We start from the raw sequence: 264010 nt of genomic DNA, 5'->3' as shown, positions 1-264010 counted from the left end.
CTTGTTCAAGTTTACATAGAACAAGTTAAATGGTAAAACCAGGTTAGTCTGATTTTACAGCCTTACCCTTCACTGCTGATTTTAAACTATTTATGATGTTTAAAATAACAGAAAAGTCCCAACAGAAGTTGCCTTAAATAAAAAAAAAAAAGCCATAACACAGAAAATGTCATAACTGACATAATCAGAGGTCTAGCTCCTGGGCAGTGTGTCAGGGCCCCTGCCCCTTCACAGGGATGCCCTTGGTTCTGTACCTCCCCACCGTCCCCCCCTCCCCCCGCCCCATGTTTTGGCTTTGTTCTCAGACTGATACCAAGGTGGCTCATTCATTCCAGGCATCATATTCAGACAGAATAGCATACAGAGAAAGAAAGGAGACGGTAGATTTCTTTTCTCTCTCTTAAGAATGAGGAGGCCTGACCTAACCAGTTTGGCTCAGTGGCTACAGTGTCAGCCTGCGGACTCAAGGGTCCCAGGTTCGATTCCGGTTAAGGGCATGTACCTTGGTTGCGGGCACATCCCCAGTAGGGAGTGTGCAGGAGGCAGCTGATCGATGTTTCTCTCTCATCGATATTTCTAACTCTCTATCCCTCTCCCTTCCTCTCTGTAAAAAATCAATAAAATATTTTTTTAAAAAAAATCAATAAAATATATTAAAAAAAAAAAAAAAAAAAGAATGAGGAGGCCTTCCATGGAAAGCTAGCCCTCCCCTGGAAGACTAACTCCATGTCTATGTTGCCAGAAATAGGTCATACCCACATTCTTAAACCACTTCTGAGCAAGAGGAATGGGATTAGCACAACTGGCTTAGATTAATCATCTGGAGTGAACCTGATGACTTGGAAACTTGGACCAGTCTATTATACCTGTTATTAATAATTGAAATGCTCAGAGCCAAATTTTAGGCTTACCACCACCAATATCATAAACTTTAGATATTGACATTACCTGGAGCTTTATCTTATTTTCTAACCTCTGTTTTCTCACATTCTTATTTTTTAATATATTGAAGTATGTGTTTTATTATAAGTGATCCAAATCCTTTTTAGAATGAAGTAAAATATAAAAAATGATTAATAGCTATTTAAGCACTTACATTTAAAAATAGTGCTGATTTTATTTTTAACCTGCTTTATTTTCTGTGAACTTCTTACAAAAGAACAGGGCTAAATCATATTATGTGCATGTTTATGACATTTTGGGGCAATTGTATAAGTCTGTGTTATTTTCTTAAAAGGAACTCATGCCCTGGCTGGTTTGGCTCAGTGGGTAGAGTGTCGGCCTGTGGACCAAAGAGTCCCGGGTTTGATTCTGGTCAAGGGCATGTATCTTGGTTACATCCTCTCCCCCCCGCCCGCCCCCCCCCCCCCGGGTCGGGGCTCATGCATGAGGCAACCAATGAATGTGTTTTTCTCTGTCTTTCCCTCTCTCTTCCACTTTCTCTAAAACATCAGTGGAAAAATATCCTCAGGTGAGGATTAACAAAAAAAAAAAAAAGAGGAATTCCTTAACAGTGATCATTGGTAAACCTAGGACTTGAGAGCTGAGGGAGGTTATTGGATTTCCTCTGAGGTCTTTGCCTATAAAAAATTTAGACTAGCTACCACATGGTGAAAGAAGTTTGGTTGGATAAAGAGGGCTCCATCAATCAATTACTTATTCAAACCCACATCTTAATTTTCTAGACAGTGAGCAGGGTCAAAAAGTATGAGATTCAGATTCTGCTCAAAAGGAGTCTATAAACTAGATGGAGCAACTGCTCCTGCATTAAACAAACAAACAAACAAACAAATAAATAAATAAATAAATAAAATTGTCACATACACTGCGTGATTCAGGTAACTGTGGGGAGACCTCTGTTTTCCCATCGGTACTAGTAGTAAAAGGAGGTTGAGTTGGCCACATGATTTCTTGGTTCTGACAGTGCTTTAACCTTCTATAATCCCGTGATGCTTCTAAAGCTGTGAATCTGTCATTATTTCCTCTTTCCTTTTCTCCATGCTGAGATGGGCCTAAAACCACACAGAAAGTCTGGAATCAAGGCAAACTCTAACGATCAGGACACTCAGTTGATGGATGTTGTAGGTGACTTTGTTAGGGGGAAAGTGAAAATAACAGCAAAAAGAAAAGCTTATATCAGGTTGAGATTTATTTCAAACGGAAGAGAACTTCCAAGACCAATTGTGAGGTCTTCTCTTAAGCCCTTAATATCTACAACTGACAAATGAGGCCCCTAGGCACTGAAAGATCCTGATTTACTAAAGAAAGGTTCATATATGTTCACTGTGCCATACTTACAAAAGAAAGTACCTGGCACACAGTAGGTGATCAATAACTATTTATTAACATAATTAAATGAATCGAGTGAATCAATAAATGAATGGATAATTTTCTTCAAAGTCTTTTAGGCTGGGTTCCAGTTTAGCAGACTCAGGAGACAGAGAAGAGGAGGAAGAGGAAGAGGAGAAGGATCAGGTAGAGAAGCAGCTCTGGTGAGGCCTCAGCTAAACGTAGGTGGTGGTGCTGAAACGAGTGGTCTTACAGTGTCGTCCCAAGTTGGGCCAAGGAGGCCTGGCCTTTATATCCATTTTGATCAGTTTTGGATGTGGGCTGCCCTTAGAAGGAAGCCTTGGACAGGCAATTTCCCAAAAGAAATAATCCCCAAAGAGAGCTGACAGTAGACTGCCTTCTGGTAGCCCTATCAGTTGTTGGGGAAATGAGTCTGCAGCAGATTGAACAGCATCCCCCCCCGCCCCCCCAAAAAAAAAAAATAAATAAAACAACAACAACCCAGAACCTGCAAATGTGACCTCATTTGAAAAAAAAAAATTCTTTGTAGATATAATTAAGTTAAAGATCTCAAGATGAGATCATCGTGCATTGCTTGGATGGCCCCTAAATCCAATGACAGGGTTCTTAGAAGAGACAGAAGAGGAGACACAGGGAAGATGGAGGCAGATATTGGAGCTATGCAACCAAGGAGCGCCTGGAACCACCAGAAGCTTGAAGAAACAAGGAAGGATTCTACCCTAGAGCTTTCAGAGGGAATGAAGTGAAAGGGCAGAGCAGGACAGTACAAAATGTACTGTATCCTCCATCCTGTGTAACTATGTCCCCGACATGACCCCTTTTTCTGATAAAAAGCACAGAATGTGTCAGTTACCCAGCCCACCCTTAAATCAGCCAATAAGAATGCAAAGAAAAATAACCAAAGGCCAAAAGAATGCTAACCGCCCCCTGTCTTTGTGTAACTGGACCCTAGTCCTCACCCAACCAATCGGAATCAGCCAACTCGGTGGTCCGAGCATCACCCCACCAACCTACCCCAAGCCCTATAAAATTGCTGTACTTCTGGAACTCGGGGCTCTTTTGCATCCAGCCACTGCGTTGGTGGGTGCGGAGAGACTGGGCTCGAGCTTGAATAAAGGCTCTTTGTTTTTGCATCGGACTCGGCTCCCTGGTGGTCTCTGGGGATCTTGAAATCTGGGCACAACAGAAGTACTGCCTACACCTTGGTTTTTGGGCTTCTGGGCCCCAGAACTGGGAGAAAATAAGTGTTTGCTCTTTTAAGCCACCCAGTTTGTGGCAATTTTCTTTTTTCCCCAGCATGCTTAGGAAACTAATATGAAGTCCTACTATCTGGGTAACTCATCACATTGTCTACCAACTCAAGGGTTAAAAAAAAAATGGGGCTAATATTTAAACCTATGAAAACTCCGAAATCTGTTTTAGAATATCCCAATTCAGTCCGTTTTTTTGAGAGGGACTACTGACATGAAGTGCTGCAAAATGGACATTAGTTATCTTAACAATCAGTGTATGTGACCATAGAATTAATCCAGATTGCAAGGTTGGTGGAATACATGTTCTCAGTATAAAATGCTTATAATTGTTCTCAGAATTAAATAACCTAAATTAATAGGCAGGACCCCGGTAGAATTCCCATAGAGGCAGGCTTAATTTGTATTCTTCTGGAAAGACCTACTCTACTTACTTTACATCCTTACCTAGAAATTGTATTTTTGCTATAGTATATCTTATTTCCAAAAAGGAACTATAATATTTCTTGTTCAAATGTGGTAGCTGTGCATTTATAGGCTTTTTCACCCCCTAAAATTGAAATTATACACATTATGTGACTATAACTACCTATAATCTGTATATGCTATAATTTAATTACATTTTGAATAAAAGATTTGCATTTTGTAAAAGCATTGGTATTTAGACACTAAGTCACTAGAAGAAAAGAAATAAAATTGATATGGAGGGCTTTTAAATAGTTACATTTCAACTAAAATAAAGAAAAAATGTCCCAGGTTTTTCTTTTTTTTTACAGAGAATTAAAGTAATCTTTACTATTTAGAAATAATGCTCCATCAAGAAAATTGCATTTGTGTTATTTGAAAAGAGAGGAGGAGACATATATCTATAAAATATAAAACATAGAACTGAAGGTTTTTTTAAAAAAAAACTTGGAAAATCATCGTAGCTTCTTTGTGAAAAGACTCTTGCCCCCATGAAATTTTGATGTGTTCTTTACATAGTAGAAATGTTTCCTTTCATTGTTGAGTGTCAGAAGGCAGAGAAGTCTAGAATTACCATGTTATAAATGTGACTGAATTGTTTTTAAAAATATTTCAAAATAGGTGGTTATCAACAGAGTATTGAAATTCTCATTTTCATTTAACAGTCAGTATTATTTTAAATGACTGCAAGATTTCCCCTCCTCCCATCTAGGCAGTACTAATTGGTCACACTAAACACAAAGAAATGTTATATTTGGAAATGTTAAAAACATCAATTAAGATATCCTGATCCTTAAGCTTCAGCCTAATTTCTTTGATGCTTTTAAGTCAAAGGAGCTCTTGAAGGAAAAAGGAAGTTAATAAATAAAAGCACAGAGAGAAATGGGACAAGCATTTCAGAAAGAGATTTTAGTCTTAAGCAAACTTTTATAGAGAATAGAAAACTAGAATAAAACTAACTCATTTTATGATGCTAGTATAACTATGATATAAAAAACAGACAAGGGTAATATAAAGAAAGAAAATTCACAGGGAAATTTTTCTCATGAACATAGGTGTACAAATCACAGATGAAATACTGGCAAACTGAATCCAGCAATATATAAAAAAAAGATAATAAACCATGATGAGGTTAGATTTACTTCAAGGGAAGCAGAGTTACTTTAATATCAGAAAATCTTTTTATCATTACCATATTAGCAATGTAAGGAGAAAAAGCACATGAATATTTCAATCAATGTAGAAAACGGTTTGATACACAGCAAGAAGAATTCATGATTTTGAACAATACTTAGCAAATAAGGAACGATAGGAGCTTTCAGCCTGATAAATGGTATCCAATAATTACATAGAGCAAACATGAAATGTGAAATGTTAAAATCATTCTCTTTAATATCATGAATAAGACAGGGATGCCCACTATTATAATACCATAATAAGTATTATTATTATTACTTTCAGTTTAATATTGTATTGGAAGTACAATGTGGGAAGTAAAGGTGAAAAAGAAATAAAACTGATTTTCAGGGGATAAGACTGTCTACATAGAAAATCTAAAAGAATATACAGATAAATTATTAGGAATCCAGACCCCCCAAAGTCAACACATTTAATCTAAGGACAAACAGGAAATATAATTCTAAAGATATTTATCATTTAAAACATTATTTTAAAAAAGGTAGCTAGAAATAAACCAAACAAAAAGCATGTAAGTAATCTATAGAGAAAAATCATAAAAGTTAATTGAAAGGTATTAAAGATTATGTAAATAGGTAAGAGAAATACATTATGTCATAGGCTTGAAGACACAAATTTGTAAAATGCTTACAAAAGTTAGATTAATAGATTAAAGAAGAACCACCAGCATTGTATCCCTGGGCCACTGTCCCATTTTAACAGTGATTAGTTAATCATATTCGTTAGCTGTGGCCTTGGACCTGGAGGAGATGAAAGTTAAGGTCAGTTAAACTAAGAAAATGATTTGGAAGGGAAGGAAGAGAGCCCAGAAGGGTAAGCATACAAACTGAAGCAAAATTGGACCCATAATTGAAAACCCACAGATGCATTCATAAAACAGAATATTGGCCATCACAGTGGACTTGGAAAAATAGGTATGTGGTAGCTATAATTAACCCAGAGTGACTGACTGATTGTATATTTCCAAGAGGGTACTTCTCAAAATTTAGCATAGTAAGAAGCCTGGGTAGAGTTTTGAAAACGCAGATTCTGGGCCTAGAGATTTTAATTTAATGGGTATGAAAGGAAGGCCTAGGAATGTAGGAATTTTATATCGGCCCAAACCTGAAATATCTGAAGAACAATGGACGCCTGCATTGCTCTTATGTAGTTTCTCACAAAGGGGTTAGACAATTACACGTGTGTGTGACTGGGGTTTGCAACTAAAACCAGCAATGTTCTGCAAATCAGCTCAGTTTGACTATCTACTCTATAAATATGGGCCAATCCTAAAATAGTCGGGAATATTTTCCCTGTAAACCACTTCATTAAATTACTAGCAATGGGCCCACCAACAAACCAATAACTGAAAAAATATTCTTGTTTTATATAGGCAAAACATAAAAACCTACTTCAATATGCGGGGAAAATTGACATCTGGGTTCCCACCTGCTGTCCTCAATATTAATTCACTCATACACACAATTTTGAAGATTGCAAGATAAAAGAAAATATTTTTCAAAGAGTTCTTTTAGAATAACTTTTACAAAGCCACTTTTGGGTGCTTTTCTGATTTTTTTCAGAAACTCTGACCCTCAGACCAGTTGGAAATAAAATCTGAAAATGTTACAGACTAGTCATGGGGATGTGAAGTACAGCATAGGGAATATAGTCAAAAATATTCTAATAACTATGTATGGTGTCATGGGTATGAGATTTATCATGATGATCACTTATTAAGTTATATTGAGAAGGCAAACCCCTATTTTGTAAAACTACTGTTTGAAAATCTCTGCTATTTAGATAGTCCCTTATTCTGTAAAGTCAACTCTGCTATTTTTTAGACAGCCCCTATTCTGAAAAAAACAACTTTGCTTTCTAGCCTGCTTGAATAATAAGGAAGATAAACTTAGCTGTCTGACCTTGTAGGCCAGAGACTAGCTACGCCCATACTCTCATGCCTTGCCAGATGTATTTTTTAATTGGATAGAACTGTGTTGTTTTCAAAGCCACAAGCTTCCAGCGAGATAACCACTAAGCACACATAAGGCTGGCTCTTTAATAAAAAGAAAAATTCTGCTTGTTACTCTGCTTAGAATTTGAATTCATTTTTCTCTAGGCCCATTGGTGTATGTTAAAGTGTGACTCCAAACTCTCTAAGTGTTGCTTGTTTTTTTTTTTTCCCCCCGGTCTTCTGCAACATTATAATGTCTAAGCATGGGATATACACCTGAACTTAATATAATATTGTATGTCAAATGTAATTGAAAAATAAAAAATGATTTATTTTATTTTTTTAATGTATTTTATTGATTTTCTACAGAGAGGAAGAAAGAGGGATAGATAGTTAGAAACATCGATGAGAGAAACACCGATCAGCTGCCTCCTGCACACCCCGCACTGGGGTCGTGCCCGCAACCAAGGTACATGCCCCTGACCGGAATCGAACCTGGGACCCTTCAGTCCACAGGCCGACGCTCTATCCACTGAGCCAAACCGGCTTCGGCTAAAAGATGATTTATTTTTTAAAAAAGGTCTGGACCTAGCCGGTTTGGCTCAGTGGGTAGAGCACTGGCCTGTGGACTGCCAGGTCCTGGGTTTGATTCCAGTCAAGGGAATGCCCAGGTTGCAGGCTTGATCCCCAGTGTGGGGGTGTGCAGGAGGCAGCCAATCAATGATTCCCTCTCATCATTGATGCTTCTATCTCTCTCTCCCTCTCCCTTCCTCTCTGAAATAAAAAACAAAAGGTCTGAAAATGTGGATTAACAATGTGGAAAAAAAAATGAGCCCAGCTTTAATTGTAAAGAATTAGAGCTTCAAACAAGCCTTATTAAAACAAACAAACAAACAAACAAAACAAACAAAACAAAAACAGAAAAAGCCATGTCCGATATAATTATGTAAATCTTTAAAAAATATTTTAAAAAAATATTAGCAAGGAGGCAAGTTTTTAAAAATATGTTTTTATTGATTTTGGAGAGAGAAGAGGGGAGAGAAATAGAGAGGTAGAAATATCGATGAGAGAGGAACATCAGTCAGCTGCCTCCTGCATGCCCATACTGGGGATCGAGACTGCAACCCTGGCATGTACCCTGACTGGGAATCGAACCGGGGACCTCTTGGTTCATGGGTCAATGCTCAACCACTGAGCCACACTGGCTGGGCTAATTCTGTAAACTTAAATGCATCTGGCAAGAACAAACATCTACCTAAAACCTCCTTAGAATTCTGAGAGGTACTGTTGTGTTGGTAATGTCATGTTTCACCCACTCACCCTGAAGACAGAACATGTCTTCTCCATTAGCCAAAGCTGCTTTGGGCTGCTTTGAAACAGTTGACAAATAATTGCTGGGGTTATCATAAAGTAAGGGCCTGTGCCGTGGCCCTCAGTCTCGGTAGCCAACATTCATTTCCTGTGGTCGTTGGCACACACACACTGGGGTCTCATGGCACTGCACAATAGCAGGAGTGAACTGAGGGGAACAATGGACAGGCCTGAAAAGGGGCACAATTTAAAAGCAGCAGCTGGGCCGCCTGGAGGCCCTCGAACACTACAATCCCTAAACCAGATGAGTATGATGCTACAATCTACACAGTAGTCTCTCCTTACCCATGCTTTCACTTTCCGTGGTTTCGGTTATCCGCGGGGAACTGCTGTCTGAAAATATTAAATGAAAAGTTCCAGAAATAAACAATGCGTAAGTGTTAAATTGCACGCTGTTCTGGGTGGCATGATGAAATCTCATGCTGTGCAGCGCCCTCCTTCCCGGGACCTGGGCCACCCCTTTGTCCAACATCTCCACATTGCATATGCTTCCCACCCGTTAGCCACCAAGTAGCTGTCAGGGTTACCAGATTGACTGTCACACATAACCCTTATTTTACTTAATAATGCCACACTCACTTAACTTTTATTACAGTATATTGTTATAATTGTACTGTTTTGTTATTAGTTATTGTTTTTAATCTCTTACTGTGCCTAATTTATGAATTAAACTTTATCAGAGGTATGTATGTACAGAAAAAAAACAGTCTTATGGGGTTCAGTACTATCTGCAGTTTCAGGCATCCACTGGGGGTCTTGGAACACATCCCCAGCGGACAAGGGGGTCTACTGTAATCTACATTCAAACGCTACAATCTATAATCCACGTGAGCATAACATGAAGATCCTGCAAATCCTGGTGCAAAAGGCCACTATAGGCAAATACAATCTAACAAACCAACAAGCAGAACCACCAAGAGCCAGAGAACGCTCATGCCAAAACTATTTTTTGTTTCTACCCTCCGCAGTTTGTCCAGCCCCAACTCAGATGCCTCACAGAACTGAACTTTCAGATGAGAGGGAGGCTTCTTATTAGGATCCGCAGTTTCTTCTTGGTATGTCTAATATTACTCATTTTTGGTTCCAGGTCAATATTTTTTTTAAATTGACCTGTACATCCAATCTGTGATTTATACTGAGTTGCTGATCATTCAAAATCACTGGTATCTGATTTGTACTATAAATAATCATCATTTCTTCTTATTCTTTTCCAAAGAATGTAGCTACACTTAAGAGAGCAAATATCATTAAAGCAATATTTAATATATATAACGTTAAATATTTAATATACTAGAGGCCCGATGCATGAAGATGCGTGCAAGAATAGGCCTTTCTTCCCCTGGCTGCCGGCACTGGCTTCCCTCCGGCACCAGGATCCAGGCCTTCGCTCTGGCCGCCGCCTTCCGCCTTCGCTCCAGCTGGAGCCACCTTCCGCCTTTGCTCTGGCTGAAGTCGCCTTCCCCCTTTCCTCCAGCCCGGCCGCCCTCCTGTAGCTCCCTCCACCCCACGCCCCTCCATCATAGCAGGTGTCCCGCCTCGCCCTGGCCGCTCTGCCCCTGCATGCGTGTGCTGCCCAGAGGCCCAGAGTGGCCAGGGCAGGGCGGAACGCCTGCATCATCGCCATGGTGACGATGCAAGTGTCCCGGCCCGGCCGCCGCCATCTTTGTCACGTCAATTTGCATATTCCCTCCTTATTGGCTATGGGCACCACCATCTTCATTGCGGATTGACGGTCAATTTGCATATCACCTTTTTATTAAATTGGATATTTAATATATATATATGTATATCTATACATATAACATTAAATTGACATTAGAAAAGAAGGTAATGCAAGTCTTGGCTGAAGTTAGAAGCCAGAATTTATCAATGTCATTGATAAAGACCCACCCTACACACTCATTCTCCCTTCTGTCCAATTTAAGCCACGACCCTCACAAAGGTTGTTATAGGAACACCTCTCAGAGTGCTGGAGTTGGTTGCAGTGCCCTCATTTGTCTCTGTCTTGCAATATCATTTTAAGCCTTTCAGAGGATGTACTGTATTATTTTCATTCACACTGTCATGTAATTAAGTAACAGCATTTTCACACAGCAGAATCAAGTCTAAAATTTTCAAAATGCACATAAAAGGTTAGATAAGCTTTGAAGAGCCATAAATGGCTCAGATTGATCACCCCTGGGCTCATGTAGTTGAATTTTAAATTTAACAACAGAAAATCAACAAAGACTTGACACCAAGGGAAATATATGTCTAAGGAGCAGATGATGAAAATATTATATTCCCTTTAAAAATCAATCTAAAGCCACCTTATGGTGTTGAAACCCAGTTGCCTTTATCTTCTCTGTTCTGATTTTGAAGAATTGTAATTGTACATTTTGTGAGAAAATGCATGTCTGACAGTAGCTAACTCTTCCATTCCCCAGCAGAAATTCAGAACTATTTATTTCAGAAAGGTTAATTTGAAGTCAAGCTTCACTTTATGTTTTAAAATAGGTCTTAAGAGACAATATTTAAGCATAGCCTCAATTTAATTGGTTTAGCACCCTGGAAACTCATGTTAAAAATAAGGACGTTTATAACAAAGAGAAACTGGTATGGCAGAGCAATTATTACATTCTCTTCGAATTTTTAATTCATTTTTTTACGAGCCCACCTCAACTTAATTGCTTTTAATTCCCCCCCCCCTTTTCTTTCTCATAAGGTTATAGAGTAGTTCCAGTCCAGAAACTGCTGGAACTGGCAAATTAGGTCATCCCAGTCAGTGACAGAAACCAAAAGCAGGTGTCAAAGCATGCAATTTCATAAGCATAGCTTTTAAAAGAACATACATAATTTTTTTTTCTTGCTGAGAAAGCCAGTAAGTGTTATAAATAACACTTAAATTGAAATTCTCCACGATTATCATCCCTATTCTTCATCCCACTGTTTTTTGGAGAAGAGAGTTAAGTCCCAGGTCATCTGGGCAGGATCAACCTTGGGGGGAAAAAAGGATTTATCTCAGACCTTACTTTTGTTGTTGTTGTTAATCCCCACCTGAGGATATTTTTCCCCATTGATTTTTAGAGAAAGTGAAAGAGAGGGGGAGAAACAGAGAGAGAAACATCGATGTGAGAGAAACACATCAATTGGTTGCCTCCTGCACATCCCCCGTCTGAGCCTGCAACCAAGGTACATACCCATGACTAGAATTGAACCCGTGTGACCCTTCGGTCCATGGGCTGATGCTCTATTCATTCACCCAAACTGGCTAGGGCTCAGACCTTACTTTTTAAGTGACAAATTCTGAAAAAGAATACTGCCTCTGCAGGAAATTGCCCTCCCAGTTCTTGGCTTTAGATTGTATTTCAATCCCTATGTCACTCTCCAAAGTTTAACCAGGGACATGAATGGGGGTAAAGAGCAGCCTCAAAAGCTCATTTAAGAGACTTTAAAATCTTAGCTAGAGGGTAAGGAAAGCCATAGTCCAATAAAAGACTGAAAGAACCCAGTCAGATATCAAGCAACCAAAGGTGTTTCCAACCCTTGTGGGGAAACTTACAAAAATCTACTGAATGGCATTGCACCTGTGAGAATTGCAGAAACTCAGCACAACTCCATCCAAACCCTGGCACTGAGAGACTTGACCAAACTCTACCATGGCTTCTATCAGCCTGACGCCTAAGGAGACAAAACGGCCCTTCAGAGCCCAAACAGGCAAACCATAAACCAAAACAAACAAGCTGAACCTACAATGTTTAATTTAAATAGTATAGGAACTCACAGCTTAAATGAATCTCATGGATTTTTATTTGTGAAGATCGAAGATAAGCTTGGTAGTTGTATAATGAGACATAAGGAAGAGGCACAAATAACTTTTTGAGAAAACTGCTGAAGTTCCTCTTATCAATTATATTTGAAAATAATACGGTCACAGTGTTGATTGAAATGAAAAGCATATTTGTTTTCATGATGTTAGGAAAATTCACTTTTAATATTGAGATTCAGGGTTTAAATACAATACAAGATAAAATCACCTAAAGGATTATAATGTATTTCTCTAACACTTTTCCCAGTGTTGATTTTACTAGGAAACTTGCCTCAACACCCAAAACTAGATGCTAATGTGAAGAAGATTTAGAACTGCCTATTGATGAAATGCTCTGGAATTCAATCTAAAGCAATCAATTTGTCTGATGTGGCGATTGGTGGGGGAGAATGTCATGTTTGAACATTACATGGTTAACAAGACAGTGCTTAGGTGCATATGTGGTTCCTTTACTACTAGTAATCCTATCTAATAATAGACAAATATGCAAATTGACCATACCTCCGACATACCCACAAGCCATGCCCACAAGTCACGCCCACCATCCAATCAGAGCGAGTATGCAAATTAACCCAAACCAAGATGGCTACAGCCACAGAGAGCAAGGTTTCCTAGGTAACAGAGGAAGCCAAGCTTTCCCCCTGCCCTTGCCAGGCCTAAGCCTCCACTCAAGTTACAAAGTTTCAATTATAGAAGGTAAACAAATTCAAACAAATGGCGGCAGAATGGAGCTTGAGAGAGCAGGCCCGGGTTGCCGCCGGCAACAGGGGAAGCAAAGTTTTCCGCACACCCTGGCCGGGCCCACCCGCTTAAGGCAACAAAGTTTCAATTATAACCCCAACACAAATGGCTGCCGGCCTCGGAGGGAGCCCTAGGCTTGGCTCCGCTCCAGGCTACAAAGTTTCAATTATAGAAGGAAAATAAATTCCAGATACCAGGGCCTCCACTTGGGTTGCCAGGGGGTGTGGCCAGCCTGCAAACCACCACAGGCCCCTCGCTCAGGCCACCCCACACCCCAAGGGAACCCCACCTGATCTGGGACACCCTTCAGGGCAAACCAACTGGTCCCCACCCCTGCACCAGGCCTCTATCCTATCTAATAAAAGAGTAATATGCAGATTGATCATCACTGCAACACACAATATAGCTGTCCCCATGTGGTCAAAGATCCTGCCCCCCTGTGGACACAGGATGGCCACCACAAGATGGCCAGCAGGAGAGGGCAGTTGGGAGGCACCCGGCCTGCAAGGGAGGGCAGTTGAGAGGGACCAAGCCTGCAAGGGAGGGCAGTTGGAGGTGATCAACCTTGCAGGAGAGGGCAGTTAGGGGTGACCAGACTGACAGAGGAGGGAAGTTGGGGGCAAACAGGCTGGCAGCAGAGTGGTTAGGGGGTGATCAGGCTGGCAGGCAGAAGTGGTTATGGGCAATCAGGAAGGCAGGCAGGCAAGCAGTTGGACATCCCTCAAGGGGTCCCATATTGGAGAGGGTATAGGCTGGGCTGAGGGACAACCCTCCTCCATGCACGAATTTCATGCACCAGGCCTCTAGTCCTATATAATAAAGAGCTACTATGCTAATTAGACCGGATGGTGGAACAACCTTCAGGAATGACCAGTGGGCAGGGGGCGGGGCCGAGAGGCAGCTGGGGCTGCAAGGGCTGAGCACCTTGCACGAATTTCGTGCATTGGGCCTCTAGTCCAGAAACAGATACTCACATGAAGCTGGACATAAACTATCTTGGAGCTGGGCTCTCAAATGTCAGTTGTAGAAGGTCTGCTGCAGAGTCTACATGCAGAAATGTGAGTGCCGTGGAGAATTAAGAGACAGGGAAATGCCAACTCAGCCTTTCAAATGGCTTAATGTTTACAGATGGGTATGAGTAAGCAAATTTGCCAAAATCACCCCTCTGTGAAGCTGAGGTTTTTGTCCTGAGAGAGAAATTTAATACATTACAAAAAAAGGCATTTTAGTTGTAGAACTTCATTATCCAGGACTTTATTAAAGTTAAAATACCTTTTTTTATTCATAAAGAAACTATGGCCGAAACCGGTTTGGCTCAGTGGATAGAGCGTCGGCCTGCGGACTCAAGGGTCCCGGGTTCAATTCCGGTCGGGGGCATGTGCCTTGTTGCGGGCACATCCCCAGTAGGGGGTGTGCAGGAGGCAGCTGATCAATGTTTCTCTCTCATCGATGTTTCTAACTCTCTATCCCTCTCTCTTCCTCTCTGTAAAAACAAACAAACAAAGGAACTATGGAAGTTTACATCTAGGTTTCTTATCCTGCAAAATTGGGACTAATTGGAAAAGAAGAATGGAAATGTTTGAAAACACAAAACTCTTAAGTCTGGCTAATTTTATGCTCAAGCCATCCATAGAAAGTGATACAGATATATAATATCCCTGGCTTCATTATTTTACATGTTTACATTGTAAAAAATAATATATTTAGTTTGGTTTTGTGTGCGTGTGCTCAGGAAAAGAAATTCAGACTTAAAAAAACACACAACACTGTATGGATAAGGAAAATATTTAAATGATAACATGATGTGATAGCCTAAACCAAGGCTGTGATTTATTTAATAAATATTTACTGAGCTTCTGCTATGATGATTAGCCTAACAACCTGAATAAGAAAATGTGGAAGGGCTTATAACATTAGTGAGACTACCAGGCTTGTAAGGACTAGACACACCATTCAAACCAGCTCAAGTGATAAAGGGAATTTATTGGCTCCTGTTACTGAAAAGTTCAAGAATTGCTTCAGGCACTCAGGATGCCAATACTCAATGTCATCTCTCTCTTTATCTCTTGGCTCTGACTTCCTCTAATGTAGTTAGACAAGCTAGAAAGGGAACCCACAATTTAAAAACTTTAAGAACACATTTACAATCCCATTAAGGAAAATCTTCCTTGATATTCATGTCCTTTGGTGCCAATTTCTTTGTCTTTAAAATGAAGCATTTGAGCTATCATTTCCAAGGTTTCTTCCAACTTCAACATTTAGATTTAGCAAATAAAAACACAGTAAATTTGAATTTCAATAAGTAATTTTTTAATGTATGTAACAAATATTGTATGGGAATACTAGTAATAAAAAATTATTCATTATCTGAAATTCAAGTTTAACTAGGCATCCTGAATTTTACCTGGCCACCCTCATCCTTTATATTAAATCTCATTCATTCATTTATCCATCCATCCATCCATCCATCCATCCATCCATCCATCCATCCATCCAAGGATTTGTTCAAACATATACTAATTGGATGCCTACTGTGTGGCTAGATATTCTGCTACTTGTTGGGGATATCGTGATGAGCAAAAACAGATATGTTTCCTGCTCTCATGGGACTTGCCAACTCTCTAGTGGGGAGAGTGACAATAATTATAGAAGCACCAAGGTGAATGTATAGTCACTAGCTGAGTAAAGTGTGTTGAAGGAAAAGAGCATAGTACAAGGGACGAGGAGTCAGAAAAAGATTCCCTGAGGAAGTGGTGCTTGAAATGAGAGGTGAATGGTCGAGTTGGAATGAACAGAGTGGGGGAAGTGTATTCAACATGGAGGAACTAACTGACACGTCTTGTCTATGTTGAGATTAATGACAATAGAGTTGGATTGAAACATTTGTTGGCATCTTCTTGAACAGAGTTGGAGACAAACATTAGTAGTTTCACCCTCTTACCTCCTTCGTCATTCTGGATCTTGTTACGCATGCAGCCTTACTAGTACTTTGTGACCCTAATAGGACACTTTCCATGAGCAGTACCACAGTACCAGAGGTGTGAACACTTCTTCAGATGCCAATGTAAGGTATGTGGGCATTAGAAGATACAACGTAATAATGCCAGTTCAGAAAACACATTACTGGTCCTATTGTATTTCAATTAAACTTCTGCTATAAACCATGAATAACACTTGGAATTGTTTTCCAAGTCAGGGGCCCTGGATCCTGGTACTAATTCTGCTTTAGCCACCTAGTTGAATGTGGGCATGCCATTTAACCCCCCTGTGCTCCAATTTTCTCACCTATGCAATGGGATTCACATTGTAAATTCAACCTATATCACTGGATTGTTGTAAAGATTAAAATAACATGGAACCTTATATTTTAAAAGCAAGTTTTAATGTTCCTATGTTATTAGTCATACCAAAATAGTTACTATTATTGTTTTTTGTGTGAAATAACTTATATTTCCCTGGAAGTCATATGGGGTATGTTGAAACTTGGATACATATAAATGTGACATGAATAAATGCCTTTACAGGTTTTTTGCCTGTTTAGTGAGAATAACGGTGTAGTATTTGCTAGTATTCCACCAATGTGGGATTGAGGAAGTTAATGTGCTTAGAGCTTCTTGAAAATAGGTTGCTACCTAAATACAAATATAAATCCCAGTTATTATTACTACCATTAGAGCTGATGTTTCTTTTTTAGCACATTAACGTCCCTCCACTGAACAAACTGCTGAATTGTTGGAAGGACTCACGTTGTCATTCCTCTCTTCTCGATGTGTCTCGCTGCTCTTGAGCTAAACAATTCTATAGCTCCACAGTGCTTATTTAATAAATGATGCTGTTAAGTCCCAAAGAAAGACTTTCAATTTTCCTCTTGTGCGATGCCAGTGATCAAGCCCCAACATCCTGTGGTCTGGTTCAATGAGAATGTATACTTGAAACTCTTTCACTCGCTTGTTTATTGTATTTAATCTGTTAGATTTTATAAGCTGTAGGAGTATCTGATGCTTTTCTTCTTCTGTTGACAATTTCCTCTTCTACTTTTTTTCCCAAACTTAGAAAAAAAGGGTAATTGCTATATATTTTTGAGCTAATTTTTTTCTGGCATTTTATAAAATGCTGTGAAGTAAGAAGGTTATCAGGATTTTATATAGCTCTTAAAGTACACACACACACACACACACACACACACACACACACTACATCCTGGCTAGAAGTTGAGTAGAAATAATAGTAGAATCATGGAGTCACTAGAGAAATTGTAGAATCATAGAGTTACTAGAGAATTTTGAGATCAAGTCCAACTTCTTCATTCCACAATAAAAGAAACCGAGGCTCAGAGAATTACACAATATAGCCAAATCACACCACCAAGGCAGCTCTAAAACTTGGATTTCCTGAGGACCAAAGGTGAGGTAGGGTCTGTGGCAAAATGGCTATAACCAATAAAGGCTACAAGGACTATCAAGGAGATCATAAGACCAACCCCTAATGGATTTATGGCTTAGAACCAGCAGAAGACCAGCATGGTGACTAATTTCACCTTGCCAGAATCCCTAGCCTCATTAGATTCTCATTCTAATACATTAGCATACTAAATGACACACCCCATGACATCATGATCAGAAATGGAAAGTACATATAAGGACACGACATGGTCGATGAAGCTCTTTCAAGAATTCTCCACCCCTTTCCTGGAAAAATCCTGAATATTCCTCCCCCTTATTGAATGCCCTACCCCTTGATTAAATGAACTCAATAAAAGAAGTAAATCCCATTAGGGAGAGGCTGCTCTGTTTGTAGAGTAGCCACTCTCTGCCCCACTGCTTCACTAATCAACTCTCTATGCTGGCTTGAGTTTGAATTCTTTCTTGCATGATGCCAAGAACCCATAGCAGGTTGCAGACCTTCAGGTCCCCAGACCACTGGGACACCTGCATTAGAGAGTGGGTCCTGGAGGTCATGTTTTTACTATCTATTTCCACCACTTGTCATGGATCATTGTTTAATCAAAAGATAACAAGTGGCCTAAAAGATCCTTTCAGAGATTTTGACCAGATACTGAGATAACAGTCAGTCTATGTGCTGTTTAATAAAATCTTACTTGTTTACTAAATGTTTTAACTAAAATAATATATGCAGACTCTTACTAGAGACCATGTTTTGTTTTAAATCTATTGCAAATTTTACATTGTGCTGGGCCTTCTAAAATAATACACATAGCTTATTAGGCTGGGATAGGAATGCAGCATCATAAAAATAAAAATTGACTGTAATTAGTAATACAAATTCACTAAGTGGAAAGGCAAAAGGTTACTATCTTTTAATATTCTTTGAAATAATGTAAAATACAAACAAAATAATAAGTATTTTAACTGACAACACCTATACAGAAGCTGTGGAGAGATCACCTTAATCCCCACAGAAAAGCAGAGAAAGCCATACTGAAGAATGAATGGAGTAAAAAGATGCAAAAAAAAAAAAAAAAAAAAAAGAGTGGAGATAAGCCTGGCCAGTGTTGCTCAGTGGTTGAATGTCAACCTATGAACCAGGAGGTCATGGTTCGATTCCCAGTTAGGGCATATGCCTGGGTTTCGAACTCAATCCCCAGTGTGGGGAGTGCAGGAGGCAGTCAATCAATGACTCTCTCTCATCATTGATGTTTTATCTCTCTCTCCCCTCCCTTCCTCTCTGAAACAAATTATATATATATATATATATATATATATATATATATATATATACACACACACACACACACACACACACACACACACACACACATTTATTTATTTTATTTTATTTTTTTAAAGAGTGGAGATATGAGACCATTTGGCTCCAGGAAGAGCATAGCTTCTTTAGCTCCTGATGGTTTTGGGGTTTCTAGTTCCAGTTCTGCACAAGGCCCATTTTAGGACTTGATTTTGGGACTTTTAAGACACCCATTGTAGCAGACATATATGGTTTTGTCTATCCCTCAACTCTTCCGTTATTTGGGGGAAAAACTTTCCACCCCATATTGGTTCTAACATGTGATCACATGACCTTGCTTTTTATCCACAGTGATAGATACAGGAGAGAGGTACATGACCCAAGCAGGACAATCCGAGTCTTCTTCTGGGATGTTTTTGAAATGGAAATGTGAGAAAGAAGCTCTTTTCTCAAAAAAGGGGTCAGCAAATTATGTCCTCTCCAAATTCAGCCCACTGCCTGTTTTATTTCTGCTTTTTGAAATAATTATAGACTCACTAGAGGCCCGGTGCACAAAATTTGTGCACAGGGGGAGGGGTTGTCCTTCAGCCCAGCCTGCACCCTCTCCAATCTGGGACCCCTTGAGGGATGTCTGACCACCCATTTAGGCCTGCTCCTGGTGGGATTGGGCATAAACGGGCGGTCGGACATCCCTCTCACAATCCAGGACTGCTGGCTCCCAACCGCTCGCCTGCCTGCCTGCCTGATTGCCCCTAACCACTTCTGCCTGCCAGCCTGATCGACGCCTAACTGCTCCTAGGCCGGCCTGATTGCCCCTAACTGCCCTCCCCTGCCATCCTGATCACCCCTAACTGCCCTCCCCTGCCAGTCTGGTTGCCCCTGTCTTCCCCTGCAGGCCTGGTCGCCCCCAATGGCCCTCCCCTGCTGGCCTGGTCACCCCTAACTGCCCTCACTGCTGGCCTGATCACCCACAACTGCCCTCCCCTGCAGGCCTGGTATCCCCAAACTGCCCTCTTCTACAGGCCTGGTCCCCCCCAACTGCCCTCCCCTGCAGGCCTGGGTCCCCCTCAATTGCCCTCCCTTGCTGGCCTGGTCCCCCCCAACTGCCCTCCCCTGCAGGCCTGGGTCCCCCTCAATTGCCCTCCCTTGCTGGCCTGGTCCCCCCCAACTGCCCTCTCCTACAGGCCTGGGTCCCCCCCAACTGCCCTCCTCTGCTGGCCTGGTCACCCCTAACTGCCCACAACTGCCCTCCCCTGCAAGCCATCTTGTGGTGGCCATCTTGTGTCCACATGGGGGCAGCTATCTTTGACCACCTGGGGGTGGCCATCTTGTGTCTTGGAGTGACAGTCAATTTGCATATTACTCTTTTATTAGATAGGATAGGAAATTGCAAAAATAGTAAGGAGATCCCAATACCCATCATCCAGTTTCTCCCAATGACAACCATACTCTGTAACTACAGTACATGATTGATACGATGAAATTGACATAGGCACAATACAGTTAACAAGACTATAGACCTTACTCAGACTTCACCAGTTTTTCACTTTTTAAAAATGCCTTTGTGGCCCTGACTGGCTTGGCTCAGTGGATGGAGCATTGGCCTGCGGACTGAAGGATCCTGGGTTTGATTCTGGTCGGGGGCATGTACCTTGGTTGTGGGCACATCCCCGGGAGGGGGTGTGCAGGAGGCGGCTGATCATTGTTTATTTCTCATCGATGTGTCTGGCTCTCTGTCCCTCTCCCTTCCTCTCTGTAGAGGATCAATGGAATGTATTTGGAAAAAAAATGCCTTTGTGTACAGTTATATAGAATTTTATGCTATTTACAGAATCATACATCCATCATCACAATCAACACACAGAACCAGTCCATCCCCACTTTATATTAGTGGCCCTAAACTCTGAGAACCATTGGGTTGTTTAATGATTTTTCTTTTTCAAAGTTTAAAAACGTAAGGGACAACAATTTAGTTTAAAGCCACTTTTTGCCTTCCAAATATTTATTTTACATATTTGTCAAGGCAAAAAAAAACACAGAAGTTCTCCTGTGGAATGGTACCCACAATTTGCACAAGTTTTACAAGATGAAAAAGTTCTGGAGATTGGCTGCATTGCAGTGTGCGAGTTCTTAACGTAACTGAGCTGTACACTTGAAAATGGTTAAAATGGTATATTTTATGTTATATGTATTTATTTACCAAAGTTGAAAAAAAAAGAGGGGGGAAAAAAAAAAGAATGAAGTACTTATACATACCATGACATCGATAAACTATGAAACATTATGGGAAGCAAAAGAAGCCAGACATTAAAGGTCACATGTTACATGGTCCCATTTATAAGAAATGTAAAGAACAGGCAAATCCATGGAGACAAAAAAGCAGGTTAGTGGTTGCCATAGCTGGAGGGAGTGGAGAATGAGGAACGACCACTGAGCTTTCTTTTGGAGTGATTAAAATGATAAGGAGATAATGGGGGAGTAATGGTGATGGTTGCACAACTTTGTGTATATACTAAAGACCACTGAATTGTATACTTTTAAGGGTGGGTTTTATGGTATCTGAGTTATATCTCAATAAAGATGTTATTTTTAAAAAACGCTGCCGTGGGTGTCAGAGCACCTCAGTTGCTAGGGCCTCAGACAATCACACTCCCTGTGGTTGCAGATCCGTGAGGTGCATTCTCGTGGCTACCACACATGATGCTCTATCTATCACAAGTATATTTTTGGTGTTGATTATGATAATAGTTACCTAAAATACATTAAGTGCAGACCTGAGCAAGGAAATGGACTAAATTATTTCCCCCATGATTTCTTTTCCCAAGCTTCCGTAAATGCATGGTCTGAATTTCCCACTGAGAGTAGATGAGTTTCGATGCTGCTATTTCACTGCTGCAACCATTTTGATTCTGAGAGAGCAAAGGATATATATCAGCAGAAAATATGAAATGGTTTCAGATCTCCTTTGTGACCCTAATAAACATAAAAAGTACCATGAAACAACTTGTATTTTCAACTGCTGATCAGAACCACACTTATGCAAACTGCCGGTGGGGTCGTTACTGTCATCATCCTCACTTTGGGCAAATCAAATGGTAGTAAGGAAGGATGGGATGTGCCCTGCTGAAATAAGATGGGAATGCTTGTGGCTCAAGGTACATGCTAATTTTTTAAAGTTCCAGATTTACTAGTTTTAGTGGAAGATAAATCAAAATATAATTTAAAAAATTTTTCCAAAGAGGTAGAAGAGACAAAAGGAGAGAATAGTAATCAAGGTTAGACATTTCTGAAATTACTCTGCTTAGATATTTGACTCTGGAATCATGTAAATGTTTTAGATGATTCAAATAAAATAACGACAGAAATAAAAAATGAGACTAATGAACCCCACTGTCGATGGAGTGGGTATCTTAACCACACAGAGAACTATTTCAAGGTTCTTCAAAACATAATAATTTGACTGGGATGCATCCTATGACATAAAAACAACAAAACAAAACAAAAAACACACTGCAAAAACTCTGTAGGACAAATGACCCAGTTCTTTCAACCAATAATTTACAAGGGGAAAAACGGAGACTTCCTTAAGAAATTTAAGAAAAACATAAACTAAATGTTAAATATGGACCTCGTTTTGATCTTGATGACAAAACTGAAAAAAAAAATACTAATGAGGCAGTTGAAATTTGAACACTGATTGGATATTTTTAAAAATATATATTTTATTGATTTTTTACAGAGAGGAAGGGAGAGGGATAGAGAGGTAGAAACATCGATGAGAGAAAAACATCGACCAGCTGCCTCCTGCACACCTCCTACTGGGGATGTGCCTGCAACCAAGATACATGCCCTTGACCGGAATCGAACCTGAGACCCTTCAGTCCACAGACTGACGCTCTATCCACTGAGCCAAACTGGTTAGGGCCTGATTGGATATTTGATGATACACAGAAAGTATCATTAGTTTTTAGTGATACTGATATTATGGTTATGTGTAATAAAAGATCCTTTATCTTTTAGAGACATATCCTAAAATTTTTACAGAATAAATGTAAATAGATTGCCTAGATTTAGCTTTAAAGTAATCCAGTAGGGACAGAAAATGGACAAGAGCATAAATAGCGAAAGATTTGCCAAATACTGATAGCTTGTGAAGCTGGAGATTCCATGAAACTAGTGTCTATTTTTTATATATATCTGATGATTTCCATAAGAAAAGGTTTTTTAATGGCTAGTTCATCCTTTAGATTCAAATATAGGTCTGAAACCATTTGGTATTTTCTGCTGTTATATCTTTTTTATTCTCCAGGTCAGAATGTTTGGAGCATAGAAACGGCATCACGTTGTGGTGCTTTGTTCTTTGACCAGCTCTCTCACCCTTTGACAAATTGCCTAAACTTTCTTTCCCATCACATTAGCTGTGAGACCACTTAGGTAGGTGTCCAGTTGCCATTTGCCATTCAATGTACACTATGAAGTGATCATGGCATCCAAAGAACCACAAACAATGGTTGTCCACAGGTGACTAAATTACAGTTCTTGTCTTCAGGGAGCTTATACTCTCTTGGGGAGGTGATCGTATCATTCATAACAAGTAAATTATTATTATAATGTAAGCACAACATATAGAGGGCCCTGAAGAAGGGATTGACACATTATATCTTGGGATGGAAGGGAAGAAAGCCTTCATAAAAAAGGTGGGCTTTACACAACATTTTTAAAGAATGAAAATGTGCTTTCCAGGTTGACAACTCAAGCAAAGATAGACCTGGAAGAGCTTGGCGTGTTTGAGGGACTGAACACAGCGTCTCAGGTCTCCAGAGATGTTAGTAAAATCCCTGTGTATTTCAAATAATTACTGTCTTATTAATGGGAATTTTCAATTCAATAAACTTTCAGTTCAGTTAAATGACTAGTACCTAGCAAGGCAAATGAATAACTAAAAACACTCTATCATTTGAGTACTTTCTATGCTTTTAAGACTCTGCCAGAGTCTGTGGAGGGTCCAAAGGAAAAATAGAAAAGACTCCTAAAGGATTTTCTGGCCTTATTAGATGGGTAGGATTTACATGTGTGGAATAATTACAGAGAATGGCTAGAGAATTCCTGAGGAAGGAAGGAGAGTTTCAAAGAGACTTAGGGAGAAAAAATAGGCCAGGGTTTTGTTCTAAGCAAATTTTGTTGGTAATGACAGCTAACACTGAGGGCTCCCGTGCATGCCAGGCCGTGTAATGCACTTACACACACTACCTCACTTCAGTGCGCAGGGATAAGCAGAAAAATCTAGATCTCAGGGATTGTACAATGAATATTTTTCTTCAACAGTTAAACTATAGATACTGAGAACATCATTCCCCAGGTTTGCCTCACTCAACCTGAGCTGGTCTCTAGGTGTGCATGTGTGCCTGTGGGAGGGAGGGCAGGGGTGGAGGCTGGAAGGGTATATCAGGGGATGAGAGTCTTTGACTCACCTAAAATTATGGCGAGACTTGGTGTGAACAGATGAGCTGGGCCAAAGTGGTTCCTTCTCTAGGCAAACTGATGTGCAAACATAGTAGTTGGAAGAGGAGAGAAGGGAACAAATACAGGAAGAGCAAGAAGCCGAGTCACATTAATGGCTAAACACCAGTGAGAAGCCCCTGTGGCCCAACCCAACTATCCATTCTGTTTTTTCTGTCCAATTATTTGGATTTTCCCGTGGTCCCTAACCTGGTGAAGGAAATAGACATAAAAAACTATGTAAAATAAATGCATGCAAATTCAGGGCAGAAAAGAAGCCTGGAGAATGGAAACCAGCCGACTTAGGGGTGGAATTGTGATTTTTTTACCTTTCAAAAATGTTGGCAAATCAATAGTGTTGTGCTAATAAGCAGAGGGAACATTCTAAAGCATACAAAAATCTGGACTTAGACTGTTTTTAAAGATTGAGAGGAAACAGGAGAGAGAGAATAGAAGAATAAGGTCTGAATAATCTTTAACTTTTGGTAAATTCTAACTAATCAATTCTTGACTGGGAAGAAATGACAAGAAATCTATGATATTTAGAAAGCACATTAAAACAAAGCTATGGCATCTCTCACATGTAGGCTTTGGGTAACTCATTTTGTTAAATGGGTGTGCAGAAAGGGGACAGTTTCCCTCAAACTGAACAATTTCAAGGTCAGATCCCTTTTTGCAGAAGACTTTTTTTTTTTTGTCTGATGAATACAGCAAAAGCTGCCTCTCCTACTTGTCCTCTTTCTGGATTATTTGCTTACTCTGGGAATGAAAGGCTGCATGGTTTGTGAACCAGTTGTTATTCTTTGCCTGCATATCATGTTAGCTTTTTTTGTAAGAAAAATCACAAGAGTATATAAAAGTTTTGGATGAATAGAGCCTTTATTTTTAGGAGAAAATGGATGGAACAGTTTGGGGCTTTGGGGCTGCATATTGCTCTCGTGTGAGCACCTCCCACTGCCTTGACTTTTTATTCTGGAGCACGTGGCGCCAGGATTTACATGGCGCTGTGGGGAACAACTGGATTTAGCATAAGTAAGAATATCTGCTCTTCCCCTGGGGAGAGACAAAAAGGATAAGTGCACAAGGAACAGAGACAATATTACCAGGAGTTGTATTCCTGTTCAGCTCTTTTATTCTCTCTGAATGCTGGATTCTGTAGCAAATAATAAAAGCAAGAAGCCAGTTGGCTAAGAGCCAAGATCTGGGATTAGCAGAAGAAACTATTTTATTTTGAGCTAAAAATATATTTGTCAGTGATGGTTTTATAAATTATACACATGGCCATTTGTGTTTTTTGTTTTTTGTTTTTATTTTTATTATTATTTTTTTTTGGTAAGTTGTGCCAGGAAGTACAAACTAATAATTTGAACTAGGCAGAGAAAGACGAATTTCCATCAGAGTACCTGGGAATCCAGATGGTGTTTTGCACACACCTGTTACTGCTTGCCACACTTTCTAAGTGTACACTGGGTCTCTGAGTTTGGGTTGGATTTTTAGTATTCCCTTAATAAACTGCATCTTTTCTCCTCCTTAGTTCAAATTATGAGATATTTTTTTTACTGTAACACTCTAAAACCAAATAATGTCATTTTTTTTCTTTTTAAAAAATATATTTTATTGATTTTTTACAGAAAGGAAGGGAGAGGGATAGAGAGTTAGAAACATCGATGAGATCGATCAGCTGCCTCCTGCACAACCCCTACTGGAGATGTGCCCAAAACCAAGGTACATGCCCTTGACCAGAATCGAACCTGGGACCCTTCAGTCCGCAGGCTGACGCTCTATCCACTGAGCCAACCCAGTTAGGGCATTTTTTTTCTTTTGATTCTCACCTCAAATATTCACTCCTCTCCCCTCACCCTCGCCCATAAAACACATTGAATTGGTTGTAAGACAAACGTGGGTTGGAAACCCAGCTTCCCTGCATGCTCCCTACCTTTGTTATCCTTGGGAAATTACTTAATTTATCTTCACTTCAATTTCTTCATTATAAATGAATAATAATAGCACACATCTCACCAGGTTTTGTGAAGATTAATGAGACAATACATAAAGAGCAGTTTGCATTGCATCTATGACTATGCATAGTCAGATAAGTACTCAACAAAATTTTATCTTGATCATTATTGTGGGGTAAAGTGGTATTCAGAGGGAAATTTGTAGCTTAAAAATATAAAAAATAAGAAAGCCTTAAAAGTGAAATAAGCATTCAACTTAAAACATTAGGAAAAGACAAAGAAAGTGTTTATGTTATAAGTTCAACAACTTCCGTTTCTGGCTATAACGAAGACTAAATGCACAGAGAAAGTCTTCCAGTATGGAACTAAAAATTCTGGATGAAACACACTTCTATCTTTTAAAATACTTGGCTAGCCTATTGGGAAAAGGAGGAATATCCTTGCCATAGGTAATCCTATCTAATAAAAGAGTAATATGCAAATTGACCATCACTCCAACACAAGATGGCTGCCCCCATGTGGTCAAAGATGGCTGCCACAAGATGGCCGGCAGGGGAGGGCAGTTGGGAGGGACCAGGACTGCAAGGGAGGGCAGTTGGGGGTACCAGGCCTGCAGGGGAGGGCAGTTGGGGGCAACCAGGCCTGCAAGGGAGGGCAGTTGGGGGGACCAGGCCTGCAGGGGAGGGAAGTTGGGGGCAACCAGGCCTGCAGGGGAGGACATGTGGGGGGGACCCAGGCTAGCAGGGGAAGGAAGTTGGGGGCAACCAGGCCTGCAGGGGAGGGCAGTTGGGGGTGACCAGGCCAGCAGGGGAGAGCAGTTAGGGGTGACCAGGCAGGCAGGCAGGTGAACGGTTAGAAGCCAGCAGTCCTGTATTGTGAGAGGGATGTTCCACTGGGATTGGGCCTAAACGGGCAGTTGGACATCCCTCGAGGGGTCCCAGATTGGAGAGGGTGCAGGCTGGGCTGAGGGACACCCCCCCCCCCATGCACAAATTTTTTTTTCTTTTTTTTTAAAAATATATTTTATTGATTTTTCACAGAGAGGAAGGGAGAGGGATAGAGAGCCAGAAACATCGATGAGAGAGAGACACTGACCAGCCGCCTCCCGCACACCCCCCACCGGGGGATGTGCCCGCAACCAATGTACACGCCCTTGACCGGAATCGAACCCGGGACCTTCCAGCCCGCAGACCGACGCTCTATCCACTGAGCCAAACCGGTTTCGGCTCCCATGCACAAATTTTGTGCACTGGGCCTCTAGTCTACACTAATAAAAGAGTAGGATGCAAATTGACTGTACCTTTGTGACACCCACCAGCCAATCAGGAGTGAGTATGCAAATTAACCTAACAAAGATGGCGGGTTAATTTTCAACCACTCCAGGCCTCTGGGCAGCGTTGGAAGGCGGAAAGGTGGCTCCAGGCCGGAGTGAAAAGGCGGTTCTGGACGGAGCAAAGGCAGTGCCGGCAGCCAGGGGAAAGAAGGCCCGTTCTTGCACGAATCTTCGTGCATCAGGCCTCTAGTAAGAAAATAAGAATTTAGAGAAGTAAGCCCATCTGGTGCTGGTGTTTGCCATGGAGGTCTGTGGCTATCTTAGGAGGCCACCTGGTGAGGAGATGAACAAAAACATGAGGCCTGTAGAAGCTGAGAAGATGGACTGGAAAATGTTCACATGAAGCCACATTTCCAGAAAGGTTCTATTAGGTTCATTTAAGAGGGTTGAACTGGGGTTTGGTGGTGAGAGCAACCGAGAAAGAGAGAGAGAGGCGGGGGGAGGGATTCACCCATCATCATTAGACCGAAATAAAAAGTAAAAATGGGGAAAATACTTGGAGAATATTTAACTACATGTGTTTGGGGCCAGAATTGATACCATCTGTTGCCCACCCTCCAATAAATCTAAACCAAATATTTGGTTCAGTGTGCTCCCAAATATTTGGTTAACAGGAGGAACAGGGCATCAAAATAAATCTAAAGAAGGTAGAAGAATGGAAATAATAAGAGAAAGAATCAATAAAATAGAAAATGAAGAAACAATAAAGTACATCTTTTGAAAAGACTAATAGTACTGACAAACCTTCAGAGAGCTTGACCAAAAAAGAGAAGAAAATACAAACATTAGCAATGAAAAGAAGGCATGACTTAGGTGCTAAAAGGATGTAAGAAAACAATTGAAGCCTCTTTCTCAATAAATTTGAAAACAGGTGAAATGCACAAATTCCTAGAGCAATTTCCTAGGCTTTAATGTGTATCTGGATCACCTGGGAGGCTTTCAAATCCAGATTGCTGGGACTCACCCCTAAAGTACCTGGTTTAGTAGCTTTGAGATGGGGTCTGAAAATTTGCATTTCTAGCAAGTTTCCAGTTGATGAAACACTGAGAACACAGTCCTAGAAAATATAAATTACTAAACACACTCCAGAGGAAATTGAAATTTTATAATCCAGCATTTTCCTACCCTTTTCACTTAATACCACACACACACACACACACACACACACAAAATAAAAATAAAACCACCCGATAGTATTGTATGGCACACTGGGATAAACAAATGAGGCTGCTCTTGGCTGAGGATAATCTAGTCTTGACTATGTTTTTTCCACATCTGCCTTGACCTATCTGCTCTGGGCAGTCTCAGTGGTTGAAGGATCAATACCTTGGGCTCATCTGTAATCCATACTCTGCATATCAGTGTGCCTTGGTGCACCTGTTGGGGAAGTCTGTGCTAGGATTTATACTCAGTTGTAGTTGTCTATTGCAGCATAAAAAATTACCCTCAGCAAATATATGGTGACAGAAGAGAATTTGACTGTGGGTGGTGCGCACACAATGCAATATACAGATCATGTGTCATAGAAATGTACGTTTGAAACTCACATAATCTTATTAACCAATGTCATCTGAATACATTTAATAAAAATTTAAAAATTACCCTCAGATTTCATGGTTTACAACAACGTATATTTATTTCTCACAATTTCTCTGGGTCAGGAATCCAGGTGTGGCTTAGCTGGATCCTCTGGCTCAGGGGTCTTCTGGGGGAAGAATCTGCTCCCAAGTTCACTCACCCGGTTGTCGACAGGGGTCAGTTCCTCCGAGGCTATTGGCTGGAGCCCTCAATTCGTGGCCGCGTTGATCTCTCTGTAGCTATAGCTTGCTTTAACAACTTGCTTCTTGCAAGTAAGAAGAGATAGAGAGAATGAGAGCTAGGCAGAGTCAGTTTTTGAAACTTCACCTCAGAGGCGGCCCATTATATTTGCTGTGTTCTATTGGTTAGAAGCAAGCCACTAGGTGCAGCCCACCCTTAACGGGAGGGAATTACATGTGGCCAGGAAAGCTAGGAGGTGAAGATGATTGGGGCCGTCTTAGAAGCCCGCTTACTACACCGGAAGAGAAATCACTAGGTGGTAGGGTTAATGCGTATGTTCAGCTTCACTGGATAGTTCCAGATTACTCTCCAACAGTATGAAAGTTACCATTACTACAAATTCTCACCAACACTTGCTATTGTCAGACTTTAAAATTTTCACCAATCTGGTGGGAATAAAACAGGAACTCGTATTTCTCTAGTGACTAATGAAGTTTGAGCATATTTTCAAATATTTATTTACCACCTAGATGCGTTCTGTTCAAGGCTGTTCATATTTGTCCATTTTATGTTAGATTTTTATCTTTTTCTTATTGATTTAAAAGTGCATATGTGGATAGATACTAACCCTGAATCTGCCATATGTGTGGTGAGTGTCTTCCTCCAGATTTGGCTTCTGTTTTCACACTGTAGATTTCTTTTGGGGAACAGTTTTATTATTTTAATGTAGTTGAATTATGCTTCCAGTTTTGTGTTAAGAAATCCTTTGTGCCCTGATCAGTTTTGCTCGGTGGATAGAGCATTGGCCTGCGGACTGAAGGGTCCCAGGTTCGATTCCGGTCAAGGGCATGTACCTTGGTTGCGGGCACATCCCCTGTAGGGGGTGTGCAGGAGGCAGCTGATCGATGTTTCTCTCTCATCGATATTTCTAACTCTCTATCCCTCTCCCTTCCTCTCTGTAAAAAAATCAATAAAATAAAATAAAAAAGTTAAAAAAGGAAAAAAGAAATCCTTTGTTACCTCCAAGCTAGAAAGAGAAATTCTACCTATTCTTTCAACATTTTAAAGTTTTGTCTTTAAGTTCTTCATCATCTAGAATTGGTTTTTGTGTATAGAGTGAGGTAGGAATTCACTTAATTTTCCCCTCAGATGGCTAATCAATTAATAATTTTCTAATAGTCTGTCCCTGTTTCCTAATCTGCAGTGCCATAGTTGGGTTCTTTATACAGGGTGTCCCCCAAAAATGTATACACACTTTAACAGCTGCTAGCTCAATTGATGTTTATTTCTTTTCAGATTTAACCCATTGGAATTAATAATTATTCAAAGTGCATATACATTTTTTGGAACACCCTGTATATTCATCTATTCATGGGTCATATTCTAGACTCTGTTTTGGTCCACGGATCTATCTCTGAATAAATAACATGCTCTTAATTATTAATGACTTTCTAAAACATCTTACTATCATTGCTTTTACTTGTTCTCTAGGATTGTTTGGGCTATTCTTGGCTCTTTGCTCTCCTATATTTTAGGACCAGCATGTCAAGTTCCATGAATACAATACCATTAAATCTATAGGTTGTTTTAGAAAAATATTGTTTACATCTTCCTAATGTTCTTTCCTGAAGTTTTATGATTTTTTTCCCATAGACAGCTTGCACATCTTTTGTTAGATCTATTCCACGGTGCCTTATATTTTTTGGTGGTGTCATAACTAGCATCTTTCTTTGAATTGTGTCTTTTATATATTTGTTACTGAAATATAGATTTGCAATTGTATTTTGTTTATTTTATTTTGACAGTTTATTTTCCTAGTTCTTATCTAGTTTTAGTATCAAGGTACCAGCCTCAGGTGATAAATTGGACCCTATTTCTTCTTTTTCTACCATTTTGCAAGATTTCATGTATGATTGGAATAAGCTCTTGAGTGTTTGCCTGTGCCTGCCTTTAGAAATATCTAGGTCTTGCCCTAGCCGGTTTTTCTCAGTGGTTAGAGCGTCGGCCCAAGGACTGAAGGGTCTTGGGTTCAATTCCAGTCAAGACACTTATCTGGGTTGCAGGCTCAATCCCCGGCCCTGGTCAGGGCGGGTGTGGGAGGCAACCAATTGATGTGTTTCTCTCACATAGATGTTTCTCTCTCCGTGTTTCTCCCCCTCCCTTCCACTCTCTCTAAAAATCAACGGAAAAAATATCCTCAGGTGAGGACTAACAACAACAACAAAAAAGAAATATCTAGGCCCAGTGTTTCCTTTGCAGGAAGACATAACTACTAATTAAAATTTCTTGATAGTAATAGCAGGGTTTTCTATCTGGTGTGCCATGCAGGCAAACTGGTATACTCGGAACGGGCTTCAGAGAGTCGAAACCCTCCGCCTTCCAAGGCAGAGAGCTGAGAGGGACACGGGGCTGCAGGAGTCCCTGGCCAAGTTGCCTCTGGTCATAAACATTCTCATCCCTTTAACCCACTGTGCTTTTGATGTTTACTACTGACTTCTCTATGAAGCTCTTGCACATCTCTTACTGGATTTATTCCTTATAAATTTTTTTTGTCGTTGTAATTGGCATCTTTCTTTTAATTGTTTTTTTTTCTAAATATTTGTTGCTGAAGTATAGATTTTCAATTTTAATTTTTCTGTTGATCGTACTTATGGCAAACTTACTATGCTCTCATATTAATTCTAATATTCTTTGTCTATAACAGCTATTGTGTGTGTGTGTGTTCCATGATGGGAGGAAAACTGGGAAGCTTGCCTTGGGGAAAGTCTAACCTTACTTTCCTTGTCTGTAACATGGGTTGAAAAGGCACCTGTTTCAAAGGGTTTTTATGAAGATTAAATGAGTTCATCCAAATTAGGCAACAGAACGGTACCTGGGACACAGCAAGTGTGTAATTATTGCCAGCTGTTATCCTTATTTTTACATCCTTCCTTTTTCTTTACTTAAGACCTTATGTTTCCTTCCTTCAGGCTCAACCTGATACCCTAGGCCAGTGGTCAGCAAACCGCGGCTCGCGAGCCACATGCGGCTCTTTGGCCCCTTGAGTGTGGCTCTTCCACAAAATACCACGGCCTGGGCGAGTCTATTTTGAAGAAGTGGCGTTAGAAGAAGTTTAAGTTTAAAAAATTTGGCTCTCAAAAGGAATTTCAATCGTTGTACTGTTGATATTTGGCTCTGTTGACTAATGTGTTTGCCGACCACTGCCCTAGGTCATCAGCAGTGGCTTTTGACCTTTTGTGGGGTCTTATATCTACTTTCAGATCCTGAGAGAAGCTTTGCTTCCCTGCCCCAGGGAAATGCAAAAACACACAGTTTTCATATAATTTGAGAAGGTCAAGATCCCCTTATCAATGTGCAAGGATCTCCCCCTGCTTCCGAAAGACTTATGGCACCAGGTTAGGAATCCCCGTTTTCTAGAGGGGTTGGAGCTGTTCCGGTGGGACGCCCTGGGGTTTGGCATTAGTTTACTTTGCTCCTAGTCTGGGAGGACATTGTGCTCCCGGTCTGCTCCTCTGACCTGCTTCCCAGCCCAGCTTTGGGGGTCAGGTCTTACTCTCTGGTTCTTGAGCCTGTGCCTTGGCAGACTGCGCAGGACCCAGGAGACCCCTGAGAGAAGGGTCCTGCCCTGTTCACGTAAACCTCTAGGGCAGGTTTTCTCAACTCTGGCACTACTGACATGTTGTGCTAGACCATTTTGTATTGTGTGTCTCTGTGTAGGGGCTGCTCTATGCATTATAAAATGGTAACAGCATCCCTGGCCTCTCTTCATTAGATGCCATTGGCATCCCCTAATTATAACAACTAAACCTCCCTCCAGGCATTGCCACGTGTCCCCTGGAGAGACAAGATCCCCTCCAGTGAGGAATCACTACTCTGGGGCCTGAAGTCCTGTCCTTAAACTCCTGCTTGATGCTTGGAGTCCTACTATCTGCTGGCAGTCTCCCCAATACCAACTATAAGCCTAGTCCCCAAATATAGCTCGCTCCTGGATTTCCCAGTGCCAGGTTCTGCCTCCTATACAGACGTCACTGTAATTTTTGCAGCATATTTCCGGTGACAACAGCTTGCCTGGACTACCAACTGTTGTGTTTCAAAACACTATTTTCTCTGGCTTGAGTGAATGACCCTCCCCTCCTCACTCCCCAACACTACAGCTAGCTTTCCTGCAGGGATGAGGTGGGGCTGGTTTCAGTCTTTGATCCCTTTGGGATCCAATTAGTTCTCCCGAGAGTGGCTGTGTCGTGAGATAGGACAATGAGGCTGTGTTTGTTTTCCTTGGGAAAGTCATCTTCCTGGTGGTTTTATGTGAGAGAGCCTGTCCTTTCCCTATGTACGTGGAGATAGAGTTTTCTGAAGGCAGTAAATTGCCCCGTTCTACAGTGCAGCAAGTCAGTCGGAATGAGCAGCAGAACCACAGAATTGCAGCCTTAATAGATGCCAACAGCACAAAGGTGGTGAGCTTAATAATGGAGCCTTAGAGAGAGCGAGAAAGATTGAAGGACTGAAAGCTAAGAGCAGAGAACGGAATGGGGGAAAGAACATTGTGTAATGCTTTTCACAGAGGACATAGCTAAGAACCACAGGACAGAGAGAGAGCGCAGAGCAAGAAAGTCCAGGACAAATTGTACCTTGTAGTATTCTAAGCCTGGCCCGGTTCATTATAGGGGGGTAGTGGGTGCTGGGGGCCCAGAGCCTGAAAGGCTGACACAGGTATTGATATGGGAGGAAATCCACTCAAACAAGTCAGAACTGGTATTCGATGGCTTTAACAAGTTGGAAGATGATTTCTCGCCCATGTGACAGTATGGTGGCTTTCCTTAGCAAATCGTCAAGGGCTCAGCTTTTTCGCCTCTTGCTGTCCTGTCATCTTTCAGGTGTTGTCCTCATCTTCATGACCAAGACGGTTCGTTCCCACACCAATATTCCTGCTGGCAGAAAGGGAAAGAAGGGAAGACAAACCCCTCCGCTTGAAGGCATAAACCCAGAGGTTGCCCACGTTATTTTTGCTCAGATCCCGTTGGCCAGAACTTAGTCCTATAGTCCTATAGCGATAACTAGCTTCAAAGGAAGCTGGAGATTCTGGAAGGCCACCTGCCAGATAAAAATCAGGGATTCCCCGCTCGGAAATTCCTCTTCAGGACTAGCCTGAGGGCCTCTTGTCCTCCCTCTTTCCTCCAAGTTCAGTTCCCCAAGTGCCCCAAGAACCTGTCGGGCAGATCCATTCTTGGAAGACAGAAGAGGGATGGGAAAAGCGTGGGCAAAGATGGAGTCCTCTTTAACAAAAAAGGGTTGCTAAACACTTGCATTTTGTTAACGTATAAAAGAAAGGCGACTTGAAGTATATAACACCACGGGCAAGCCCAGTGACTGGATCTTGAGCTAGGGCCCCATTTCTACCAGAAGACTTACCAGCTATTATTGTGAAATTCCAGGGAGAACTGAGGCCATGTTGTGTTTATGTTGGTTGTGATTAAACCTGAATAATTTTTCACTGAAAATAGTCACAATGTTTTCTAACCCCAGCACTAAAAGAAACAACCAAATCCACAACCGCCGTAATTGATAATGAGGAAGTCAATGGTGGCCTCTGTTGTCCTTGGAGGCCACTGGTTGGTAGCCGGGGAGCTGCTGCCACCTCGTGGATATTCCAGAAAGCGCAGCCAGGGCGGCGGCCTCAGCCTCGCCAAAGGAGCGCGCCCCACAGCCCAGTCTCACCTCGGTGATGCTTCAGCTGAGCTCACTTACTGCCTTGGAAGACCAAGGGACCCGGCGGTTTATTATGGGTTTGTGGTGTTTATTAATCCACAACGGTACTGTTTTTGATAGACAACCTAAGATTAAGGCTAATAAAGGACTCTGGGAAGGTGGACTGAATAATTTCCTTGACTTGAGAACAAAGAAGAAAGTCAGTAAATAGTACCTGGATCTTCCAGTAATTACTCCATCTTATAAATTACTGTTTTCTCTTATTCCAGCCCACAGTCTGTCATCCTAGAAAGTATGATATATTAATTTTTAGCTAAGCAATACCCACGGGGAGTAATCAGAGTCGGCGCTGTACAGGTGTTTTTGCAATGAAAAAGGTTACTATTGGAATTATTTATAATCAACATCAGAACACTGAATATTAACAAAGTGATTTTCATCTGCTCATTAGGGATCAGGAGATGCATGTTGTTTTGGCTGACATTTGAAAGGTCATGCCTTATCCAAGAAAGCAGCTCCCCACTTCAAAATGCTGTCACCCTTCCTTCCTGTCCATTTCCTTTTCCTTTTAAATGTTATTTTACATTCAATTATTGTGAAATTGTTAGAAGAATATGGTGTTGATCGTGCCTGACGATCACTCAGCTCTAGGAAACACAATATTATCAATACAGGTGAAGCCCTCTGGGTACCCCGATTGTGTTCCCTTCCTTCCCATTACTTCACGCCCCCCCCCCCTAAATTGGGTGTTAATCATACCTATTTATTTCTTAATACTTTTATCAGTAAATATGTATCCACAAACAATATAAAGTATCAGTTTTTGTGTTTTTAAAACTTTATTTCAATGGTTTCTTTTGTAACTTGGATTTTTCATTCAATGTTATGAGTGTGAGACTCATCCATTGCATTGGTTTCCTAGGCTGCCAGAACAAATTACCACACCACTGGTGGCTTACACAGCAGAAAGGCTTCCGAGGTCTGGAAGCCTGAAAGTAAGGTGTCCTCAGGGCTGGGGCTCTGAGGGAGAATCTGTCCCTTGCCTCTTCCCGCTTCTGGTGACTCCAGACAGTCTTGGTTTGAGGCTACATAACTCCAGTCTCTGAGACGCTATAGTGTGAGAGAATGGTGTGCTGGCTGGGGAGGCCGGGAATCTGAGTTCCGAGGTCAATCCTCTGTTGACTCCCAAACTCCAAGCACAGGATGCTATTTTGTTCCTGTTCCTCTTCCAAGCCACGCCCTGATCTAACCAGCAGGGAGATCAGTGAGACAAACAACCACCCATCCACTTCTTTTAGAGAAGATAAAAAATACCTAGGTTTATCGGGATGTTCACTTAGTCAGTTATATAAGGTCTGATCACTGGGGTGGACACCTGAAACTAATACAATAGTGTATGTCAACTGTAATCGAAAATTAAAAATGATTTAAATTAAAAGTAAAAAAAAAAAAATTAAAGTAAAAATAAAAAACAACAACTTTGTAGGCTTCTTATCAATCAATTTATAACCAACTCCGTTAGGCAAAAGCCACACCCATAGGTCTCCTTTAGCCCTTCTCCACCCCGCACTCTCCAAAGCTGTAGGCCTTTTGTCTGCTTGTAAAGGTCTACGAAGCAACTTTTTGGGGTTTTAACAGTTTTGTGGTCAAATCCCTGGCTTCACCTATGGACTGTGTTTTCCTGACAGCACTCTGGACTTGATCTTACTTGGAAGCCATTTCATTTCCTATGTGAAGATGTGAGGAAGGAGAAACGGTTATTGTCAAACCCAGAAATTTCTGGCTCCTATACACAGGTGTCCCCCGCAAATGTATACACACTTTAGTAGCTGACAGCTCAATTTTGAAAAGGAAATGTATTTTCAAGCACTGCCTTTATAATTATTCAAAGTGTGTGTATACATTTTGGGGGGGACACCTTATATTTAATAGTTCTTTTTAAATTGGATTTATTGGGATGACATTGGTTAATAAAGTTATGTAGGTTTCAGGTGTACAATTCTATAATCTGTATGTTGTATTGTATGTTCACCACCCCAAGTCACGTCTCTTCCATCAGCATTTACCGCCCTTTTACTCTCTTCTACCTCCTCCTACCCCTCTTTCCCTCTGGTAATTAACATACTGTTGTCTGTGTCTATGAGGTTTTTTTTGTTGTTGGTGGTTTGGTTTTTTTTTTTGCTTAATCACTTCACCTTTTTCACCTAGCACCCCCTCACCCCTCCCCTCTGACAACTGTCAGTCTGTTCTCGGTATCAATGAGTCTGTTTCTATTTTGTTTTTAGTTTATTTTGTTCATTAGATTCCACACATGAGTGAAATCATATGGCACTTGTGTTTCTCTGGCTGGCTTATTAGCATAATACTCTTTAATAGTTCTTCCTTATCTCTCGCATTTTGCTATAGTCAGTGAGAAAAACCAGGCAGCCCTTCAACACTCTTCCTGAAAATCTCCTTAGATAGGTCATTCAATTAATTTGGTATATTTTCTATTTTCCATGTTACCACGGATAACAGTGTTGCTGAACTTTCTACTACTATATATGACATCTCCCAATAACATTTTCCTCACTTTCCTGCCAGCCCTAACCAATAACTTCAAGAACCACAAGGTTTTCATGAACAGTCTCTTATACGGTATACCCTCCCAAATTCTGCCTGCCACCAAGACCTGAAGTCATTGCTACATGTTTTCAGTTTTCATTATGGTACCAAAACCTGTTCCAGTTATCTGTTGCTACATAACAAACCACTCAGAGCGCAATGGCTGAAACATTACACCGACAATATCTATTGACTCATTAATCTACAATTTTGGAAGAACTTGAAGAAGACAGTTTCTCTCTACTCAGTGTCGGCTGAGGTGGCTGAAAGATTGGGGGCTATATTAGTCTGAAAACTCACTCATTCACATGTGTGGTGGCTGATGTCAGCTGGGAGCTTCTCTGGACTGTTGTTGGAATGTCTGCACCAGCACAGCCAAGGGTTCGGCAAGCCTGAGCGGGGCCAGAGAAGGATGAAGAAAAGACAGATAAAGAGAATAAGCTGGGTGTAGGTGGATCTTCTGTGCCTGGCTGAGACCACAGAACAGATCCAGACTGCAAACTGAGCCTTTATTTTATAGTCAGAGGTAAACAAGGTAATCTACAATGTTCTTGTAAGTTTCACTTGTTTTGGCAGCACTTGCTGCACCTCCCACAGCCCATTAGCTATCCAGGAAAGATCTAGGGAGTGTCACAAGACCAAGGTTAATTATGCTAAGAGGGCTGTGCCCTCTAAGTTGGGACTTGTTTGTGGCTTTGCCAACAGGTCAGTCCGAGGCTTAACCCTATACCTGCTCCCTACATCTTCCCATGTGGCAGCTTGGCTTGTTCACCAAATGGTGAAGTAGTTGGATTCCAAGAGAAAGCATTCCAAGAGGGAGCGCCAGGGGAAACCTAGTGTCAGAAGTCAGACATTAGTTGCACCACATTCCATTCTTTAGACGTGAGTCGCTAAGCCTGGCCCATGCTTAAGGAATTGGACTTCATATTTTGATGGGAGGAGTGTCATGAGGACCTGCTTTAAAATCATCATAAAACAGAGACATGGAAGCACAGGACAGACTGCAGAGTCTCAGAGGGAAGGTGGGGAGGGTGGGTGGGTGGGAAGTGATCATATATGCATAACTCCCGAACATAGACAATACAGTGGTGACGGCCTGAGGTGGGGGTTGGGGACAGGCTAGAAGGGGTCAACGGGGGCAAGAGGGGGAAACATGGAATACTTTCAACAATAAAGATTTAATTTAAAAAGTAAAACAAAATTACCATAAAAAGGTATCCTTAGCTCCATTTTACAGATGTAGAAGCTATAATTCAGAGAGACAGACTTGCTGAAGGTGTTACAGTTAGTAAGTGATAAGGCTTGGGACTCTAAGATATATGTTACATATTTAACTACATAACGTCTAATATGAATCTATAAAGCATTATGGTGACACCACATTTCACACAGAAAAGCAGAGATAAAAGCGTGTAAAAGAGAGAGAGGCAAAATCAGGGCAAGCGTGTAAAAGAAAGAGAGGCAAGGGCACAAATTTTCTAGAAGACCTTCATATGCACAAAATACTCCAATAATGTTAGAATATATATAGAGCCCTTGTCCACGCATGTACTGTTTACAAAAATCCTCAAGTGGCACATTTCCAGATTCCAACAAGTAAACATTAATATGATCTCAGCTGAGCTGTCCTTACTTTTTAACAGAAAAGTAAAAGAACTTGCCGAAACCGGTTTGGCTCAGTAGATAGAGCGTCGGCCTGTGGACTGAAAGGTCCCAGGTTCGATTCGGTCAAGGGCATGTACCTTGGTTGCAGGCACATCCCCAATAGGGGGTGTGCAGGAGGCAGCTGATCGATGTTTCTGACTCTCTATCCCTCTCCCTTCCTCTCTGTAATAAATCAATAAAAAAATAAAAAAATAAGTAAAAAGAAAAGTAAAAGAACTCATGAGCCACATGGGTTATGAATCAAGGAACTTTATTATTTTTTTGTGTGTGATGAAATCTGAGTTGATTTTGCTTAGTGTTTATGTAATGACTCAAATGGTCATAATGGCCAGAAACATCTCAGTCCTGACTTCAGAGCATCTAACTAGGTTCTGTATTCCTGTCAACCACCCTCCAGGTTGGCGTGCAATGCCCTGTGCCTTACCAGCCCCATATTTGGCTGAGATAACCGAGCACAGGGGAACCCTAAAATAACCTGGCATTGGTCTCCTTGGATTCTTATAAAGAGGCAGTAAGCTTACCAACTTTTGACCAAAGGTATTTTTGGTCTCGAAGTTAAATTTCTGATTAATGGTCAGTTTTCCTTACTGAATACCTCCTATGTCTTTTTCTTCGATGGCATTTATTCGTGTCTATGTGTGTTTGCATTTGGATGTGAGTTCATGTCCTTATGTGAGCGTGTGCAATTGTTTTTTACTGTAGCCCTTTGAATATCCTTGGTAAGCGTGTTGTGCAAAGAGGAAGAACAGTAACATTACGGTATATAAAAATCTAAATAAAATGCTGTGCCAAGCAATGTATCTAAACACCTTCCGAAAAGTGTAAAAATAACTTTTCCTGACACTATGTCCTGTATGGTCATGGTTAGTCCGTGTAGTTTTTCTGGAACAAAACACCAGTCTCTATTGATTTTGGCTCATGTTCTCCATGTTTGTAAAAAATCTACTGTCTTAACCATTATGAACAGTGTTAAATCTTCAAGGGCAAATTTATGTAACCTACTCTCTCCATCTCTTGCTGTAATAGCAAAGACACAAACATCATTCGGTTCAAAGTGTTGTTGCCTGAAAAGAACAGTGAATTGTACATCAAGAAGAATAAGGCACGTAGCCTATCATGCTCGGGGATTTACCAGCGTGATCTTCATTTTCCTCACTGCTTTGGCTCAGGATTTCTCCCTTTTGCCCCTTCCTCCACGCTGCTCTGAGTCAAGTTGAATCATTTTGGTCCATCTATAACTCTTCACTCCGTTTATTCCTTACCTTGGTCTTGTCTCTTTTCTCACCTTTTCAAAGCCCACTAATATACTCTTGTTTCTGGAGCCCTCAATACCGAGATTACCAAAGGTTTATTCCACTCGTAAGCCTTGTGGGTTCTGGAGAATTCTATGCTGAAAGATAGAAATAATGGTGCAAATTAAATTGGGTGAAAGTCCCATAAAATAACATAGACTCAACCTCCTAGCATGTGCCAAGGGTGGTGCCCATGGACACGGGAGAGCCTGGGTAAACAATTGGTGAGTGAGTGAAAAGAGGAGGAGAGATCAGGTGACTTGTCCGAGGTTACACTCCTGGACCACGGTAGAGCTCTTACGAGAATCTAAGTCCTCCTGTTTTATCCCGTTCTCACTGCCCAGCCTCCGGTAATCTGCGTTCCCTCGGGAAGACTGTGACTGTTGATGCCTCTGGGGCTCTGGGGATCAGGTGGCTCCTCTGGCCAGTCTGGTGTCTGATCCAGCTGGGCTCTTGGCAAATGCTTTGATTCCTCTTTCCTGGTGTTGAGAAACCATTTATTTGGTTTTAAAAATATTGCCTTTGATTTTTAAAAATTAGATTAAACAAAGATTTGGGTAATATCCATCAGGCAGGTAGATTTCTGAAAAAAAATTATTTTAAATATATTTTATTGGTTTTTTTTACAGAGAAGAAGGGAAAGGGATAGAGAGTTAGAAACATCAATGAGAGAGAAACATCCATCAGCTGCCCCCTGCACACCTCCTACTGGGGATGTGCCCGCAACCAAGGTACATGCCCTTGACCGGAATCGAACCTGGGACCTTTCAGTCTGCAGGCCGACGCTCTATCCACTGAGCCAAACCAGCCAGGGCTGAAAGTATATATTTAAGTACTTGTAATGTTTTTCTTAGTACAAAAGTAACACATGTTAATTATAGGAAATATAAATAAAACAAAAAGAGGGAAATGTATACTGCCCATTATCCTACTCTGCCCAAAAGAGAATCATTATTAACTAAACTATTTGGTATATTATGCTTTCAGTTATGTATATATAAGATGTCTCCCAAAAATGTATACACACACTCTGAATAATTAGAAAGGCAGTACTTATTAAAATACACTTTATTTTCAAAATTGAGCTATCAGCTGTTAAAGTGTGTACTAGTATACACATTTTTGGGACACCATAATATGTATTATATACTGTTCATTTTACTTAATAACATTTTATGAACATCTTTCTATATTGTTAAACTCACCTACAACATAATTTTGATGACATAATTCTTTTATAGTATGACATTGTATTTGTTTATTCTCTATCTATTGGACATTGTTTTCAAAGACAAGAAATTGTTAAAGATGATTTGCCATACAGATGGTCACTGTCGTAGTGATTCCCAGTCCCCACTTGCACCCACTCACAAGCCACTGCTCTGGAAATAAGGGGGAGAGAGTGTGGCCGTGGGCACTGGATTGCCTCTGGGAGCAAGGACCCACCAAAGCTCCAGAGGAAAATGGAACTCAGCCACCCTCCTGGAAAGAGAAACAAAGAATTTCACAACTTCCAGATCTCCTGGGTTTCCCTCTCGAAATCAATCATGTATTTGTACTTAGGAAGGTTGAGAACCTTGGGAAATGAACAGGGTGGGGGAAGGGTGAGGAGAACAACTTCATAGATTAATACAATTTAGAAAGCTGGAAATAGAATTTTTTAAAAAGTCTTTAATGAAGCAAAGAAGGATATCTCCAGTTTTGCATGCTGATTTGAACTGCGTTTTTAGGAAGGGACATGTGTGTATATGTGTGTGTGAGACAGAGGGGGGGAAAGAGAGAGAGAGAGAGAGAGAGAGAGAGAGAGAAGAGAGAGAGAGATGGGGGGACAGGGGCGGGGTTGTGGGGAGGAATAGAAGAGAGAGAGAAAATGGGATTGGAAGGCTAGGTAAGGGAGGGGTGACTTTCTATCCCATGAGGCCTGAATCATAATCACTACCGCACACTCTTGCACACGCTTGAGTTATATTTGCACTTTTGCTTCCTCTGGGGTGAAAAAGGTCACACTTAAAAGTTATCATCACTCCCCTTGCCTCAGCCCTTTTACTTCCCTTCCTCTGCTTGAGTGGTCCAGGTGAGATCACTGGGCCCAGAATCTCCTAAAATCTGTTCGAAGACCTCTTAGCTAGAGATGTGAGGGGAGCATGAGCTCTGATGGACGAGGGAGGGGATGGGTGGAGCGGGGAAGGACGAGGATGCTTCGGACTCTCTCTGCCTTCGCCCTGGGTGGAGGAAGAAGGAGCGCTCACACCCCGGGACACCTGCCTGCCTGTGCGTGTGCCAGGCCTGAGCCCGAGGTGGGCCCTCTGGGTTCACCCAGTCTGACCTCGGAGTCCCTCCAGCCCCTGAACCACAGAATAGAGGAAATCGCCTCAGAATCCTAACTTCAGAGGAATCTCAGACATTATCCAGTGCAACATCCATCCGATGTTTATATTTCTCCTTTTCACCTTCGTTCTACAAGAAGGAAATTCGCGATAAGTCTCAGTTTGGCCTCAATGTGATAGAGTTATATAAGTAAATATAACTACATACAAAACATTTATTTGGACTGACTTCAGGCCAACTTTCTACCCTGACATTAACCAAATGGAGGAGCTGCTTACGCAAGATGCTGACCTGAGGCGGGAGACCAGATATTCTTCCAGTTGACACAGGAAAACCCATCTGACCCCACTCAGCTTGGAAAACTCCGGCGGCCATTGAGCCAATCAAAGGCTGCCAGATGCACTTGAAAGTCAGTCAGAAACCCTTCCACCCACTCACTAATCAAATTCTGTCCTAAGCCTTCCTCTGTTTAATCTATGAACCTCACTCTCTCTTCAAAACACCCCTAGTCTCTGCCAGAAGGAAAGTTATGGTAGCTGACTCCCTTACTTTAGCAAGATCTAAATACACAGGATTTAGGTAATTCTAGAGACATTCTTTGTCCTTTTGACAAAGCACAAATATACTCTTATCCAGATTTGCAATATAAATTTGCACGTTGGGCTACCTCCAACATGATCAGAGGTTGCCAGATTGTGGGATCCAACACACCTCACTTCCAGCAGCCTCTCCACCCAAATGTGCCCCTCCTTAAAACGGGGGTGGGTGGGGGTGGGGTCTTATGGGTTGTACCTCTGGGGTGAGTGGGGTTTGCAGGGAAGTGAGCTCTTTTCAGCTTATGCTCTGTTATGCCCAGAGTTCAGGGTCCCCAATAATCAACCACCAGGGAGCCTTTTCTCCGATGCAAAAGCAAAGAGTCTTTATTCAAACCCGGGTTTGGCTCCCAGCCTCCTCCGACGCAGCAGTGGGGCCAGAGAGAGCGATTCCCGGGGGAGCGATGGGTTATAACGGGTTGGACATTTGGGTGGGCTTAGGGAAGTGACGTGGGTTACAGAGATTGCCTAATAGGCCAGGGTTTTTCAGCAGGGTCTTACAGCACAAAAGTCAGGAAGTGACCAGTACATTCTGAGGCTGGAGCCGTCCCCCATAGTTTCCTGATTGGTCAACAGTGATGTATAGGGAGTATCCTGTGGATATGCCTTATTAGGACCTAGCTGCCCTCTGGAGCTTCATTGGTCCACTCAGGTGGTTGGGGGGAGTTAGGACATTCCTGGTGCTCCCGTGGCCACTCCCAGCAAGGGGGGGGGGGGGTCCTTCTACAAGATGGAGGATAGCCAGTTTTGCTTTGCCCTTTCAATGCTCTGTTCTTTTTTTCTTTTTTTTTTTTGAGCTGCCTAAAGGTTAACATTCTGTAGTTAAAGATTTATTATCTGGGCTCCAAGACTGTTCTTCATGCAACTGACTGTCAGGGGAGGAAGTCCACATCTCTGTAAGAAAACATGTGGAGCCAGGGGCGGTCCACAGAGAGAAGTCATTTTAGGTCTTGTCTAAGAGGACCACCTAAAAAGGTGCAAGAGCCTCTTAAAGGAGAAATGCCAGCTTTCTGGGTGCTGGCTAAGGACGGAGTAGACTGCCCAGTTGGCTGGAAGTGTGCTTTTGGCCCAGCAGCCTCGGGACCTGCAGGCCTAGCTCGGTGCAGCCCCAGCCTCTCCCTGCTCCCTCCTCTGAGCAGCTAGCTAGCCCCTCTCTCCACCATTATTTACAGTGTCCAGGCAGACGCTGATACAAGTCCACTGTGTTCCTCAACTACCAAGAGCACGTATTAATCTCTCCAACGGGTCCCAGGAAACTTCCTTTGGATTGAGGCACCCTCCCCAGTCCCCATCTTGCCATTCACATGAATGTAGGTGGCTTTTGATGGGAGAGAAAATGGTAGAGTTAGGGTATGAGAAACTAGGGAGGGAAGAGTCTAAGAAAAAATGCCAGTGAGTCAAAAAGGGACATTTGATTTGGCCCTCGGCCAAATCCCGCAACTCCTACTGTCCAGCACAGAGGAGCAGCAGCCCTCACCAGTTCCCCTGCCTCATGCTAGGTTCTTTCTTGCTATTATAGTCTGCTTATCTTGACACACATCTATCTGGTCCTACCATAAGCCTGGGGGTGCAAATCCCAACTCCCTAATACTTACAGAAATCAGGGAGGGAGAGCCAGTGAGCAGAACATATGGTCTGATAAGAAGGGTTAGTGGCAGGAACCTGGTTCTTTTTTTTTTTTTTTTAATATATTTTATTGATTTCAGAGAGGAAGGGAGAGGGAGAGAAAGATAGAAACATCAATGATGAGAGAGAATCATTGATTGGCTGCCTCCTGCATGCCCCCTACTGGGGATCGAGCCCACAACTCAGGCATGTGCCCTTGGCCGGAATCGAACCTGGGACCCTTCAGTCCGCAGGTGACGCTCTGTCCATTGAGCCAAACCAGCCAGGGCAGGAACCTGGTTCTTTAAGTGCCCTGAGGAGAAACGCTCCACACAGAGCAAGGGGTGGTGAGAGCAGGGGCAAAGGAGAAGCAGCAGGAGCCAGCCAGGGGTTTCCCAGGCAGTGCCTGATTTGGATTTTAGCGGAGATTCCGAATTTTGCAAGGCACAGAAAGTGGGGTGATGCTTGGGGATGATTGCCAGATCCTGGCCATCTTACAATAAATTAAAAATAAAAGAAACTCGGCAAATTAAAATTCTTCAACCTGGTGAAGATCATGTATAACATATTTAACCATAATGTATTGAGTGCTTTTTCTCTATGATAGTTAATGAACTGGAAATGTTCACCCACACTAATTTGCTGGTTTGCAACATTTTGAAATGTATCAAAAAATTAGGAGTATTTGATGAATAAAGAAATGGATAGATAGAAAAGTGACAAAGCAAACATAACAAATTGTGAATTATTGACTCCAGGTGGTAGGTGTGTGCTTGTTCACTCTGTAATTCTTCCAAACTTTTCTGTAGGTTTGAAAATGTTCATAAAAAGATATTGGAGAACCGGTATGCAAAGTCCTACATTAGAGAGACCTATTTAACTCTAATATGAGGTATTGAGAGCAGAAGCTAAACGAATGCCTAGAGACAGGAGCCATGAGGGAGAGTCTAGACCAGGGATCAGGAAACTGTCTCTAAAAAGTCATATAGGGCCCTAGCTGGTTTGGCTCAGTGGATAGAGTGTTGGCTTGCGGACTGAAGGGTCCCAGGTTTGATTCCAGTCAAAAGTACGTGCCTGGGTTGTGGGCTCGATCCCCAGTAGGGGGCATGCAGGAGGCAACCAATTTAACTCTGTGTTTTCCAAACTCCTTTTTCAACAAAGCAAAAATTTTAAAAAACCCCAAGGAAAATGTAATCAGCCCTACAGAAATACCCTGGAAAACACTTCCTATTTAGATTTAGTCTACACCCATTTTAATTGTTTAAACAGGAATGATGTGCCACATCCATTGCTGCATAACGAACCACCTCAAAACACAGTGGCTTAAAAGAACGACCACTTATTATTTCTCATTGTCTCTCTTCAGGTGACCTTCATTTCAGGTGGTTTTGTCTAGACTTCCGCAACAGCACAATGGCCAGACTCCAAGGGGAGGAGACAGAGCTGCAAGTTCCCTTAAGGCGTGGGAAGATTCTCAGAATGTCACGTCTACATTCCACTGGTTAAAGGAAGCCAGCAGCCCAGCCCAGATTCAAGGAAAGAGGAAATAGGCTTCACCTCCTGGTATGAGGAGCAGCCTGGGGAGCAGGGCGGCGGATGGGGGTCATCTTTGGAGATTATCACCGAGGACATTGGGTGCCAAACTTCCCACTTAAAGCCTAAGTTGTTCCCCTTATTAAAGCTGTTTAAGATTTACCAACGAATGGATTGTTGTTTATCTTACAAGAGCAAGCTTTGATTTTTAGATGAGAGCTTTCTTTGTTAGGCAGCAAACTTCAAAGAGCACTGAAGCGTTGGTTTGAGGTGGAAAGTGTCCTGTACTTGTGAGTCAGAAGATCTAGGTGTCTATTTTGACTGCGATTTTTCCAGCTGGGGAACTTGGGCAAACACTTAAGCTCTCATAACCTAAGTTCCCGCGTCTGTAACGCACAGAATTTTATTTCGGGCTGAAAAAGAGACCGAGGTCTTTGGTGATTCCCAGAAGAGCAGGTCTAAGGGAACTGGAACTGGAACCAAAGCAGTTCTGAGGACTCCTCAGCAGGATCTGAGTCTTCCCTCCCCCGCTACACTGTTCATGGGTGCTTCCTATCTATCATTCACGACTAGTTCTTCCTCTCTACCATCATCAGTATTTCCTCTTTACCACACCGTTTTTGATTTTTCATCCTTTCAGCCTGCCATGAAGTATCATGGTCAAACCTCACAGTCAAGTCGAGGCATTGGCAAAAGTGGGCCTAGGAGCCAAAAGTGGCCTGCCACTGCCTTTATAAATAAAGCTTTATTGGAACACAGTCAGACTCGTGCACTCACTGTTGTCTGTGGCCTCTTTTAGCTACAAAGGCAATGTTGAGTGGTTGCAACAGAAACAGTGTGGTTCACAAAACCAATATGGCTTTTTATTTATTTATTTTTTTATTTATTTTTTAATATATTTTATTGATTTTTCAGAGAGAGGAAGAGAGAGGGATAGAGAGCTAGGAACATCGATGAGAGAAACATCGATCAGCTGCCTCCTGCACACCCCCCACTGGGGCCGTGCCCACAACCAAGGCACACGCCCCTGACCGGAATCAAACCTGGGACCCTTGAGTCCACAGGCCGACGCTCTATCCACTGAGCCAAACCGGCTTCGGCTATTTTTATTTTTTTTTAAAAAATATGTTTTTATTGATTCCAGAGAGGAAGGGAGAGGGAGAGACAGAAACATCAATGATCAGAGAGAATCATAGATTGGTTGCCTCCTGCATGCCCCCTACTGGGGATCAAGCCCACAACCCAGGCACGTACCCTTGACTGGAATCAAACCTGGGACCCTTCAGTCCGCAGGCCAACACTCTATCCACTGAGCCAAACCAGCTAGGGCCCTATATGACTTTTTAGAGACAGTTTCCTGATCCCTGGTCTAGACTCTTCCTCATGGCTCCTGTCTCTAGGCATTTGTTTAGCTTCTGCTCTCACTACCTCATTCTTGAAGTATTTCCCAGTTCAAGTTCCTAGAAGAGAGAGAACCAAATTCCTCTGAAGTCCTTATTCCTCAGTCTGAAATGAAATTAAAGGACATCTTCTCTTCATGCCAGGCCACCTCCCCAGCTATGGCTCGGCTGTATACAGGTGACATGTTCTCTCTCACCTTATTCAGTCAGTTGTGGCTGAGATGTAGGTAACATGGAGTCAGTAAAACAGAGCTGCCTCAGAGGGGTGAGGGCATAGTGGGCACTGGTACAACTGAAAATGGCGTTAAATGAGCTAATACATGTAAAATTACATGGTAATGTACTTGAGCCATATATTTATAAAGTGTCCAAAGTACTTTCCAATAAAGATAAATCTGAAATGAAATACATGCCCCTGAAGTTAAATATATAAATCAGTGACAAAATAGGATCTATAATAATAAAAGCATAAAATGCTAATTAGACCGGACATCCTTCCGGATGACCTTCCAAACGAAGCCGGAGCTGCAGCCGTGGAATCGAGGCAGCCGCTGCCGCAGCTAAGAGGGAGGGATCAAGGCAGCTGCTGCAGCTACAAAGGCTTACTCTTGCACGAATTTTGTGCATTAGGCCCCTAGTGTAACATTAAAACTCAATTCACCCACAATACTTCAGCTCTAAGGAATAACAGGACATATATTATGGTGTTATTACATGAAATACCATTCACATTTCCCAGGAGGCAAAAAGTGGGTGAAAAAAGATTAAATGAGAGGTGAAATTAAGATCGGATGAGTATTGGCACTAGTTAGATGTGAATGATCTTTCTTATTTGGAAAATAAAAACCTCAGCAATGTGTTCATTATTAATTATGTACTTTCTTGAGGACAAGTAACTAGTAACACAGAGTTTTGTAATAACCAGCACTTTAAGTAGGTTATTCTTCCATGCTTTTCCAGCTGGAACTGTGCCTGCTGGGGTTGCCTACATTTAAGGCTGCCTTTCACACTACAGAGCAAGGCTCCAGTTAAGATCCCGTGTGGAGGAGACCACGCCAGGTTTGCAAGTCTTCTAATCCTTCTAGGAATGCAAAAGGTATGGTACTCAGAGTACACTTTAGAGAGAAATCTGACACCGTTTTCAATAAAGAAACTTTACAAAATTTTCCATGGGAAAGAAACTTTTAGAACCATGCCTACGTACCAGCCTAAACGAATTGATAACACAGACAAATAAATTCCAAAATAACTTTTATTACTATATAAAACCAAGTCAAGAAAAAATAGATGCATATTTTTTCTACAAAATTTTAAAATACCCAGGCTATTTAATATTTTCCCATACATGTGCTGAGATAGACAAAATCATACACAGAAATATTTTTCCAGGTACCTTATAGGAATAAAGAGTATTAGTTTTCTTTCTTCTCTACTTTCCTATGCGTAGCTCTAAGACATAGCTGTTACAGTTTTCTGTTGTAAATCTGAAAAAACGACACGCCAAGAGAAAAATTCTACCATGGTGCAATAAAACTAGCATAAAGCTCTACTTCATCTTTGAGCTTTTAGATTTGGCAGCTGTAGTCATTTCCAACTCAGCCTAATTAAAAACAAGATAGCCTCTTGACTTTGTCCTTTAGAAAACATAAACCACTCGTCAGTATCCCTTAAAAGGTGCAATTGCCTCCTTTGTCATTTGATTGTGAGGCCTGCAATTCGGTTTCTCACCATCACAGCTCAAATGAAACCACCCAAGGAAAAGAAAGGAAGGCCCTTGGAGGTTGGACTCAGTTTGACACGAGGAGCATAGGAAGCTGCACACTTGATAACATCCGATCAAAACGTATATTCATTTGAGCTTCTCAATAAGCCCCGCAAGAGAAAAGGCGCTAGTGTTGATTTAGATGAGTGTTAAATAAAACTTTCCCCCCTGAAATTAGATGATGGGGTAAACCAAGCCAGATTACCTCTGCAGATGACATAAGCTATAATTATTTGTGGGGATCTCAGTCACTGTTTTGGAATGGATACCTAAGGCTTTCTTCTCCCCTATTCTTTTTTTTTTTTTTTTAATGTGGGCTTTTTAATGAGATATTTTTAGGGGAGATGCTTTAGGTAGAAAATATTAGCTTTTAAAAGATAAAGGTACAATTATCTGTAGAATAGGAAGCCCATTTTAAAAAAGTCTCAAAGAGAAAGTTTTCCTAGGTATATTTTGCCATGCATTGTTTTCATAAAGGCTGAGAAAGAAAGGAAAGAAGATCCTATAATATCTGTAAGATCACCCTCACATTAGCCTGAAAGAAAGACAAAATAAAGGGCTGAGAGGAGGGGTGCTCAAATAGTTTGCAATGGAGCAGAATGTTCTAGTACCAAATCCATAATTAACTTCACTAATTACCTCTTTCTTGGCCTATATAAAATGGAATGGCAGTTTCAATTTTTGAGGCTCTCACTGACCCTTCCCCTCCAAAACTCTTGGAATTCTGTACCCCTCCATGTAATGAAATATCCATTTATCAAATGTCTGTGTGTGACAATGGAATTACTCTTACTTAGCACCAAAATTGTAGCACGCTCTACGGATATTGAATTGTGCCTACTATGTGCCACGCACCAAGCCAGGCACTGGCAGTCCTTCTGACACTATTACCAATTTTGAAAATAGAGTTACATAAGAAAACAGTGTTTCAGAGAGGGGATTTTGAATGGTTATCCATGAAGCTTACGGGATGTGGCGGAGTGTATTCAATATTCAATCTATAGAAGTCATGACCAGTTATCCTAAGAGGAAATCCACTAAGCACTAAAAAAAGTCAAGTGTACCAGTATTGGCTGTAAAACTGTGATGTTTTTATCCGTCTTAAAGTGCTCCAGTTTAACATTGCAGGGAATCCGAAAATCGACCCCAAAATAAAAACCATCATTTCAGCACAGACGCTGCTCTAGGTTTTAACTAAGTCAGCCCCACGAGGTCTCCGTGCACGAAAGCTGTCGCCTCGGAGTCGCCGTTCACGACTGAGAACACCAAGCTCAAGGCAGCCCCGAAAATTCCACGCAAATCTGGAGGGAGCCCAGCTGCTGCCCCAGGAAGGGCAGACCCTGAGGTAAGTCTCTCTCTCCCATCTTCAAACTGGAAACTGTCCAGCAGCTAAGCTCGTAAAGAACACAAATCTCCACTGATTATCTTGAAAGCTACAGGTGTTCTTGCCCGAACCTTCCTTTGTCATCAAGACACAGTTTTAAGAACAAAGAGGCATCAAGGTAAGCCAGTGGGAGGGCACCCAGGACCCATTTCCAGGCCCTTTTCCTTGGTTATCCGAGGAATCTTGGCAAAAAGCGCCAGGAGGTAACCATTAACCACGCCGCTGCACTCCAGCAACTGAAATTTATTCAGGGGAGGGTCAAAGTAGATGCAGATTAGTATGAAAAAGGAAAAATGGCACCAACCATTTTGGCTCAGTGGATAGAGCGTCAGCCTGAGGACTGAAGGGTCCCAGGTTCGATTCTGGTCAAGGGCATGTACCTTGGTTACAGGCACATCCCCGGGTAGGGAGTGTGCAGGAGGCAGCTGATCAATGTTCCTCTCATCGATGTTTCTAACTCTCTATCCCTCTCCCTTCCTCTCTGTAAAAAATCAATAAAATATATATCTTTTTAAAAAAGAAAGAAAAAACGGCATAGTGAAGTGGTGAGACTCACGGACTGAGGAGCCAGAATGGCAGGTTTTGAATCTCAGTTCCACCACTTATGACCTTGGGGCAAGTTACTAACCAGGTCAAGCTTCAGATCTTTCATCTCTAAAATGAAGATAATCATAGTGCCTACTCAGAAGGTTTGTCTGGGGATCGAATGAGCTAATAATATCTATAAAGTGCTTAGAATAGTGTCTGGCACACAGTAAGTGCCATGCCACTACTTAAAGAAATACAATAAAAACAGAAACTTGAGAAAAAGTGCTCTTTGAGGTTTGTAGAGCAGTTTGTGCTGCTTAAGAATTCAGGCACATTCTTGATTTAATTGGGTTCGGAATCTGGATCGTAAAATATGCCAAACCCCAGGGAAGCCTTGGGACGAAGCTGAGTTTTGGAAAAACTTCCAGGGCTGCCACTTTATCAGATTTTCCAACGAACAAACACAGTGCGAGCATCTGTGCTCTGCAAGGCACAGGATGCTCTGGTCCTCAACAAGAGGCAACAGAGCCACAGTTTACAGCTGCTATCATTTACATTGACCATCTCCTCTCCAATGCAGGTAAGTTCATAGGCCTCGATCAGTACCAACTCTTCCAAGAAATCCTACTTTATGATTAAAACAATATAAGCTCTATGGCGCTCAATCATCTTATGGCTAAATAGGGGACGCTAAACTGTAGAGCTAGTTTTTAAAAGCGACGTTACATGACTACACCACTACAACACCTTACATGGTGGACCTCTGACCACTGTCGTCAAGAGCAACGTTTCTTTTCCTGGCGGCTGCTTCATTGTTTAACTCTGAATCTGATTTGTCCGTGTTGCCAAAGTTTATTGCCATGGAGCCTTCCACTCCCTCTGGAGTGCCTCCGTTTGGCTGAAGACGGAGAGAAGCTGGCTCTTGAGGACGTTTCCATTGTGGTCTGGTGACTATCCAAAAAACGAGGGCCCCAAACACCAGAATCAGAAGGCCCAGGGTGTTTGCAAAAACTCCTTCTGGTGGGAATGTATCATAGCCAGGACTTTTCCTACCAAAAAAATAAAAGAGAGAGCGAGAGTCAGTCCAATGACAAACAGAGTGAGACAGCAACATGCCAAACAGTTTTGAATTTATCTGTTGAAAATGCGCACTGGTACAGCTTCAGGGTCAATTCCCTTAGCGCTTGATTTTAAGGGGAAATTTATGCTATAATTCACTCAGTGGAATAGTATGATATTGTTCAAAAACCATTAGTATAAAAATAATATAGCTTCTGGAGCACCTGTATAGCTTGAAAAATGAAAAAAGGATGACACAAAAATGTACATACACCACAATTGCAATCAATAAAAACATGCACATCAAAAAGATTGTAAGGGCATGCATAATTTCAATAGTTGTTTTAAGAGTAGTACAACTTATTGGATTTTTGGTCCTTCTTCAAGCATTTAGTAGTATTATATTGTATAATACAATAACTTGTATCTATATACAATGTTATATTGTATTATATAATAAATGTTTTAAGAATATTTAAAAATTTTAATATCTTAAAAATTTCATTATATTTTATTACCTTTTCCCAATGAATAAGTATTTTCCATTTATAGCATAAGTATACAATTAGGATAACTATGTCACTTACAGGACAAATAACAGTTTTTCAGTCACTCCCATGAGGGCTGTTGCAATCACTGTTCCAAAGATGAGAAGTCCAGAATAAACATGTATGGGCATGAGAAATGCTCGGAGAGAGAGTGGAGCCCAGGGAAGCAGAAAGATGAAAAAACCTAGGAGAAGCTAAACATCAAAAAGTGCAATGGTTATCATTTAATTTTAAGTTTTAACTATAGAAATTTAAAATTATTATTTAAAAGCAATATGTGCAAAATGAGAAAGTATTTCATATAGAACTAAGGGCATAAAATGAGCAAACTAAGTCCACAAAAGATGAGTAACTTGTCCAATGTCACCAGCTACAAATAGACAAATAGATGAACCCCGATTCAAACCGAGGTCATCCTGATTCCAAGTCCTGAGTTGTTAAAACACTGCCTGCTCTCTGGATCTGAGCAAGGAAGAAGCCAAAGTCAGCCTACTAAACACAGTCATGAAGTTGTGAAGTGACATTTCTGAGAAGCCTCGTTAGCACACAAATAAAACAGCCCAAGATAAGAATCTGGATATTTCAGAGAGCAAAAGAGAACCTTAAGACAACTAAAAATGTATTTAATTCACCCAAGTTTAACATTAGGTGAATGTTAGGATGTAACTAACTATATTAATAGATTAAAGAAAAAAAACTATATTCATCTCAACAGACACAGAAAAGCATTCAATAAGTTTCTACATTCATTTATGATTCAGAAAGAAAACCAACACCTTTTCCCAAACTATAATAGAAAGAAATGTGAAGCACCTCTACTCAGTAGTAAACTATTGAATCATTCTCTTCAAAATAAGAATAAATGAAGATTTTTATCTCTTTCTATTCTGTACTTCTTAAACCTATATATTTTTATATACCTCAATTCTTCTATACGCTTCAACTCTATACTGCGCAGAGAAAAAGATATATGATAAATCTGGCATTGCAGGTAAGTAGCAAGGACAAGGACAATTCAATAAATGGTGCTGGGGAAGCAGCTTACCCGTATGGAGAAAAAAATGAAGTTGGATCACAACATCACATCATACACTAAGCTAATTCCAGATGAATTAAGTACTTAAATATCAAAAATAAAACTTTAAGACTCTTGATAGACAATGGTTCTCAAACATTAGCGTGCCTCTGAGTCACCTGAGGGCCTGTGAAAGCACATTTTTCTGGGCCCCACCCCACAGTTTCTGACTTAGCAGGTGTGGAGTAGAACATGAGAACCCATTTTGAGTTCAGGGTAGAGAAGGTTTTCATAAACAAGTCACCGAAACAAAGTATAATAACCTTAAAAAAAAACATGATTCGTGTTTTATTAAAATTGAGAATTGATTTAAAAAATACTAACAAAAGAGGAGAAGTACAAGCTTCAAATTGGAAGACATATGCAATACATATAAATGAAAGGGAATTTGAAACAGAACTACAAATCTTTAAGGAAAAAAAGAGAAACTTTTTTTTTTAATGGGCAAAAGAGAAACAAGTAATCAGTGAAGTAAACATTAAAACCACAAGAAGACATCATTTTATACCCACTAGCTTACAATAATTAAAGCATTTGAACACAAGAGTAATACTTCTATGTCAACAAAGGAGGTTTAAACCTGGGCGGGGGGCACTGGAAGAGGATGCATGTTGACAGGGTTGTGCCGTATGGGAACTCTTACACCCTGCTAGCAGGAACATAATTGGGATCAACCACTTTTGAAAACAATTTAGCATTTTTTTTTGGTTCTATCTATAATTCCACTCCTAAGTATACTACATCCGGAGAAACCTTTGCATAGGAGAGCCAGGAAATGTGTATCTAAATGTGCAATGTCACAGAGAATAATTGAAAATTACCCAAATGTCTAATAGCATGAGAATGAATAAGTAAATTTGTGATATATTTGTACAATGGAACAGAAAAGTAAAAATGAACGAACTAGAGGAAACAAGATAGTGGAATCAGTACAATGAAAAGAAAGGTTGCAAAAGAATTAAAACATAGTTACATTAGACTACATCTATTATGAGACTTTTAAAAGTTAAAGGAAAACTAACCAATATGTTGTTTAAGGATTCACAGTATGTGATAAAATTATAAAGAAAAACAGAGAGTGAGAAAAGAAAAAAAAAAAAAAACTTCAGGAAAATGGTTACCTTCATGGGTTGGGATAGGTGGAGAGATGTGGGATCAAGGTGGGTAAGGATTCTATGTTTTCCAAATTAGGTTGATGGTGGAATCATGGAAATCAATTTTACTATGATACATAATTTCAGTATACATACAAGAGGTGTTTTTTTTTAAATCCTCACCCGATGATATTTTAACATTACTTTTTAGAGAGAGTGGAAGGGATGGGGAGAGACAGAGACACACACACACCTGGATTGGTTGGGGGATGGAGCCTGCAACCAAGGTATGTGCCCTTGACCAGAATCAAACCTGCGACCCTTCAGTCTACAGGCCAACACTCTAACCACTGAACAAACCATCTAGGACAAGAGTTTGTTATTTTTAAAAAGTGATCCAGAGGCTAGATCTTACAAGTAGAAAAGAATTCTACACTTGAAATGCTCTATGATCCATAGATATACACGAGGAAGTGCATTGCTTGCATTGTTTTGCTGCTTGCTTCACCCTCCCTCCTTCCTCAAACAACCTAGGCACTGGCTGCATTTGACAGGTGAAATTCTGATTTTACACATAGTGGCTACACCAAACCCAGCTGCACTAAGATGAGAGGATCTGATCTTGACAATCTCTCCCATGCTCTTCATACTGTTATAGGTTTGTTTTCTGGGTCGTACTGAGGGGGCAGTGCAAACTGACCTCAGGAACTTTTACGAATGCCCTGCACACAACCAGATTTTGTGAGAGAAGTTCACAGCAGTGTGGCTGCGTAAGTGAGCCGCAAGCAGGCTGCTGCCCTTGCACCGAGCGCAGCTTCCTGCTCTCCACCCACAGTGGCAGCTGGGAGAACCTCCACTTGCCCGTAGAACTCTTCTAGTTCAGAAAGAGAAACCACTTCCCCTTTTCACTCTTAACCTAAGAAATCTGGGAGAAACACATCTCTGTCAAAGCCGTATTTTTATGGCTCATGTATTTTTGCAACTAAGAATGTGGAGGCAAGAATCTTGTGAATCATAATAAGGACAGAGCTTGGCTCCTATCAAAGGTAAAGAAAGCAAGTTTAGAATTGGTTTCTTCCCACTGGGAAAGGAAATGTTTTTTCATTTAATTTCCTCCAGAGCACATCTGGGTGATCTGTTCTGTCACTTCTATGGACAGCAATGCAAATACTTAAAAACAGCTTTTATGCAACAACAACAACAAAAATAAAGCTGGAATGTAGTCTCATTTTTCCCACAATAGGAGTAGGAAGCCATTCACCTGGCTCCTGAAAGAACAGCCAGAAGGCACCAAGCACGACAGGAGTGCTCACAACTGTGGTGAGGGGGCGCCATTTGCTTAATTTAGCTTAAAAAGTCATGTATGTATGATTTGTATGTAACATATGCGGCTTACATCTGTTGTAAGCAAACTTTAATAATTAATAGTATCGAATAGACATTAACTTTAATTAACGTTCAAAAAGCCCTTGGCAGAAAAGTGACAAATAAATGCCTGGTAAGAGGTCCTTTTTTTGAGAGGTCACGCATTCATATATTTTAAGACAGGCCTGCGATTTTGTAAATTCACTCCCGTTTCCTACTTTTCCATCTACAGAAAACTAAAGTTCACAGTCATGTCCCAAATAAGGGAGTTGAATGTATACTGTACTAACTAAAGAAAGGAAGTAAATCAACAGTTTACAAAGATTTTTTTCAATGAAGTGGTTAACACCATAAGGACTTTTAAAATTTACCTTTTCTTTAGTGACCTGGAACAGCCAAATCCCTATCACTCTCCATTAACTTATGTTTAAATACAGTGCTGTCAAAAGCATGTGTTTTTAGTAAGTGAGGACAGAGGAAAAATAAAATAAAGTCTTCAAACTAACAAAGAATCAACGAGATATAAATTCATCTTTTCACTCATAAAGTTAAACCTAGAAAATAGAAGTGATTGAATGTGAAAAAGAAATCTATAGCTCTTGTCTGTGCTAGTTTACTCAGCACATGAAAGTTGAAGTCCCAACAATAGCAGTCTAGATGTTATCTGCGGGCAATTTCCTTGTATACACATATGCCCGTATTTAGAATCTCACATTCAGGCTCACAGATTGTGAAATCTGCAGTTCCTCAGCCCCTTCAAGGTGAAATACTTATAATGGAAACCAGTGCAACAAGGACTAGAGGGGATGAGAAGATGATTTCCAACAAAATATTAATGTGCCGAAACCGGTTTGGCTCAGTGGATAGAGCGTCGGCCTGCGGACTGAAAGGTCCCAGGTTCGATTCAAGTCAAGGGCACGTACTTTGGTTGTGGGCACATCCCCAGTGGGAGGTGTGCAGGAGGCAGCTGATCTGATGTTTCTAACTCTCTATCCCTCTCCCTTCCTCTCTGTAAAAAATCAGTAAAACATATTTTTAAAAACACACAAAAAACAAAATATTAATGTATAGAAAACATCTACAGTATCTGAACTCCTTTACTTTTTATACCTTGTTTATAAACTTACTGAGACACTGACCTGTAACACGTACAGTATGACAGCTGTCAGTCCAATCCAGCTATGTAGACTGTACATATTGGGGATGTTCAGGGTATTGTGGAAATCAAAAACCGCCACCAGAGAAATAATGGCAAGAATGGCTGCAACGAAGTTTAACCCCGCGTGGATGGATTTCATCAGGAGCTTGCTGCATTTCCAGGTCCATGGCAGTCTGTATACAATGATGGCTACAGAGAGACAAAGGGGGACAGAATGTGGTGTTTTGTTTTTTTTAATCTACACGTGATACACAGTTTGACACACTGAACACTCCCTTCCATGAAACCCTTTCCTCTTGGCTTCTGCTTCTACCCTCTTCCCACCTTTCAATGGTTTTTCTTGGGCTCTTTTGGTGGCTTCTTCTTTACTCCCAACTTGTGAACAAACTTCGGTGCCCCCACACTCAGTCCCAGGGCTTTCCTCCTGCTCTCGCTGTGGGTGACCTCATTCACTCTTTCACTGAGATGCCACCTACATGGCAGGGACTCCGAACTTTAATCTCCAGCCCAGAACTTTCTCCTGAACTCCAGACCCACGTCATCCAACAGCCTCTTGACATCCATATAGATGCCTCCCAAATATCTCAGACTTCACACATCCAAAACTAAATTCTTAATCTTATGACCTGGTTTCTTTCTAGAAATGTTTTAGTTTGATAAGAAAAAGGCAGACTAAGGATTAGAAAAATATGCAAAAAGATTTAAATAAGACAAAGATTATATCCAAGTATCTAATAAATGTAAGAAAGACATAAACTTCATTATTAAACAGAGAAATACAAATTAAAATAAACTGAGAATACCTCTACCACATATTTGAATGACTAAGCACGAAACATACTGCATATTGAAGCAGATGTGAAACAATCAAAACTCTGATGCTATGCTGATGGGAGCTTAAATGAGAACAAAGACTATGGAAAATTAGCAGTATCTACTTCAGCTAAACTTATGCATACCTTAGGATCCAGCAATTCCACTCCTGGGCATACACCCCAAAGAAATATGTTCAATAAATCTTTTCCAAAAGACATGTACTAGGATAGTATTAGTAGCACCATTTGTAATGGTCCAGCCTGGAAACTCCCCAAATACCCATCATCAATAGAATGAATAGTAAAGTGTGATACAGTCATTCACACCACATAATAGAGCAAAGAGAATAAACAATTTATAACTAGAACATCACCCAACAATATGGATCAATCCCAAGAAACAAGACATGAACAAGTGTATCTTGTATGATTCAATTTATATGAAGTATAAACACAGGTAAAACTCATCTCTGCAGTAAGAAAAGTCAGGCTAGTGGCTGCCCTTGTGAGGAAGGGTTATAACAATTGACAGGGAATACACAGGGATTTCTGTTACTGTTCTTTCTCAGTCTGGGTGCTGGTTACACACCTAGATTCATCAAGCTATGCATTTACATGTACACTTTTTGGCAGGTAGATTAAATTTCAACAAAAAAGATTTTTAAAACAGGTTTTTCAAAGTGTCCTGATTTAAAATAGTGGATTACATGGCCACCTGAACCAGCTTACAACTACTTTTTGTGATGAAGACAACACCTGCCTCACCCCACCTCTCTAGTCCATCTCAGAGAAAATGTAGATACCTGGAAATGTATGACAGATTGAAAAAGTTTAAAGAATGCTTCCTTGTAAGATGGATTCCACTACATCAGTAGTGTATCATGTATATTTCCTAATTCTAGCAAGAAATATAAAAGCCTCTTCCCACCGAAGATATTTATGAATTAAATAAATGAAACTTTATAAAATCATAAAAATCTAAGGGATTATCTAGTCCATTTTCAGGCAGAAACATGTCTAAACCCACAAAGACCGATGTGAAGTCAGCCTCTTTAGAGCTTCCGCACAAGGTGTCCATCTCCCATTCTTCGGTTCCATTCCAACACTTGACAGCCCTCACCCTTAGGACAGTACAGTATTTCTTTTACTAATTCGTTACACACTAGCTTTCCTTCTCCAGCAGTAGCATGAATAAAGCATAATTTAATCTTTTATTTATGATTTGGGATAATAAGTAAAACATTTTCTCCTATTACTCTAAGAGTCAGTTCTTAAGGGCTCTGCAGGAAGAGAGGTACTAACTTCTGATCCAAATGGGCCCAGACAATTACAGATTTTCAGTCCCTGGGTCTAGTTGAGAGTTTTTCTAACTCTTCTTTAAAAAAAATATATATATATATATATATAATTATTGATTTCAGAGAGGAAGGGAGAGGGAGAGATAGAAACATCAATGATGAATCACTGATCAACTGCCTCCTGCATGCTCTCTATTGGGGATCGAGCCTGCAAACCAGGCACGTGCCCTGACCTGGAATTGAATCATAACCTCCTGGTTCATAGATTGATGCTCAACCACTGAGCTATACCAGCTGGGCTCTATCTCTTCTTTTAGTTTCTAGACCAGGTTAGGGTGCACACCCCCAACCTCTTCCCTCCATCCTGCCTTATATTTTATTCCTACTAGCTCTAAGCTCTTGCTTATACATTTTTATGTTGGCAAAAATCTGCACATTTGTTCCCTTTGGGTGGTGAGCACATAGCAATCTGTTTATTATTTCCTGTATGGTTTAAAGAATTCATAATAGTTCCAAAGTGTAAAAACATTGTTGTAAGCTTGCCAATCCATAGCAAACTAGTCTCAACGACTACTTAGGCAGCTTGTGGAAATCTGAGGGGCTCTCCTGAGTGAGGCACGGAATTCTCAGCAGCCATCCTGGCTACAGAGAAGCTCTGCTGGATAGTGGAACTTGCTTCAAAACGCTGTCTGGATACATGAAGGATAATTGCAAAATACTGCACTTGCATAAGATGTTTATATGCTTTAAAAATGTATAAATAACCAAAATGTGGTGGACTTCAGGGAAAAAGGGCAACCTTAACAAATCAGACCACATTCTTCAACAACGGACTAGTCTCAAACACTTAGAAAACTGCCTGGAGAGCCAAATTTAAATATTTCTTGCTCCTCTGGCTTGGCACTTACCTAGACACCATTCCTGAGGTTCAGTGGGAAGGAAGAAAGAGGTCTCATAAGCCCATGAGGAGGGGAACAGCTATCAAATAGCTACTTGTGACTGAAACAAGAGTTTTCTGTTAGAGATTCTAGTTGACAGACCATTTTCCACCAGAAAATGAAGGGAAACATAAACACACACAGATGTTTGACTTACACTGGGGTTACAGCTCAGCAAAGCCATCCTAAGTTGAAAATATCGTAATGCATCGAACATCATAGCTTAGCCTAACCTACCTTAACCATGTTCAGAACACTTACATTAGCCTATAGTTGGACAAAACCACCTAACACAAAGCCTGTTTTATAATAAAGTAATGACTATCTCATGTAATTTATTATGTGTATCACTTTTGCATCATCATAAAGTGAAGAATCTTAAATCAAATCACCACAAGTCGGGGACCATCTGTATATGTGATTTTTTAAAAATCTTAAAAAAAAATTATTCATAGTGGGACCTGCTACTGTGATAAATTTAAAAATAAATGAAATGCCCTAGCTGGTTTGGTTCAGTGGGTAGAGTGTCGGCCTGCGGACTGAAGGGTCCCGGGTTGGATTCCAGTCAAGGGCACATACCCGGGTTGCGGGCTTGATCCCCAGTCAGGGGCATGCAGGAGACAGCCAATCAAGGATTCTCTCTCACCATTGATGTTTCTATCTCTCCTTCCCTATCCCTTCTTCTCTGAAATCAATAAAAAATATATTTTTTAAATAATACAAATAGATGAAAAAAGAAAATTAAAAAGAAATCAGTATCTGTGTATAATCAGTCTTTGGACAATAAAGAGGAAAATGAAGCAGATTAAATTTGAATTTAATTATTAAAAAATTTCTCAGCTCCTAGCTGCATAATCAACTCAGGAATCTGTGAAAATATATATTCTCTAAGATGCAATCTCTGGTTTGATAGCAGCTTTCAATCCACATGCTATTACAAAACTATACAAGTTTGTCTTATAGCAGGTAATGCATATATAATATTTGTCTAAGTGTATGTGGGGAGAGGAGTGATTGGAGGGAGAGAAATATTCCTGAACATAGAAAACAATTGAGCTCTAGTTTTTTTTTTATGTTTAAATCTTGTGATTCATTAGGGTAGGAGCATGACTACCTTGTTCACCATCATATCCAAGCATTTACCACAGAGCCGGGCACATAGTAGGAATTCAGTGTGTGTTGAATAAATAAATCTTAATAAAGTGCACTAATTCATTCGGTATTCTCCAGCAATAAGCAGATCCTCTTTTAAAATGCAACAACAACAACAAAAAAATTCAAGGCAATTTGTACTCTTGACCCAAGTGTTAGCTCATATAAGACTAAATGGTTGGTTCTCTCAAATAAGGAAAAATCATTCTGCCCTTAGACGCACCTAACAGCTTTAGGTAGGCATTAAGTGAACCCAAATATAAAATAAGAGTAAGTTATTGAGTTTAAAATACATTGAAATTTTATATTTACTTATTTAATCCTTACCCAAGGAGTGAGGATATTTTTCCATTGATTATTAGATGAGAATGAAAGGGTGCGGGGAGAGGAAGAGATAAAGAGAGGAAGATAGAGAGAGAGAAAACGTGAGAGAGACACATTGATTGGTTGCCTCCTGCTCTCGCCTTTACTGGGGCTGGGAATTGAGTCTGCAACCAAGGTATGTGTCCTTAACTGGGAACCAACCAGCCCGGGCAATACACTGAAATTTTAAAACAGTTATAAATTCTGATTAAATATGGTGTTCCCATTACACTTTTCTTAGCTCTTTAAATAAAATATTATTTTGCCTTCTTTGGTAAAATGGTCAGAGCAGGATTATGATGCTTGATAACTCATTCCTTTGTGCACCCAAGAGACTCTATCCAAAGGACCTCAGGTTTAAATGTAAAAGCAGAGTGGGGGGGGGCAATTATATGTACACATATAATACCTTAATAAAAAAATTGAAAAAAAAAAAGTAAAAGCAGAGAACCATTTTTTAATAAACTTCTTGAAAAGATTCCTGTGTGGCTATCAAAGAGAACTTGAACTTTGAAACATGCTTGTGCATTCAAACTGCCTCATAGCATAAATATCATGAAAACAAAACCTTTGAAGAATCAAAATGAAGGAAATGATTTGGATGATTCGGAAGATTTATTTGAGTATCGTAGCACCAGCAGCATCTCTTTGAAGTTACTGAAATCCTCACGAAGTTAACTGGTGGGTACCAAATAGTGTATAAAAAGAGAAACATTCAACTAATTGGCTAGACATTTACAAATATCCACAAATTTTGCATTTTCAGAAACACCAGCTATATTTTCTTGTCCCTTATATTAAAGTATTATGATAGATCAGAAATAGTACTGGCTCTGGTTGCCTGATCCCGGCCAGACATTTGATCTCTAAAATTAGGAGTGTCACCTAAAGTCCCAGTCATCTCTAAACATTTAGGGCTCAGGTTTTCAAAAGGAAAACAAAAACTTGGATCTAACAAACGCAAACAGTAACAGCTGTAGACAGGGTTCCTCAGTGTCTGGCATACCGTAAAGTGCTGCACAACCATGCGCTTCATCTAGTTACTTTATCTGCTGTCCTTGTAGGTACGGCCCTTGGTTTAAAAGATTGGCCAAACGCTCATTAACTTAGTAAATACACATTGAATGCATATTATGTGTTATATAATGTTCTACACACTAAGAATACAGCAGTGAAGAAACCAGACTTAAGTCCCTCCCCTCACAGAGGTTACATTCTAGTAGAAGACAGACAGTAAATTAATAAATAATTTAACAAGTCAGTGGTCAGAATTTGGATAGTACTGCTAATAAATTGGATGAGAATTATGGAAGAAGAAGAAGGATCAAGAAGGACTGTATAACTTTTTCTGAACATCTAGATTCTAGATTTTTAACCATTTCATAGAACACATACATTAATTACTAAAATCTGTGGCACACCAAAAATATGTTATATTTTTTGCCAATCTGATAAAAAAAAAGGTATAATATGTATTGATTTACAAAAAAACAATAATCATAATTACCTACCCTTTTTTAAAAAAACCAGGTGCCTATACTTGCATATAATGATTTCTAGTACCAAGAATTAATCAATCAGACACAACCTTATTATGCAACATGACCAATAAAAAGCAACTCTATTATATGAACTATATATTTATGGTTCAAGATAGGGCATTCACAACAGATAGCTATTGTGTTGGCTGTTGTCATTTTTCATTTGACAATCTAAAGCAAAAGAGGTCAGTGCCCCTGACTAAACAGTCAGGTATTGCATGTTTTAAAAACTCGTGTGGCACACCAGTTGAAAATTGCTGACCTGCAAGAATGATGTTGCCATTTACTGAGGTGGAGAAGCCTATGAGCTGAGTGGTTTTGGGGACATGAAAGCTCAAGAGTTCAGATCTGGACATGTCTATTTGACATCCAAGTAGAGAGTATGAGTAAACAGATGAATATTTGGATCTGGAGTTCAGGGGACAAGTCCAGACTAAAGATAAAAATATAGGAGGTTTCAGTGAATAACTGGTGTTTAAAGCTACGAAACTGGCTGAGGTCACCACAAAAAATGAGCGTGAGCTTTGGACATTCTAACCTTGATTCACCAGGGAGATGGGGAGGAACCATCAAAGGACACAGAAAGGAGGAGCCAGTGAGGAGAGAGGTGCCAAGAGAGTTGGGTGTCCTGGAAGTCAAATGAAGGAAGTATCCCAAGAAAGAGTAAAGGGCCAGTTATGCCAAGTGCTGCCTTCTGTTCTAGCAAGATGAGGGCTGAGAACTGACCAGTGGAATCAGCAATGTGGAGGCCATTGGTTACTATGTTAAGAGCAATGTTGGTGGAGCAGTAGAGTGAACCCCTGACCAGAGTGGGTTTGAGGGAGAATAGGAGGAAAGGAATTGGAGAATGCAGATATTGACAAATAGTTCTGTGGGGAGGCAAGCAGAGGATTGAGGCAGTAGTTGAAGGGGGATTATGGGGTCACAAGTGTGGTTGCTTTTAAGATGATAGAAATTATAATGTGTTGGAAATACTCCATTGGGGGAGAAACTTGATGACGTAGAAGGAAAAAGGGAGAATTGATGAAGCGATGTCCTTAAGTAGACAGAGGAGGCACAGATTATAATTCAGCAGTAGCATTATGAGCTTAAGGCCTTTAGAATAAAAGCTCATCTGTGACTTAATATGCTGCCTATTCTTTTGTGAGGTTGGCTAAAATAGTGCTTCCAAACTGGCTCAACAGGAGAATCACTGAGGAGAAGGCAGGGGAAGATTTACTTTAGAGCAAGCATGTCAAACTCAAAGGCTAACACGGGCCAAATAAACACGGTTTTAGTTTATATGGGCTGCACAAAAACAAAAGCTTCAATTTTCATAGAAATGTAGATTTATTTCGATAGAGACATGCTGAATACAAAGGGCTGAAATAAGTGAGTAATCATTAACATAAAATAATAGAATATTTTAATAAAAATTAATATTTTTCTTGAACATTAACTTACTAGACACTGAATAACTGCACAAATTAATAAGCAAATGCAAATAAACCTATTTTTCTTGTTCTCCGAAAGCTAAATATTTCCTGTTGCGCACACCAAACAAGTCAGTACAAGACTAATGATGTGGCAATCGCCTGCTAAAATATTTGCTGCTAGTATTAGTGGAGGGAAATGGTGCACCTGTGTGTAAGGTGCATAAGGGAAATGAATGCAACACGATTATAGTCATCAGTCATTAGCAAATGTTGTAGTTTGGTATTAATAACTAGAGGCCTGGTGCATGAAAATTCATGCACTTGGAGGGGGGGTGTGTACCTCAGCCCAGCCTGCGCTCTCTCGCAGTCCGGGAACTCTTGGGGGATGTCCGACTGACGGCTTAGGCCCGCGGGGTCTTTAGCCCTGCTGTGGAGGCGGGAGAGGTTCCCGCCACTGCCACTGTGCTAGCCAGCCATGAGCCGGCTTCTGGCTGAGCAGCGTTCCCCCTGTGGAAGGGCACTGACCACCAGGGGGCAGCTCCTACATTAAGGGTATGCCCCTTGGTGGTCAGTGTGCATCATAGCAACCGGTCGTTCTGCCATTAGGATCAATTTGCATATTACCCTTTTATTATATAAGATTGTGTATAACAGGATTTATAAAAATTAAGTCACAAAATTTTTATTAAAATGTTTCTTACATACCGTTATATTGGCTGGGCTGTAAAAATATTCGTTGTGGGCCACGAGTTTGACATGCTTGCTTTAGAGGCTACTATTATCATCACACATGAGTGGCTGTGAAGTTGAATTTTGTTACTAACAATTTAATGAGGGTACAGAAATAATCACTCATTCTTTCAACAACTACTTATTGGCCTACCATATGCCAGTTCTAGGCATCACTCCAGTTGCTGGGGATACAACAGTGGGCAACCTAATAATGTCTAAAACATTTTTATTAGTTATGTTATAAACAGATCCATATGCATGTATTTCTAACAAAAACTGTGTTTTGGGTTGCCTTGAATTGTCTCGTTATACTTTGCAAAAACCCTTCTTTCCCTAATATTGAAAGGTTTTATTATCAACTGTGTTCCCAAGGCTGGTTATGGAGTAGGTATTTGGGGCACTTTCTCCATTATCTCCTTTGCCAGGTTTTACCCAGGAGCCCTTTCAAATATATTTAACCGGTCTTGAAATGTGGTCACTTTTAGATACATTAATAGGATATTCCAAATGCCTTTTAAGAACTACTCTTCCTTTCTTTTTGTTACTCTGTTAAGTGTTACTTAAGTGTGGTTAGGTTCTCTCACAAAACCAACTTGATATCATTATACTATTCTATTTCTCTTCCTTCAGTTTATACAATAGAGCTCTACAAGTGGAAAAACAGGGAGTATAGAATTGCTGAGACTTCTCTGCGCTAAATTTATAAACTTGAATTTTCTATGTTTTACTAAAGCACACATTCCACCTGTTGAACCTTCTAAAAGGTCAGCTGCCACTCTGAGAGTGTTCGTTTGTTTCAGTCTGCTGCGGCCTTTTCCAGGTCTGTTTCTCTGGTTTCCTGGCAGTATACCTATTTCATGAGAAACTTTCTCTCAGGGAAGCACAAAGCCTCCTCTCAAGTTCTCTTGGGAACTCTTCCTCATTGATACTCACCAGATTTCCTACCCGTTTAAATTTTTATTTTGGTTTTAGATATTCTATGGTCTGCCGTACTTTATTTTATAAACCAAATATTTTCCAAAATATGCTTGGAGAGAGAGGGAAGAAACATTTATTTTGTAACTCTCGGTAAGCCTTGCTTTCTTCAGAACTTACTTCTTAACGGTGTTTCAAAGGACTCTTACTTGTTCTCACATAGTTTCAAATACTGTTTACTGTTTGTATATTGCATTTGTAAAGCATTTTATGCTTAGAGTAATGCCTGTATGTACTTTAGTTTTCCCTTCCTCGTCTCTAAATGTTTGTGCATCAGAGGACTCATTTATGTCATGTTCATTATTAGAGATGTGAAATTTTATTTATTTATTTTTAATTGATTTTTAGAGAGAGGAAGGGAACTAAGGGTTTTCACAGAGTATAGAGAGACAATTCAAGGCAACCCAAAACACCGTTTCTGTTATAAATAAATGCATGCAGAACTCTTTATAACATAACTAATAAGAATGTTTTGGACATGATTATTTTGTTCACTGTTGTATCCCCAGCTCCTAGAATGATGCCTAGAACTGGCATATGGTAGGCCAATAAGTGGTTGTTGAAAGAATGGGTGATTATTTCTGTAGCATCAGTAAATTAGTAACAAAATGCAACTTTACAGCCACTCAGGTGTGATGACTACAGTAGCCTCTAAAGTAAAAGTGCCCTCTCTTCCCCTCAGTGATCCTCTTGCTTGGAGGCCAGCTTGGAAGCACTGGTTCAGCCAACCTCACAAAAGAATGGGCATCATATTACATTATATATGCATAGCCTAAGTTTTCTCCCTGAAGCAATGCCACACAGGGGAAAAGTGTTATAACACAGCAAGTTATAATATGTGCTTCCCTCCTGGCCTAGAAAGTCAACCATTTGCCAGGTATTCCTAGTCTCCCTGCGGGAGCCTTCCTACTGTTGTCTGTGAGGAGGTAAAAGTGAGGCAAAGATTTCTGAGAACTCTAAAGTACTATGCATGTGCCTCTATGGATGAAAAAGTTATGTTCATGTCAATTAAACGTATTGTGTGGTTAAATGCTTTGCAAATCTGGAATCCAAAGAGTAAACAGGATGGGTAATGTTGACAGGACAAATATTCCAAAACTGATACAAATACAGGAACTAAGCTTTAAGAAAACAAGGTTTGCATAAAAGCAGCAGATGAACATTTCCAAAACATCCACTTACACTGTCTTGCCCCAAAGTGACCATAAAGAGATTTTTTAAAGTCCAAATTTTAGAGAACTAGAAATCTTTTTAGGAAAATAGTAATGAACTCTACTATGAATGAAGAGTTCCAAGGTATATTTTAAATGAAGCCTTTTGCTTCTCTAAAAAAATATGTTTTGCAGAAAACAGGCATATATCCATAAAAACAGAGAAATCAACCTTGAAAAGAAGGCCATGGAAAACACACTACTCCCATCAGTAAGTTACTCCAGTGCTCTGTGCCTCAGTTTACTCTTATATATGAAACTAGAGGCCCAGTGCATGATTGAATCATGCACGTGTAGGGTTCCCTACACGCTTTCACTTTCGATCACGGGGGAGCTGGGTGCCTGTCCACTGGTGCACCAGGCCTTTCAGAAGCCTCCGGCGCCTCGGAGGCTTCTGAAAGGCCTGGTGCCTGAGCGGACAGGCACCCAGCTCCCCCGCTTTTGATGGTCTGCGGTGGGACGTGAGCTCGCTGCCCCAGAGGCCCCTTCTGTGCCGCAGCACAGCCATGGCGCAGACGCTGAGCTCGAGCCGCCACTGGCGACGTGAGCTCAGCATCCCGCCAGCCCAATCGGCCACCCCAGCCACCCCGAGTCCCGCCCCCCCGTGCCTCCTGGCCAATCACGGGCATAGCGAAAGTACGGTCAATTTGCATATTTGTCTATTATTAGGTAGGATAATGCACTTTGTGGGCACACAGAAAGCACTCGATAAATGGAAATGTGTTTTCGACTTGGTCTCTTCTTTGGTAAGTCAGGATACAATTAATACTAAGAGAATGAGGAAAAGATATCCCACAACCTCTGGAAAGTGTCCTGGTATGAGGAGCTGCTCTGAAACCTTGGCTGGAAGAGATAAAGAAACTGTTCCTCCTGCTTGGAGCAAGCAGACGTGTTGCCATCTCTGGCCAAACGTAAGGGCTCCACCATGAAGGAAGAGCGCCTCTGATGACAGCGACTTAGAAACTTGAGTATGTGTTTCTCATTTTAGTTCAGTGAGAACTAACTGGGACTATCCATTGAAACAACTCACACCCAGTGCCAGTCTCACGCCAGGGAAGCATGCCGACCATGGCTAGGTCAGCAGTAATGCTGGCCACTACGTCTCCGAGTGGGAGAGTGCCTGCCTGCCGCACCTGCCCAAGGCGGCAGCACCAGCTTTGAACAGAAAGTCTTTTCTGTAGGAACGAGGTGGGCACGTCTTTGTTTGCTTGTTTGTGGAAAGTTAAATATCGGTGAAGAAAAGGCGGCCTGCTTCCAAGAAAAGGGGACCTGTTCCCAAACCCCTCCACTCCTCATCACCCCAGCGCATCACGTTCTACCTTTTTCTCAATACTTTCTCTGCCAAGGCCTTCACTTAGTGCTTGGAAAGTGGTTTCAAATAAACGGCACTTGTCCCGCTAGCTAGAGCTCCCTCCGGTAAAACAACAGCCGAAGGAAACTGCAGGACATCCTGGGAGGGACTAGGCCACAATATCCTATTAATAAAGAGGGAATATGCTAATTGACTGCCCCACCCTCAAAGATGGTGGTGCCCACAGCCACAAGGTGGCAGCGCCCAGTCCCCTCAGCCCCAGCCTCCCCCCCCTCCCCCCACGGCTCTGTCCCCAGTCCCCTCAGCCCCCCAGCCGCCCAGGGCTGCCCGAGGCTCAGGTAACCAGGGCCAGCCCAGGCTTGCGCTGCAGGCAGTGGCAGCAGCAGCAGAGGTGTGATGGGGCGTTGCCTTCCCCTGATTGCAGGGTCACCTCCTGCCCCTGAGGGCTCCTGGACTGTGAGAGGGGACAGGTCAGGCTGAGGGACCCCCCCACTCCAGTGCATGAATTTTCATGCACCGGGCCTCTAGTAAACCAATATGAACAGCCAGAGGAGGGTGGGAAGGGGTGGGCAGGGGAAATGGTGAAGGGGTGAAAAAGCACCCACTTCCAGATATAAAATAAATAAGTCCTGGATGTCATGTACAGCCTGGTGACTATAGTGAATGAAGACGTATTGTATATTTGAAAGTTGCTAAGAGAGTAGATCTTAAAAGTTCTCATCACAAGAAAAGAAAATAATAACAATGTGTGTTAATGGGTCACTAACTAGATTTATGGTGGTGACCATTTAGCTATACGTACACATATCGAATCATTATGATCGCTACCTAAAAATAATATAATGCTATAGGTCAAATAGACGACCAACATGAAACAAACGGCCATCGACTGAGCCCTTCCTCCCTCCGCTCCAGCCTCGTCCAAGAGAACGCAGGCCCGGAGCTGGCTCACCGCGCGCGCGGGCCGAACTCCAAGGCAGCAAACTTCGGGGACAGCCTGGGCAGAAGCCAGGCAGCCCGGGCCCCCTGCGGGCACCTCCTGGCCGAGTTAGTGGTCAGCGCCCAACAGGAAGCCTCGAGGGGAGCGATGCTATCTGCAGCCACATAAGCAAGTTGGGCTCAAAACTGAGCAGTGCAGGCCGGGCCGCGGACACACCCTTTGGAGTCCGGGCAGCTTCCCGGGCTCGGCGGAGAGGAATCCTCCCAGAGGAGGGAAAGCAGGGCCGGTGCTGCGCTCACCCCGCTCCAGCGGACCAGCCTGCACTCGGGGCTGAGCCGAACCCGAGGCACATTCCCGCACCCCCACCCTCCCGGGCCCCTGGCCTTGCTCTCCTCATCTGCATGCAGCCCAGAAAGTTCAGCGGCTTCGCGCCCCTGACTGCGCGTTTCGGCCCGCAGGGAGCGCTTTTCCCCGGCGTGTGGACGGCCCGGGCCGGGCCCACGGCGCTCAGGCATTTCTCCGGGGGTCGCCGGGGCGTCTCAAGTGCCCCCCTAGCCACTCCCTGCAAAGAGTTAACCAAGTTCGGTCGGCACCCGGGCCAGCTCAGCCTGGCGCCGCCGCTGCGCCCGGCCGTCCCCCGAGACGAGTCTCAGAACGGATCCCCCGCTCCCGCGATCGCTCACGTCGGCCACAGCCCTGGCTCTGCGGGCCCGCGCCCCCACCCCGGTCCCCCCGGCGGGGCCGACCACCGACCTCCCTCCCACCGCCCGGCTCCGGGGAGGCCCCCCCCAACCCCCTTCCCCGCGTCGTCCCCTGCGCTCCCTGCATCCTCCCTCATTTCCAACTCGCTCACGTCGGCCCCACTCTCGGTGGGGACTCGGTCGGGGACCCCTGCCCGCGCCCCCTGCCCGCGCCGCCCAGGAGGCTCCAGTACCGATGCCCTGGATGAAGACGAAGCCGGTGACCACGAGCACCGGGTGCCAGTTGAACTCGGGTCCTCTCCCGTCCCAGCCGAGCCCCTCCCGGTAGTGGAGGACCCAGATGAGGGTGAAGATCACGGACAGGAAGCCGACCAGCAGCGCCGACACCAGCAGCCCCAGGAAGCCCCGGTAGCCGTCCATGGCCATCAGCACCCCATGCCCCGCGCCGCGGCAGCCGCAGGAACTGGACGAGGCGGCGCGCCTCCGGGGACTGGCCGCGGCGGACCGCGGGCGTGGGCTTCTTGGAGGCGTCTCCGCCCGGGAGGAGGGGCTTTCCCGACGGCCTGCCGGGGACGTGGGGCCTCGAGGGGGTGGGTAGCTGGCCCTCGCTCAGAAACCCGTCCTGGCTCGGGGATCTCCGGCGGCTGAGCGCTCTCGCTGCGCGGTGCACGCCCCTGGCCCGGCGCCCCAGCTGGCGGAGGGAGGGCGCGTTGTTGCGAGTGAGAGCTGGGGTGATTCCGTACCCACCGCTTCCTTTTAACTCTTCCCGTGCCCCTTCCTTATTTGCGGGAGGCTGAATAGGGCAGCGGTGCGCACTGCTGGTGAACACACAGGAGGGTCCGTTGGGTGGGGCCGTGTACGTGACTTTGGTTGATAAAGGCTCCCTAGAGGACTGGCCGTCTTTGAGGCCAAGAATGCGCCAAGGAGGAACCTGTGGGGTCGGGTCGCGTGGGCTTGGCCCCACCTAACAAGGAAACGGCTTGCCGTTTGCGCTTTAGGGAAGGAAGACAGACACCTCCCGAACCCCGGACGTGCCTACATAGTGGGATAGAAATGGATCTGCAAAGGGCCTCCCTGCCCAAACCCATCCGGACCAAAGCCCCACCCTGGTGAAGTGAAGCTCACTCCCTGCCCTCTTTCCCAACATTATCAGTACCCGTTCTCCCCGGACAAGAGAAGTGTCGGTGGGGTCTATTGCCGTTAAAGAAAACGGGGCTGCTGGGACTTGTAGATTGCATGTGGGGACTTTCACTTCTAGCCCTCTCCGGCAGCTCATCTCTAAGGACCAGCCTTGTTGCCATTTCAAAAGGCCTTAGGAAGTGTAGAGAGTGTGTGGGGGTGGTTTTTAGTGGAAAAAAACAAGTTTTAGGCCAAGAAAGAGGAGTGCAAAGCCCTGATAGTGGGCAGGAGTAACCCACGGCTCAGATAAGAGGCTGCAGGCTTCCCCCGTGTCATTATTTTCCTCTTCCCCGGAGAGAAAGAGGGAGAATAAGCACATGGAATAGAAGGACCCTTCCCGCCCTAACTGGTTTGGCTCAGCGGATAGAGAACACAACAGCAATTGACAGCCTCCTGCTGGCCCCCTACCGGCCTGCAGACTGAAAGGTCCCAGGTTCGATTCTGGTCAAGGGCATGTACCTTGGTTGCGGGCAAATCCCCAGTAGGAGGTGTGCAGGAGGCAGCTGATCAAAGTTTCTAACTCTCTAGCCCTCTCCCTTCCTCTCTGTAAAAAAATCAATAAAATATATTTAAAAAAAAAGAAAGAAGGACCCTTCCCTATAGTACAAGGCTTTCTGTGGTCTGAGCCAGCCTAGTCCTCCACTCTAACCCTTTACCACAATCTGACTAGCCCTGATGTCCACAGCCCTAAACTTTTCTTCTAGCTCCTGACCACTCCCCACCACCTTCCTGCTCTTCTGACCGGGAGCCAACCAGCAGCCCAGGAAGCCCCTGCAGCCGTCCACGGCCATCAGTGCTCCATATTCCGTGTCCCAGCAGCCACGGGGATTGCCTGAGCCCATCTCTACCCAGAAACCTCCCCATTTTACAGCTACCCACACTTCTCCAGCCAATGCGTGCCGACATCACTTACCAAGATGTGATGCAACCATCTGTCCTTGTCTCCACGTCCCAGACTGCCCCTTGAGGGCATTAACCGTCTAATTTCTCCTTATATTCTCCTCAGCATGTAGTAGTTACTCAGTTAATGTTTGCTGAGAGATGAATGGGACTGAGTGTGTGAGTCAAGGTCCTGGCAGGAAACCGATGGCACATTTCAACTGGGCAATTTAATAATGAACAGGACCTAGTATTTACAAAGTTGTGGGCAGGGTGTGAGAAACCACCAGGGTTTTGCAGTGCCCAGGCCTGAGGGGGAGAGAGCCACTGAAATCCAGGGAGATAAAACTGTATAGAAAAGGCAATCTGGTTAGGGCTGTGGACTTGAGTTGAGGGACTCACCTGCAGCAACTCCACAGAGAGGAAGAATGGGAGGCAGAAATATTCCAGCCTGACTCTCCTCCCCTCCAATCTCCTGCCCAGTCTGAGGAGCTTCACTTAGTCAGAAGCCAGAGGGGAGTTCGAGTCGTCCAATAGGTCAGCCTCCTAGGGAACACAACAGAGTGGAGAAAGGTAAGCGTAGATCTGTAGGAATAAACAAAATTCACTGAATCTTCCAGGCTGTTTTTTTTTTTTTTCCCCCCAGACATTTTTGGTTCCTGAGTGCTGCAAATATTTTGGTTAATTTTATGCTGTTTCTCTCCTTTTGGAACACTTAGTCAGTAAAAAATTTGTTAATGAAGAGTTTATTGATTTTGAGAGAGAGAAGAAGGGAGAGGGAGAGAGAAACATGTGAGAACACAACATCAGTTGACTGCCTCCTGCAGGCCCCCTACCGGGAATTGAACCGGCAACCTCCTGGTGCAAGGGACAACCAACTGAGCCACACCCGCCAGGACTTAACTAGAATTTTTTAACAATAATGTCATTGTGTCCTTATTCTTTTCTCCACAAGTATCTACTCCTTGTCCTTGCTTAACTTCCTCATCCCCTGGACCCAACACCTTCACTTCACTCTTGAGTTGATTTTGCTCTGCAGCAGCAGCAGCAGCAGCAAATAAGAATTCCTGGGATTCCAGACCCCATTTAATGAAAGCATGGCCAGATGGCACGGATGGTGTTGAATCATCTTGAAGTTACAAGCTAAACTGAGAGAAGTTCAATTTATAAGTTGTCCTTTTAGGACCTAACTTTGATGAAACTTGTCACTTGAAACAGAAAAAGATTCGCTAAATATTATCGTAATGTTAACAACCTTTTAAAGGAGTTGTTCAATTAAAAAGTTTCCCACAGGAGATGGTGAACAATGTGTTACCAAAGTACTTAGAGAGACTAGGTAACCTGCCAGCAATGCTATCTAAGGGATTCCCGATACGTGTGTATAGGGAGGATGGGGTGTGTGGGCGGGGCATTTAGCCTTCCTAAAAACCCGTGATTCTGGAAACATGGACATGTTGACACAGATTTTTATGGTCCCTGGTGTAGCCATTGAATGCAGAGTGAGGAGATGAGGTGTGACGACGTGGGAAAAGAAAAGCCGCACCCCACCCATCATGAGAATTGGAACCGGGTGCCCTGTATGCCATCTATCTATTCATCGTCCACACAGTAATGTTGCATTTCTTTTGGTGCACACTGAAGTCCAGCATTCTAATGTAAAGTATAGTAAGTTGTATGTAGTAGTTTACTTTGTGGGGTAAGTGGGCCATTTTTTTTTTAAACTTTCAGCTGTTGACGGTGTTGGTTGTCCCTCCATTCCCCACCTTTCTTTGCCTTCCTCTGCGCCCAGTAACACTGTGAGCCCTTGCCTCTCCAGGCCTGCGTGAGATATTGGCCGCCTGCTCTTGCTTGTCTTCACCCTCCCTTGTTGGGTTCTCTTAAGTCTGTTTGCATCTCTGTAAATAGTCCCTTGATTAAACTCTCTGCTTTGCACCAGCTGTTTCCTGCAAGACCCTGACAGAGACAAGCGGAAAAATACTCTTGCCTAATGCTGTTTCACCAGCTTCCCCTAATTGTCTATGCCTTCGGAGGACACACTGTGAAAGGAGGAGTATAGGAAGCAAGGAGATCACATATCCTCCTGGCCTCCCTTCCAGTAGACAGAGATTTGGGGATCAGAAAGCTGTCCTGGATGACTAAAATAAAGCAGCTTACAGCTGATCCCAGATGACTAAAATAAAAGAACTCACAGCTGACACTGTGACTCATGACATAAGCCAAGCCCGGGTCGTGGGCCAAGGCTCCTTAGCAAAATAAACTGAGGGTTCCGGTTTTGAGAAGAACACAGTCAAACTGATGTTAATGGGAGGAATATACATTCCTCTTGTGAGGCTAGACTGTGTTGTCTTCAGGAACAAAACCCAATGTCTGCGTTGCTGAGGTGTTTCTGCTCTGAGGGAACTGGTGAGGAGAGGAACCTCAGACCTAGCTGTGTGGAGACCAGCTGTGGAAGCAGCCTCTGCCACCTCCCTAACTCAGAGTCCTTTTACCCCAAGAGGGCAAGGCTGAAGCCAGGAAAGGTTCCGTTTGTATCTGGCCTCAGCCCAAAGAAATCCAGTTTGGAAGGAGGCAAGAAGTAACTCTTTTCCTGAGGGAGCAAAGTAGCACACAGACTGGGAAGCAGACCCAAGGAGAAGAGGATTCTGGGAAGGACATGGGGAGTGAGGAAAGCACCTTCCGAGGTGGCCAAGCAAAACACCCAACTCAGTACAGCTTCTTTCCCAAGCTACACGCAGGGGTGGAGGAGGGTGTGGGGTGAGAATAGGTCAGACCAAGGCCTTCCATACTATAGTGCTTTGTAAGATCTACCTGACCCTTCATTTAATTTTTTTTTCTGCAAAAAACTTTATTTTGTTTCTATTTGGTCCAATGCATGGGAGAGGGCCACGGGGTAGTTAAAGAACGGCTAATGGTTTTGGTGAGAGACTCAGGCAAAAGACACCTGGGGAATGCAGAGGGGCCCCTCAAAGGCCTCTGGGCTCCAAAGGCTCTTAGTCATGCTTGCAGGTGAGCCTTTTGAAGAGATACTCGCCCAGCCCAGCCTGGGGGCCTGCCAGCCTGCGGAGGTGAGTCAGGTGTGGCCCATCTTCTTGATGAGTTTTACCTCCTCACCCAGGAAGTGGTTCTCCAGGAAGTCACAGAGCTGAGGGTCTGCAGATCCCAAAGGGCCTGGTTCAGGGTCCTCTCCAGGCCAGGACAGCTTCCCTGGCATCCTGAGTTTCACCCCACTTGTTTTGGGAAGCTTCAGCACATCCTTAAGAAAATGCGTCCACCACGCTGGTTTTGTAACTTTAAGAGAAGCTAGTGCCCTCAAGCTTCTCTGCCAACTCGCAGAAATGGCCCTCGCCCTCCAGAGCCATATCCGTGCGGTAGAGATAGAAGACCAGAGAGAGGTAGGTGCAGGAGGCCCGCGGATGCAGGCCGGCCAGGCGGTTGATGGCAGCCTCCACTTCGGTGGAATAATTCTGACGAAATTGGGAGCTCATGGTTGTTGGGCAATAAGGAGTTAAGGTAGAAAAACAACAATGGTGTGTTGGCTGGACTTGGAGGCTGAGGATAGCTGAGGTGGTTCCGAAGGTGGTGGCTGGAAAAGTGGGTAGAGGGTGTTTGGAGGCTGGAAGAAGGGGCGTCCCTGGGTCTGTTGCCTCTGGGACCACTGAGGGCACTACCTCATGTAATTTCCTTAAATTGCTTCCATTGTCATCCTGTTTCAGTCGGGTTTGGGGATAACTGGTGAGGCAGGAAGCACTTAGGCAAGCCACTGGTAACTCTTCCTAATCGTCTTGTAGTTTCCTAATTCTCTGGCAAGACAAAATTGCAGTGACCCCATCCCTTCCCTACCCTCTCAGCCAAATTGCTGCAATCCAGTCCAGACAAAGAGTCTGGTCTTGATCCAGGCAAAAGAGAAAAGAACTATGTTCCATGATTCCCCAATTCTCATCTACCACCCTTACCCCATAGCTTAGTAGGAAATAACCAAGTGAGGGGAAAAAAAGAATGGGGTTTGGTCACATCTGGGTTCTATTTATCTTAGAGCCCTTATCCCCACGCAAACTTATAAACCCCTCTGAAAAGTTGACGTTAGTGGAGCCCTTTTTTATTTTTATTTTATTTTTTTAAATATATTTTATTGATTTTTTACAGAGAGGAAGAGAGAGGGACAGAGAGCTAGAAACATCGATGAGAGAGAAACATCGATCAGCTGCCTCCTGCACACCCCCCACTGGGGATGTGCCCACAACCAAGGTACATGCCCTTGACCGGAATCGAACCTGGGACCCTTGAGTCCGCAGGCCGACGCTCTATCCACTGAGCCAAACTGGTTTCGGCTGGAGCCCTTTTTTAAAAAGATCCAGAGCAGCCATACAAGACCTGCTTGCACATCTTGCTCCTTGAACCTTTGGAATGCTTGTGCTGGGCAAAATAAACCTTTGGATGGGGACACACCAACATTGTCTTCCCAACAGCTGCCTGTAAAACTAACAGGGAAGCAGGCATTGTGACCACAGGACTGATGGTTTTGCACACTCTTTCTGAAGCTAAAGCCAGGAATCAGCTAGGTATAGCTAAAGAATAACTCAGTTTAACACCAATACAAATTCTTTTCTTCTCTTTGTGTAATTATTTCCCCTCCTTTTTAAATTAAAGAACAAAACATCCTTGCCTCCACCCTGTAATTGGGACACAATTTGGGTTTCTGCCTGAATCTGTGCCCCTGAACTGCAATTCTGTGATCTCAAATAAACGTTTGTTGCCTCTCACTTCTGCTTTTCATTCTTAGGTTAACATCCTAGATTCAAATATAAGCTCCTTCAGGGTGAGAATTTGGTCTGTCTTATTTGCTGATCTTCTTCCAGGCCTATGTTCTTACTAGTAAAATGTGCTGGAATTTGTTTGGGGCAGGTGTGGGATGACACACAGACACGGAAATGCTTGCCATGAAGGAAGAAGTTATTGTTTTAGTGTTCGCAGTCCCCTAGAAACAGGAGGCATGGATCGCCACGCACTGCCACTCGGGGAAGGTCGGCAGCAAGATGATCAGGCAGGGAGAGAGGGAACTGCGGGCAGGAGCCTTTCCTGTAGTTTTTTGGGGAAGGCAAGAGAGATGGGAGGTAAGCAATCGGAGCAAGCTTATAATTGGATATTTTAATAATTCCAGTGGGCTCTGGGCTCTAGGGGTGGTCCACATTGCCTGGTACCTGGCCCTGCAGGGCAGGGGATGGTGTCCCAGACTGTAGAGGTCTCATAAAAGGAGACAGGGCCCTAGCTGGTTTGGCTCAGTGGATAGAGCATCAGCCTGTGGACTGAAGGGTCCCGGGTTCAGTTCCAGTCAAGGGCACATGCCTGGGTTGCGGGCTTGATCCCCAGTAGGGGGCATGCAGGAGGCAGCTGATCAAGGATCTCTCTCATCACTGATGTTTCTTTCTCTCTCCCTTTCCCTTCCTCTCTGAAATCAATAAAAATACATTAAAAAAAAAAAAAAAAAAGGAGACGGGGCAGGGGAGGGAACGGACTCAGATTTGGTTGTTCTGCATATCAAAGGTATCCTGGCAGACAAATTGTTATCGCTAGGAATTAGTCAACTCTAAAAGGAGCGGTTTCCCCAGTCCAAAGGCCCCAAAATATCAGAGCATCAAGAATACAGAGGGAAAAAAGAAAATATAGGACAGCCTGTCCTAGTAATTGTTATTGACAAAGGCAAGGCCTTTAATGTAGCACATCTGTGAACTGACTAGAAAAAGTTAAAGAATTAGCAGGGAAGGAGTGCTCTGGGACACTTTTCTCATAACCGAGCTTTTTTCCATGTAAACCAGATTTTATAAGTACGCTGAACTGTTTGGATGGGACATTATAGCATGTGAAGAACTGGATTATACTGTAATTAGTGAGTAGTCCAAAAACATCACTTACCTTTGAAAAACTTTTATTGGATGCTTCTTTGGCTTTGTAATAGCAGGACTAAGTGCTCTAATTACACTTCTCCCGGACACTGATGCATATCTTTAAAGGGCATTTATAGGCAGAATGTCTCAGAAATATATTTTCAAGATTTTATTGAAATACGGATTCGTGCACCAGTGGGGTCCCTCGGTGTGACCTGCAGGGATCGGGCTGAAACTGGCAGACCAATGCCGCCTGCTGGTCCTGCCTGCCCCTCCTGCTCATCCCCGCCCCGCTGCGCCTGCCACTGCTGCTGCTGCTCGGCTCGCTGGAGACTGCGGCGGCCAGCTGTGGGAGCGCACTGACCACCAGGGGGCAGCTTCTGCATTGAGAGTCTGCCCCTTGGTGGTCAGTGTGCATCATAGCGACTGGTCAACCGGTTGTTTGGTCGCTTAGGCTTTTTATGTATATAGACTAGTGGCCCGGTGCGTGGAATTCATGCATGGGGGGGTATCCCTTAACCCACCCTGCACCCTCTCCAATCTGGGACATCCCTCTCGCAATCTGGGACTGCTGGCTCCTAACCGCTCACCTGCTGGCCTGCTCGCCCCCAACTGTCCCCCCCGCCCAGCCTTCTCGCCCTCCAACTGCCCCCCCACCAACCTTTTGCCCCCAACTTCCCCCCACTGCCAACCTGCTCACCCCCCACTGCCCCCCCTGCTGGCCTGCACACCCCCACTGCCCCCCCCCTGCTGGCCTGCTCACCCCCACTGCCCGCCACTGCTGACCTGCTCACCCCCAACTGCCCCCCCCTGCCAGCCTGCTCACCCCCACTGCCCGCCCCTGCTGACCTGCTCACCCCCAACTGCCCTCCCCTCCTGGCCTGATTACCCCTAACTGCCTCTGCCTTGGCCCCGCCACAATGGTTTTGTCCAGAAGGATGTCCGGAAGGTCTCCAGGTCTAATTAGCATATTACCCTTTTATTAGTATAGAGGATTTGTCTGTTAAAGGAGCCAATACACAGGAAGGCCAAGAATCCCTTAACTAAACGACCTTTAAGGCTTTTTTTCCTGCCTTTAAATCTATACTTTGTACCATTGAACCCAGAAACTCAGGGAAGGCTATCAACTAAAACTCACACCTTACAAAGTACAGTCACCATCCTACCATGATAGGAATGTAAAAAATAACACTTGAAGAACTTGATAAGTCTCTTAGAAGATTAACCTAGGAAAACCTTAAATCTTCGTAACCCAGAGCTATTATTAAATGCTGAGCTGTCCTGAAAATAAAAGGCCTGCCTCTTGACTGCTTAGTCTCCATTTTCTGATGGTCTGGTAGAGCTGTTCTATAAGCATAGCCAGGCCAGGCAAGAGTATCAAACAGATCCTGTTTGTTACCAGTGTCCTGATGCCCCTTCTTTTTATACCTTCCTCTCCTACCTTGGCTCTTCTCCTTCCCAGCACCCACATTTTGCACAAGAACCCCCAACACTCAGACTACTATATACCACCATATCAAGGCCCTAGATGGAAACTTAACCTTCCTTCACCCTCTACCAATATGTAGTACTACAGGTCTCTTTTATGCTAGGTATTGATGGTCAATGGTCATACTAACTCCTCCAAGCCCTTGTTTCCATCTCCAGGTAATAAATGTGCATTTAAGGTGTGTTAAGTCTAAAGTGCTCAAACGAGGCTCTAGTAACCTCCTGGCTCCCCCCGCTGTGATATCATCAAAGCTTTCTTTGCTTATGTATAGAGTCATAAAAACCACTGATCTGAGGACTTGAACATATCTGTTTATGGGGGAACAGTCTTTATTTGGGATAATTAAGAAATAATGACTATTTTTTCTTTTAAGTTGCATGACTCACCCAGGTTAAAATCATAAGAAAGTCTTTTATGGAAATGCATAATGATCTGAAAGTCCAGCCTTAGCTCTCGGGTTTGCCATGGACATTGAAAATGAGGCTATATCTATGTATTCTGCCCTTAAACAGTTTTCCAAGACTCCACTTAGAACACTTTGCATTGACCCCAGGGTGGAATAGTTTTGGGGACAAGGATATTTGGATATCCTTAAATATTGGGTGGGACCCTTTTAAGTGATAGTTCTCCATCAGCATTAGAATGACTATTTTAGTTGTCCAGAATTTCCTCTTTATTACTAAATTTCAGCTCCAAAGAATGAAGTTATTTTCCTTGGATGGTCTCTATTTGTATATAAACAATGAATCTTAGAACAGACTGATCCTATATAATAAAAGGCTAATATGCAAATCAGCTGAACAACAGAATGACCAGTCACTATGATGAGCTCTGACCACCAGGGGGCAGACACTCAATGCAGAGCTGTCCCCTGGTGGTCAATGCACTCCCACAGGGGGAGTGCCGCTCAGCCAGAAGCCGGGCTCACGGCTGGCTAGAGCAGCGGTGGTGGCTGGAGCCTCTCACACCTCCGCGGCAGCACTAAGAATGTCCGACTGCTGGCTTAGTCCTGCTCCCCCTGCAACTGCTGGCTTAGGCTAAGCCATCAGTTGGGCATCCCTCGAGGGCTCCCGGACTGCGAGAGGGCACAGGCTGGGCTGAGGGACCCTCCTGAGTGCACGATTTTCATGCACTGAGCCTCTAGTAATTCTATAAAAATGCTAGAAGCAGCCCTGGCCAGTGTTGATCAGTGGTTAGAGCATTGGCCTGTGTACCAAAGGGTTACAGGTTCAATTCCTAGCCAAGGGCACATTTCCTGGGTTGCAGGTTCATTCCCAGCCCTGGTTAGGGCACCTGCAGGAGGCAATCAATCAATGTGTCTCTCTCACATCAATCTCTCTTCCACCATATCTAAAAGCAATGGAAAAATATCCTTGGTTGAGGATTAACAATAAATAAATAAATAAATAAATAAATAAATAAATAAATAAATCCTATATAATAAAAGGCAAATTGATGGAACAGCGGAACGACTGGTCGCTATGATGTGCACTGACCACCATGGGGCAGATGCTCAATGCAGGAGCTGCCCCCTGGTGGTCAGTGTGTTCCCACAGGGGAAGCGCTGCTCAGCCAGAAGCCAGGCTCATGGCTGGCGAGTGCAGCGGCGGTGGTGGGAGCCTCTCCACCTCACTGCGAGAGGGATCCCAGAATGCGAGTGTGTGCAGGCCGGGCTGAGGGCCCTCCCCTCCCCCCACAGTGTGCAAATTTCGTGTACCGGGCCTCTAGTTGTTAATAATTGACTTCAACCTAAAAACAATCCAAAGACCCACCAACTGTAGAATAGATCAATTTTGATACAATTGAATATTATAGAATAATGACAATAAACTAAAATGCAACAAAGGAACAAGTTGGAGATGCCTACAAAAACATAAATGAATCTTACATACTTTACTACTTCAGGAATAATTTTATTTAGTATATGAGCTCTGTGGACTGAGATAAGACAGGGAGAGGCTGGCAACATGCCTGGGGTTCCTCCAAGGTTATAAATCCCAACTTGCTAAATTCTGTTTATGAGGATGAAACCTCTGACAAAAGGCCCCCAAATGTCTGAAAATTATTTGTAAAGGCAGAAAGTCAACTAAATGTAATGAACTTGAAACTATTCATGTATACCGCAGCACAAATATGATGATAAATTTTATGAATTATTTTTCACACAATGTGAAAAGTGGAACTGCAGGAATTGTCTGATTTTAAATATGGTTGGAAATTTGGAGGTCTCAGGTGGGTTTATCCCAAGAATTCAAGATTTGGTTTAACACTAAAAAACCAATCAATGTAACTCAAAACATTAACAGTCTGAAAGAGAGAAACCATATGATCATCTCAGAAGATGCAGAAAAAGAATGCAACAAATTCCAACATCTAATTCAATAAAAACCCAGAAAACTAGGACTGGAAGGGAACTTCCTCAAATTGATAGAGGGCATCTATGATCAACCTACAAAACTGTAATTGTTTAACCGTGCTTTAAATTTGTCTGCAAACGTTTGTAGGAGCTTTATTTGTAGTAGCCAAAAAATGGAAACAACCCAAATGTACATTATCATACTTAATGGTGAAAGACTAAAAGATTTTCCCTATGTGTTGGGTACCCATATGCCGAAAAACAAGTCCAAACAAACTTTGATCCATGCCTTGCTCCATACACAAAAATCGACAAAAGTTGATTATAAATCTAAATGTAAAACCTAAATTAAATATCTAAAATTAAAGATTGACCGTCCCAAGTGTTGGCAAGGATTTGGGGCATCTGGAACTCTCATACTAGTATACTAATGATGGGAATATAAAATGGTACAGCCATTTTGGAAAAACAATTTGGAAACTTTTAAAAAAGTTAAGCATATACCTAATATAGGACCCAGCCATTTCTCCCTTGGTTTTTACCCAACAGAAATAAAGCATATATGCCCATAGGAATTTGTCTGTAAATGTTTGTAAGGGCTTTATTTGTAGTAGCCCAAAAAATGGAAACGACCCAAATAAACATTAACAGGTAAAGGTATTAAATTGTGGCCTTAACCGGTTTGGCTCAGTGGATAGAGTGTCGGCCTGCGGACTGAAGGGTCCCGGGTTCGATTCCAGTCAAGGGCATGTACCTTGATTGCGGGCACATCCCCAGTAGGGGGTGTGCAAGAGGCAGCCGATCAATGTTTCTCTCTCATCGATGTTTCTAACTCTCTATCCTCTCTCTTCCACTCTGTAAAAAATGCAATAAAAATTTTAAAAAAATTGTGGTCATATACAAACAATGGAGAGCTACCAGGGAATAATAATAAAAAAAAGAACTATTGGTACATGCAACATAGATGACCTCAAAATAACTATGCTGAGTGAAAGAAGCCCCCGCAAAAGTGTTTACTGTGTGATTCCATTTATATAAAATTCTAGAAAACTCAAACTAACCTAAAGTGACAGACACAGATCAGTGGTTGCCTTCGGAAGAGAGAGAGGCCAGGAGGGAGAGAAAACTCTTTGGGGTAATGGATATGTTTGTTATTTTGATTATAGTGATGTTTACATGTCAAAACTTAAATATGTCCATTTTATTGTATGTCCATATGTCTCAATAAGTTTGTTAACCAAATGTGAAATTTACACATGGAAAATGAACACATGAGAATGTGCTTAGCATTAGTTAATAAGGAAATCTAAATTTAAAATCACATTGAGATCCAATCTAGTTATTGGGGAAAGGGTACAGCTTGTTTAAAATGCTTTCATATTAGAGCAGAACTTTCCTTGATTTAGAAATAACATGAACACATAGCCTTTAAAGGAAACAGTCGTATTATTTATTACAATGTTTTACGGAGCCTCTTCTCTGGTGTCATTTCGTCCAGCTCCATCAGTTGCGTGGTACAGTTGGGCGTTTGCCCTTAGGAACCCAGGTTTGTTCTCCAATGTTGGTCTTCAAGAAAGGAAACAGGGTTCCTTGGTGAGCAATGTATTTCATGTTTGAAAAAGAATAATTCAAGCTGGATTTTGAATTATCTTAACTATTATCACATAAAAAGAATGTTCTCAATAGTTCCTGATTGGGGGGTAGTGGTGTTAAAGAAGATAAAGTGGTTGAACTGAGGGAAGGCTGCTAGGCACAAGTAGAAACAATGTCTCAACTAGAAAAGGTTATACACCTACCAAAAACACTAAGATAAAAAGATAAACAACCACAAATGTTGGAGTAAATGGTCTGGCAGGGTTTTTTGTTTGTTTGTTTCTTTTTTTTTTTATTGATTTCAGAGAGGAAGGGAGAGGGAGAGATAGAAACATCCATGATAGGAGAGAACCATGGATCTGCTGCCTCCTGCATGCCCCCTCTGGGGATCAAGCCCACAACCCGGGCATGTGCCGACTGGGAATTGAACCTGTGATCTCCTGGTTCATAGGTCGACGCTCAACCACTGAGCCATGCCGGCCAGGCTGGCAGTTGCTTTTTTCTTTTTTTAAAAATTTCTTTATTGATTAAGGTATTACATATGTGTCCTCATCCCTCTGGCAGTTTCTTATTAAACTATACATACACCTACTCTGGGACCCAACAATTTCATTCTTAGATGCTTACCTAAAAGGAATAAATACATATGTTCACCCATAAAAAATTGTATAAGAATATTCACAAAAGCTTTATTCATAACTAGAAGCCCAGTGGCACAGATTCGTGCACTGGTGGGGTCCCTCGGTCTGGCCTGTGGAGATTGGGCCGAAACCGGCTCTCCGACATCCCCCGAGGGGTCCCAGATTGTGAGAGGGCGGTTCTTGGGTGACCCACCCTGGAATCAGGCTCCCTCCTCTCTGGTTCCGGGTGTATCACCTGAGAACCACTGCAGCTCAGCAGTTCCTGCATTGAGCAGCTGTCCCCTTGTCATTATTGCACATCATAGCTACTGGCCAGCTGGCAGGTTGTGTAGGCTTTTATATATATATACATAGTGTTGTTTTTTTTTCAAGTAGAAACAGCCCGGGTGCCCATCAACAGGAAAATGGAAAAAACAAATGGTGATATATTTATGCAAAAGAATACTCAGCAATAAAAGGAATGAACCACTGACACATGCAACTTTAATCTCAAAAACACGCTGAGTGAAAGAAGCATTATGCTTTGCATGATATCATTTATGTAAAATATTAGAACAGGCAAATTTAACCTATGAGGCAAAATAATCAGAACAGTAGTTACACCTGATAGGATGTGGAATGGATTGACTGGAAAGGGCCAGGAGGAAACTTCCTGGGATGACTGCAATGTTCTGAATTTTGTAAAGGGTTTGGGTTACACAGGTGTATGCATTTGCAAAAACTCAGCAAATTTATACTTAACATTTGTGTACTTCATTGCATGTAAGTATACATAAAAATTTTTAAAAACTAAACAATATTAAATCTATTTAATGACATGCATGTTGAATGATTAGGGAAAAGTATACCAATGTCTACAATTTATTTTGAAATGAATTATAAAAGTAGCATGGATAGATACATAATAAAACAATGTAGAGTGAAAGGTAGAATCCATGTGGTTGGTATTTAGATATTTACCATAAAATTCTGTCAACTTTGCTATATATTTGAAAATTTTCATAATAAAATGATGGGGAAAACCCTTAGTTGGTCTTATCTTTCTATAATATACCCTTTGCCCAAAATAAATTATTTTCTGTAAGCTAGAGATTCTACAGCAACAGAGGGGCCAAAAATTTGCCCCTGAAATTCTAAAAGGTTGATGATATATATAAATATGGTAAGAAAGGTAAAAAAAATAAAAATTTATTAAAAAGGAAGCCAAGTTAAATTAAGAGTAAGTACTAATACTGTTTATTAACACCAAAACAGGATGAGAGTACTATTTGTTGTACTTTTTAAAAAATGACTTTTAACCATTGAAGGAAGAATCATCTCCTATGTCATTCTACTTGTGAGCAGGCCAACTGTACCTCAGCCAAACTTTGTCCAAAATTTGGATATTCATTCAATCATCATTAAAATAACCAAACACTCATTAAACGTGTTCCTATGTATCCAACATTATAATTGTCAATATGCTATACATGGGATAAAATAACATTCTTTTGCCTTTTAAGAGGTTTGGAGGAAATTTGGCATAAGTTTTCGTCAACCAAATCTGGGTCTTTACCATCTCTGCACTTAACTCACTGTGGGACCTTGTTCAAATTAACTTCTGCAGTTGTCATTTTCCTCATTTGTATAATGTAGTTCATACCTCATATGGTTATTCTGAATGTTGAGACAATTCGTTTTACATGCATCACAATGAATGGTAGACAGAAAGTACTCAATAAATATAACAATGTTTTTTTAAAAAGTATGTACAAGACACAAAACAACTGGTGGAAGAATATGGGGTACCTTAATTTGTTTAAATAAAGCAGTATGATCTCCTCACTAGGTAGTTCAAATAACCATGATAAGATTTCTTTTGTTTTGTCCCAGAAATGTTTTAGAAAGTCAAAGAAAATAATCTTATTGCATTGATATTGTGAGAATATACAGAACCTTAGACCAAGGAGTGAAATGCAGAAATATACCTTTTTCTTTTTTTAAAAAATATCTTATTGATTTCTTACAGAGAGGAAGAGAGAAAGAGAGAGAGAATTAGAAACATTGATTAGCTGCTTCCTGCACACCTCCTACTGGGGATGTGCCTGCAACCAAGGTACATGCCCTTGACTGGAATCAAACCTGGGACCTTTCAGTCCGCAGGCCAACGCTCTATCCACTGAGCCAAACCGGTTAGGGCAGAATTACACCTCTTACCAGATTAATATCTGGACTTGCAGAAAGAAGCTACCCTGCTTCACCCAGTCTTGAATTAAATACTCAGGAATGTCACCCCATTATGTTTTATGCTGGGCACTAGCACCTGTTAAGTAGGCAGGCACACGGTGAATGTCTCACACATTAAAGTAGAGAGGAGGGTTAAGGTAGGGCAGGAGGCTATTAACCACAACTTCCCTTCACCCCAGAGAATAACAGACTCACACCTGGCAGGTGGCAGAATGAGCAACTGTACACCACTGCAGGGAGCTGGGAAGCCGCTACTTTTCGGGGAAGCTTGCTATATTATCTCCAGGCATGTGTGTTATCTGTAAATTTCCATATTCTTTGCTATTTGTGTACCTTTTGCCATCTTTTTATCAACCATCCTGTTAACCATCATGCAGCCCACATTTCCACATGATGTCGTAAGTGCCTGAAACTAAGTAGTAGCAGCTTGTCCTTGTCCTTTTAATTGGGGCAAAGCCCTCCTGTTTGCTACATGGCCCACAATTCCCTACTGTCTTCCACAGGAGGTGCATTTCCTGCCTGGCCCATGTGGCATTTGGATCTTGGTCTAGTTTGATTTGGGCAGTGGTGAGACAGTAGGAGTTTCTTAGTAGTCAGTTCAGATCTAGACTAAAAGCACACACCCATACACACCAAAAATAGGATGGCACTCTTAACGCTGTGACCTAAAATTGAAGTTCTCCATAGGATGTAATAGACACTCAATAGTGTCTATTTTGTCCTGAAGAGATATATGATAAAAAAAAAAATAGGATGGCAGTACCATTTTTTGTACCCTTTTAAAAAATGACAGGAATCTCGTTTGTCAGATGCCTTTGTGAGTAGATGGAATCCTTGCTAGCATTTTATCAAAAGAAGGCAATAACTTAAAGGAGGAGGAGAAACTCAACAAACCTCTTTTGGAAAAAATCTGACAGGATTCAAGTCTTAGGACACCCTTTTCTGACACTCCTGGAAACAAAGATTAGGGTTTGTAACTATATCTGCTTTGAAACCCACACACTGCTTTTTTAATTTTCTCCGATATTTTTAATCCCCCTTTTCCAGATTTAAATGAACTGGGCAGGGCCATTTACCTAGTGTCTAATTAGAAGTTTGGGGCTATATCCAGCACATGGCAACTATTCAACCACTTTGTAATCACATCATGCCCCTAAAATGCTCTGAAAGCTTCAAATATTAAATAGTACTATTAAATGTGCATAAAATGAGAATGAATTTTTCAATTAGTGGATATAAAAGTATTCACATTTAATATATGAAGATAGTTTTACCATCTTGCTCATGAGGTAATCACTTCTGCTTTCCCAAATGGTTGTAATACATAGGATCAGATTCACAAAGATTATATTTTTAGCCCACATATAAGTATTTTCCCTTATTCTAAAATGTTACTAATCTTCTTTTCTGTTGCACAAAAGACAGTTTTATGTTTACTCCCTTCACTGCTTTTAAATTTATGGACTCTGCTACTAATTTCTTGACTTTTAGAATAGCTAATACTTCTCCCTCCTCAACCCTGTTGATTATAATAAGCTTCAAAGTTTTCTGCAAGCTTCAAGGGCAGAACAGGGCAGAATTTACATCATTCTTAACATGGGGTCAAGCTAAAACTGAAGAATTTTTATGTAAACCATCCAAGCTAAAATTCCTTATTTTAACCTTAATAGGAATCAGCAATGATTTTTACTGCTATTTTCTCCCCCCACTCCTTTTTTACTAGTTATTTTTTCTTTTTGAGGCTGAATCAGAGAAATGTATGGAACATGCGCACTGCAAGCAACTGGATTTCTCAGACAGGAAGCACAAAAAAATACTTTCTCCTTTTACTTAGGTTGCATTTATTTAACATTCTAAAGAATGACTATCTGATTTCAAGGATCATATTTAGATCAATTTTAACATATAAGAAAAAATACTCATTTCACAAGCAAGATAAAACCAAAAGTTTTTTCTATCTAAGCAGTTAGTTCCCAAGCTACTCCTGGAACCATCTACTCTTCTATAGAGAGCAAAACTGGTACGAGCCAGAATAACTTTACCCTACCGTATTGCCTAAGCAAAACTGGAGGACACACCAACTAGACAGAATGGTGAAATGAGTACAACATTCTTAATAATTAAGCGCTAACAGGCTACATATTAGAAAAAAATTCACTTAAAGTTTGCTTGGAATCTTTTACATTAGTCTATGATAGAAACACAAATAATGAGAACATCAAGCTATGAGAATAAAACAATGGAAGAAAAAATAATTAGTACAAATACAAAATACAGATACATATGTAAGATTTTCTTTTTAACTGTAATGATACATCTTTGGTTCAAAAGTATGCTTTCACATTACAGATCTCATTTCTCATCCTTAAGCAAAGTATGGTACAGAGGACACAGGATTTCTTTATCTTTTGTATTTTTCTTTTTGTCTTTCCCTTCTAGTATTACCAATCAAAATTCTATACTATCCTTTGAGAGCTATGTTAAACACCTCCTCACCAACGACCTTCTCCCCAATGACTAAAATTAAGCTGTTCTCAACATTTTATATTTTCATCACCACCTAGCTAAAATCTCTAAAATGCTAGACCTTTTGGGAGAACATGCTAAAATCCCTTACATAAAATGAAGTTCTCACCACCTTATATGGCAAGACTTTATAGAGAAGTCACAGTCATCTGGAGTTAATACAAGATCTTTTCTGGAAAACACTGGAGAACTTGCTATGCAAATAAAAAGGAGGACTGGACACAGTTGTTGGGGTGTTTGGCTAAAAGTCTCATAAGTTACATCTCAAAATTAACCATTTTCTCACTCTTTTTCTCAACTGCTGTTTGTGGTTTCTTCTTCTTCCCCAGGGTCACACACCATCTGGTAAACATAGCAGCTAAAGACCCTGCTGGGTTTCTGTTCTATGTGGAGGACCAAGTCTCTGTCAAAGTAGACTTCGTGGCTGTATGTCTGCAATGAAAACACAGTCAAATGCAATCTCCTCTTCACTATTTAGAATAGAACCACATCCACTAATTGTCCCTAAAATGTCACAGCACCTATACCAAATACACACTTGGAGGCAAAATAGCTGCCAGAGAAGGTTTATTTTTTTATTATTTGTGGATATGCAGATTACTTACGAGAAAAGCATGACACAAAATGCGAAGAATGAAAAGAGCCCTGAACTTAGGGGTCTGAACACCCAGATTTAATTGCCAACACTGCAACTATTTCACCATGTTTTGGTGGGCAAATTGCTAAACCTCTCAGGTTCTCTACTGATAAAACAAGAATTGGATAAAATATTTCTTATAACTTTTATATTCTACTAGTAGCCCATTGCAGGAAGATTCCTGCAATACGGTTTCCTGCTGCACTCTTCCCCAGGCCCCCCTGCTTTCCTCCCTTCTCCCCGTCCTGCCTGCTTTCCTACCTTCTCCCCGCCCCGCCTGCTTGCTTCTCCGCAGCTTAGCTCCCTTCTGCAGCACTTGGCTTCTTTCTACGCTGTCTTGATATGCAAATTAACTGCCACCTTGGTTGGGTTAATTTGCTGCAAATGATGAGAATTCCTTCTTTTTTATGGCAGCATAGTATTCCATTGGTAGATGTACCACAGTTTTCTGATCCAGTCATCTGCTGACGGGCACCTAGGCTGTTTCCAAATCTTAGCTATGGTGAATTGTGCTGCTATGGTGAATTGTGCTGCTATCTTGATATGCAAATTAACCGCCACCTTGGTTGGGTTAATTTGCATACTCACCCTGATTGGCTGGTGGGCGTGGTTTGGCGTAGCGAAGGTGTGGTCAATTTGCATATTACTATTTTTTTTCCAATTTTTTTTATTAAGGTATTATATGTGTACATATTTTACCATTGCCACCCCCCACCCCACTCCCATATATGCCCTCACCCCCCAGAGTTTTGCATCCATTGGTTATGCTTATATGCATGCATACAAGTCCTTTGATTGATCTCTTATCTCTCCCACCTCTCCCTAACTTTCTCCCTGTAATCTGACAGTCTGTTTGATGCTTTACTGTCTCTGTAACTGCCACCTTGGTTGGGTTAATTTGCATACGCACCCTGATTGGCTGGTGGGCGTGGCTTGGCGTAGCGAAGGTGCGGTCAATTTGCATATTACTATTTTATTAGGTAGGATAATACTCAGAAGAGTAGATAAATGCTTCTAAGAGTCCCTGGCAGCACTGCATTCTTAGACATGGTCTCTATTAAATAACTGTGGGGATTCAATACAGTAAATTTTTATTTTTTAAAATATTAACAAACTTTTAAAATGAGAGAAAACCAAGGACTACGATAAGGAAATAGACAACATGTCTCAGAAAAAACACAAAGTTTTGTCTTTAAGGCCTCTGGTAAGGTGACATCCTCTACTCCCTAGGGGAAGAAGTCTTAAGAAGTACTCATTTTGTCCTACATGTAGTCCAGTAAACTCTTTCATGTGGTCATTGGTCTAGGTGAACTTGGACTGACACAGAATAGAAACATCTGTTTCAATAAATGCCACCTATAAAGGGAACCCTTACAACTTTGTACTCCATGAACTCTACTCACCACATCCCATGACTCCACCAGTGGAATGCTTTTAAGTAAAGTTCCATATTCATTACAGTGGAAATCCAGGTGAGCTTTTCCTTCGGCATCTATTTGAGTAACAGCTACCACAGAAAGCAAATCCAATTCATCTTCATAGTCCACAATTTTGAAAGTCTTGGGGAATAGACAGATAAGGCAAAGGAAAAGAAGGACAAATCCAGTTATCTAGTTAGGATTACCTCTATATTTGTAGTTTAACTATTCTACTACTTATGAAAATATGTAGAAAAAAAATGAGTGGGTGGGAACATAGGGAGGAATGTTTCTCTACTTATATGCCTAGTAAAACACCAGTTTCAAGATTTTCAAGACTTAAACAGTATCCCACAGATTTTGACAAACAGAACCAAGTCTATGTACATCTCAGCCAAACTATAACTGAAATTCTCTATTATGAGCAAACCAGAGCTTCTCCAAACTCAAAAGAGGTATTCAACTGCTGTCTCTGAGATGTGTTCACTGGTTCCCAGAAACAACTACTAGTAAATATATAGAGCCCAGTTCTGAAACCTGAAGACTGCCCACTATGCTCGGAAGGTTCTTACAACAGAAAAAACAAGTCATTTCAAGAAGAACTGATAGCCCATCATATACTATTTAGGATTCTATTTGTCATACTTTTTTTTTTTTTTTTAATCTTTCTTGGTTCCTTAAAGCAAGCAAGCAAACAAACAACAAAATTGCTGCTTAAACTTGAGGAAGGATATTTAGAATTGAAATCCAACCCACAAAACAGGAGTAAGGTAAGAGATACGGGTTAGATTAAAGATGGTAAAGACTCACGGGAGGAAAACCTAACTCCAGAACCCCGGGAGGAAAACCTGGGACTCCAACAGCCTCGCAGGGAAGCAGACCCATGCCCAGCCATCAGGGATGGCCCAGAGAGATGTCCTGGCAGGCACAGCAAATTTCTCTTAATCACCACATGCCAATCCTCCACTTACGTCTGATTAAACCGCTTGTTAACCCATTTATATTTTCTGCCTTTACCACCTATGACATACAAATTTACATAGATTTATTACCCGTGGTTCCTTTTCATTTACTTTTTTGCATTGATCTAAACTTGGTCAAACTTCAAAGTTTGGGTGTGCTTTTAGAGATTTTAGTCACAACCCCTTTCAAGTTTCCCTTTCCAGGCTAAAAGTTTTTGTTTTCTCATCTCATGATGTAGAGTAGCCCTCTTTGCTACTACCTCCTTCCCCTTAAATTATTCTTGCTACTTTTGGGTAGTTTTGTGGTATGTCTTTCTTGACTAGTTTTTTATACAGGATAGGGAGCTTTCTGCTTTGTTCTCAACAGATTTCCTTGGTTCAAAAGAATAAATATATATTTTTTCTTTTTTGACAGTACCCACATACTGGGCCAATTCCAACCTATTTTTAAAAATTTTCAAAAACTACCCTTATAGGGTTATTCTAATATTTCTACCTAGAAATAGTACACAAATAATATAGTTCTGTGGTCTTAATGGATTTAGTATTTATGCATTGGTTTTATATTTGCAGCATGGTAACTGTCAGTTGATTTCAAAAGTCCTTCCAATGCCTCCTTAAAAGAAAAGGATAACCCATTGGTGTGGCTCATTGGTTGAGTGTCAACCCATGAATCAAGAGGTCACTGGTTTGATTCCTGGTCAGGGCACATGCCCAGGTTGCAGGTTTAGTCCTAGGTGGGGGCATGCAGGAGGCAGCTGATTGATGATGTTTCTCTTTCATTGAGAAAATCTATCCCTCTCCCTTCCTCTCTCTCTGAAATCAAGAAAAACAATAATTTTAAAAAAGGATAAAAATGTATTAGCTCAGTGACTAGTAATGTCAAGTTGAGGCCAGAGGATGAACTGATTTATGATCCCTCTCCCCTGGCCCATGAACATAAACAAACATAACCATGTCTAGTAGGTAAAAAAATAAGGTTAAAGCTATAAAGTTAGAAGGAGAAAACTCAAGACTTTTCTAAGAGATTTCCCTCTAAAGTGTCCACATTAACAAAACAATACAATAAGCTAATGGTATTTTCAAGTTATTTCAGTCCTATGAACCTTTCTGGAAATAAAATCTTATGAATAATTCCAATCTGAAAAGAGAGGGTAACAGGAAAGCACTGGTTGAAATAGTATGCACAGTCTTACTGACTAAGCCTGCAAGGAGCTCATCCCCAATCTCTACCCCAGGGTCCCTGTTGGCCAAAATAATTTAAAACCCACAGGGCAAGTACACACTAGTTCGGTTTGTTGTCTCTGGCTAGAGTATTACCTCTTGTTCTGGGTCATCATCCAGAAGATTAAATTTTTTTTTAACCACCCGTCCAGATGCAGTAACAGTGGGTAAGTTTTCATTCTATCGTATGGAGAGAGAAAAAAGATGTGACAAGTCCTTGTATATGCAGTTAATAACAAAATTAATTAGCAAATTTGGTAAAACTAACCAACCCTTCTCTAACATCCATAATTCTCTCCTCAACTAATAAAATTCTGAATCAGCTTTTTTATCCTCTAATTAGTAAATATACTTGCTACTGTAAAGTTTTTAATGGATAAAACACCAAAACAGGCAAAAATAAATACGAAGGTTACAGATTTGCTACTTCACTCGCCCTTCTGACTCCGCGTTGGTATATAATACAGCAAATAGAGTGGATCTGCTTTTGGAAATTTCCCTCTGCATGATTTCCTTCATATTCTTAATTTATATGTTAAAGGAAATGAACCAGCTGGAGTCAAAGCAATGAATTAAACCCAAAGCTTGATAACTCATCAATAAAAACTTAAAGAGAAACCCAGAAAGGAAATAGAAATAAGCAAAAAATACTCAATATAGCCCTGGCTGGTTCAGCTCAGTGGATAGAAGGTCGGACTATGGACTGAAGGGTCCTGGGTTCGATTCTGGTCAAGGGCACATGCACAGGTTGCAGGCTCCATCCCCAGTAGGGGGTGTGCAGGAGGCAGCCGATCAATGATTCTCTCTTAACATTGATGTTTCTCTCTCTCTCTCCCAAATCAATAAAAAATTTTTAAAAAATATCCTATATAATAAAGAGGTAATATGCAAACTGATCATCACTCCAACACACAAGATGGCTGCCCCCATGTGGACACAAGATGGCCACCACAAGATGGCTGGCAGGGGAGGGCAGTTGTGGGCGATCAAGGCCAGCAGGGGAGGGCAGTTGGAGGGGACCAGGCCTGCAAGGGGGGGCAGTTGGGGGCGACCAGGCCTGCAGGGGAGGGCAGTTGGGGGCGATCAGGCCTGCAGGGGAGGGCAGTTAGGGATGACTAGGTGGCACAGGAGGGCAGTTGGGGGCGACCAGGCCTGCAGGGAAGGGCAATTGGGGGTACCAGGCCTGCAGGGGAGGGCAGCTGGGGGCAACTAGGCCAGCAGGGGAGGGCAGTTAGGGGCAATCAGGCTGGCAGGGGAGCAGTTAGGCGTCGATCAGGCTGGCAGGGGAGTGGTTAAGGGGTGATCAGGCTGGCAGGCAGAAGCAGTTAGGGGCAATCAGGCAGGAAGGCAGGCGAGTGGTTGGGAGCCAGCAGTCCCCCAGATTGGAGAGGGTGCAGGCTGGGCTGAGGAAGACCCCCCCCCCCAGCACGAATTTCGTGTACCGGGCCTCTAGTATTCAATATAATCAATTTCCTCCAGATCTCCTATGTACATGGGGTTAAGACCAGCTATCCACGTAGACAAAGTGAACAGACTTTTATAAACTTGTGCTGTTCTTGTCAGCCACACTAAAGGGCAAACACATCTGCACTATTCTATTCCTACATAGAAAGACAGTGATACACACAGGATTTTAAAGTACTCCTGACTTACTTTGTTCTCCCTGTTGGCCAAAATGACAAAATCTTCAGAGATCTGATGTTGGCCACTATTATTTTCTATTTCATTTAGCTTTAAAACTCTGAAAAGAGAAAAAAGGATTCTAAGAACCTAAGACTTCAACTCACCATCAAAATGTCAAAGTTGAACTAGTGAAACTCAACAAATGAAAATTATAGTAACAACAGTGAATTAGTTCTCTCCTTCTGATTAGTCTGAAATACTAACGTCCATTTATTTAGGTGTCCATAAACTCTTTCAAATTCAGGGATCTTGTTAAACAGAAAATGTAGGAATGGTGACAAGTGCTACTGAGGTAGGTAATGAGCATGCTCAGGCTTAAGCCATCTTCCAAACTGGCTTAATGAAAGTTACTTAAAAAAAAACCACACAAAACCTCATCTCTGCCATCCTGCAACAGGTCTTTAACGTTTTGACTTTAACAATGGCATTATAGTACAGGCATACCTCGTTTTATTGCTCTTCACAGATGTTGCTTTTTTTTACAAACTGAAGGCAAGACCCTCCACCAGCAAAAAGATTAAGGCTCATTTTATTGCAATACTTGCTTTATTGCTGTGGTCTGGAACTGAACATGCAATATCTCTGAGGTATGCCTGTAGATATTTGCATTTTTATTTCTGAAGATAAAATGAGATATCAATGAACAACACTTGAAGTTAATTATAAGACAGACTGGATTAGCAACTATGCTTGAACTAAGAGTTTTCATGAAAGAGTAATATTTAAGAACTGCAAATGACTCAATACTTTTCTTTTTTCTTAGGATTATATTTAAAGATTAAAGATTTGGGTTTTCTGAGTGATTTCCTTGGATCAAGGGAAAATAAAATAATTTGCTCACCACCCACACAAATCTGTTCACACACCAGCAAGCTTCAAAAGCACAATGTTTTCAAAGCTTAAAGTCTCAAGCGAAGGCAAAGAGAGCATAAGGAGAAGCAGCTAAGTGGCCAGGAAGAGCCAGAGGCCTTAGAGTTTGCCAGAGACAAAGAAATCAGATTAATTTTAATTTACTCAATTAGCTATCTTAATTAGTGCGGATATTGTATAGTGCCTATCTATTAAAACCTGGCAAAAGGGCACATACTCTCTGTGGACTTTATTTTCTTAAACTAATATTGAGAGATGGGTGGTAACAAACATTAAAAGTAAGGTTTAGGAAAGCTGAGCCACAGTTTTTATAACTTTTTGTAAAAGTTCACAATCGTATTTCATTAAGTCCAGTCATCCTCCTTATAATCAGTCCAGAGAAGCAGACTAATTAACGTGGAGCAGACACTCCCTTCTTATTCACGAACACTCCCTGAGCACCTTAGTCTGGGCTAAGCACTGTGCTCAGTGCTGGGATTAGAGGCGTCAGAAACACAGACTCTTTCCCTGTATTTATGGAGCTCATGATTCAAAGTCTAGATATTTAAACAGATATTCATACAAATAATTAGTTAAAATTGCTCTAAGTGCTACAGAGGAAGATTACGTAGCCAGTGCAGTGAAAAGAAGATGAGGAGCTAATCTAACAAAGGTTTCAGGAAAGGACTCTGTGGAAAAGGGACATTTAAGCTCAGGCATTAAATATGAACAGATAGTAGGTAGAAGAATAGCTAAGGGAAGCAGACTCCAAACAGAGGGAACAGGTCCTCGCCTTTCTGAAAAGAGTATGACTGAAGTAAACTGAGTCAGAGGAGGGTCTTTCAGACCATGCCAAGAGCAACAAGAAGCCATAAAAAGGTTAAAGCAGAATTCACATGGTCAGGTTTTTGTGTTTGTTAATGTTTCTAAAAATCACTCTTAGCTGCTGAGAAGAAAACATACTTAAAAAGTGCAAAAATGGATTTTTGGAGTCCTGTAAGTACGCTATTAAATTACTATGGTCCAGGCCAGTGATGACAATGGTCTGGCCAAGATGATGACAGTGGCCAAGGGCAGAAAGAGGCAGATTTAAGAAATATTTAGTAGCAAAATAAACTGTATTGACAGAGAGAGAGAGAGAGAGAGAGAGAGAATATAGACATGAATGTTTAAGTATATGTACCCTGATGAAAGACAAGGTCAGAAAGTGCCAAGAATGATTCCAGATTTCTAACATGATCTTAGGTGAGAGATTTAGGCTAGGATAACATTTTTGGAATTTTGTATACATGATCTTTGAAGCCAAGGGAATACAGAATTCTGGAGAGAGAAAAGAAGAGTGAGAAGACCAAGTCCTGAGGACATCTAACAAAGTTTGAGTAGAGGAGCATGACATATACTGAGAAGGGCAGATCACAGAGAGGGGGACACATTTAGGAGAACTGTGGTGTCAGAGAAGCCAAATGAAGAGGGTTTCAAGGAAGGAGAGGACAACTCTTGGAAGATGTGGTTAACAAGGTTTATTTCAAACAATCTACTATCTCTCCTACAGTAAGACTATTATTTAGAACAAAGACAAATCATCTTTGTTCTCATTAATCCTGGAGAACTAAGACCTGAAGAGGATGAGCCAATCTGCCATCTTTTTTACTTATATATCATCCACTGAAGAACTTACTCAAAGATAATATTTACAAACAGTAATGACGAGGCTGAGGGAACAGTCAGGTTTTCCAGATGTCAGTCTCTGAGGAAGCACCCTACAGGCAGCTAATTATTTCCATAACTAGAGGCCCAGTGCATGATTGAATCATGCACGTGTAGGGTCCCCTACACGCTTTCGCTTTCGATCCCGGGGAGCTGGGTGCCTGTCCGCTGGTGCACCAGGCGCCGGAGGCTTCTGAAAGGCCTGGTGCCTGAGCGGAAAGGCATCCAGCTCCCATGCTTTTGCTTTCGATCGCTGGTGCACCAGGCCTTTCAGAAGCCTCAGGCGTGGCGGAGGCTTCTGAAAGGAACTGCAGCCTGAGCGGACAGGCACCCAGCTCCCACGCTTTCCCTTTCGATCGCTGGTGCACCAGGCCTTTCAGAAGCCTCTGGCGTGGCGGAGGCTTCTGAAAGGCCTGCTACCTGAGTGGACAGGCACCCAGCTCCCATGCTTTTGCTTTTGATCGCGGGGAGCTGGGTCCCTGTCCGCTGGTGCACCAGGCCTTTCAGAAGCCTCTGGCGTGGTGGAGGCTTCTGAAAGGCCTGCTGCCTGAGCGGACAGGCACTCAGCTCCCCCACTTTTGATGGTCCGCGCAGCGGGACATCAGCTCGCTGCCGCAGAGGCCCCTTCTGTGCCGCAGCACAGCCATGGCGCAGACGCTGAGCTCGTGCCGCTGCTGGCGACGCAGCTCAGCGTCCCGCCGGCCCAATCAGCTACCCCGGCCACCCCGAGTCCCGCCCCCCCGCGCCTCCTGGCCAATCATGGGCATAGCGAAGGTACGGTCAATTTGCATATTTGTCTATTATTAGGTAGAATTTGCTCAGTAGTTAGCTGGCACAAAAATAAAGATTCCAGTCAATGCTACCAAAAGCTACTTTTAATTTTAAAGTAACTAATGAAAATACTCACTTGACCTGATTTGGGCCAACATGGATTATTCTTCCAGAAGCATCAGGATGAAAATAGATCCAGTCTGATTCTAGAGAACAACATTCCATTTCTTGGATCCCATTTTTAGCCTGAAGTTGGGGAAAAATATTGAGACTAAAGATTAAAAGAAAGGAAAATATTTTTTTATTTTTCAAATCTAACAGCAGTGACAGATCAGTAAGTCAAAGGTACAGGGAAGAGAAAATATTAACCAGTTGAACTGGGATGTGTATAAGGGCTGAGTTAGGACACTCAAACTTGAGAAACCCAAAACATTTAAATTCAGAAATCTCACAGATTTACCCTGTACCACACATTATACCTCACAAAAAATCTCTTAGTTACCATATCTCAGGCACACCCAATTTATGTCAGCATCAGATGTTTTACATTCATTATTTCATTTGATCTTACAACATTCAAAGCATATTTTATCTCCACTTTATGGGTGAGAAAACAAAGAACATAAATCATTTGCTCAATGTTTAGCATCTACTAAACAGCAGATCTGACTCCAAAGTCCATGGACTTTCCATTCTCTAACCTTGCCATAATTATGCTCATGCAGTCCCCTCCCTTCCCCATCCCTAACAAACCGTCACTCAGAAGAGTGGATACATGAAAATAAACACGTAACCAAACCTAAAATCTCAGACACAGGTCATATGATCTCCTTGGACAAGCCAGATATTAAACTTGAATGCTGAGGAAATGGTCTAATACTGCTTAGCCTTTAAGACCAGTGGAGACATTTATTTTACAGTAATCTATTTAAACATTAAAATAAAGATAAAGACACCTCCATGATATGTTATCACATATGCACATAAATGTGTTTTGCTTTATACACAGGAGCGCTGGAAACCATTATCAGCATGAATACTAGTACATTAACTTCACTAGCTTTATCTAAGTCATTTAAATTCTTTAATTTCTCCCATTTAAAATAAAATAATACCATCTTTACTATTTCACACTCATGAAAGTTTGTGAAATAGTACTGCATTTATTCCAGTAGCATATATTGACAGCATGCTATGTTTTAGGTGTCACACTAGGCGTTTGTACTTGAAGTGAATTGAACATAATCCTTGCCATCAAGAAGCCCATAATCAAGCGGGGAGGCAGAGAATAATAAGGCAGCGTAAAAAACAAAGTGATCAAGTATTCAACCCAGGTGAGCACAATTTCAGGAAGAAAAAAAGCTTAAACTGAGCCTTCCAGGATGAGCAGAACATGACTAGAAAGAAGAGAGCAAATTCAAAAGCACAGAAGTATTCACCTACTTAGCGTGTATGTGCGTGAACACGAGAAGCAACCAAAATTAAATGAAGGAAAATAGTGTCCAGTCATGAGACAGGAGCAGGAGGCTGGGGCTATGTCACAAGTGCTTTACATGCCATGCTTTTCTAAAAATTTGAATTTAACACATTTTATGTATCAAGTTAGAAAATGAGTTTTAATTTTCCAGAATTTAATAAATATCCTGATAGGAATGATGTTATTATTACATTTTATAAGAATATCAATGCAATTAAGCAGCTTGGTTGCAACCACTGAAATTAATGTGTCCATGATGGCATTAGCTCCAGATACTCCTTCAATATAAAATATGTACATACTATACATATCTTTCTTTAGGAGATTATTCTCTTTATTATAATATCTACAACACACAAAAGAAACATCAGATCTCTGTATTAAACACTATGCAGTATTATCAACTTCGTAGTGTTTATTATTTGTTCAAATGCTAGAATTTATTTATTTCAAATGCTAGATTTTAAAGCACAGTTAATTAGAAGGCTCTGACACATGTACTGAATTCTTCAGTTTGGATGCATATGTGCTTTGGGATTATCTACTCTTCCGACTGACAGGTGGAAGGTAATGGGCAAATGCATCATTATGTCACTGCAATAAAGCTATCTAGCAAAAGGATTGAAACTTCCCCTGGATTTGGCAATTATTTATGAATATATTAAAATACAGATTTGACTAAATGTTATAATCTTAATCAATTATTACAGAAGGAGAGCCCATGCCAGACATGCTTGATATGGATATTGAAAGCCATTTTACACACACAAACACACACACACACACACACACACACGAAAGAATATGTATTATCAGTTCTTATGTAAGAAGAGTATGTACTAAATATCCACAATGTGAACTGTGTAAGGTTGGGCTGGAAGAAAAAGTTAAATAAAAAAGAGATATGCGAGGTCCTGTCAGCTGAAGGATGTTCTCTGGTTGGGAGGTGAACAATCAAACCAGACTTGTCATGGCAGGAAACTGCCCCTCACGAATGCATCGTAAAAGAGGATGTCACTGGGCGGGGCCAAACAGGAGCTGTTATATGAGGTATGGGAATGAAAAAACAGAGGGAACCATAATCCTGCAAAAAGAAAACCAGAAGACACTGTACATAGTGTTCCCTGGTGGCCACCACATCAAGGGAAATAGATAAATGAACCCAAGACTGTGCTGATCTTCAGCATGGTAAAAGGTGACCTGTACTCTAGAAGCCTCTGGGCCCAACAACAACTGAGCAAGATCCTGAAAGAGATGGGTGTGGAATAAGCTGAGCCTGCCTCAGAAAAGTTCATTTGATTTATCAAGAGTTCCAGAAATAAACAAAACTAAACCAGCAATATAAAACAAAGATGGAATGTGCACTCATTCTTTTGCACTTACCTCAATCACTGTACTTAACAGACAGCATCTAATTTATCTACATATTTGTGTGTATTTTTTGAGAGTGTAAGCAACTTGAGAGAAGGAATTGTGTCCCAGCCATGTCTGGCACACAGTTGGCCCTAAATGATATTTATTAATTGGTAAACCAATGCTTAAATCATTTTTTAAATGAAGAAAAATAGATTTAATGGATAGAAATTTCTTTTGTCTTACCATGTACCATTTTTTTTCCTATTTTGCCATAAATAATTTAAGAATAGCCTTGAAAGGTCAAAGTGTTTCATGGCTTACATTATGAACACCAGAATTTTACCTGGTTCTGTTCTGGAAAGCAAAGAGCAACAAACCATGAAAAAGCAGAACCAACAAAACATTCCACCAGCAATTTCAGAGCCAGCCTGAACATATTTCATTGATTCCCACCATGAAGCTTTTAGAGATGATTTGCATGGGATCCCCTGCTGGGAGATTGGTAAGAAAAAACACCTAAGTAATCTCTGGTGCCCTAAGAATTTTCAAATGTTAATGTTTTTAAATTCCAGGCAGGGCACACAAGCTTTTGCTATATTCTTTGTACTCCTCTGTATTACACATTATTCACAAATTAATACAAACAAAAAGTAACTCAGGAATGTGAACCTATTAGAGAAGCAGAGAAAAAAGAATTTCTGATACGAATTTACTACTAAAAGGTCTGATCACTCATGATTTACCAAGGAGTTGTCTTTAAGGGCACAAATATGGAAAACTCCTTTCTGTTTCTTCTTATTAGGTGTGATGATGTAGTGCCAAGGGTGGCCTCCAATCTGAAAGGCATTCTCCAGGGAGGACACCTCAAAGAGCAGTGGTGGCGTGTCTGTAGACATGGGCAAAAGGAATTTATTAGCTTTCTCTGTTCTGGTAGCTTTGGAACATTCGTTAACTGAGTTCAACCTTTCTTTGCATGCATCATCTATGAGTTTCCATTAATGAAAAATTACTGTGTTCAAGAAAATAAAAAACAATCAGGAAACAGGCTTATTGCTAAGAAAAGAGAAAGTTGGTAGAAACAAATGTTAGGCTATGAGTCAACCTTCTAGACATCTGTTTTCAGGGTAAGTGTGACCTGTAGTTGAGTGGAGATAAAAGTGGGCTGAAGGTGCTTATGATGGAAAAATGACAAAGTACAGCCAATAAAAGCAGCTGCCATTTACTACGACACATCTGCCATGTACAAGACTGGGTTAGATACTATTTCCAACTCTCAAAACAATCCTGCAAGATAATTAGGTCTAATAATTCCTTCAAATGTGAGGAAGACATCTTCCATAATCTAGACTAACAGGTTAAACTTACCAAACCTTACAAGAGAGTCCTGCTTAGGATTTCCAGTGTGGAAGTGATATTAGTACAATGAATGTAAGCAGTTAGGATAGGCCCTGTCACAATGGAAGCTTTTTTAAAGGATAGCCAGTACTACTATATTATTATTAGACAAGTTAACTTTAAGGGAATTTAGATACATCCGGTCAGTCACTGTCTTTTGGAGATTGACACCACATGAGAAATAAAAGAATACCTCGTTTTATTGTGTGTTGCTTTATTGTGATGGTCTAGAACTGAACTGCATTTTTTATAAACTGAAGGCAAGAACCTCCACCAGCAAAAAGATTCTGACTCCCTTTATTGTGATACTTGCTTTGATATGGTGGTCTGCAACTGAACTCACAATATCTCTGAGGTATGCCTGTGCTTGCTTTATTGTGATGGTCTAGAACTGAACTCAGAGTATCCCTGAAGGATGCCCATATCTGTTGGTGTTTCTTAGTCTTCTTCGATGACAATTAATTTTAGGTAGAGGTAACGGATTTACTCTTACAGAAATACATAAGCAGAAGGCACAGTATCTTTAGAAGATCAGAATTCCTTTTGGGCAGCCTTGTGAAGCACCACATGGTCTGCTTGAGCAAGTGGCTCATCTATGATTCCTTTGTTTACCCTTTTACTTGAGAGTTTAATCTTTGGTTTATGAGGCCACCACTGTCAGTAAAGGGGCTAATCTTAGGGAGACCACTTACTCATGTTATTATAGAAATGTGTGCTTTATTAGGCCTCTTTATACGCACAATTTACTACTATACATAGGTGACAGTTATCACCATACGGTAGAACTATGAGTGTTTAAATTTTCTCTATTTCATTTAATTTCATTTTCTATTTTTTCTGTAGTAAAAATAAACTGCTTTGTCTGGCCGATGTGGCACAGTGGTTGAGCATCGACCTATGAACCAAGAGGTCAGGGTTTGATTCCCGGTCAGGGCACAGGTCTGGGTTGTAGGTTCAATCCCCAGTGTGGGCCGTGCAGGAGACAGCCGATCAATGATTCTCTCTCACCATTGATGTTCCTGTCTTTCTCTCCCCTTCCCTTCCTCTCTGAAATCAATAAAAATATATTTTTAAAAAATATATTATTTTTAAGTTTACTCATGTGATTTTAATATCTTTTTCCAAATATTAAATCACATCCTTGTATTCCCAAGATGAACTCTGGTCAGTCATGGTTTATTTCTTTTAACATACACTGCTGAATTTGAGTAATATTTAGTTTCTTTTTTATTAAACTGCTGAATTTGATAAACTGGTTAAATAGAGAACATTTTTATTATATTTATAGAATTGAATATAATTTTATTTTTTGTGCTTTGTCAACCATTAAGTATACTAGGAGGTTCTTTCTGTGTCTAAGCTCTATATTCAGATAGAATGGTAATTATATTTTCCTTGGAAAATACCTTTCTTAGAAGTAGGTAAAATTGTAGAATTGCAAAACAGTAAGTGAAGAGGGGGCAAAGATAGTAACATTTGCTGCAACTCATCACTTTGCAGATAAGGAAATCCAGACTAGAGAGGTTAAGTGACTTGCCAAAGGTCATTGATCTCTGGCCAAGCAAGGCCCAGCATCTCCAAGCCTTCAGTTCAATGAATGAATGATAGATTTTTCTTGACATGTATTCAATAGCAAGGAGTATGCTGTATAAGAGTAAAATGAGTTGAGTTTGTAATTATAAGAAAAACATTTGGGTGATTACAATTAATAATTTACACGACTACTTATTTTTAAAGGTGAAAAAATACTATATGGTAGCCATACCTGTGAGTTTAATATTACAAGGAATGCCAAAAGGAGCCTCTCCCACAGTGCCAGCAGTCCCACCCCATCTGCATGCACACCCTAAGTCAAGTTTCTGTTGCATGAACTAAAAACAAAACAAAACAAAAATGGTGTCTTTAGCACCTACTTATTGCTGTCTGGAGAGAGAAAAATTTAAATTCACATGTATATGACAGAAAATGTCTTTATATTCAGGGCCTTTATGTTTATCTTCCCACCCTCTATTAAAGGTTATTTTGTCTTTCTGCATTTCCCAAATTTTTGTAGAGTAGAAATTTACACAAGTGTCTTACTTTAAAAGCATCTCATTAAAAACACCCTACTTCAATCCAAACTTCAAGTTAATTATAATAGGCAAATTCCAGTTTTCTCTACCTGTTCAGTGATGGCTTGGAAGCTATAGAGTCTGACCAGTCCTGAGCCGTACATCACAATCAGTATTCCATGAGATAAGGTAGCATCTGTAACGTTCCCGAAAATCTGAGGGGAAAGGTAGATATCACCTGAGAAAAGACCAGAAGGCCAATCCTCTGAGTGTTCACAGTGGTTTATGCATTTGCTTAATATTCAGGCTACCACTATAATACTGCTGCCTCACATCCTAAGATAATTATAATTTAGAAACTTGAAATTAAGGTGTTATTAGGGATGAGTGGTAAGCCACTGGAGTCTCATACTGAAGCACTAATGGAGATGCAGTAGCTTTCATCTGCTTCATCCATTTGCTTCAGTTTTGTCAATATCTTTTAATGACAAATTGTATTCCTCATGGATATAGCTTTACTTGAATCCACCTAATTCTAAATAAATATTTACTCTACCATGCATAGCCTGCCAGGGACCTGTTCTTTATGCTAAAATGTTATTTATAGACTTAATTTTTTAGCTAACAAGAGGGGGAGAGATTGGATCTAAAAAGTAATTCTAATAAGAAACAGCCAGCTCCAGCCAGATCTTTATCATTACCTTGTTCTTTAAATCTTTGGTAGTGTTTAATTTTTTAGTCATGTAAAAACCAAACAAGTTAAAGACTAACCACCTACTAAGCCATTAATCTAGCTAATTCAAGTAAGACTTTGGTTCATTGCTCCCTTTCTGTTTCTGTGCAGTGGACTTGGTCATGATTCTCCATAGTGATCCTATGCCTATTTTAATATTTAACAAAAGCCAGCATAGACAAATATTTACAGCAATGAAAGAATAGAGCCGAAACTGGTTTGGCTCAGTGGATAGAGCGTCGGCCTGCGGACTGAAAGGTCCCAGGTTCGATTCTGGTCAAGGTTGCGGGCATATCTCCAGTGGGGGGTGTGCAGGAGGCAGCTGATCGATGTACCTTGGTTGCGGGCATATCCCCAGTGGGAGGTGTGCAGGAGGCAGCTGATCGATGTTTCTCTCTCATCGATGTTTCTAACTCTCTATCCCTCTCCCTTCCTCTATGTAAAAAAATCAATAAAATATATTTTAAAAAAAAAGAATAGAGATTAAGTAAAAATGGGTTTCTATTTCTACTCAAGACAAGTTACTTAGTAAAGATTTACTACCCCAATAAATAGCTTAAAGTACATTCCAACTCTGGACCCTGGGTAGCCTGATCATGCATGGTAAGTAAAAAATATACTTCAATTCCAAGTAAGCATATTGAAACCATATTCCTCAAATGATAATCTTAGACATATGAGAATAAATAGAAACAATTTATGACTTTATTACGTGTTCATTCCTGCTGTAGACTGTAATTAGAATAGACAATTACTTAATCTACAAGCACAAGGAGGACAATTATGTTCATGAGTTATATGTGTTTTGGTTATCTCCTTAGAAGGTAAATTATAGTTTGCTTTCATCTTGACTAGCTCATGACTTTTTTTCACTGACCTTGGGTCCCCACAATGTTTGCGTAATACAAACATAGTTTCAATTACTGAGTGCTATAATAAAATAGCCACTCTATCTTAAAATTTGGTTTGTAATTTGGAGTCAAATTTAGTTTAAAATTCCCCAATACATTATGTTATAATGTCATAAAATGTTCAAAGTGCTTGATACAAAACAATTAATAAATAACTATTATTCTTCAGCCTTTATGCAATTTAGTATATTATGCTTATATAATATAAACTTTAAAAAAATACATTCATCTTGTTTGCTAATGCATACTAGTGGACCTTCAAGATTTGTTCTCTATTGGGAGGCTATTGATTCTTTTACTCAAAGGAAATTTGTCCTTCTTTCCTCTCATGTAACCACCCACAAACCAATAAGAATGGCAATAAAAATAAAACATAAAACTTAATTAGTTGGAAATGTACATATCCTACCTAATAAAAGGGTAATATGCAAATTGACCACACCTCTGCTATGCCCAAGCCACGTTACCAGCCAATCAGGATGACTATGCAAATTAACCCAGCCAAGATGGCGGCTAATTTGCATACACAGAGGGAGGGAGGAGTGAAGACTGAAGACACCATAGAAGGAAGAGGGAGGGAAAGTAGAAAGCAAGGCGGCTGCTGGAGGGAAAGCGCGGGCGGCTACAGAGGCGGGTGGTGGCGGCAGGCGTGGCAGCAGGGTGGGCAGGGCGTGCCCCGCCCACCCCACCTGCTCCGCCCCGCCCGCCGCAGTGGGAGAGGTGGGGGGGTGGGAGAGGTGCCAGTGGCAAGAGGGAAGCCCGCAGGGTCTTGCAGGAATCTTCCTGCAAAACAGGCCCCTAGTTTAATTATAAGACTTGTTTATATCTCATAAGTTTTAGATCTATTGTATACTTTGCAATTAAAATGTGGCTTTTTTGTTGCAGCTTTTCACCTTTATTTAATGATAATTTTAACAAACTTGGGAATAGTCCTCTGGAAAAATACCTTACTCATTTCATGATTTTATAAAATAGTGGCTTGTTAATGACCACTATTCAACACTATCCACATGAGAGACATAAAAGCATGCAGAAAGATGAAGGAATGATTAGGCTCTCTTCCCATGTTAAATGTTCTCATATATTTTGAAATAAAATAAACTAGGTCAGCAAGCCTTTTATAGTCAGGGGAACATGACTAATCACACCTAATAAACAAATAATTAAATCAGAAATGAGCGCTTACCTTTTTGTTGATCTCCAGAATCCCTATGAGTGAAAAAGGTAGAACATGGAACACTGCAAGGTACAGCAAGACAGGCTGTGGAAGGCCTGCCTAAAAGGAAAGACTAAAGTTACAGGCAGCTCTCAAGGGTATTTCAGAAACACTGTTTCCTGAGCTGAAAACATCCACCCGTCCTAGCAACAAAATATTATTTTATATTCTATACAAAAACATTTTATATACTGTAAAACAAAACACATATTATATATTGTATAACATATCCCTATATTATATTATAAATTATGTTTGTGTTAATATAAAATAAATACATTATATTTTAATGTAATATTAATAATTAATATTGTAAGTTGGAATTCAAACAATAAAGAGCCTAATTGAAAGACACATGGTTATTATGGTTATGTCATTTAAAAGCAGTGTTACTCTGACTTATTTACCGTATATGAAATGAGAAAAGAGTATTGACAATAAGAGCTTGAGTGACTTCTCTGCTTGAAGAGAATGGCTTCCTTACTTTGAAGAAAAGATCCCGTCAATTTCTTTCTGCTATGGAGTGTACAACAGTCTGCACTAGCCCTGAGTGGTTTAAAGGGAATTTCTGAAATTTGTGGAAAACAGCTTTTATAGCATGCTTCAGAAAACAAAGATCATTAGTTCTTTTATGCCAAATCAGCAGACAAATTCCTATGGAAAAAACAAATTCTGCATTTTATGGAATGTTTAAAGATGCCTACCTGCCGGGTCAATGCTGAGCCTTTGTTCTGAGCTGATTTGACTGCGATGACTTCTTGAGGAGTGTCCCAGCTCAAGTATCTTTTAAAAGAATGAGGCAAAGTTTATCCATTTGGGGGTAGAGGGAGGCTTCCTTATACTTAAATCAAAATATAATACATATTTTGTCAAATTTTAATAAAATATGTTTTATTGATTTTTATTTTATTTTTTAAAATATATTTTTATTGATGTCAGAGAGGAAGGGAGAGGGAGAGAGAGATAGAAACATCAGTGATGAGAGAGAATCACTGATTGGCTGCCTCCTGCACACCCCACACTGGGATCAAGCCTGCAATCTGAGCATGTGCCCTGACAGGGAATCGAACCGTGATCTCCTGATTCATAGGTTGATGTTCAACCACTGAGCCATGCTGTCTGGGCTGTTTTTATTCATTTTTAGAAAGAGAGGAAGGGAGTGGGATAGAGAGAGAGAAACATCAATGAGAGAAACATCATCGATCAGCTGCCTCCTGCACTCCCCGCCCTCTCGCCCTCCTTATTGGGGATTGAGCCTGCAACCCAGGCATGTGCCATGACTGGGAATCGAACTGGTGACCTTTTGGTTCATGGATTGACCCACTGATCCACACCAGCCAGTCATATGTCAAGTTTTTTAATTACTTAAATTATAAAAGCAAAGCAATTTATTTAAAAAACAAATAAATAGCTAAAAGAATTCCTTCCCAATCCTTATATGAAAATATTCTTATAAAAATATATAACTTTAATCCTTCTGAGTTTTGATGAAAATTGTTTGAGCTAACAGTATTCAAAACTTAGAAAACAAAATAACAATTTTATATAAAGTATAAAAAATATTACTTTCACATTTTGAATGCACATACTTCAAAAATTTACATCTAATTTATAAAACTAGTTGCTAAAATAACAGTTCTGAGATTGTACTAGGTGGGTAATTTAACTGAAATAGACTAGCCTTCAGGAAAGTCTACCAAAGTGCACCTGACATATAGAATATTATTTGTAGACTAGAGGCCCGTTGCACGAAACTTGTGCAAGGGGTGCGGCCCTTGCAGCAGCACTGGCTTCCTCCAGAAGGTCATCCAGAAGGACGTCCAGTCTAATTAGCATATTACGCTTTTACACAAGACTTTTTTATCTGCCAACTACTACAGGTTAGCTACTGATAAGGACACCAAAAAAAAGTTATAAAGAGTCTCTATCCTCAGAACTTCAATTTAGTCATGAGGAGAGAAAAAAAGAATAGGTATATAAATTGAGATCCAGGTATGCAATGGAAAACTAAAACACACACGCGTGCACACACACGCACACACACACACACACACACAAAACTTGCTTTGAATTTCCTGGGCCACAAGTCTCAAATTTTTATAATAAAATCTTGAATAATAAAGTCACAAATAATACCTGAATTTGCAATACGAAGCGAGATATATTTTCTCAAGGACTCTTCCCGTACTTGCTGATATACGAAGTAGCCAGTTATGGGCTGTCAGTGCTATGAGTGAGGATTTATAATCTGATGAATTGGGCAGCATTTCCCCCTAAAAAAATGAGATGGAAAAGTAAAACTACATGGCCATGAACAATCTGCAGTACTCAATGCCCAAAGAAAATAACTAAGCACTAAAGAAATAGTCAAATAAGTATATCAAAGAAATAATAGTAAATGCTCAAATATCCAAATAAAGAATTAAGACAAGGAAAAATAAGGTTGTGGGTAATTGTTTTCTTTAATTTTATTTATTTATTTTTTAAATCAAATTTACTGGGGTGACATTGGCTAATAAAATTACATAGATTTCAGGGATATAATTTGTGGGTAATTATTTTCATCATTAACTTATTAAGTGAGTCTATTCATATAAGCACTAAAACAGTACATAATGTATTACTTATTATTATTTATCATTAAGTATTCAACAAATGTTAACCAATCATCACAATAGTTGGAGTATTACTAATACTGCTGCTGTGATAAGGATGATAACAACAGTAACAAGTTCTTAAGGCCATGTAGAATAGCATAGCAATTAGGAGCCATCATTAGAATAGACATTTCCAAGACTTGTTTTCCTTTTGACAGAAGTCAAAATGGCAAAAGGGCAAATTATCCCATTATTCACTGTGGCTCCCCTCTAACTCAGGATGAAAAGCTATAATCCAGAATCAAGGCAGTCCAATGGGAACAGAAGATGGACCTGGTTTAAAGATAACCTACGTCACCAAGGAATTACACCCCAAAAAGGAAGGGGTTAGCTGCCTGGTGCACCTGCCACTGCAGAGCTACCACCAGGTGGAAGTCTAAGACAGGAAGACAAAGAAAGCAAAGGGTTCTATTTGATTTGTGGAATAAAAAGGAAGTTCTAAGAGGAGAGTTAAAAATAGGGAAGTTAAAATTAATCTAGTATTTGCTTAGGCAGTAAGTGAACAGAAAGAAATGAAGGCATAGTAATTTTATACATGCTCACAAAAATTTGTCTTCCCTTTCAAATGTTAGAAAAAAGAAATAAGAGGTACTTTTAAAATCAATTTTTTATTATATGGCGTGTTATATAAGCATCATCTCATGGAGATTTTTTAAAAATATATATATTTTATTGATTTTTTTACAGAGAGGAAGGGAGAAGGACAGAGAGTCAGAAACATCGATGAGCGAGAAACATCTATCAGCCGTCTCCTGCACATCTCCTACTGGGGATGTGCCCGCAGCCAAGGTACATGCCCTTGACCGGAATCGAACCTGGGACCTTGCAGTCCGCAGGCCGATGCTCTAATCCACTGAGCCAAACCGGTTAGGGCTCATGGAGATTTTTAAGTTTTTAAAAATGTAGTATTTATACCTTACCTATTAAAAAAATATGAAGGAGCATATATAATAGGTTTGAGCTATTTTCCTAAACCAAAAGTTATATTCCACACATTGTCTCAGAAAAGAACGGTGCTAATTTAAATATAGTTTCACATCAGTATGTTAAAAACAATGCAATATGTTTCTTAATTTTTCTTAATGGAAAATCTTCACTTCAAATGAGAACAAAATGTTTAACAAGAAGTAACGCTAGGAATTAAGTAACCTGAAACTCTGTTTTTATAGGACTGCTCTAAATTTGTAGGTGCTTTGTACTAGTGTCTTCAAAACTTTTCTCAATTAAAAAATTTGTCCTCATCCTCCCTGCACCAATGAAAATGAATACAAAAGGCTTTCTATGTTGGGGCACAACAGTTATTTTTAGGTTTCAATAAGGAGTTGGGGAAGAAAACATAGATTTAAAGCTTTCTGATTTTTAAAATGGAGCCTTCTGTGAACAGAAAAGAACGTGTCCAGGAAAAAAGAAAGCAGTAGCTACAGAAATCTACAATTCTATGTAAAAACAGTGTATTGTTTTGCTTTTTAAAATAATTTTAATGGTAAATTCAAAGTGGAGCCTTCTTATCCTTTAAACTTTATTTTTGGTCACATATTGTGAGTTCTATTTTCTCTAAAGAACAGCCAACCAGATTCAAAGACCTGATTAATTTATTGTAGTGTTTCCTAAGTGTATTTCTTATTACACTGATCCCATGGAAGACTATTATTTAGAAATATACCCAGCCTTAGCCAGTTTGGCTCAGTGGACAGAGCGTCGGCCTGTGGACTGAAGGGTCCCAGGTTCAATTCCACTCAAGGGCACATACCTCGGTTGCAAGCTCCTCCCTGGCCCAGGCCTGGGTCGGGGTGCATGTAGGAGGCAACCAATCAATGTGTTTCTCTCACATCCATATTTCTCTCCATCATTCCCTCTTTCTTCCTCTCTCCTTAAAAATCAATGGAAAAATATCCTCAGGTGAGGATTAACAAAAAGAAAAAAAAAGAAATATACCTAAAAAAAAGAAGTTCTATGATCAAGAGTTTGGGAAAATAGCTTCATAATCACTATGCACATTAGAATTATTATAAGTATTATTACTATTAAAGGCTCTGAGAAGTAATTCTATAAATTTGTTTAACGTTTAAAGTTTAAACGTTTAACGTTTAACCCCAAACTTGTCTACAACCCATTTCCTCCAAACTCCTTTAGCAACTACAAGATATTAACATCTAATGAAAATAGTATTTTGAAAAATACACACTAGGACAATATTGGTCTAATGGAATAAGCTTATATTATTACTAGAGGCCTGGTGCAAGAATTCATGCACAGGTGGGGTCCAGCTGGCCCGCCCCAATCGGAGTGTGTGTGTGTGGCAATTGGGGCGGGGCTTGCCAGGGGGAGGGGTTGTGGCGGTTGGCCAATTAGCTGCGGGGCTGGCCAGGGGGCGGGGACACAAGAGATTGGCAGGCTGCCCCGCCCCTGATCGGAGTCAGGGGGCCAATCAGGGGTGGGGCCGGCCAGGGGGATGAGGGGCGGGGGAGAGGCCACGGGCAGATGGCCAGCCAGCCCCGCCCCCTGGTCGAACTCCCAGTCGAGGAAACAATTTGCATATTAGCCTTTTATTATATAGTATTATTATTATTATTGATTTTAGAGCAAGAGAGGGAGGGAGAGATAGAGAAATATCAATGTTGTTCAACTTACTTATGCATTTATTGGTTTATTCTTGTATATGCTCTGACCCAGGATCGAAACCTCAACCTTGGTGTATCGGAACGACGCTCTCACCAACTGAGCTACTCGGCCAGGGCCTCATTGTTTTTTATTTTTATCTTACGATTTTCCTAACAAGATTCCTAGAGGAAACTCATAAGATTTTCCTTTCAAACAATCATGTAACATAATTATTACCCCTAACATGTAACATAACCTGTAACAACATATTTTGTTTCAGTATAGTAAGTAGAATGATTTCTTAAACACTAAAAATAACCATAAACTAATTTTTATTTCTTATGGAACTTTTAATGAGGTCATAATTTTTTTTAATTTTCAAGATTTATAAACGGCATCAAATTTAAAAAATAGCCCTGGCTGGTTTGGCTCAGTGGATAGAGCATCGGCCTTCGGACCGAGGGGTCCCGGGTTCGATTCCGGCCGGGGGCACATGCCTGGGTTGCAGCTCGATCCCCTCTAGGAGGCAAGCAGGAGACCGCCAATCAATGATTCTCTCTCATCATTGATATTTCTATCTCTCCCTCTTCCTTCCTCTCTGAAGTCAATAAAGAAATATATTTTTTAAAAAAATTTAAAAAATATATTTTGAATATTATTTCATGAGGAAAAATAATAATCAAAAGATAAGTTTTCTTTAATTCCTTTCAAGATCCAGGAATCTCTATAATATTTAAGTTTTATTCCCTTGTACAATATATTAATAATAATCAGTTCTAGGCTAAAATTGCTTTAAAAACAAATGCCTAAAAACAAATCTTACCACTGGGCATTCCCATAATAAAGCATCCTCTATTTTTTCTGATTTGGAGCATTTTGGCATTTCATAAAGTTTTCTTGGCTCTGATGCAACACTGGAAAAAAAAGAAAAATAAATGATTAATGACAACTCATCTTAATAACTGAGACAGTGTTTGCTCAGGTTTGAGTGATTTTTTTCTATTCAGAGATTTAGACTACCAAAATGCAACTTACTAGTTTGCTTTCCTCTTCTTCTATATGTTAATATTTTTTCTGATTATAAAATTCATAATACATATTCATAGAAAAAATATCTTTAAAAAATAATAAAATTTAAATAGATTTATACTGTGAAAATGTCAAAAATAACCACTATTAACATTTTGGTTCATTTCCCTCTACTTTTTCTTTACATACATTTACCTACCTGCAGGTTATTTTCCAAAATAGAATCATGAACATTTACTATGAATATCTTGGTAGAATTCTACGATGTTCATATTTGTTTCTCTAATATTTTTTAATGAAAATTAATTAGGTAAAGAGTCCAATTATTTTAGAATGAAAATTAGTGGATTAAAAAAGGAAATACCCTTTAAGGTTTGTTTATTCCCAAAATGCCTTTCAGAAAGGTTGAATAAGTTTATACTTCTGCCTATATTAAACACTACATTTTTTAATGTAAAAAAATAGTTTCTTGCTTTTAATTTATATTTCTGATTACTGCTGAAATGTGCTCGTAGATGTTTTCATTTTTCTAACTGATGAACTTTAAAATTAAACTATTATTTAGACAAAGTTTTGAGGGTAACAATTTTATTCACCTTTGATCTTTTCTCAAATCAAAGAGAATTTGCCCTAGCTGGTTTGGCTCAGTGGTTAGAGTGTCAGCCCTCAGACTGAAGGGTCTGGGGTTCGATTCTGGTCAAGGGCTCGTACCTTGGGTGCAGGTTCAATCCCTAGTCCCAGGTGGGGGCACGTGCAGGAGGCAACCAATCCATGTCTCTCTCTCACATCAATGTCTCTCTCTGTCTCTACTCCTTCCTTCCACTGTCCCTCTAAAAATTAATGGGGGGAAAATATATCCTTGGGTGAATATTAACAAAAAGAGAATTTCACAGGAATGAAAGCAACCTCATATTTGATTCTAACCTATGGGGAAAACACCCCTGAATGCCATACTAAAGAACGTAAATACTACTTAACAACAATGCCATTTCCACTGATTTTCTTTTTTTTTTAATATATTTTTATTGATTTCAGAGAGGAAGGCAGAGGGAGAGCGAGATAGAAACATCAATGATGAGAGAGAACCATTGATTGGCTGCCTCCTGCACACCCCACACTGGGGATCGAGCCTGAAACCTGGGCATGTGCCCTGACTGGGAATCCAACTGTGACCTTCCTAGTTCATAGGCCAATCCTCAACCACTGAGCCACACTGGCCGGGCTCCACTGATTTTCTTTAAAAATTAAAACAGATACCTTTAAATTGGGAAAGCTATTTAAAAAAAAAAGGCATTAAATGAAACCAAATAATTACTGCTCATTTTAATAGGTCTAATGACATTATGATCATACAAGAAAATGTCCAGATTGCCACTTCCAGCATGATAACACGAGGAGCTCTGTGGGTGTGCTCCCCAGGAAAACTGGTGGAACTTATAACAGGACAACTATTTTAAAGTCTCTGGAAATGGTCCTGGGGGCATACAGCAAATGAAGAAATATGTAGTCAAGAAAACCTACTAGAAGTCAGTAACAATAGTGAGCTTGTGGTAACTGAACTAGGATGTGCTCCCTCTCATTATTCTCAGCTCAGTAGACAAAACCTCCACTCCACACTGATACAGCCAAGAGCACTGGGCTCCCACTGCCCCAGCCCCCAGAGGGCTACCTTCCTGAGGGGCAGCATTTATTTCCTGCCCCAGCTGCTTGTTGCTGGGACTCAGTCCTGAATGAGTTAAGTCAACAGGTGGGGTTCCCTTCTGCCTAGCGCCTACTCATGGGTTAGAGGTTCTACCTTGGGCATGGCATGTCTAAGAACACTGGAGCCTAGATTTGTCTTATCCCATCTCGTAAGGCGTGGTTCCACACGGAGAAAGTAAGAAGACCTGAGGCTAATGCCTACACCAACCTCAAGTGCTCAGCGTGTAGAGTAGTCACTCAGAGAGAAGCGTTCCATTGACCCCACCCCACTCCCAGCAGCACCAGAGCCTAGACTCAAAGATTTTGCCTAGGGGAAGAAACAGTGATGAAGCAGATAGCTGCCCACCTGCAACAGTCTGGAGGAGTTCTAGCTTAAGCGCATTCTCAAAACCACTGAAGGTTGTGATGAAAGGCAAATGGGAAGAGATTGGTAGATTCACTGGCCATACAGGCTAAACTGTAAGCAGGCTAACTTACCATAGAGAACCAGAAAGATTGCTGGGAGGAGCTCTGTGAGTCAGAACAAATTTAAAACACTACCTAAAAAATCATCCTAACTTCTAGTCTGGTCCAACATGTAAAGAGCTTAGAAGTCATCCCACCTGTCCTCACCACCAGAAAATGAACAAACTGAAAATCAACGACTCTTGTATCTATCAAACAACTGAGGTTGCAGGGCAAACTGCAGCTCCCAACACTGGAGAGAGAGATGGATACCAAGAATCACATCTTACCGAGAGCAAAACCCAGGAGCAAGCTGCTGGAGTCAGTACTGGGGAGAAAAAAACAGGACACTAGAAGAAATTTTAGCCTCTGACACCTACAGCTACAGCAAACCAAAAACACAGCCTAACTCAAACCTCACTCTAAAGATCTATTTGCCACAATTCCTTTTACCTGATATATCAAATGCAACTTTCAACAAAAATTACAAGGCATACTAAAATGCAAAGTACAAAGTTTGAAGAGATCAAGTAAGTATCAGAACCAGACTCAGATATGGCAAAGATATTGATTTAGTTTGGGAACTTATTGGTAATTTAGAATTTGGAATTAGATTGGGAACTTAAAATAACTATGATTAATATGCTAATAATGGAAGAAGTGGACAACATGCAAGAACAGATGGGTAATTAAGCAGATATTAAAAAGAAAAGCCTAAGAAAAAATCAAAAGGAAATGCCAGAAATCAAAAGCAGCCTAACACAAATGAAGAATGTCTTGGGTGGCTCATCAGTAGATTAGACACAGCCAAGGAAAGAATCACTGAGCTTGAAGATATGTCAACAGAAACTTCCCAAACTAGAAAGTTAGAGAGATTGAGAGAGAGAGAGAGAGAGAGAGAGAGAGAGAGAGAGAGAGAGAGAGAGAAGAGAGAGAAGCAGAACTTCCAAAACTATAAAAAAAGAAAAATAAAACAAAACAAAAAACTCATAGCACAGAATATCCAATAACTATGGGACAACTAGAAAAAATGTAATGTAAACATAATATACATTATGCCAGAAGGAGAAGAAAGAGAAAACAAAACAGAAGAAACACTTGAAATAATAATGGCTGAGAAATTTGCAAAATTAATGTTAGATAGAGAACCACAAATTCAGGAAGCTTACAGAACAACAAGAATAATAAATACCCAAAAAATCTATACCTAGGTATATCATATACTAACTGTAGAAAATAAAAAACAGGAGAACATCTTAAAAGAAGCTGGGGGAGGGGAAGAGGGGGTGAGAGCACTTTACCTATAAGAATTACATTGGACTTCTCTTTTAGAAACCATGCAAGCAAGTAGAGAATGGAGTGAAATACTAGTACTTTAAGTGATAAAAGAAAAAAATCCACCAACCAAAAATTCTGTATCCCAAGAAATTATCCTTCAAAAATCGAGGAGAAATAAGAATTTCTCAGACAAACAAAAATTGAGGAAATGTACTGCCAGCAGACCTTTAAAGAAATTTTCAAAGAAGTTCTTCAGAGAGAAGAAAGATGATATGGGTTAGAAATTCAGACCTACATTGAGAAAGGAAAAGTGTTAGAGAAGAAAGAAATGAAGATAAAATCCTTTATTCTTCTTATTCTTAATAACAGATTAAAAACTTGTCAATAATAGATTATCACTTATGGACAAGTAAAATGGATGACAGCAATATTATAAAAGGCAGCAGGAAAAAATTAGAAATATTCTATTATAAGATATCTGCACTACCTATAAGAGGTACAGTGTTACATGAAATAAATTTAGATTAGTTGTAATGTATATTGCAAGTTATAAGGCAACCACTAAAAATGTTTAAAAAGAAGTATAATTGATATGCTGAGTGGAAGGAAAATGAATCACATACTAGTAAAATGCGCAATTAAAACCAGAGGAAACATCTTAACCTAATAAAAGAGAAACATGCAAATTAACCATCACTCCACTATGCCCACAGCCAATCAGAGTGAGTATGAAAATTAACCCAACAAAGATGGAGGTTAATTTGCATATGCAGGCACGGAGTGGGACTCCTGCTATGAGGGGAAGGGGGGCAGTGGAGGGAGCTATAGGAGCAGTGCTCCGGACAGAAGCGAGGACTTGCTGGCTCCCGGGCAGCTGGGAGTGAAGCCAGGGGAAAGAAGGCCTGTTCTTGCATGAATATCGTGTAACGGGCCTCTAGTAAAAATAATAAAAGACAAAAAAGGAATAAGGAACAAAGGCAAGGACTAGAAAATAGTTACTAATATATGGTTAAGTATTAAACCAACTGTATCTATAATTCCTGTAAATGTAAATGGTCTAAATACACCTACTGAAAGACAGAGGCTGTCAGAGTGGATTAAAAATAACAAGACCTAAATATATGTTGGCTACAAAAAAAACCTACTTTGAATGTAAAGACACAGATAAAGTAAAAGTAAAGGGACAGGGAAAGATACATCATGTTGTGTAGCTATATTAATTTCAGACAAGGCAAACTTCAACAAGGAAAATTATTAGGGATAAAGACTGGCATTATATAATGGTAAAGCAGTTACTTTTCCAAGACATAAAAATCCTTAATATGTATCATCTAATAACAGAGTATCAAAATATGAGAGACAAAAACTGATAGGACAAAAGGAGAAACAGACAAATCCACTATTATAGTTGGACATTTCAATACAACCTCTGTCAGTAACTAACAAATCCAGCAAGCAGAAAGTCAGTAATAATATACTTGAACTGAACAGTACCATCAATCAACTGTATCTAATTGACATGTACAGAATACTTTATCTAACAACAGCAGAATACACATTCTTCTCAAGCTCACATGAAAAAAATTCACCAAGATAGACACAATCTGGGCCATAAAATACATCTTCACAAATTTAAAAGACTAGAAAATGATACAAAGTTTGCTCTCAGACCACAGTGGAATTAATTTAAAATCAGTAACAGAAAGATAGCTGGAAAATCCCCAAATATTTGAACATTAAATACACGATTAATTAAAATGAGTAAAAGAAGAAATCTCAAGAGAAATTTTAAAATATTTTGAACAAAATTAAAACAAATACACAGAATATTGGCATTTGTGGATACACCAAAAATAATGCCTAGAGGGAAATATATAGCATTATGTGTGCAGGGAGGGGGCAAAAGTAGGTTTACAGTTGCTTGTATGGAAAATAATACAATAATTAATAAATAATAAAAATAAACACTGTTTCTCATACTCACAACTGTAAATGTACTGTTGCCCACCCCTGTATATATGAGAAAAGGAGAGGAGCTTCTGGGCTGGTGAACATGTGGAGATTCAGGGAGCACGGAAGCTCCATGCCCCTTCCCACATACCTTGTCCTAGGCATCTCTTCCATCTGGCTGTTCCTTTTATAATAAACTGGTAATCTACTAAGAAGCCAGTCACAAAAGAACACATGTGATTCAATGTATATGAAATAGGTGAATCTATAAAAACAGGAAGTAGACTAGCAGTTACTTAGAGCTGAGGGTGATGGAGGAATTGGAGTGATCGCTACAAAGTATACAGTTTCTTTTTGAGGTAATGAGAATGTTCTAAAATTAACTGTAGTGAGGGTTGCCTATATGAACCACCAATGGTTCATCACATTCATATTCATTAAGTACGAATTTCAGTGAACCAAAAATCATTGAACTGCATATTTTAACTGGGTAAATTGTATGGTATGTGAATTATATTTTAATAAAGCAATTTAAAAAAGAAAATGCCCATATATTTTAGAGAAGCAAACTTAATATAGCACGATGTTTAGAATATGCTTTACAATTCTTAGCAAAGAGATAAAGGGACAGGATGGGGTAGATAAAGCAAATGTGGCAAAATTGTTAGTAGCTTTTGAATCTAGGTAATGAGTACTATACTATTCTCTACTTGAGCAAATTTGAAAATTTCCTCTAAAACAAAAAGGCAAGTACTTCCACAACAAAACAAAGACAATCTCCTCTAAAGCAACATCTAATTATTAGGTACTTGGCTCTCTTGACTCTGATATCTTTTTAAAAATATATATATTTTATTGATTTTTTACAGAGAGGCAGGGAGAGGGAGAGAGCGTTAGAAACATCGATGAGAGAGAAACATCGATCAGCTGCCTCGTGCACACCCCCTACTGGGGATGTGCCCGCAACCAAGGTACATGCCCTTAACCAGAATCGAACCTGGGACCCTTGAGTCCGCAGGCCGATGCTCTCTCCACTGAGCCAAACCAGTTAGGGCAACTCTGATATCTCTTAAGCAGAATAAAATATTACACAGTACTCAGAGAGCAATTTATCATTTTGCCTGCACTACAAAGTAATTTCACTTTAAATGGTAATTACAAAGATGAAACCTGAAACTTCAGATGTGTTTTGGACACATTTTTCCGTTCTCCTATTTCAGTATGTCCTAATGCAGGCATGTGGTTCTATAAAATTGTTAAGATCAACAGTGAGGTGGATTACAGCAAAAAATTTCCCCCCAAAAGATACCTGCTGACACAGCACCGATAATTATCAAAATAAATTCTTCCTCTTTCATAGGCTATAGGTGACTTGGAATGAGTAGTCCAAACATTCTTAAATTTAGTACTTTCCTGAAAGACACAAAGAATTTTGGTTTAGGAATTCTATAATAAAAGCGTAATATGCTAACTAGACTGGACAGCCAAACGACCTTCTGGATGTCATTCCAGAAGTCCTTCCCAGCAGCGGGGGCTCTGGCAGAGGTGGTTAGGGACCATCAGGCAGGCAGGCAGGCCAGCAGTTAGGAGACAGCGGTCCTGGATTATGAGAGGGATGTCTGACTGCCGGTATAGGCCCGATCCAGGCAGTTGGACATCCCTGAGGGGCCCGGGATTGCCGGGATTGCAAGGGTGAAGGCCAGGCTGAGGGACCGTCCCTCGTGTTCACGTATTTCGTGCACCTGGCTTCTAGTAATTCATAAGCCTCTACTGTGCACCAATTTTCTGATGGATAGTTAAATTTAGGGTTTTCAAACAAGTTTCAAGTATGTAATTTAAACACATTATGTTCAATTCTTCGTCACTCTGCCTCACTCTCACGTTTTGGTTTTAGTGGCGTGACCAACTTTTCAAAAGATTGTTTGCAAGGAAGATATAAGCAGCTTAAAAAATTAAAAGCATCTGGAGGTCCTATTAATACCTATTTACTAATCCTCCAGGTTCAGGGCATCCATGCCCCTCTCCATCACAAATAACCTTCTTAAAAGGGGGCTCTACCGCGTAAAGTCAGCACCCCAGAAGGCTTGAGCACCAGGCACCAGGCGCCCGCAGCCCTTGGTCCCGCCCCCGCCCGCAGGCGGTCACCTGGCACACCAGCGCCCGCAGGATGCCCAGGTTCGTCCTCTGCACCGCGCCCGCGTCGCCGGAGAAGAAGCCCAGCGCCCGGCGGCTCAGCCGGCGGCACACGTTAGGCTTCCGGGTCGGGCCCATAGGGGCCGGGCCTCCGCGGGGCCCGAGAGGGGCGCGATCCAGACCTCCGCGCGGAGCAACGGCCGCTCCGTCGGAACCTCGAGGCCCCAACTCCCTGCGGGGACCAGGAAAAACTAACAGGGGGCCGGGCAGCGGGGTGCACGGCAGTGCGGCACGGGAGACACAGATGGCACCGCCTGGTCACCAAGATGAGGGGAGGAAAAGACGCCCCCCTTTACGGGCTGCCCCCCAAACGCCGTCTGGTGCTTGCCCCGGCTGTGGCCTGCGTCGTCCCCGTAACACGCAGCCTGCAGGAGCCGGTCCCTCCTCGGGAAATGTAGTTCCCGGTGCCTCCCAGGGAGCCGGGCTTGCTCCCAGAACTACAGTTCCCATCAGGCGCAGGGGCGGAGCACCCGCTCCGGCCCCGGTCCCGCGCCCCGCCCCGCGCCCCGCCCCACGCCCCGCCCCACGCCCCGCCCCACGCCCCGCCCCACGCCCCGCCCCACGCCCCGCCCCACGCCCCGCCCCGCCCGCCCCGCGCCCCGCCCCCTCTGATTGGGCGGAGCCTGCACCGTCCTGGCGGCGCGCCCTTCCGGTGCACGCGGCGCGGCAGAGGACCCCGGGAGCGCGGTGCTGCAGCCTCCGCGTGCCCCGCTCTCAGGGACCCGTCCCTACCGCCCGGGCACCCCCACGCCTCTCGGCCCCTGACTTGCGCTGTGGGAAGCGCCGAGAGAGGCGCGGAGTCGAGCGCGACCCCCAAAGCAGCGTCCAGTGCTAAAGGTACGCCCCGCGGCTTTCCCTTCAGTACCACGTGGGGTGATGTGGACGAGGTTAACGGCTAAACTTCTTGGGTCTGTGTGTGTATGGTGAGTTCGTGGAGGAAGATGCTAGGCTTTCCCACTAAACTAGGGTTGAATTACTCTTTCCCGAGGCCCGCCCCTCTGCGGTGTGCGAGGACACAGGCTGGTTTTGCGATAATTGCTGCAATTTTCCTTCCTCCAGCCTCCCTTTTCCCCAGAATGGGAATGAAATGTGAAATGCTTACATTCTGATTGGGCTGCCTAAGATATTCCACGTGGATTCCTCTAAATAAAACTAAGTGAAAATAGCTAGCCCTGCCCGCAGAGTCAAAGTCCCCACTGCACTAAATTTCCCCTAATCATGCCCCCGGGTGGGAGTCCCCTTGCCGCGTCCCTGGAGAGTGCGCTTTGCCTCTCCCACGTGGGCTTGGCACGCCGCCTCTTGTTCGGTACACACGCGAGGGAGAGATGGCATCTGACGGACAGCAAAATGTACAAAACTTAAGTGGATGTGTGGGTCACAAAGTGTTGAGTCAAAATTTCAACCAGATCTCTCTTTTACCCTGCTGCATTTCCTCTAGGCTAGGGGCTGGGCGTTTGCTGGTTTTTCATAACTTATTTACAGCATACTGTGGAGCGCTCTGTGTATTTTTAGACAGCACTATAGTAGTTAATTTGGTAATTTCACGAATGCAGCTGTCACTGAGAACACTGGGACTCAGAAAAGATAACGGAATTTTTGGCTGAAGTAAAATTCAAGTAATTGCGGAACTGAATGCATCATCTCTTTTCTCTCTCCTTCCCCTTCGGCCACTTTTTTTGTCTTCCTGTGGTATTTACCTCACCACCAAGAGACAGACAAGCCAGAGGCGTTCTTTTTCTTCACCCACAACCAAGTCCTTTTGATTCTAACTCTTGAGCACCTCCTCATCGTATCCCCTGAGTAATGTAGGGTCTCTCTCCATTTTATCATATTAAAATTAACAGCTTCCTTTCTACCTTAAATACTTTCCAGTCACCCCTCTACACTGCTGCCAGAGTGAGTTTTCTAAAAGCACAAATCCGCCATTTCTCTATATCTCTGAGTGGCTCCCAATCACCCAGAGCAGAATTTCTCAAACACAAGTAGATACTTAGGATTCTCTTGTTAAATTAAAATATTTTCAGGATGTTAAATATATGCAAACATAAAACTATATAAATTTCTTATGTTGTATCTTTTATGCAACTATAACTTATAAATGGTTTAAGCTAAATTAAGCAAAACTATAAAACAAATTCAAATGAATACTTATACATTGTTACCAATGAGACTTTTTGCCAGGCCAGTCATTGTTTCCCTTTCACATCAATGTGTCTCCCTCTCCTTTACTCTCTCTAAAATCAATGAAGACTTATTAAAAATAAAATGAAATGCAGAAAGATTTAGGATTAAAGGGTTCATAGTAATGTTTTTAAAAAGTATTTTAGTTATTCAACGACTATGTATGGATAACTGCATAATATGTAAATAATTATAAATGAATACTCATATATCTATCATCAACTTAAAAAAACACACAAAGTAACCTAGAACATTAGTTAAAAATTTGCATGTCCTCTGCCCTTCCTAGTTCCTAGCTCCCTCTTTCCTCTTTTATAAAATGTTAAGTTTTCAGTGTTTTTGAACATTAAATAAATCGAATCCTACTGTATATATGTACTCTTCTATAAATTGCCTAGTTTTTCCAACATTACATTTGACAAGGTACCTGAATTCATTTCATTTATTTTTACCACTGTATAATGTTTTATTGTATGAATTTGCCACAGTTACCCATTTGCTACTGGCCGGACTTCAGTGTCTTTCAGGTTTTTTTTATTCCTAGAAAAGTGCTGCTATAGGCATGCTTAAACCTGCCTCCTGTTACACTTGTTAAAGTATATGTTTGTTTTCTCTTGCTGTGTAACAAATTACCAAAAACGAAGCAGGTTAAACCAATACCATTTATTATCCCTAATTTTTTTTCTACATGAAAAACCACTTGTCCCAGCACCACTATTGCAGAGTCTGTCATTTCTCCACAGATCTGTGATGTTAACTCTTGTTTTATATCAAGTTTACATTCATGGTCAGGTCTGTTTCTAGGCTCTGTTTTCTCTTCCCTAGCCTAATACCTGACCAATTTATTTATTTATTTTTCTTCTTTTTATTAAGGTATTATATGTGTACATATTTTACCATTGCCCTCCCCCACCCCACTCCCATACCTGCCCTCACCCCCCAGTGTTTTGCGTCCATTGAATACCTGACCAATTTAATAGTAAGGGTTGAGAGCTGGTAAGGCAAGTCCTGTACTTATTTCTTTTTTATTTCTTTTCTTCAGGAGTATCTTTTTGTTTTTGCAGTTTGCACTTTCATATATATATATTTTTTAATTTCAGAAAGGAAGGGAGAGATAGAAAAACATTAATGATGGGAGAGAATCATTGATCGGCTGCCTTCTGCCCACTCCCCACTGGGATCGAGCCCACAACCAGGGCATTGCCCTAATGTGGAATCATACTTTTACCTTCTGATGCTCAACCACTGAGCTACACCGGCCAGGCTCATATATCTTTTTGAACCTGTGTAAGTACCACAAAAAAACCTACTGGAATTTTGATTGGTATAGCATTAAATCTGTATATCAATTTGAAGAAAACTGACATCTTTTCATATCTAATTATCCTGTCTCTGAAGACAATATGTCTCTCCATTTATTTAAATCTTTAGTGTCTTTCAATGAAGTTTAATGATTTTTCTTAAAGGAGTTCATATTTTGCAACTTCCTCAGTACATTGTTATATTTTTGGCCAACGTTATAAATGGTATATTTTTAAATTAGATTTTCTAACTATATTTTTTTGCTAGTATATAAAAAAAGTAGGTGTTTTTAGTTTTGTTTTTTTTGTATATCGATCTTCTATTTAGCAACCTTGCTAAATTTTATTTTTAATAGTAATAATTGTCATTTGTAGTGTTTGGGGGATTTTTCTATGTAGGTAATCATGTCCTTAGAAAACTGTGACTGTTTTGTTATTTCTTTCTCAGTTCTTACCTTTTATTCCTCTCTTTCTTCCATTGCTGGCCAAGACCTCTCGTGCAGTTGAATAGAACCAGTGATAGTGAACATCCTTGTCTTATACACTTTATAAACTTCTAATAGTTCACCATTAAGGATGACATTGTCAGTTTTTGGTAGCCACTCTTTATCAGGTTAATGAAATTCTCTTCCATCCCATATTTGCTAAAAGTCTTATTAGATTTTTAATTGTGAATGAGTGTTGAATTTAATCAGCTACTTTCTCTATTTGCTGAGGTGATCCTATAATTATTTTTCTTTAATCTGATAATTTGGTGAATTTCTGATAATTTTCTAGTGCTAAACCAAACGCGTTAATTTAGAGAAGTTGTGATGTGTTTATTTTTCATACATTGTGGGATTTGGGCAGCTGCTGGCTTCGTTTCTCACTCAGCTTTCTGGACGATTGCTAGCTTTTGGTCTCCAAAGATTTCTTGTTCCTTCTTGCTGACTCAGTGATGCAGTTGGCAAGATATGTTTTTAAATATATTTAACCAGCCTCATGTATTTCATAATAGAAAGGTTTTTGGAGTATGAGGTTCCCCAAATGATCAGAACTAGAATTCCACTTTCTTATTTTTTAGTGTAAAAGTTTCCATCCATCATTTCTTTCCACCCATCATTTCTTTATTTTATTTATTTACTATTATTTTTTTATTGTCTAAAGTTTTACATATGTCTCCTTTTTTCCCGATTGACACCCCCCCCCCCCCCCCCAGCCATTCTCACCCTGGGCAAGCCCCCACCGCCCCAGTGTCTGTGTCCATTGGTTTTGCTAACATGCATGCATTCAAGTCCTTTGGTTGCTCTCTAACCGCCCCCCCACCTCCCCTGCCATTTGTCTCTGCCATTCATCATTTCTTTCTTCTCTTCTTGTCTCTATGCACAGCCATTTCCCTCCCTTCTGAAAACAAGAACACAGTGCTGTGTAGTAGAAAGAGCGTCACACCAAGGGTTGCCAGGCACAAGTATACTGCCAGCACCACCACCACCACTTAGTGAGATCTTGACCAAATCACTTATTCTGAGTTTCATGTAATCATCGGCTAAAGTGGGGACACTCAGGATTGAAGTGAGAATCACATGAGCTTATAAATGTGAACACGTTGTTGTGAGGGGAAAGGATGAGAAGCAATGATATCAAGTACATTGTCTGTGAGGAAAAAGTAACAGAAACAGGGAGTTTGGGGAGGGGAGAAGGTTGATTAGTAGAATGGAGGATTTTATTTTATTTTTTAAATCCTCAGAGATTTTTAGCACAAAGAATAAACAATGTATGCAGAATTTAAGAAGGTAATTAAGGGGTGGTGGGGATTCTAGGATTGAATGCAGGCTGTAACAAAAGAATCTAACTGTATTACAAATGTACGAGGTAACTAACCTCCCTGAAGAGGCCAGGGAAAAGGTAGTGACGGAAATAACTTTGAAAATGAAACTGTAAGTCGAAAGACAATAGGAACTATGCATGTGCACTATACTCTTAAGTGAATGTTTCTCACAGAGGTATGGGCTAACAATTCTCAAACCACTATTCCTGTGTTCTGGAATTGAATAATGAATAACTGGTTAATGGATGTTGGTAATCAGGTTCCTTACTGTTGGAGTGAGAGGTTATAGACAAGAAGGAGGTGAAGGCTAGAATGACCCATCCACATGGTAATGGATTAGAATTGCAGACCTTAGTATGGACTCCAGTTTAGCTTACTTTAGGTGCAGATGGATACATGGAGAAACACTGATAGTAAAAATGTGTATATATTGATTTAGTATGCACATATAGTTCTTGGCTTTGTCAGTTGAGAGGACCGAGAAGCAACATGGTAGCAAGGAGCATACCCACTACCCAGACCATTCTTCAAAAAAAGGAGCAAGTTCTTCCCAGCTGGGTATGGCTCAGTAGTTGCGTGTCCACCTGTGAACCAGGAGGTCACGGTTCAATTTCCAGTCAGGGCACATGCACGGGTTGTGGGCTCAGTCCCCAGTGGGGGGTGTGCAGGGGGCAGCCAATAAATGATTCTAAGTGATATAGAAGCCAGAAAGCCTGATAGGACCTACTTATTATAGTCATAGATCTCTCTCTCTCTCTCTCTCTCTCTCTCTGTCTCTCTCTTCTCTCTTCTCTCTCTCTCAGACTCTGACTCTGGCAGGAGGAAGATTTTCATATACATTTTACTAATTTTCTTTTATCTCTGACACTTCTATTATAGAGAAAGGGCAAATAGCAATATTAAAATATTTCCTCTTAATTAATTCCCTTTTAATGTGCACAAATTTCGTGCACCGGGCCACTAGTATTATAGAAACATGTTTTAGGCCTTCTGCTTCTCTACCTAAAATACATACCACTCTTTTTTTTTTTTAAATATACTTTATTGATTCTTTACAGAGAGGAAGGGAGAGGGATAGAGAGCTAGAAACATCGATGAGAGAGAAACATCGACCAGCTGCCTCCTGCACACCCCCTACTGGGGATGTGCCCGCAACCAATGTACATGCCCTTGACCGGAATCGAACCTGGGACCTTCCAGTCCGAAGACCAACGCTCTATCCACTGAGCCAAACCGGTTTCAGCACATACCACTCTTTAGAAAATTCCTGATGGATCAGCAGCACAGGTAGAAGAGTGTCCTGAGTAGGATGTAGAGCTTGGAGTGAGGAGGCCTGCTTGAATTGTGGCTCTGGTATGTTTGTGATCAAGGCAACTCATGAAACCTCTTTTGAGCCTCATCTCCCACATCTGTAAAATGGTGATAATAGAAAATGCTTGTTTGTCTTCCTTTTTCAATTATAGGATTGTTGTAAGGATTAGGTGTGAAAATGAGAGCTTTCTGTAAGTTGTAAAACCTATACAAATATTGTTATAATAATTCTCAGGCTTTCAACCAGAATAAAGCTCTAATGGGTCTTAATAGTCATATTAAGTGTTGCAGTCATCTGCATACCTTTATTTATTTATTATGTAATAAGGTGGAATCATTTGAATTTAAAATGCTTTTGATGGTGGGGGTTGCGGGGGCAATGGGAAAAAATGGACATCTGTAATACTTTCAACAGTAAAGATAAATTTAAAAAATAAAATAAATGCTGTTGATGGTATATTTTCTTATGGGACTTTAGTTTTTATTATGTTTTTCTTTGGTGTAACAAATGAAGGCATGGTTTTGATCTGGGATTGTCTCTTGGGGTTGGGGGCACAGTTTGAGAAAATGGTTTCCAAACTCCTCACTGAAACCTGGTAGAGAACACAAAAGTGTGTCCCTGTGATTTGGGAAGTTGTCTCCTTCAGAAACAGATCCTCCTGTTCTGGTGTAGAGCTGACCAGCAGAGGGTGCAAAAGCTTTCCCAGGAGTTGGGCTGGGCAGACCAGACTGGTGCCATCTGTGTTTGCTGCTTGACGATTAACAAGTGCTATAAATGAAAAGGTTCTGGCACATCAGAAACAGTTACCAAACGAAGAGGGAGAGCAGCCATAATGTCACACAGCACTGTAGCAAGTAGCAAGTTCCATCCATAGTTGGTGAACAGGAAGTTTCTGGGTAACTGGAATTTGACATTATGGTATGAATTACTTGTCTGTTTTCCACCTCCTCCGGCTACTCTTTGCCTTTTCTAATAATTTCTTTCTCTTTCAGGGCTCTTTGCCCTACCTGCTCAGCATCTGCAATTTTCTGCCTTAACCTGGTCTGACAAATTGGGGTCTTTTAAAAGTAGCCTTTCTCTGGACTTCTTTGGCCATAGTGTGTTTGGATCTTGAATCCAGCCACCCACAGCACCCTGTCTGGGTCCCATTAACCGGGCTCTAATAGATTCCATGCCGTCTTCCCTCCATGTAAATGGGTGACCAGAAAATTTTGAAAACCTTTCTAGTGTTACTGTTAATACTGCCTATACCATCTTTTTTTTTTTCTTCCTTCCCAAGCATGGATTCTCTACCCATGAACATTATATAGAATTGTATACTTAATGATTTTAAAAATATTTTTATGTTTTCTGATTATAAAAGTAGTTTGAGTTTACTTAGAAAGAGAAAAGTATATTCAAAATTTATTAAAAAGAAAATGTAAGGTTCTCCTTGAGCCTTTCAATGACAGATAACTATTACAAATTCTTCTAGACCGAGGAGGAAACCAAGATGGTGGCATAGGTAAACACCTAAACTGCTGCCTCACACAACAATTTCAAAACTACAACTAAAAGACAAAACATCTATCACCCAGAACCATGGGAAAGCTGGCTGAGTGGAAGTTCTACAACTAGAAGGAAAGAGAAAAGAGCATTGAGACGTGCAAAAGTGCTGAAAAGCTGAGGTACGGAGGCGCGCGAATTGGGCTGGCGGCGGGCTTCTGGGTGCACTGTTTCTTTCAACCCGAAGGGAGACAAGCTCCCGATTACTCTGAACTCCAGTTTCTGGGGAGACGCCGGGTACCCAAACTCCTACGGGGAGAAGCTGGACTGTGCCATTGGGTCAGAAAGTGAGGGTGGCTTGCTTGCAGAGCTGCACGCAGGAATCATTGTTCAGCATTGCGCTGGGGCGTGAGACGTGGGGACGCAGAAATTCGGAGACACAGAGACGGCTGACTGGCAGCCATCGCTGTTTGCCACGCCCTAGCCTAGTGACTCCCTGAGACCCCGCCCCGCACAATCTACAAACCCACCCAAGCAGCTTTTGCATATAAATGGCCTGCCTTATCACAGCTTAACCTAACAAACTGCAGCTCTGGTCAGACAGCTCCAAAGCCTCCAAACCCCAAGCAAAGAGGAGAAAACTGTAGTTCTCACTGTAGCTCCTGCTGGGTGGCCTCAGACAGTAGCTGACCTGCACCCCATTGGAGATTCAGAAGCTAGTGTATCTAGTGGTCAATGTGAGACGACACCGGATTTCAACTCCTCACACCCATAAGTGACACATTCAAGAGGCAGATTGAGTGAGCACCAAAGCCCCACTGAAACAAGTCCTACACCATAAGCGTGTCTCCAGCACAGCAGTTCTTCCATTATAGACACAGTGGGTCCTCACAGCCAATTGGCCTGGAGGTCAATTTCTCCCAGTGTACCAACAGCAATCAAGGCTTAACTTAGTGATGGGCAACCTTTTGACCTTGGTGTGTCAAACTTCGCCAAAAAACTGAGCATAACTCGGGTAGTGTGTCACTTTGAGGAAAAAACTAACTCCAAGACCCTAGTCGCAAATGTTTCATCCTCAGGAGCAGCAAATGTTTCATCCTCGGCATGCGGCCGCGTGTCATCAGAAATGGCTACGCGTGTCAGTGCTGACACGTGTGTCATAGGTTCGCCATCACTGGCTTAACTACACTAAGACTTTGCACTCAGCCCACAAAGGGGTGTACCAAGAGCGTCCACCTCAGGTGATTGGGGAGGCTGAGCCACTGGCCCCTATAGGTCACCTACCACACAAAGCCAATCCATCAACACAGGGAAGCAGCCAAAATACGGAGACAAACATGTCACGAATGAAAGAAATGGAGGAAAGCAAACTACTGGATGACATTGAGTTCAAAACCACATTTATAAGGTTACTCAAGAATCTTCTAAAAACTGCTGAGAAACTTGATGAGACCTCCAAGGAGCTTAGAGAGACCTTCAAGGACCTTAATGAGAATGCCAAGAAATGGAAAAGGACCAGTCAGAGATTAAGCATACACTGTCTGAAATAAAGAATATACAGAAATTCAACTGTAGATCAAAGGACCCCAAGAATCAAACCAAAGATCTGAAATATGAGGAAACAAAAAAGACCCAACCAGAAAAACAAAAAGAAAAAATAATCCAAAAATATGAAGATAGTGTAAGGAGCCTCTGGGACAACTTTAAGCGTACCAACATCCGAATTATCGGGGTGCCAGAAGAAGAGAGAGAGCAAAATATTGAAAACCTATTAGAAGAAATAATGACAGAAAACTTTCCCTACCTGGTGAAAGAAATAGACTTACAAGTCCAGGAAGTGCAGAGAACCCCAAACAAGTGGAATCCAAAGAGGACCTCACCAAGACACATCATAATTAAAATGCCAAGGGCAAAAGACAAAGAGAGAGTCTTGAAAGCAGCAAGAGAAAAACAGTTAATTACCTACAAGGGAATACCCATATGACTGTCAGGTGATTTCTCAACAGAAACTATACAGGCCAGAAGGGAGTGGCAAGAAATATTCAAAGTGATAAACAGCAAGAACCTACAACCAAGATTACTCTACCCAGCAAAGCTATCATTCATAATTGAAGGTCAGATAAAGAGCTTCACAGACAAGAAAAAGCTAAAGGAGTTCATCACCACCAAACCAGTATTTATGAAATGCTGAAGGGTATTCTTTAAGAAGAGGAAGAAGAAGAAAAAGGTAAAGATAAAAATTATGAACAACAAAATGACAACAAATACATACCTACCAACAAGTGAATCTAAAAATCAAGTGAATAAAAAATCTGACGAACAGAATGGACTGATGAATATAATAGAATCAGGGACAAAGAAAGGGAGTGGGACTGACAGTTCTCAGGGGGAAGGGGGGGTGAGGGGTGTGGGAAGAGATTGGACAAAAATCTTACACCTATGGATGAAGACAGTGGCGGGGGGTATGGGCATGGGGTGGGGTGGGGAATCAGGTGTAGGGGACCTATGGGGGGAAAAAAAGAGGAACACCTATAATAATCTGAACAATAAAGATTTATTAAAAAAAATTCTAGACCTTTTCTGTGCATATATATACTTGTTGGCATATATGTGTGTGTGTGTGTTTTAAGTTAGTTTCTGTTTTATTTTTCTTTATTTTTTCTTTATGCTAATTTTTTTAAGTAAGATCATACTAAAGGTACTCTCTTATACCTGACTTTTTTCCTTAGCCAATAAATAATGGACTTCTTTACATATCAATAAATTTAGATTTGAGCAACATTTTAAGTGGCTACATAACCTTCTTTATATGGATGTACAATAATTTAGTACTATAAAGATGAGTATTTAGATGTTTGGAGTTTTTCAGTATAATGTACAAACAATGCTGTGACAAATCCTTAGGATCCTTGCGATTATATTCTTAGGATATATTTCTATAAATGGAATTTTCCATAAAGCTCTTTCTTTTAAAATTTCCATATGTATTTCCACTGTTCCCTCAGGAAAGGTCTTTCAGCCCAGTCTTTCTGACAGTGTGTGAGGATGCTTGCTCCTGCACACAATGACCAACATTTCACCTTCGCCATAATGGTAGTAAGCCATTGCACCGTTCTTTAAAAGAGTGGACTTTCCAATCTCCATGTCACCCCAGAAAATTAATCCAAGGCAGTGGTTCTCAAGCTTTTTGTTCTCAGGACCCCTATACACTCGAATAAATTATAGAGGTTCCCCGGAGTTTCATTTAGGTAGATCATAGTTACCCATATTTACTGTATTAAAAATTAAACTGAAGAAAAAACGTTAACATTTATTATTGTTTAAAAATAACAATAATACACCATGGCATATTAGCATCAATAAAATTTTTATTTTAAATTTTTTCCAAAAAAAATTAGAAGAGTGGCATAGTTTTACATTTTTGCAAATATCTTTAATGTCTGGCCTAAGAGAAGATGATTGGATTTTATATTTGCTTCTGCTAAGTCTGTTACGATATGTTCTGGTTGATGTATTTGAAGAAAATGTAATCTCACACAGATGTATAAGAAGTATAAAGTGAGTAATTTAATAGTCTCTTCAGAAGAGTGTGAATATTCTCCTTTGACACTACACCGAATTCCAATATGTGATAGTTTCTTAAAGGTTAACTGCAATATAATATTTAAACCCATTGGTCTGTTACATTTAAATTCATTGGTCTGTCTTGTACTTTGAATGGATCTTTTACCCATGCATGATTTTGTGATACCATATGTCGGTCACCTGGAAACTGTTGGTTCACTGAGTTATACAAGTCTTCCTAATGTTGACACATTTCATTATACTATATAAAATATACCTTGCCCTGGCCGGTGTGGCTTAGTTGGTTGGGCATCGAACTGTGCACCGAAAAGTTACGGGTTTGATTCCCAGTCAGGGTACGTGCCCAGGTTGCGGGCTCTATCCCTGGCAGCAGGCAGAGCATCATAGTATATTGTAATGTCTGGAAGAGCGAGCACTCCCCCACCTCCTTAACCCTTTCTTGACACAACCAGCATCACACATTTCCTCTCCAGTATTTTGCTGGCGCTTCCTGCATGTTTATTCTTCCAGGTGAACTTTTAAATTATTTGTTCAAGTTCTCCAATATCATTTTTTGAATTTTGATTGGAACAAGTTTAATTTTATAGATAATTTTGGCAAGAATTTACATTTCTACAAATATTGAATCTTCAACTTCGGAAACCCATGTACTGTCTTCCTCCTATTTATTAAAATTATCTTCTATGCGCTTCTGTAGCATTGTATAGGTTTCTTTATATCAATCCTGTACATTAACGCCAATTTAATGCTAGGTATTTCACATTTCTTGTTGCAATCATAAGAGGGATCTTCCCCTTGTATATTTCCTATTTTTGCTATCCATATAGTTAAGAAAAATTTAAATTAAAAACAAACATCTAGCTCATATTTCCAGATAGTTTTGGCTTCTTAAAAAAGAATAAGCAAAAAGGATACTATCATTTGTGGTAGTACAGTTTGTACTGTGTGAACTTGATTTATGAGGTTTGGCTGTTTAAGACTGTTTAAGGAAACAGAACATACCAGAAGCTATATCTCAATGGATATGATATTTCCAAGCTGGTTATGCTGGGAATCTATACATTTATGGCAACAAGAACAACTAGTCTAAAGACAACAAAGGGTATATATCTTAAAGCAAAGAATTTGCCACCACTGAGGATATTTAAAAGAATCAGTAAGCTTGCCATTAGGCCATTATCTGAAAATGGAATTTCAAGGATGTTTTACTATTATTAGAGTAAATAGTAATCTCTTAAGGTGACTTATTTGAAGGCACTACACTTATTTTGATGTACAGGTCTAGTTTTTAGTTAAACAGCATTATTTTATAGTTATTTCTATATTATCAGGTGGCAAAGAGATGGCTGATAGGTATTATGGGTTTTTTGTTGTTGTTTTAAAAGAATCATTTAATCAGATTGTTTTTGTATTAAATAAGATTCAGGTTGCCCCAGGCAGTGCTTCAGCTATTTGGGGAAATGGAATTTGCCAGTTTTCCAAGGCCATTTAAAATAAACAAATTTCTTTCCATTCGCATTATGGATAAAAAAAAATGTGTGGACTAGCCTGGTATATTAATCACCATTTGAAATGTTCCTCTAAAAATGTGGTTCTGAGCTCTTAACAACTGACTTACAAATGATCTTAGAAATAAGAGTTTTATAGGTTGAAGATTACTAAGGTTTCTCTACATGATATGGTCCTTGGAGGTTAAGAATATAACTAATATTCTCAATTATTCTTAAGGAATAATGGACTGATGAATATAATAGAGTTATATAATAATGGACTGATGAATATAATAGAATTATATAATAGAATAGAATATAATAAGAATGCTGCAGCATTATTATTCATGGGCTTTTAAAGAAATCATTCTTAATGTTTACGTAAGAAAAAACCTACAGAGAATTTTTGTAAGTTTATTTGAACCAAAACTGATGACAGTTGCTTGTGGGAAGCAAGCTCTCAAATGCTTCAGAGATGAAAAGTTTTTCGGTTTCTTTTATGCATTTGAAATTAAGGAGAGAACATAAGGAAGATTACATGAAGGTGGGAGAAAGCACGGCATGAATTGGCTGATAGGATAGTTAACAAAATTATATGCTCTCTTGAAGTGGGCTTGGGGCATGACCATCCACCGTGACCTGTCCAGTTAGGAATTTATGATCAGATCACCCCGTGAGGTTACTTTCCACAGAGCTCCTTTTTATCAACATTAAATGTATTAGTTTTTTTTGTTTATATAATTTCTCAGAATAATGTTTATTATGTGTTGGGTAAAGAATACTTGTGTTCTTTTTTCCTTCGGGTGAGGAGCAGGCTCTAGATCAGACTCCTATGGGTGATCTTTCAGGCCTGACCACAGACAATTACAAGGCTTGTCCTGGAAGGCCTCTGGGGAGAAGCTGCCCTCCCCACGAGGCCCCCCTGGGCAGCCATGTTCATTTGTGTATCTGCATTCTGATAGTTAAATTCGTGCATCAGGACCCACAAAATGGTGGTTTCTGCAGCCTGCACTTTCACATACACCAATCACAGTCCTCCCGCTCAACATTAGTTCACCTTACCCTAGAAAATAGGACTTGCTAGCTCCGTAAGGAATCCCTGTCCTCCCAGCCAACCACGCCCTGTTTTCATACTGCCTCTTCTAAGGCTCCATATAATTCTTGCTCTTGCCCCAAATCCCTTGGGAAGAATGCTCCACTGCTTGTGAGGCACTGTACTCCCCGGCGGATGTATAAGGGGGTTCTATGGAAAATAACCTCACAGGGTGATCTAATAATAAATTCCTAACTGGGCAGGTCATGGTGGGTAGTCATGCCTCAGGCCTGTAACTTCTTTAGTGAAAGTTTGTAAGCCAAACCTGCCTATTGTTCCTGTGCATCTAGGTTAATACACCTTTGAAATACCAGAATAGCCCTCTAAAGGGGTATTAACCCTCAAGAGAGCACATAATCTTGTTAACTATCCTGTAATTCAATCCCAGCTATGGTTCACCCACTCACCACCACCATTACCACCATCACCACTGTTGCCACCCCACTGCTGCCCCAGAGTGTATGTCATCAGTTTGGCCCAGATAAACTCATCAAGTTCTCTACAGTTTGGACATTTCTTATGTCGACACCCCCAATCCATGGATTGGTTTCCCTTGAATAAAGGACATCAAACTTGTTACTAAATTATTGTAGTTTGTCATTTGACAATTCCAAGCCCAGAAGACTACATTCAGAGGACTCCTTATTGGGGGCCTCTGTATAGACACTTTCTCCATGTTGGTTCAGTACATTCTATTTTTAGCTCTTTCCCTTTCCCCACATCCATGACCATCGCAGGAGCCTGGGAAGGGGTGGCTCCTGGGCAATGAGACAGTTTCCCCATCTGGGCTGCATCACTTGATCCTTCCCTGGTGCCATTCCACAGGGAGAAGTGGAACACTGGTGAGCTCACGCCTCTTTTGCTCTCTTGCTTACACTGTTACTGTAAATAAAAGGCTTGATTGCTACTTTTAGTTTGGCTTTGTGTCCTAATTGTCCACCTCAACACCTGATTGCGAAGTAGGAATGGTGTTTGTTCCTAATTATTTATTAATTTGTGTGTGTGTGTGTGTTTGTGTTTTCTTTTAAGTTTTAAGGGGTGCCCTTTAGGGAAGTTTCTGGAATTCACTGAATAATAATTTGACTTTACATTTGTGGAACCCTGTGTAGCTTATAATGTTCTGTGTGAGAACTTTGTGACTTGAGATTTATCTCCATTTTTATAAATGAGCCTATAGGCTCAGGCAAAGTAAGTGGCTTTACCAAAAATCATGATTAGTAGTCCTGGCTGGTGTGGCTCAGTTGGATGAGCATCATTCCATGCACCAAAAGGTCACTAATTTGATTCCCGGTCTGGGCACATGCTCCTGTTGCGGGCTCTATCCCCAGTAGGGGGCGTGCAGGAAGCAGCCCATCAATGTTTCTCTCTCTCCCTCTCCTTCCTTCCTCTCTCTCTAAAAAGAAATCAATAAAAACATTATTTTTAAAAATCCTGATTAGTAGATAGCTGAGCCAGGATTTGAACTTGAGGCTTATTATATTCCGAATGTTATTATATTCAGCACTTGCTACTTATACTACCACCACTTCATTGGTAAATTAGTCTTTCATCTTTTTGAGGAGATGGGACTATTTAGGACTGTTTAAACTAAGAAGGATAATGGGAGGTTTAATCCTGCAGTACTCATGAAGCCCCGTGTAGTACTCATGGAAATTGTAAGAGCCCGACTAATAACAGTAATACCAACTAAAGTTTATTGAGCACTTACCATGCACCCAGCATCATGCTACAAATATGCTACATAGATCACCTCTTGTAACTTTTCTGTGTTTGGAAATAATCTTATTAGCTACATTTTATTCAGGAAATTGAGATTAACGAGGTTAAGTATCATATCAGAAGTTATGTTGGTAGCAAGTGACAAAGCCTGGATTTAACTTAGTTCAAACCCTTCACCTCTTCACCTGAAATTGCTTTCCAAGGAGAATTGAGGTGATTCTGCGCTTCTTGAGATATTTCTGCTATTAAGGAGGAATAAGAGTAGAATGCTCTGGAATGGAAACTTCTAATGCTGTATTTCTCAATGTTGAAAAATGTGTAAACATTCATTGAACGAAAGAAAAATTCGCAGACCCCTGGGTTGACTTAAAATATTTTTAGTATATTGTTATATAAGTCCAGGTATAAGTTTCTTTTGCATAGAGCTCTTATTCAATGACAAAATCAAAATAGCTAAGAGAGGTGTAACCACAAAGCCAGTAAAATTCAAATTAGCAGTATTATAATGTGACTGCTGATGTTTCACCAAAATTCATTTGTAGCGCTCATTATAAACAATAAATTGACTGACCACTGCCACACAGGTTCTTTGGACTTCAGCCTATCCATACTATGCTGTGTGCTGTGTGTCTTCTTAATTCCCTCACCACTTTTCTCTATTCAGAATACTGCAGAATCTTTAACAGTGTGCTGTATAGTCAGATGTATCACTCTTATATCTGTGCTGCTTGCTGCCAACAAGATCATAAATGCAAACAAAGGCACTGAAGTCAAGTAGCAGTTTACATTTGTTCCTATTGATTTTCTTAGATTATTATTATTAGATGCCCGGTGCACGAATTTGTGCACCAGTGGGGTCCCTCAGCCTGGCCTGTAGGATCGGGCCAAAACCGGCTCTCCGACATCCCCTGAGGGGTCCCGGATTGTGAGAGGGTACAGGCCAGGCTGAGGAACCCCACCGGTGCACAATTGGGGTTGGGGAGGGAAACAGGAGGTTGGCCAGCCGGAGAGGGACCGCGGGAGGGCTCCAGGGCATGTCCAGCCAGCCTGGCTTGTTCAGTCCCGATCAGCCAGACCCCAGCAGCAAGCTAACCTACTGGTCAGAGCATCTGCCCCCTGGTGGTCAGTGCATGTCATTGTGAGTGGTTGAGCGGCCTTAGCATATCATTAGCATATTACGCTTTGATTGGTTGAATGGATGACTGGACACTTAGCATATTAGGCTTTTATTATATAGGATTATAAAACCACAGTTTAAAAATTTGTTATGGGTCCTGCCCTGGGGCTCGGTTGGAGCTTCATCCTGTACACCAAAAGGTGTCAGGTTTGACTCCTGGTCAGGGCACATACCTAGGTTGTGGGTTTGATCCCCAATCAGGGCACATATGGGTGGTGGCCGATCATTGTTTCTCACATTGATGATTCTCTCTCCCTCTTTCTCAACCCCTTCCCTCCCTCCTTCCCTCTCCCTTTCTTTCTCTAAATTCAACAAACATAACCTCATGTAAGAATTTAAAAAAAAATTTGTCATGGGGCCTTAGTTTGACGAACCCTTTTTTAATAAACCTGTGTCCAGTGGGAGATTGTTCTTGAAGAATAAGGGTTGGACATCTATTATAATAACCTTCATATTAAAATGAGATGGTGGATAAGAGTCCACATTTTAGCCTTTGTTCAAAATGTTTCTCTTTCATAGGTGTTTATGGCCTTGTGGTTCTTTCTAACCACACTGTGAGAGCCTCTCATTCAAAGCAGGATTTCCTTCTCATTGTTAGTGTTTCTGTGTTTGTTACTAGGTGACATGGGTTAAGAAACTCAAAAGGCCTTCACCACATTATTGTCGGTGTCCATGGGTTATGTATATATACATACATGCATATATGGTTGATCTTTTCCCGCTCTCCCCACCCAACCCTGCCTTCCCTCTGAGATTCAACAGTCTGTTCCATGCTTCTATGTCTGTGGATCTATTTTGTTCATCAGTTTATTTTGTTCATTTTATTCCACAAATGAGTGAGATCAGGTGATACTTGTCTTTCTCTGACTGGCTTATTTTGCTTAGAATAATACTCTCCAGATCCCTCCATGCTGTCTCAAAGGATAAGAGATTGTTTTGTTTTATTGTTTTGAGCACTTTCCTACTTTCTAGCACTAAAAGATGCTACAAATTTATCTTATATTCCCTCCCCCATTCCTACAATTAGCCATTTCTCCAAAGTGCCCTGGTTTCCTTTATTAGTGAATGATGCTAGGAAACAAGATCTGGGTGCTTAGTGTGTGTGTTTTTCAGTGGGGTGTGGTTGCTAGGCCCTCTCAGCTGGCAGAGTAAAGGATATATATATATATATATATATATTATATGGGTGAGAAACTTGGTTCCCACCATTTGCTTCCTATTTCTGAGTTGTTCAATTCCAGTATATGTATATACTAATTTCAGAATTGTCAACCTTTTATCAACTGAAGTACAGTGCTAATTATAGACTCTATTCATTTCCAAAGTTATTAGCATATTTTTCCAAATTATTTTTTTATTCTCTGACTATAACGTGCACTTTCACACTTCTTTGTCTTTATTTGTACTAATCCCTCTGCCTGAGATGCTCTGGCTTTCACCCTTCTCTTCTTGGAATATCCCCACTTGTTCTTTTAGACCCAACACAATGTTGTCCCCACTAGGAAGCTTTTCCTAGCCATTATCAATATACTTATTCATTCCTTTGTGCTCTAGCAGAACCTTATACCTACCTCTGCTATACATGTAGAGGATTCTTTGTTTCCATCTCAACTTCTTCACTTGATGTTAAGGTTCTTGAAGGCAGGAACCAAATGGATTTGCCCCTGGATTCCCAGGACTTAATGGTAATGGTAATTATTTGTTAGAATCCTCTTGGATGAAAACAACAGAAAACCTAATAGTGGCTAAAATTTGGAATTTCTTTTTCTCACCTAGCAAGAAGTCCAGGGGAAGGTGGTACCTATCAGTGATGCCATCAAGGACCAGGCCCCATTCCTCCTCTGTACACAGCATCACATCTAAGTTCAGGAAGGAGGCAGGTGTGTCCGTGCCAGCAAGCTATCTTCTGACCCCTTTCCCTTTAAGCAAAGGCTTTAGCCAGAACACAGTCACATGTCTCCTCCAACTTCAAAGTAGCTGAGAGGTGACTTTTTAGGAAGACTGATCTTTTGAATAAGAACAAAATGTTAGAGTTAAGCTCAAAGTAATCGCAAGGCCACAAGGAAATCAGGGATTTGTTTCCTGTTGGATAAAAGGCCAGATGACTGACAGAAGACCAGGCCAAAAAAGACTGTTCAAGACAAGAGGAGAAGAAAGGTGACCCCAATGGGAGCAGCATCTGACTGTTATAGGTAAAAAGTACAGGTGCATCTAAATACTCTGGCCTCCTTCTCGTAATCCTGTAGAAATTCTATATGGTCTCTGAAACTTTCAGCTTACCTGTTCTCATGTTGAAATTATGCCATTCCTATGAATTTTATTTTTCATTCTCTGGCCCTTTCTCTGACTGTGTCTCTCCTTCTGTGGTGTGATGGTCAGAATTTTACCTGACAGTACATGGTTCAGTTTGCTTTGCTTTTTTTGCAAGTCATAACTATTTATGGTTCTTTAAAATATAATTTACAGTGCTATAATCTCTGCCTACCTAAAGCCCGCATTCTTTTGAAATTATGGAAATTTCACTTTTCTTTGGAAGTGAAATGTGGACACTTTTATTCCCTAATGTTATATTCATCTATTATGACTTCAATTTTTAATAATATTTCATTTTGTGCCACAATAGCCTTACTGATGTGTTAGTCCAAACACGACTGGGTAAATCCTACAAAAAGGTACAAGCATCTCCTTCACCTCGTTTACTAAGGAACCTTTCCAATGAATAAGAAAGCAGAAGTTCCATTAAGAGCAGAACTCCATCAATCTCATCCATGTGAATTTGTAAGAACTGATTACACACAAAGTATGAATGCAACTTAATGTCCTTTACCAGCCCATCAAATCTAATTAATGCCTCCAGAAGTTACTGTATAGCACACACAGATGTGAAAAGAGGTGAATGAGTTACAACAGATTTCATTCTGGTCCAGCATACTGTTTTTAAGAGATAACTTCCAGAGTAATTAGAATAGTATACCCTTCAGGTATTTTGGATTGAGGCAGGCTTGAGATGGGTTACATGAAACCCTTAAAGAAATAACTTGTGAATCCCAGTAGCCTTTTTTTGTGAGTGAGTGCAGGGATGGCCGCCTTTAAGGATGGTCATGGAGAGCAAAACACTGAGCATGAGATTCCCATTTTGAAGCTGCAGTGACTGACATCAAAGTGCTCTGTAAATAGTTGCTGTAATTGTTGTTGTTCTGTTGTTGCTAATAACCTAATTTATACCAAGAAATTATAATCATCCAAAGAAAGATTAAAACAAGCTGTACAAGTTGCCTGAACTGTTTACCTCACAGATAGGCACCCTCGGAGTTCACTGACATTTACAGGGTGAATTGAAGCTTCGGCTTTCACCGCAGTGCATTTGATACTTAAGTGTTTCTTACCTGTTGGCGTTCACTATCCAACACAGTACAATAGCACTTTAATTTGCGCTCATTAATGCTAGCCTCTCAGGTAATGTCAGTGCAGCTTTATCAAGATGATACTTGTTCCTCTGAATGAAAACTTGTACCAGCTTCCCAGCTGAGAAAAGCTAAACAATTACAAAGGTAAAAACATGAATGTCTCACTAATTTGTTTAGTTGAAAGATGCTCAGAACCCAGGAAATATGGAAGAGGAGTTAACTTTTAAATGGAGGGCAGGCATTTAGTGTGTATTTTACGGCAGTTTCCCCCCCCCCCCCCCAAGATTTCCACGAGCGAGACAACTGGAAAGCCTTGGGGAAGAGCCTTACAAATAGTTTTTGCTCAGAGCCAACCAAGTGCTCCAAGGATAATCGTAGATTCAAACAACTAGCAGTACTGTTTGCTCTAGTTCTTTGGTGCTGTGCTAATAGTATTGAGATGTGAGAATGCAATCTTAGGATCAAGCTTTAGTAGCAAGGGAAATATGTCCTTCTTTGCCGCTACTCCTCAGCTGTGCAAAAGTAGACCAGTTGAAAAGAACTGGGTGTTAAAATGTTGCATTATTTATGTGAGGCGAGGGTGCTTTGCTTGTACCTTGAAATGTGAGGACTGGAAAGAATAGTTGCTCTCCTAAATCTGGGGACTAGTGTCTCCCAGTGGCATTACTTGCTATTTGATTAAGGCCCAAGAGAAGAAACAGAATTGAGAGAGATGAAGGGAGAGAAGGAATTCTGGCCTCCTTAAGTCAGTTACAACAAATTAGCAACCCAGAGCAGACTGGAGAATCAGTACTGTGATCCTTCTTGCGTGTATAGGGTACAAAAGTGGAACGCAAATGGGTGACTTGTACGTATGTGAATAATAAAAATGTTCACACACAAAAAAAGTTAAGTCAGAGTGTGGGCTCTCCAGTTAGACTGCTTGGGTCCAAATCGAAGCCCCATCAGTTATTGGGTGGGTGACTTTACCATGTTACTTCATCCCATAGGGGGGTTTCCTCTGTAATATGAGTATAAAAATAGTGCCTCTTGATAGGGAGATAGAAGTCGAATAAGATAATACATGCAAAGTGCTTAGAATAGGGCCTTACATGTGGCAAAAAAATTTTAAAATTCTGATTTCCATGAAAAATAAATTGGAATTGATGCTTTGTTTTCTCAAAGGTATTTTTCAATTTGCAAAATATAATATGAAGTATTTTCTTTAACTAAAATCATCCTTTTTATTTAAACAGTACTTAAACTGTTATTCTACAAAAATAAGATTTGCAGTTATTTAAGAAATACTTCCATGTTTGTAACGTGAAATACCCTTGTACATATATTTTACCTATTGTGGTAGTTTGTTATAGTTAGTTGGTTTAGTAAGGCAGATGTGTGAGTCATCGTGAAAAGGCCTCCATTTTAGTGGGAAGCAAAACATCTAGCCCAAATTTAGAGCTAGAGCAGAGATCTCTTCTCCACAAATTGTCCTTCAATACCGAGGGCTGTTCTTTTGCTTCAGGCACAATGTGGTGGTAGTGGTGGGCCCAGCAAACTGCTAAGTATTAAAGCCATCTTCTCCTTGGCGTGCCATACTATATCAAGACCCTTCATTTTATCCTTGCATTCTAAAATAGGCACACTTACCTACCCTTAGAGCTGGCAGGAAGTGTGTCAGCTCTTCATGGCATACCTGTGTATACTTGATAGCATCATAAATGCTATTTATACCGTGAAATTCTGTTGCTCCAGTATTCCTAAGAGCTTCAGTTCTTTTCTGGATCTGTTCCTTAGTGATTGCTTTAGCCAATTGACTATTCATGACTGAGTCTTGGCATTGAGATCTCAGAGGGCCATGGCTCTAAAGTCACCAAGAGGAAGAAAGTCGAAACCTATAAGCAAAGTAAGTAAAAACAATACCACTTGAGTATATGGACTAGAATTTGATATGGCAGAATTAGTGTAAGCTAAGTTAGGTGAAGAATCAGGACCCACAAACCTTTTCAGCGGCTTTCAACTGTAAATAAAAACCCAAACACCTAACAAGGATTTGTGGAGATCCTTCTTGCCTTCGTACTTCTCTGCTCTGAACTAGAGTAATTAAAATTAAATATAAGCCTCAGCAATGAAAGCAATAATCAAACATTCATTTAATGCAAAGGTACTGCTTACCTGAGTTATGCTGGTCTCATGCGACAGATTGAGAAGTGTCTCTTGTTTCCTAAGAGTGGTATAAGGTTGATGTTATTTCTTGCTTAAATGTTTGATATTCACTGGTGAAACTATCAGGCCTGTGGTTTTTCTTTGTAGGGAGGATTTGTTGTAGTTTTGTTTTTATTGTGGTAAAATATACACATTTTAATCTTCTTTAAGTGTACAGTTCAGTGACATTCACATTGTTGTGCAAACATCACAATCATTCATCTCCAGAACTTCATTTTGTTGTGCAAACATCATAATCATTCATCTCCAGAACTTCATCTTTCCCCATTAAAGCTTCATACCCCTTAAACACTTAACTCCCATTCTCCTCCCCCTGCCAGCCCCTGACCACTGCCGGCTACTTTCTGTCTCCATTTTTTACTTCTCTAGGCAATTCATGCAAGAGGAATGACATAGCATGTGTGCTTCGGTGATGGACTTTTTTCAGTTAGCCTAATATCTTCGGGCTCATCCATGTTGTACCATGTCAAAATGCCTTCTTTTTAAAGGCTGAAGAATATCCATTTTATGTATATACTAGAGGCCCAGCACCCACGAAATCATGTGCGGTAAGGGTCCCTAGGCCTAGCCTGGCCTCTGCCCCCTGCTCCGTGAAGCTCCCTGCCCCAGGACGCTCCGCCATGCTCGTGGCCCCTTGACTGCTCCGCCAGGCTCCCCCTGCCCCTCCACTGCTCCGTGAAGCTTGCTGCCGCCCCGCAAAGCTTGCCACTGGACACTCCGTGAAACTCCCCCGCTCCACCACTGCTCCGCGGGGCTCCCCGATCCTACAACTCCGTGAAACTCCCCCGCCCCGTGACTGCTTCACAAAACTCGCTGCCGCCTGGGTGACTGCTCCGCTAAGCTCACAGCCACCCCATGAAGCAGCCTGCCACCACTGCCCACCAGTCCCCAGTCCCGCCCCACCGCCAGCCCCGCTCATGGTGAGCGGCTCGGGGGCCAGGGGAGAGAGGGGACTGAGAGGTGCTCCCTGCACTTCATGGTGACCGGTCACCCGTTGGGTCGTGACACCACCTAGCTCTTTATATACACTGAGTGGCCGGATTATTATGATCTCTGAACGCATAATAATCTGGCCACTTGGTGTATTTGTATCTCAAATGGGTACCAAAAGTATTCTATTTTGCTGGAGATCAACCACCTATTTGCCCTGAGCTTTCTATCAGCCAGTGCAAAGGGGAAAACTGATTAGGTGCACGATTTATGGTATCTTTGATATCAAATAAATGAGGTACTCAAGAGAAGTACACTGAGTGGCCACATTATTATGCGTTCAGAGATCATAATAATCTGGCCACTCAGTGTATATTAGAATCATATTTTGTTTATTCAGTGGCTATTTGGGTTGTTTTTACCTTTTGCCCATGTGAGTAATGCTGCTATAAACATAGTATGCAAACATCTTTTTGAGTCCCTCCTTTCACTTCTTTTGGGTTTATATCCATAAGTAGAATTACTGAATCATATGGTAATTCCATGTTTAATATTTTGAGGAATTTCCATACTATTTCTCATAGCAGCTGCACCATTTTATAATCCCACTAGCAATGCACAAAAGTTCTAATCGCTCCATATCCTTGCCAACACTTATTTTCTTTTTGTTTTTTTGTGTTATTTAAATAGCCATCCTGCCCTGACCAGTGTGACAGTTGGTTGGGCATCATCCCGTACACCTAGAGGTCACAGGTTCGATTCCCAGTCAGGACATGTGCCTGGTTTGTGGGCGCAATCCTTAGTAGGGGGCCTATAGGAGGCAGCCAATCAATGTTTCTCTCTATATATCTCTCTCTAAAATCAATGAAAACATATTTTAAAAAATAACAGTAGTTATCCTAATGAATGTAATGTTTGCTTTTCTTTAAATCACAAATTTAATTTATTTAATAAATTTAGGGCTGTTTAGATTTTTTTCTTGTGCTGTTTTGATATGTTATTATTGGTAAATTGTGTTTTCAAGGCATTTGTCCCATCTAGTAAGTGAAATAAAATTACTCATAATAGCTCCTAAATTAGCTTTTTTACATCTATTGGGTCTGTGGTGATGTCCCTTTTCATTTCTGTTATTAGAAATTTGTGTTTTCTGAAATAAAAATACTTGAGATAATTCTTGCTAGGAGTTTACTAATCTTTTCAAAGAACCAACTTTTGACTTGAATTTTCTGAGTTTTATCTATTTTTCTATTTAATTGATTTCTGCTTTTTATTATTTCTGTCTTTCTACTTTGCACCTAATTTACTATTTTTCTGCCTTTTAAACAAGTAAGTATATGGTTTTATTGATTTTTATAGAGTGGAAGGGAGAGGGAGAAAGAGATAGAAACATCATTGATGAGAGAGAATCATCAATTGGCTGCCTCCTACTGGGGATGGAGCCCGTAACCTGGGCCTACCCTGACCCAGAATCAAACCGTGACCTCCTGGTTCAAGGGTTGATGCTCAACCACTGAGCCACACCAGCTGAGCTGCCTTTTTAAGATTTAAGCTGAGATCATTGATTTGAGATGTTTCTTTCTAATAAATATTCCTCTAAACATGGCTGTGGTAACATTACATCCCATAAGATTTCATTATTATTCAGTTAACATATTTTCTAGTTTGCCTTAACATTTACTAACTCATGTAAATCTTTGACCCATAGGTTATTTAGAAGTGTGTTGCTTAATTTCTAAATAGTTAGGAATTTTTCTAGATATTATTATGTTTGGATAGAAAAGGAAAAATCAACAATTTGCTTCTGTAAGAGAAGCACTTTAAATGTAAACATATAAATACATTTTTAAAAAAGATATGCCATAAACAACAATGCATAAGATAGTTGGTGGGGTTATATTAGTATTAGACAAAGTACAGTTCAAGGAAATTACTATTATCAGAGATAAGGAAATATTAGTAAGTCAATTCATAAAAAATATTACCATTTAATATCATGGTCAGAAAGCATATTCCATATGATTTTAATACTTTGGAATTTATTGAGACTTGTTTTATAGCCTAGGATATATGGTCTTTTTTTAGGGTCTACCTTGGCAAATGTTCCATGTTCACTGGAAAAGAATGTGTATTCTGCTGTTATTAGATATATTGTTCTTTCTGTAAGTGTCATTTAAATTAAGTTGATAATCCTCAAATCTTTTCTATCTTTATTGATTTTTTGATAGTTTGTTTCTTAGTGTTGTTCTATTTATTGCTGAGAGAGGGATATTAAAATCTCCAAGTATTACTGAGAATTTGTTAATTTCTTCTTTTAAAAAATTGTGTTCATTTTTGCTTCATGTATTTTAAAGCTTTGTTATTATGTACATGCACATTTAGGATTGTTATCTCTTGATAAATTGGCTCATCATTATTAAATGTCCCATTTTAGCTCTAAAATAGTCTTTTTTAAAAGCCTACTTTGTCTATTAATACAGTTCCACCAGTACTTCTCATGTAGTATTTGCATGGTATCTCTTTTTAATATTGTAATATATTTGTATTTTTATATTTAAAGTGTTTCTCTTATAGACAGTATATAGTGGGGTCTTGCTTTTTTTGTACAAGTTGACAACCTATGTATTTTCATTGGAGTTCATTTATATTGAATGTAAGATATGGTTGGGTTTATATATGCCTCCTTGGTCTTTGATTACTAATTGTCCCATCTGTTTTTATTTCCTCTGTCTTCCTTCTTTCCAGTGAATGGAATATTTTTAGCTGTACCTCTTTGTGTTATTTCAAATAAAAATACTACTTACCCATATAGCTTCATTTTGCAGATATCTTAGTTAATCCTGTATCCAAATTAGGGTATGCCAAAAGAGAGTTAAAAGTGGGTACATAAAGAAAGTGGGACACTCTGGTAGCAGAAACCAACTTTCTCCACTGGAATTCTGGCTAACCCTGCTCTTCTCTTTTTTCCCCCATCACAAAATAGAACCGTGGCCTAGTAAACATTAAGCTATCATCATAGTCATAACATGAAGCACATATTTCTCTGTCACTACAGTCAATGTAACTGGATAGCTGCCTGTATACTGTCACACTCTTCTGTCACTTCCTTCTTCCACACTGTAAGGATCTTAGGAGCCACCCTAGAAAATATAAAGACCTTCCTTCTAATTAAATTGATATCAGACAAGTGTCATTTTTGTGTAATCAAACAATTCACGAGCAGCTTGGTGCTGCCCTTTGAAGCTTGCAGTTTACTTGAGAAGGCATTTATGTAATTTTATTTTGTATTTGTATTTATTATACAAATTTACACATTTGTATAATAAAAATATAAAGAGCTAAGCTGTGACTGTTACAGATAATAAAAATAAATAAATATGCTTATGTAGTTAATTAGAAAAACAGCTGCCTAAGCAGAGGACAAATTGCCTCATACTTAGGTCCTGGCCACACTGTATACTCTCTACAGGCTGGCAGCCTGCAAGGCACACACGTTTCTGACATTTTCCTGAATTGCCTAATATCCAATCTGCGTATGACTTTTTGTCTCCAACTGTGTATAGAGGTTCTTGGTCATTTATAGTGGGAGGAGCTCATATATTATTTTCCTCTCTCTTCCTCTTCTATATGTAGACAGACATAGATAAGTATCACATGATTATTTGAAGGATTGAAATTTCATTTTGATTTGGGTGGAAATACGTTTACATCTCTTACACTTTTGAGCATGAATTGCCTCTCTAGGTGTAATCAGTTTCTACTTTTCAGCATAGAGATTTTATGAGTAGTATTCAGTGCAGAAAGAGAGCTCTAAAAATAATTGTGCAAGTAGGGTTTGTTAGTCTTACGTGGCACACTGGCAGGAGAAAAGAACAAAGGCATATCAGAGGAAAGGTAGTGGTAGGCAGAGCATTTAACTTCATTGCTTCAACCAAGGCGCTTGCATTGAGTGGAGAAGGAAAAGCAAACAAAAAACAGGAGCTCGGCACTAGCTATTGAATGTTTTATTTCTCATCACTGTTAGTCACATATGAATTACAGTCTTTTTGGTGTGTATAACTAAGCTCTTTTTTTTTCAAATGGAAAATTTTGAATTTTATGTTCAAAAACACCATGAGATGTTTTTGACATTCTGCAGTTCATTTTGAAATTCACAGTCTTAAAACCCATTGACTTTCAATAAGGTGGTAAAGGGTGTACAATACATGTCATTTTTATGCCTAATAGCACCTTGGATAGTCTCTAGTGCATATTATGTACACACACCTTATAGCATCTGTTTCTACCTGACAGCTTACAGCATTAGGCTGACTGTCGTGGTGCACAACTGAATGGGAGTGAAATGCTGAGCTGTATCACAATGGATTCTTACTGGAAAAAATAAGATCTTTAGAGCTTCTTTTTTAGACTTTTCCATAAACATTTTAAACTGACATATTTGCCAATACATAATTAAGATGACATACTAATTAAATGTTTAGATTATTCTTCCAGAAATGGGGATGGATTTAGCTAGGCAACTGATGCGCTAGAATTAAAACATGTGTTTTGTATAGGGAAACCTATTTTGCAAAAGTATTATTGACTATTCTTTTTTTAAAAATATATTTTTATTGATTTCAGGGAGGAAGGAAGAGGGAGAGAGAGATAGAAACATCAGTGATGAGAGAGAATCATTGACTGGCTGCCTCCTGCACGCCCCACACTAGGGATCAAGCCCACAACCCCTGGCATATGCCCTGACCAGGAATCGAACCATGATCTGGTTCATAGGTCGAAGCTAAACCACTAAGCCACGCTGGACTTGACTATTCTTAAAAGTATATGTATACAGGGTCGTTAGAGTTAAGAATGGCTGTGATCGTATCTTAATACAATATGTCCTTATTTATTTGACTAATTTTCACATTATTTAACTCAGCCCAGGGAATGAGACAATAGGTTTGTTTTCTTATTCTACTACTATAGTACTTGGGGGTTTTGGTCTAGTGGTCACAAAATTTCTCCTAGAAAAATGTTTTCCTAGACACAAGAATAATGAAATCACTTAAAACTTTTTAATACACAAAATCCAGATTCTTGGTTTACATGCTTTGGCCACATGCTAAAAATTAAGTAAGCAAATGCCAAACAAGGCAAGGTTGGTCTAGGCTGTGATATATAAAGATTGTCAGCCAATGTCAAACACTAAATACTATTTTCCCTTCTCTTAGCCTGAAAATACTTGAGAAGAAAAACTATCATGCCCATCTTTCATTTAAAGTTATTCGGTTTGCCCAGCCAGTGTGGCTTAGTGGTTGAGCGTCAAACTATGAACCAGGAAGTCATGGTTTGATTCCTGGTCAGGGCATTAACCTGGGCTGCAGGCTTGATCCCCAAGTAGGGGGCCTGCAGGAGGCAGCTGATCAATGATTCTTTCTCATCATTGATGTTTCTCTCTATCTCTCTCTCCCTCTCCCTTCCTCTCTGAAATCAATAAAAATATATTAAAGTTACTTAGTTTGCATTTACAGCATAGGCTGAATGTCGTGGTGCACAACTGAATGGGAGTGAAATGTCGAGCTGTATTACAATGGATTCTTATAAACCTTTTGGACCAATTTTTGGCTATTAGATAAACAATACACTGTTCAATCCATATTGACTGATTAATTGTTTGTAATTTTTTAGGTACTAATTAGGATGAATGGGATTTGGAGAAATTCGATTTCCTGTCTAAGGATAAGAAATGTGCCACAGAGATACCAAAGTGGTTATCACCCAGCAGTCCCTCTGGGATCAAGGATTCTAAGTGACCCAGCCAAAGTTTTTGAGCACAACATGTGGTGAGTTATCTTCTTAGGCCTGATATTATGTATGTATATTAAACATCAACAGTGGTACTATTTTCATTTAGTGCCAAGAAAGGATTTTTAATGCTAATCACTTATGTGGTTGAGGCTCACTGATCCTAATTTAAGAGTTGCCAGTTCTAATTTCTTTGCAAATGGAATTAGAAAAGTGAAACTTCACAGTGCTTTCCTCAGCTTTGGTGTTCTTGCAGGCCCTCCCTGCTCACCCTGATCCTGATTTGCTAGAGTTACCACTCCATGCCTCTTTTCTAGACAGAATCTTCCTCCTGCCCCACAGACGCTTCTTCTTTTCAAGTACTTGTCAGTCAACAAATGTATATTCGGTACTTGCTGCTTACTAAACACCCGGAAGAACACACTGGTGTGACCCTAGTCCAGTGATGGCGAACCTATGACAGGCGTGTCAGCACTGACACGCGTAGCCATTTCTGATGACACACGGCCGCTGAGGCGGCCGCATGCCGAGGATGAAACATTTGCTGCTCCTGAGGATGAAACATTTGCGAAATAATGTTTTTTCCTCAAAGTGACACACTACCCGAGTTATGCTCAGTTTTTTGGCGAAGTTTGACACACCAAGCTCAAAAGGTTGCCCATCACTGCCCTAGTCCATGCTTTCAGGAAATCTACCCTCTATTTGGAAAGAGATGTTTATAGAAAATTTTTATAATTAGCAATACAGGGCAGCAAATGGTAAGGGACCGCATGTTCTTACAAGGCCTATTGGTATATGCCTTGTAAGAACAATTCAACAATGCAAAATCACTTCTGTTTTAGCATAGTCTGAAGGTTTCTTTTTTCTTTTTTAATTTCAGCTTCATTGAAGTATAATTGACATTTAAAGGAAGATTTACTTAAGTGGGGAAACTGAGATTAGAAGTATTTATTCCCGTCTCCAGTACCTACTATAGGTGTTTTTGAATAGGCTTTGGGAGCAGAACATTCTGGAAAATGTCCTGAACACAGGCTCTGCCACTGGGAAGAGGGAAAGGGGCCAGGGCTAAAGATGTGAAGTTACATGATATCTGCAGACAAAATTATTTTCTGACTATCTTTGGGGAACAAGGTCTCTAGGGCTAGGAAAGTGATTTGTGGATTTTTTATATTGTTATTACAACCATATAAATTTTTAAAGGAAGTAGGTTGAGGAGAAACAACAAGATGGCGGTGTAGGTAAACGCAGTACACACATCCTCCCACAACCACATCAAAATTACAACTAAAATACAGAACAACCATCATTCAGAACTGCCTAAAATCTGTCTGAATAGAAAACCTACAACTAGAGAAGTAAAGAAGAAAGGACATTGAGACTGGTCGGAGGGGCAAAGGCACAAAATGAGCTGGTCTAACATCCATGTGTGGTATTTTTAATTGAGAGGGATATCTTGGCTGAGGAGGCCTCCTATGAAGAGCAAGTGGTCCCAGCCCCAGCCCAAGCCTCCAGAGTTGGGAAGAGAAGTCCCCGTAACTTCAGGCTATAAAACCAGTGGGGATTATGGCTGAGTGACACAGAGGCTGCTGGAGTCCCAGGCAATTCCTCTTTAAGGGCCAGCACACGGACTTATTCAGACTCACTCTCTTGGAGCTCTAGCACTGGGACAGCAGTTTGAAAGGATTTAGGGCCATACAGAAAGGAACTAAATTGTCTATCATCAGGGCAGGAATTTCGGGAGGGGAGGGGTGCGCAGGGCAGCTGTCTCCTAGACAAAAGTGCTAGCAGAGGTCATTGTTCCTCTGCTAAGATCTCCCCACACACAGAGCTCACTGGCAGGCACCATAGCTGAGTCTTAACCTGGCCTATTCTGTTTGCCCAGCCCTGAGATCTCACCCCACCCAATTTGCAGCCTCACCCAAGCTGTTTGCAGTGGCTTTTCCATATGAATGGCCTGTCCTGTCTCAGGCTTTAGACATTCCTAGCAGCTGGACTCAGGGTGCCCCATACCTCTTGATAAGTGACCCCAGGCTTGGCACTAGCAGCAGCTTGCCAAGGTTCACAGTTTGGCCTCTCCTAGGTACCTACAAGCCCAACACAAGTAGCATTCACCTGCAGATCATTCTATAGCTCCAGACAGGGCACAGACTGTGGCTGAATTTGCACCTTTCAGGAGGCCCCAGAGCCAGTGCACCTGATGGACAACTTCAGATCATGCCAGATTACAACTCTATCATATCCACAAGTGACACACTCAAGGGGTGGACTCAGTGAGCACCAAAACCCTACTAAAGCAACTCCTGTTCCGTATGGGGCGTCTCCTGCACAGCAGTTCTTCTGCTGTAGTCGCAGCTGGTCCTCACAGCCAATTGCCCTGGAGGTCAATTCCTCCTAGTGATGCCAACAGCAATCAAGCCTCAACTACAACAGGTCATTGCACTCAGCCCACATAGGAGCCACACCTAGAGTACCCAGCTCAGGTGACTGGGGAGGCTGAGCAACTAGGCCCTACAGGACACCTATTACACAAGGCCACTTTACAATTCTGAGACATAGCAGCTCTACCTAATACATAGAAACAAACACAGGGATGCAGCCAAAATGCAGAGACAAAGAAACATGTCAAAAATGAAAGAACAGGAGAAATTCCCAGAAAAAAGAACTAAATGAAATGGAAACAAGCATACTACTGGTTATGGAGTTCAAAACAATGGTTATAAGGAGGCTCAAGGAACTTAATGAGATTTTCAAGGAACTTAGAATGTCGACAACATAAAAAAAGGACCAGTCAGAAATGAAAGATATACTGAGATGAAGAATAATTTACAGGGAATCAACAGTAGAGTAGAGGATGCTGAGACTCAAATCAGTGATTTGTAATATGAGGAAGCAAAAAAACACTCACTCAAAAGAGCAAAAAGAAAAAAGAATCCAAAAATATGAAGAGAGTGTAAGGAGCCTCTGGGATAACTTAAAGCGTACGAATATTTGCATCATGGGGTGCTGGAAGAAGAAAGAGAGAAAGAAATTGAAAATCTATTTGAAGAAAGAATTGACAGAAAACTTCCCCTACCTGGTGACAGAAACAAGTCCAGGAAGTGCTTGGAGTTCCAAACAGGAGGAACACAAATAGGCCCACCCCAGGACACACCCAAATGCCAAAGGTTAAAAACAAAGAGAGAACCTTAAAAGCAGCAAGAGAAAAGCAGTTAGTTGTCCCAGAGGCTCCTTACACTATCTTCATATTTTTTATTTTTTGCTTCCTTGTAGAAGGGAGTGCCCATACAGCTGTCAGCTGATTTCTCAACAGAAACTTTGTAGGCCAGAGGGAGTGGCAAGAAATATTCAAAGTGATAAAAAGCAAAGACCTAGGGAGAAACCAAGATGGCAGCATAGGTAAACACCTAAACTGCTGCCTCGCACAACAATATCAAAACTACAACTAATAGACAAAACGGACACCATCCAGAACCACAGGAAAGCTGGCTGAGTGGAAATTCTACAACTAGAAGGAAAGAGGAAAGCACATTGAGACTCAGAGGAGCTACAAAAGGCTGAGGTACGGAGGCGCGTGCAGAGAGGACGGGCGGCTGAGTGTGCGGCTGGCTTTCTAAAGCGGGAGGGAGATGGAAGCTCCCAACTGCGCTGAACTCCAGTCCCGGGTGAGACTCTAGGAACCCAAACTCATTTTTGGGGGGAATCTGGACTGTCAGGAAAAGAGAAAGCACACTGATACTCAGGGGAGCCACAGAAGGCAGAGGTCCGGAGGCGCGTACGCACAGAGAGAGTTGACTGCTGAGTGCACGGGTGGCTGAGTGTACGGCTGGCTTTCTAAAGCGGGAGGGAGACGGAAGCTCCAGACTGCGCTGAACTCCAGTTCCGGGCGAGTTTCTTGGAAACCAGACTCATTCGGGGAGAAACTGGACTGTCTGGCAGCAGGCGAAACTCAAGGGTGGCTTTCTCTCAGAGGTGCTTGCAACGATTACCAAGGGACACTGAGACCCAGGGGCCTCATAGGACAGGGCTGACGGGAAGCCAAGGCTGTCTGCTCTGCCCTGAGACTCCACCCCATCCAAGCTGAGCACAGAGGCTTTTGCAAGTCTTCTCCCATAAGGGTGTCTCCAGCACAGAAGTTCTCCCTGTGTAGACATAGCTGATACTCATAGCCAGTTGGCCTGGAGGTCAATTCCTCCCAGTGATACCAACAACAATCAAGACTTAACTATAACAAGGCTGTGCACACAGTCCACAAAGGGGTGCACCATAAGTGTCCACCTCAGGTAACTGGAGAGGCTGAGCCACTGGGTCCTATAGGACACCTAGCACACAAAGCTACTCTACCAACTCAGGGAAGCAGCAAAAATGCGGAGACAAAGAAACAGATCACAAATGAAAGAAATGAAGGAAAGCAAACGACTGGATATAGAGTTCAAAACCACGGTTATAAAGTTTTTCAAGAATTTCCTAGAAAAGGCCAATAAATTTAGCGAGACCCTCGAGGATATGAAAAATGACCAACTAGAAATAAAACATACACTGACTGAAATAAAAAAATATCATACAGAGACCTAACAGCAGACTAGAAGACTGGAAGAGTCAAGTCAAAGATTTGAAATACAAAGAAGCAAAAAAACACTCAATCAGAAAAGCAAAAACATAAAAGAATCCAAAAACTTGAAGATAGTGTAAGGAGCCTCTGGGACAACCTCAAGCATACCAACATCAGAATTATGAGGGTGCCAGAAGAAGAGAGAGAGCAAGATACTGAAAACCTATTTGAAGAAATAATGACAGAAAACTTCACCCACCTGGTGAAAGAAATAGACTTACAAGTCCAGGAAGCGTAGAGAACCCCAAACAAAAGTAATCCAAAGAAGACCACACCAAGACACATCATAATTAAAATGCCAAGAGCAAAAGACAAAGAGAGAATATTAAAAGCAGCAAGAGAAATACAGTTAGTTACCTACAAGGGAGCACCCATATGATTGTCAGCTGATTTCTCAACAGAAACTATGCAGGCCAGACGGGAGTGGCAAGAAATATTCAAAGTGATGAATAGCAAGAACCTACAACCAAGATTACTCTACCCAGCAAAGCTATCATTCAGAATTGGAGGTCAGATAAAGAGCTTCACAGATAAGAAAAAGCTAAAGGAATTCATCACCACCAAACCAGTATTATATGAAATGCTGAAAGATATTCTTTAAGAAGAGGAAGAAGAAGAAAAAGATAAAGATAAAAATATGAACAACAAATACATGTCTATCAACAAGTGAATCTAAAAATCAAGTGAATAAAAAATTTGATGAACAGAATAAATTGGTGAATATAATAGAATCCGGGGCATAGAGAGGGAGTGGACTGACAATTCTCAGGGGGAAAGCTGTGTGGGGGGTGCGGGAAGAGACTGGACAAAAATTGTACACCTATGGATGAGGACAGTGCGGGGGAGGTAAGGGCAGAAGGTGGGGTGGGAACCAGGTGGAGGGGAGCTATGGGGGTAAAAAAGAAGAACAATCGTAATAATCTGAACAATAAAGATTTATTAAATTAAAAAAAAAAAAAAGCAAGGACCTAAAACCAAGATTACTCTATCCAGCAAAGCTATCATGTAGAATAGAAGGTCAGATAAAGAGCTTCATAGGCAAGAAAAAGTTAAAGGAGTTCATCACCACCAAACCAGTATTACATGAAATGTTCTAGGGTCTTCTTGAAGGAGAATGAGGAGAATATGAACAAAAAATGGCAATAAATACATATCTATCAACAATTGAATCTAAAAATCAAAATAAATGAACAAGGAACCTAATGAACAAAATAAACCGATGAATAAAATAGAGCCAGAGATGTGGAAACATGGAACAGAATCTCAGAGGTGTGGGTGGGAAGAGATGAACCAAAGACCATATCTGCATATATGCATTACCCATGGACACAGACTATAGTGTAGTAAAGGCCTCAGGTGGGGCAGGATCCAAGTGGAGGAGGGCAATGGGGGGAAAAAAAGGGGGAGACATCTGTAATACGCTCAACAATAAAGATTTTAAAAAGAATTATTAACCATTAAAAAATAATAATAAACCCAAAGGAAATAGGTTGAGCATTTATTAATTAGTCCTCTACTATACAAATGGTAGCCACTAGCCAGCCACATGTGATTATTGAGGGCTTGAAACCTGGTTAGTCTGAGTTGACATTTGCTGTAACATGTTGAAGACTTAATACAAACAAGGTAAAATATATCATTTGTTAATTTTTATATTCAATTATATGTTAAGATGATATTTTGGGTATATTGAATTAAATAAGATCTATTTTTTAAATTAATTTCACTCTTGACAGTACCACCCAGAGAACGAAGAACAAGAGTGCCATGTTGAAGCGACCACTGCCGTTCAGATTCCTCTTATTCCTGCAGCTGCCTCTCCTGGGGATGGGGCTGACCCCCACAGTCCTCACACCCAATGGGAATAAAGCTCATGTACTCCTGACATCTACACCCCCTGGAGCCCTCAGTGTTTCCACCCTGCCCCTCCCAGAGGTTCAGTGTTTTGTATTCAATGTTGAGTACATGAACTGCACTTGGGACAGCAGCTCTGAGCCTCGGCCCACCAACCTGACTCTGCACTATTGGTATGGGAACTCTGGTCATGACAAAGTCCAGGAGTGTGGCCACTATCTATACTCTTCAGAGATCACTTCTGGCTGCTGGTTGGGAAAAGAGGAGATCCATCTCTACCAAACATTTGTTGTACAGCTCCAGGACCCACAGGAACTTGGGAGGAAGACCAAAAAGAGGCTAAACCTGAAGGATCTGGTGATTCCCTGGGCTCCAGAGAACCTAACACTTCACAACCTGAGTGAATCCCAGCTAGAACTGAGGTGGAGCAACAGAGACTTGGGCCGCTGTTTGGAGTACCTGGTGCAGTACCGGAGTGGCCAGGACCGCAGCTGGATTGAACAGTTAGTGGGCCACAGCTGTAGCTTCTCCTTGCCTAGTGTGGATGGGCAGAAACTCTACACGTTTCGTGTTCGGAGTCGCTATAACCCACTCTGTGGAAATGCTCAGCATTGGAGTGAATGGAGCCACCCGATCCACTGGGGCAGCCATACCTCAAAGAAGCCCATAGAGCCCCCATCATTGTTTGCACTGGAAGCGGTGCTCATCCCCCTTGGCTCTGTGGGACTGATTGTTAGCCTCATCTTTGTGTACTGCTGGCTAGAAAGGACCGTATCCCGAGTTCCTACCCTCAAGAGCCTAGAGGAACTGGTTATCAAATACAATGGGAACTTTTCGGCCTGGAGTGGTGTGTCTAAGGAACTGGTGGAGAGCCTGCAGCCAGACTACAGTGAAAGGCTTTGCCACATCAGTGAGATTCCCCCAAAAGGAGATGCTCTAGAGGAGGGGCCTGGGGGCTCCCCCTGCAGCCAGCATAGCTCTTGGACTCCCCCATGTTATACCCTGAAACCTGAGCCCTGATACCCTGACAGAACGCCAGGGTCCTGTAGCCCTAAATTGTACTAGCTTCCCCTTTTCCAACCAGCCTGGGCCCAATGCTCCCCTCACCCCAACTGTGGCTGATTTTGAATTTGTGCCCCCTATTACTGCTCCCTCATTCAATATCTTCTTCTTAAGAATTCCCCCTTTGTCCTGTACATGTTTGTTATCTCCCTCAATCCAGCCCTTCCTCTTCCTAGAATTTTTTCTACCTCCCTCCCAACTTCTTTCCATCTACCCTTCCGTTGTACCCGAATCAATGAGAAATAAAGTTTCTTTTGATAATAAATAAATAAAATTAATTTCACTCTTTTTCACTTTTTAAAAATGTGGCTACTAGAAAATTATAAATTACTAGAGGCCCGGTGCACGAAATTCATGCACGGGGGTGGGGGGGTGTCCCTCAGCCCAGCCTGCACCCTCTCCAACCTGGGACCTCTCGAGGGATGTCTGACTGCCCGTTTAGGCCTGATCCTGGGCCTAAATGGGCAGTTGGACAACCCTCTCACAATCCAGGACTGTTGGCTCCCAACTGCTCTCCTGCCTGCCTTCCTGATTGCCCCTAACTGCTTCTGCCTGCCAGCCTGATCATCCCCTAACCACTCCCCTGCCAGCCTGATTGATGCCTAACTGCTCCCCTGCCAGCCTGTTTGCACCTAACTGCCCTCCCCTGCAGGCTTGGTCACCCCTAACTGCCCTCCCCTACTGGCCTGGTCACCCCTAACTGTCTTCCCCTGCAGGCCTGATCCCCCCCAACTGCTCTTCCCTGCAGGCCTGGGTCCCCTCCAACTGCCCTTCCCTTCAGGCCCGGTTGCCCCCAACTTCCCTCCTCTGCCAGCCTGGTCATCCCTAACTGCCCTCCCCTGCAGGCTTGATCGCCCCCAACTGCCCTCCCTTGCAGGCCTGGTCCCTCCCAACTGCCCTCCCCTGCTGGCCTGATCGCCCCCAACTGCCCTCCCTTGCAGGCCTGGTCCCTCCCAACTGCCCTCCCCTGCTGGCCATCTTGTGGTGGCCATCTTGTGTCCATATGGGGGCAGGATCTTTGACCAAATGGGGTCAGCCATCTTGTGTGTTAGAGTGATGGTCAATCTGCATATTACTCTTATTAGGTAGGATAGAGGCCTGGTGCGTGTGTGGGGGCCAGCTGGTTTGCCCTGAAGGGTGTCCCGGATCAGGGTGGGGGTTCCCTTGGGGCATGGGGCAGCCTGGGCAAGGATGGTTTGCAGGCCGGCCACACACACACACACACACACACACACACACACACACACACCCAGCGACCCAAGTGGAGGCCCTGGTATCTGGGATTATTTATCTTCTACAATTGAAACTTTGTAGCCTGTAGCAGAGCCAAGCCTTCTGCTCACTCTGTGGTGGCAGCCATTTCTGTTGGGATTTATTTATCTTCTATAATTGAAACTTTGTAGCCTTAAGCGGAGGCCTAGGCCGGCCAGGGCTGCAGAAGCTTGGCTTCCTCCATCGCCAGGGGCAACCCTAGCCTCCTCTCTCCAGCTCTGTGGCTGCCACCATTTTTGTTGGGATTTATTTATCTTCTATCATTAAAACTTTGTAGCCTTGAGTTGAGGCCTAGGCCGGCAAGGGCAGGCAGAAAGCTTGGCTTCCTCCATTGCTGGGGAAACCCAAGCCTCCCTCCTACTCTCTGTGGCTGCAGCCATCTTGGTTGGGTTTATTTGCATATTCATTCCTGATTGGCTGGTAGGCATGGCTGGTGGGTATAGCAGGGGTATGGTCAATTTGCATATTACTCTTATTAGACAGGATATTTGTGGCTCATGTTATACTCTTGGACAGTTGCTGAATAAAAACCATTTTGAGCACCATCACCAATATGGACAGTTGTGTCTTGTGAGATCATTGCTAGGCATTTAAACCCCTAGAAGATCTTCCGGTCCATTTTTTTCCCTTCGTTAGACTAGTGATTAGCTGTGTGTGTGCTCTTTTTCCATCTGCTGCTCCAGCTCTTTTTGTGCAAGATTCCTGCCTACTCATTTAAGTTCTGTTCTGTTCTGTCATAGGCTGTCCAGGAAATGAGGGTCAACTGATCCAGTGACTAGCTTTGGGCTGCAGCACAAGAATCCCTTGGCGAGTTATTATTTCGCTAGGTCTAGAGATATGGCCCAGAAAATTTTAATTTGAAAAAGGTCTTTTAGTAATTCTGTTGAGCAGCGAGGTTTAAGAATCCATGATCCAGTCTAATGGCTTTCAAACTTTTCTTTAGCAGCAGAATTTCTTTTCCAAGAGAAGTCTTAATATAGAATCCCATTTTTTTTTTTAAATGTGTTTTTATTGATTTTAGAGAGAGGAAGGGAGAGAGGGAGAGAGAAACATCGACCGGTTGCCTCCCACATGCACCCAGACCGGGGATTGAACCCACAACCTGGACTTGTGCCCTGACCAGGAATCGAACCAGTGGACCTCTCAGTGCACAGGCTGACGCTCAACTGACTGAGCCACACTATCCAAGGCTAGGATCCCATATTTAAAAGGTAAAAACAAACCTACTCTGAATGAAGTGGGCCTGGAGACCTAGGGCATCAACAGCTCCACCTCCCTTTTTCTCTCCCACTTCTCATCCCTCACTGGCAGCCAGGCAGACCTTCAGGGTTCTGTCGATCAAAGTTCGAGTCTTGTCAGGCATTCTCTATAGCATACCCCACAAGGGGTTCTCCAGCCTGTGCCAAGATTCCTTCAGTGACCTCTCTCCAAAGGCAGAGATGCTATGACAGTGACGTAATAGGAAAGGAGTTGCTTCACACTGTCTGAAAACCAGAAGACTGGTTTACTTTCCTTTCCTTCAAGTCCAAAGTTCTGTCCAAAAGTTGTAAGAGTAATGTCTCTTCTCTTGGTGAATTTTGATTTTTTTTCAAGTTGTTTCTAGAAAAGCATATGTCATTTCTCTCTCAGAGATGTTAGAATTGTCTGCAGCTTGTTTGTCTTTAGCCTCTTGGTAAGGAATATTTATTCTGTACTAGTGGCCCAGTGCACAGATTCATGCACTGGTGTGGTCCCTCAGCCTGACCTGCGGGGATCAGCCGAAACCGGCAGTCCTACATCCCCCCGGAGATGTAGTAGCATGAAGGGCAGGCGGCTGGGGAGGAGCCCGAGCCCGGGCCAGGCGCCACACCGCTCCCACTCATCCCAGCCCCGCTGTGCCTGCTGCAGCCACCACTCGGTAGGCTCACTGCCACTCCACTGTGGCCTCCACGTGCCTGTCCTAGGGTGATACCAGTGTGCCCATGACCGAGAAGCGGCCACGGACTTGCGCCCAGTTGGTCCTGATGCTGGTTCCGGTCCAGATGGGGGAGGAGTGTGCAGGGGGAGTTTCCATAGCTGCGCTTGCCAGCCATGAGCCCGGTGTCTGGCGCCCGTTGGTCAGCTGAGCAGTGCTCCCACTATGGGAGCACACTGACCACCAAGGGGCAGCTCCTGCGTTGAGCATCTGCCCCCTGGTGGTCAGTGCGTGTCATAGCTACCAATCGAGTAGTCAAACGGTTGCTTAGGCTTTCTTTTTTAATATTTTCTTGAGAAAAAATAGGCCGGCCCCTTTTTATTCAGTTTCTAATATCCTGAGAAAGATTTGCCCTCCTGATTCTGGATATTTGTATTATTAGTATCTACATCTGCTTATAGCTTTTTAAAATAATTTGGTGAAATGAATTTCACACAACATAAAATTAATCATTTTAAAGTGAGCAATTCAATGGCATTAATTACATTCACAATTTTGTGCAGCCAGCACTTCTGTCCACTTCCCAAACGTTTCCATCACTCCATAGTAAAACCCCTCACTCATAAAGCAGTTTATCCTCACCCTGCAGTCCTCCAGCCCCTGACAGTCACCAATCTATGTTCTGTCTCTATAGATTTGCCTCTTCCAGATATTTCATATAGATGGAATCATATGATAGGTGACCTTTTGTGTCTGGCTTCTTTCACTTAACGTAATGTCTTGGAGGTCATCCATATTGTGGCAGTCTCAGTACTTCATTCCTTTTTATGACTAAATAATGTTCTGTTGTATGCATATGCCACAGTTGATTTGTCCATTCACCCACTGATGGAAATTTGGACTATTCCCACCTTTTGACTCTTGTGAATAGAGATACTTTGAACATGTGTATATATGTACTTGTTTTCAATTCTTTGAGTATGTACCCAGGGATGTAGTTGCGAGGCCACATAGTGAATCTATGTTTTAACTTTTTGAGGATCTACCAAACTATTTTCCATAGTGACTGAACCATTTTATATTCTTCTGATAGTCTTTTAATTATATTTAGTACATGTATTAATTTGGGGGTGAGGGGGTGGGCATTGACATAAAACTGTATTCAGAATGCTTTTGAGAAATGGCTCAGAGATCTGTCTGCATTGAGCAAGTTAAACAGTTACTTGGAAAAATCACTCCTCATTCGATGCTGTTCCAAGTGTAAGTGTGTAGCAACTTTTCAGGGGAATCCTGACATCCTACCTTATAATAGAGAAACATGCAAATTGACCGCACCTCCGCTATGCCCATGATTGGGCCTGCGAGAGGCTAGGGGCGGGACTCCGGGTGGCCTACCCGGCCGTTGAGAAGATCAAGATGGTGGCGCCCAATCCTCTTAGTTCCAGGGGTCCCTGGGGCGATCGCCAACTGGGGGGGCATGGCTGGGCCCAGCCAGCCGCTCCCGGGGGTCCCCGGGGCGATCGCCACCGTGGGGGGGGGCGTGGCCGGGCCCAGCCACCTGCTCCCGGGGGTCCCCGGGGCGATCGCCACCCTGGGGGGGGGCATGGCCAGGCCGAGCCAGCCGCTCCCGGGGGTCCCCGGGGAGATCGGCACCCCGGGGAGGTGAGGCGGGACTCGCCCCGCCGCTCCCAGGGTCCCTGGGAACATTGCAGGCATGTGGTTGCTGAGGCCCAGACCAGGCCTCTGGCCACAGATTCATAGCTTTGCGGAGACCTAGGGCAGGGATCTGCCTCATCTGCAGAGAGGCAGAGGTTCTACAGTGCCCCCAAGATGTGGGTCGGCCCAGTCAGGGATCAAGGGGCATGGAAGGACTCCTGGCAGAGGGGCAAGGACCCTCACCCCTGAGGCGGGGGTTGAGGGGTGGAGCCACCTCAGTGGAGGGGTGCTGCACTGCAGGGTACTGGACTGACTGATGTGATTCAGAGAAGCTCCCAGTGCTAATGGCCCTCGCTCAGGCGGCCTTCACACTTCAGAGGCAGTGACTCCTGCTCCTGCCTTGACCCAAAAGCAAGCTCGGGACACCCTGCCCCATAGCATAGCATGCCTAGGCAGTGAGTGGGAAGCCTTCCACCTGCTTCGGAGAAGGGGGGGCAGTAAAGAATGGGGGAAGAGGAAAGAATGTGGAGCATCCGCAATGAAGAGGTGCTTGAGAAAGAGGCTCGGAAGCCTGACTGGAAGGTTTGTTCTGTTTGCTGGGCCGCTGCCCCTTAGGAAGCGCAAAGAGCATGGCTCTGAGGGCTTCCTGTGTGCTGAGTCAAGTTCCACAGCCAACTGGAATTGGCCTCAGTTTCCTGGTCTGTAAAATGGATTAAGCGTGTCCCAGTGCCTTCACTGAGCTTTGATGGCCAATTGAGATACTATATAAAGAAAATGAGGGAAGAAGTGAGAAAGAAAAGGAAGGATGAGCAACACAAAAGAAAGACTAAAAGGAACCTGTAAACCCATTGTCACTTAAATAGGGAATATAGTCAGTAGTGTTGTAATGATAGTATGATGCCAGGTGGGTACTAGAAATATCGGGGAACACTTTGTAAAGTATATGATTGTCTAACCACTATTCTGTAACCAATATAAAACCTGAAACCAATACAAAATAATGTTGAATGTAAAGAAATGAAAATTGGAGTGAAATTTTTATAAATTTCAAATTTTAAATAAAAGCTGTAAAGGAAGGAAGGGGAGAATAAAAAGTGTTTTTCATTTTGCCACTTCATTAAAAAGACAGTTGTCTTTATATGGTGCTTTTATACTTTTCTAAGTCATTATCTCATTTTAATTTCCGGGCAACTTAAAGACAAGATAAGTATTCCCTCCACTATTCAAAGAAAGGAAATCTTGGTGTCTGGTCCTAATAATTCAATCGTCAAGCCCTTATTGTAAAGCAGGGTTAGTAAAATTTTCTGTGCAGGGTCATATCTATACTAATAAAAGCCTTGGGGGTGATCAGGCCAGCAGGGGAGGGTATTTGGGGGCAATCAGGCCCGCAGAGGAGCAGTTAGGGGTCAATCAGGCCAGCAAGGAAGCAGTTAGGGGGCAATCAGGCAGGTAGGTGAGCGATTAGGAGCCAGCGGTCCCGGATTGTGAGAGGGATGTCCAACTGCAGGATTAGGCCCGATTCCACAGGGATCGGGCCTAATCCTGCAGTTGGACATCCCCCGAGGGGTCCCATATTAGAGAGGGTGCAAGCTGGGCTGAGGGACACCCTCCCCAGTGCACGAATTTCGTGCACCGGGCCTCTAGTCCTATCTAATAAAAGAGTAATATGCAAATTGACCATCACTCCAACTCACAAGATGGCTGCCCCAATGTGGACACAAGATGGCCAGCAGGGGAGGGCAGTTGGGAGGGACCAGGCCTGCAAAGGAGGGCAGTTGGGGGTGATCAAGCCTGCAGGGGAGGGCAGTTAGGGGTGACCGGGCCGGCAGAGGAGGGAAGTTGGTGGTGACCAGGCCTTCAGGGAAGGGCAGTTGGGGGCGACCCAGGCTTGCAGGGGAGAGAAGTTAGGGGGGACCAGGCCTGCAGGGGGGGCCATTAAGGGTGACCAGGCCTGCAGGGGAGGGCAGTTAGGGGCAAACAGGCTGGCAGGGGAGCAGTTAGGCATCAATCAGGCTGGCAGGGGAGTGGTTAGGGGGTGATCAGGCTGGCAGGCAGAAGCGGTTAGGGGCAATCAGGAAGGCAGGCAGGAGAGCAGTTGGGAGCCAGCAGTCCTGGATTGTGAGAGGGATCCCAGATTGGAGAGGGTGCAGGCTGGGCTGAGGAATACCTCCCCCCACCCCCACCCCCCCTGCACAAATTTCGTGCACCGGGCCTCTAGTTTATAAGAAAGCAGAAAGCAATTATATTATCAGGTAGGCCAGTGGCTTTCAAGCTTTTTGGCATTATCCACAGTAAAAAGTGCAGCTTATATCATGGACCAGTATACATAAAATATGCTTATGAAATAGGAACAAAAGTTTTATGTCCATTTTACCATGTGACACATGCCCAGATAGTTTCCATTTATTTATTTTTTTTACTCTGATTCTTTCTCTTTTGAATTGTCAGACTAAATTGTTTTCTTGACTCACTAAGAGCTATGACCTTTAGTTTAAAAAATACTGGTCTAAGCCATTCTCTGTAGATCCAAGGCAGGACCTGTATGTTGTGAAATGTCTTTGTATTATATAACCCATTTAAATAATAGTTTCCAGAATTCCAATTGAGTTCAGATATCAAGAATTGAATTTTTTCTTATTATATAGTAAGAATTTTCTTTAATCATTGTATTTATCTCTGATTCCTCTTGCCCTGTTACATACACAGTTCTTTAATACAGATAAATATTTTCTCTGTCTAACTTCATTATGACATTTGTCATTAGAGACTAATTTAGATGTGAGAGCACAGTCTGGCTAGCTGTCTAAATTTGGGAAGTTACTTTATCTGTGCCTCAGTTTCTTCATCTTTAAAATGGAATAATATCTATTCTCATAGGATTGCTGTGAGAATTAAATTAGTATATATCCTATCTAATAAAGAGGGAATATGCAAATTGACCATCACACCCTTACAAAGATGGCGGCACCCACAGCCAATAAGGAGGGAATATGCTAATTAACTGCCACGCCTTCAAAGTTGGTGGCAACCACAGCCACAAGATGGCGGCGCCCAGTCCCCCAGCCTGGGGGCGGGCCCAGCCTCTCCATGTGCCTGCCTCCAGAGTCCCCCAGTCCCATCAAGTCCCCAGCCACCCAGTGCTGGTCTGAGGTGCAGGCAAGCCTCAGATGGTGGCTGCCCAGCCACCCAGGGCCGCCCGAGGCTCAGGTAACCAGGGCTGGCCAAGGCTTGCGCTGCTGACAGTGGCAGCAGAAAAGGTGTTATGGGAGTGTTGCCTTCCCCTGATCGCCGGGTTGCCTCCCGCCCCTGAGGGCTCCCAGACTGTGAGAGGGGCAGGCCAGGCTGAGGGACACCCCCTCCAGTGTATAAATTCTCATGCACCGGGCCTCTAGTCCTATATAATAAAAGGCTAATATGCAAATTGACTGAATAGTGGAACAACTGGTCCCTATGACACATACTGACCACCAGGGGGCAGACGCTCAACACAGGAGCTGCCCCCTGGTGGTCAGTGCACTCCCATAGGGGGAGTGCCGCTCAGCCAGAAGCCAGGCTGGAGAGTGCAGCAGTGGTGGCGGGAGCCTCTCCCTCCTCCTTAGTGGCAGCGCTAAGGATGTCCAACTGATGGCTTAGGCCTGCTCCCCACGGGCTCCCGGCCTGTGAGAAGGCACAGGCCGGGCTGAGGGATCTGCCCCACCCCCCAAGTGCATGAATTTCGTGCACCGGGCCTCTATTATAATATAAAGTGTATACACATAGTAAATAAGCAACACATAAGAATCAGCTATCTTATTGTAACCATTTTCTAACATGTTACTTTGGTATCTTTTTTATCTTCATTATTAGATTAACATGTTTCTTCAGAGAAGAGTTTAGCTATGTCTGTATCATAGCTATATTCCATATTTAATAAATACCTAATAAGTATGTTTGAATAAGTGGATCAATATAGATAAATATGAGATCCAGTTCATATCTATTAGAAGTTTATAACTAGACTGAGAGTTAATATAGTGGCTAAATATGGGCTTCAGAATTTTAAAAAATCTGAATTTAAATTTTGACTCTACCCCTTCCAAGGTATGTGAACTTGAGCAAGTTCCTTCAGGGGAGGTTGTGAGTATTAAAGGACATAAATATGTAAAACTCTTAGTAGTAAGTTACAACTAAAAGGCATCATTCTTCCTCTTATTAGATGGAGAATTGACATATATACCAATGAATAAAGAAACAATAAAGAGGAGTGTATGCAAGGTCATACAATGAAAACAGTGAAGAACATACTAATGGTCTGCAGAATAAAAACATTCCTTCTCTCTAAAGATACTTCTCTCTAAGAACCTCTCTGTTATTTTCAATTACTTTGTTACAATAAATTCCCAGAAGTATAATTCATAGATCAAACAGTATAAGGCGTTTTTTCCCCTTGGGTAGTGGTGGTGGTATTGGTTGTTAAATACTTGATTATTTTCCGTTTGTTTGTCAGTTATTTGTTTCTATGCTTAAATTCTATTGCAATTGTATTTATTGCTTATAAACTTGAATGATTCTTATTGCTGTCTGTTGCGTTTGGGTATACGTGAGTCAGACTTTTCTAATATAAAGACCTACCATAAAGCTGCAGTTCTTGAGGAAGTCCCATAAATACAGTAGGAACATTTTGTAGGTTTCAGTGGGGATTCTGTAACTGTACAGTGGAAAATCTGTTCTGCAGTGGCTTAGGGTATAATATTACCCTCACTTAGCAGTTAAGAAAATGAAGCAACATAAAGAACAGTGTAAGGAAGTTAGAGCAATTTAAAAAATAACTAAAACCTATTAAATGCTTAGGAAGAAGCAAGTTAAACTAACAGTTTAAAACATGCTTAAAGCTAAAGACCCATATACTCTCATTGTCTCAGAGCTTGGTTCTTTATAGGGAAATGAATTGTTCTATTTTCTTTCTTATATGTTGTAGAAATTTACAGATGACTTGTCCCAGCCTTAATAATACTTTCTTTTTTTTTTAATTCCTCACCAGCGGATATGTTTTTTGTTTGTTTGTTTCTTTCTTTCAATGTAATTTATCCTTTCTAAGTATACAGTTCAGTGATTTTCAGTAAGTTTATAGTTATAACCATTACCTCAGTCCAATTTTAGAGCATTTACATTACCCTAAGAGGATTTTTTATGCCAATTTGCAGACATTGCCCTCTACATTTCCCAGTTACAGGCAATTACTAATCCACTTTTTGTTTTCATATTTTAGCATTTTCTGGACATTTCATAGTAATGGAATCATACAATGTGTGGCCTTTTGCATGTGGCTTCTTAGCATAATGTTTTTGAGGTTCATTCAAGTTATGTATAGCAGTAGTTTGGTGTGTTTTGGTGCAGAAATACTCCTATCCCATTGTGTGGATATTAAACATTTATTTATCCTTTTATCATTTGATGGGTATTTAAGTTGTTTCCACTTTAGGGGTATTATAAAAATGCTGCTACGTGAATATTTGTGTTTATGAATATTTTTTGTGAGAACATATGTTTTCAGTTCTCTTGGATGTAAACCTAAGAATAGAATTTCTGGGCCAGAGGATATGTTTTTATTGATTTTAGAGAGAGAGAGAGAGTTCATTGTGACAGAGAAACACCAATTGGTTGCCTCCTGTCAAACCCACAACCTAGGTATGTGCCCTGACTGGGAATCGAACCTGCCACCTTTTGGTGTACTGGATGACTCTCCAGCCAACTGAGTCACCAGCCAGGGCAATACTACTATTTTTTAAATAAATGATTTGTTGCCTTTAATAATATTCTGTATATGGGGGGGGGGGCAAAAGTAGGTTTACAGTTATGAGTATGCAAAACAGTTTGTTCTTGTATTATTATTTATTATATTATTTTCATGTGAACAACTGTAAGCCTACTTTTGCCCCACCCAGTATGTTTATATGTACAGAATACAAAGTATAGTTGTCAGCTCAAAGTGATTCCTCACGTATATTAAAATAAGATATAACAAAAATCTATTCTAATCTGATTCATTAGAGCAAGTGACAAAGCTGCTTAATGATTATTTGGATTTTAAATAATTAGGTTTTATTTGAAATAATGGTGGTTAAAGTTTCATTTCTGAAACTGAGTTTTGCATTATCATTTGCTTTTCCTGGGGACTTCAGTATACCAGTTCTAATCCTTCTCAAAAGATTGCAGTTTCTCACCTTTCGGTGGTATATTTATAGGCAGTTCCCTGGAATACACCCTCTCATATCTGATTGCATACACATTACTTAAAAATAGCACCAAGCTTATCATCATTCTACCCAAACCAACTCCTTATTCTGTCATTGATACCCCCAGTTTTCTTGATATTCAGTTTTAAGATCTTGAAATCATTCCTGACTCTTCTTATTCTACTCCCCACAACATCTAGTTAATCTCCAGGACATAACAGCTTTGTTTTTTTCCACAGTGTCTCTCCCTCCACTCTTCCTTTCTGTTTGTCATTGCCACCACCTTAATCCTGGGACTCATTACTCCTCGATCACTGCAACAGTCTTCTAGTTGGTCTCCCACCCTCCAGTACCTCCCCAATTAATTGTGTCTTACACATTACTAAACCGTTCACATTTGAGATCCTCTGATTTTGAGCTCTTAACTTCATCTGCAATTATTCAAGAGAACCAATCAAAATGGATTTTTTATTGTTTCCTGTACAAACTGTCCACGGTCCCAACTTCATACACATACATCAGTTAATGTTTATCAGTCACCATAATGATGCACCTCAGGAATTTTATAATTTACCCCTTTCTCCTCAGTGAGGTAGCTGTAAATATCATATGATATTAATGTTGGTGATATTTTTTACAATTTTCATTAAGTAAATTTCAAGTTATATAGAACTTGAATTTTTGTGTATATAATTTCATTATTGTTTAGAAAAAAAATGGTTTATTCCAAGAAATCACATCACTCACTAAAGTTTTACCAGTTGCAAAAAAAGAAATGCAAACTTTGTAAAAACAAAACAAAATCACCTTTTTATATAAAGATACTGCTTTTTATTCCAAGAAAGACATTTTTGTGGCAAAAAATAATATCTTCTCGTATTGGGAAAATAAATTTTGAAACTAAAAAATACTTAAAGAAAATGCCAATTCTTAGAAAGGTGACTTTTTTATATCTATATCAAGTAGTCTATAATTTAAATGTAAATGAACCCATTTATAGCAATTACGGCAGCTAATAAGAAAAGTCTAAAGTTACTTTAAAAACTGAGGATAAGCACAAAGTATTTTACAAGTATTGTAAAAAGAGTATTCAAAAACCATTAAAGAATGCCCTGTGCATCAATTAACAAAAAGGCAAATGCATTTAGTCTTAGAGTAAAATACAGTGAACCACACCAGCGCCTAAATAATCATGCGCCATAATAGTTCTTCCGGGACATGACGTACCTCAATCATTTCCAAAAGGTGCCTGGGGCTTGCAACACAACCAGTTTTAAACAAAGAAACCATGGAGGTCCCAGGGTGGTCCCAGCACTTATCAGAAGGCACATCTGACACAAAATCCATTCAGTCGAGGTGGAATTAGTTTGTATCATTTGTCTTTACGTAGTCTAGAATGACAGATGCATCCCCTGCCGCCTTTTTCCTGCCTTCTTCAACTGTAAAGCATGTTTTACAGTTGTTTTATTTTTTTTTATAGGGATCATATGCAATGGTCCAAAGAGGAAGAAGCAGCAGCCAGAAAAAAAGTAGAGGAAAACTCAGCTGAGCGAGTCCTTCTGGAAGAGCAAGGTAGGCAGCTACCTGTTGTCGCAGCTCCCGGAGCCCAGTGTTTCTGTTGGACCTTCCCCTGATTCACACCTGAGGCTTTTTCTCCTGGTTGGGTCATTGCTTTGGCGAGTTCTTTGCTTCTACCTGTGCCGTGTACTTGTTCCCTTTGGGAGAATGCCCAGTTTTTCCAGTACAGTGGGACCAACTTAATGAAATAAATTATGTATTCACCTTGTACTTGCTCTTTTTTTTAGTCATATTGTTGCTCTTTCTGGAAGACACACGCACACATGGGTGGCATTTCAAACAAGATATGAAAATACAACTTAAAGTTTTTCCTCTCGTTAGGAGTCTTTTAGTATCTGCTTTGCGTTTCACTTGTTAGGAATGTTCAACAAATTCAAACACTGTCAGCAAAGAAGGTAAAGTCATATCAAAATGTTGCTGGTCTCTTAGGATAAATATAAAGTTCCAATATGTAAGGATTTAAGGTAACGTTTCTTGAAGGCCATTGATATTTAGAGTTTAATTCAGATAAAGCCTTGCCAGGCCTTCAAAAATGGCTTCTGAAAAATTGATCTGTGCGACTATCACAAAAAAAAGAAAATGTGTTGGTGAGGATGTAGAGAAATGGCAACCCTTTTGCATTGTTGGTTGAATTGTAAAATGGGGCAACTTTTATGGAAAGCAGTATGGAAGCACCTTAAAAATTAAAAATGAAGCTACCATATATGACCTAGCAACCTCGCCTCTGGACATAGCAAAAAGAAATAGAAAGCAGAGTCTTGAGAGATTTATACATCCATGTTCATAGCAACACTATTCATCGTAGGCAAAAGGTGGAAGCACTCCAAATGTCCACCGATGGATAAAAGGATAAACAAAATGTGGTAGATACATACAACAGGTTATTGTTCAGCCTTAAAAAGGAAGGAAACCCTACCACATGCTATAACCTGGAGGAACCTGGAGAACATGTGAAATTAAATAAGCCAGTCACAGAAAGGCAAATGCTATATAATTCCACTTATATGTGAAAAAAGTAGTCATATTCATAGAAACAGAAAGTAGAATGGTGGTTACCAAGGCCTGGGGGACAGGGAAACACCAGAGTTGTTGTTTAATGGTTATAAAGTTTCAGATTTGCAAGATGAAAAAGTTCTAGACATCCGTTTGACGCTATGGAATGGTTAGTTTTACATTATGTGTTTTTACCACAATTTTTTTTAAAAGTACCCCCCCAAAATGACCTCTGTCCTTACTACATTGCTGGGAACCCACAGATATTCTGCCGAACATCTGTAGATAGGATTTTTTTAACCTTATTTTGCTTAAAATCATTTCTTCTTAACAGCTTGATTCTTTTTCCTTTAAAAAAAAACACACCAAACTTATTGAAGTAGCAAATGCGGAAATTTACACAACTTATAAGTGAATTCTCACAGAGCTCAATGAATTTTCCGAACACCCACCTCAAGAAACAGAATATTACCAGTAACCCAGAAACTTCTCATGTTCCATCCCAATTACCATATTTTCCCCAACCCCTCAGGCCCCACAGTGAGCAACCATTGTTCTTCTGGCTGCTGAGCCCATGGGTTAGTTTTGTCAGAACAGTTTGGTTCTGGTTGTGACCACTTCTCATGCACTCTTGTGGCAAAATCTGAGTACCCATTAGATAGAGCAAGTCAGAAAACTATGGTCACGGGTCAGAGCCAGCCCACTGCCTGTTTTTATACTTCATACATGGACACAGACATACTCATTTATTTACATATTTTCTATGGCTGCTTTTGAGCTATGTTTACAGAGCTGAAGAGTGGCGGCAGAGACCATATGTAGCCCACAGTGACTACTCACTAACTGGCCCTTTGAAGGAAATGTTTGCCAATGCCTGAGATACAATTTTCGGGATAGATTGGTCAGCTGTCCCAAGGCTCCCTAGGGAAAGGTATTTACATTCCTCCGTGCAAGCCAAGCTAGTGAAAATCACTAATCCCACTGGTAGTTAACTATCGTTCTAGTGGCTTTAGTCTACAATTGAGGCTAAAGTTTGAAGCGAAGGTAGCTGTGCAACCCGAGCTACTGAGACAGCCCTCCGTAGCTGCCCTTACCCAGTGAAGGGGCGGTGCTGCGTCATATCCTCTAGCACAGCGGTCGGCAAACTCATTAGTCAACAGAGCCAAATATCAACAGTGCAACGATTGAAATTTCTTTTGAGAGCCAAATTTTTTAAACTTAAACTATATAGGTAGGTACTTTGTTATTAACTTAATTAGGGTACTCCTAAGCTGGCCTTTGCTAAAAACTCAAGGGGCCAAAGAGCCACATGTGGCTCGCGAGCCGCAGTTTGCCGACCACTGCTCTAGCATCAGTTGCTATTCCTTTAGAGCTTGCTCTCATTTCTTGCCCCTAAGCTTGAACGTGTCCTGGAGAGTGGACAAGAAAGAAGAGTACCTGGCCCACAATGGAGCTGTTCTATTTGTATGAGCTTCCAGCCATGCAGTCCAGAGTGGGATATGGCCCGGGAGTTGGATTTGAGGGCGCATACCAGTGGCAGTTCTGCTTACAGATCAGCCAGCATTGCATTCCTTTCAGGAGCTCTGTCATTCTGTTTCTGAGGAAGTATAATTTTGGTTCTTTGCCAGCAGCTGCACAGACATATTTTCCACATTACTCAAGCTTCTGCTAGTGGCCACCTGGATGTGACAGAAAGAGTCAAGCCTAAACCGAATTAAAAGTTATCAGTCATCTTAATTCATTTCCCGCAAATTAAAAATTATACACAGTATATTTCATTTGATCATTAAAAAACCAAGGATTTTTTTCCCCCACACTCTTGAATATTTCTGTTTAGAACATAAAGAGATGAGCAGTGCTGATAATGTTCCCTTACAGTGCTCTGCACGCGGCTGCCTATTTTGGCCTATTTATGTTAACAATGAACTTGAGTGAAGCTAATGAGAAGGTTATTTTAGGGCCCTGGAAACCGCAGTAAAGGAAAATGACAGTTCCCACAGAATCATAGTGCGACTGAAATAGAAAGGTGGTGACTGGGCCCTCTCTGCAGAAGCAGGAAAAGCAGGCTTGAGAGGACTGATGGTACTGCTTTGAAGCATTTGGCGTGTGCTTATTAGCATGTCCAATCTCTTTCTGAGCAAGTTTTCTGGCTGTCATGGAGACACAGAACAGAAGATTCCATTGTAAAATGACTCCAAGTGATGGAGGTTTCTGCTGCGTCCTGTCTGCATCCCCCCGTAACACTCCTCAGTGCGGTGGACTTCATACATGTCAGGGAACCAGGAGAGGGCCACACAGTGAGGGTGCCCGGTTCATCACACGTAAGCAAGGTTGCGCGTGGCAGAGAAAGAACACTTTTGTTCCGAGAAGCTGTTGAGTGACAGGACATGGCAGTGAGAGTAAAAGCCTACCTAGCCACCCAGTCCAGTCTCTGCCAGGGATCATAGAGCTGCTAGTCTGCGGAAGCTAATCTGGTGAGGCTTCTCATCTGGTATTTAATGTCTCTGATGAATATGGGTCAAGGTGAATAGATCCGTTTAAAAGCTCTACTGGCCCAAACTTCGTGAAAACCCAAAGGAAGCTCTGACCCAGTTCTCCCAGTGCCTCTGTTAACCATCATCCCTTCTTACCTAGGAGAGTCCTAAGTCTTCAAAAGATCCAGTTTTCTCCCATCACAAAGTATCCCATTTGCAGATTGTTATACAGCATGAGCTTATCTTACTTATTTTAATGCCACTGGGAGGAAATGCTGCTAGTTCTCTGACTCTGGCCAGCTCTCTAGCATCTCTCTCTCTCTCTCTTTCTCTCTCTCCTCTCTCTCTCTCTCTCTCTCTCTCTCTCTCTCTCTCTCTCTCTCTTTCTTTCTTTCTTTCTTCTTTCTTTAAAATATATTTTTATTGATTTCAGAGAGGAAGGGAAAAGAGAGATGAGAGAGAATCATTGATTGGCTGTCTCCTGCATGCCCCACACTGGGGATCGAGCCCACAACCTGGGCATGTGCCCTGGAATTGAACTGTGACCTCCTGGTTCATAGGTTGACGCTCAACCACTGAGCCACACTGGCTGGGATCCAGCATATTTCTCTGTGTGTGTCATTCTGTCCTGTCATTCCCATGTCCTGTTTCTCACCTATTGTCTCACCTATTGTCTCAGCTGTTGATGAGAATTGAAGTCAGGAAACATCCTCACAATTCTGAAAATAAGAACTTATCCATCACAGATGTCAGTCATTTTTTGCTGTGAGATGGTTGACATTTTGTTTTTGTGATTAAAATGTATAGCATCCAAGCTCTCCTTAGCAATATTTCTTTCAATTAGATGCCCAGATTAATGATTTTTAATACCACATATTCTCTGTTAAATTCTTTTAAATTTTATTATAGACCATATTTCTTTTAAAAGCAGGTTAATTTGAGAAATGAGAAAGATTTATTTGGCAGTTTTTGAGTTAACATGATTATCCTCCTATATAATAAAAGGCTAATATGCAAATAGGCCAAACAGTGGAACAACCAAACAACCGGTCGCTATGACGTGCACTGACCACCAGGGGGTATGCACGGAACATGGCGGGCGTTGGCAGCAGGTGGCAGAGCGCGACATGGTGAGCATCTGCCACGGCGGGATGGTGGAATAGGTGAGCAGGGGCACCAGACCAAGGCGGGGCACCAGTCGCTGTCTTCAGGGCAAGCTTCTGGTGGTTACTGAAAATTCTTTGCTCCCACGACTGCGGTCCCACCCAGCGCTCGCACCTGCTGCTGGCGCCGGCTCTGCTCATACCCGCTGTTGGCGCCATCAGCAGGTGCGAGTGATGGCTGCTGGCCCCAATCGCCCCTCAGGGCTTCTCTAACTCCCCCTGCTCCTGAGGGGCTATCGGGGCCAGCAGCTGTAGCTCACACCCGCTGCCAGCGCTGGCCCTGCTCGCAACCCATAGCTGGTGCCCTGAGCCAGTCCTGATGGCTCAGCGCCATCAGCAGGTGCAAGCAGTGGCTGCCGCCCCGATTGACTCTAAGGGCTTCTCCACCTCCCCCTGTTCCTGATAGACGATTGGGGCAGCAGCCACCACTGCTCTCATCCGCTGACAGCACTAGCCCCGCTTGCACCCGCTGCTGGCACCGACCCCAATAGCTCCATGCTGTCAGCGGGTGTGAGCAGGGCTGGCGCCATCAGCACATGCCTGCCAGCAGACAGGGAACCAGGGCCCACGGTGAGAGGGACTGGGCGGGGGCATGGAGGATGGGCCAAGACCCGCCCCTGTGCCCTTGCAGCCTCTCGGCCTACAGTTCCTTTGCACTGGGCCCCTAGTATTTTATAATTTTCTAAAAACATCTCCAGTGCATTATATCTCAGCTGGCTATTTAGCAAATGTAATGGGTTTTTAAAACTTAATAACAAAAGCAGCTGTGATTTTTACTCTAAAATATCCTTATAGATAACTACCTAGCTAGGATGAGTTATCTATGTCAAGCCAAATAGTAAAAGAATCCCACTATACCTTACCTTGAATAACTTACCACTTGAGAGTATCCTATGTGGAAAAAAAAAAAAAAAGCAGCTATAAGTTTTTTGTGCTGATAAATTGAGGGTATTGTTTATAAGTCAGCTTTAATTTAAAATTTCATGCAGTGCTCTTAGAAATGTACTTTTCATTTCATAACTTTAAGAGTTTTCTTTTATTAGACAATGGTGAACTTTATCAGTGACATGTGGAAATTACCAACTTGGAGAGCTCAGGTATTTGTGTGATTGATGTGCAAAAGTAACTTTAAATTGCTTTTTGTTATACTGCAACTTAGAATAAATTTTCATAATTTATATTAATCATATCATATATGTCAGATACATAAATGGTTTAATTCATTATCTTAGTTATAATATTCAGTGTGATTCAGAGTGAATTCTGAATACTTAAGTATTGTTAGTGTGTCATATTCCTCCTTCCCCTCAGCAGTACTGAATTTAATAAGTGAATAATTGAGAAGATGCTTCATTTGGCTGTGTTTAAACAGATCACTATATCCTTTTTATTGCCATTGGCATAGAACAATTAATTCTGAGTTGGCAATCTAGGAATGTGAAAGGAAAAAAATGTTCTTCCAAGAAAAGCTGATCATTTATACACCTATTTAGAAGGTCAGTTGGACCAGATAAAGACAGGGCAGATTTTGCTTTACTACATTCTTTTATCATTATTGGCCTGAACTTGAGGTAAGTTAACAGCAGGTTGAAACTAAACGTTTCACTCATGGTCAAAAAAGTAGCTCTTCCAAATCCCCTGTTATCACAGGTATTCTCGCAGTTCAGGAAATTAAATCATATGCTGAAGGTGTTTATGTTGTCTCATAACCATAATTATGAGTTTGATTGAGCTCCCATGGGGTCTCAGAAGCTGTCACGCATTACTGGTAACTATGGAGTTGCCAGGATTGATTGGAGATACAACTGAAAACACAACTTTAAAAAGCAAAAAAAAAAAAAAAAAAAGAATGAGTTACAGCCCATTAACCTTTCCCCATCCTATCCTAAGAGCTGTTTCTGTTTTGTTTCTATGCCACAAACCCATCTATTCTCATAGAGCATTTAATGTTGCCATTGCTCACCCTAATTTCTTCATATAACTTTGCATACATATTGATATTTTATATAATTTAAATGGGGTTTAATTCTGTATTTCTGACCTGTTTTTATGAAGGTTTACTCCAATCAGCATTATTTTTACAACTTAGTTATACTGATTATAAGTCATGCTGAGGTTTTCATTTTAACTTGGTGTTTCATAATGAGAAGAAAGTACAGAATTAGAAAAACAGATTAATTTGCAACAGCATGGATGGACATAGTGGGTATTACGCTAAGTGAAATAAGCCAGACAGGGTAAGACAAATACCATATGATATCACTTATATGTGGAATCTAAAGAACAAAGTAAACAAATAAACAAAATTGAAACAGACTTACACATACAGAAAACACACTGAAGGAGGCCAGAGGGGTGGGGTGCAGTGGGGTAGGGTAAAATAAAATAATGGGATTAAAAAGTGCAGATTGATAGCTTCGGAATAGTCACAGGGATGAAAGGTAAAGCACAGGGAATAGAGTACGAACTATCTGTGGTGCTAGGTGGGCACTTAAATTATCAGAGGAAACACTTTGTAACCTACACGAATGTCCATCCACTATGCTGTACACCTGAAACTAATACAAAATAATGTTGAACATAAAAATATAAAGTATCAGCAGAAACCTAGAAAGGAAAACAGATTATTTTCAGAGATATTTTGGAGGGGCACTATTGGTTTTCTGTTAGGAAGGCAGTGTAGTGTAATGGTGTTAAGAGCATGAGCTTTAAAGTTTGATAGACTTGGTCCAAGTCCAGGCTCTGCTGGACCTTGGGAAATTTTTTTTATCTCTTCTGACCTTGAATTTCTTCATAATTTGAAATAATACATCTATTTGAGAGGTGTTATTAAGATTAAATGGGAAGAAAAATCCAAGTAAAGTGTTTGACATAGGGCCTAGCACATAATCAATACTTAGTATGTATAATTGTTGTTATTTTTAATGATGTTGTTATTGGTATAATTATTTATGTCATTGTTTGGGGTTCTTTTCCTCATAATTTGGAAAATTAGGAAATACTTGAAAAAGGCTTAAAAGTATATACACAGACCTTGACCATCATCTTCTAATAGTATTCAGATCCTTCTTAAAGATTCCTAGGCCAGGGCTGAATTTAGATGCTTGATATATTTGGTATATGAATCAGATTCCAGTCATCTACTGCAGATTCATTTTCTTTATAAATTGTAGAAATTAAAATAGTAGTATAATACAGGCTCATTTTTATGACAGCAATCTTATCCAAGATTTTGTAGTTTGTAGAACTGATAATGTCTAAAAGTCTATGTAGGAAAGTACATAGACTTTTTAGAGCTTGAACATGGAGATACATTCAACCTCTCATCAAATGAGGAAACTGTGTAGGCAAGTTGAAGGAAGAATCAGATAATATTATTTATCTTTGTGTAAGATGTAGACAAAACTGCAAAAGAAAGAACTACATAATATCCATTAAATTGTTAGCATCACTCCAAATTTTTACCTGATTGTAATAAATGAATGTAAAATAAATTTTTGAGTTGCAGTCAGTGTATAGACCATCCTGTGTGAATGTTTTCTAATATTATTATCCTTTTCATTTTAATTGCTATGTAAGGTTACTCTGTTTTGACCTGCATGGTTTGCTTGGTCATGGTTTGTTGGGTATTTGAGTTATTTCCCAGTTTTTCCTCTTACAAATAGCACTGCTATGAATATCTTTTCAAGTTACTCCCTAGGTGTCTACCTCCCTACCACCAATTAATTCCTAGGGGAATAGTCTGCAAATTAATCACGGTGTACTATTATATTCTACTAGAGGCCCAGTGCACGAATTTGTGCACTGGTGGGGTCCCTCTGCCTGGCCGGCGATTGGGCTGATCAGGGCCGGCCAACCAGGGGGAGGGACCGTGGGAGCGCACTGTGGGAGCACACTGACCACCAGGGGGCAGCTCCTGCATTGAGCGTCTGCCCCCTGATGGTTAGTGCATTGTCATAGTAACTGGTCAACCGGTCTAAACGATCGCTTAGGCTTTTATATATATAGATTAATTGATAGTTAGGTTCAAAATCACTTCACAAGTAGCTTGGTATTGGAAACCCAGATACTAGAGATTTGACTAAATGTAGGTCTTGTTAGGTGGTTGCTTTTTATTAAGCAGAAAAACCTTCTACCAGCATAAAGTGAGTTACAAAGAGGGTTTTAAGGTACCAGTAAAAGGAAGAAGACAAGATGCAGGAAGACCCTGGGGAAATTAGACAGTTTCCTAATTCCTCCAGAGTCTGATTTGCAGAATGTTGTTTTGTTTTCTTTGTATATCAGGTACACTCCAATTTTTAAAAGTAGAGATAGGTCGATTGTAAAGATAAAATGTAGCATTTTTAGATTAATCATAAATAGGCTTCTTTCCATTAGTGCGGATGTGAGCATGTCTTGGACTTCAACATCACATAATTCTTTTGTTACAGAGATCTGCTTTCATTTCTCAGGCCTTAAATATAGATGGAAGTTTCTGTCTTTATAGCAGTCCTGCTGCCAGATACAGTTCAGGCTTGATGGGAAGAAAGTCTTGTGGCCAAATGGGTGGAGATCCATGGTGCAAGGCCATAAAGATAAAAATGGAAAGAAAAGAAAAACTATAAGGGCTTCAGGCCAGGGCTCTGTAACAAAGACAAACCTCACTATAGGCAGTGCTTGTTCTAAGGGCAGGGGCCTCTTTAAAACTATGGAAAAAGTGAGTCTGTTATTTTTATTTTTAGTTTAGTTTATTTTTGGCATACTAGTATAGTAATTTCACAGAGATCAAAATTCAAGTGAAAATTCTCAAACCACTAAGTCCCGCTCTTTTGAGGCAACCAGTATTACTAATTAAAGATTATCCTTCCAGAGCTATTCTGTACATATGTAAGTATATATGTATATATACATACATGTATGTTTCTGTGTATGCACACACATATATTCTTTTTCTTTTTTTTTCTAACCAATGGTTGCATGCTAACATATTGTTCTACACTTTGCTTTTTCACCCAACATTGAATCTTGGAAATTATTCCAAATCAATAGTTTTTTTTATTCTTTGAAAGCTTTTAAAATATCATGTGTCTACATTGGATGAAAGTAATTCTTAACCCATGGATTAGGCCTAGGGAGTAGGCCTGCTACATAATAGTATCCAAGAAAAGTTTGTTCAATGAATGAAGGAGGGAAGGAAGAAGTATATTAGTTTATTAATTTAAGGTACAGATAGAAAGAGGCAGAAAGCTAAGAATTCCCTAAAATTTTGAGACTCTTGACCAAACCCTGACCCTGGGATCCAGTGAAACCTAAGGGATAACATCACAAAATGCTCTCTCTTTTAGAAAGGCATCAGAAGTTCTCTTTAAGGCTTCATATTAGGAGATGTCATAAGAAGAGATGCCTCTGGAGATGGCCCCTAGACTCCAGGCATCAGCCCGGTTCTGCTGTGATGGGACTCTAGGCCCTGGAAAAACTGGGTTCATCTATTCTGTACTGTCTTTCTTCCAATGCAAAACAGAGGGGTCAGAGTAGATTATTTCAATGGACCATTCTAACTCTAAAATTATGTCATTTATAATACCATTTGATTACCTATTTACATAGATATCGTGTTGAAACTGCTTTCACACAGATAAAAAAATAAGGTATTCTTTCTCTAAAATAATAAAGAGGCTTATAGGTTACTAGAGGCCCAGTGCACGAATTCGTGCACGGGTGGGGTGGGGTACCTCCCGGCCAATCAGGGCCATCTCGCCCAGTCCCGATCGGGGCTGGCCAGCCGGGGGGAGGGACTGTGGGAGGTTGGCTAGCTGCAGGAGGTTGGCTGTGGGAGCACACTGACCACCAGGGGCCAGCTCCTGCGTTGAGCGTCTGCCCCCTGGTGGTCAGTGCGCATCATAGCTACCAGCCGGTCGTCCAGTCATCTGGTCCTAACTGTCGCTTAGGCTTTTATATATATAGACTAGAGGCCTGATGTACTAAATTCGTGCACGGGGGGGGGGAGGGGTTGTGGAGGAGGGAGAGGGTGTGTGTGTCCCTTAGCCTGGCCTGCATTCTCTCGCAATCCAGGACCCCTCGGGTAGGGTCCCTGGGCCTGGCCGGCAATCGGGGCCTATTGGGGCTTGCCTTGCCCCAGCTGGCCCAGCCCCCGCCGCTGCCACTGCTTGCCATCTGTGCTGCGCTGCTCCCATTTCCCCGCCACCGGTCACCTCCCTCTGCGGGCGACGGGCATGGGGTGCAGTCACTTAGCTGGCCCCACACACCCGGCACAGCTTCACTGGCTGGTGGCCTGGGCCTCCCTCTGTGGGGTGATCAATCACGGGGCCCCCAGATTGATCACCCCACAGAGGGAGGCCCCGCCCACCTGCTGCAGCACCGCCAGCCGAGGGGCCTGGGCCTCCCTCTGCAGAGCGATTGATTGTGGGGCTCTATGAACGATGGCTCCGCAGAGGGAGGCCCTGCCCACCTGCCGCAGCGCCGCTGGCCGGGTAGCCTGGGCCTCCCTCTGTGGGGTGATCGATTGTGGGAGCCCCCCATTGATCGCCCCACACAGGGTGCCCTGGGCCTCCCTCTGTGGGGCGATCGTGGAGTGATGGTGGGGCCCCCTGACTAATCACATCACCTGCCTTGGCTGGCTTGGTGCCAGTGCATGTCATAGTGTGGTCGTTTGGAAGGTCATCCGGACGGTCATTCTGCAGTTCGGTCGTTTGGTCGATTTGCATATTATGCTTTTATTATTATAGATTATTATAGATTGGTAAAAATGTGATTATTAAGATTCCAAGATTACACTGTAGAAAGCAGTTTGCAATGATTATATTCCTCACATAAACTTACTAGCCAAACTATTGAGACAGAAGCCGATGAACTGAATACCCCACACATTGGCACATTTTCAGAGAGTTAATACTCTGTAGTTTTAACCTGTAAGAGTTAAAAAAAATCAAATAATTATAATATTAAAGTTATTTCATACTAAATATACTTGTTATAAATGATAAATAATATATAATTCATTAACAGATTTAACTATTAAACATTTAGTTATTAATAACTAATAATGTAAATCATAGTTAAATAATTTTTTTTCTTCTTTATTTTAGTGAAGTATGAGAGGGAAGCTAATAAATACTGGGACACATTTTACAAGATTCATAAGAATAAGTTTTTCAAGGATCGTAATTGGCTGTTGAGGGAATTTCCTGAAATTCTTCCATTTGATCAGAAAACTGAAGAGGAGGCAAAAGAATTATCATGGGATCATGTAAAAACTAATGCTGCAAATTGTTTCTCAAGAAAGCACTGCCCTGTTGTTCCTGAAGAAAAGAATTCTTATCAGAAAAGTTCTGGCTCCTCAGATGGTCAAAGCAAAGCAGAATCTGATTTTTCCAACCTCAACTCTGAAGAGCACAGAAAAGGACCTCTGAAGGCGGACCTCTTTCCTGGTAGCAAAGCCACTTTCAGAATCCTAGAGGTACTGCACTACAGGGCCAACCTGGGGCGTGGCAAATCATTTAAAAAATGTACATTCCATATTACTTTATTAACAATCCAGATTTTTTTAAAGGGGAAAATGATTATGATTTAAAATTTTTTAAAATTTGTTTTAATTTCTAACTTGAGAGCAGTTTTAAATACCAGTAAAGTTTTGGCCTTAATTTCTATCTCTTTCTGTTATTATTTATTTTCAGGTGAAACAGGAATGTGGAATATAATTTGCTAATCTGGTATATAGGCCTTGATTTTCTACTTTTAAGAAAATATATTTTCCTCTGATTATAATACAGAGAATTTGCTAAGAGTAGATAAGAGAAATAAAATTATAATCCTCCTGTTAACATTTTACTGACATTTTCTCCTTTAGTTTAAACTGTTTTATATAGTTGAGCTATAGTATAGCTGTATTTTGGGGTATTGCTTTGTTTCTATTTAACATTATATCATAAGCTATTTTATTTTCCCTATCTTTAAATTTTTTCTATAAACATTTTCATAGCTACAAAATATTTTACTATATGGAGTACTATAATTCTACTTATCTTTTTTCACACTACTAAGTATTTAAATTGTTTTCAGTTTTCTACAACAAACATCTTTGGAAATATACTTTTCTTTATTTTCTTTTATTATCTTGAGTTAGATTTACTAGTTCATAGTTTATTAAAATGTTTAATACCCTTAAGATCTATTGCCAAATTGCTTCCTAAGAAGTTGTACTAATACCAGTTCACAGTTCATGGCATTGTGTGTCTATTTCATCACATCCTCATTGATTGGAATATTTTTATTTTCATGCTTTCTGCTTTATAAGACAAAAAATGTACCTTGTTTAAATTTGCATTTCTTTGCTTATTAAATAGGTCATATAGTTCTTCAAATGCTTAGAAGCCATTTGTACTTCTTTTGTGTTCTCTTTATTTTCTTTGCTTATTTACCTACTAGAGGCCCAGCGCGCGAAATCACGCAAGACCCAGACCCACCCTGCTTGAGCCGAGGGTCCCCAGACCCGCCTACTCAGTGCGAGCCGCGGGCTCTGCCTCTGCCGCGGGCTCCACCTCCACCTCGCGAGCCCCGCCAGCCCCATGCAAGCCCCGGCCTGCAAGAGGTGCTCCATGCACCTCCTGGTGACCGGTTATTTGGTCATTCTGCCGTTATAGCATCATGACCACAGGCCTTTTATGATATAGATAGGTTTTATTTGTTTGTTTGTTTTTAATGACCTCTGCCCTTTATCATATTTATTGCAAATGGGTGTTTTTTTTCCCCACAGTGTTTTGGTCATCTTTTAATTCAGTTTATTTGGGTTTTGGTGTATAAAAACTTTAAATGTTTCCATAGTTAAATTTCTTAGTGTTATTTTTGTGATTTATTGCATTGCTTTTGAGTTTAGAAAACTCTCTTATTCCTGGAGGTCCAGTAAATTTCTTCTAGTTGTTTTTTTTTTTTTTTTTTTAATAAAAATTCCAAGATTGGTGAGAAAAATTCCACCTTGCTTTTATGATATTTGTTTGTTCTTTTGATTTTAGGTTGGCTGTGGTGCTGGAAATAGTGTTTTTCCAATTCTGAACACCTTGCAGTGAGTTCTCTCCTATAAATTTTTATATATGTATGGGATGTTGAGAGATTCTGGGGAAATGTCATGTATATCCCAGTAGTGTTCTTGTTCCCATAGAAAAAATGACTAAGGCAAATTTCAAAAGCAGTGCCTTAGTATTAGAGCCTAATTTCAAGTTTACTCTGAAAATAGTATTTCACAGCCATGGTTTGTCCACCATGCGTTGAAGTATTTTTTTAAGCTTGTTTGTGTGGATGAGTGAATAAGAAACAAGCAAGAGAGTTGACCCTTCCACTAAGCTGTGAATTGCTCCTCGAGGATACATAGGTGTCATTTTACACACAGAGACTTGAGTTTAAAATTTATGCTTTAATCCTCATTTTATTTTGTCATTACTCCCAGAGCCACACCCAGGATAAAACCTTTGGATGTCAAATGATTGTCTCTAGAATTGTTTGGAGATAACAGCAACTAACCTTAAGACTCAAAGAAGTAGATGATAAGGTCTGAAATGTTTTTCTGGCTGGCCCTTCCCTGTCCCCCACCTCACATATATGTTTTACTATTTCCATGACAAAGAAGACACACGTTACAACATTCTTTAACACCTTTTACATATGGCTGGTCTGTCAAGTTCCTTTTTTAATTTTTTTACATTTACACAATGGCTTTTACATTCTTTTTCTATTATAAAGTCAACATAAGCACATTCCAGAACATTTCCATTAGAGGAAACAGAGCTTGGGGGTGGTGGTGGGGGGGGGGTGGAGTGGTTTAACCCATCATCCTCATTATCCTAACATAGCTACTGACAGAATTTTTGTTGTAATTCTTTTCAGTCTTTTCTCTATGCATATTTTTTAAATTTAACAATGCTATTTTTTTAACTTTCATTATGAAAATGTAAAAGCATTCAGAAAAATAAAGAGTACACAATGAATCCCCACACACCCACCACCTCGATTCAATAATTATTAATATCATGCCAATATTATGACACTTTATCTTTAAATATGACATGTATTTCCAAAAAACCAGGGCATTTTCCAGTACTATTATAAACCTAACATAATGAATAGTAATCCCCTAATGGCATCAAATAACCAGTTAAAGTGGCCAGGGAGAAGTGATGCTGCAGATTTGCCGTTCTGAATGGCCTTTCTCTCTTTGTACTTACTTCCTTTGTTTTCCCTTTTCCAATATCTGGACTGAAATTTCCTGTTTTTTTATAGCACATAGCCAGGTTCCTTCACTTCAGTGATCTCCAAGCTTATAATACACATAAATCTACGGCATTGGCAGTCGATTATGTGTTACTTTATGACTCATCTCAAGGTATTATTTAGCATGTCATTTCTTTATGTCTTCTCTCTCCAACCACTGTTTATATTCCTTGAGGGAGAGAGCATAATCTAATTTTCCAGATAGCCTAACAGTACAATATAGATAGTTTGAGCTCAGTACATATTGATTCATTAATATCTCGGATTCCCCTCTTGTTAGTGGTATTTTTCCCTTTCTACTTCTCCCTTCAACTAATAATTGCAAGCTCTTGCCTCCTCACTCTTTGGCTCTTCTCATCTTGTATCTTTATTTTGCCTCGTATCACATTTTAGAAATCACTGTAGCTCAGTAATCTGAGCTAATGAATTCATATTTAAAAGGTAACCAGTAATTAACTTTCCATTAGACTTCTTTTCCCCCACCTAAGAAATTATGTTTTATTACTTTTCGAGAGTATAGGGTTAATGTTTTACATTTTCAGAATATTTTACTATAATTAGACCTTTGGAATTGAGAAGTCATATCATTCTCCAAGGATCATTTATTTCTTAAACTCCTGCCAAGAGAGGGCTTGGTGGTGTGGCAGTAGTAGTGATATTGCACCTACTTGCTGGGAGAAGGGCCAAGGCAGTCAGCTGATTTTACAGAAATGCTCTGGAAAATCAGTGAGTGGTCACAAGACCTTAACTTTGGCTGCTGATGCAGTGGGAATTCAGTCTCAGAGGTCATGCTGCCACCCTGGCAAGACACGTGGCAAACGGCCCATGCTCTCCTTTAGCAACTAGACTGTTCAGTATTGTGTGGGTGTTTAGTAACTACTGCCCAAAGGTAGACTGCATTCCCTTCATAATGAGCTAGACGTGCCAGTGTCCAGAGAAGCATTTTGAGTTAAATGGAAATTTTTACAGAACCCTGTTAAGTTCTTAAGTTTTTAAGTTCCTGGAAGGCACAGGAAAATCTTCCTTTAAAAATATGGTAATGATCCTATCTAATAAAAGAGTAATATGCAAATTAACCATCACTCTGCTACACCAATAAGCCACACCCACAAGCCAATCAGAAGCAAATATGCAAATAAACCCAACCAAGATGGCTACAGCCACAGAGAGCAGGAGGGAGGCTTGGGTTTCCCAGGCAATGGAGGAAGCCAAGCTTTCCACCTGCCCTTGCTGGCCTAGGCCTCCACTCAAGGCTACAAAGTTTCAATGATAGAAGATACATAAATCCAAACAGAAATGGCGGCAGCCACAGAGCTGGAAAGAGCAGGAGGCTAGGGTTGCCCCCGGCGATGGAGGAAGCCAAGCTTTCCCCACACCCTGGCCTGCCCAGGCCTCCACTTAAGGCTACAAAGTTTCAATTATAGAAGATACATAAATCCCAACAGAAATGGCTGCCACCACAGAGCAAGCAGAAAGCTTGGCTCCGCTGCAGGCTACAAAGTTTCAATTGTAGAAGATAAATAAACCCCAGATACCAGGGCCTCCGCTTGGGTCGCCAGGGGGCGTGGCCGGCCTGCAAACCATCACAGGCCCCTCGCCCAGGCCCCCCCATGCCCCAAGGGAACCCCCACCCTAATCCAGGACATCCTTCAGGGCAAACCAGCTGGCTGCCACCCATGCACCAGGCCTCTATCCTGGGATCAGGCCTAAACGGGCAGTCGGACATCCCTTGAGGGTCCCAGATTGGAGAGGGTGCAGGCTGGGCTGAGGGACACCCCCCTGATACACGAATTTCATGCCTGGGGCCTATAGTAATAAATAATAGCAATAGCAGTAACTTAATAATGACTAACATTTATTAGATGCTTACTCTGAATTAGACACCTTTCTAGAAACTGTACTTACATGAACCCATCAATCTTTACAACCACTTTAGATGCCGTATTTATCTCTGTTTTAAAGATGGGAAAACAGTTACTGAGAGATGATTTAGTACCAGTTAACTTTTCATAACCAAATTCTATTCCTCCAACTTGAACTTATTTGGACCGATCTTAAATCAAGTGTCAATCCCTAGTGCCACAAAACAAATGAGTTATGCGTGACTATAGTGCTCATCAATGGGTAGGTAGCATTTAAGAATATAATCTGAGCCTGGCTGGTGTGGCTCAGTGGTTGAGCATTGACATATGAACCAGAAGGTCACAATTTGATCCTAGTCAGGGCACATGCCCAGGTTATGGGCTCAATCCTGATGTTTCTATCTTTCTCTCCCTCTCCTTCCTCTCTGAAATCAATAAAAATATATTGAGGAAAAAAAAGAATATAATCTGAGCCTGGGTGATATTTTGCTAACTGCATATTTATTTAAAAGTCCTCCTTGCTTGAAATGCTCCCTGAATTAAATTAGAAGTTCTTGTTGGCCTGTGGACTGAAGGGTCCCAGGATCGATTCTGGTCTGGGTTGTGGGCTCGATCTCCAGTGGGGGATGTGCAGGAGGCAGCCAATCTATGATTCTTTCTCATCATTGATGTTTCTATCTCTCTTTCTCTCCTTTCCTCTCTGAAATCAACAAAAATATAGTTTAAAAAAAAAAAGAAATTCTAATTATGTGCTTCAAGACCCACCTGAATATCCTACCTCATACCAGTTTGGGCTGTTGGGATCAATTCTGCTTCTCATCCCTGGTGTGTGACTCCCACCTCCAAACCCTTGTACCGTTTCCCCTTCTCCCCACTTAGCAATGCTATCCCCTCCTTCAGAATTTTTAAGACTGCCCTGGCCGGCATTGATCAGTGGTTAGAGCGTCGCCAGCACTCCAAAGGGTTGCATGTTCAATCCCCAGCCCCAGTCAGAGTGCGCATGGGAGGCAACCAATCAATGAGTTTCTCTCACATTGATGTGTATATATCTTTCCCTTCCTCCCTCCCTCCCTCTCTAAAAAGCAATGGAAAAAAATATCCTAGGGTGAAGATTAACAACAACAACAAAAATTCCTAAGATTTAAACCTCCAGAAGCCTGCCCTGGCAACACCCCTTTAGTAGTTGTATGAAACCAGTTATGTCCCCACATAGGCTATAAAATCCACAACAGCCAAGACCATACTGATAATTAACATTTAATGGCATACTGATCTTTTTCTGTGATTCAAACACAGACTAAGCAACATGATGCAAGGATTATTTGATCCTAGCATATGAGAGGTGATAAGGAAGGATACTGGCCCACAGAATTCAAAGTATACAGCTGCCCATTAACAGCTATCGTCCAGCCGTTGTTAAATGAATTTCAGATAAAGGCCAAATAGAACTTGTCTGAGTTCAGTGGAGGCCAATTAAAATTAGTCAAGATTTTCTTATGTGTAAACCTCTTCACCACACCACACCCCAGAAAAAAAAAAAAAAGCTAAGTTTATGTGCTTTATTTACATTTTTAAATAAACCAACTGAGTCTTTAAGAAATTAAATCAAATTCACAAGTTAATAAGTGGCAAATCCAGGATTTAAACACAGGTCTATTTGTTTCTAAAATTCATACTCTTCTTACACAATTTCATTACTACTTTGTACTCTAATGCAGGGGTCGGCAAACTCATTAGTCAACAGAGCCAAATATCAACAGTACAACGATTGAAATTTCTTTTGAGAGCCAAATTTTTTAAACTTAAACTTCTTCTAACGCTACTTCTTCAAAATAGACTTGCCCAGGCCGTGGTATTTTGTGGAAGAGCCACACTCAAGGGGCCAAAGAGCCGCATGTGGCTCGCGAGCTGCAGTTTGCCGACCACGGCTCTAATGCTAGGTACATATATGAGTCTCAATAACAGTTTGGCAATAACTTGAAAAGATAACTAAGAATATAGTAGTGTTTTAGTCTTTAGAAGTTATATTTACATGGTGTGTGTGTGTGTGTGTGTGTGTGTGTGTTTCTGCCCCATCACGGCATCAGAGGCCCAGGAGCCAAATAAGTTGTACACACAGGAAGGGGAATGAAGCACCACTGAAGGGACACAGGGGCCTGAGTGTCCGGGTTGAAGGGTAGAAGTTGCCTAAGCTAATAGTAGCTATAGACCGTGCTGCTAGGGGCTGAGAAGAAAGAGTGCCTGTGAGAGGCAGGAGGCGGCTGAAGCAATGCTGATGGATGGCCTTGGAGGTTTTCCACGTGAGAGTGTGGTTTGAAGGGAGGTAGGCCTTAGTAATAGCCTTAAAACCAGGACAGGAATATGAAATGAACCCTGTAAATACTAAGTGTTTGAGACAATGTTGGTTCAGAGGCAACAGGAAGGCCACCCACAAACCACTATTGAGAACAGTATCTACAAAGACGAAATGACAAGCCAAGTATCATCCAAGGTTCTGTTGAGGAAGTACTTATTAATTAGTTCAGACCGAGTTGTTTTCTTCTGCAGTCGGAGCATATCCAGATCCTAGATTTAAGTACTTCTTTCATTTTCACAGGAATGCTCCGGGGTCCTTTCTTTATTGTTGTGATTTCGCCTCTGGAGCTGTGGAGCTAGTAAAGGTATGCCTTGGATTTTCGGTATGGAGAGCCATATGCTAGTAAGAACCTGACTTATTTGCTGTTGAAGTGATCTGGGCGAGGGGAGGGAGTGTTTCTGCATCAGATGTTATCTGTGGCCATTTTTAACTGAGCTTTTACTATTTCTGGGAATCATACCATCAACAGATGCCTAAGATAGGACCCTAAAACAACAAAGGTTGTTTTGAATTTAACATAGAGTTGAATGGACTGGCACACCTAGAAAGGCCAACAGCTCCTACAAGGTGGTCTTGTTCATATTTATATCTATAAAGCCTTACACACAGTCTGGCACATAGTACGCATTCATTAAATTAAAAAAAAAAAGGGGGGGGGATGTCTGAAAAGGCATATAATGCAAATCTAAAACATCCTAGAAGGTGAGGAAAACAGTGGGGAACCTGGGCTTATTTGACCAGTCCCCAAATGCTAGTGAACGTATCCTTAGCAAGAAGAGGCGATGTTAGGAAATGGAAAAGGAAAGGAAATTCTACAAACAAAAATGTGTAGTTAACACACGGAACATGACTTCCGATAATAGAAGTAATAATTATCCATTGTAGACATTTTCTGAAAGATTGAAAAGCCTAAAGTGCACTTACAATTACACTTCTTAGAGCCCCATGATAAATCAGTGTTATTCATGTTTTTGTATGTATCCTTGCAGTGTTGTTTCTGTAGGTGAATTGTGTGTGAGTGTGTGTGTGTGTGTGTGTGTGTGTGTGTGCGGGTGCACGTGCCCGGGCGCACTCTAATGCAGCCTTTTTAATATAGCTCATGGAGGCCTGGCACAAGCAGTGGGGGAGAGCTGAGGAGCAGTCCTGTGCCTCTGAAATCGCCCCGGGGACTCTTCCATCAATGCTGCCTATGGACCTATAGGACTGCCCCACCCCACTTTTAAAATTAAAGAGGGATTGCAAAGGGTATTTGTTATCAACTACAAGTGGTAGACTTAATTTTTTATGGCAGCTTTTGAAATAAAACACTGAATCAGAAACAAAATGTATCCAAATTTATAGAGAAAGGCACTAGGGAGAAGTAAAAACATTGACCTTTTTTCTTTAAGAAAAATACTGTAAGTCTGCTAACTACTTTGTCCCCCTTCTTTTTGTTTCTTTATCCTGACAGTCGCACGCATCCTACAGAGCAGCCCAGTGTTGTGCCTTTGTTCACGATGTTTGTGACGATGGCTTGCCCTACCCGTTTCCAGATGGGATCCTGGATGTCATCCTCCTTGTCTTTGTGCTCTCTTCCATTCATCCTGACAGGTGAGTGAAGCGAAAAGGGCAAAGCACACGTGGAAAGCCCCTTCAGCAGTAGCAGTTTTTAGAACTATCAAAGCAAAAATGACAATTCTTGCATTTCTTATTTAGTGAACTACATTATGTATAATATGCAGCCTTTTAAATGCAGTTTTTCCTTTCTTCACACTTTTAGAAAGAAGCTGGTCAGACTGCTTCATTAGTGAGCTTTCTGTCACTGTCAGAATGAAGGGAGCACACTCTGGCAAGACACATACCTATTAAAAGTGACAGTGCTTCAAGGAAATTACACATTCAGAGCAGCCTAATAGACTCCCAGGAGGAAAATTGTACTTGGTGATCAGAAACAAACATCTTTGATTTAGCATCTTCCTGAACATTTGTGAAGAGGTGGGCTGGGAATCTATTTGGCTTCACACAGGTCTGTCCAGAGGCTTAAAAATTTTGTTTTAAAAAAGCCCACTAGGAAAAAAAAAAAAAGAAAGAAAGAAGAAGCCCACTAGGGGATTAGGGGTTGTCAAGATCTGCCAGATTAACCTTGGACCTTTATAATCTAAGGTTGGCCTAGTGACATTATTTGAATATTTATGACTTAATTTTTTTGTTCACACTCGATGTTTTGTTGTGTGTGGTGTTTTTTTTTTTGTTGTTGTTAATCCTCTCCTGATGATATTTTTCCATTGATTTTTTATAGAGAGAGGGAGGGAGGGAGGAAGGGAGAGAGAGAGGGAGAGAGGGAGAGAGAGAGAGAGAGAGAGAGAGAGAGAGAGAGAGAGAGAGAAACATCAATGTGAGAGAGACATCGATTGGTTGCTTCTCACACACACTCTGACCAGGGCTGAGGATCGAGTCTGCCACCGAGGTATGTGCCCTTGACTGGAATCAAACCTGAGACTGTTCAGTCTGTGGGCTGATGCTCTATCCACTGAGCAAAACTGGTAGGACCACACACAATGTTTTGAAAGAGTAAACATAGCGTTCTCCAGAGAAGAAGCGTAAAGAGCTATTACCAGCAATCAAAGTGATCACGTTTCTTAAGATTCTGCCCTTCGTAGATATTCAGGCACATGTGTGGTTTCCGGGGTTGTGCCGTCACAAGGTTTCTTAAAGTTGGGCTTTCCACGGTGGTAGTAGACTCCTCCAGGAAGGAGCCTCTGGCAACAGGTACAGGCTTGGCTTCAGCCACTTTTTGTTTGACGAGTGTGAGCCTTTCCCAAAGAGGCTGAGTTGCCATGTGCTTCTCTCTTTGCAACTACAAGGTCACTAGGACCCTTTACAGTCCCGTTACTTCTCATTCAGAGATGGGCACTTTGATTACTTTGTGGAAAAACAAATTAGATTTCCAAATAAATCTGAATGAAAGATAGATTTGCACTTAGTGAGATCCAGCAGGTTCCATTAAGCTACTTTTTCCCTCCCAGTTTCTATAACCTGTTTCTTCCTGCTAATCTGTTTAGACTGTTGGCATTATTCATCTACATGTTTTGTTTCACAGTTAAAAGGGTGAATAGTCAAAAGGATGGAGTAGGTGGATTGAGAACAAGATTTTCTATTTAACACCCATAACAGGAAATGTTTAAATTCCAAATAAGACCACAAACGGACTATTTGAAATTAGTGTAGATGATGTATTTTCTCGTGATTTGAATAGAATGTTAAAGAGAAGGGAAAGCAGATGTCTTGGGAAGATTACTTTTATTGTACAGTATGTTTATTTGATTATTATAGAATAAATTCAGATGTATCATGTCAATAGCCACTTTCTTATCTATATGGAAATGATCTAAAAATAAGGTGAATGAGTAGGAAGAGGGTCATAGTAAATGAAAAGGCAAGACAATGTTTTTAGATCATTTAGGATTGTGGTAGTAGATTCAGTCCCAGGGAAGTTCTAGAGAAGTATTCTTGCCAGCCTAGAAAATCCATGCACAAATGAACAGAAAGTGGTTCAGCTAGACCTTGAGTCTGGGGGTCCCATGGCCTTTACCTACAACCCCCGACATGAAAGGATAGTTGGGAAGAAAAGATTTGCAGAAGGAGGTGGCTACATTTTGAAGTACAGTTGATTTTTGAACAAGGCAGGGATAGGGGTTCTGACCCCTTGCGCAGTTGAAAATCTGCATATAACTTTTGACTCCCTAAAAACTTAACTACTAATAGCCTACTGTTGACTAGAAACCTTAACAATAACATAAACAGTCAATTAACATATCTTCTGGATTTTATAGGCATTGTATACTGTATTCTTACAATAAAGTAAGCTGGTAAAAAGAAAATATTGTTAAGAAAATCGTAAGAACGGAAAAATACATTTATAGTACTGTGCTGTATTTATTGATACTGTAAGTTTATGTCTCTGTTTATAAGCTAGATTGTCTGTCAGTCCTACATCAGTATTATCTTACATGATACAAAACACTGTAGATGTTATAGCACTAACACTAGACATCAAAAATGAAAAGATATGTGAAAAATAAATTCATACTTATTACAGGTATAACGATTCATGCATTGATAATGGGGAAGCAGCAATGTAATCGCTTTATGGTAGCACAGGGTAATATTACGATTGCTTCACAGGAGTAAGGAAATCTCCAAAAAAGTTTCTATATGTTTATTGGAAAAAGTCCATGTATAAATGGACCTGCGCTGGTCAAACCCATGCTGCTCAGGAGTCAACTGTCTTTGGCTCTTCGTTTTTCTGCATTTTTGTTTCATGCTTGCTGTGGTAATAATTGCAGAAGGAGACCTTTCTCTGTACATAAAACATGTATCCTGACAGTGAGTTATTTTAAGGTTAGATATAGTCATATTTAATTGGCCAAAGCCTAAGAATATAAGCACAGTGTGGGGAAAAAACCTGTAATAAAATAAACAAAGAAAAATACTTTTCTTTTTCCCTTTTGTGTACTTATGTTCCAGTTTTTTAAAAGAGCTTTTGATCTAAGCATGCCACCTCTTTCTGTTATATTTCTCTCTTGTTTTCATAGTTATTTTCGTGTTCTCACTTCCTTTCGTGTATCTGCTTCCTTCATAACCTGCCACAGCTTTTCACCCCATTGTTTCACTGAACAGTGTTTTAATTGGAAAGAATGTACAGATTATCTGATCTCAAGCCCTCACTTCTGAAACAAGAACACCTCAGAAGCTTTAAGTAGCGTGGAAAAAGCGTGGATGAACACACCAGCTAAAATTTACAATTTCTCTATTTACAATTTCCCAAGGCAGACATTTGTCACTGATTTTGTACTCTGATCATCATTCCCAATGAGCCCTGAGTTCTTCTCAATAGAGCTCTGTAGGCAGGCAATGTCAAACACTGGGCATTAATACAGTATCTGAAATCTTTGCCATCTCTTACCCATAATCACACATAAGTCCATGAACACTTAACCGAAAGCATTAAGTCAAGAACAGTAACAAGGGGTCGTATTTGATGGGGAACGAGATGAGTAGAATAAATAATAAAAGAAAGAAAGTAAAGGCTTCGCAGTATTAATCCGGGGCTTTCAGCGTGAATAGAATTTAAATAGGCAGAGAGCAAGGAGAGAATTCTTTGAGGGGGAGCCACATAAACAAAGGCATGGCCTGCTCAGAGCCAAGCATGTACAGTTTGCCTGGAGCTGATGCTTCAGATTAGGAAGTAGTGGGAAAGAGACAGGAAAAATTAATTGAGCAAAGCAATGATTTCATAAAACCATCATTTTAAGCAGAATAATTCATCAATAATCTGCAGGAATTATTGACAGGGAGAATAATAAAACAAGTTAGGAAGCTATTCTGTTTCCAGGCCTTAAAAAGGTAGCAGTTTGTACCAAGGGAGTTCCAATGGGAAACAAAAGAGAAAAATATCAAAGATGTCATTAAAAAAAAAAAAGAAGTAGAAGATAGAGCTTGATGACCAAATTTGGAGAGGAGAGTGGAAGAAGAGAGACCTGGAAGGGTTAATGATACCTTGAGGTGTTATACTTTGGTGAATGTCGGTACCTTTGAACTAAATAAAGAAGCCAGGATAAAAGGAGCTACTGTGGAGGAAAGCTGATCTCTGTTTACTGTAGATATGCACAATTTGGGATTGCTTGGCTTATTTTTTATCTTGCAAGAAAAATAGATCAACGTCCGTTTCTGTCTGCCTTGGACCTACTTTAATTTGCTGTAATTATCAGAAAATATCTCTGCGGTTTTGTAGTTGAGCTTTGACTTCATCCATCAAGCTCTGGTCATTTGGGTGACTTCTTGATACTCTAGGCCAGTGGTCGGCAAACTCATTAGTCAACAGAGCCAAATATCAACAGTACAATGATGGAAATTTCTTTTGAGAGCCACATTTTTTAAACTTAAACTTCTTCTAACGCCACTTCTTCAAAATAGACTCGCCCAGGCCGTGGTATTTTGTGGAAGAGCCACATTCAAGGGGCCAAAGAGCTGCATGTGGCTCGCGAGCCTCAGTTTGTCGACCACAGCTCGAGGCCTTTAAAATCTGATAATTTAGCAAGTTGGTGTCCTTTTTCCTTTCTTTCTTTTTTTTTATTGTTTAAAGTATTACAAATAGTAGTACATATGTCTTTTTTTTTCCCCCCCATTGACCTTCCCCTGGCCTCCCCTACCCCCTGGCACAGGCCCTCACCCGCCCCCCCCCGCCCCAGTGTCTTGTGTCCATTGGTTATGCTTATGTGCATGCATACAAGTCCTCCAGTTGATCTCTTACCTCCTGCCCCCCACCCTCAGCCTTCCCGCTGTAATTTGACAGTCTGTTCGATGCTTCTCTGCCTCTATATTTTTATTCATCAGGTTATAATGTTCTTTATTATCCATAAATGAGTGAGATCATGTGGTGTTTTTCTTTCACTGACTGGCTTATTTCACTTAGCATAATGCTCTCCAGTTCCATCCATGCTTCTGCAAATGGTATGAATTCCTTCTTTTTTATAGCAGCGTAGTATTCCATTGTGTAGATGTACCACAGTTTTCTAATCCACTCATTTGCTGATGGGCATTTAGGCTGTTTCCAAATCTTAGCTATTGTAAATTGTGCTGCTGTGAACATAGGGGTGCATATATCCTTTCTGATTGGTGTTTCCGTTTTCTTAGGCTATATTCCTAGAAGTGGTATTACTGGGTCAAATGGCAGTTCCATTTTTAAATTTTTGAGGAAACGCCATACTGTTTTCCACAGTGGCTGCACCAGTCTGCATTCTCACCAGCAGTGAAGGAGGGTTCCTTTTTCTCCGCATCCTCTCCAGCATTTGTCGTTTGTTAATTTGTTGATGATAGCCATTCTGACAGGTGTGAGGTGGTACCTCATTGTTGTTTTGATTTGCATCTCTCGGATGATTAGTGACTTTGAGCATGTTTTCATATGTCTCTTGGCTTTCTGAATGTCCTCTTTCAAAAAGTGTCTATTTAGATACTTTGGCCATTTTTTGATTGGATTGTTTATCTTTCTTTTGTTAAGTTGTATGAGTTCCCTGTAAATGTTGGAGATTAAACCCTTATTGGAGATAACATTGGCAAATACGTTCTCCCATGCAGTGGGCTTTCCTGTTGTTTTCTTGATGGTTTCTTTTGCTGTGCAGAAGCTTTTTATTTTGATGTAGTCCCATTTGTTTATTTTCTCCTTAGTCTCTCTTGCCCTAGGATCTGTGTCTGTAAAGATGTTGCTACAACATATGTCTGCAATTTTGCTGCCTATGGAGTCTTGTAGGATTTTTATGGTTTCCCGTCTTACATTCAAGTCCTTTAGCTATTTTGAGTTTGTTTTTGTGTATGGTGTAAGTTTGTGATCTAGTTTCATTTTTTTGCATGTATATGACCAAATTTCCCAGCACCATTTATTAAAGAGACTGTTTTGACTCCATTGTATGCTCTTGCCTCCTTTGTCAAATATTAATTGAGTATAATGGCTTGGGTCGATTTCTGGTTTCTCTGTTCTGTTCCATTGGTCTATATGTCTGTTCCTGTGCCAATACCAGGCAGTTTTGAGAATTGTAGCTTGGTAATATAGCTTGATGTCTGGTATTCTGATTCCTCCAACTTTGTTCTTCTTTCTCAGGATTGCTGTGGCTATTCGGGGTCTTTTTTTATTCCAGATGAATTTTTGTAAAGTTTGTTCTAGATCTTTGAAATATGCCATTGGTATATTAATAGGTATTGCATTGAATCTATAGATTGCTTTAGGTAGTATGGACATTTTAATGATGTTGATTCTACCAATCCATGCACATAGTATGTTCTTCCATTTGTTTATGTCTTCCTCTATCTCTCTTTTCAATGTCCTATAGTTTTCCGAGTACAGGTCTTTTACGTCCTTAATTAAGTTTATTTCTAGGTATCTTATTTTTTTTGGTGCAATGGTAAATGGGATTGTTTTTTTGTTTTTGTTTTTTTCATTTCTCTTTCTGTGGGTTCATTATTGGTGTATAAAAAGGCCATAGATTTCTGGGTGTTAATTTTGTATCCTTCATTGCCAAATTCATTTATTAGGTCTAGTAGTTTTTTGATGGAGTCTTTAGGGTTTTCTATGCATAGTATCATGTCATCTGCAAATAAAGACAGTTTTACTTCTTTTCCAATTTGGATGCCTTTTATTTCTTCTTTTTGTCTGATCGCTATGGCTAGTACTTCTAGTACTATGTCAAACAGGAGTGGTGAAAGTGGGCATCCTTGTCTTGTTCCTGTTCTTAGGGGAAATGGGTTTAGTTTTTGCCCATTGAGTATGATGTTGGCTGTAGGTTTGTCATATAGGGCTTTTATTATGTTGAGGTATGATCCCTCTATTCCTACTTTGCTGAGAGTTTTTATCAAGAAAGGGTGTTGGATTTTGTCAAATGCTTTTTCTGCATCAATTGACATGATTATGTGATTTTTGTCTCTCGGTTTGTTTATGTGATGTATCACATTTCTTGATTTGTGGATATTGTACCATCCTTGCATCCTCGGAATAAATCCCACTTGGTCATGATGTACAATCTTTGTAATGTATTGCTGAATCCAATTTGCTAGAATTTTGTTAAGGATTTTAGCATCTATGTTCATCAAGGATATTGGCCTGTAGTTCTCTTTTTTTGTGGTGTCTTTATCTGGTTTGGGGATTAGGGTAATGCTGGTTTCATAGAAAGAGCTTGGAAGTGTGCCTCCCTCTTGAATTTTTTGGAATAGTCTGACGAGGATAGGTTTTAGTTCTTCTTTGAATGCTTGGTAGAACTCCCCTGTAAAGCCCTCCGGACAAGGGCTTTTGTTTGCTGGAAGATTTTTGATCACTGTTTTAATTTCTTCAATAGTTACTGGCCTATTCAGGGTTTTTCATTCTTCTTGGTTGAGTTTTGGGAGCTTGTATTTTTCTAAGAATATGACCATTTCATCTAGGTTGTCCATTTTGTTGGAATAGAGTTGTTCATAGTATTTTTCCATAATCGTTTGTATTTCTGTGGGATCGGTTGTTACTTCACCTCTTTCATTTCTGATTTTGTTTATTTGGATCCTCTCTCTTTGCTTCTTGGTGAGCCTGGCTAGAGGTTCATCAATCTTGTTTATCCTTTCAAAGAACTAGCTCTTGGTTTTGTTGATCTTTTTATTGTTTTTTTTTTTTTTGTCTCTATGTCATTTATCTTCGCTCTGATCTTTATTATTTCCTTCCTTCTGCTTATGCTGGGCTTTTCTTGTTGCTCTCTTTCTAGCTCTTTGAGTTGTAGGGTTAGATAATTTATTACCATTGTTTCTTGTTTTTTTTTGAGGTAGGCCTGTAGAGCTATGAACTTCCCTCTCAAAACTGTTTTCACTGTGTCCCATAGATTTTGGATTGTTGTGTTTTCATTGTCGTTTGTTGCCATGATGCTTTTTATTTCTTCTTTGATCTCTCTGGTAGCCCAGTCATTGTTTAAAAGCATGCTATTTAGCCTCTAGGTGTTTGATTTTTTTGGATTGTTTTTATTGTAGTTGATTTCTAGTTTTATGCCACTGTGGTCTGAGAAGATTCTTGATATGATTTCTATCTTCTTGAATTTGAAGAGACTTTGCCTGTGTCCCAACATATGGTCTATCTTTGAAAATGACCCATGTGCACTTGAGAAGAATGTATATTCTGTGGCTTTGGGGTGAAATGTTCTGAAGATGTCAATTTATTCCATCTGATCTAGTGTGTCATTTGGGATTGATATTTCTTTGCTGATTTTTTGCTTAGAGGATTTGTCCAGTGGTGTTAGTGGGGTATTAAAGTCCCCTACTATGACTGTATTGCTGTCATTCTCTCCCTTGATATTCTCCAGAAGTTTTTTTATGTTTTTGGGTGCTCCTGTATTGGGTGCGTATATGTTTATCAGAGTTATATCTTCTTGTTGGATTGTTCCTTTCAGTATTATGAAGTGGCCTTCCTTATCTCTTGTTATGTCCTTCACTTTGAGATCTAATTTGTCAGATACAAGTATTGCTACCCCAGCTTTTTTTTTCATTTCCATTCGCCTGAAAAACCTTTTCCATCCCCTCACCATCAGTCTGTGTGAGTCCTTTTTTCTGAGGTGGGTTTCCTGTAGACAGCAGATATATGGGTCATATTTTCTTATCCATTCAGCTACCCTATGTCTTTTGATTGGGGCATTTATATTTAAAGTTATTGTTGATAGGTACTTCTTTGTCGCCATTTTTATTTTTTATGCCTGTGTTCCTTCTTCGCTTCCTATTTCTTCTTTTTACAGCAGACCTTTTAACATTTCTTGCATTGCTGGTTTGGTGGTGATAAACTCCCTTGGTCCTTTTTTGTCTGTGAAGCTCCTGATTTCACCCACAATTTTGATTGATAGCCTTGCTGGGTACAGTATTCTTGGATTCAGACTATTCCTTTGCATGACTTTGTATATTTCATTCTATTCCCTTCTGGCCTGATGTGTTTCTGTTGAGAAATCAGTTGCTAGTATGATGGGGGATCCTTTGTAGGTAACTTTCTGTCTCTCTCTGGCCACTTTTAAGATTCTTACTTTGTCGTTGGTGTTTGCCAATTTAATTATAATGTGCCTTGGCGTCGGTCTTTGGGGGTTCATTTTGTTTGGGACTCTGTGAGCTTATTGGATTTGTGTGTGAGTTTTTTCTTCCCTATATCAGGGAAGTTTTCTGTCATTATTTCTTCATACAGGTTTTTTATTCTTTGCTCAGTTTCCTCTCTTTCTGTCACCCTTATTATGCGGATGTTGTTTTGTTTCATGTTATCCCAAAGTTCCCGTAGGCTCTCCTCTTGTTTTTTAAGCTTTTTTTCTAGATGCTGCTCTGCTTGGGTATTTTTTCCTACCTTGTCTTCTACCTCACTGATGCTGTCCTCTGCTTCTTCTTGTCTACTGTTGATGCTTTCTATTGAGTTCTTTATTGCAGTGATGTCATTTTTCATTTCCTCTTGGTTCTTACACATATTGTTGAATTTGCCTTCCAACCTTTTCAGCGACCTTATGACTATTTCTCCTAATTCTTTCTCTGACATATTGCTTGCCTCCATTTTGTTTACTTCCTTTTCTAGTGATGCCTCCTTTTCTTTCATATGTGAGCTGTTTCTTTGTCTCCCCATGATCTCTCTGGGTGTCTGGTTATGTAGCTCTCTCTCTCCTGTGTTGACTTAAAGGCACAAAATACAACACAAAAGGCACAATGCACAAGGCACTGACCACAAATGTATTCATGATACTAATAACCCCAAATAAAGGTGACCACCAGAGAAAAGATAATTAGGGGATTAAAAAAACACACACACACAAAAAGAGTGCAAAAATGATATTGAGAAAAGGAAGAAATGTAAGAGAGAAAAGAAAGAGAATAAAAAAGAAGGGGGAAAAACTATATGGGGAGGAAACTCCAATAGAACAACAACTAATCCAAAAAAAAAAAAATGCAAACAACTAACACCCAGATATGAATGTAAACTACAAACAACAACTAATAACAAGTGAGGAGAGGAAAAATAGAAGCAAAAAAAAAAAGAGAAACAATCATACAAACAAACAAAAAACCAATCTAATCAACAATCAAACTAACAACAACAATAGGACAGAGAGAAAGAATGGCAAAACGAAACAAAATAAAACAAAAAACGTAAATAAAAAAACAAACGAAAAAGGGGAAGAGAGAAAAAAATTTTGGATAGTGAAGAAAGAGAAAAGAGAAGTGTGTATGGACTTGGAGCAGGGGATTGGAAATTAGATATATAAGTAGGATGAATTTTTAACAGGGGGTAAAAAGAAGGAATAGGGAAAATCTAAAGCAGGAAAAGGGTAAGAGAAACAGGACAACAAAAGGGGAAAAGTGAGGAAGAGAGTGTTGGCATAAAGGTAAAGTTGAGAAAGAGTAAAATGATGCTAAAGGAAAAATGAAAAGAGAATGTAGAACACTAATCCCAAAATAAAATAAAGAGAAAATAAAATGAAACCTTAAAAAAGGTAAAATAGTAGTAGTAATCATACTGATTAAAAATACAATAAATAAAAAGGTAAAATCAAGTGAGAAAAAAATAAAAAAAATAGTTTCTTAAGTAAAAGATAAAAAATAAAAATGTGCAGTAGTGAAGGTAATTCACTTCCTCTACTGTTCTGTTTGGCACACCTGTTTCCTGTCAGGTAGTCAGGACAGTATTGAAGTTCCCTGCGTTCCACAGCTCCTCTGTGTCATAAGCCACAATCTTGTTTTGAAGCAGGCAGTATTTCTTTGTTACTCAGCCTGCCTGTGGTTGTATTTACACAAGAATCAGTTTGTGATTCAACCCCTGGGTGGCAGTGTTTCTGTATTGTCATCCGGGGCTATAAGTCCTCTCTACCCAGTATTTAGAATTTGTTTTCCCTGCTGCACTTAATACTGGTTTGGGGGTATGGACTGCCCCAGAGATGGTTTTCTGATTGTTTCTTCCACAAAAACAACTTTCCCCTGCAGTCTCTGAGAGTGTTTTTAATTGGATGATCTTATGTACTGGGCTTAATAATCAAAAACAAGGATTTAAAGAGAAAAAAGAGCCAGAGTAAGTGCACAAACTCGCGACTTTTTTGCCCCGGCACTGCACATGACTCTGCTCACATCTCTGTGCACGTCTTTTCCCCCTGGCACAGCGCAGCCAGTTTACTGGTAAAGCTTCAGGCTGCCTTTCTGTGCCCAGCCCAGCTATAGGTTGATTTCTAGAGTTCCCTTCTGCCAGCAGCCCTGTGGACCCCCTTCCACATTCGTGGACTATGCTGGTCCCAACGTCCACTGATTTTGTGGGGTTCAGACTTCCTCTGAACCTCTAGATCCCACTGCGCGCGTTTCTCCCTTCAGCCTGGATCGAAGACCTCACCTTTCTCTGGGCGAAATCTGACCTTTCCGTGAGGAGGTGCAGAGCTCGTCCAAGTCCAAACGCTGCTTGAGACCCGGTGTTTGTGGGTTCGCTGCTGGTCCCTGGGTGTTGTGGTAGTAGGGTCCTGGGAGGTATCCAATTCTTCCCGATTGAAGTTAAGGCTAGGCTTCCAATCATAGCCACTCTCCCCTTCAAGACGGCGCAGTCTCTTCGGCAGAGCCAGTTGCTCCGGGAGAGATTTCAGCAGCAGTGGAGGCTGCCCGGTCAGGGGAGCCTGGTCCCGCAGTCCCCAACAGTCCCTTGGAATATATACCGAGTGGCCAGATTATTATGATCTCTGAACACATAATAATCTGGCCACTCAGTGTGTGTGTGTGTGTGTGTGTGTGTGTGTGTGTGTGTGTGTGTGTGTATGTGTGTGTGTGTGTGTGTGTGTGTGTATTAGAGGCCCGGTGCATGGAGGCTGGCCAGGGGGAGGGGACATGAGCAGTTGGCCAGCCTGCCTGCTGGTTGAACTCCTGGCCGAGGGGACAATTTGCATATTAGCCTTTTATTATATAGGATATACACTGAGTGGCCAGATTACTATGCATTCAGAGATCATAATAATCTGGCCACTCAGTGTGGCTGTCCCTCACTCACAAATAGATACTCCCCGTACGTCCACACTCTCTCCTTTTGTTCTCTCACTCACACACTATCTTGCAGCCTGCCTTCCTGTTGGCAGCCATCTTCCTTTTCTCTCCTTTTTTCTTTCTACACAAAATATTTTTTGTCTTTGTTGCCCTTATTTTTGTGGTTTAGGTTTCTTGGGCCTTATCGAGCTTTTCTTATTTTATCTTTAAGAAAGTTAAATGTGGTATATGAAAGATTTCTGCAAACCGTATCTTGTTTTTTTTCAAAGGATGCAAGGTGTTGTAAACCGATTGTCCAAGTTACTAAAACCTGGGGGAATGCTGTTATTTCGGGACTATGGAAGATATGATAAGACCCAGCTTCGTTTTAAAAGGGGTAATAGTATATTCAGTCTCAAATTATTTTCATGTGTTTTAAAGAATGCCTCATTTATATTTCATGTCACGATTTTTTTTAAAAGAAATATTAAGTTTCTCTTCTCATAATTATTTTATTTTTTCAGGGCACTGTTTATCTGAAAATTTTTATGTTCGAGGAGACGGTACCCGAGCATATTTCTTTACAAAAGGTATACTTATCTATAAGAATAAATAATTAGTTGTAAAAAATATTTTTGGTTATTGTTTACAGAAAGGAAATTCAGAAGCTTTAAAAATGAGGCTTTAATGCTTGATTAAACATTGGATGTCTGTACTTTGGTGACTGTACTATTCTACATAACAGTTTGAAAATGGCCTTTTTGCCTTCTAATCTTTCTTCAGTCAAAACTGCTTTAAATAATCATGTGTTCCATCCTTATACCCAAATGAAGGGATAGTCTGTTCCATTTTGGAGGTACTGTTTGTCCACATATGAAAAAACTTGATGATATGCCACAGCAGAGGCAGGAGTATGATTTTAAGAGTCCCTAGAAAAATTACTTAGCTCTTGTCACTTTCTCATGTTAAAAAAGTATTTAAAATGAATCCTGTGCTCAAGGACTTTCCCCAAACTTATGTGAATAGTATTATAAAGTGTCATTTGGGATCTCTGCAAACCAATAAAAACTCAAACAGGGGGCACCTTTCAAAATATTGCAAGCTGTCACCAATAATGTTGTACATCTATGCTTGCTGTGCTAGCCTGTTTATACTTGGTGTATTTGGGTGAAGTGGAAGAAACCCACTTAGTTTCACGTTCTTTTTATCGTTTTGTATTGAGTATTTGTTAGTAAAAGTGAAATTTAGATGGTCAGTCATTTCATTTAATGTTCCATGTTTCTGACTGCCATCCCCCCTCTCCCCAGTCATATGTCACACACTTGATTGCTATTTTTGTCTCACAGGGGAAGTCCACAGTATGTTCTGCAAGGCTGGGTTAGACGAGAAGCAAAATCTGATTGATCGCCGCTTACAAGTTAATAGGAAAAAACAAGTGAAAATGCACCGAGTATGGGTTCAAGGCAAATTCCAGAAACCATTATAGTTGACTCAAAAAAGCTCCACGTCAGCATTTTCACTTCTTTCTCATAGCTGAACTCTGTACCATGTTGAGGTGCAAACCAGAGGACCACACTATTCAAAGACTTCTATAAATTTTTTATTTATGAAAAGACAATCAGAAGAAGAGAATATATGTATTCTGCTGTTTATTGTGGGCGAGATCTTTGGTGTCTTGTAAGCACATGTAAGTGGTTTGGAAGAGTGCACCATAGCCCATGTTTTCAAAACTTAATATGAGCAAGCTTGTTTGAATTTTGTAAGCATGCAATTTAATTACTGTCATAAGTCATGATTCTGAGAAGCCATGACCTTCCATTTTTCAGAAGAGGAGAAAATCACCTATGCTATTTATATATTAGTCAAACACAATTTAACTCCCTCCTGTGTTGTTTCCAGGGAAAATCACAAGCCCAAGACAAAGGTGTGTTGTTTTTTTGTTTTGTTGTCTGTTTTCCCAAAAACTTTTTTTTTTTAAATTCAGAGACTAATGTCTTTCTCTTCCATTTTCTAAAATTGGGAAACTATGACCCATGCTAAAATTATTTACAGACTATTAGGTGTTCAAGTCATTGTATGTTCTCCTTAAGACAACTGTTTATACCCAAGAAAATTCTTAATTGTAGCAATTACAAATTTTTATTTACCACCTTGCCTCAAAAGGGTATAAGTAGGCTTGCATATTGCGCATTAATAGAATGGAATTTCTAAGATTGGTCTTTCATTTGTTACTAAGTACTTACGGAATTTCTAAGATGGTTTATTTTTTATTTGTTACTAAGTACTTACATTGTGCTGAATTATATGAATACTATAAATAAAGACCCAGGCCTGTTTTCAGAGAGCATCAATAGTATCTAGCTGGCAAAGCAAAACGTGCACATCGCAAGCCTCTAAATTAAGATTAAAGATAATATATGATCAAGTACTCAAGTAGGGAGCTTAACAGCTGATCTACCTTCATGAGGAGTCACAGAAATCTGGGAGAAATGGACAGTCTCTTCAAAGGACCACCATCGCAATAATTCAATTTCCACTGTTTTTCCTTTTTTAATTTACTTAAAATTCAACTTCCTGGGAGAATGTGATTGGTCCAACTTAGGTCATGATTACCTCTTAATAGGCTGGGGCAGGGCAGCTTCGTTGATGGTGCCACCAGAATGTATAGAATGGAGGAAAGTTCCTCTAAGGAAAATCAAGACAATTTTTTTTTAAAGGGGAGTCCTCAGTGAGCACCAAAGCCCCACTGAAGCAAGTCCTGCCTCATAAGGGTGTCTCCTGCGCAACAGATCTTCCAGTGTAGACACAATTGCTCATCACAGCCAATTGGCCTGGAGGTCAATTCCTCCCAGTAATACCAACAGCAATCAAGGGTTAACTACAACAAGACTGTGCACACAGCCCACAAAGGGGTGTACCAAGAGCGTTTACCTCAGATGACTGGGGAGGCTGAGCCACTGGCCCTATAGGACACCTACCACACAAGGCCACTCTATCAACTCAAGGAGACTTAGCAGCTACCCAGTACATAGAAACAAACACAGGGAAGCAGCCAAAATGCGGAGACAAAGAAACAAGTCACAAATGAAAGAAATGGATGAAAGCAAAATACTGGATATAGAGTTCAAAACCACGCTTATAAGATTACTCAAGAATCTTTTAGAAACCTCCGAGGAACTTATTGAGACCTTCAAGGATATGAAAAAGGACCAATCAGAAATTAAGCATACACTGACTGAAATAAAGAATAATATACAGAGATCCAACAGATTAGAGGATCCCAAAAATCAAGTCAAAGATTTGAAATACGAAGAAGCAAAAAACACCCTAATGAAAAAGCAAAAAGAAAAAATAATCCAAAAATATGAAGATTGTGTAAGGAGCCTCTGGGACAACTTCAAGTGTACCAACATCCAAATTATGGGGGTGCCAGAAGAAGAGAGAGAGCAAGATATTGAAAACCTGTTTGAAAATATAATGACAGAAAACTTTCCCCACCTGGTGAAAGAAATAGACTTACAAGTCCAGGAAGCGCAGAGAACCCCAAACAAGTGGAATCCAAAGAGGACCACACCAAGACACATCATAATTAAAATGCCAAGGGCAAAAGACAATATTAAAAGCAGCAAGAGAAAAACAGTTATTTACCTACAAGGGAGTACCCATACAACTGTCAGCTGATTTCTCAACAGAAACTGTGCAGGCCAGACGGGAGTGGCAAGAAATATACAAAGTGATGAATAGCAAAAACCTACAACCAAGATTACTCTACCCAGCAAAGTTATCATTCAGAATTGAAGGTCAGATAAAGACCTTCACAGACAAGAAAAAGCTAAAGGAGTTCATCACCACCAAACCAGTATTATATGAAATGCTGAAGGGTATTCTGTAAGAAGAGGAAGAAGAAGAAAAAGGTAAAGATAAAAAACTATGAACAACAAAGTGACAACAAATACATATCTATCAACAAGTGAACCTAAAAATCAAATGAATAAAAAACCTGATGAACAGAACAGACTGGTGAATTTAATAGAATCAGGGTCATGGAAAGGGAGCAGACTGACAATTCTCGGGAGGAAGGGGTTGTGGCGGGTGCGGGAAGAGATTGGACAAAGAGCTTACACCTATGGATGAGGTCAGTGCAGGGAGGGTTGGGGGAAGGCCTGCAGTGGGGTGGGAACCAGGTGGAGGGGAGCTATGGGGGGAAAAAAGAGGAACATCTGTAATCTGAACAATAAAGATTTTTTTTAAAAAAGGTTAATTTTACATGAATATAAAAATAAATAAATAAAAAATAAATAAAGGGGAGGTATGCTGCCCAGTCACAGTGTGCCACATGGTGATGGTCACAGCAGTAATAGTGGTTCTGAAAGAAAGATCTCTGTGGGAAGGAAGAGGGAAGAGTCAGGGTTCTGGGAGGGGGTCCTTGAATGTATGCTCTCAAGATGGTGAGAAAACGTATCTGGTGCAAGACATTCATGATGACGAATAGTGGAGAAAAGATAGGGAGAGGGTCATCTTATAGACAGACTAGAATGGAGGGCACATCGTGGTCTAGTCCCCGGACTGGAGCCATCTGAGGTTTGTTTGTTTCTGTTTTATCCTAGCCATGGCATGTTATAAATGTATCTGGAAAGATTGGTTGAGGGATCATCTAAAGAATGGAATGCAGAGATGAGGAGCAAGGAAGACCACAGAAAGGTTTTTGTACACACTTGCCTTGGTAGCAAGTCTCCAGAAGTACAATATCCTGGTTTGTTTAAACATGCATGTCAGTAAATGTAAAAGTTAAAGTTTGCCCAAGACTCTTAACTTGGTTGTCTTTGATAATTAAAATGTATATTTACAAGCCAGATTACTAATGAAAGTACTGCATACAACACGGGAAGTTAGATAAGTTAATGTTGCTATGGGAACCCCAGGAGATCTTGTTTCTCAATTTCAAAATCATGGCCCAAGGTGGTTTTAAAAACAACAGAAGGTGAAATTATTCTCACATTCTCACACATGGAAATTGTACTGTCTCTCTCAGTCCTAAATAGCAGATTCAAGCCCGCCTCTTGACTGGCGCAGTACAATTCAGCGTCGTGTCTTTCTATAGTGTATTACAGCATGTAGTTAACCTTTAGAAGCTTCAAAAATACAGCAACCGAATTTGGACTGTGAGACACAAACTGTCCTCTTTTGAGCTCTGTCTAGCATAGACCTCCTATTCCATGTAAGGACTCAGTAGGGCTATTTCTACCAGTGTCTTAGTATGTTGGTCAGTCTTTCTGACCTGAATCAACCCCCTATTTTGAGTTTATTGCTAGACAAAATGTAGATTTTTGGGCAAAGGAAGCAAAAAAGAGAAAGCCCTGATTTGTAATATTGCCTATAGGTATTAACAAAATCATGAAGTGTTACAAATGCACCTGCTTGGGGATTAATTTAAACTATTTGCTAATTGCATGAAATTTTTATTTTTCCCTTTAGACAGAGTTTGAGATTTAAAAATTCATCTTCTTCTGAAGGAGCTAGATTTTGAAAGGTCCATTTTCTTTTTCTTTTTCCCCATTTTCTTTCTAACAGAAAAAGATATGTTCTTTCATCTTCTTAGGCTACAGAAACAATGAAATATGCTATATTGAAAATGCATCTTCCATTTTTTACCATTTCTAAAAATTCACGTTTGAGCATTTTCCAAGTGTAAAAATTCTCACACACGTGAAGAACTGTTTGAGAGGGCTGTGAGAAAAGCCAAGGTAACAGTTTCTATTTTTAAAAGTTTTGCATGCAGTATGACACATTTGTCAGATCGAAACACCCAGTTAATGTTGACTTCTGAGGGCTTATTTGCTGTTTGTCTCAGTTCCATATGCTTTGTCTCTAAACTATGAACGCACTGAGGTTTCTACCATTATGCAATCTGAATCGTTGCTGTACTCTGGTTTCTAAGTGAAAATTCATCCGAATGCAGAGAGCTGCCCTCCTGGACATCTGAACCATTTAGACTGTTAAGCTTCAGGTAGCTTAAATTCTTGCCCCCAAGCCCCTATGCTGTGTTCTTATGGTTTTCAGACTCATTAAAGCCAAGATCTGAAGCCTGAATGTGTCTCGCATTGTAACTTCTAATTGGTTTTCATGTTTATTAAGCTCCTCACAAGTGCAGACTACTTCACATTTGCATCGCTAATAGACCTTTCAGAACTTCTGCTCCTCGGTTTCCTGCCTCTTAGTCATCAGTAGACACGTTGGTGTGGCTATTTCCCCCCCGACTTGTGAAAGTGCATTGTAAATTCTTAAAGCCCTGAATATATGTGAGGTATTGTTATTAATAAAAGCATTTACAGTCTACAGTGCAGCACACTGAGCACTCCAGCATCAGAAACTTTCTCAGTGGTTTTATGAGACCCTGTGAGGATGCTGTGGAAAAGTACGGCCTCGCATCAGACAGGAAGTGTAGGTCCCAGTTTCTATTGAACTGCTCAGTATCTTAATGTATCTCTCTGTACTGTTTTTTATGTACTACACTTTTATTTACTTCATTTAACCCTCAAGCTCCTACGAATTAGCTTTATTATAACTGTTTAGCCGATGAGACAAGACTCTGAGATGTCAGTGATAGCCACAATTTGTACCCAGAACTGTCTGATTCCAAACCTCTCCTCTCATTAGTGCTCTTTTAATTGAAAGGCTCGAATGCTGCTCAGAAAGCTGCTGGAGAAGAAAGAGAGTTTCTGAATAAAACGGGGAATTATAACAATGGATGGGAGTTTGGATCAGATGACCTTCAAGGTTACTATAGCTCATTCTAGCTCCAGTGAGTCTATGAAATAAGTAGGTTGCACTTGTCCATAGGAACAAACTGGGAAGGTAGGGAATAAAAGAAACCCAGGGGAATGACGAAGCCAAAGCCTTCTATCAGTTCTTTTACGCATTCTGTATATTTAATTCTCTTGCCCCACCCACTTCAGCTTTCAGCCTACGGCCTTCTACTTGGCTTCCCTCTGAGTAAGCAGAGCACACAATACTTGCATCCTCCTCACTTAAAAAAAATTAGTCTGTACAGCCAGGGGAGGGGAAGCCTTCAAAGAGGTTCAGCTCTAGCATAATCTAATATACAGTATGTGAATTCATGGAGTGTCAGTAATAAAACATGAGTGAAAACATCTTTATTTAAAACATTGTACATTAATGCCAATTCAAGCATAAAATATTGAGCATTTCTTGGAATATGGTTTGAGATTTGAGAGGCACAAAGGTACCAGCAGGATAGCTTTGGTGTCGTTATAAATATGAATAGAAGTAAAGTAACAGTTTCATCTTCATTTATAATGAATCGATATTGTGGCCTCAGAGCTACAGGGAAGAATGGATGCCCAAATCTGTCTTTCGTTAACATATGCCTTAAGTGACAGGAAAGAGTGTGGAAGACAAAATGCCTTTTTCCTCTGAGTATGAATCAGCAACATACAGTAACAAGCAAGTAATAATAGTTCTGCTGCGAGGGCCTAGAGAGGGTGACAAAAACAGCATCAAACCGAAAAAGCACATGCACCTGCGGGAGGGCCCAGGAGGCTGCCGAGCACAGCTCTCCTGAGCACCATCCCGAAATGTCTCAGAGTACAGTGACCCCAACTCCGGCAAGCCAGGTTGGCACGAGATCGGCGGAGCATAATAGAACCTGCAGATGGCCAAAGACAGCCCACCCTCAGCTGCCTCTGCAACACATCAGAGGCAAGCCACAAGGCACCACCACTTGTTCAAGAGTTTAAACAGCTGCTTGGATTCTCCAAAGCATGTGGTTTCACAACCACTTAACCTTTAGTAAGGCGCTGCTAGAGGCAGGTGAATGAATAAATACACATTAACACTTGAGGGGAGGAAAAGTATTTTTTTTCCTCTACCCTTCTAAGTTCTTGGCTAAGACCTCTGTAATAAAAAGAGAGATAGCCCTGGCCAGTTGCTCAATGGTTAGAGCGCTGGCCCGTGGACCAGTGGTTAGGATTAACAAAAGAGAGAGAGAGAGAGAGAGAGACCAACAGTAGGAAAGCCAACAAAAGTTTAATAATGTGTATACCAGTACCTCCTGCATACATGGGAAAGACCCCAGGAAAACTGGGTAACTCCCCAAAATGGCCAAAGCCATCACCTTAGATGCCATCGTCAGCGAAGGACAGAAGATGCTTGGGTGGGGTGGGGAGCCAGTTGAGGGAGGTGACCAGGAAAAGCACAGTAAACAAGGGTAAGGTTGTTATGCAGATTTAAGTTCTTGCCGCCTCCATTGGTAAGTTTTTAGAGATTTAGAGTCGTTCTTCTCTTCCTGATACACCATTACATTTCCCTTTTGCAAATGTCTCTTTAAAAAAAGGTAACTTCTACTCAGTTATCAGAGTTTTTCCTATCTGCTATTGCTTAAAAATAATCAGCCTAAAATAATCCTTATGCCAAAGAGGCATATTTTAGGGTGACAAATTCTGCTCCCCCTTATCTTACCTAATAATAGAGAAACATGTAAATTGATCGTACCTCCACTATGCCCACAGCCAATCAGAGTGAGTATGTAAATTAACCCAACAAAGGTGGAAGTTAATTTGCATACATACCTTGGTCCTGGGAACCTCCTTGGCACCCAGGTCACTCCCAGCCAGCCATCAGAGGGGCGGGGGGGGGGGGGGGTTCCCCCTTCCCAAGTCTAAAGCCTGGGGCAGAGGCTCTAGGCTTGGGAAGGGGCCAAGCCTGCGATCAGAGGGGCGGGGCGGGGGGAGGTGGGGGGGAGAGGCGGGGGGGGGGACCCCTTCCCAAGCCTAAAGTGGAGGCTTTAGGCTTGGGCAGGGGCTGAGTCTGGGATCAGAGGGAAGGGGGAAAAAATCAATGGAAACATATCCTCAGGTGAGGATAAAAAGAAAAATAAAGAAAGAAATGTCATATCCTATGAAAGACACATCTTGAAAATGCTTAAAGAAAGTTCTCATTTTTTCATGGTAAAGGGACTGGACTCTGTGTTGATGAAAATACCTTGGTGGCTGTGGTGACTGACAGTGGCTGTAGCAGCGGGGTTATGGGGCTGGCGCCTTCCCCTGATCAGCCTGGTCGCCTCCCGCAAAGGGAGGCCAACATGTGGCTTAGGCCCGCTCCAGGGAGCGGGCCTAAGCCATCAATAGGACATCCTCTGAGGGCTCCCAATATGTGAGAGGGGGCAGGCTGGGCTGAGGGACCCTTCCCCAGTGCACAAATTTTGTGCACTGGGCCCCTAGTATTACATAAGGAGAAAAAAGGTCAGTACTTTAAGAGCACATGGACTTCACAGAGTTACAAATAGTGTCAGTTAACAGTGCGCTTGGCCTCCCAGTAATTTGAGTCTTTATCTTTGATTTTCTCCAGCAGACAGGCACTAAGTAGATAGAGCCTGGGCCCCTGGAAACATGCATTTCTATTAGCTGATACCTGCCAAATTAGGTGAGCCATCGATTGCCTCCCAAAAAGCCCATTATGTCTCCTACTTAGGCCGATGGGGTTTGGTCCAGGAAAACTGTGAGTTTTGTTATCCTTATACAAATTCTTTGGTAGTTTTCAACCCATTTCTCCTTTATGTTGCACTTCCTAGCTCATTGCAGAAAAAGCAGAAACTAGTTTTTTTCTCAGTTAATCCATATATATTGATTATTGGTTGTTTCAAAAAATATGGGGAACAGCAATCACCCTGTGTGTCTTAAAGCCTTTTCCATTGGGGAAAAGTGCTAAAACGAAGTGACTTCCTAAAATTAATGCTGAGATGCTCTTGAGTCAATTGCATTGGTTTTGTTTGTTTGTTTTTAATGTTAATGTACTTAACATAAGCAACACTATTCAATTGCTGCCTCGTTTCTCTCACTTCTTGCTTCCTAAGAGTAACTTGTCTTTCTCCCAGGGCTGTTCTGCTGAACAGAATGTTTGCCATAGAGAATGTGATAGCTCCTCATACATCTTGAGTTCACCCCACTCCCGCAGGTGGGCCGAGACCGTGGCCCCTCAAGCAGCATTTGGAACTAGCACCGAAAAGCACCTGAAAGAGAAGGACTGAGATTGCCAGAATCACAGGCTGCATTGAAGCAAGGATATTCGTCTCCAAGGAGAATTGCTTTTCTCGTTACTCATTCTTCTTCCTTCACAGGCCTCATTTATTGTAATGCATGTATTCCACTTGGACCCTCTAGAAGATGTTTTTTAAAGTGTTTTTTTAGTCCAAATGAAAAATGAAGTTCAGGATCCAGAGAAGTAATTATTCTATGAATGTACCCTTCCCATGAACGTACTAGTATGTACTCTTAATCCACCAGTCTTTCTGGGGCCTCTTCATTTGCAGCTTTGTTTCCTAACAGAACAGTTGGGCTCTGGAGATTAGTGAAACAAAGCTTCAGTATAACCATTGGCCACGTAAGAAGCGTCCAAACCTGTAGAGATTTTTTTGAGTTTATTTGAGTTTATTTGCCAGGAAGCAAATCGCAATGGATTGAGAAAAGGCTTCAGAGAAAGGAAGTTTTGCACCTTATTTTATACATCACAATCAAAAGGGAGGAAGGAGAAAGCAAAGTGGGGAAATCTCGGAGATTAAATAAAAAGTAGAATGGATAGACACATCTTTCACATTGGTAGGTACAGGATAGTTAACATTTACAGCACATGGAGACAGTATGCGGGGAACAAGATAACAAGGAGGGATTCCGCGGTCCCCTGCTCTGGTGGGAGGTTGTGCCCCGAGGGGTCTGGAAAGAAGGAGATTACCCCGACATCCAAAGGTATGTTATTGTAGATGCAAAAAGACCATAGACAGGTTCAGTTAAGGCAAAGATCGACCTTTGTCAGGGACGATACCGGCCTAGGACATGACTACCCACCATGACACTTTCAGTTAGACAGTTTTAATTTCAGACCATCTTATGTGGTTACTTTCCGTCTCTGAGTGTGTAAGGCCACCGTGCAGGCCGCCCCCTGGGCTTGTGAGATTGAGTATGTGGCCCCTTTTTTGTCCACACCATTCTCTACTCCCATTTCTTAAACGCTTTCTCTTCCTAACTCACTCTCCAGGTGCTTCTTTCTCTTGCCAAATAGTGCAAGGAAATACTTTTGCAGATCTTTTGTTTACTTTAGAAAAAAACCCACTGATCCAGGCTTTCCCATTCAGGAGTACTGCTCATTTCCTGCCTGGCCTTTAGAGTTTGGCTCAGTAGCAACTTGGGGATTTGTTTTCTATGGAGTGAAAGGAGCTGGGGGCCCAGGAGCCCCATGCTGGGAGGAGAATTAAGTTCTGCTCATTCCCTGGATAAGCCAGCTGACGGTTTCCTCATAGATCCCACCGCACCGCCCCCTCCCCCCTGCCGCCCCCCCCTGCACCATTCCTCAAATTTTTAATGCCTAGTCATTTAGCTTTGACTTTTTAAAAGACATTTTAATAGGGTTGTTTCTCCTCCAAGTGAATGCAGAATCTGATCATAAGCACAGAGAAACGCTCAAGAATAATGAATTCCCTGTTTGCCGTTTTTCACCTACAATGCAATGCACTACACATGCAAGGCTTATCCTTCTCCCATCCCATTGCCAGGTGTCTGGCCTGGTACAGGAGGAGTTGGAACACCGAGGGAATTTGGCTTGGGCTACCTCACTTTCTAGGTCGCCAGACCAGTGAGTTAATGAAGTTTTGGTTATTATTCTGTTGAGCATTGTCTTATTTCATGTAAGTTTTATAAATCTTTGGTGCTTTCTTCTCTTTGGTACATTTACATTTAATTTTCATTCTAGGTATGCAGCCATATCTATACTGTAATTATGTTTATATATGAATATAAGCTACTCTTGGTTCATCCTACCTTGGGCACTTTATTCACAGTTTGTTATGAGGTTGCTAACTTTCCAAAGACACAGGCTTTCTAAACCTAGAGCCTATAATTTTATATATTAATGCATTTTTACATTAAAAGATGTTTGGATTAGAAAACATTGAATAATAAAAAGAGAAAACACTGACCGACAAAATACCTGGGGTAGGTATTTTCTTTCTTTAAAGCCTTAGTCTGTAATATAAAGTAAGATGGCAAATAAAATACCATATTCAGGAGAAGGGAAGTACAAAGACAAAGCGCTTGGCATAGACAAGGTCCAGTTGAGGAGGACATGGGCCATGCCAATATGGTGACAGGAACTGGGTCAGTCATTCCTCTGACGCTTAGACAAGCACAGACAGGCACCACTAGGAAAGACCGGCCGCAGAAGCAAGCCACACTCTGGCTTAGAGGAAGCAGGCAGTGTTCACAGGCAGACTAGCCAAATACTGCTCCAGTGACCCAAAGAAAATACAAGGTCAGAGAAGACTGTGGCACGAGTGATTGGTAACTAAATCTCAGAGAACTGGACTGTAAGTGTAAATGCTCCTGACTGGCCTAGCTCAGGAAGAGCCAGAGAAAGAGCTCTAACTAAGCCTTGGGAACGGGAAGGCTACAGAGGCCATGAGCTTTTTTGTTTACCTGAATCATACCACAGATGCGGCTAGTAAGACATTTTGTTCTTGATACTTTTTTAAAAATAGATTTTTTATTTATTTCACAGAGGAAGGGAGAGGGAGAGAGAGACAGAGGGAGAGAGAATTCGCTCCCTCCTACACACCCCACACTGGGGATCGAGCCCACAACCCAGGCATGTGCCCTGGCCCAGAATCGAACCGTGACCTCCTGGTTCATAGGTCAACACTTGATACTTTCTAGAAGAGCAAAGTCTGGTCTTTATCTGATACTTCCTTTTGATTCCAGAGCTCTTGTGTTTGTTTTCTACCATGACATGTCACAAATGATGGGCCACAGCTTTAGGAGAAACACACCCAGAGAAGTGTGGGTGGAAGGGGGTATTGGCCAAGCCAGAAGATTGCCCTTGTTCCCCAGTGTGGCAGAGGAAGGTCTAGCTCAGATTTTTCGGAAGGGAACAGATTAAGTATCAGTATAATGGAGTCACCACGTGATCCAAGATCCACTGACCTTCTGAGAGGAAATAAAAGGAGGGCAAGTGAAGAATGCAGGCCAGAGTAACCTACCAGACAAGACCACACAATCACTGCCATCTGATGATGTTTGAGAGAGGCCCAGTAAATAATGTCCCTATATTACCCAACCAAATTTTAAACCAACTGAGAGAGACTAAGATGTCAACTGATGAAGACTAAAATGTGAGTTTAGCTCTGGCAGGTGTGGCTCAGTTGGTTGTGCTTCATCTCATGCACCAAAAGGTCGCAGGTTCAATTCCCAGGTAGGGCACATGCCTGGGTTGTGGATTTGATCCCATTCTTGGTGCATACAGGAGGCAACTAATCAATCAATGTTTCTCCCATTTATGTCTCTCCCTCTCCATTCCTCTTTCTCTAAAATAAAAAATACACCACACACACACACACACACACACACACACTAGAGGTCCAGTGCACGAATTCGTGCACCAGTGGGGTTCCTCAGCCTGGCCCAATCAAAACTGGCTCTCTGACATCCCCCAAGGGGTCCCAGATTGCGAGAGGGCACAGCCAAGCTGAGGGCCCCCACCGGTGCATGATCAGGGCCAGGGAGAGACACGGGCGGTTGGCCAACCAGGGAGAGACCACAGTAGGTCTCCAGGGTGTGTCCGGGCCAGACTTCAGCAGCAAGCTAACCTACCGGTCAACTGTCTGCCCCTTGGTGGTCAGTCCATGTCGTAGCGAGCAGTCAAGCAGCCTTAGCATATTATGCTTTGATTGGTTGAACAGCCAACCAGTCGACCGGACACTTAGCATATTAGGCTTTTATTATATAGGATATATATATATATTTTAAATATTAGTTTACTCTCTGCTCAGCCCACATTCTCTCACTTGGAAATCTAGCCTGATTAGCGCCTCCCCTCCCCCAATGAGTTTAATTACTGATGAAGCTGATATTGGAGAAAATGGTCAGGATGCATGGAAACAAGTGCCTTCCTAGTATCGATCCCATGAATGAACTCACAGCTGGACAGCCACAGGACTCTACTCATGGGGGTCTGCCTTTTACGGAGTTAAACATGCCTATTTTGTCTCTCAATTCACTTATTAGATAAGCTGCTCCAACTCTCCCAAGAATGAGGAGGGTGGGACTAAAAAGACCAGGTGCTATCCTTTTACATGGCAAGAAACAGGAGTGGGAATTACCTAAGTCTTTTCTAACTGCTGGGGAAAGCACACTCCACATATACCAAAGCTAGAGCGATAAGGAAAGGGGCAGAATACTTTGTCTCTTTGTCACTTGCTGAGTTGTCTGCTCAGAGGGATACTCAGTCAGTGGTTCTTCAGCATCCTATATAATAAAAGGCTAATATGCAAATTGACCAAACGGCAGAACAACTGGTCGCTATGACACACACTGACGACCAGGGAACAGACGCTCAAAGCTGGAACTGCCCCCTGGTGGTCAGTGCACTCCCACAGGGGGATTGCTGCTCAGCCAGAAGTCGGGCTCACAGGAGTGCAGCAGCAGTGGCGGGAGCCTCTCCTGCCTCTGCGGTAGTGCTAAGGATGTCCAACTGACGGCTTAGGCCTGTTCCCCATGGGAGGTGGGGGGGAGCAGGGGAGCAGGCCTAAGCCATCAGTTGGACATCCCTGGAGGGCTCCCACACTGTGAGACGGTGAAGGCTGGGCTGAGGGACCCTCCTCCCCCAGTGCACGATTTTCATGCACAGGGCCTCTAGTTTACTTATAAGCCTAGAGCAGCTTACCTGATCTGTAAGCAATGCCTTAGTGATGGATGGAATCTGCAGGGTATGTGCTGATACCTGTATGTGGTTAGAATACAGGGAGTGGCAAGCAAAATGTATTTCCAAAGTTATAACCGGTGACTTATTCTGGGAGCCCTACTACACTTAAATCTTTACTAGACTATTAAGGAAATTGCCAGGAAGTCTAGCAGCTGGGCTGAGCGCCATTCCGACATTGATTCACAAAACCAATAGTTATATCTCTAGTCCTGCTTTGCCTTCTCAAACTATCTGAGGTGAAGGAACAGTTGTTGCTTTTGTTCTGTTTTGCCCATATCCAACCTGTCTCATACCAATACTTTTGTAAAACACAATAAAGATGAATTATTAAGGAAAAAAATGTGCTCCAGTTCCTGGCATTGTGTTTCCTGGTCTCTGCCCTCTCCCCACAATCTCTCCTTCTTACCCCCCAGTCAGTGCGTTCCAGGCACCACACTAGGTTTGGGGAATGAAAGGATGGACAGGAAAAAGTAGAGATAGACAATATACAAGCCCAAGACTTTTATTAGTTTCAACAGCTATAAACTTACCTGGTTTCTCTACTTACCTTTCGCAGACTGGGAATGAAACTGTGCACAGACCAGTACCTGCCCACAGCCCACACATTGAGCTGCTCTGCTCTCTAGTCTAGACCACAGGGAGACTAAATATCCACATCATAGCATTTGTCCTGCTTTGCCTCCTGAACCCTGTGGTCTCTCTTCACCTCGGGGTGTACAGTGCCAGGACCTGAGCCATTGCACCTAGGAAATATTTGGTTCAGGTGCCTAGTGCTTTTCCCTGGTAGCCTTTTCATGCAATTGACTGTGTTAAGCATAGAAAACACCAGACCTGGGGCTCCTGGTGGTTATTGTTCCTTTTATTTGTTCACTTTTAAAACTTTGCTTTTACCCTAGTAAGGTGGCTCAGTTGGGTGGAGTCATCCCGTACACTAAAAGGTTGCAGGGTCGATCCCCACTCAGGGCACATACAGAATGTTTCTCTTTCTCCTTTCCTTTCAAGTCAATGGAAATGTCCTCAAGTGAGAATTTAAAATAATAATAATAAATTAAAATAAATAAAAATTTCACTATTTGTGAATATATAAATAGGTGCAAAATAGTTTCTATGCTGACTTAAAATGGTAATGGAGATAATTCTATTCTTTTGTTAAAGTCAAAACTTAATGATTCCTCCTCCCCCCCCCTCCCCCCCCCCCCCCGCCCCCCCACACACACACACTGAATGGTATTTCAAAGGCTGGGTAAATGCCAAACTTAAAGAACATGGAGAACTTAGGAAAAGGCCAGAGATAGATAAAAAATTATTAATAGTTTGTTTATAAGGGTCATGATTAGCAGCTGAAAAAGTGTGTGCTTATTTACCTAGAAGAAGAGCATACTAGAAAATGAGAATGATGGCTTCCAAGGAAAAACAGGTTAAAAAAAGGGTTCTCAGAGAAGAAATGTGGGATCTGTTTGGATATAAATCCTTGCTTTGCTTCTGCTGGTTGTGTAACCTTAAGCAAGACACTTAATATCTCTGAGCCTTAGTGTCCTCAAATAGAAGTTGGAGATGATACTACTTACCTGAGAATTGTTGCAAGGACTAAATATAATGCACATCTAGTGATGCCTGGATATGATTGGTGCTTAATATGTGGTAATTAACATCATTACTAATAGATTTTTTTAAACAAAGGATTGTGATTAAGTCTTCATCTCTTTTGAAGAGAGAACTGGACTCTTCCTGTAGTTTAAATAAATTAGTCATAAGTATCTGTTCCTAATGCCAACCAATGATCATTGGCATCAATTCAATGCCAACAGGAATCCCCAAGTTGGGGTACGGTAAAGAAGGAAACTGTGTTCAGTGCAAACGGTGATATACAGCATGGCTGTGAAAACAGCACCATGGTGGAACAGTTCTGGGGCCAGGTGGCTCTTGGAGCCAGGCCCCTCACCAGCTAGCTAGACAGCTCTGCTCTGCTCCTACATTGTCTGCTCCAGCGAGACATCTCCTTCAGTGTTTCAACTCTAGCCAAGAAAATGCAGTCTTCAGGGGAAATGCAGTTTTGCAAGGAAAGGTGTGCTGTTTGAGCCAGCGGGGAGCTGGTTTATATGGACTGAAGTCCCGCCTCTGGTTCCTGATTGGTCTGTCCTCATACAAAGGAGGATGCCAAATCCTCACAGTTTGATTGGTCCATAAGGCACTGTCTTGATTGGTCAGAACAGAGCCTTTCTGATTGGTCAGAGCTGCACAGCAGATGAGGGAAAACCTCAATCCTATTGGTTGAAATAGGATTCCAGGAAACTTTTGTAAGTGCTGGCTTAGAGGGCAGAAACAGTGCAGGCAGGCTTCTCTCTGAAGTGCAGTTTGCATGAGAGGCACTTGTGCAGAAATGGCTGCGAGGCTCTGTTTGTTTGGTTTTAATTTGAGCCCAGTTAGCCACCAGGAGCCCTTCTTAGTCCTCGGGGTTCACACTAACTATGAAGAGTTTAGTTTTCTTATTTCAGGAAGTCATTGCTGTTTCCTTGGCTTATGTTCAATTCCATTCAAATATTTATTAAGCATCCACTGTGTGGGAGAAACTGTGTCATCTACTGGGTATCAGAAGCTGTGCTGGGTACAGAATACTGGAATGAATAAGACTTAGCCTTTCTCTTTAGAAGCCTACACCTTAGAGTGGATGCCCATTTGTCTGAGATATGATATCTTCTACTTAAATATATGGCTCCAGCTGGCCAACACCATTTTAACTACCATAGCCTATCAAACTCCATTATATCAACTGGCATCCTCATTGATAGACCCTTTTCAAGGTCTTCCATGAATACATCTAGTCATGTGCTACCCAACAAAAGCCAAACAAAGCATGTGAAACAAGTCCTCAAGGTGTAGCTCCTGGGCCACATACCCTCTGGTGTTCAAGATCACTTTTAATAATGTGATGTGCATGTCCATGGTATGGACATGCTCATAGATCATCACCTCCTGTCACAGCATTTAGGGCTTCCACTCTCAATACCTCTCAACACCATTCAGCATCACCACAATCCACCCAACTGGTCACAGTTCAAATGAGTTCTGGGCTGCCTTCAAGGGATCTGTAAGACTCCCCCTAATAGTGCTACAAAGCCCCATCCCATGCACCATCAGAAGGAACCTGATCTGGCTTACCTCTGGCCACAGTCATCACCAGATCCTCACATAAACTCAAAAACTAGCCTCTCTCCGACTGGGAGAAAATATTTGCAAATTATTTGATAAGGGATTAGTATCCAGAATATGTAAAGAACTCCAACAACTCAACAACAACAACAACAAAAACACACCCCACAAAACCCAATTAAAAAATGAATGAAGGACTTAAATATACATTTCTCCATGTACAAATGGCCGGTAAGCATATGAAAAGATGTTCAACATCCATCACTAATCAAAGCCACAATGGGATAGCACCTTACACCCATAAGGATGACTACTATCAAAAAGAAAAAAACAAGTGTTGGTGAGGATGTGAAGAAATTGGAATCCTTGCACACTTTTGGTGGGAATGTAAAATGGTGCAATGCCTACGGAAAAGCAGTATGATGGTGTGGGGGTCCAGAACGAGCCACCCCAAGATGTACCTCAGTGGTATGCAGATTATTATGAGCTAAACACAATTTTAGTTCAGGCTCAAGAGCAGGCTCCTCCTACTCCCTTTAACTACCCAGAAAAATTTGAATTAGAGGCCATGCACATAAGAGATTACCAGAGATACCTTCTTTTAATCTATCTACTAATTACTAAATGTCTGCTCTCCTTATCCTACAGTAACCTTTTGAAACCCCTAAGACACCTTACCTCATTCCTAGCTCAGGATGTCTTATATACCTCAATCCCCCTTTCATCTCTAACTCTGTCATGCACATGGGGTTCCTATACGAAGCAAATTTGATTTTCTCTTGTCCATCTGCTGCCTGTTAATGTGATTGTTTGGTCAGCCCAAAAGAACCAGAAGAGCAAAGGGGAAATTTTTTTTCTTCTCCATAGCAGTCTCTCAAAAATTAAAAATAGAATTACCATATGACCCAGAAATCCCACTTCTGGATATATAGCCAAAAGGATTGAAAGCAGAGACCAAAGATATTTGTATCTCCATTTCATAGCAGCATTATTTGCAACAACCAAAAGGTAGAAGCAACCCATGTGTCCATCAACAGATGAATGGTAAACAAAACGTGGTATGGACATGCAAAGGAATATGATTAGTTTTAAAAAAGAAGGAAATTCTGACACATGCTTCAACATGAATGAACCTTGAGGACATTATGCTAAATGAAATAAGCCAATCACAAAAGAACATATATAATTCAATTCCACTTATTTGAGGTACCTAGAATAGTCAAATTCATAGAGATAGAACGTAGAATGGCGGTTGCCAGGGGCTGGAGGACATGAGGAATGGGGAGTTATTGTTGAATGGGTATAGAGTTTTAATTTTGCAAGATGAAAGAATTCTGTGGGTGGATGATAGTGATGGTAGCACAACAATGTTAATGAGTATACTTAATGCTATTTTGCTGCACACTAAAAATGGTCCAGATGGTAAATTTTGTTAGGTTGTTTTTTCCCCCCACAATTAAAAAAACACACACGCCTGACCTTCCAAAATCATGAACTTGCTGTCTTCTACCTCTTTTCTGCCCTTCCTACCCACTTTCCATACACATCACCCTCTTCGCCACCATTCCTCACTCCACCCAACCTGCTTGCCCTCAGCCTAGCACTTTGCATACACTCTCATCGCCCAGGCCTAGGAGCGAGGGCTTAAGTACAAGAGCTCCTGGGCTCCCATCACCACAGTGCCGTCTCATAACTCCCCACATGGCTCATCAAAACCCGTCACCAAGCAAACCTGGAAGAAGTTCAGCCTTCCACCAGGCCTCATGGTTGAGAGTGATGGGTAAGTGGAGAGGGCCTTAGGTGTCGCATTTGACACACCCCACACAATGTGCTGGCAAGGACATAAAAGAAGAACCCCAGCACTCGTTGAGTACCTTAGTTTGGAATTTTAGGCATTACTTTTTTTTGTTGTTCTTTCAGCTCTCCAGTCTCCTGCCTTCCAACCAAAGTATTCATTTTCCGTTTTCTGATCTTGCATCTCCCTTCAGAGTTCATATTAATCTTCTTACCTATTACCTCAGCTTCCCTGCTATTTTAATCCAAATGTCCTCTTCAACTTTGATGCCTAAAGCTTGGTCCTAGGGGTTGTCACTCCCCACAGGACCTTCTGGACAAATACGACATGACTAGAAGTCCCATGTGGCAAACCTGTGAACTGGAGGGCAATACAAAAAGGTTCCTGCTACCAATTCCCTCCCCAGATCTAGCAAATCGACATCTGCATTTTAACAAGATCCTAGGTGATTCATATACATGTAAAAACTAGAACTGCTCTAGAAAGTTTCTGTTTTCGTTGGCGCAGTGGATCTCTGCCTGTGTCGTTCATTAGAAGCCCCTGGGAAGCTCTTACAATGTCCTGGCACATGGGTCCTGCAATCAGGTCCTGAGTTCAATCATCCCCAGGGGGGCTGGCATTGGTGTGTGTTTGTTTTTTCTTCTCTTGGATATTTTGATATTTAGCCAGGGTTGAGAACCGCTGAGTTAGAGTGTGACTTCAAGGAAAATATCACAGAGAATTCCATGAATTTTGAACTGGTTTTGAGTTGCAAAAAGCAGAGTCAGAATGATAAATTTGAATAGGTGTCTTAACCTAAATATATGAATATTAACTCGAAACTGCAGGTGATAGGTTATAAGCCATTTCTCCTTAAAAGTTGTCTTCTCGCCCATCCGGGTGTGGCTCAGCAGTTGACCTTCACCTCGGGAACCAAGATGTCACTGTTTGATTCCCAGTGAGGGCACATGCCCGGGTTGGGGGCTCGATCCCCAGTAGGGGGCATGCAGGAGGCAGCGGATGGATGATTCTCATCATTGATGTTTCTCTCTCTCTCTTTTCCTCTCTGAAATCAATAAAAATATATATTTTTAAAAAGTCATCTTCTCTTATTCCTTTTTTTTTTCTCTTTTCTGTTTCCTCAGGTCTGAGTGTCTCAGCAGCTGTCTTCTATTAGGTGGTGTCTGGGGCTGTGCACCAAACCCAGTGAGAGAGCGAGGCTGCTGTCCCAGAGCGAGAAGCTGGTGCTGGTCCTGGCGCTGCTGAGGCTCAGGTACGGGGCGCTGCGGGGAGCAGCCATCGCTCTCACTTTGGCTGCTGGTGCTGTCTGGTTTGTGGGGGCTAAAAAATGTAGTACTTTTCCTACCACCTTCTAAGTTCTAGCTGGGCTTGTAATCAAATTAACAGACAGAGAAGCAGAAGAAAATAAAATTTTAACATGTGCACAGGGGAATTCACATAAACATGAAAATTCCAAAGATAGTGAGGTAAAATTGGGTATAGATGTCATTTTGGATAAAGGAGAGAAGCAGTGATGGGATTGCAAAGGAAGTAGGCAATTTACAAGTAGATGAGGAAGAGCAGAGCATACACCGCAGGTAAATGCTTACTTTAAAGGGACATTGGTGTGATCTAGCTCCCAGGCCCCTGCCTGGAGCCCTCCCACCGTCCCACCCCCACCATACTCAATTCAAGTTAGGCTAAGGTGGACGTCCATCCTGAAGGCCAAAGGTTTTTTCTGGATCTTGTGGTTAAAATCAATATATCAAAGGCAGCTTCAGGTGGTGGAACGTGGTCCCCTTACAGGTTGATGCCCCCAGAGACTCAGGATGCTAAAGCCACTCTGCCCAGGTGTGTACGAGCCCAGTGGTGAGCACATCGTGGCCTCAAGTTGACCTTTTAACACCCTCCTTGCAAATCAGCCTTGTGAGCCTCACATAACGCCGCCCCCACCCCAAAGGGAAAAAGTGAAAACTGAAACAACTTTGGTATCCCCACACCAATCTGCAAATTCCAAAATTTCTTCAGCTTCTCCTCATGTGTTTTTGTTTTTCATCTGTCCTTTCAGAGCCCAGCCAGAATCTATCCTAACCTCGAAGGGTGTAAGAGCGCGGCCCTTCACCCGCCAGGTGGGCCTCACTCTCCCTGAAGACACGCTGCCCTGTTGCCGTCACAGGTGAGCAGATGAGGGCCTCTCCGCAAGGCTTCTGTCAACATTAATAGATTCGCTTTTATTCTTCATTTCTATCCCAGAAACTAATTTTTCAGAGGGTTAAAAAGATTTAAAAAAAAAACAAAAAAAAAATAGACAGTGTTACAAAACATTGTTTTCAAATACTTCAAAGTGAAATTCAATATAATTGATTTATCAAATCTTAATTGAGTTCCTGCTGTTACCATACCAAGAAAATGACTAGCAGCTTTCCCATTGTCATTGAAATACACATCTTTATATAAATATTTTGACATTTTTTTTTGAAATGCCAAAAATAAGCATGATGTGTGCTATACAGTCAAGAATTAGGCCTCTTATTTTGGCATAAAGCTTATTTCAGGTGGTGAAAAGAGGCAGTTAATAATGCAGATAAGAAAGTAGAATTGGGCTAAAATAGTCATTTTTATTGATGTGATATATTTCAAGATAGGGTCCTAACAACTTAATTTCTCTGCAACAAATATACCCTAAATGACTATGAGTCATTTGGGGGTTGGAATTTCTGGCTCCTAATTAAATGTGTCATTGAGCAAGTCAATCTTTTGCCTGCCTCAGAGTATTTATTTGTAAAATTAAGAAGTTGTGCCATGCCAGTGTGGCTCAGTGGTTGAGCATCAACCTATGACCAAGAGGTCACGGTTTGATTCCCAGTCAGGGCACATGCCTGGATTGCAGGCTTGATCCCCATTGAGGGGGTGTGCAGGAGGCGGCTGATCAGTGATTCTCTCTCATTGATTTCTCTCTGCCTCTACCTTCCTCTCTAAAATCAATGAAAAAAAATATATATTTTTTTAAAAAGCGTTGTACCAAAAGTCAAATAAAGTCCCTTCCAGCTCTGAAAGTCAACAATTCTATGAATTCTCAGCTAAATTATGTATTATCAAAAGGCAAAAACAGTACCTCCCCCCCCTTCCCCCAACTCCTAGTTTTGCCACCATAGAAAATACAACAGAAATAAAGACAATTAAAAATAGGAAAAAATGAACTTAAAATTATGCCACCCTAACAGCTCAAGTGTTTTCATTTTATATTTCATTCTGGTCCTTGGACATACGTATACATCAGCAACCATAAGACAGGTAAAATTTTATATTTGGCTCACTCCACTTGTGCGGGGTGTACAGGTCCTCCTGGCAGAAACTGGACCTTCATGGACGCCGGGTAGTAGGTGGAGAAGACATGAGAAGACATAGGCGTAAAGGAGGGGTTTTATTGTAGGAGCCAATGGCCAGGTAGCCATTGTTACCAAGGAGCCATTAGACAAAACAGTTCTTCAAAGTAGCTTATGAAGTAGCCGCAGTAAACATAGGAGCCAATATATAGAGAGCAGCCCTGACTAACACAGTAGCAAACACAGGAGCCATACCAAGTAGCCGCGCACCATTTGGTCAATAACATACTTCATACTCACTTAGACAAAAGAGGCTTCTTGCCAAAATAGTGACATCAGCCTTTTGGGTTATAGAAGGGCACGCTTGCGTAGTACTGTAAGATTGCTGGGTCCTTGCTTTCGCACTTGCGTATGACAAATTGGCCTTGGCAACTTGTGCTTGAATATTCAGCGTACGCTGGACAGGACCCCTACACTCAAATTGGCCTTGAACATCTGGCATACTCTGATCAGGGCTCCCACAACTTGGCATTATGTAACATTTTTATATTACTGTTATCACTCATAATTATAGTTTAAATGGCTACATGATATTCCATTTCATTGATGTACTATAATTTATGTAAGAATTTCCTATATTTGGACATTTAGATTGCTTTCAATATTTGATAACAAACAATGCTGCAGCAAACTTTTTATTCATACGAATTGAGTCACTTTCTAAGAATCAGTTCTAGGGGTGTGATTCCTGAATTCGAGGGAGCTTCTCAGTCATTGTTGACACATATTGACAAATGCTTTTTTAAAGTTTACTTTGATTTATATTGTTGCAGTGATATCTGAGAGTGACAGTTTAACGGAAATCTCGCCAAAGGTGTGACATAAAATGATGCTCAATGTCTTAATGTACATTTCTTTGATGACTGACAATCCTGAACATTTCTCCATTTCTTATTGCATTTCATCTTCTGTGAATTGTCTCATCGCGCCCTTTTCCATCTATCTGGCTGTGCAACTTAACCTCTCTGTGGCTCCGTTTTCTCATCTGCAAACAGGATAATAATAATGCCTATCTATAGAGTTGTAAGGATTAAATGGCTTGGTAAATGTAAAGCCTATAGAATAGTACCTGACACATGGAAAATATACCTTAAAATGTTAAAATTAGAGTTAGTAGTAGCATTGGTATTATTGGTAATATTACTAGGATATTAGTGATTTTCTTTATAATTTATATGATCTCTTTTAGTCCTTGTATAAATGTTTACATATCTTTGGTTTACTTGGAGACCTCTTTATATGATGTAGATGTGACTTCTTTGGGCTGCTGGGTTTGGTAAAGTATTTTCTCCAGTTTGTTGTTTTAATTTCTGTATTAGTTTTGCGTATGTATTAGTATGCCCATGTACCCCCAAGCATGTACCTTCTCACAAGTCCAGAAACACAGTGTCTATGCAAAAGGAGCAGCTCATAAAAATGTTAATTGTGGATAGTGCTCAGAATGGCATGCCCAGCCCTGTTGAAAAACTGTTCAACCAAGCCATTTGGAAAAATTACAAATAAGCAAAAACAAGTCATGTACACACACACACACACACACACACACACACACACACACTACAAAATAAACAAAACTATGGATTTAAAATTTTTTAATATATATTTTTATTGTTGATAGTATTATAAATGTCTCCAATCCGCCCTTCCCTCCACCCATTCCCCGTCCCCGCCCTTTAAGCCAGAGAGATAAAAGAAAGCCAGATGTACGCCATGGAAATTTCTCTTTGAGAGTAATTGATTCTCTGTGCACAATCATTGCCTGATTCCTGGTATACGGAGATCTAACTTTGACAACTCAGTGGAAAGACAAAAAAGGTGGCATCAATAAATTGCCTGTGGGAGTGAAAGAACTCAGAGTCCACAGCATCATGGATGGAAGAAATCTTTAGGGAGGGACTGATGCACAGCTCAGAAGGGCAAGTTTAGCAAATGTTCAGGACTGAAGTTAATCATCACACAGTGAGTGAATTGAAAGGGAAGGATAAAGAGCAATAAAAAAAATAATATTATGAGTAATGGGAGGAACTGAAGAGCCCACTGCCCAGATGAGGATTGGAAACTATTTAAACTGGATAATACAGTATGTGTTTTGGCTCTGAGAAAAACAGAAGTTGAACTTTTGAGTAGTAATCAAGGACTTGGGCTCAAAGTATTTGCAAATAGTGGTGGTATGGAGAACAGATGCTGACATAATTGCCAATGGGAATCGCAATGTGATAGTTGGAGTGAGAAACCAAAAGAAACCACAGGGAATTTTTGTGGAAAGCTCGGCATTGAAAATGATTTATGGTTGATTTAAGAAGGAGACAAGGAAAATAAGGCTGCAGTGTATACCATCTGACTGCTGCAGACACAGGATGTAAACAGCCATAGCTCTCCAACCTCCTGGAAATCAGAGCTCTGCTTGCACAGAAAGGCGCCAGAAGGTTTGCCTGAGTTAAGTGCACACTTCTTTTTCAGTATCTAAGAATAGTTACCCTCCTTTCCTTTCCAATTACTGTTTGGGTATCCTTAAAAATCCTCACCAGCTAGTAAGCACCATGGAGTCGCTGAAAGAGATCTGTAGGGTACTTTAGGACTTCCCAAGGAGGATCAGAGGAACCTCACATACGGCCCTCAGCCAGAAAGGTCACAGCTCTAATTTGTTACTGTTGTATGTGTCAAGTATTTTTATTATAGAAGACAGAAGTTGGGGGATGCAGGAAAGTCAAGTGAGTCTTCCAAAAATACCTAACGAAGTATGCTGAGAAGGTAGACTGAGGTAGGAAAGAGGTGACCATTCCTTAGTGTCATGTGTTATCTCTTTCCTTCAAAAGGCAAAGAACCAGCAGTGCCTCTCAGACAGGAAACAAAAACTTTTTTAATTGAATTTATTGTGATAACATCGGTTAATGAAAATATGTAGGTTTCAGGGGCACAATTTTATAATACGCCATCTGAGAACTTCTTGAGCTGTCTTATAGGGAGCCTGCATTTTGAAATGGGAAAAGACAGACATAGTTGGTGAAAGGCAGTGGGATTTTCATGTGAGACACCGGCTTGGGGATGTTGATGTTGGGCCTTAAGTTCTCAGAACCACTAGAGAAATGAGGCCCCTAAGGACAAGCGATGAAAAACAATAAGAGAAGTATCTCCAAAGGGTAGGAACAACGAGTTTTAATATCTGTCCCGTGATAACACTTACTGAATAGCAAACGAAACAGATGAGACGAGGAAAGTGGAACTGGGCCCAGGAACCTGTGCCAACCAAGCCAATCAGCGGCTAGAATTATGTTAACTTAGGAAAACGGACCCAGGTTCTGTCAACGTGTCTGTTGATAGGCATCCCCCTCACAGACATATCTCACCAGCACCCTCCCTTTATTTCCTAGTTGAGTTTCCTTTGAAAACGTCTCAAACCAGAGTCTGTGCTAAGACTGCAGAGATATATGCCAACCTGGACCAGAATAACCAGGGACAACCAACTCCACCCTAGGTGGTCAGGATGTCCCTCTTGGATGTAGAGTCAGAGAAGAGCTGATGTAGCCTGGGCAGACGGAAAGGTGGGGATTCTTTCTGTGCTTGCGTCGCCCTCTCACTCATGTTTTCTTGGCAGAATCCTGATCAACATTCAGGACCCACTCAAATGTTACCTATTATCTCCTCTCTCTAAATCCCACTGGTAAAAAGAGCATCTTGTGCTTAGCACCAACTATGCATTTACTCTGTGCATTGTTTTGTAATAGTTTCCTTGTCCACCTTTATTACTGGGCTGGACAGCACTTTCACCTCTCTCTCTCCAGCCTTCACACAGTACTATCTAGAAATGCACTGTCCAGTACTGTAGCCACCAGCCACATTTGCCATTTGCTGTGTGGCTAGTTCAAACTGAGACATGCCGCAAGTGTAAATTACTTATCCTATTTTGATGTATGAACAAAATCATGTAAAATAGCTCATTAAAAAATGTTATATTGATTACAGATTTAAATGATAGTATTTTGGATGAGTTAAATATAGTATTAAAATTAATTTTATCTGTTTCTTTTTACTACTAGAAAGTTTAATTATATGTGTAACTCCATATATATATATATATATACTAATAAAAGGGTAACATGCTAATTAGACTGGGAGACCTTCCAGGAGACCTTCCGGACGTCCTTCCGGACAAAGCCATGGTGGCGGGGCCGAGGCAGAGGCAGTTAGGGGTGATCAGGCCAGGAGGGGAGGGCAGTGGGGGTGATCAGGCCAGCAGGGATGGGGGGCAGTTGGGAGCAAGCAGGCCAGCAGGGGGGGGCAGTTGGGGGTGAGCAGGAGAGCGGGGGGGGGGGCAGTTGGTTGCGAGCAGGCTGGCAGGGGGGCATTTGGGGATGAACAGGCAGGCAGTTGGGGGTGAACAGACCGGCAAGGGGGGGCAGTTGGGGGCAATCAGGCCGGCAAAGGGGGGCAGTTGGGGGCAAGAAGGCCGGCAGGCAGGCAGGTGAGTGGTTAGGAGCCAGTGGTCCTATACTGCAAGTGGGATGTCCGACTGCCAGTTTATGGGATCGGGCCTAAACTGGCAGTTGGACATCCCCCGAGGAGTCCCAGATTGGAGAGGGTGCAGGCTGGGCTGAGGGACCACTCTACACACACACACACACACACACACACACACACACACACACACACCGTGCATGAATTTCGTGCACCCGGCCACTAGTGTGTGTGTGTGTGTGTGTGTGTGTGTGTGTGTGTGTGTGTATTTGGACAGAAATGGTCTAGAACATAGTAGAGGCTTGTTCAAGTCAAGGTCCTAGCAGGAAAAAAAAAAGATATACTCATTTTGAAGAGATGTTAATGAAAGGATAATTTACAGATGTATGACAGGTTAAGAAATCATAAAGGAGGCTCAAACAGCTCAAACACCAAGATTAGCAACAGAGGGGAGCAGTTAACACTCAGCCTGAAAAAGAAGGGGGAGGGAATGATGTACTAGAGCTGTGAGCACTGGGGGTGTCTTCACAGGGTCACCGAGCAGGAGCGCCGGTTATAAAGCAGCCCAGTTACTGCCAGACCATGGAGCCAAGGAGGGGGAGAACCCACCTTTGATCTGCTGTGCTCCCACAGCCCGCTGGGAACCAAAAGCCTGAGAGCCAGGGACGCTGCATGACGCAGCCTCAGGCGTCACCTCCCACTGCCCAGGGCACTAAGCAGTGCAGAGAGGAGTGGAGAATAGATCAGAGCCAAAGGGGAGCAGGGGGTGACGAATAACCAGCACAGGGCTCCATAAATGCCTTAAATGAATGAATGAAAGGTAACTACCAATGGGAGAGAATGGAGGACAGTCATACATTAATTTTCCCACCTGGGGTCTTTTTGCCGAAGTGCTTTTCAAACTGTTCTGTGACCCTGAGGCTTTAGTGCCATTACTTTAGGGGTTCCACAGACACTTCTTCAAGTGCTTTATATTTCCAACTACTTAAAACACTCTGCTAAAATACAACATATGCACCAAATGTGTTACATATCAAAATTTCAAACACGTTGGAAACAAGTCATTATCGACTTGTGCTGCCAGGTAAATTCGGTTTTGGGCAAGCCTGAAAAAAGAGTCCTGCCTCTTCTGCACTTCCGTTTGAATGTCTTAAACATGTCATTCATTAGGAAGGTCTAGGTCTGCATTGGTCTTTGATAAAAATTTAGGTCTACACACGCCCCCTTGTATAAAATTGCACATATTAGTACACCACTGCAGCCCATGTGCAGAGCTCAATGAAACACATGAAGAAGTGTCTGTGTGCTTAGCACAGGTTCTCATGTCTCATCATGTTATATCATTTCAACCTCTGTTTCTTGAACATGATCTATTCGGATGAAGGAAATGTTACAATTGCAGATATTGTTCGGAGCTCACCTTGAAATGCACTTCCGGCCATCGCATCTCCGGTTGCCTATTCCTTTGGTTCTTGGCAAGGTTGCGACGAGGATGCTCTCAGCTCCAATGTTTACTCCCCAGGAAGGGTTTCTCTGAACCCTTAATACCTTAACTATCCCGTTACTTTATTGCCTTCACAGTGCTCACCATAATTTGTAATTGTTTACTTTAATTATCTCTTTATTTTCTGTCTATTTCCTTAATAAAAATTTAAATCTTATCATTGCCAGGGACTATTGAGCATGGGTAGGAGGGCACTATTGTGAGAGCTGTATCCGTATTAATTCATCTGCTCACATTAGCTGTGTGAGGGTCTTTCTACTCCCCTTTCAGAGATCAGGACACGGAGACACAGAGGGGTTAAGTAATCTGGTCAAGGTCACATGCTGTTACATGGGAAGGCCAGGGTCCACACCTGGGGGGTCTGGCTCCAGTTCTACTCAGTGGGGGCCCAGAAATACAGCAGCATGTTTGCTATTAGAGGCTTCAGATTCCAGGCCCTAGAGTGCTAACAATAATAGCAATTAATATTTATTTATTTGTTTGTTTGTTTATTTATTTATTTATTTATTTATTGTTATCCTCACATGAGGATATTTTTTTTCCATTGCTTTTCAGAAAGAGTGGAAGGGAGGGAGGAGTAGGGAGAGAGAGAAAGAGAGAGAGACATCGACATGAGAGGGAGACATCCACTGGATGCCTTCCACACCTGCCCTGGGGCAGGGAGCAAACTCTCCACCCAGGTATGTGCCCTTGACCCTTTGGTGCGTGGGCGAATGCTCTAACCACTGAGCAGACAAGCCAGGGCCCAGCTAACGTTTATTGAAAGCTTCCTATGGTTCTGTGTTTTCTATGAATTACTATTATTATTACAATAACTTTATGGGATAGGTGCTATTGTTATCCCCCTTTTCCAAATGATGAAATTTAAACCTGGAGATATTAAGTACCTTTCCAAAGATCAGACAGCCAAAAAATGGAAGAATAGGAATTTGAACCTAAGCCCCTAACCACGATGCTTTACGGTCTGCCTCTGCTGTGCCACCCATTTCCAAATGTGGGTTGGACATATATTTCTCACCTACAATTTCGAAGTATATGCACTTGCTGAGGACAGCTGTGTTCTCTGGGTGGAGAGCTGGAGGGCAGGTTTATATAGATGAGTTCATCCTGAGCTGAGGTCACCAGGAAACCTTGTGCTTATTCTAACGTGTCCTTGTGTCCTCTCTACATGCTGTTCTTTCTTTTCTTTTTTAAAAAAATATATTTTATTGATTTTTTTTACAGAGAGGAAGGGAGAGGGATAGAGAGTTATAAACATCGATGAGAGAGAAACATCGATCAGCTGCTTCCTGCACACCCCCCACTGGTACATGCCCTTGACTGGAATCGAACCTGGGACTCTTTAGTCCGCAAGCCGACGCTCTATCCACTGAGCCAAACCGGTTAGGGCTACATGCTGTTCTTGTTGAGCCCCCCAAACTGAGGCACTATAACATTATTATTTCCCTATGGAAAATCGGGGAAACCCACAAATACATATGGACGTTAAACACCACATGCCTGGATAACCAATGGGTCAAAGAAGAAATCAGAAACTACTTTGAGATGGATGAAAATGAAGACACAACATACTAAAAGTTACGGGCTGCAGCTACGGCCTCCAGTGTACAGAATACATACAAGTGTGCATGTTTATTTCTATCCTCTCCTTCACTCGATTCACTTTCTTATCTATTGGACCAACACTTATTGAAGGCCACCTCTGGGCCAGGCACTATGCTGAGGTTTGGAGATTCAGGTGACCAGAACACAATCACAGCCTCCTAGGAAGATGGGCACATTAAACTGGTTACATACTTACACACCAGGATTCCAGTTGGCAAGGTCAGAAGAAGAGTGTTGCTATTTTGGTCTTTTACTATTTGATTTTGTCTTTTATTTTACTCTTGCCCAGCTTTCTTTTCCTCTCGAGGATGTCTTTTCTGTCTTTTCCCTACTTTTTGGTATTTATACAGCCCATTCCAGATGATCGTTTTTGTGGACCTCATACAATTAATGTTGGAGCCCTGACTACTGGACTCTGGATAGTTAATCTTCCCCATCAGTCCCCCACCTCCAGCTCAGGGAACAAGGCTTAGTTGTAATATTGGCCTAAAGAAAGTTGAATTAGTCATTAGTTCTTCACTGTTCCTTATTCCCCTGCTCTCTGCAGAATTTAGGATCTCTTCCAAAGATACACAGGAACGACTTTTTTCTGTATTTTCTGAATTCTCTGCTCCACCTCCATTGGCACAGATACTACAAATAGATGTCTCCTGACTTCTTTCCTGCTGTCCCTAGAATTGTGGAATGTTGTTTTGAAATTCTTCTTTGGATTTTTATATCCAAATTTATATCCCCAATTCCTAGCATGCTGTCTGATGTCCAAAAAAGATATGTGAAAATAAATCCAAGGTGAAAAGAGGAGGGGGGAAATCAGTGGATCATTTTTGCATGAACAATGATGCTATATTTAAATTTAGGGTTTTACATGTCAGTTTCATCCCTAACGTATGGGGTGCTCATACACATCTGTGAGACAATATTGGTGTAACTCCTGCCCTGGGAACCCTTTTAGGATGGGCGTGCCTACCTTTGTTTTATTCCCCTTGAGGAAAACTTGAGCCGAACTTTGGAGAGAGCTTTGCACATAAAATGAGAGTACAAGCGTGTGAACATGTGGCTGTGGGATTTTTGTTAATGTAGTCATTTCCTTCCAAATACTTGAAAAATATTTTTCTTTTATATTTTCCATTCTATTACCATTGCCTCTGTGCTTTCCTCTTATTTCACATTTAAATTCTATAAACCGCCCAGTTCATGTGGACATGAATAATAAGTGGGCCCAGATCTTATTCTAAATGGAAGCCAGAGCCGGTGTCCAGACACTAGGAAAGCATAATTGCCCCGAGAACACAGTCGTGATTTCTGGAAGAGCTTTTATCAGTGTCTGTGGAGCCCCAGATGTGTTTCGGCATTAGACAAGGAAGAAGATTTATGAAACACCTATCTCCTCTTTCCTGGGAGGGAAAAAGCTTCTCTTCAGCAAAACGACTTAGTGTGTGAGTCCATCACAACCCTTCAGGGAAACGAAGAAAATTCTATCAGAAGCTTATGCATGCTAAAATAATATCCACTCAAAATAGGGAATGATTGATTTTTTTCCATATGTTCTTATCCGATTTCAATTTAAATTAATTTTGCAGGAGTCATTAACCGTCTCCACAAAATTTGCTGGGTTTGTTCCTAATGGTGGCTTTGGCACACCTGCAGCCAGTGCGTGTCTTTATGGTTAATCTGTAAGAACCAAAATTAATTTCAGCGAAACAGCCAAATGGTCCTCAGGAGTCCTTACTCACATGTCTGGTTAGCATTCACCAGGGGCAGAAAACACTGCCTGACAAGAGTGATAGAAATGTTTCAAAGGATCTTTTCTGAGTCCTCTCACTATCGTCTTTTTTTTTTTTTTTAGTTTGCAGGTGCAAAAATTTCATTTGTAATTCTTTAATTCCAAGGGCAATGGGTGTCTTGGGGTCTCAGAATTCAGGACAAGTGGCCAGCTGGGACACGATATTATGCTTGCAAGTCATGGCAGGTGCAAAAGGAGGGCAAGCAGTTAAAAGTTTGGCCCACTCTCCTTTTCTCCTTTTTTTGTGTGCTTCCTTTTGCTCCTCCAGACGGGTGTACAATTACTCGAGCCGAATTCGTTATCTCCCAAAGCTGTGCTGTTGTACACCCAGGAAAAGGACTTGATTACTCAACCCATGTTCCCAGGAGCCTTATTTGGATTCTTTTGTGCAGCAGAAGCAAACGTGTCGAGCGCACCCTCTATTTGTTTTATCATTTGCCTACTGGGCACATTACTCTTGCTATCACTCTCATTTCAGTAGATGGTCTTTCCACTGAGGTTTTAGCATGCCTATATTTAGAAAACAATAAAAGATGTATCCGATGGAAAAATTAGTGAAGAGCAAAAATGCACTGAGGAGGAGAGAGAAGGGCAGGAGACAATCACAGATCCCTGCCCTTGACATGAGCCACCCCGGCATCTAGGTTTGATTTCTTTCTTACCTTGCAAGTACTTCACTGTATAATGTGGAGTCATTAAGTGTGGAGATGAGGGGAGGAACAGTAGTCGAGGAAGACATAGCTCCAGTACTCCATGGCGTGCTTAGACTGAGCTTTGCCAGGGCAACATCAGACACAGTGTGGGAATTCCGGAACCAGCATGTCAGCTGCAAAAGGCATATCTATCTGTCTGGCTATTATGAACACATACAGTCTCCTTTGTCGGGCTTTGTCTGCTGAGGTTGATGACTTCTTTCTCCAGCAGGAGTGGTTTGTATGGCTTCTCTGCAAGCTGTTGCCAGAAGCTTGGGTGTGGGGATCCCTGTGGTGGATGTAACTAGAACAGACTCTGGTTTGTCTCTACTCAAATATTGATGCTTTGAAAAGAGTAACAAGAAAAATGGGAGGAAGAGGGGGAGGAAAGGGAGGAAGGAGAGAAAAGAAGAAAGAAGGAAAGAAGGAAGAGGGGGAGGAAGAGGAAGGGAGGAAGGAAAAAAGGAAGGGGAAGAAAAGCCTGAAAGCAAGGAAGAAATGACATTGAGATGGGCTAGTTTCTTATTTAAATAGTTATAAAACTTCATCATCCATTATATAAGATAATAGGTTTATTTGATTGTGGAATTGGTATACGTTTCTCTACTTTACATACCCTTTAATGCTTTATAGAATATGTGAACTTTTACTAATTTATTTATGTATATATTTACTTACTCGTTTTACACCTAGCATAGGGACATACCCACTTGGGCACTTAAATAGATATAGGAGTTGCCATAGTTACTAACCTATATTAACACTAGGATATGCATAGACACTTTCTTTGGTATTTATATAAAAATGAAATGAATAAATATTTGGATATATATATATATATATATATATATATATATGTATTCTATAAAGCATTAAAGGGTATGTAAAGTAGAGAAACATATACCAATTCCACAATCAAATAAACCTATTATCTTATATAATGGATGATGAAGTTTTATAACTATTTAAATAAGAAACTAGCCCATCTCAATGTCATTTCTTCCTTGCTTTCAGGCTTTCCTTCCCCTTCCTTTTTTCCTTCCTTTTATTATATATATATATATATAATAAAAGTGTAATATGCCAATTAGACCAGGCGGCCAACCGACCTTCTGGATGACCTTCCAGATGAAGCTGGGGCTGCGAGGGCTGAGGCAGCCACCGCGGCTGCGAGGGCCAAGCCCCTTGTATGAATTTCATGCTTCGGCCTCTAGTATATATATATTATGTCTGTATAACCTTAAGAAGTTTAATTGAGCACATATCTCTTTTTTAAAATAATTATTGTTGATAGTATTACATATGTCCCCTTTTTTCCCCCACTGACCCCCTCCAGCCCACCCCCGCCCAGCCCCGCCCCCTGTCCCAGGCCTTCAGCACCTTTTTATCTAAGTCCATGGGAGCACATACCTCTTCATTGAAAAGTTCAAGGCCCAGGACCATCTGAAGTTAAATGATTAAAAGAAAAACAATTGTGTGATGAAGTAACTACTGTCAAGTTGCAGCTGCCTTGTTAGACTTGGCCACAGACTCACCCTATCTCAAACATCAGGTTCTGGTGTAATAAGACGGTAACCCCAAAATGTCCACCCACCTATTTCAAGAACATTACTGTTTTCCAACACCTGGTTCTTTTCGTTTCTAGACAGAAAAATTTGGATGTAACTCTTCCTTAACTATTTCTCTCCAGGCCAGGTTCCTGGACTTACCTGGGGAAAGGAAGTGGGCCACAACTTGTCTTAGCCTCATGGCCTCCATACAGACTAGCCCAAGCATGATGTGGCTAGAAATCCAAAACCTCGAGTTCTAGTCCTGGCCCAGCCACCCTTATTAGGTGAATTAATTTACATTTTCTGGACCTCAGTTCCTCATGTGTTGAGAAGTGTGCTGTTTTCTCTGGATGCTTCAAAAGACTGTTTTATAGAGTAGCAAGTGACATTATGGAAAGAGTCAGCTGACCTGATTAATTCTTCAGCAAATATTTATTTAGCATCTATTATACACTAGGCACTGTTCTAGGTGCCAGAGATACTTCTCCTGGGAAGCTCACATTTTAATGGGGATGGGGCTGGAAGGGATTACTATTAGTCTGCAACCTTGTGCAGGTCATTGAGCCCCTCTAAGCTTGTTTTGTTTCATCTATAAAATCAGCACTATCATTTCAAGATTTGTTGTCAGAATTTAACACAATGGTATTTAAATCACCTATTATACAGTAGGGGCTTAATTAATGCTATGTAAATAATGCTATCTAACAAGTGGGAAAATGCTTTTACAATTGTATAATGCATATCTTAATATGTGAATTATTATTTTCTCATCTCTCCTCTGTACTGTGGCTTTAAAGTCACAGGCTATTACAAAATTACACTGTAGAGTTCATCACTTTCCTCCTCTTTATTTCCTTAAAAGGGACTTCGTTTATTAAAGAAATGCTTCTGGAGTACCATAAAAACATTAAATACTAGGCTGGCATGAGGATATGAAAATAAATGAGACCAAGCAGGTTTGGCTCATTGGATAGAGCATTGGCCTGTGGACTGAAGGGTCGTGGGTTCTGTTTCAAGGGCACGTACCTTGGTTGCAGGCTCGATCCCAGCCCAGGTCAGGCACGTGTGGGAAGCAGCCAATCAATGTCTCTCTCACATCAATATTTCTCTCTCTCCCCGGGTGCGGGCGGGGTTGCGCGCCTCTGGACTCGGGTGTGGTCATAAGTGAGGCCTCACGTCCCTGGGTCTAGGTGAGGCCACATGCCCCTGGGTCCAGGTGAGGCCGGACTCCGGGTCCGGGTGAGGCCAAGTGCCCCTGGACCCGGATGACGCTGGATCCCGTGCCCGGGCGAGGCCAAGCGCCCCTGGGTCTGGGAGAGCCCACACACCCCTGGGTCCAGGCGAGACCATGTGTCCCTGGATCCGGGTGAGGCTGCGTGCACATAGGCCCGGGTGAGCCCAAGTGGCCCTGGGTCTGGGAGAGGCCAAGCGTCCCTGGGTCCGGGTGAGACCATGTGTCCCTGGATCCGGGTGATGCCTTGTGCACCTAGGCCCGGGTGAGCCCAAGTGGCCCTGGGTCTGGGAGAGGCCAAGCGTCCCTGGGTCCGGGTGAGACCATGTGTCCCTGGATCCGGATGAGGCCTCGTGCACCTAGACCCGGGTGAGCCCAAGTGGCCCTGGGTCGGGGAGAGGCCAAGCGTCCCTGGGTCCGGGTGAGACCATGTGTCCCTGGATCTGGGTGAGGCCTCGTGCACCTAGGCCCGGGTGAGCCCAAGTGGCCCTGGGTCTGGGAGAGGCCAAGCATCCCTGGGTCCGGGTGAGACCATGTGTCCCAGGATCCGGGTGAGCCCTCGTGCACCTAGGCCCGGGTGAGCCCAAGTGGCCCTGGGTCTGGGAGAGGCCAAGCATCCCTGGGTCCGGGTGAGACCATGTGTCCCTGGATCCGGGTGAGGCATCGTGCACCTAGGCCCGGGTGAGCCCAAGTGGCCCTGGGTCGGGGAGAGGCCAAGCGTCCCTGGGTCCGGGTGAGACCATGTGTCCCTGGATCCGGGTGAGGCCTCGTTCACCTAGGCCCGGGTGAGCCCAAGTGGCCCTGGGTCTGGGAGAGGCCAAGCATCCCTGGGTCCGGGTGAGACCATGTGTCCCAGGATCCGGGTGAGGCCTCGCGCACCTAGGCCCGGGTGAGCCCAAGTGGCCCTGGGTCTGGGAGAGGCCAAGCGTCCCTGGGTCCGGGTGAGACCATGTGTCCCAGGATCCGGGTGAGGCCTCGCGCACCTAGGCCCGGGTGAGCCCAAGTGGCCCTGGGTCTGGGAGAGGCCAAGCGTCCCTGGGTCCGGGTGAGACCATGCATCCCTGGATCCGGGTGAGGCCTCGTGCACCTAGGCCCGGGTGAGCCCAAGTGGCCCTGGGTCTGGGAGAGGCCAAGCGTCCCTGGGTCCGGGTGAGACCATGCATCCCTGGATCCGGGTGAGGCCTCGTGCACCTAGGCCCGGGTGAGCCCAAGTGGCCCTGGGTCTGGGAGTGGCCAAACGTTCCTGGGTCTGGGTGAGACCATGTGTCCCTGGATCCGGGTGAGGCCTCGTGCACCTAGGCCCGGGTGAGCCCAAGTGGCCCTGGGTCTGGGAGAGGCCAAGCGTCCCTGGGTCCGGGTGAGACCATGTGTCCCTGGATCCGGGTGAGGCCTCGCGCACCTAGGCCCGGGTGAGCCCAAGTGGCCCTGGGTCTGGGAGAGGCCAAGCGTCCCTGGGTCCGGGTGAGACCATGTGTCCCTGGATCCGGGTGAGGCCTCGCGCACCTAGGCCCGGGTGAGCCCAAGTGGCCCTGGGTCTGGGAGAGGCCAAGCGTCCCTGGGTCCGGGTGAGACCATGCGTCCCTGGATCTGGGTGAGGCCTCGCGCACCTAGGCCCGGGTGAGCCCAAGTGGCCCTGGGTCTGGGAGTGGCCAAACGTTCCTGGGTCTGGGTGAGACCATGTGTCCCTGGATCCGGGTGAGGCCTCGTGCACCTAGGCCCGGGTGAGCCCAAGTGGCCCTGGGTCTGGGAGAGGCCAAGCGTCCCTGGGTCCGGGTGAGACCATGTGTCCCTGGATCCGGGTGAGGCCTCGTGCACCTAGGCCCGGGTGAGCCCAAGTGGCCCTGGGTCTGGGAGAGGCCAAGCGTCCCTGGGTCCGGGTGAGACCATGTGTCCCTGGATCCGGGTGAGGCCTCGTGCCCCTAGGCCCGGGTGAGCCCAAGTGGCCCTGGGTCTGGGAGTGGCCAAACGTTCCTGGGTCTGGGTGAGACCATGTGTCCCTGGATCCGGGTGAGGCCTCGTGCACCTAGGCCCGGGTGAGCCCAAGTGGCCCTGGGTCTGGGAGAGGCCAAGCGTCCCTGGGTCCGGGTGAGACCATGCGTCCCTGGATCCGGGTGAGGCCTCGTGCACCTAGGCCCGGGTGAGCCCAAGTGGCCCTGGGTCTGGGAGAGGCCAAGCGTCCCTGGGTCCGGGTGAGACCATGCGTCCCTGGATCTGGGTGAGGCCTCGTGCACCTAGGCCCGGGTGAGCCCAAGTGGCCCTGGGTCTGGGAGTGGCCAAACATTCCTGGGTCTGGGTGAGACCATGTGTCCCTGGATCCGGGTGAGGCCTCGTGCACCTAGGCCCGGGTGAGCCCAAGTGGCCCTGGGTCTGGGAGAGGCCAAGCGTCCCTGGGTCCGGGTGAGACCATGTGTCCCTGGATCCGGGTGAGGCCTCGTGCACCTAGGCCCGGGTGAGCCCAAGTGGCCCTGGGTCTGGGAGAGGCCAAGCGTCCCTGGGTCCGGGTGAGACCATGTGTCCCTGGATCCGGGTGAGGCCTCGTGCCCCTAGGCCCGGGTGAGCCCAAGTGGCCCTGGGTCTGGGAGTGGCCAAACGTTCCTGGGTCTGGGTGAGACCATGTGTCCCTGGATCCGGGTGAGGCCTCGTGCACCTAGGCCCGGGTGAGCCCAAGTGGCCCTGGGTCTGGGAGAGGCCAAGCGTCCCTGGGTCCGGGTGAGACCATGCGTCCCTGGATCCGGGTGAGGCCTCGTGCACCTAGGCCCGGGTGAGCCCAAGTGGCCCTGGGTCTGGGAGAGGCCAAGCGTCCCTGGGTCCGGGTGAGACCATGCGTCCCTGGATCTGGGTGAGGCCTCGTGCACCTAGGCCCGGGTGAGCCCAAGTGGCCCTGGGTCTGGGAGTGGCCAAACGTTCCTGGGTCTGGGTGAGACCATGTGTCCCTGGATCCGGGTGAGGCCTCGTGCACCTAGGCCCGGGTGAGCCCAAGTGGCCCTGGGTCTGGGAGAGGCCAAGCGTCCCTGGGTCCGGGTGAGACCATGTGTCCCTGGATCCGGGTGAGGCCTCGTGCACCTAGGCCCGGGTGAGCCCAAGTGGCCCTGGGTCTGGGAGAGGCCAAGCGTCCCTGGGTCCGGGCGAGACCATGTGTCCCTGGATCCGGGTGAGGCCTCGTGCACCTAGGCCCGGGTGAGCCCAAGTGGCCCTGGGTCTGGGAGAGGCCAAGCATCCCTGGGTCCGGGTGAGACCATGTGTCCCAGGAACCGGGTGAGGCCTCGTGCACCTAGGCCCGGGTGAGCCCAAGTGGCCCTGGGTCTGGGAGAGGCCAAGCGTCCCTGGGTCCGGGTGAGACCATGCGTCCCTGGATCCGGATGAGGCCTCGTGCACCTAGGCCCGGGTGAGCCCAAGTGGCCCTGGGTCTGGGAGTGGCCAAACGTTCCTTGGTCTGGGTGAGACCATGTGTCCCTGGATCCGAGTGAGGCCTCGTGAACCCCGGCCCGGGTGAGGCCACGTGCCCCTGGGTCTGGGAGAGGCCAAGCGTCCCTGGGTCCAGGTGAGACCATGCGTCCCTGGATCCGGATGAGGCCTTGTGCACCTAGGCCCGGGTGAGCCCAAGTGGCCCTGGGTCTGGGAGAGGCCAAGCGTCCCTGGGTCCGGGAGAGACCATGTGTCCCTGGATCCAGGTGAGGCCTTGTGCAACTAAGCCCGGGTGAGGCCACGTGCCCCTGGGTCTGGGAGAGGCCAAGCGTCCTTGGGTACGGGTGAAGCCAGATCCTGGGTCCGGGTGAGGCCGTGCGCCCCTGGATCCATCCAGGTGAGGCTGGGTCCCAGGCCCGGGTGAGACCACGCGCCCCTTGGGTATGGGTGAGGCCACGTGCCCCTTAGTCCAGGTGACGCCGTGCCCCTGGGATCGGCCGAGACCAAACCAGAGGGAGTCAGACCTCCATTACCACCATTTGTCCACCATCCAGAGCTGAGGGGTCAGTGCTGACATGTACACATAAGGAACTACTGGACATCGAAATTGGGTCTCAAAAGAACTGTTGGTCCAGGGGGAAGCTCGCTACAGATTGATTCATTTGCCTGTCAGCATAAATATTATTGCTCGTCTCACATTCAGTTCTTATTAGTATATATCTAGTGACATTTGATCTCGTTCATCTAGAGGAAATGAGGAACAACATAGACTGAGGAACAAGAACAGAACCAGAAGCAAGGCGGCATCGATTGGACTATCGGGCCTCAGAGGGAGGATAGGGGAGGGTAGGGGGAGGGTGGGGGGGAGGGGGAGAGTTCAACCAAAGGACCTGTATGCATGCATATAAGCCTATCCAACGGTTAAGTTCAACAGGGGATTGGGGCATGCGTGGGGAGAGGGGTGGGATGGGAATGGGGGGATGAGGACAAATATGTGACACCTTAATCAATAAAGAAATTAAAAAAAAAAAAATATTTCTCTCTCTCCTTTTCTTCCACTCTCTCTAAAAATCAATGGGAAAATATCCTCAGGTGAGGAGTAACAAAAAAAAAAAAGGAAAGAAAATAAGACTTTCCAGGCCTTACTTAGGATTAGTAATGCTGGTTTCATCAGCATTCTCGCTTTTGGAGAGCTATTCTTCTGGGGTTTATATTGATTATTAACTGTTTAAAAAGAAAGAAAGGAAAACAGCCCTCTTTTTGACAAACAGGTTAAGCTAGTTTTACTAGAGAAAGGAAAGTTCTACCTATAAACCCCAGGCAATCTCACTCTATTTGAGATGAAACAGATGATAGAAGACATGTGTCCTGTAACTGTCCCAGAGGTAAATGTTCAATCTATCAGTATCCTTTGCAACAAGAGAAAATCAATCAAGTTATTTCCTGTATTCAGTCATGGGACTAGCGTTGTTACAGATATTTCTGTATATAAGATAGATATTTCTGTATAGAGGATATAAATAAAAGAAGAAAGATATTTCAGGAGATTTAGGTCAGTATAAGACGTGACACCTGCCCTCAGGGCAGGAGGTGGAATGCGTTTGTTAATTTACTCCTTCATTTATTCAAGAAAAAAGTCTGTTTAGTAACCATGGCCTTGAAGGAATTGCACCAAGTGCTGGGTCTACAGGTGGGAGAGCCAACAAAGTGAGAGAATATGTATTGAGCCCCTACTGTGTACCAGATGCTAATCTATTTCCTTATTTATATCACCTCAGTTTATTCTCCTACCAACCCTAAAAAAAAAAAAAAAAAAAGTAGTATCCTTTGACCTCAAAGGGTTAATTAGGATAAGACAGAACAATACACAGTGTGAGAAGCAATATCAGGAAGGAACAGACCCAGAGCTGGTAAGCTCAGTAGGGGAGGGAATGGTTAGCTGTTCCCAGAGGATAGGAGCGGGCTTCACAGAGGTGTGGCATTCTAATTTTTAAGGAGGGAGAAAACAGGTGAAAGAGATCACTACTAGGCTGGCAGAGATACAGACAGCAGGCAGAGAGAGAGGGATTGCTAGCACAGACTGCATGTAGGTGCTGCAGGAGCTAGAGAAACTCCAGGCTCTCAGAGCACCAAGTTACCCCTCTTTTCCCAAACATTCACCTAGAGTTGTGGCCTCCACTGACAAGATTAATTTCCCTGAGATAACGACACAGGGACACAGATTTCTAGCCCAATTCATGATGCACATGGGGCCTCTTTTATAACTCATTCTCCGTTTTATAAAGAAAGTAGGTCCCTTTGCGCCATGCTCCGTTTTAGTCAGGAGCTGATCTTCTAACTGATGCCATTCTGGGTCTTTCTCGATTTGTTCTATGTTGATGACATTTAGGAATGAGAAGTGGGAAACAAACTGATCCTCTCTACTTCTCACTATCAAATGTTAATGTTAAAATGGCCTTCACGAAGCTTTTCTTCTTTCAGTTGGGAGGTATTATAAGATACAACTTAAACCCTAAGTGTGGAGCCAGATAGATATAATTTCAAATGCTGCATCTGACTCTTATTAGCTGGGGGATCTGGGGCGTGGAATCTCTTTCTCCAAATTTGGATCACAGGAATGAACCGAACTCTTAGTGGTGTAAATTTGGAGCCCACCAAAGAAAAATTCAGAGGATTCATTTGCCCTTCTGTTCTCTGAATAAGCAAAAATAACTCAGTGATCACACCTGAAGCATTAAAGCCATAAAGAAAAGAAAAGAAGTCCCAGGCTGGTTTCTGACTTGTTTGCTCTACATTGCCTTAATTCAGCAAGCTACACACCTGATGCTTGAGGAAATTCTTAGGGTTCTTTTTTTTTTTTCAAATAATAAATATTATATGCAGGCCCCACTGAGAATTAGAGGTTAGTGATTATATTCAGCTAATAGCTTTATTGAAATGGTTGAACTTGTAAATAGGAAAGAGGTTGAACTTTCAACCTACAATATTAATAATAGTAGTAATAGATTTATTTTGGGGGTGCTTACTATATGCCAGGCACTATGTTAAGTACTGTATTATAAATTAATACATTTAATCTTACAACCACCCTATGAGGTGGGCAGTATCATTATCTCTGTTTTGAGATAAGGAAATTGAGGCACAGAGAGGGATAGTGGCTTGCCAGGTTGGGAGAACCAGGATTTACCCTGAGGCTGTTGGCTTTAGAGTCTATGCCATGAATTGTTCTCCAGTTCTATAAGCCAACTGCTTCTTTTGTTTTCTTTAATAATTTTTAAATTTTTCTTTAATAATTTTTTAATTAGAGTTGACATACATTATTATATTAGTTCTAGGTGTACACCCCCGTGATTAGACATCACATAACTTAGTAAGTGATCATACCAATAAATCTCATACCCATCTGACACCATACATAGTTATTAGAATATTATTGACTATATTCCCTATGCTGTACTGTATATCCCCATGACTATTCTGTAACAATCAATTTATACTTCTTAATCCCTTCACTTTTTTTTATCCCCCCCAGCCCCTCTCCCATCTGATAACTGTCAAAATATTCTCTGTATCTATGAGTCTGTTTCTGCTCTGCTTGTTTATTTTGATTTTCAGATACAATTGTTGATAGATATGTATTTATTGCCATTTTATTGTTCATATTTTTTATCTTTTTTTCTTACTCTTCTTAAAGAAGACCCTTTAACATTTCATGTAATACTGGTTTGATGGTGATGAACACCTTTAGCTTTTTCTTGCCTGGATAGTTCTTTATATGTCCTTCAATTCTAAATGATAGCTTTGCTGGGCAGAGTAATCTTGGTTGTAGGCTTTTTATCACATTGAATATTTCTTGCCACTCCCTTCTTTCCTACAAAGTTTCTGTTAAAAAATCAACTGACACCGAAACCGGTTTGGCTCAGTGGATAGAGCGTCGGTCTGCGGACTGAAAGGTCCCAGGTTTGATTCCGGTCAAGGGCATGTACATTGGTTGCAGGCACATCCCCGGTGTGGGGTGTGCAGGAGGCAGCTGGTCGATGTTTCTCTCTCATCGATGTTTCTAGCTCTCTATCCCTCTCCCTTCCTCTCTGTAAAAAAAAAAAATCAATAAAATATAATTTAAAAAAAAATCAAGTGACAATTTTATGGGTGCTCCCTTGTTTGTAACTAACTGTTTTTCTCTTGCTGCTTTTAAGATTCTCTCTTTGTCTTTAACCTTTGGCATTTTAATTATTATGTGTCTTGGTGTGAGCCTCTTTGGATTCATCTTGTTTGGGACGCTGCACTTTCTGGACTTGTATGTCTATTTCCTTCACCAGGTTAGGGAAGTTTTATGTCATTATTTTCTGAAATAGATTTTCAACTTCTTGCTCTCTCTCCTTTCCTGCTGGCACCCTCTTAATGAGAATGTTGATATACTTGAATGTTGATATACTCCTTACACTATCTTCATATTTTTTTTTCTTTTTTCTTTTTGCTATTCTGATTAAGTTTGTTTTTTTTTTTTTTTGCTTCCTTATATTCCAAATCGCTGATTTGATTCTCAGCATTATCTACTCTACTATTGATTCCCTGTAAATTATTCTGCATATCAATTAGTGTATACTTTATTTCTGACTGGTTCTTTTTTATGGTTTCTACATCCTTTTTATGCTGTTGAAGTTCTCACTAAGTTCCATGAAGTTCTCACTAAATACCTTGAGCACCTTTATAACCATTGTTTTGAACTCTATATCTGGTGGTTTGCTTGCCTCTATTTCACTTAGTCCTTTTTCTGGAGATTTCTCCTGTTCTTTCAAATAGGACATGTTTCTTTGTCTCTGCATTTTAGCTGTTTCCCTATGTTTATTTCTATGTATTAGGTAGAGCTGCTGTGTGTCTTGGACTTGGTAGAGTGGCATTGTGTAGTAGGTGTCTTGTATGGCCCAGTGGCCCAAATCACTCGAGCTGGGCACTCTCGGTGCACCCCTGTGTGAGCTATGTGCAATGTCCCATTGTAGTTGGGCCTTGACAGCTGTTGGCATCACTGGGAAGGATTGACCCCCAGTCCAATTGGCTTCGAGACTGGCTGCAACTATAGCAGAGAAGCTGCTGTGCAGGAGTCGACCCTATGGGATAAGATTTGGTGCTCACCAAGTCCACCCCTTGAATGTGTCGCTCATGGAGGTGATAGGGTTGTAATCTGGCATGGTCTGAAGCTGTCCACCAGGTGCACTGATTCTGAGGTCTCCTGGGAGGTGCCATGTTAGCCACCACCTGTGCCCTACCTAGGGCCACTTGGCATGAGTTACAGAGCAATCTTGTGCTGGCTTGGAGGTTTCCAAGAGTGGCCAAGCTATAAAGCAATGCTGGCTGTTGCTAGTGCCAGGCCTAGAGCCACTTAGCAAGAGGTATAGGGTACACAGAGGCCAGTGCTGCTTGTTTGAGAGATTTTAGGAAAGTCCAAAGCATGAGGCAAGAGAGGCCAGTTGCATGAAAAAGCCACTGGAAATGGCTTGGGTAGGCCTGAAAGTTGGGTGGAGCCAAGTCTCAGGGAATCATTAGGATGGCACAGTGTGAGTTGGGTTGATGGAGACTCAGACATGGTGCCTGCCTGTTGGCTCTGTGTAAGTGTGTGTGTATGTGGAGGGTTGCGGGGAGGCATCCTCAGAAAAGAAACAATGGCCTCTGCCAGCACTTTTGTCTAACAGAAAGCTGCCCTCCCAGCTCTCGCCCTGATGTCAGAGAATTAAGTTCCTTTCAGTAGTCCATGGTTCCTTTCAAGCTGCTATCCCAGCACTAGAGCTCAAAGGGAGAGAGTCTGAATAAGTTAGTGTGTGGGCCCTTTAAGACAAACTGCCTGGGACTCCAGCAGCCTTCATGTCACTCAGCCACAATCCCTGTTGATTTATACAGCCAGGAGTAATGAGGACTTCTCTTCCTGGCTCTGGAAACCTGGGCTAGGACCCCTCACTCCTCAGGGGTGACCTCCACAGCTGAGATATTCTTCCCAGTTTTAAACCATTACATGTGGTGTGGGACTGTTCTGCATCTCCACCCCTTCTACCAATCTCGATGTGACTTCTTCTTTACATCCTTAGTTGTAGGACTTCATACAACTAGATTTCAGGCAGTTCTGGATGATGATAGTTCTGTAGTTTAGTTGTAATTCTGATGTGGTTGTGGGAGAATGTGAGTACCACATTTACCTATACTGCCATCTTGACCAGAAGCCAAGCTGACTTCTTTAAAAATAATTATAATGATAATATTGTGTGTGTCCTTATTATAAAAGTAAGTCATGGTAGGAATTTTTTGAAAATAGAGAAAGTGGTAAAGAAGCCAAAATTATTCATATTTTTATCATCCAGGGATAATGTTTATTAATACTTGGTTCTAGTTCCTTTTGGAAATTAAGTTACATATATAATTCTTTTTTCAAACAGCATAACACTGCACGTAATGTTTTAAATTTAATATTAAATTTTGAGCATTTTCCTATGTTAGTAAATGCTCTTATAAACCATAGATTTTAATGGCTGCAAATATTCCAGTTACCCAGTGGTACCATAATTTACTTTTAAATCCCATAATGTTGGACCATTAGGTTGTTTCTAATATTCCTGAGGCTTCTCTGTTGGTTTCTTGAGGATTCCTTAGCCTTGTTTTTTTAAGAGCTGCCTGGGATGTTTGAAGAACAGCTCTTCTATTAAAGGGAATTTGTCTATATCCCTCTCAACAAGTAAGAACATCCCTGAGCCATTGAAGACAGATGAAAAAATTTAAAATCTCTTAAGTGTCCAAATTTTCAATGAGAATCCAGAATTTCATTCAATTAAAAAACACATATAATTTTCCTAGTTTTATAAATAAAACATTATTTTGTAAAGAAAGTAGAACATGCAAATGAGCAAATAAGAAAATAAAATCCTATATAATAAAAGGCTAATATGCAAATTGTCCCCTTAGGAGTTTAACCGACCAGGAGTTCAACGTACTGGGAGTTCGACCGCTCACTATGATGTGTGCTGACCACCAGGGGGTGGCACAGAATGAAGGAAGGCCCTGGCCAGCAGCCAGAAGGCCCTGATCAGCCCTGATCACCAGGAAGGCCTGGGGACCCTACTGGTGCATGAATTTTGTGCACTGGGTCTCTAGTGTGAAATAATACCACTCAGGCCCTAGTCAGTTTGGTTCAGTGGATAGAGTGTCGGCTTGCAGGTGGAAGGGTCCTGGGTTCAATTCCTGTCAAGGGCACATACCTCAGTTGCAGGGTCCTCCCCGGTCTGGGCCCTAGTCAGGGTGCATGCAGGAGGCAACCAATTGATGTGTTTCTCTCACATTGATAGTTCTCTCTGTCTTTCCCTCTCTCTTCCACTCTCTCTAAAAATAAATGGAAAAATATCCTCAGGTGAGGATTAATAATAAACTAACTAAATAAAATAACGCCACTCAGCTTCACAAATATCTTTCCACACTATACACTATCTTGTTACCATACCATTTTACTCAACAACATATAACATCCTTTCACAATGTATCCATATATCAAATCATCATGCTGTATACCTTACATATTTTATAGTTTTTTTTTGTCAACTAAAAGCCCAGTGCACGGATTCATGCACATTGAAAGGAAATTAATTAGAAGAAATATTTTAATATCACTATTCGCCCTTTCTCTATAATAGAAGTGTCAACCAAATTCATGATCGACAATGACAGATGGAAACACATGCGTGCAATTGGTGCCAGCGAGAGCTTTATATGTATCGCACATGTGCAAGTCAACTTAGCCCTTTATATATATAGATTATATTTCAATAAAGCTGGGGGGGGGGGGGAACACAGGTTCTAAATGGTAAATGATTTCTTTCCAATCCAAGTCAATCACATTTAACTCATTTATATTTACATAAATACATATACAGCATTTTCCTTCCTTATTCATTTTGCCATACCTACCATGGACTGGTTGCTACACTTTCAGAGAGGCAAAGGATTCTCCTAACATCAAGGACTCTGCCTCCTATTTGAGGAAACAAGAGCCATATTCTTGGGGAAAAGACAAATAAGATAAAGCTGTAAAAAAGTGACCCAGAGTGATGCTTCCAATAAGGGCATATGTGGGAGTAAGGAAATATCCAGGCCATTTTACAAACTCAAGCCCTTTCTTCCATCTTTAACCCATCCTATTGTGTTCATTTTTCCCTCTTATCCTCTAGCTCAGTGGTTCTCAACCTTTCTAATAGAGTTCCTCCAATTTTGCTACTGTTATGAAGTAATGTAAATATCTGTGTTTTCCAATGGTCTTAGGCAACCCTGTTAGCAGTTCTCAACCTGTGGGTCATGACCCACAGGTTGAGAACTGCTGCTGTAGAGCCTAAGACCATCGGAAAACACAGATATTTACATTACGATTCATAACAGTAGCAAAATTACAGTTATGAAGTAGCAACAAAAATAATTTTATGGTTGAGGGTCACCACAACATGAGAAACTGTATTAAAGGGTCACGGCATTAGAAAGGCTGAGAACCACTGATCTAGCTCAAGTTGGTTGGAAAAGGGCATAGAGTTAGTTATTCCCGTAGATAGTCTCCTAATCCAATATCTGCCTCTAACTTTTAAGGAAATATGTCTATTTCACCCTCTTCCTAATTTATCCAGAAATGAGAGTCTTATCAAGTTGTATCAGAAGCTAAGCCTATGTTTATTTTAAATGATTGTGTTTGAAATTAGTGAAGACAGGACTCTGAGCCACTCCAGTTTTCTCAGACAGACTTTATTAAATATGCAGTCTTATTTCCAGAGGAATTGTGAGCCTAGGTATCACTATACTAAGGTTACAGCAAGAGGTAAAAAGATCAGATGAAGTGTAATCATCTTGCTTTGTGATCAAACTAATGCTGAAAGAGTAAAAAAAAAAAAAAAGTTTATTTTGTAAGGTCTCTGAGGGAATAAGAAGTTTTAGTTACAACTCCTGCAACTTTCCCTATTTCATAGCTTCAGTTTCTTTCCAGAGCATCATTCTGAACACATTATTATTATAATTACTTACCATAACCCCATCATATATTATTTTTACTTTAAACAATCAATTATGTCTTAAAGAAATTTTTTTAAATAACAACCCAAAAAAAGTATTTTATACCTACCTGCAAAGTTATCATTTCTGGTGCTCTTCTTTCCTTTGTGTAATCCAGATTTCCATGTGGTATCATTTTTCTTCTGCCTGATGGACTTTCTCTAATATCCCTTATAATACAAATCTCTGGTGAAACTCTTTTCAGTTTTTGTATACATGGAGAAGGCTTTATTCAGCCTTTCACTTTGAAAGGTATTTCTGCTGGGTATAAAATTTCAGGATGACAGGTTTTTATGTGAATACTTTAAAGATGTTGCTTCACTGTCTTGTGGCTCACATCTTTTTCTCAGAAAAAATTAACTGACCTACTATCATTCTTAATGTAATACTAGTAGCCCTGCACACGAATCCGTATGCCAGTAGATTGCTGCTGCCCTCCTGTAGCTTCCCACGCCACCCCTTCATAGCTTGCTGCCCTGCCCCCTCCTGTAGCTCTCTGCCTCCCACTTGCTTGCTGTCCTGCCCCCTCCTGTAGCTCTCTGCCTCCCACTTGTAGTTCTCTGCCCCACCCTCCTGCAGATCTGTGATCTGGTCATTACACAGTAGGTCGTTACACCTCAGAGCATAACGGTAATTAGCATATTCCTCTCTTATTATATGGGATATATTTTTTTCTGCTTCTAAGATTTTTCTCTTTTCACTTGTTTTCAACAATTTGATTATGATGTGCTTTGATGTAGTTCTCTTTTTGTTTTTTGTTCTTGGGTTTGTTGAGCTTCTTGGATCTGTGGGTTTAGAATATTCATCAGATTTGCAAAATTTTAGCTATTATTTCTTCACAATTTTTTTGTCCTCTCATCTCTTTCTTCTCTGTTATGAACTGAATTGCCATGCCCCACCCCAATTTATATATTAAAGCCCTAACTCACAATGTGACTATATTTGGAGATAAGGCCTTTAGGAAGATAACTAAGGCTAAATGAGGTTATAAGAGTGAAGCCCTAATCCAATAGCATGGTGTCCTTATAAGAAGAGAAAGAGACACCAAAAATCAATCTCTCTCCACACACATGCACAGAGAAAAGATCAAATGAAACACAATGAGAAGGCAGCTGTCTACAAGCCAAGAAGAGAGATCTCACCAAAAACCAACCTTGAAAGCACTTTGATCTTAGACTTCCCACCTCCAGAACTGTGAGAAAATAAATTTCTGTGGCTTAAACAAGTAGTCTGTGGTATTTTGTTATGACAGCAGTAGAAGACTAATTAATACAATAGTCCAGAGAGTTCTCATATTATCCACCCCACTCACCCCCTACCTCACATCTAGTTTCCCCTATTATAAATTTCTCACATTAGTACCATATATTCGTTACAGTTAGTAAGCCAATATTGACCCATTATAATTAGCTGAAATCCATGTTTTTATTCAGATTCATTTAGTCTTCCCTAATATCCTTTTTCTGTTTCAGGACCCTATTCCACACACCAAATTACATTTAGTTGTTATATTTCCTTAGGTTCCTCTTGGCTGTGACAGTTTCTCAGACTTTCCTTGGTTTTAATGACCACGAAAGTTTTCAGTAGAGTAATCCCCACTCATCTATAGGGGATACCTTCCAAGACCCCTGGTGGATGTCTGAAACCACAGGTAGTAGCAAACTCTATATATACTACATTTTTTTCTATTCATACATACCTATGAAAAGGTTTCATTTACAAATTAGGCACAGTAAGAGATTAGCACATTGGTGCTAACTAATCGTGAAATAGAACGATTATGATCATAGCTGATCAGATAACTGAAACAGCTACTACGTAACAGGTGGGTAGCATACATGTTGAGGATATGCTGGACAAAGGGATGACTCATATCCTGGGCAGGACAGAGCAGGAGAGATTAAGATTTCATCCCACTACTCAGAACAGCGCACAATTTAAAACGTATGAATTGTTTCTGGAATGTTATATTTAATATTTTTGGACTGTAGCTGACCACAGTTAGCTGAAACCATGAAAACTGAAACTTCAGGTAATGGGGAGGGGCTACTGTTCTGGTTAGGTGTATTGTAGGTATAGGTGTATTGTAGGATGCCTCTTTATTGGATTTTATCTGATGTTGTTATTTTTTTGTGTGCGTGTTTTTTTCATTATTAGACCAAGGTTATGAGTTTGATCATACCAAAACAATACCCTTCTGAGCTCTAGTCTTGATAACCAGTATAGCACAAGGTTTTTCCACTGTGGCTACTGGGAACATAAATTATTCCTGACTTTGTGCAAAGCCTGAGGATTATCTGTCTATTCCTTTCCACTGGGTCTTCTCCCTTACTTGGGGAAGTTCCTCATTCACGTGTCTGGTTAATACTGACATGAGGACTGAAGAGGAACCCTAGTTTTCTGGAGTCCTCCCTCTCTCGGTGTGTAGCCCTCTCCTCTCTTGCACTCTGCCCTGTGAATTCTGTCTCTCTGGGCTCCTCCAAATTCTCAGCTCTGGCTCCTCAGCTCAAGGAGATTGCTGGGCTCTGTTTGGGCTTTTCCTCCCTGTGCTATAGCTTGGCACTAAACTGGGGCAATCATAAGGCTCACCTCATTTATAACTTTCCTCTAAGGAATTACTTAGACTGAGGTTCCATGTGTCCAATGTCTGAGAAACATATTGTCTTGTTTCTAAATTTAAAGAGGGAGACTACAGTAAATCCAGCTTTTTCGTATCATGGTCACATACTAAAGCCTAAGTTACTTTCTTTGTTTTATTGTGATAAAATACACATAACATAAAACTTACATTTAACCATTTTTTTGTAGAAAATGTTTAATTATTTATTCAAAAATAGACAGTCCATCAATAAACTGTGGTATACAATGGACATAGACACTGGGGTGGTGGGGTCTTGCCCAGGGTGGGAATGGCTGGGGGGGAGGGGTCAATTGGGGAAAAAGGAGACATGTGTAAAACTTTAGACAATAAAAAAAAAGATTCAGCAGCAACAAAACAATAAATAAATAAATAAATAAATTGATTAATTAATTAAACCGTGGTATAACCACACACCAAGAACTATAACCATTTTAATTGTACAGTTCAATGGCATGAAGTGTATTCCCATTGTTGTACAACCATCACCACCACAAGTTTATTTATCATCCCAAACTGAAACCCTATATCCATTAAACGATAACTCCCCATTTCCCCTTCTCCCCAGCCTCTAAATACCACCATTCAGCTCTCCATCTCCATGAATTTGATTGCTGTAGGTACCTCACATAAGTAGAATTATACAATATCTGTCCTTCTGTGTCTGGTTTATTTCACTTAGCATAATATCCTCAAGGCTCCTCCGTGTTGCAGCATGTGTCAGATGTTTGTCCTTTTTAAGGCAGAATAGTGTTCTTTTATAGGTACATGCTACATTTTGATGATCCATTTTTCTGTCAATGAACATTTAAGTTCTTTCTACCTTTTGGCTATTGTGACTATTGCTGCTATGAACATTGGTATATGTTATGGATTGAATTGTATCGCCACAAAATTTATGTGTTAAAGCCCTAGCCCTCAGTGTGACTATATTTGGAGATAGGGCCTTTAGGAAGATAATTAAGATTAAATGGGGTCATGAGGATGAGGCCCTAATTTTATAAGACTGATGCCCCTAAAAGAAGAGGAAGAGACACCAGGGATAGATCTCTCTGTGCTCACAGAGATTCCATGTGAGGACGCAGCAAGAAGGCAGCTGTCTGTAAGCACCAGATGGCACCTTGATCTTGGATTTCTCCCCTCCAGAACTGTGAGATAATAAATTTCTGTGGTTTAAGCCACCCAGTCTGCAGTATTTTGTTATGGCAGCCCGAGCTGACTAATACAGTGTATAGATAGGTATCTGTCTGAATCCCCACTTTTCAATTCCAGAAGTGGAATTGATGGTAGTTCTATGGTTAGTTTTTTGAGGAATGGCTTATACTGGTTTCTACTGTGCATAATTATTTTTTAAGAATCTATTTCTCTGCTAGGAAGTAAGCACTTGGAGGACAGATTAAGTCTCTTGTATAGCTAGTGCATAACACATCGTAAATGTTCAATAAATATATAAATAAATATAATTAATTAGTAGTAGTAATAAAAATTTGAGGCAGCAGTATATTGTAGAAAAAAACATGAAACTAGAATTTTTGTCATGCCTCTGCTACCAACTCACTTTGTGACATTGGATAAAATATTAAATATCTCAGGGCCTCAGTGTCCTGATTTGAAGATGAAAGAATTATACTGAAAGATCTCCCAGTCCTTACAGCACTAATATATCTTGGTTCTCTGATTCTTGGTGGTGGGATGCCTGCTATCACTATCTGTGCAGAATTGAAAATACTATTGCCTGCCCACTTGCCTATTATTAGGGCTGAGACAAAACAGGGTACCAGGTTAACCTTCCTAATGGGCTGAATTGGGTAGGCTCTTTCCCAGAATGACTAATAGTAGAGGGCACATCAACTATCAGGATAGTAAGAGCAATATAGAATAATATTAGTTATCAAAACAAGAGTCAAGTGCAAGGGCTTTAAGTAGGAGCCACAGATGCCAGGAAGAGGTCAGGAAATGATTACAAAGCTGACTGCTGAATGGTTTCATTATGGCGGCTACAATGAGTGCAGGGTCCCCAGAGGTCTGTGACAGGATTCTCTGTCTCTCAGTCTCCCAGATTACAAAATCGTAGTGTTAATGGCTACTTTTTCTACCACTTAGGCTAGAGAGAATTGAAATAATAACTTCAAAAAGAGCAGGCCTTAATTTTTTTTCTGGAAAAAAAATTAAATGTAAAATTCAAGTTGGGGCATGATGTAAAAATTAGTGAATTTTGGTAAAGAGCATATGGGAGTTCCTTGTATTATTCTGGTAACTTCTGTAAGTTTGGAATTATATCAAAATAAAAAGTTTCCAAGAAGAAGAGTGAAAACTTACTTTAAAAAGGAGAGTCAGACAGAACCGCAGAGTAGGACAGAAACCAGAGAGGACACACAGGAGCTTACCTACTTAAGAGTCCTTTACTTGCCCCTCTTCCTAGAGTAACCCTACTTCTCTAAGCATTAGAATTGCCATAATTTAAACCCATCCCTATGCGGGAAAGGGGATATTTACTTCACACTGGAAAGAGTTTATACGGGAAATTTATCGATGGTTCCTGAGGAACTGTTTTTGTAGGTATAGATGAATGGCTTCTAGGACAAAGCCTCCAAATCATCCTATTATAGAGGTCTTTTGACATTGTCCCTGAGGCTACATGGAAGTATCAATGTATTAAAATCTAGAACTCTTATTTGACTTTGACCATTAAAGTTCCACACTTTTAGATTTATCAGCTTATCAGAAATCCTCTGATTTTTGGCTAAGTTAAGTCATTATTTTTACTTAATTTTGAAAATACTTTCTTGTACTCAGAATAAAAACCTCTCAGTAATAAGAAGATAATCAGATTTTTTTAAAAATAGGCAAAGGATTTAAATAGCTATCTCATGAAGGAAGAACCTAACAAATAAGTGCTTGAAAAGATGTTCTATACTGTTAGTCATTAGGGAAAGGCAAATTAAAATGGCAATGAAATTCTACTACACAAGCACTAAAATGGTTAAAGTAAAAAAGACCCACAATACCAAGTGTTGACAGGATGTGGAACGACCACATTGTTTGTACATTGTGGGTGGGAATGCAAAATGATTTATCTACTTTGGAAAACAATTTGGCTGTTTCTTATAAAAATTAAACATACACTTACTATCAGACCCAAAAATCCCACTTCTTGGTGTTCCCCCAAGAGAAATGAAAACATATTTCTCCCAAAGACTTGCATGTGAATGTTTCTAATAGCTCTATTAGTATTGGTCAAAAACTGGAAACACCCAAATGTTCATCAACTCATGAATGAATAGCCAATGTGTGCTATGTCCATACAATGGAATAATACTCAGCAATAAAAAGGGATGTACTACTGATACACACAACAACATGGATGAATCCCCAAAGTGTTATGCTAAGTAAAAAAGCAGGCAGACATGAAAGACTACACTTTGTGCTTCCATTTATGTAACATTCTAGAAAAGTCAAAACTAGAGTTACTGGAAGCAGATCAGTGGTTGCCTGGTGCCAAAGATAGAAAGAGAATTGTAAAGGGGCAGTTCAGGTTGATGGAAATGTGCTATACCTTAATTGTGAGGTCATTTAATAAATGTATGTACTTATGAAAATTCATCGATTGTACACTTGAATTTTGTGAATTTTATTGTATGTCAATTAAACCTCAATAATATTGATTTTTTTACATTTAATGTAAAAAATCATTTTAATTAAATTTATTGGGATAACATTGGTTAACAACATTATGTAAGTTTCAAGTATACAACTTTGTAATACAATGTCTGTATACTCCATTGTGTGCTCACTACCCAAACTTTAGTGTCCTTCTGTCACCATATATTTGACCCCCTTTACCTTCTTCACCCTGTCTCTCAACCCCCTTCCCCTCTGGTCATCACCATTCTGTTGTCTGTATCTATGAGTTTGTTTCTTTTGTTTGTTCATTTGTTGCTTTTTGTTTTATATCCCACAAGTGAGTGAAATCATATGGTTCTTGTCCTTTTCCATCTGATTTATTTCACTTGGCATGAAACTCTAGAGATTCATTCATATTGTTGCAAATGGCAATATTGCATCTTTTTATGCCTGAGTAATATTCTATTCTATACATCAGGCGTCCTCAAACTACGGCCCACGGGCCACATGTGGGTGTTTTTGCCGTTTTGTTTTTTTCACTTCAAAATAAGATATGTGCAGAGTGCATAGGAATTTGTTCATAGTTTTTTTTAAACTATAGTCTGGCCCTCCAACGGTCTGAGGGACAGTGAACTAGCCCCCTGTTTAAAAAGTTTGAGGACCCCTGCTATACATGTACCACATCTTCTTTATCCAATCATTGGTCAAAGGACACTTAACATTGTTTCCATGTCTTGTCTATTGTGAATAATGATGCAATGACATAGGGGTATATATATCTTTACAAATGTTTTCAAATTTTTCAAGTAGATGCCCTTCAGAAGAGGGATTGCTGGATCATGGGGTAGCTCTCCTCTTAATTTTTTGAGGACCCTCCATACTGTTTCCATAGTGGCTATACCAATTCACATTCCCACCAGCAGTATATGAGTTCCCTTTCTCCATAACCTCTCCAACACTAGTAACTATTTCTTGTCTTGTTGATAATAGCCACTCTAACAAGTGTGAGGTAGTATCTCATGGTTTTCATTTGTATTTCCCTTATAGCTAGTGAAGTTGAGCATCTTTTCATACAACTGTTGGCCATCTATATATATGTCTTCCTTGGAAGAGTGTTAAACTTTAAAATTAAGTTATTCATTTTTAATTGCCACAATATTTTCATCCCTGTGGATATCGATGTTAGGACCATAATAACTGCTATTAGAAATTATTACTAAATAACATCAGTTGATAAATGTTTAATATGGAACACTCAGAATGACTTAAATTGCCAACTTCACTTTTTCCAGGATAAGTTAAAAATAAGAGAGTGGAGGTGGCTAACATGATGGAGTTTGCTTCGACAGAAGGCTGCTATGGTGCTTTATTTGATCTGAAATGGAAAGGTGACAAATATGGGAATCATTTTAGTTCAGATGTATCAAATCTACTTATTATTCTAGAGCAAATATTAGTGGGTTGAATGAATCTCAAGCTGTAGACATTTCTCAGGTCTATTTTTAAATTCAAACTGGCACTTTCCCAGAAAGAAGAGAAACAGAAATTTACTGGCAATAAAGCCTTTTACCTTTTTTCGTTGAATTTTCTGAGACTTTAAAAAAACTGAAAAATCAGAACAGATGGAACATTATGAAGAGCATTGCAAAACAGACTACTTTTCAGAGTACTTAGGAGAAAATAACGTGCTGAAAAAGACCTTGTCTTTTTAAAAACTGAGTTGAGCAGAGACAAAGTAGCAGATGTAGTAAATATTTGCTTTTCTTTGAAGGTACTGAAAACAATAAAAGCCCAGTCACATTAAATTGTTCTCAAGTTGGTCTGAAAGGCACCGGTCCAAAAGATTTCCATCTGAAAAAAAGTTTGTAGAATTCTTCTTAGCAATCAGATTGTTGCATGGTTTGGGTAAAGCTTGAGAAAATGGATTAAAATGTTGCTTATTAACATTCACTCTCTCTTTTTCCTAACCGGAAAACTGTCTTTTAGATGTCAGAAACTTAAATTTTAAACAGTGTAAACTCTCCAAGAAGAACAGGGTAGCAGAGAAAATTTTAGATGTGGCAGCCATGTTTTGTGCTCACAAAGATTTTCTAATCTCCACTTGCAGGCAGATGAGTGAGTATTAGAGCAGTTAGCTGTCTCTTTGCAACTGGTAAAGGATGTGAGATGGCCTATACAAGGGGTCAGGGGAGACGGTGGAGGGCTCCAGGTGTTAGCTCTAGTTTCCAGTTCACCACGATTCATTCATCATAGACTTGCTACCAAACCATTGAGACTGAGACAGTGTAAGGGAACATGTTACAGCAGCCAGTGAAACAGACCAAAAAACTGTCAGTCCCAGGAAAAGTACTGGAGAGGAGGTTTGTAAATGCAGCAGTGAGGCTTTGCCAAGACAATACAGTTGGTTTGTTGGTTTTGTGTGTTTTTTTAGTGTCACACTTGACAAATCCTTTCCTGAGTTTCAAAGGGACGAGACAAATAATATCCAGCTTGTTATCAATAAAGGTAAGCAGGTGGTAAAGGGCTTAAATGCCATTTGAAGGGCTTAAATACCAGAATAAACTATAGAGGGAACATGGAAAGCTCTCCTAAGGTAAGAAAACAATAAAGAAAAAGAAGTGCAGTGAAAACAATAAAAGCATAATCTTCCTTGAAGGGAAGCGAGAGAACTGTTTCCTTGGCTGAAGATCCAGGGTGAATCAAAGAGGAAAAAAAATCACACTTGATAAGGCCAAATGAAATGGTAACCAACCTTCAGTACTAATGAGATTATCAAGAGGCCTTTAGATGAATGATTTGGAGTGCTGGTCTTTTGACACCTGAGGCTGTTTACCAAGCTTAAAGAAATTGGCAAAAGTCTCCAAAAGGCTTTCAAAAGCACTTCATTATGATTTTCTTTGTTTCAGGAAAATCAAATAGATGCCTTGGATGAGGGGTGACTAAAACGCATAAACGTAGTGTTGTAACAAATCCAAAGTGTTTGGAAACCATTGTGTCTGTGCCTGAGTGTTTGGAATAGCAAGATTTTACAGAAATGGTGATCTAAAAGGGGATGGTCAGTCCTGGCTGCAAATGGCTGCCTGGATGAAAATGGTTATCCTAGGAAACCCATAGACCTCTCTGAGCTCCAGAAACCAGCATGGTTTAATGATGTCACTTCCTCTAAGAGGGTGTAAGTGATATAATTGCTTTAATCATTTGACAAGCTTAACCTCCTCCAGGGACAGAGTGAGATCCATTCCAAATCTATTCCAGGACCTGGATCTGAGATCCGGAATCTCAAAGAATACTGGGAATTGGACCTGGGCTCTCATGGGGGAGGACTTCTTAAGGGAATTCTTTTTTCTTCGTAACTAAAAGAGATACTCAGGAGGAAATGTTTCTTCTTTTTCTGCATTGGGTGAATAGATCATCCTTCTTCTATCATATTCAACAAATATTTTTCTCAGCACCTACTATATTCCAGGCTGGGGATAAAGTAGCTAATGAGACACTCATGGAATTTACATTCTAGTGGAGGAATCCCAAAATAAACAAGAACACAAATAACTATTTGACTTACGGATTGTAAATGAGCTCTGACGAAAATAAACAGGGTGTTGAGAGAGTGAATAAAAATGTCTCTAAAGTGCTTATAAGTCCCTTTAGTTAGAGGGTCAGGTTGCATAGAGCCATGTTTTTATGGATAAGAAAGAGCTAGCCATATGGAAACAACAACAACAACAACAACAGGGAATGAGTGAATGTTTCAGGCAGAGGGAGCAGCAAGTGCAAAGGCCATAAAGTAGAAAAAAAGGGGTGGTCTGATAAGTCAAGGGAAGCATGATAGAAGATGAGGCTGGAGAGTTAAGAAGTTAGGATTTTATTCTGAGAGCTCTGGGAAACCATTGACGGCTTTCAAGCAGGAGAAAAAATTATATTTCAGTAAGATCACTTGGACTGTTATAAGGAAGCTGCATTAGAAGGGAACAAAAGGGAAGCAGTGAGAGCTGTAGGAGTTGCAAGGTGGTGGAAATTTGTCCCAAGGATATCTATTTATCCCACTGAGAAGTGGGATCCACATCCCTTCCCCTTGACTCCGGAGACTTCTACTAATAGAGTAGCCATAGAAATGCCCCTGGGACTTCTGAACTTAGACCTCAGAAGGCCGTGCAGCTTCTGCCTTGTCTGCTAGGACATTGCTAGATCTCCTCGTAAGAAGTCCACCTACCCCAAGGCTGCCCTGCTGGGAAGGAGCCTGGGCCGCAAGAAGGGGCCATGTGTAAATGTTCCCGCCAACAGCCCCAGCCGAGGTCCCAGCGGACCACCAACATCAACCATCGGATGTGTGAATGAAGATGTCTCCAGATAATTCCAGCCTCCCAGTGGGAAGTCATCCCCAGTCTTTGAGTCTTCCTGAGGCTCCAAGATACCTTGGAGTAGAGCTACGTCATTCCTGCTGTGCTCTGTCCTAATTCCTGACCTCTTAAGACTTGAAGTGGTTTGTCACACAGCAATGGCAACTTGAACACTGGGTGAGGAGCATCTTTGAGGGGAAAAACTAAGAGATGCCGATGGAAGCTGAGGGCATGCCGGTGAAACAATCAGGTAGAGACATCAAGCAGTTAGTTGGCTGTGTAAGCGTAAACAGAAAACTGGGCTGGAGATACGCAACTGGCAAACTGCATATGGATTCTAATTACTTTCCGGGGACTGGGTGAGTTCACCTAGGACAGGAGGTGGGCAGAGAA

General features: G+C 41.5%; 3 protein-coding genes across 8 annotated transcripts; 1 reads left to right on the top strand and 2 right to left on the bottom strand.

Annotated features, from left to right (window-relative positions):
• Positions 1-49293: 49293 nt before the first annotated feature.
• LOC103283321 (plasma membrane ascorbate-dependent reductase CYBRD1) lies at positions 49294-72046 on the bottom strand. The gene is made up of 4 exons (XM_008138576.3): positions 71656-72046; positions 58010-58218; positions 53376-53530; positions 49294-52778 (listed from the first exon to the last, which is right to left on the bottom strand). Exons 1-4 carry the CDS (start codon positions 71846-71848, stop codon positions 52478-52480), a joined length of 858 nt encoding a protein of 285 aa, XP_008136798.2. The 5' UTR covers positions 71849-72046; the 3' UTR covers positions 49294-52477.
• Positions 72047-89466: 17420 nt separating this feature from the next.
• On the bottom strand, positions 89467-122849 carry DCAF17 (DDB1 and CUL4 associated factor 17). Of its 3 annotated transcripts, XM_008138761.3 has the most exons (14): positions 122389-122849; positions 121553-121656; positions 114665-114755; positions 110720-110856; positions 109288-109366; positions 108554-108643; positions 105834-105938; positions 105438-105543; positions 103021-103163; positions 99581-99690; positions 96088-96175; positions 94531-94614; positions 92234-92389; positions 89467-90625 (listed from the first exon to the last, which is right to left on the bottom strand). In XM_008138761.3, exons 1-14 carry the CDS (start codon positions 122512-122514, stop codon positions 90488-90490), a joined length of 1557 nt encoding a protein of 518 aa, XP_008136983.2. In that variant the 5' UTR covers positions 122515-122849; the 3' UTR covers positions 89467-90487. The 3 variants fall into 3 exon arrangements, with proteins under 3 accessions (XP_008136983.2, XP_054579357.1, XP_027996790.2); XM_028140989.2 differs by lacking the exon at positions 89467-90625 and having other exon boundaries at positions 92322-92389; positions 94497-94614; XM_054723382.1 differs by lacking the exons at positions 96088-96175; positions 99581-99690.
• A 245-nt stretch (positions 122850-123094) lies between these two features.
• Positions 123095-206232, top strand: METTL8 (methyltransferase 8, methylcytidine). 4 transcript variants are annotated; one of them, XM_054723156.1, is made up of 10 exons: positions 123205-123273; positions 151796-151950; positions 171955-172046; positions 183768-184138; positions 185691-185740; positions 191401-191464; positions 192611-192750; positions 204945-205051; positions 205179-205244; positions 206001-206232. In XM_054723156.1, exons 2-10 carry the CDS (start codon positions 151808-151810, stop codon positions 206138-206140), a joined length of 1173 nt encoding a protein of 390 aa, XP_054579131.1. In that variant the 5' UTR covers positions 123205-123273; positions 151796-151807; the 3' UTR covers positions 206141-206232. The 4 variants fall into 4 exon arrangements, with proteins under 4 accessions (XP_054579129.1, XP_027996794.1, XP_054579130.1 ...); XM_054723154.1 differs by lacking the exons at positions 171955-172046; positions 183768-184138; positions 185691-185740; ... (3 more) ...; positions 205179-205244; positions 206001-206232 and adding exons at positions 130512-130704; positions 158258-159725 and having other exon boundaries at positions 123095-123273; XM_028140993.2 differs by lacking the exons at positions 171955-172046; positions 183768-184138; positions 185691-185740; ... (3 more) ...; positions 205179-205244; positions 206001-206232 and adding an exon at positions 158258-159725 and having other exon boundaries at positions 123095-123273.
• Positions 206233-264010: the final 57778 nt, after the last annotated feature.

The sequence above is a fragment of the Eptesicus fuscus genome, chromosome 11, assembly GCF_027574615.1.
Source record: "Eptesicus fuscus isolate TK198812 chromosome 11, DD_ASM_mEF_20220401, whole genome shotgun sequence".
NCBI lineage: Eukaryota > Metazoa > Chordata > Mammalia > Chiroptera > Vespertilionidae > Eptesicus > Eptesicus fuscus.
Note: the sequence above shows the minus strand (reverse complement) of the source record. Positions and strands in the feature narration are given on the sequence as shown.

Excerpts from the sequence above, each read along its gene's own strand:
- LOC103283321 (XM_008138576.3), bottom strand. The coding sequence starts at position 71,848 with ATGGCCATGGACGGCTACCGGGGCTTCCTGGGGCTGCTGGTGTCGGCG. Across the intron at positions 53,531-58,009 it reads TCATACTGTACGTGTTACAG|CTTCTCCTAGGTTTTTTCAT; the intron begins GTCAGTGTCTCA and ends TTTGATGTTTAG. Across the intron at positions 52,779-53,375 it reads GAAAAACTGTTATTTGTCCT|GAAAAGTCCTGGCTATGATA; the intron begins GTAAGTGACATA and ends TTTTTTTGGTAG.
- DCAF17 (XM_008138761.3), bottom strand. The coding sequence starts at position 122,514 with ATGGGCCCGACCCGGAAGCCTAACGTGTGCCGCCGGCTGAGCCGCCGG. Across the intron at positions 96,176-99,580 it reads GTTGGCCCAAATCAGGTCAA|AGTTTTAAAGCTAAATGAAA; the intron begins GTGAGTATTTTC and ends TTCTCTTTTCAG. Across the intron at positions 94,615-96,087 it reads TGGCCAACAGGGAGAACAAA|AATGAAAACTTACCCACTGT; the intron begins GTAAGTCAGGAG and ends TCCATACGATAG.
- METTL8 (XM_028140993.2), top strand. The coding sequence starts at position 151,808 with ATGAATGGGATTTGGAGAAATTCGATTTCCTGTCTAAGGATAAGAAAT. Across the intron at positions 151,951-158,257 it reads GTTTTTGAGCACAACATGTG|TACCACCCAGAGAACGAAGA; the intron begins GTGAGTTATCTT and ends CACTCTTGACAG.